The 235,731-nt window shown below is 39.5% G+C and overlaps 2 protein-coding genes and 6 pseudogenes across 53 annotated transcripts; 4 read left to right on the plus strand and 4 right to left on the minus strand.

Moving 5' to 3' along the window:
* Window positions 1–1,824: 1,824 nt before the first annotated feature.
* On the minus strand, window positions 1,825–166,601 carry PPHLN1 (periphilin 1). Of its 50 annotated transcripts, XM_078338882.1 has the most exons (14): window positions 134,694–134,757; window positions 127,970–128,012; window positions 124,973–125,064; window positions 110,881–111,045; window positions 107,747–107,808; window positions 76,448–76,659; window positions 66,477–66,533; window positions 63,932–64,011; window positions 59,388–59,507; window positions 51,971–52,111; window positions 10,477–10,591; window positions 8,336–8,436; window positions 4,910–5,182; window positions 1,825–2,991 (listed from the first exon to the last, which is right to left on the minus strand). In XM_078338882.1, coding segments are annotated over exons 2-14 (1,446 nt in total). In that variant the 5' UTR covers window positions 127,971–128,012; window positions 134,694–134,757; the 3' UTR covers window positions 1,825–2,964. The 50 variants fall into 50 exon arrangements, 47 of the variants coding, with proteins under 47 accessions (XP_078195008.1, XP_078195010.1, XP_078195013.1 ...); XM_078338884.1 differs by lacking the exon at window positions 127,970–128,012; XM_078338887.1 differs by lacking the exon at window positions 66,477–66,533 and having other exon boundaries at window positions 4,910–5,164.
* LOC144577727 (RNA-binding protein FXR1 pseudogene) lies at window positions 11,251–14,272 on the plus strand (annotated as a pseudogene).
* Window positions 52,310–52,410, minus strand: LOC118144635 (U6 spliceosomal RNA; annotated as a pseudogene).
* On the minus strand, window positions 53,584–55,319 carry LOC144577877 (periodic tryptophan protein 1 homolog pseudogene; annotated as a pseudogene).
* LOC128928540 (transcription factor BTF3-like) lies at window positions 88,563–90,206 on the plus strand (annotated as a pseudogene).
* On the plus strand, window positions 134,810–149,611 carry ZCRB1 (zinc finger CCHC-type and RNA binding motif containing 1). 3 transcript variants are annotated; one of them, XM_002752361.7, is made up of 8 exons: window positions 134,810–135,000; window positions 137,167–137,252; window positions 138,899–138,927; window positions 144,610–144,721; window positions 145,062–145,169; window positions 148,409–148,521; window positions 148,616–148,691; window positions 149,184–149,611. In XM_002752361.7, the coding sequence occupies exons 2-8, from the start codon at window positions 137,169–137,171 to the stop codon at window positions 149,313–149,315; spliced, it is 654 nt and encodes a 217-aa protein (XP_002752407.1). In that variant the 5' UTR covers window positions 134,810–135,000; window positions 137,167–137,168; the 3' UTR covers window positions 149,316–149,611. The 3 variants fall into 3 exon arrangements, with proteins under 3 accessions (XP_002752407.1, XP_009001862.1, XP_078195029.1); XM_009003614.5 differs by lacking the exon at window positions 138,899–138,927; XM_078338903.1 differs by lacking the exon at window positions 137,167–137,252.
* LOC100385122 (protein SET-like) lies at window positions 166,428–225,372 on the plus strand (annotated as a pseudogene).
* Window positions 225,373–226,909: 1,537 nt separating this feature from the next.
* LOC100385476 (adenosylhomocysteinase pseudogene) lies at window positions 226,910–229,012 on the minus strand (annotated as a pseudogene).
* Window positions 229,013–235,731: the final 6,719 nt, after the last annotated feature.

Genomic DNA, 235,731 nt, shown 5'->3' on the forward strand with positions numbered 1-235,731 from the left:
CCATGGAAAAAATGAGAGAATAGATTGTGGTAACTACCTCAGCTACTGGTCCACCCCTACCCCCACCCCCCCAGCTTTTTTCCACTGAATTGGGTAACATCAGTGCTCTCAAGAGAACTGGCAGGAAGGAGGTGACAAATGCACTATGCATAACCCACAAGCCTTGACCTGGTAAGCAGAGAGTGGCCATTACTCTCAGGAACTCTACAAGCCAGACTGAGCAGTGTTACAGCTATAAAGCCACCTGGGTGGTTGGCTGCCAGTAGCTCTGAACATTGTCTAGAATGAATACTTCAGAGATGATCAGATCACCATCTCCAAAACCGTTGCCAAAGAACTGTCAGAGACTTCCCTGGAGTTCAAGATTCATTACAGGAAACTCTGAAATGAAGCTGAAACCAGTGTATATTTTGGCAGTAGAGCAGAGTCCTTCCTTAAGGAGATCTGGCCTCCCCTTCAGGAGGTTCTAGATCTGTGAAGTTGCTAAGGGCTATGAGAAATCCACGTTTTTGGCAAGAATACTACATAGGTAATGTTTCCAAATTCCATTCTTAAGTAGGAGAGAGGGTAAAGATATAAGCATTCAATATCCTTCCCACTCAGCTCTCAACTTACCTTTTCCCACCTTCATCCCCTGTCATCTTCAGCACACAGCTTCAGGACACAGGACACATTTCCCTCCTCCTGGACCTCTAATAAATGATTCCCCTCTCTGCCTGAATAAGTCATATTCCTCAAAGACCCAGGGGTCAAATATAATTTCCTTTGTGAAGCCACCTTTAAGTTAACAAATATGAGTACCTACTATGTTCCAAACTATGTGAAGAACTGGGGTGCCTATATATACCAAGGTTTTCCTATGCATATACACCTATGGTAAAGATTAATTTATAAATTAGGCAAATTAAGAGATTAAGAATAAAATAGAACAATTATAAGAATATAATGTAATGAAAGTTACATGACTGTAGTCCATTTCTTATTGTACTGTACCCTTCCTCTGATGATGGGATGTGAGATGGTAAAATGCCTGCATGGTGAAATGAAGTGAGATAGGTGACGCAGGCATTGTGAGACACCATGAGGCTACTACTGACATTCCTTTTTTTAGATAGGGTCTGGCTCTATCACCCAAGCTGGAATGCAGTCTTGACTCACTGCCACCTCCACCTCCCAGCTTCAAGTGATTCTCATGCCTCAGCAGCCCGAGTAGCTGGGATTACAGGCGCCTGCCACCATGCCCGGCTAATTTTTGTATTTTTAGTAAAGACAGGGTTTCACCATGTTGGCCAGGCTGGTCTCAAACTCCTGACCTCAAGTGATCCACCCACATTGGCCTCCCAAAGTGCTGGGATAACAGGCATGAGCACCACTACTGACCTTCTGACGATACATCAGAAGGAGGGTCATCTGCTTTGGGTGATCCTGGATCATGGAGCCATGACATAGTCAATGGTTGGATGTTAAGAGTAGATGGTGTAGATGACTAACAGGCAGGTAGTGTGTACAGTGTGGATATATTAGAGAAAGGGATGACTGATGTGACCGGTGGGACAAAGCGTGGTACTGCAAGATTTCATTCAGAATGGCACACAATTGAAAACTTATGAGTTGTTTCTGAAATTTTCCATCTAATATTTTTGGACCATGGTAGCCATGGATTACTTATACCATGAAATGCAAAACCATAGATAATGGGGCACTACTGCAGTTTCTCAATTCTCAAACTTCCTCTATCCTGCTGCTAAGAAGTAATCTTGCAGTAGAGAGTAATAAAGCCCACATTTTAGCAAAATACTTTAAGCCTGTTAAAAGACAATCTAATTACTTAAATATGGTTGCTTTATTTTGCACTTTTAAAATTAATGAAAAGCTTTACAATAGCTGCATTCTACCTGCTGATCACCAAGGCTTTATGGTAAGGCAATGAAAATTTTATCACATCAACTGGGCATATGCAAAAACAACAGGTAATTTACAAACAAATCTTTTTAATCAAGAACATTATGTAAAATTCACATTCTGGTCAACATCTGAATTCATCTAGACTTTAAGAGTCTTAAAAAAAAAACAACAGATTTTAACACTAACAATCCTAACAGAATAATGCTGATGGCAAGCCATAAACAGCTTTAAATGCTGAATGTAATTTGGGGAAAGGGGAGAAAAAGAAATTATCCGTTGAACCTAAAAATACAACTGTTAGTAAGTCTTCTCTAATGAATTTCAACAAAGTGAACAACTCCTATACCTTTGGTAGTTCCTCAAGTTTTGTTTTTAAACTTGTGACATCTTGACTAAAGGATCTGAACCCTAGGCCTAGAATACTTAAGGAAAAACCCCAGGGAAGCGGGGAGAAGGAAAAACTAGAACTTTCTTAGTCTAGCTAAGGTGGGTAACTGCTGAGTCTGCCCTGCAGACTCTGGCCAAGTGATGAATGAAAGAAATACTCAGACACAGGCAGGCTGTGAAACAAAGCTAGGGGACCGCCAGCTTTGTGTTGCCAAAGAGAGACAGTCCTGATAAGCCAGAGCTGCTTGTATTTATGCAGTACGGATTTAATGACAAAGGCCTGGAGCAAACACAATTTGTGGGTAATTAACGTTGTTGTTCCCCACCTTTCAGGGAGCAGTCTTGCACAGGCACAGATTATCAAGTGTTGCGTTCTGGAGACAGAAACAAACTTATCTAGATAAATTCCTGTACACTCCCTTGTTACCTACCCCTTGCCCTTAGCCTCGGGGTAAGAGACTCAGCTGCCTTCAGCTTTTATTCTCTCCTGAAGCTTTTGCAAAACCTTCCAACCTTCCAGGGTTTGTGTTCTGTTCTGGTAATTTCTCCCACCACCCTGACCCCTCTCCTACATACATCTCCCCCTTTTCTGTTTTTTTTTTTTTTTTTCATTAGGCTTTGTTGATTGAAGAGTACAGATGTGTGCAGTAACAGGTTTGTCAGGCGAAGTAGTCATTGCTCATTTTTCGGCTTTGCATCCTAGAATTAGCAAATAACATGAGACAAATGTGAGTATAATCAGTAATATTTTTTCCTAATTAAGGAATGACCCCCCCAGGAGTGGGGGGCGTCTATCTAGGAGAGATGTTCTTCTGCATCCCTCCATATATGGCTGTATGTTGAGCATGTAGATTTATGGCATTTAGGGATTCTAGAATTTTAGTTTTAAGTTGCTTTACATCTGTGGTTAAATTATCATATAAGATTCCCCAGAGGTGGTGTTTCATCTCATCCTAACTATGTATTGATTGATTCCAGGGTAGAAAGGTGACATAGATATGCTTATGCTCCCAGTCACAGTTTAATTGCTGTTGGAGTGCCAGCGCATCGTGTCATTCCCCTACATATTCCAAGGCAGCATCAAGGGCTTGCAGATGTGCAATAATTTTTTGATCTATACCCTGCTGTAAGAGAAGTTCATTAGATACATTTCTGGCCAAGTTATCTACACCGGTAGCTGTTTGTACTGATTCAGTAATAAATCCAACAGTGACACTAGTAGTGGCTACGATGACTATGGCTGAGCCTATAAAGGCTAGTGTACCTATGAATCTTTGGTGTCTGACGTGGCATGACAAGGCATGTTCTAGGGAGGCAAGAGCAGAGAAACCTTGCCAATCTCACCTCAAACTGACTGGCAGAAATGTCTCAGACTGTCTCCATAATACCATGACACTAGTAACACTTAAAACTAGATATACGGTAATTAGTAATACATGGGGCGAACCAGGCTTGTCCCTGCACTTGGGTCACAAACATGGAGTTTTGAGGTGTAATGGAAATACTGGTTCCCATAAGGAAAACACATGGATGGGCAGTGCAAATCAGGCACTGATCTGAGTGATTATGAATAAAAGGCATAGTATAATTGTTACTGGAATTATGATATATCCCATGCCAGGTGATAAGAGTGGTGCTTAGATGTCCCAGGTGCCATGAAGTGTCTTGGGGTGGCATGGACTCTACTTGGGGTCTGGGATATCCCATCCCCTCATCCACCCATCATAGTGAAGCAGGACATGGCTATGAACCTGTAATTGGGGCTGGGCGCGGTGGCTCACGCCTGTAATCCCAGCACTTTGGGAGGCCAAGGCGGGTGGATCACAAGGTCAAGAGATCGAGACCATCTGGTCAACATGGTGAAACCCCGTCTCTACTAAAAATACAAAAAATTAGCTTGGCATGGTGGCGCATGCCTGTAATCCCAGCTACTCAGGAGGCTGAGGCAGGAGAATTGCCTGAACCCAGGAGACAGAGGTTGCGGTGAGCCAAGATCATGCCATTGCACTCCAGCCTGGGTAACAAGAGCGAAACTCCACCTCAAAAAAAAAAAAAGAAACTGTAATTGATGCCACAATGGACACAAACATCAGTATGGTTGCCCATACTGATGGCAACAGCCATGAGGGCTCCAGTCTATGATGTCATGATTGCCTAACTGGAGGCTACAGGCTTGTCCCCTATGACAGACCTCTCAGCCAAAGTGGAATCCACTTTGGGTTTGTTCTTTGGGGAAGGTGGCATTAGTTGCGTTGCCCAGTTTGAGGCTACCTACAACCAAGAACGTTAAGGCATTTCCTTTGCCATGATGTAGCAATAATTGTGTTTGGGCAGGTACACAGTCAGAGTTAGAACTTTTATAACTTACACACAATGGAAGGAGAGTGGAGTGATATATAGTGTTACCTGGCACCTTAGTCCAATGTGCGTCATTAATGAGGAACCCTACCCGGGGTAAGTCAATCCCTCCTAGCCAAGCAGTTACATTATTAGAGGCTGGGAAGGGAGTGTCTGCCCAGGTAACAGGGTGGAAGAAAGGCCGATCTAGGCGATGAGCCCAATAGAGTGTAGCAGGTACGGGTTGAAGGCAAAGTGAGAGAATAAGAAAGGTTAATACCTTACAGGAGTTGCAATGTATAACAGAAAGCATAGCAAGGAATAAATTATCTGGAGTGCATGGTGTCTGTGTCCGGAGCAGGATTTGTTCAGCCTCCTGAGTCGTCTTCTTCAGCACCCCCCAGGTGATAGATGGGGCTTGTGCCGTCCGGCGAAGCCGCAACCTCTGGGACTGTAGGTTCTTTGGGGTCACTTCCTTCACTTCTGGTACTGGGTTGGGTTCTGGCTGCACCGTGGTAATGTTTGATGCATTGTGCTGGAATCCAAAGAGGGCCTGAGGGGGTTTGAACACAGCATATCCTCTTCCACATGTTAGCAAATCATTTGGACCACACCATACATTACTATTTACATCTTTCCATAAAACCGTGGGTTTTATGTATTGAGAGGTTTTAGCAAAGTGCTTTTCTATGGGTGATAGAAACGCACACATATACATATTTTAGTTTTCCAAATTCAGAGACATGTGTAACATCAGTTTGCCACAACTGATTAGGTTCTAGTCCTCTAGGGTTAACACCTGTAGAGACAGGAACATGCCCGTGAGTTGGCAATCTGGGCACTGCAGGATAACTTGTTTAGCTAGTCTCTGGGTAGGCTGAAATTGTTCAGTTTCTCCAATACTGGTGGAAAAATTGATGTGATTGGGTGGTTTGTTTAAGCAAGGATGTTAAAATTTGCAGGTTTGCTTGATTATTGCTATAAGCCAGTGGGCCAGGCAGTGAGCTGTGGGCTCAAATATGTATGATAAAAATAGGATGTGTACGTTGATCCTGCAATTGCTGGAGTTGAAGAAAAAGTGCACACACGGTGAGCTCAAGAGCGGACTTAATGAGGGCTCTTTTAAGGTTCTGCAATAAATAAATAGAGTAAGCAGAGTAACTAACAATATTGATGGGCTGAGCTGAAAAGGTTTCCAGGGCAAATATTAGGGCTCCAACCTCAGCTCTCTAAGTGCTAGCAAATCCAGAATCAGTGAGAGAATAATGTGGTTCCCACCAAATAGCCCCTTTCCATTTTTACCAGAGCCTTCAGTAAAAAGTGTTATAGTATTAGGTATGGGGGAGTGAACTACCTTTGTGGGCACAACTACAGGAGTACAAGATAAGAACTGGAGTAGTATGTCAGCAGGAAAGGCATGTCCTATATGGCCTGCATAATCAGAGGTGCTATCTGAAAGTCTAGAGATAAGGACAGTACTGCTTCGAATTGTTTTTTACTCAAAAGAATTCTTATGACATCAGGGTCATTACCTAGCAACTAATTGCATTGTCTGCAGCCCATATAGATGACTTTACTCACTAGCTAGATATAGGGAGATAGTGTTTTAGTCCTGGTATGTGAGCAAAAAACCAATTCTAGGAAACGCAGCCCTGGGGTCATCTGTCCTATTAATCCTGTTGGGGAATGTTTAATATTGAGGGTCTATACATTCTAGTTGCCTCTGAGAAATAGCTTACTCTATTTCCTCAATTTCCCTCTTTGCTGTGGGAGTTAAATACCTTGGAGAGTCCAGAGCTGTACTGCCTTTAGGATCGAAAACAGGTTCTGTAATTTGTCAGTAGTCATGACCAAGGTGGGCAAAGCCAATTAATATTGCCCAGTAATTTTTGATAATCATTAAGGTGTGTAAGTTGCTAGTATTTAATTTAACCTTTGGCAGTCTTATTGACCAGGAGGTTAGTATGTAGCCAAGATATTTCCAAGGGGAAGACATCTGTATTTTTTCAGGTGCTATGATTAAACCTCTTAACCATGTATTTTTTATGACAGGCATATAAACTTAAATGCACTGGCTCTGTTGGGGCTGCTAGTAAAATATCATTCATAAAATGAATACTCTTGTAATTAGGAAATTCTTTTCTTCTGAGGAGCAAAGCCTGATTTACATGATAGTGACACATGGTAGGACTGTTTAGCATTCCTTGAGGAAGTACTTTCCAATGAAATTGGCAAGCTGGCCTTTCATTACTGATAGCTGGTATCATAAACACAAATTTTTCTCTGTCCTGTTCTGCAAGAGGAATAGTATAAAAGCACTCTTCAAAGTCAAAAACAACTATAGGCAAATCTCAAGGAATCACCGTGGGGGAAGGGAGCCCCTGTTGAAGGGGCCCCATAGGTTGCAAATTAGCACTGATAACCCGTAAGTCATGCAAAAGTCTCCATTTACCAGACCTTTTGGGAATGACGAAAATGGGAGAATTTCAAAGGCTGTCTGATGGTTCTATATGGCCAGCTTTTAATTGTTCCTACACTAATTCATGGGCTTGTCGTAATTTCTCTCCCTTTAAAGGCTGCTGTTTTACCTAAACTGAATTTTGAGAGAGCCATGTAGCAGAGGAATAGTAACAGTGGCTATTATTAGAAAGGGTTTTGCTGCTCGCATAATTTATTAAATTCTGCCTTCCAGAGGAGGTACTGACTGGCCTCTAAAGTTGTTTTAGCTAGCACTGACCATTCCTATGGTGCTATATGGAAACTGTTTGCTATGGCCTCAATTAATCCTCTTGTAAAGGGCTAAGCGGCTCCATTTTCTTTAATGCTTTTCCTTATCTCTTTTTTTTTTTTTTGAGATAGAGTTTCGCTGTAGTTACCCAGACTGGAGTGCAATGGCACGATCTCGGCTCACTGCAACCTCCGCCTTCTGGGTTCAAGCAATTCTCCTGCCTCAGCCTCCCGAGTAGCTGGGACTACAGACGTGCACCACCATGCCCAGCTAATTTTTGTATTTTTAGTAGAGACGGGGTTTCACCTTGTTGACCAGGATGGTCTCGATCCCTTGACCTCGCGATCCACCCACCTCGGCCTCCCAAAGTGCTGGGATTATACCTGTGAGCCACTGCGCCCAGCCCCCTTACCTCTTTTTAAGTGTTTAAAGAAATGGGTTTGTATACCTGACTGTCTTGTTGAACATGTATTACCAGGCAGGACAGGAATTCCCCTTCTAATGCCTCTTGCCTAAGACAGGGTCCCATAGCTATAGTGTACCCTTGCCTTTTCCCCAATTTATTGAGGGAGGGGGCTCAGGGAGGAGGAGGCCATAACATAGGTGATGATTCCTCCTCCTTTCCCTTTTAGGCTCTTCTGTGTACAGCAGGGCCAAAGCAGCCCTAACTAAGGCCCCTAACATTGAAGATATTACTGGGACCCACTGCCCTTTTACATGTTATCATTTAAGATTTCTCCCCACTTGTTCCCAGAGCTCTAGGTCCAGCATGCCTTTTTCTGGGAACTATGAGTTATAGGGAACAACAACAGTTTGCATTAGCTCCCTTAATTGAGCCTGTGAAACAGGCTCCACTAGCTTTAAGCAATTGTTTCAATACTTTCATATACTGTTGTGCGGATAACTCTTGTCTCATGATAAACCCTAGCTTGAAAATTCCCCCAAACTTGGAAATCCCGAGCAGGACCAATGACTTACTGACTGTGCAGTCTCTTCACCTTCATTTTTGAGGGTTCCGACATGATCCGTTGCAGCATTCATCACATGGGGCGCCAGCTGCTGAGTCTGTCCTGCAGACTCTGGCCGAGCGACGAATGAAAGAAATACTCAGACACAGGCAGGCTGTGAAAGAGCACTAGGGGACTGTCAGCTTAGAGTTGCCAAAGAGAGAGCAGTCCCATAAGCCAGAGCCGCTGGTATTTACTCAGTACAGATTTAATGACAAAGGCCTGGAGCCAACACAATTTTGGGGTAATTAACATTGTTGTCCCCTCCTTCCAGGGAGCAGTCTTGCACGTGGATGATCTAAGGGTGATTTTCGGAGACATAAGCAAACGAACTTACCTTTATACTCCCTTGTTACCTACCCCTTGCCCTTAGCCTCAGGGTAAGAGAATTAGCTGCCTTCAGCTTTTATTCTCTCCTAAAGCTTTTGCAAAACCTTCCAACCTTTCAAGAAGATTTGCATTCTCTCCCTATAATTTCTCCCACCTCCCTGACCAATCTCCTACAGGTAACAAAATCACTGCTCATATGAAGGAAGAATCCCAGAGTTATTACATGGGATTTAGCTTGGCTTACGTTTTATAAAAGTTAAATAAGTATAACATCTAAATGGCAAAAATAAAAATCCAAGGTGGTCTCATTTAGAAAATTAAAAAAATAATTATTGTCCTTAGTTTTTAAATTTGTGGAATGACACAATACGTATTTTGAGGCACCTGTTACAGGATTTGTTAAAATTATGCATACTGCTACTTCTACTTTAAATATAATTTTTATGTACTCTAGGGTAGGTATTATCAGTCAAGACCACTAAAAATAATGCCAGAATTCAAGTGAGAGAGAATAGAAATGGAAAGAGGATGGGAGGATATTGAAATTAGGTAGTAAGTAATAACAAACATGATTTTTAAAGTTTCCTCACTAATAACACAGAGTTGTATATTTTGGCTCAATGCCACGGGGCTGCTGAAGTGAGCAGGAAATGAGTGGAATATCCTAATTGTCCCAGTTTAACTAACCGGTGATTTGGATGGGGGTTGTTTCCATAGACTGCTTAGTAAGGGGTAGCTGTGCTATGCTAACTGCCCACTCGCTTTGTTTCTTTCAAGAACACTTTTGACAAAACAAGAACCTCTAAAAAGCAGCAGAATGGAACAAAGAACTCATTAGAATACAGAGATTAACACAGGAATAATCTGCTAATAGTTTAATCATGGACATGTTACAATCACCTTGTTTCCTGAAATGCAAAGTATGGGCCAATAACAAAATTTTTTTTTATAAATAAAATTCCACTATTCCAGGCATATTCCAAAATTTTCCTCTTTTGATCAAATTTTTTTTTTTTTTGGAGAAGTCCCAAACTTAAAATATCCCTCATCTTCCACCTCAAATTGCCTCTATTTATTAGTCTTGTATATGGTATTATTTAAAACATACATCAGTGAGAACACCAGGAGTTTCATGATTATTGTAATAAAAGACACTGAGTTCATTACTTGGAAAAATGGATTTTTTTCTGAGGTGTCTATTAGAGAATTAAGTGCTCTGTTTTATCATTGAATGAGAATTATTCTCAAAGCAAATATTCTCTAAGATACCAAAGTATTCAGTTTATTAGGATAGTACACTTTAACATATGACAAGTTACAAAGCCTAAGAAAAAGCAAGCAAGTAAATAAAATCACAACTCAGAATTCTAATATTTTCATGTGGTATCATGTGTTGGCAGGGCACAGTGGCTCATGCCTGTAATCTCAACACTTTGGGAGGCCAAGGCAGGCGGATCACTTGAGGCCAGGAATTAGAGACCACCAGCCTGACCAATATGGTGAAACCCTGTCTCTACAAAAAATACAAAAATTCTAATTAAAGATTTTAAGCAGAGTATTTTAGATTTTTACTTAATATTAAATTGTGGTCAACTATCATAATGTAATTCTCTGCATCACAAAAAATCCATGTATTAAGAATTTACACAATCCAGGAGAAAAAAATTTTAGAAACCTTTATTTTTTGCCTGAGCAAAAAAATCTAGAAAGGCTCTCCAAAATCTTGAGTGGAAGTATCATATTCTGCAATGAAATGCTTGAGTTCTTCAACACACCGCTCACCTATTTCATGTAAATTCTGCCTCAATGCAAACTGTATAGACTTTTCTAATGAAGGATCTTTTTCAATCAGCATTTTCACCACCATCCCGAAAGTTTCACAGTCTTGTCGGTAAACCTAAAAAGGTAAAGTACATTCTGGTTAGCTGAGAATGAAAATAATTAACCAAATACTTAGCTGACTGAGTTGGCAGAATTATGATGATGATGACATCTAAACCAGAGACACAGTATTACAGTCAAACCTCTCTCGCTCTTGCATTGTCACTATTGCCAGAGGCCATTTAAACCTCTATCTTTGAGATTTGCTGAAAAGTTGAATAGGAAGTGAAACACTAACATACCACATTACTGAATGTAGAAGTTTCGCATGGCATTTGTCTACTCAAAGGACATCAGACTAGAGATGAGAATAAGAACAAAGGCTGAAGAAGACATATCAATGACTGTTCATTGGAAGAAAAAAGTTTCTGAGCCCCTAACTTTAGATTTGTTTGTTTGAATCATGATCAGATAACAAATTCTGTTTAGTGGCTAGGTGCGGTGGTTCACACCTATAATATCAGCAATTTGGGACGTGGAGGTGGGTGGATCACCTGAGGTCAGGAGTTCAAGACCAGCCTGGCCAACATGGTGAAGCCTCGTCTCTGCTAAAAATACAAAAAATTGGCTGGGTGTGGTTGCACACATCTGTAATTCCAGCTCCTGGGGAAGTCGGTGACCTCTAGAAATTGGGAGAGGTAAGAGAACATATACTCCCCAGAGCCTCCAGAAGAAATGCAGTGCTGTAGACACCTTGATTTGGGTCCAGTAAGTCCTGTTTTCAACTCTTTATGTTATTCTAAGGTTCTCATTGGCTTATTAACCAAGTTAGACCACATTCTGGGCCATAAAACAAACCTTAAATTTGAAGTAATAGATATCGTAATAAAATCAACAACAGAAAGCTAGCTGAAAAATCTCAGAATATGTGGAGATTAAACAACACACTTCTAAATAACACAAAAAAACCACCGGAACAAATAAGTGATTATAGCAAGGTTACAGGATACAAGGATGCAGAATACAGGATTTTTTAATATACAAAAGTCAATTAATTCCTATGTACCAGTAATGAGCAAATGAAATTTGAAATTGAAATACAACAATATTTATATTAGCACTGAAAAGAAATCCTTAAGTATAAATCTAACAAAATAGCCGGGCGCGGTGGCTCAAGCCTGTAATCCCAGCACTTTGGGAGGCCGAGGCGAGTGGATCACAAGGTCAAGAGATCGAAACCAACCTGGTCAACATGGTGAAACCCCGTCTCTACTAAAAAATACAAAAAATTAGCTGGGCATGGTGGTGCGTGCCTATAATCCCAGCTACTCAGGAGGCTGAGGCAGGAGAATTGCCTGAACCCAGGAGGCGGAGGTTGCGGTGAGCCAAGATCGTGCCATTGCACTCCAGCCTGGGTAATAAGAGCGAAACTCTGTCTCAATTAAAAAATATATATATATAAATATGATTTATATAAGGAAAACTATAAAATACTAATGAAAGACAATGTAAATAAACAGAATGTAAATAAAATATAAACTACATAAATATATCAATATAAATCAATAAGTAACATATAAATAAGATTTAAATAGACAGATGCACCATATTGACAGGAAGAGTCAATACTGTTAAAATATACATGCTTCCTAACTTGACCTATAAAAATTTCAACAGTCTCAGTGAAAATCTCAGTAATTAATTTTGTGAATACTGACAAACTGATTTTAAAGTTCATATAAAAAAGTGGGAAACACATAATACTGAATATCATACGGAAGAAAAAAAGGAAAAAAATCAAAAGACTCACACTATCCAATTTCAAAACTTACTATAAAGGTGGCTCATGCCTGTAATCCCAGCACCTTGGGAGACTGAGGCAGGCAGATCACCTGAGGTCACGAGTTTGAGACCAGCCTGGCCAACACGGTGAAACCCTGTCTCCACTGAAAATGCAAAAATGACTAGGCATGGTGGCTCATGCCTGTAGTCCCAGATACTCCGGAGACTGAGGCAGAAGAATCACTTGAACATGGGAGGCGGGGGTTGCAGTGAGCCGAGATCATGCCACTGCACTCCAGTCTGGGCGTCAGAGTGAGACTTTGTCTCTAAACAAACAAAATGCCTTACTGGAAAGCTACAGTAATCAAGACTGTATGCCACTGGCAGAAGAACAGAAAGAAAGACCAAGGACCCGACAGTCCAGATACACACCCATACCAATAGAGTACACTGATCTTTAAAAACAGAGCAGAAGTAATTCAATGGAGAAAAGACAGTCTTCACCTTGACAGTTAAGTTCAAGACTTCACTGAACTTCAGCAAGATGAGCAGTGCTTGAACTGGATATCTGTACGCAAAATAAATAATCTAGACACAGATCTTATAACTTTCAAAAAGATGTTTAACTCAAAATGGATCCTAGGCCTAAATATAAATGCCAAGCTATAATATTTCTAGAAGACAGCAGAGGAAAAATCTAGATGATCCTGACTTTTAAATACAACATCAAAACAATCCGAGAAAAAATCTAATAAATTGGATTTCATTAAAATTTAAAAATTTGTGCTTTGTGAAAGACACTGGTAAGGGCATGAAAAAACAGGCTACAGACTGGGAGAAAATATTTGTAAAACACATATGGAATAAAAAACTGGTATCTAAAATATAGAAAGAACTTATAACACAAACTAAGAAACTAATCCAATTATAAAAAAGGCAAAAAATCTGAATGAGCACCTTGCCAAAGCAGACATTCAGGTGGCAAATGAACATAGGAAAAATATTCAACATCATTTATTATTAGGAAACTAAAAATTAAAACAATCATGAGTAGCGTGATACCACTATACACCTATTAGAATGCTTAAAATCCAAAACACTGACACCACCAATTTCTGTCAAAAAGGTAGAGCCCACAACTCTCCTTCGTTGTTGGTGGGAATGCAAAATGGTACAACCACTTTGGTAGACAGTCCAGCAATTTCTCACAAAGCAAAACATAGTCTTACCATACAATCCAGCAATCCCACTGCTAGGTATTTATCCAAATAAGTTGAAAACATGTCCACACAAAAACCTGCATACAAAGATTGGTTCTAAGTTTTACAGTGGAAGAGGCAGAGGTCATTGGGGCCATAATTATACTTCTCGTTATGGTACAAATTCTGAGCTAACCCCTCTGTAGCAGAATCTGAGTGTAAAGACAAGCTGGATGATTGGACATTGGCAGGAGAAGATGATCAAGACTGCCAACATCAGCATGACTGCAGGAGCCCTGGAGGAAGAGGCAGAAGTGTTTCAGGGGGTGTAGATCCTGGTGGCAAATCCCCCATCAGTTCTGTGCTCAAAGATCCAGACAGCAATCCATACTGCTTACTTGATAATACAGAATCAGATCAGATTGCAGACACTGATGCCAGCGAATCTCATCACAGTACTAACTGGTGAAGATGCTGTTCTGATGGATGGAATGACTGAATCTGATACAGCTTTAGTTAATGAAAATGGGCTAGGTAAAATAGGTGACTGAAGAGCATGATCCTTCAGAAAAGGCAATAAATGGCCCAACTAGTGCTTCTGGAGATGACATTTCTAAGCTATAGTGTACTCTAGGAGAAGATTAATACCTTAAAAGAAGAAAACACTGAAGAAGTAGCAGTCCTGAATGGTGTTTCATAAACTGAAGAAGCTCCTAGTTTACAGTTCCTTTACATTACATTTACAGTAGTGCTTGTACAAGCTTGCCAAAGATAGAATATGGATCGCCCATCTTTACATCCCACTTTCAGTTCCTCCATTTGGAATTCAAAAGGGGGAGGGATCCTGAAGAAATCATATCTTAAAGGTACTTTGACATCTACTATGTTATAAAATATATCATCAGATGTGTTTTGAGAATAGTATATGTACCATGAAAAAACAGTTGCTGGCTACAGGAAATGTTATTTTGTTTTCAAAGTATGGCGAGGTGGGGGATGGTGAGTGGGGTGGGATCCCTAAGGTAACATTCTTGATGAAAGCATTAGTTGCTTTTGTTACATTTTTAATATGCAACCACTTCTTCACCTGAGGAAAACCAAAATGAAATGCACTCTAAAATATTTTGCACTGAGTTGTAATTTCTTTATTAGTTTAGTCTGGAAATGGTCTGTTTCAATGTGTTTTTTAAATGCTGTATGTAGAGAAAATCTGCAGACCACTGGAATACATTTGTTAAACTTTTCTCTGCAGGAACACTGGGTGATGTTTGGCAGTGACTGTTCTGCCTTGAGGCTTTGTTTAGCTTATTTATTAAAGTGTACAGTATCTGAAAATCAAACGTAGCTTTTGTTAAAACACTAAGCTAAATTATTAGTCATGTCCATTCAGACATAACCTGAACTACTGAAAACATCAATTTCCAGGAATTTTATTCTGCATAAATTACATGTGAGTAGAGTATCTTTTTCTTCTTTTCATTTCGGTTGCTTGATGTGCAATATGTTTTTGTATGCAGGTAGCAAAAAAAATTTTTTGATCTTAAAAAAACAAAAAGAATATAGCATATGGGCCAGGCACAGTGGCTCATGCCCGTAATCCCAGCACTTTGTGAGGCCAAGTTAGGTGGATCATCTGAGGTCAGGAGTTTGAGACCAGCCTGGCCAACATGGTGAAACCCCATCTCTACTAAAAATATAAAAATTAGTTGGGCGTGGTGGTGGGCACTTGTAATCCCAGCCACTCAGGAGGCTGAGGCAGAAGAATTGGCTGAACCAGGCAGGCGGAGGTTGCAGTGAGCTGAGATCATACCACTGCACTCCAATCTGGGTACTCTGTCACAAAAACAAAAGAATACAGTATATGTAATATATATAACATACAAAATATGTGTTAATTGACTATTGGTAGGGCTTTCTTCAACAGCCGGTGATCCGTAGTTAAGTTCTGAGGCAGTCAAAAGTTATACTTAAATTTTCAACTGTTGGGAGCAAGGTGGGGACAGCATCACAAATCCCTAAGTTGTTCAAGTGTCAACTGTAGGGGTGGGGGCGGGGTGCAGCGGCGGGGAGAGCAGCTAAAATCGAAGACCTGTCACAAAAACACAATTGATTAGGTAATTGGCCTTTGGTGAACAGTTCAACCTTCAGTACTTCTCCACCCCTTCAAAGGTCAAGGGGGTAGACCGAAAAGTTCCAACTCTAAACACCTGGGCAACCAGCCCCTAAACAGAGCCTGTCCAGGAGCTCCCCCAGCTATGGGTTACCTCATTCACATACAGAAAGTCTCTTATCAGTTTAAGATTCCAACGTTTCTAGAAGCTGTGTGCCAAGAAATAGGGGCAGAGGCCAAATACATATTTCTTATTATATCCAGAAATGGAAAGATAAGTGAAAACAAATAGAATAAAAGCTTAATTTAGAATCTAGGTCACAGGTCTATATAGTGTGCACCAGACAATTCCTTCAGCTTTTCTTCATGTTTGAAAATTTTCAAAATAAAATGAAGATGGATCTGTTCTGCTTTGACCCTGGGGGATGAGCTTTGCATATTATCAATATGGGTTAGATATTAATCAATCTGCAAATGCTGACATGAATGTGAACGACAGATAAATGTGCCTGCCACACAACTAGAGCTCACGTTCTACATTAAGGCACTGGAATTCGTCAGAATACAACATGCTCTGTTCAAGGACTTTACATTCTAGTAAAAAGACCAACAGATTAAAAATAACCAAAAAACAAGGCAGAATACAGTAAATGTCATAAGATAAATACAAAGTGTTGTAATTTTTTCAAATTAAAGATCATGGGGTTGAGGAAAGTAGTGAAACAGCGTGAACTATTCTATGTACCTTAGAAAAAAAAGGCATGGTGTGTTTAAAGAGTAATAAATTTTTGGAATATAGGGGTTTTGGAAAAGATAATAGCCTGGAACCAAAATGGAACTAGACATGAGCAGTAAGGCAAAGACCAAATTCTTAGACTTAAAATAAGATAGAAACACTGTAGACAATTTTTCTCTCATTCAACAAGGAATAAACAAACAACTAAAGACTGTTGATTAGGTAAAAAAAAAAATCAATGTAGTCATTCTTCAATATCCCCTTCAAATCTAATTTAGTAAGCCAGGAAAAGTAATTTTGTGTTCAGTGTCAACTACTGGCTTGGGAAAAGAACTTCTAAGATGCAAAACATATAAAAAGGATAAATCTAAAGAAAAATATTCATAATGAACACAAGATGAAAGGCAATTAAATACATAATAAACCAGGCTTTAAAATTCTAACTGCTGAGAAAATAGGTACAAATATTTTGCAATATAAAACTTCATTTGGTTTTTTTATATTCTCGTGTCTAAGAATAAAAAAATATTCTTTAATAAAAGCAAGGAGGGATAGGCTTAATTGGACATTTCCCAAGTCACATCCAAAACATCCATCATAATGAAACAATCACAGTTTAAGATGGCAATTCAGCTCCCTAAAAGAAGTTATTTGTCACTTAGAAAGTTCCTTATTTAAAAAAAAAAAAAAGGTTAAAAGGCAAAATTTTTTATTTTTTTTAATTAAATTTTTAAAACTTCCATTGGTTATTGGGGAAAAGGTGATGTTTGATGTTTGGTTACCTGAGTAAATTCTATGGTGGTGATTTGTGAGATTTTGGTGTACCCACCACCTGAGCAGTATACACTGCACCAAGTTTGTGGTCTTTTATCCCTCACCCCCTTCCCACCTTTTCCCCGGAGTCCCCAAAGTCCACTGTGTCTTTCTTATGCCTTTGCATCCCCCATAGCTTGGCTCCTACATATTAGACATTTGGTTTTCCATTCCTGAGTTACTTCACTTAGAATAATAGTCTCCAATCTCATCCAGGTCGCTGTGAATGCCATTAATTCATTCTTTTTTTATGGCTGAGTAGTATTCTTTCACACACACACACACACACACACACACACACACAGGTTTCTTTATCCACTCATTGACTGATGGATATTTGGGTAGGTCCCACATTTTTGCAATTGCAAATTGTGCTTCTATAAACATATGTGTGCAAGTATCTTTTACATATGATTTCTTTTCATCTGGGTAGATATCGAGTAGTAGGATTGCTGGATCAAATGGTAGTTCCACTTTTCTTTCTTCAAGGAATCTCCACACTGTTTTCCATAGTGGTTATACTAGTCTGCATTCCCACCAGCCATGCAGAAGTGTTCCCTGTTCACCGCATCCCTGCCAACATCTACTATTTTCTGATTTTTTGATTAGGGCCATTCTTGCAGGAGTAAGGTGGTATTACACTGTAATTTTGATTTGCACTTGTCTGATTATTAGTGATGTCGAGCATTTTTTTTTTTTTTTTTTTGAGACAGAGTTACGCTCTTGTCCCCCAGGCCGGAGTGCAATGACACGATCTCAGCTTACTGTAACCTCCACCTCCCAGGTTCAAGCAATTCTCCTGCCTCAGCCTCCCAAATAGCTGGAGTTACAGACACTCATTACCATACCCAGCTAATTTTCTGTATCTTTGTAGAGATGGGGTTTCACCATGTTGACCAGGCTGGTCTCGACTTCCTGACCTCAGGTGATCCACCCACCTCGCTGTCCCAAAGTGCTGGGATTTCAGATGTGAGCCACGACACAGGGCCAATGTTGAACATTTTTTTCACATGTTTGTTGGCCATTTATACTTTTGAGAATTGTCTATTCACATCCCTAACCCACTTTTTGATGTGATTTTTTTTTCTTGATTTGTTTGAGTTTGTTGTAGATTCCAGATATTAGTCCTTTGTCAGATGTACAGACTGCGAAAATTTTTTCCCACTCTGTGTCAGTTTACTCTGCTGTTCTTTTGCCGTGCAAAAGCTCTGTAAGTGTCAGCTATGTATCTTTGTTTTTATTATGTTTGCTTTTCTTGGTCACATAATCCTTGCCTAAGCCAATGTCTAGAGGGTTTTTCCAAAGTTGTCTTCTAGAATCGTTATAGTTTCAGGTCTTAGATATAAGTCCTTAATCCATCTTGAGTTGCTATTTGTCTAAGGTGAGAAATGAGGACCCAGTTTCATTCTCCTACATGTGGCTTGCCAATTATCCCAGCACCATTTGTTGAACAGGGTTTCCTTTCCCCACTTCATATTTTTGCTTGCTTTGTCGAAAATCAGTTGGCTGTAAGTATTAAGGTTCATTTTTGGGTTCTCTATTCTGTTCCATTCATCTTTGTGCCTGTTTTTATGCCAGTACGATGATGGTTTTGGTGACTATGATCTTACAGTATAGTTTGAAATCAGATAATGTGATGCCTCCAGATTTGTTCTTTTTGTTTAAAAAGGCAAAATTCTAATGTAAACATCGAATTGATTTTTTATATACATCTATTTCTTACAAAATAAATATTTGAGAGCTATCCAACGAAAATTTATTTTAAACACAATAACTTCAAATAAATTTTTAGAATTTCACAGAAGGCCAGTCTTCATGAAATGATTTAACATTATCTGTCATAAAAGTGCAATGTCCTGACTGTACAAAAGGTCACATTTTAGATCTAAGGCTAAAAGAAAGTAATTAACTGGCAATAGCCTGTTGCTGAAGTGAAAAAAAGTCTTACCTTGGTTTGAGAAATCTGGAAGGCACAAGATCCACCCAGTTACTCTCCAACAGGAGAGAAATTTATCAGCAGGAGTGATTAAGCAGGAAGCAGCTTAGCTATTTCAAGACCCCCCCACCTTCATTTCCTTCCCAGTTCATCTACCACAAAAGAGGTTGGAGACAATTCAATATATAGGTCACCTTATCTTCTGAAGATATGGAAGTTATGTCTTCAGAAGTTTTAACCATTATTGGGCCCAGTAAGTTGAGTTCTCAACTCAGGGAAGCCCCACCACACAAGAAGAATTTTAGGAGAATGTGAAGGAATCCTAGCAAAGGTCTTCATGTCTAAGGATGGCTGTGTGTTACAATTCTTAACATTTTCATATAGATCTTCATATTATTTTATGTACCAGGAATCCTCAAAAGCACTCTGGAGTTACTGGCCTTATTTTATTAAAATTGTGAAGCAGAGATATTAAAGGAAGTAATTGTAATTAATACAATGAACATTCACAGCCTAGTTTTCAAATTTACTCCTTATGATACCGCTGTTACAACTCAAGATAATTATTTAAATCCAAAATAGAAATGAAGCCATGACTCAACTAAATCCTTAGCAAAGATAAATTAACCTGTTTGGTTTTGCAGACTGGTATAAAGAAACTGGCTTGGAGGGGCTGAAAGGGGCAGGTTGTCTGATTATGATTCCTAACTACCATGAGACAATACATGGTGTGTGGGTGTGTGGGTGTGTGTGTGTGTGTGTGTGTGTGTGTGTGTGTTTCATGTCTAATACTGTCAGTTACTAAAGTTACATGAGATGTGTGTGTGTGATTCATTTCTAATACAGTACTTTAAGTATTCAAGTTATTTCCCTAGTGAAATTTGATATTTGGATTATTTTTCCATATAGCTTCAGGAATGCCACTAAGATAAATAGAAATAAATAGGTCAGGTTAGCCATCTGCCCTATGCTGGGAAAAGCATTATTGTTCTGTAAGCTACTTATGCTGTAGTTGGTTAAAGAGCATTTTATAGCTGAAGTGGGACATTTTCAACGTATCCTGCAAGGGGAGGCAAGTTCTCCCTTAGTTTCTTTTGACAGATGATTCAGTAGAAACATTCCCTCTACTATCCCACCTCTTTCATTATTAAAATCCTGTATCACGTATACACACACAAGATCCAGAAGGACACATCAAACTGTAAACTGCTTATAATTATGGATGACTTTGTTCTTTGCTTCCTGTGTTTTTCAGTTACCTATAATGCACATATTAACTTTTAAAAAATAAAAGTCATTTTAAAAACCTGAGGAGGCTGGGTGCAGTGGCTCATCCCTGTAATCCCAGCACTTTGGGAGGCCGAGAAGGGTAAATCAGGAGTTCACGACCAGCCTGGTTAATATGATGAAACCCTGCCTCTACTAAAAAAAAAAAAAAAAAATACAAAAGTTACCCAGGCATGGTGGCATGCACCAGTAATCCCAGCTACTCGGGAAGCAGAGGCAGGAGAATTGCTTGAACCTGGGATGCAGTGAGTCAAGATTGTGTCACTGAACTCCTGCCTGGGCGACAGAGACTCCAACTCAAAAAAATAAAATAAAATAAAAAATAAAAACCTAAGGAAAAGATTCAGTATTAGAAAGCTGATTTTAGTAGAAGCTATTTTTCCTACTATAAAATTTCTCCATGTCTTACACTGAAAATTGTGTAGTATCAGTACACGTTATGTTTTGTTTTCTGTTTTCTGTGACATTAAACAGTTTAAATATTTTGTACATTTAGAAAAACTTTCATTTTTTCATAGTATCAAGATATTGTGACTTCTTAGCTCAAGAAAAATAAGTCTTTGCTCATGTAGCATTTCTGGGAGACTTTCAAAATGTACACTATAATCTCCCTTTTGTGGTTGAAGAGAGTGGGGGAAGCTAGGAGGTAACAGGATCAGAAAGTGCTAGTGCAGGGTGGTCAGGATTACCTACAGCTCCAGCGAATAAGTAGTTTCTGTTTAGCTGCTCCCTTCCTAACCTCCTAATATAGGCCCCTGAAGCTGTATTTACATTATAGGCCAACTGAAAAACACGTATTTACAGAAGACAGGATTTAAGAGTTTTGGTGATAAAGATGAATCCTAGGGTATACTAGTTTATAAAAAAATTGGGCTCATGATGTTGACATTACCAAGGAATATGTAGGAAACAGAGATAGTAGAAAGGTGGGGGAAGGAGGCAAGGGAAGAAAGAGGGAAATTAAGGAGGAAAATTAGTTGCCTCATGCTCTTCTAGTTCCAGGTTCTAAACATGCTTTCTGTACTGTTATATGAGAAACCCCTGCAAATCTTCGGTACTTTGCCTTTACTTGCTGAAGGTAGTTTAAGTGGGTTTTATAATGTTTTTAAACTTTCTCCAGATACCTAGCATAATAGCCTGCTAGGTATTCCTGGAATAGATGTTACCTGGCCTTCTGGGAGCAGTGCAGCCCTGTGCAATTATACTTGCACTGCAACCTATCTGCCTATCAGCACTGCTTTAACACTGGCAGAAGCGCCAACATAATGTTACAAATTTATTTTCTTTTCAATGTAATTGCAAAACCAAGTGCTTCACAAGCCTCTATTCAACATAGTTGAATATAAGCTATAATTTTCCAACACAGTTAAAGATAAGCTATAATTTCCCATGGTAGGCCAGGTACAGTGGCTTATGCCTGTAATCCCAGCATTTGGGAGACTGAGGTGAGCATATCACCTGAGGTCAGGAGTTTGAGACCAGCCTGGCCAATATTGTGAAACCCTATCTCTACTAAAAACACAAAAACTAGCTGGGCATGATGGCTCATGCCAGTAGTCCCAGCTACTCAGGAGGCTGAGGTATGAGAATTGCTTGAATCAGGAGGTGGAGTTTGCAGTGAGCTGAGATCACACCACTGCACTCCAGTCTGGGCAAGAGTGAGACTCGGTCTCAAAAAAAAAAATTTCCATGGTAAAAGCTAAATAATTACTAATCCTTAAAGTTTCTATTGAAATATAGCGATTGCTACTCCTACTGAAAAAAAACCTAATGTATCTGCTTTCAGCTCATCATATGCATATATAGGATAACAGAATATTATCAGTCTACTTAATCATACTCCTCCCAGAGAGGGACTTTTCAATTAGGTGATATACATTAACACTCTGAATACTTCCAAGATGTGTTTTTTCCAGAAAAAAGGAATTATTCATTATTAATATAAATAGCTTAATTTAAAATTAGAAACTTCTGTATTGGGTAGATTAAAAGTAGGTTAAAATTAATTAATATTTAAAATAATTTGGGGGAACGATCCAAGATGGCCGATCGCTAACATCTCAGGATTGCAGCTCCCAGTGAAACCTCAGAGAACAAGAAGACGCCACACTTTCAGACAAATTTTGATCGCTCACGGAGCAAAAGATTCCCAGTGGAGGAGCTCCACGGGTCGCCAGTGCGACTCTTGTGGCTGGCACAGCGGTTTCACCGGCACCTCGGTGCAGAGTAAACGGGACTGGTTCCCCTACTGACCAAGGTTTGGAGCTCCGGGAAGGCAGAGTCGCCTATTACAGATTCAAGAAGGAAGCCAGACTGGAGAGTCCCAGGCAGAAAAGCACCATCAGTCTTAACGCCGCTGTTTTGGCCAGTGCAGTGGGTTGCTCATATTTCAGCCCTGGGAATTAACAACTTGGACGTCCACTCAGAGACCTAATTTGAAAGTTGGTAATTACAAAGACGACAGGTGGATACATTTACAATGATGGGAAGAAACCAGCGTAAAATGGCTGAGAATACTCAAAATCAGAACGCCTCTCCCTCCAAAGAGGATCACAGTTCCTCATCAACAAGGGAACAAGACTTGATGGAGAACGAGCGCATCCCATTAACAGAATCAGGCTTCAGAAGATGGATAATAAGAAACTTCTGTGAGTTAAAAGAACATGTTGTAGCCCAATGTAAAGAAACTAAGAACTTTGAAAAAAGTTTGACGAAATCCTAATGAGAATAGACAACTTAGAGAGGAATATAAGTGAATTAATGGAACTGAAGAATACAATGCAGGAACTCCGAGAAGTATGCACAGGTTTAAACACTCGAATTGTTCAAGCAGAAGAAAGGATATCAGAGGTCGAAGTCCAACTTAATGAAATAAAACGAGAAGACAAGAATAGAGAAAAAAGGATAAAAAGGAATGAGCAAAGTCTCCAAGAAATGTGGGACTATGTGAAAAGAGCAAATTTATGTTTGATAGGTGTACCTGAATGCGACGGAGAGAATGAATCCAAGCTGGAAAATACCCTTCAGGATATTATTCAGGAAAATTTTCCTAAACTAGCAAAGCAGGACAATATTCAACCCCAGGAAATACAGAGAACACCACAAAGATATTCCTCAAGAAGAGCAACCCCAAGGCACATAATCGTTTAATTCACCGGGGTTGAAGCGAAGGAGAAAATACTAAGGGCAGCCAGAGAGAAAGGTCAGGTACCCACAAAGGGAAGCCTATCAGTCTTACAGCAGATCTCTCAGCAGAAACTCTACAAGCCAGAAGAGAGTGGGGGCCAATATTCAACATCCTTAAAGAACAGAACTTTCAGCCCAGAATTTCATAACCAGCCAAACTAAGCTTCACAACTGAAGGAAAAATAAAATCTTTTATGAACAAGCAAGAACTCAGAGATTTTATTACCACCAGGCCTGCTTTACAAGAGCTTCTGAAAGAAGCATTACACATAGAAAGAAACAACCAGTATTAGCCTTTCTAAAAATATACCAAAAAGTAAAGAGCATCAACATAAAGAAGAATTTATATCAACGAATGGCTAAAACAGCCAGTTAACATCAAATGGCAGTAATCCTAAATTTAAATTGACTAAATCCCCCAATCAAAAGATACAGCCAAAACCCAATGGCATGTTACATCCAGACCCATTTCACATGCAAGGATACACAAAGACTCAAAACAAAGGGATGGAGAAAGATTTACCAACCAAATGGAGAGCAAAAATAAATAAATAAAAAGCAGGAGTTGCAACTCTCGTATCTGATAAAATAGATTTTAAAGCAACAAAGACATAGTGGTAAAGGGATCAATGCAACAACAAGAGCTAACGATCCTAACACCCAGATACATAGAGACTCAGACTCAATGAGACAGAAAATTAATAAGGATATCCAGGACTCGAACTCAGATCCGGAACAAGTAAACTCAATAAATATTTATAGAGCTCTCCACTTTAAATACACAAAATATACATTCTTGTCAATACCACATCACACCTACTCATAGGTTTAAATGAAACATTGATTGGCCATTATTAATACCCATTACTTTTAGAATAAAGCAACATTTCTGTTCTGTCTCCCTCTTTTTCTTCCTCTTTCTTCCTCTCCTTCACTCCTTTTTTTTCCTTTCCTTCTCTCAAAAAAAGAAAAAAAAGAAATCAACTTGTAGACCTCTAGATCTAGTTCGGCAATGTCTCTCTCATTGCTTGATTTCCTTCCTTTCCTTCCCTTCTCTCCCTCCCTTCCTTCCTCCCTCCCTTCCTCCTTTCCTCCCTTCCAAAAAAAAAAAAATAATAATAATAATAATTCATTATTTTACTTCTATCTCTGAAGGCATTATGTATAGTGTGGAAAATCCATAAATACTATTATTTATAAATGGAAGTCCATATATTCAAAATCTGTGTAGATATTCTCTAGTCTATACTTTTATAGTAAAATTCATAGAGTAACGGTATATGAATTAAAATTAATCTTGACTTGTCCAGTTGGCAATACAAACTGCTACTGACTTCTCAAATGATATTAGAGTTCCTTCCAAGAATCAGAGAAATACTTAGAATAGTGTGCACAAAATATGAACAGACTAATGTTAGAATCATTCTATCATTATTATATCAACTAGTCATATTGCTACTTCCACTTTATGCTCAAGGTAAATACCAGGTGTTAGTCACTAAGCACAGTGCTATTAAATTTTAGTAAATGAAAATATCAATCTTGTGTTCGAGAAGTCTTTTTGAAAACAGAATTCACCTACAGCCAAGAATCTGAGGTAGGATTCTAGTCAAATTAAATTAGTCTATTGTTTGCAGATAATTTGGGTTAAGCCAGTACTAAGGTATACAAGTCAGTATTTCTATTTATTAGGAATTACAAGGGTAAAAATGGCAGTATTATAACTAAGAAATTCTAAATCCTTAAAAATCAAATGAACCTTACCATACATGTTTTCAGTGCATGTCATGTTTATTAAAATTGATTTTTTAAACTTGAACTATTAGTTTACAACATTGTTAACTTTTTTGGTTACTAATAATGACCAAAACTGGAATGACTAGTCAATTTTAGGAAAGAATAACAGGGAAAACCAGAAATAAAAATCTTTGTTTTAGCAGCACTGAACATTTGATTGGTTCAGATAAGAGTCAGAAGGCTGACCAACTTAGTACAAGAGCCAAAGGAAACAGCAGGCTGTCATTTCCCCTTTAACCTTACTTCGTGCAAGATTAACATGTGCTCATGTAGATACAACATAGACAGAAATTTTTAATATAAACACATCCTGGAAAAAGGCATTAAACCATTCTTCTCCTCATACATATTTTCAGTGTCCTATCACAATAAAAAGTATAAACATCAAAATGTGACTTTGCTTTCTCAGAGTTCAGTGTTATTTGTGTTGTAGTATTTAAAAGTCCAGAAATTATTTATGGTTTGACTTCTTTGCTGAAAAACACTAAATCATTTGTAAACATTAACTGCTAAATTATTGAAGTATTTTTAAAAGGACTGATTATATGCCTTTAGAGATATCATTAGAGACAAAATCTGTGTTGTGCAGCCTTATTTTCTGGTTTCACTATTTCTACACTTGTAACGTTAGCACGGACTTAGCCAATACAGCACTGTTACATCACAGCATAGTAGCTTTCCTTCTAGCTGTTTTGCCTCTAGCCTATTTTTATTCTAAACTTTTCTACTCACAGGTACCATCTTCCTTAAAAAAATAAAAAGAAAACAAAATAACAAAAGTCCCACACCAAAACTCCAACCTTCCCAGTATACTTCTCCTCTGATTTCCCAAGATCTGATCCACTTAAATTCAACAAAATCTTAGCTACTAAAATTTTCTCACCACCCATTAAAATATCATCTACCATACATTTTAAAGCATTTTACCTTCTCTCATATGCCATCTGCGTTTCCCTGTTTACTTCTCTATTTTCTTCAAAATTTTGTTTAAGATATTTTTCATGGCTCAGCACAATGGCTCATGCCTATAATCCCAGAACTTTGGAAGGCCGAGGCAAGTGGATCCCTTAAGGTCAGGAGTTCAAGAGCAGCCTGAACAACATTGTGAAACCCCACCTCTACTAAAAGAATAAAAATCAGCCAGGCATGGTGGTGCATGCCTGTAATCTAGCTACTTGGGAGGCTGAGACAGGAGAATTCGCTTGAACCTGGGAAGCAGGAGGCTGTAGTGAGCCGAGATTGGGACACTGCACTCCAGCCTGGGCGACAAAGCAAAACTCTGTCTCTAAATAAATACATAAATAAAAGACAGTTTTCGTAAAGTTTTTCTAAATCAATTTTTCTAGGTTGCTCTAAATATTTAAGAAATGTATGTATCTTTCTGTCCTGCCTACCTCCTCCATTATCTTGAAGACAGAACCACTTCTGCTTCCTTTGTAACTACTTCAGAGCCTCCCCATGTAAGGCTGAGAAAAAGCTGATCTTTAATTATCTCTGATTTATCTCAAACTCTAAAATCAGATATTACCGCCTTGGTTCAAATTTTAATTAAACATTTTGATCATCCTAACCAGCTGATCCATATGCAATGTAACTGATATTAGTGAATAAATCTGTTCAAAGGCGGGGGGGGGGGGGGGGGGGGTCAATAAATTATTCCTTTAAGATTATAATTAAAACCATAATAGATTTAGAATTACAAGAAAGGTGAATTATAACAAACAACTGCTGAAATCAACCAGGGAACAAAGTTTACATTACAAGGTCATTTCAAAATAGTAAAAAGACTAAAACACAGCATCCTGAAAGGCAATACAATATTATCACTTTTAAATGTAAATACTTTGTTGTAAATACTTGTTTTTGACAAATAAAACTTCTCAGTATTCAGTATCAATTATTCATATATAAAAATACACACAGAATCTTGCTGATAGTTGGCTTAGCAAATTTTTTAATGCAAATTGTGTAAGGTGATCATCAACCAAATGCACAAACCATGCACACTCTAGTTAAAATACCCAATTCCTCTATTAGATTTAATCTAAAATTGTTTTCCCTATGAGAGAATTTCCACACTGTGGGAAGAAAATAAAATTCAATTAGAGGCTGGGTGATTACAGGATCACACCTGTAATCCCACCACTTTGTAAGGCCAACATGGGAGGATCACTTGAGGTCAGGAGTTTGAAACCAGCGTGGCCAACATAGCAAACCCTGTTTCTACTAAAAAAAAAAAAAAGAACAGAAGAAAAAAAATTAGCTAGGTGTGGTGGCACATGCTTGTAATCTCAGCTACTCAGGAGTCTGAGGCAGGAGAATTGTTTGAACCTGGGAGGCTCAGGTTACAATGAGCTGAGATGGTACCACTGCACTCCCCAGCCTGGGCGACACAGCAAGACTCCATCTCAAAAAAATAAAATAAGATAAATCATTTAGAAATACCTTGCTTCACTGCACATTCATACAATTTTTGCCACAAAACAATAAACACCAACGGAGAAAACACACACACACACATTTTAAAATGTATAAAAACATATTTATATATATTTTTAAATAAAAAGGTATACACACACTGTCAAATAAAACTCGTCCAAGAGTGGTACCATTCAAGATTACACTATTTAAGAAGTGTATTACTGGCCGGGCATGGTGGCTCACGCCTGTAGTCCCAACACTTTGGGGGCCGAGGCAAGCAGATCACAAGGTCAAGAGATCGAGACTGGAGAGAGATCCAAGATGGCTAACTAGCAGCAGCTCAGGATTGTAGTGCCCAGTGAAAGCACAGAGTGAGTGGACGCCACACTTCCAGACGAATTTTTGTTGCCAAGGGACCAGGAGATTCCCAGCAGAGGAGCCCCACAGGTCGCCAGCGTGACTCTTTAGGCTGGCGCGGCAGTTCTCAGTGAGGAGTATATGGGACTGGAGGCCCTTTTGGTTGGCGTTTGGAGCTCCGGGAAGGCAGAGTCACCCATTCAGCTGATTGAAAAGGGAACTGAAATGGGGAGCCAGACTGAGAGATTCCCAGGCAGAAAAGTGCCATGAATCTCAACGCCGCTGTTTCAGCAGGTGCAGTGGGTTGCCACCGGGGAAATTCCCCCACAAAAAAAAACAGCAATTGGAAGTGCTAAGGATTGAGCGTTTTACAGCAAGCACAGCTGAACCCGGGAATGTCCAGCTCTGTGGGGGAGGGGCGTCTGTCGAAGGAAAACTAAGAAACAGAAAAAACGTCATCACCAACAAGCTGGACGTCCACTCAGATACCCAATTTGAAAGTCAGCAATTACAAAGACGACAGGTGGATAAATCCACAAAGATGGGAAGAAACCAGAGCAAAAAGGCTGAAAACACCCCAAATCAGAATGTCTCTCCTCCTACAGGGGATCACAGCTCCTCATCAGCAACGGAACAAGGCCTGATGGAGAATGAGTGTGATGAATTGACAGAATCAGGTTTCAGAAGGTGGATAATAAGAAACTTCTGTAAGCTAAAAGAACATGTTCTAACCCAATGCAAAGAAACCAAGAACCTTGAAAAAAGGTTTGACAAAATGTTAATGAGAATAGACAATTTAGAAAGGAATATAAGTGAATTAATGGAGCTGAAAAACACAATATGAGAACATCGCAAAGTATGCACATGTTTTAACAGTCAAATTGATCAAGCAGAAGAAAGGATATCAGAGGTCGAAGATCAACTTAATGAAATAAAATGAGAAGGCAAGGTTAGAGAAGGGTAAAAAGGAATGAGCAAAGTCTCCAAGAAATATGGGACTATGTGAAAAGACCTAATCTATGTTTGATAGGTGTACCTGAATGTGACGAAGAGAATGAATCCAAGCTGGAAAATATTCTTCAGAATATTATCCAGGAAAACTTTCTCAACCTAGCAAGGCAGGACAATACTCAACTCCAGGTAACACAGAGAATATCACAAAGATATTCCTCAAGAAGAGCAACCCCAAGGCACATAATTGTTAGATTCACCAGGGTTGAAACGAAGGAGAAAATACTAAGGGCAGCCAGAGAGAAAGGTCAGGTTACCACAAAGGGAAGCCTATCAGACTCACAGCAGATCTCTTGGCAGAAACCCTACAAGCCAGAGAGAGTGGAGGCCAATATTCAAACATCCTTAAGGAAAAGAACTTTCAACCCAGAATTTCATATCCAGCCAAACTAAGCTTCATAAGTGAAGGAAAAATAATTTTTTTTTCAAACAAGGAAGTACTCAGAGATTTCATCACCACCAGGCCTGCTTTACAAGAGCTTCTGAAAGACGCATTACATATAGAAAGGAACAACCGGTATCAGCCATTCCAAAAACTTACCAAAAGGTTAAGAGCATCACTACAATGAAGAATCTACATCAACTATGGGCAAAACAGCCAGCTAGCATTAAATGGCAGTATCGAACTCACATATATGAATACCAATCCTAAATTTAAATGGACTAAATGTCCCAATCGAAAGACACAGACAGGCAAAGGCAAATTGGATAAAAAGCCAAAACCCATCGGTATGTTGTATCCAGACTCATCTCACATGCAAGGATACACAAAGACTCAAAACAAAGGGATGGAGAAAGATTTACCAACCAAATGGAGAGGGGGAAAAAAAAAAAGAGTAGGTGTTACAGTTCTCGTCTCTGATAAAATAGACTTTAAAGCAACAAAGACCAAAAGAGACAAAGAAGGACATTACATAATGGTAAAAGGATCAATGCAACAAGAGCTAACGATCTTAAATATATACGTACCCAATACGGGAGCACCCAGATACATAAGGCAAGTTCTTAATGACTTACGAAGAGACTTAGACTCCCACATAATAATAATGGGAGACTTTAATATCACATTGTCAATATTAGACAGATCAATGAGACAGAAAATTAAAAAGGATATCCAGGACTTGAACACAGACCTGGAACAAGTAAACTTAATAAACATTTACAGAACTCTCCACCCCAAATCCACAAAACATACATTTTTCTCAGTATCACATCACACCCATTCTAAAAATGACCACAAAATTGGAAGTAAATCACTCTTCAGCAATTGCATAGCATTTCACAGGTTTAAATGAAATATTGGTTGGCTGCTTGTTTGTTATTTTCCTCCCTTATTCCTTCCTGTCTCCATTGTTAAGCACATTTATTGGCATAAAAGAGGTTTTTAATACCCATTTTTAGACTGCATTCTAGCCTGGGCAATAGAGCAAGATTTCTGTTCTCTCTTCCTCTTTCTTTCTCTCTTTCATTCTTTTTTTTCTTTCTCTTTCTTTCTTTAAAAAGAAAAAAGAGATTGAGGCCATCCTAGCAGTCGTGGTGAAACCCAGTCTCTACTAAAAACAAAATTAGCTGGGCATGGCATGGTGGTATTCGTCTGTAGTCCCAGCCACTTGGGAGGCTGAGGCAGAAGCATTGCTTGAACCCAGGAGGCGGAGGTTGCAGTGAGCCGAGCTAGCGCCACTGCACTCCAGCCTGGCACCTGGCAACAGAGCGAGACTCTGTCTCAAAAAAAAAAAAAGTTTATTATTAAGATGAAGCAATAATTTAAAGGTAAGCATAGCATATGTAAAAACAAAAGGAAAAACATTCAGTCCATTGTGTAGGTGTGACAAGAAATCTCTATAATTTTTTCTCAAACAGTGAATCCTCTCCAGCTATTCAAGCCAGTATTTATCCCATACAGCTCAATTATGTAGCAGCTGCATTCTGTACTCTATTTTTTGATGGCCAAGAAGTCATGTTAATTAAATTAGAACGACCTAAATATAACTTTAAGTCAAATTTTGACTATAATATCCTATATTTCTGTTAGAAGCAGCAGAAACAGCAACAATCATTCTCCTCACATACTGAACACACATTGAACTATCCATATAGAAATCAGGTTAAATGGCTTTCTTTGCCTTCAAGTCATCATGTACAAATATAATTACACAGTGAAGGTTTCAAATTCAAATACTTTGTACAGTAAGAATCAACTTGTTATAATCTTGGGAAATTAGGCACTCATATCCACAAATATGCCACATGGAAAGGAAAAAATGTAAAAAAATGACCACAGGTATAATTTATTTTCTTTCTACTTAGGCCAAAAATGACCAACACAGGTAACTTCTTATTCATACTAAACAACACAAATATAATTTAAATACAATTCAATCTTCAAAACTGAAACTAAAAACACCCTACTCTTCAATTTTCATGGATGCAACTGCTATATAGAAAAGTATATAAAATAAAAAAAAAATAAAAAAAGAGAAAAAGAAAAGTATGCTCACAAGCATTTACGTGGAGTGCACTGGCTCACACCTGTAATCCTAGTACGGGAGGTTGAGGCAGGTGAATCATCTGAGGTCAGGAATTCGAGAACTGCCTGGCAAACATGGTGAAATCCTGTCTCTACTAAAAATACAAAAAGTAGCCAGGTGTGGTGGTGGGCACCTGTAATCCCAGCTACTCAGGAGGCTGAGGCAGGAGAATCACTTGAACCCAGAAGGCGGAGGTTGTGATAAGCTGAGATTGTGCTACTTCACTTCAGCCTGGGCAACAGAATGAGACTCTGTCTCAAGAAAAAAAAAAGAAAGAAGAAAGAAGAAGAAGAAGAAAGAAGAAAGAAGAAAGAAGAAAGAAGAAAGAAGAAAGAAGAAGAAGAAGAAGAAGAAGAAGGAGGAAGAAGAAGAAGAAAGAAGAAGAAGAAGAAGAAGAAGAAGAAGAAGAAGAAGAAGAAGAAGAAGAAGAAGAAGAGGAAGGAGAAAGAAAGGAAGAAAAGAAAATATGCTCATAAGCATTTAAAATGTCATTCTCTCTTACTTTAAAACACACATATGAAAGAATTGAAACTATTAGGGAGTTGGCAGGGAATTGTGGCAGAGGGATGAAGATTTATGGTCATGGAGCCCGAAGTTTGAGGTGCCAGGGAACTCTAAGCCCCAATTTGTTTTTATTTTAAATTCTCTTTTTAATTGACAAATAATGATTGTATATGCTCATGGTGTACCGTTTCCTTATTTATAACATGGGGATTATAAAAATATCTTTCCTTTTGTGAGGATTAAATGAGAGTGTACATAAAGCACTTCATGCTTAGAACCCATTAATTCATTCAACAAACACTGGAGGAGTTACTAAGTGAAGGCTCAGTACAAGTGGTGAAAAAAAATGTAGTTCCTATACTCAGGAAACTGTTTTTAGCTGAAAAGATATTTTTAAAATGTAAAAAATAAAAAAAATGCATATCTATGGTAAGTTATTATAAAGGAAATAAAATAGGTTTATGATAAAGAACTACTTAGCTTGATCAGGGAGATAAAGAAAAATTTAGGAAAAGGGTGACATTTGGCAGAGGCCAGAAAGTGAATGCTTGGTAGAAATCAGAGTCAAGAAAGGCTCGCAAGAACGGGAAATGCAGGACCAGTAGAGAGGAGGCCAGTACAGCAGAACTGTGAGCCACGAGGGTAACATGAAAGTAATTTGGAGGGTGAGGTAGTATACAGAGCCAGCAGGTCTCTACAGCCATGGTGAAGACTTTGGATTTTTATTCTAAGTATAATGGAAACCACTGGAGGGTTTCAAATAGGGAAGCCACTACATTTAACACGTTTAGATGTCAGGAAAAAAAATTATTGCAATACTCCATTTGGCTGGGGAGATTGAGTTTCAAAATACTCTGTAGCATTCATCTTTGTTTTAAGTCAGTATTGTTCATTCCTTTTAGGTGGAAAATTTTAAATATGTTCACCATTTCCTGCCTTGAGGGAAAAAAAAAGCAAGCTAAAAAAACCCTAGGGCTTTTTTTCCCTTTTTTCCCTTTTGAAGCATTATGATCAACAGTTCAGACGAGTTGTGGTTATAAATTTAATTTTTATCACTTGTATTCTTAATTTTGAATTGTCCCAATAATCTAGTTGCTCACAGAACTGGTCAAACTTCTTGGCAAATAAACAACTGAGTTAAAAACTAAAAGAGCCTAAGTTTGTGTTGTTAATTTTTTTTCTATAAAATCAGCATCTTCACCACCTTATCAGGGGGCAATTTTTACTTAATAACATTTGAAGTGTTCTTACTTGGTCAATTATGAATAAACAATCTTGTTTGCCTTTCTACCGTTACTTAAAGGATGCTGTGAACTGTTGGAAAAAATCCGAAACTGCAATTATTTGATCCACCATGCAACTCCTTAATCTCTCTTGTTGATTCCATATCAACATGTAACATATGGGGTATTCTAAGCTCTTTGCACGCCCAATTCAGGAACTCCAACGGCTGATAGGGCTCCCCCTCCTCCCTATCCCATTTCCCCCTACTCTTAGCAAAATTGCCTCTTTCCCAAACTTATCTCCCCTCCACCTCAAAAATGCTGCCCTTTATTTTCCTTTTCTCCTATCTCAGAAAAGCATTTCTCTGAATTTTCAAGAGTAGTTCCTTTATCTGTGCTACTGACAGCCCCTCTTGCTTCATCAGTTATTCCATTTTTTTCTCTCAGTCTCTCATATTAACATACTTCTTTCACATGTGCTCAAAAGTAAACAGATGGACAGACAAATCAGTAGCTTTTACTTTGCCACACACTCTCATGCACTTATTCTTCGGCATTTCAGACTCTACCAGTTTAATTCAGGCTCTCATTATCCCTGACCGAAAAAGTAGCCAAACATTTCTGCATAGCCAAACGAATCTTCCAACAAACATCTTGATCATAATACTCATGTATTCAAAATTTATCCACAAGCCCATCAATAGAATTCAAACACTTTTTTGCTAGCTTTCAAATGTTTCAACAATCTGGCTCTGATCCACCAATCCTCATAAAATGATACTGGGTTGCTATCTATTATCTTTGTTCTACCAACAAACTTCAGTAAAATACAGTCTATACAGTCACATCCTTTCCACACTACCTTAATTTCTCAGTCATTATTTGAAGACAGTGCCTTTTAACTTGTAGGGTCTGTACTAACTCTGAGTGGTTAATGCCAGAATTGAGTTGCAGTAGCCTAGTTAAGGTTGAAACACAATACTTCCTTCCTGATTTGTACCCTGATAATAAAACTGCAATCATAAGTATAACACTGTCCTGAATTCTGTGAGTTGTTCTAGCATATTCTTGAACCTCATAAGGTCATGGAAAATCCTGGATTTGTAGCCAGTTGACAGAAGTGCAGGTGACCCGCGGATACTCAAAGTGAGGCTGAAGTCTCAGGTAAGGGCAGGACTGTTGAACACTGTGCCCTTTAATTGTGGGGTATGCACTGACTCCAGGTGGTTAGTGCCAGAATTGAATTGCACTACACCTGTTGGGGTTAAGTACTTCCTTCCAATTTCTACCAAGTCAAGACAAAGTTTCTGCAATCATTATTCAAGACTATTAAAGCTCCTTCTAATTTACCACAGTAAATACAATGTTGTACTCTGTGAAGTCAGTGCAATAAATGCTGTGACTGGGGAGTAGAATGAGAGAATGAAGGGTACAGGGAGTGAGATTTTAAAAATACACATGTAAGATGACTTTACCCACACTAAACTACTTACAATTGTTGATTATTCCCTACAGTTACCTATTTTGCTACTTATGTGCATGTCATTCACCCTTATGTAAAATATTTTACCTCCTATCTCTATCTATGAGAATCCTCCCTGAATTTTAAGAATGATTAAACGTCACTTCCACAGTGAAGCCTTCTTTGGTTCTAACCAAAACTTTTTAAAATCCAGTTTAAGGCCAATAAGCATATTAGAAAGCAATAAATAGAAAGCAGTCATGGTTCTACCACTGCTACCATAAACTTCAACAACTCACTGGAGCTTTTTAAACATGTAAAATGAAGATAGGGCCAAACACACCACATTTCTCAGAAAATTATTCTGCCACAAAAAATTTAGAAACACATTATTTTAAAAGCACAGCTAAACTCTAAAAGAAAAAACTATCAGGAGCTGTTGATGAAGAGAAAGCAAAAAATCAGAGTGACATGCTAATACAGTGGTGAAGCCAAGGCTGCCCCAAAGAGCCACGAATCAGAGCCTGACAGAAAGTGAATGCCAGACATGACCTTGAGCCCATGTAAGAATGAGCAAGATCTGAGGCATCTACATAAATCTAGGGTCTCTGTGAAAGAACGAATGAGAAAACAAAAACTGCCTGTTGGTCAAAGAAAATGACAGGTTTTGGCCTGTGCTCTTAAGTGAAGACATGCCCTTGAGTATTTCTAAGCACAAGTCTACCTACCTTCACATATACCTAAAATTCTAAATATAAGCTCACAACTCCAAAATATAATACACACAAGGAAACCTGGTACCACAAGTATGAACCAGCAGAAACAACAGCTGAATTAAAACTCTGAAATTTTAAGTTATACATCATAAAATGTTTAAAGACATAAGAGATAATAACACGAGCAATAAACAATCTAGGCAAATTTGCAATGAAAACCAAATTGAACATCTAGAAATGAAGAATATAACTAATGTCAAGAATTTAATGGAGCAGGACTAGGTGAGCAATCAGGCAAGAGAAAGAAATAAAGGGCATTCAAATTATAAAAGAGTAAGTCAAACTATTACTGTTTGTCAATGATGACTGTACACCTAGACAACATTAAAGACTCCCAGATTTGATAAACAAATTCAGTAAAGCCTCAGGTTACAAAATCAGTGTGCATGAATCAATAGCACTGCTGTATACCAACAACGACCAAGCTGAGAATCAACTCAAGAATTCAATCCCTTTTATAACAGCTGCAAAAAACAAAACAAAACAAAACAAAAAACAAAAATAAAATAAAATAAAATACCTAGGAATATTCTTAAACAGAATGATGAAAGCTCTCTACAAGGAGAATTACGAGAAGTTGCTGAAAAAGAAACACATTCCATGCTCATGGATTGGAAGAATCAGTATCATGAAATCTACAGAGTCAATGCAATTCCTATTAAAATATCAACATCACCAGGCATGGTGGCTCACGCCTGCAATCCCAGAGCTTTAGGAGGCCAAGGCGGGTGGATCACCTGAGGAAAGGAGTTCGAGACCAGCCTAGCCAACATGGTGAAACCCCATTATCTGCTAAAAATACAAAAATTAGCCAGGCATGGTGGCGTGTACCTGTAATCCCAGCTACTTGGGAGACTGAGGCAGGAGAATCACTTGAACCCAGAAGGCGGAGGTTGCAGTGAGCTGAGATTGCGCCACTGCACTCCAGCCTGGGTGACAAAAGCGAAACTCTGTCTCAAAAATAAAATAAAATACCAACATCATTTTTCACAGAATTAGAAAAAACAATCCTAAAATTCAGATGGAACCAAAAGAGGGTCCAAATAGTCAAAGCAATCCTAAGCAAAAAACAAATCTGTGAAGGCATCACATTACATGGCTTCAAATTATACTATAAAACTATATTTATCGACTGGACACAGTAGCTCACCCCTGCAATCCCAGCACTTTGGGAGGCCAAGGTGAGCAGATCACTTAATGTCGGGAGTTTGAGGCCAGCCTGGGCAACATGGCTAAAACCTCATCTCTACTAAAAATACAAAAATTTGCTGGGTGTGGTGGCAGGCAGCTGTAATCTCAGGTAATCAGGAGGCTGAGACAGGAGAATCACTTGAACCCAGGAGGTGGAGGTTGCAGTGAGCCAAGACGGCACCACTGCACTCCAGTCTGAGAGAGCAAGACTCCATCTAAAAAAAACACACACACACACACACACACACACACACACACACAGAGTTATCAATACAGTATAGTACTGGTATAAACTAAAGTACACAGACCAGTGGAACAGAATAGAGAACTCAGAAATAAAGCCAAATTAACTGATCTTCAACAAAGGAAACAAAAACATAAATCAAGGAAAGGATACCCTATTTAATAAATGGTGCTGGAAAAACTGGATAGCCACATGTAGAAGAATGAAACTGGATCTCTCTCTCTCAGCTTTATACAAAAATCAACAACTCAAGATGGAACAAAGACTTAAATCCAAGATTTGAAACCATAAATATTCTAGAAAATAACCTGGAAAAAACTCTTCTGGACATTGGCCTAGGCAAAGAATTTATAACTAAGACCCCAGAAGTAAATGCAACAGAAACAAAAATAAACAAACAGAACCCAATTAAATGAAAAAGCTTCTGTACAGCAAAATAAGAAATCAGCAGAGAAAACAACCCACAGAATAGGAGAAAATATTTGCAAACTATGCATCTGACAAGGACTCAGATCCGGAATCTAGAAGGAACTCAAATCAGCAAGAAAAAATAATAAATCTCATAAAAAATCAGGCAAATGCCATGAACAGACAATTCTCAAAAGAAGATACACCATGACCAACAAACATATGAAAAAATGTTCAACCTAATTAATCATCAGAGAAATGCAAATTAAAACAACAATGAGATCCCACATTACCCTAGCCAGAAGGGCCATTATTACAAAGTCAAAAAACAATAATGTTGGTGTGGATGCAGTAAAAAGGGAACAGTTTTACTCTGCTGGTGGGAATGTAAATTACTATAACCTCTATGGAAAACAGTATAGAGATTTAAAGAACTAAAAGTAGATTTGCCAACCAATCCAGCAATCCCGCTACTGGATGTCTACCCAAAGGAAAAGGTGTCTTTACATCAAAATGACATGTATTTACATAAAACAGAAGCATAAAAAAATTTAAAAGACACCTGCACATAAACGTTTATTGTAGCACAACTCACAATTGCAAATATATGGAACCAATCTAAGGGTCCATCAACCAATGAGTGGATAAAAAATGTGATATATATACACCATGGAATACTACTCAGCTGTAAAAACAATAAAATAATGTATTTTGGAGCAATTTTGATGAAGCTGGAAGCCATTATTCTAAGTGAAGTAACTCAGGAATGTGAAACCAAATACCATATGTTCTCACAAGTGAGAGCTAAGCTATCGAGTATACAAAGGCAGACGGAGTAGTATAATGAACTATGGAGACTCACAAGCGGAGGGTGGAGTGGGTGAGGGATAAAGAACTACTTTCTTTTTGAGACAGGGTCTCACTCTGTTGCCCAAGTTGGAGTGCAGTGGCGCAATCTTGGCTCACTGCAACCTCTGCCTCCCAGTTTCAAGCAATTCTTCTGCCTCAGGCTCCCAAGTAACTGGAACTATAGGCATGCGCCACCACGCCCAGTTAATTTTTCTATTTTTATTAGAGTTGGGGTTCCACCAAATTGGCCAGGCTGTTCTCAAACTCCTGACCTCATGATCTGCCCACCTCTGCCTTCCAAAGTGCTGGAATTACAGGCCTGAGCCACCGTGCCCATCCTGTTTTATTTGTTTATTTGTTTTTGAGACAGACTCACTCTATCCCCCAGGCTGGAGTGCAGCGGTGCAATCTCCGCTCACTGCAATGTTGGCCTCCCAGGTTCAAGTGATTCCCGTGCCTCAGCCTCCAGAGTAGCTAGGTTTACAGGCATGCACTACCATGCCTGGCTAATTTTTATATTTTTAGTAGAGACTGGGTTTCACCAGATTGGCCAGGCTGGTCTCGAATTCCTGACCTCAGGTGATCCAACTGCCTTGGCCTCCCAAAGGGCTGGGATTACAGGCATGAGTCACTGTGCCAGCCTGACAAAACTGCTTACTGAGTACAATATACACTACTTGGTGGTGGGTGCACTAAAAATCTCAGATTTCAACACTATACAATTCATCCAAATAACTAAAAGCCACTTGTACTCTAAAAGCTATTGAAATAATGAATATATATATACATATAATATATATACATTATATATATGTTATATAAATAACTCAATATATATATAATCTATATAAATAACTTGATGGATTACATGGCAAATTAAATACAATTAAAGACTTAGAGATAATCCTTAACAAGATATCCATAGTTTAAAGTTTTTTTAAAAGCAAAAATATTAAAGAAACAAAGTATAAGGAAAATGAATGGATGGAAAAAAAATTGACCGGTTTTCAACTGGAGGACATAAAAATAGAAGAAAAGAGAGAATATTAAATATTCAAAGAGATAACACTGTAATTTTCCAGCTCTAATGAAATATAGAAACTCTCAGATAGAGGAGGCATAACTTAACATAAATTACCTTAAACAGAATAAATTTCAAAAACAACCCATACCTAGATACATTATGATGAAGCTGCATATCAAAAGTCAATACATTTAAAAATAAAAATATTTCTTCCTTTCCTGATTCAGGTTGTTTGTAAAGATCTAATGAGAATAAATTAATTTACATAAATCTCAATATATATCTTAGTCATATGTACTAACTTTATGAGAAATCTTCTCAATCTTGTGTGCTTTGAAAACCATTACAGCCTGGCTGGCTGTGTTTTGCAACTAAATGAATGAAATGGTTTTGCTGTTTCTCTTGCTTCCTAACTGCTTAAAAGCAAAGTTTCTTGAAGACTTACTGTCATATCTATCTTCATTAGCTTGAATTAGCAAATGACAGAGGCAAACTACATAAGACTGAAGCACCCTTTCCAGTTTCATTCATAAGTGTAAAACAAACATTTACGGAAAGCCTATGATAGGCAAGGAATCCCAAATGATGCAAAGATGTTGATTAATTAGGTAATTTTCCTTTCGGCCTATTAATAAGGTATGCAGTATTATATTTGAACACATGCTAGCTCTTGGTAGGAAGAAAGATATTAAACTGGCTGTGCACAGTTGGCGATGCAACTGATGAATTCAGTGAATAAAAATGTATTTTTAGTATAAGTAAAGCAAAGTTTAAAAAATTAAACATGCTTTGAACTACCCTCCCTTAATGCCAGTTTCAAGTAAAATGTCAATTTAACATTATTTACTCTTTTGCTTTACATGGGGCCCTTATAATTTTAACAATCACAACTGAGAATGTACTGCAGGAAAAAAACATAGAATGAAAACATATCTTTATGTAAGAAAGCCTCTACTGAGAGAATCACACGTGTATCTTCAAGCTTTTCCAAAGCTACAAAGAATCACTAAAACAGATAAGAGATTTAAAATGAGTACTATTTAAACCCACTAGATTTTTTAAATGTTTATTATAATGACTTCATAGGATCTGTAACTTCTGAAGAACAATCATAAAGGAGAGAAAAACACACATAGTATAACAGTTGTTGAAATGAGGACAAGAGATTTTTCTTCTCCTCAAATTGTGTCAATGAAGGATGCTAATAATAGAATAAAATTTCAAAGAAGAACAATGCAAACCATAATTAGAAATCAATGCAGTATTAAACTGTCGGAACTCTGGGACAAGAATTATAATAGAGACTCCCAATAGAAGACAATTAAACTAATGAAAACAGACACATAATAGATAAATCATCTTCAATTATCTTAAAGATAGAAATGAGCACCACAATTCAATACAGTCTCTTTAACCACAAAAGACAATGGAGTGGATACATTCAGAGCAATGTTCAGAAAAAAATAATCTTACACAAAGCAGTTTTCAATGGGTGGAAAGTACACTATCCATATTTGCTGGCAAGGAATTTACATACCATAAATGATTATTTCAAAGGTATCATGAAAGAAAATATTCCTTACCAATATAACAAAGAGATTGTATGGTTAAAAAAAAAAAAAGACAAAAATCCCTATCCCTAAATAACATCGCTGTATATTTTAAAAGCTATTTCCCAAGCACATTAACCTTTAGAAGACATCTGTACAAAAATCAGGTCTCATTATTCTCAATACAATCACTACCATCACAGGTAAATTTTGGAGATGACAGTATAACCAACCTGCACATTTCAGTTCTCCAATATCTATACTGCCCTTTTCTTTGACTTCTAAGAAAGAATCACTGGATAAAAGTGACAGGAGTTGTCATGTTTTTCTTGGTTTTAATGAAGTTAATTCAATCCATTCACAAAGATTATATCGTTGTCCCCCCCACGCTCAATCAGCAGTTTTGTTTTCCATAGTTTCAGTAATCCAAGGTCAACTGTGTTCCAAAAATAGGTGAATATAGTACAGTAAGATATTTTTAAAGAAAGAGAAAGACACATTCACACAACTTTTACATCATTTTAATTCTATTTTACTTATTGTTAATCTCATACTGTGCATAATTTATAAATTAAACTTTATCTTCAATATGTATGCATAGGAAAAATACAGTTACCGATAGGGTTCAGTACTATCTGCGGTTTCAGGCAACCATTGGGTGTCTCAGAACCCAGTTAAGTGGGGGAACTATTGTAATTTACAATACAAAGAATTACCAAAGGAATAGTTTTTTCTCAGTGTGACTTACCAGTTACTTGATTGAAATTGGGGCCTTATTTCAAGATCCCAGGCTAATCCACAGTAACAGCAGATATTTTGATTCCTGACAATGTCATAAGCTACATAAATATACATACTCACTTCATTCTAACATTACTATGAAGTGGGTAATATCACCAATCCCATTGCAATAATGAGCAAAGCAAGACTCAGAAAAGTTAAGTGACTTTCCCAAAGACACATATTCAGCAGGTGAACACTACCATAACCACCTGTATGGTGATTTTCATACAGAAAATACTTTCACATATAATAGGCTGTCAATTCTGAGAGAACTTATAATTAATCCAATTTAACAAAGGAGGAGACTTGTGGTTTGTGCCTGTAATCCCAGCTAGTTGGAAAGCTGAGGCAGGAGGATCCCTTGAGTCCAGGAGTCGTGCACCAGCCTGGACAATGTAGCGAGACCTCACTCCCAAAACAGAGAAAACAACAAAAAAGAGGAAAAGGTCTGTAAGATGTAAAACACTAAGTGGAAGCATTCAGTGTTCATAACACCATGCCATTCACAAATGTCCTTACCATGAAATACTCAAGAGATTAAAAAAAATGTTGACTTACAAAAGCAAAATTGAGTAGCATGGGGCTGTAATTTGGAAACACTAGGTAAAATGCTTACCTAACACTGGTACACAGTGGATGAGAAGAAGTGGTGAGATAAACCCAACTTATACTTGGGTTTATGCTACGGGGAACAGCTTGACTGGACCTGCTTTATAACTGGGTATTTTTTGTTTCAGTGGTAACATCCCCAAGGGTAAGGTCCAAGATAGCGTCATCCCTTATAGGTACTCATAACTAAATATGGTTCCTATAAGATTTGGTATATGTACTATTTTATATTTGATGTAAATATAACATCTTAAGAGAGTCATCAAACTTCCTATTTAAAGATATATCAGGTACAAAATAACTAAATTACCTTTAAGAGATGCTTCCTTTCAAGTATGATACAAATTATCTTATAGAGATAGCTTTTAGATTCTCTTAAAATAAAAACTTTTTATTTGTACTTCAACAAGTTTCTGCAGTAACAGCATGACCAGAATCTGGTAAACTGTAACTTTTAAACACTTTGAAATTTGGCCAAAATAAATTACTTCAATTTGTTTTAGGAATACAGACTTTCAGAGGTAAATCTTATGTGAGTATATTTTACTAACTGTACATAGGTAAAATCTGAACAAGTGGTTGGTAACAATGATTGTTAAATACAGTAGGGTAGACTTGATGTCTAGACAAGATAGTGGTGAGAGCTGCATTTTTAAGAACATTCACTACTTGCTCTGATAAAAAGGAAAAACAAAGAATGTTTCTGTTATGTAAGGTTACTATGAAATGCTTAGAATTTGAACCTACAGCAATAGATACAGCTGCCACTATTTTGAAAACAATTTCATTTGAATCCAGCATATGCTAAAAGCATATGTCCACAAGTCTAGTTAACATTTTCAAGACTGTACAATTGACTAATCTTTACTTCTAGCCTCTTTAAACATAAAACAAAAACAGCTTACTATATATGAGAAAGAGCAAGAGCTAGCGAGAATCATTAGGCGATGGGTAGTAGCTGAAACAAGACACTGTAAGAAGAGAAAAGGGCCACAGCTACAACACTTACAATCAAATGTAACATCCTGCTTATGGAAGAAAACCTGCTCTGCACAATTCATTAACTCAACAAATACTAATTACTGATTGAAACATAACAGTGGTATAGTCTAAGGGTTTTAAAAAACTTATTTTAACATAAGAACTCTGTGTCCTTCGTAAAGATTTTTTTTAAAAAACCCTAACACCTTAAAATTCTATAGTTAAATCTGAAATTAACTACACATAATTGTGTACAGAAAAGTAATATTTAACTTAATTTTTAGTATGATTTAGATCAGGAAGAGATCTAAGACTATTCAGCCCAAGCTTTTTAATTGGAGGGAAAGCAAAGAAAAGCTAGTAAGTAGCCCATATATGGTCGCACAAACGGTTGTATTATGGAATTGAAAATAAAAAAATATAGTAAGCAGATTTAGATTTACAATAGACTCTTATCAAAGCTAATGACTAAACAATGAACAAAGTGAATTCTTAATTAACTCAATTTTTCTTAGCTAATTGTAATAAGCAAACAGGTTCCTAAATGGCTAAGAAATAAAATTTCTTTTACAAAACAAGGCTGGCATAGCTATGGCTGTAATAATACAAACGGCCTTTACAGAAACAAATACATATTCAGGATAAGTGTTTTAAAGTTAAAAGAAAGAAAAGAAAACCAAAATAATCAATTTCTTTCCCAAAGTGTCCCTGATTACTCTATTTCTGGGCACAGTAGCTTAGGCCTGTAATCCCAGCACTTTGGGAGGCAGGGGTTGGTAGATCTCTTGAGCCCAGGAGTTGGAGACCAGCATGGGTAACAAGGTAAAACCCCATCTCTACAAAACTTTCAAAAAACAATTAGCTGGGAGTGATGGTGCACACCTGTAGTCCCAGCTACTCGAGGGTATGAGGCGGGAGGATTGCTTGAGCCTGGGAGGTGGAGGCTGCAGTGAGCTGTGATGGTGCCAGCGCACTCCAGCCTGGGTGACAGAGTGAGACCCTGTCTCAAAACAACAAAAACAACAACAAAACCTCAAAGTGGTACCCTCCCTGTATCTAAAATGATTTTTACCTATATTTTACCTATAAATTACCTGATAAATATATAATCAGCCCTTCTTTCAATAGATAGCATACTTATAGGCAGCAGGCCCCAGCCTTTTTGGCAACAGGGACCAGTTTTGTGGAAGACAATTTTTCCATGGAAGGAGTGAGAGGGCATACAACCTAGATCCCTCGCGTGTGCAGTTCACAACAAGGTTTGCACTTCTATGAGAATCTAGCGCCCCAGCTGATCTGACAAGCAGTGGAGCTCAGGGGTAATTAGCTTACTTGCCCTCTACCACTCACCTCCTGCTGTGACGCCTGGTTCCTAACAGGCCACAGACTGGTAGCTGTCCGCAGGCCTACGGGTTGGGAACCCCTGCTTATAGGTAGAAATATAAACATTTTTAAAAAACAGCATTACATTAGGAAAGGGTTCTGAAAGAGCCAGAGAAGTTTAAAAATGAATTCATGGTACTTGTTGTTTTTTCAGTTATTATCCACCAAATAAAAATAGAAAGACTTACCCTTCTACAGATGGCAATTTTCTGTAACTTGAGGAGTACCATAAATAATGTATTTAAAAAATATTTTCAGGTACATCCCTGTAATTGTTTTGGTTTAGACTTTATTAATTATACTTACAGACATAACTTTTAAGAAAGAATGGCAGTGACTGGTACAAGCAAGAAATTAAGATTCTCTACAAACTCATAATCGGATTACTCTCAAACCTGGCATGTGACATCTACAGTATTAAACCAAAAACCCCCCAAAATTCTTCATTTTAAATGTAATCCTTTACTGATTAAAAATATACATGCATATCGTTTTTAAAATATGGAGAAATTGGCTAGGCATGGTTGCTCACACCTGTAATCCCAGCACTTTGGAAGGCCAAGACGGGCGGATCACAAGGTCAGGAGTTCGAAACCAGCCTGACCAACATGGTGAAACCCCGTCTCCACTAAAAATACAAAAATTAGCCAGGAATCGTGGCACCTGCCTGTATCCCCAACTACTCTGAAAGCTAAGGGCAGAAGAACTGCTTGAACCCAGGAGGTGGATGTTGCAGTAAGCCAAGATCACGCCACTGTACTCCAGGCTGAGGGACAGAGTGAAACTCTATCCCAAAAAATAAATAAACAAATAAATAATGGAGAAATCAGGAATTATACTTAAAAACATGGTTCACAACACATGTAAATATTAATAATGAACTAATATGGAATGATCTCTAAGAATATTGAACAGAATACAGAGTACAGCCACTTGAATGTGCGAGTGTGTGTGTGTCTGTGGGGGGGGGTATGTACACGGGGGAACAGGGTCTCTGTCACCCATACTGAAGTGCAGTGGCACAATTACAGCTCACTGCATCCTCTATGGTTCACAACAGATGTAAGTATCTATTAATAATGGGCTAATATGGAATGATCTCTAAGAATATTGAACAGAATACAGAGTACAGCCACTTGCGCATATGCATATGTGTGTGTATGTGTGTGTGTGGGGGGGTGCATGGGGAACAGGGTCTTACTCTGTTGCCCACACTGAAGTGCAGTGACACAATTACAACTCACTGCATCCTCTACCTCCCAGGCTCAAGTGATCCTCCCACCTTACTCTCCCTAGTAGCTGGGACTACAGGTGTGTGCCACTACTCCTGGCTAATATTTGTGCTTTCTATAGAGACCGCATTTCACCATATTGTCTAGACTGGTCTTAAACTTCTGAGCTCAAACAATGTCATCTCTCAAAGTGTTGGAATTGTAAGCATGAGCCACCATGCCCAGCACCATCTGTTTTTAGAAGAAAAAAAAAAAAAACCACATCAACTCTTATCTCTATTCATCAGGATCAACTATGATCCAGGTGTATGCACATGTATGTGTTTATACACATACACATACACATACTGTATATGAATTGTGTTCATACACATACATATTCGGGTCATATCAGTTTGTCTATTTGCTGGGGAAAGAAACTGGGCAGCTGAGAGTTATAGGTGAAAAGAAAACTCTTTACTGCAGAGTCTCCTGTGTTTTGAATTTTATGTTTTCGTATGTTATCACCTAAAATGTAGTCCTAACAGGAAGGGTTGGAGGATATTCAACAGCAAATCAGAACACAGGCTTTTGAGATATGAACACAACTTTAGTTCCTAACTGTGTCCTTATTGTAGTCAAGAAAAGCAACTGTTCATATCTGAAAAGACTTTCATACGTATTTGTTCTGGATGATGTTTACAGTGTGATAAATGTCCAAAACTCATCCAACTGACTGGGTGTGGTGGCTCCCACCTGTAATCCTAAAACTTTGGGAGGCCAAGGCAGGCATTCCTCTGAGGTCAGGAGTTCAAGATCAGCCTGGCCAACATGGTGAAATCCCATCTCTACTAAAAATACAAAAATTAGCCAGGTGTGGTGGCACATCACTATAAAATCCTAGCTACTGGGGAGGCTGAGGCAGGAGAATTGCTTGAACCTGGAAAGCAGAGGTTGCAGTAAGCCGAGACTGCACCACTGCACTTCAGCCTGGGTGACAGAGCAACACTCCTTCTCAAAACAACAACAACAAAAATAAAAACCTCATCCAACTGAATATTTAAGATTTATGCATTTTATTGTATATTAATTATACCTCGACTAAAAATATATAGAACTTCTCTAATCCTAATACTAAGGTGGTAATAGTTCTCAATCTTTTAGAACATTAAAAACAGTAGAATTAAAGAAAACAGGTATTTCCTTCTAATTCCTTGTAATTCCAAATATGGAACATAGACTAATAGAATCAACAATAACTAGGAGCATTTAAGAAGCTCAAAATCGAAACCTCCCATCCCATATCTACTGAGTCAGAAACTGTATTTTAACAAAATTCACAAGTCACTTACATCCACATTCAAGTTGAAAAGTTCTCATAACATTTTTACCAGAATTTTTTCTACGTTTTTTTTTTTTGTTTTCTTTGTATTTTTTCATTTTTAAATTTAACAGAATATTTCTGGTTGAAATCCAAGAAGCTCTACTTTTGAAAAGCTCCAAAGATGTACAATGAAGACACAGAATTGTAATATAAGCACTGTGGCTTGAGGGCAAAGAGAAGGTGCTCATTTTTGTAAGACTAGTTTGCATAGTAAAATATTCCAATAAACTGCAGCTACTTACTATTCTTAGTAGTTATTTCATTAAACAACTGTTTCTCTGCTACTTGTCAGGCCCTTAAAAGGATTAGCTACCCTAACACTCTTAGGTGATGTGCATGCATGCACATGTGGCGTGTACACACACATACACACAGAGATCTATTCAGATTATCTGATTCAATCTTAAGAAAAAAGAATTTATTTATTAATTTTTGAGACAGAGTCTCACTCTGTCACTCAGGCTGGAGTGCAGTGGCGCAATCTTGGCTCACTGCAACCTCTGCCTCCTGGGTTCAAGCAATTCTCCTGCTTCAGCCTTCCTAGTAGCTAAGATTACAGGCGCATGCCACCATGTCTGACTAATTTTTGTATTTTTAGTAGAGACAGGGTTTCACCATGTTGGCCAGGATGGTCACGAACTCCTGACCTCAAATGATCCGCCTGCCTCATCCTCCCAAAGTGCTGGAGTACCGGCGTGAGCCACCATGCCAGGCCAGAAACAAGAATTTAATCTAGATTTTGCAAGTAGGGAATTACAAAAAGACTTTTAAAAAATCCATTAGATGCCAGGAAAACAAAGGATCTCACTCACAGACTGTGTAAGCCTACTTTAATCAAATTATAAGGGATCTTGCAAATATTTTTAAGAGTTAAAGTAAACATTGTTTTATTCCTGGAGGTGCAATAGAGGGAAGTTGGGTATGCAATGACAAAAATATTTCAATCTGTGTGGTTCAATGTGACAATTTGGTTAAAAAAAGAAGAAGAAGAAGAATTCTCACTGGCAAGATAGCAAATAGTGGCATACACGTTCAAGTCAAATAGTAGGTATGAGAGGCCTTACAGGATTATCGCAGTCAAGAGATTAACACCACACACGTGAACAAGAGTACATATCACACAAAAATTTGTAGGTTGGGTCTCTCTAGGAATTAGTATACTAATAGGAAACATTTTGAAATTTGTTTAAGCTCAGAAACCAGAAAGCCTGTGAAAATAGCCAGTAAGCGAGTGTTAAAGACAGCCCAACTGAGGTAAGGGAAGATAATCTGGGAAAATGGAAAAAAGAGGCTAATTGTGTTGTGGTAACAGAGTAGATCATTTATAAAGGACATTCAAATAAAAGTGGAATGATTAAAAATGACTCATCGCTAGCAATACAATATTTCAGAGACACAACCTGATGTTTTCTGGATTAAGAATTTCAGACTAGTGGTTCTCAGTTATATTTGATTTTAATCTAGGTAGCTTTTTCAAAAGCAATCTGCACCCCTAACCCTAATACAATTCTTATATGCCCAGGTGTGAGACAGTGACAACATGGCAAAAGACATACAGTAGCCCCCTTCACTGAGGTGATTCTGATATAAACCAACTCCATAAACATGCCTTTGAACATCAAGAACTGAGGCATCTGTGGGCATTTTGGGTTAAAACAAATTTAGACCTGTAGACTTAGTTTATGTTACAGTATTTCCTCAAGTTAATGACTTTCTTGGGATTCGATAGACTGAGGGACCCAATTATAGAAATCCCCACAAAATTATATCTTGTAATTTATCTTTATAAAATACTGGAACATACTGCACTTGAAACAGGGAGAAAAGATAGCTTGAGTATTACAGTAACATTTACATTTCTATGTTATCCTAGTTTAATTTGCTAACCACATCCATGCTGGGTTTTTTTGTTAATTACTTTTTTAAAAAAGTATGGAAGATTTCAAGTATATTAAAAGAAGAAAAATTACTGGATATCTGGTTTTGTCAAATCTTTAAAGTTTCTTACCTAGTTGGTATTTCATCCAAAGTTCGAGTCAAAATTATAGACACACAAAAAAACTGTAAAACTTTTTCATTTTCAATAATTATCATAAGTTCTAGACACAAATTTATAAAATAAGTATCATTTACTAGCTTTCTAACATTTTACAGGGTTTTGTTTTGATTTCTTGTCAACATATGAAAAGCAAAGTACCCTAGCAAAAACAGAGTAGTTATACTCCAATGTTTAACATCAAGTCTTCTATTTTACGGCACTTCAACTAACTGTTTTACTTTCCTCATAAAATCTGAATATAATAATTTCCCTTTAGATTTATTTTTCTTTCTTTAGGTCATTTGTCTTTGCTATAATGACCTCAATATGTGCTAGTGTCAGATTTTTCACGTACTTGAATAATGGACAGATGAAAACAGAGTTAAAATCATACTTGTAGATGAAACAGATACAAGATTTCTATAAAGTACCATAAAAACTGACTACATGCTAAACAATTTTGTGCATAATGCTAAGGTAGGCTGCATTGTAGTGCATCTGACTAGTAACCCACTTTCTCAAGACTAAATAGATCATCTACGAATAACAATAGAAAATGGCAGAAATATTAATAAATGGGAACCCAGGCTGGGCGCCACAGCTCACACCTGTAATCCCAACACTTTGGGAGGCCGAGGCGGGTGGATCACTTGAGGTCAGGAGTTTGATACTAGCCTGGACAGCTTGGTGAAACCCTGTCTCTACTAAAAATACGAAAACTAGCTGGGTGTGGTGGTGTGTGCCTGAAATCCCAGCTATTCGGGAGGCTGCAATAGAATTGCTTGAACCCAGGAGGCAGGAGTTGCAGTCAGCTGAGATTGCACCACTGCACTCCAGCCTGGGCGACAGAGTAAGACTCCATCTCAAAAATAAACAACCAAACAGTAACCCCAAATAATCCCTCGCCCCTTTTATTTCAGTCAAGTTTATTTTCCCAGTTATATTGTTAAGAGAACCTCTGCTTTAAAGAACTGCAGCTTAGTACAGTGACTCACACCTATGATTCCAGCACTTTGGGAGGCTGACATAGGAGGATCACCTGATGCCAGGAGTTTGAGATCGGCCTGGGCAACAGGCTGTGAGATTCCTGTTTCTACCACAAAAAGTAAAAAAATTAGCCAGGCATTCTGGCATATGCCTGTAGTCCTAGTACTTGTGAGGCTGAGGTGGGAGGAATGCTTGAGCCCCGGAATTTGAGGCTACAATGAGCCACGATCTCACTACTGCACTCAGGCCTGGGTGACAGAGCAAGATCCTATCTCTTAAAAACACAAACAACTTGCAATTTAGGTGAAAAAGAGAAGTAATATTACATCATTTTTCATTAAACAAACACTTATAAAGTACTTACTGCTAAGTGTTGGACCTAGGCCCTACGTCAGGGGGTCAGGTAAAGATGCAGTCTGATTTCAAGTGACTTAGGGACTACTCAAAGGTCACTCGCAAGTGTATGACTCCACCTGCCATCCATCCAACAAGTATTTCTTGTAAGCCTACTACACATAGGTGATGTTCTAGGTGATGGCAGATGTAGCAGTAAGTAAAACAAGACAAAACAAAGTTCTCATTCTCACAGAGCATCCATTATGGTAAGGGGAGAAAAGGAAATAGAAACATATCAAGTGATTATAAAAAAGAATAAGGAAAAAAAGGACAGTAATTTTATATAAAATAATGACATTCATCTTCGTGTTGAAGATACATCTACTGAACAAACCTTTTATTTATGCTCTCATTTAACTGGTGTCTTGAAAGGTACCAATTGCCTCCCAATCACCAAATTTAATGGAATTTTCTCAGTCCCCATTTTCCTTGTATTCCTATAAGCAACTGATACTGCTGACCACCTTCATTTTGAAACTCCAGTGGTTTGCAATGACTAATTTCCTCTTCTGGTTCTTATTTCTTCACATTAATGTGACATTATAATGTAAGCTAAACAGTCACAACTAGGAGTTGAGACCATCCCCTATTCAACAAAAGGAAAGAGATTTAATTGAAGTGGAAACTGGTTAGCACCTAGAGAAAAGTTTTCACTTGTTTCTTAATTTCCAATCGTTTTTATATAGCAATGCAATGACATTTATTCAAATCACTAGAGAGTAACATAACAAGCACCTATACAAAATCTTACATTTTATGAAACCCTTTCACATTTACTTCTCATAAAATAACCCTATGCGGTAATAGTTGCATATTAAAAACAAAGTCCTGCTTTTCAGAATGACTTCACTAAAAAACTACACCTAAATACTATCCTTCACTTTTTCTTTAACATTTGGAAAATACTTTAAAGTGCAATGAAAAACTTAAGAAACATCTGTAATCCCAATATTCAAAAATAACATCTACTAACATTTGCCATTGAACATTTCTTCCATCCCATCCCTATTACATTTAATAATTTTTAATTGCTTCATACTATCTAGAATATTAATGTTCTATAAAAAAGAAGTTTGCTTTTTATTTAAAAATAAACAATCCAGGTGGGGAGGGGGCCATACTGATCAAACTGACTGTAATATCAACTCAAACAATTTTTATAAATTTTTAAGTTGTAGTTTTAGAGTTACAAGTGGAAAAAGAAATGAAGCATATTTATTCAATAAATGTTTACATGTGCAAAACAACACAAACAAAAATTATGTACATGAAGACAACAAGATTCTCACCTGTTCAATCTCTTTGGTTTTTGATGCTATTGCTTTAGAGCGACTGGTTAGCTGACTATCTTCAAATAATTCTATGGCATCTGCTGTGTTTGACTCAGGTTCCTCTGGCTGGTCAGTAAATAATGGTGCTGTGGATCCTGCCTTGAAAAGGAATTAGAAACCTTTAATTACTTTCTTAAAAAACATAGAACATTTCAGATGGTTGTGTATAGGCACTAACTGGCAAATTATATTAAGTGCTAGGTTTAACCTGTTCTAAGGAAAGAAAACTCTTTTGATTTCACTATGTATGATGAGCGTATGTCAAATAGATTAGAGGAAATGACTGCTACTTTTTTTTTCAATATGGAAAGTTCATGAATTTGCATGTCATCTTTCCGCAGGGGCCATGCTAATCTTCTGTTTAATTCCAATTTTTAGTGTATGTGCTGCCAAAGCAAGTGAGACTGGTACTTTTAAATTTTAGGTAAGACAAAGCCTCTAGGCTTATTCAATTCCAAAATATCATTTCAAACTATATTAAGATACAGATAAAAAAATTCTTGTCCCATGACTATTCCTTAAGCAATCAGTTTACAAAATACTGAGGAAAAAAGTCCAAATGGAAGTGAGAAGTGTTTTACACACATAAAGAAATATTTTTAAAGGGAAGATGAGAAAGGGTTCCACCTTTAAAAGTTAAATCACCTTGCTCCTGTAGCCTAAGAATTCATTGAAGTCATTAAAAATAAAATCCCACAAATAATAATGATCACTTCAGTTTTAGACCAATAATTGAATGAATAAACATACTGTCAATTACGTCTAAAACAGTCAGAAGGAGTCTATACACACACATAGACTATCTCTAGAACGATATTATCTACAGAAAAAAAATGATCAAAGGAATTGTCTCAATAGTAACAACTTGGAAGAAGTAGGATAGAGGAGCTACATTGTAAATACTTTGGTGCCATTTGAATTTCTGACACATGTATGATCTACAAAAAGAAAAAGAACTCTAGTTTTTTTTTTTTTTACAGGTTTGAGTTACATATTTTAATGGACTTATATCAACAGCATAAAAATCATTTAAAGAAAGAATTCCACTAGCAACATTATTTGTAAATTGCCCAGTCCCTGTGCCTGCTACTGCAACACAAAACTAAGACATAGGCCTACACAATATGTAAACTGGTGAGCAAAGAAAGCACATCAGAGCAGATAGGAGCTTTCAGAAACCAAGCATGTGAAAAAGAAAACAAAACTGACAGTTAAAAGAGCTCATTAGTAATTAAATTTAATTTAATTAGATATACATGTCCAAAGTACTGTAGGGAAAACAAGGCAAGCAGATTCAACATAAATTGCTAGAAAAAATTAATTAATTGAGGTCATCAAAGAAATATAAAGCAGCATAAAAGTTTACAGTAGGTAGAAAAGTAGAATCAAGAAGATCTTGAGTTGCATTATCTCCAACACTATTGATTCCACTGAATGAGTACAGATCTGAAAAAGCCATGGAAGATGGTCATTCCAGTCTAGGGACAGGATAAGCATAGACACTGAAGCCGAAAATAACACCCTATATGTGAAAACAACATAAGTCATTTTTTTTTTCTTTTTAAAAACGCTTTTTATTATTCTTTTTAAGAAATGCAACAAGAGCCTTACAAACCATCTGTCTGAAGAGTAAGCACAAAGACTGACTCTGTTTTGGTACCACCACAGTTGCAGAAAGGAATGTCAGGCAGTCAGAAAAGAATTGTGTTTCAGTCACCCTGCATGGTTGCTGCCACACATGGAACATTTTTAGGCCAACTTTTTAAAATTCCCAGTTAAGGTAAACAGGATATTAGATGATCTTCATTAAGACTCCATGGGTGTATCTGAGCTCCTGCTGCCAAAAGGGCCACTAACAGATTAATTTCTTGCACTACGGAGAACAAGCCTCTCTTGTCTTCCAAATCCTTCATTTACTGAAGAGACTGTGCTTACATCCCAGACCCGAAGCCCTTCTTTTTCACCTCCAAAGGCATAAATAAATGGCAAATCAGGGCAACATGAAGAACGGAAGAGAACTCCCATTTTCATGTCCCTAGAATGAACTAGATTTGGCTTATCTCCTTAATTTGTCCTAGATCGTCACATATTTGTCTGCTGAAGCAGTCACAAGACAGACACTTGATTTGACCAGAGATTTCATCATTGTGTGCATTAAGTATAAAAACTGGCTTATCTGAACGTGCATCCAAATTATATACAAAGCCATCATCTGTACTAGCCAAAAAATGAAAAGGTGAGAAGTGATTCCAAGTCACTCTCTCTATCTGCCCACTGAATCGCCAAATTCAGTGGCTTTCATCTGAACTTTGGCAGTCATACAAAGCCACTGACTTGTCATACAAGCCAGAAATCAGAGTCTGTGCTGCAAGTGGATGAAACTGCAGTATCTGGATCTTGTCTCTGTGTACAGTGAGGCTAGCTGCTGCTTTCCCCAACGACATATCCCACAGAATGACAGTGTTGTCAGCTGATGCACTTGCCAAAACATTTCTGCTTAACTTATTCCATGAAAGGTCAAGGACAGCATTGATATGCCTTTCTGCTAAGGAACTCTTCTTTCCTTTCTTTTTCTTTTTTGAAAGTTTACTTCTGAGTGTGAAGACTGGCTCTAAAGCGCCCTCTATATCAAGGTCCCACACTTCAATAACAGGGGTATTGTTTCCTACAGCAATATAACTTCCAGTAGAATCATCTAGGCTAGGATCAAAATTCAATCAGTCCACACTCAGAGGATATGCAGACAAGAGTTTATCATGGTTTACATAAAAAGTCTTCTTGATTATAAACATGCACCTCTAAATTGCACTGGTCCTGTTAGCTCAGCCACAAACTGTGAGATTATCACTGGGCTTAATCAAGAAATGTTCACTTTCATATTGTTCCGCATCTTTCAGAGTAACATAAGGATCCTCCTGATCATAACTCCCATAGACCATAAGAACCAAGAGAGATTAACCAAGAGTCTCAGCATCTGGGTCATCTTCCTCATCAATAGTATTTATCTAAGTCACATTCAGCCAGCTCATGATCATTGTGCATCCTATTGTCCTCCAGGTCACCATCCTCCAGGGACTCTCTTGGGCCTGCCTAGGTGCATGCACTCTGCATGTCACCTTCTGAAGGACTCCTCTTCATCACTGCCACCTTCTTCTTGGAGTTTCTCCTTTGCCTCAGAAATGAGATGTTTTACTTCTTCTTTACTCAGCTCTACCTTGTCTGCTGTCTCTTTGGCCACGCCGCAGTGGACCCAGGCCACACACGTAACCTGGCAGCTGTGGTTATTGATCCTCAGCTCAAGGGCGTGTCAGGCTAGAAACCCAGACACAGTGAGTGGGACCACCGCCGCATTGCAGCCGCACACCCAGGGCTTCTCATGGGGCCGCTCCTAAGTCATAAATTTCAATTTTTCTTCTACAGCAGGAAGTGACTGTTCTATTGTAAGTTTTTCTTTCTTTTTTTCTGAGAGAAGGTCTTGCTCTGCCACCCATGCTGGAGTGCAGTGAAGCAATCATTGCTCACTGCAGCCTCAATCATCTGGAAACAAAATCCTCTCACCTCAGCCTCCTGAATAGCTGGGATGACAAGCACATGCTACCATGCCCTGCTAATTCTTTGTGGGATTTTTTTTTTTTTGTACAAATGGGGACTCACTATTATGCCCAGGCTGGTCTCGAATTCCTAGGTCAAACAATCATCCTGCCTTGGCCTCCCAAAGTGCTGGAATTACAGGTGTGAGCCAGTGTATCCGCCCCTCACTCCCCCCCCCCCCACTTTTTTTTTTTGAGACAGGGTCTTGCTCTGTCACCCAGGCTGGAGGGCTGTGGTGTGATCACAAGTCACTGCAAACTTCAACTGCTGGGCTCAAGTGATCCTCTAACCTTAGCCTCCTGAGTAGCTGGAACTAAGGGGCCACCGCACCCAGTTTTTTTTTTTTTTTTTTTTTGGTAGTAACAAGACCTCACTACATTGCCCAGGCCAGTCTCGAATTCCTCCTGCCTCAGTCTCATCTACTGGGACATAATATTCTTCAAATGCCTGAATATTTAAGTATATTATTAGTATATTTTTTCTTCATTCCGACAACCAACAGAAAACTCTCACAGCTATTTGTTTAAGGACAGCAAGCAAATCATATCTCCATAAAACTTGACTGCAACCTCCTTGATGGCTAGGATGGTATCTCAAAAGCAATGTCTAACACAAGTAGATATATACTGCATACCTAGTACAGTATTTTTTAAAGTGTGCCTTAATACACTAATCTTGCAATATATGCTGTGAAAAAAATTACATAGTCAAAAGTTGGTAAATTATGCAAACTTTTATTCACCCTCTTACTGAACACTGATGAGCATATTAATAATACATTAAAATCTCTGAAGAGTGCTGAAATATCAAAACTAACCTAACCGTTTTAAACCTAGCAGTTCTCAAATACATTGGCTATTAGAATCTGTTTTTTTCCTTCCTTAGAGCACTAATATCCTTCAGACTAAACACAGTCTTACACTTTCAACTTTTGGGCTCTAATACAGCATTTCCCAAAGTATGAAATACAGTATCAAACACTTTGGGAAACGCTAGCATAACACTGAAAAGTATAAAACTGAAAAGAGGTAGGAACCACAACATGCCTGAATATTTAAGTATATTATTAAATTTACCTTCAATTTCACTGGACTTTCTATAAACTACAAGTTTTCCCAAATTGCTTACAACTATACTAATAGCAGCAAGTGAAAATAAGTTGGAAACTTAAGCATTCTCTCTCTCTAAGCTCATAATAATATAATTTACAAAATGTTTCTGAAGTATATGAACCATTACTTAAAAGGCTCATATAAACTAAAATATTGCCACAATTAGATTTAAACACAGATGCACATTCACACATACACAATATTTTGCCAAACTCTTTCTTGGCATCAAAGGCCTTTCTTCTTTCCAGGTTATTCTGTCAAGTTAGATATGAGTTTACGGGACCAAGGCCAAAATTTTATTTCTCAAAAAGCATGTACTACTGAAATGAGTAACTATTTAACAACAGCCTGAGAACTATTGTTAAATAGTTACTAAATTAGCAAAATATTAATAAGCAAAATTATAAATAAGAGAAAAATATTAAGATTATATGGGACTAAGTTTACAAAAATTATCACAAAAATTTCCCAAATGTTTTATTTCCAGTATGAAAAAGTATCAATCTGTGGGAAAACATTTTAGAGAAAGGGATAAAATTGATGCTGCTGTTCAACATTAATGATATACACAAATAAACATATTATGGTTATCAGTGCTACTCTCACGTATCTTGCCTTTGATCCAACAAAAGAACATGTCTGACCAATGACTCCATTTACAGATTTTTAGAGTTATTTAACTTTTCATTAATTCAAAATCTAGCAAATTCTGAGCAAACTTTAAAGGAAAAAAAAAGATGTTTAAAAAAACTCTTTCTAAATCCAGTGTCACTCACTGATTATTCAGTGTCAAGATGCAGTCAAGAAATGAGAGAACCCAAGTAGAATATTTAAAATTTGAGAAAAGTAGTGAGCTTTTATAAAATCCTGAGACAAAAAAATGGTAAGAGAAGGAAAGATAAAGCCTTGCTAATTGAAGATAAAGTATTTAGGAAATAAGAAATTATTCTTTTTGGAAGTTTTTGGTTCTACAAAACAAACTACCGATATTCCAAAGCAGCAGTTTTGAAGCATACCTATCAATTATTAACATAGAAACACTATTCTAAATTATTAGAGAAAATAACCAAACTAATCCAATTAAACGTATTACTGAAAAGTACTGTTCATGCTTTTAAATAGTGCTGAAAAAGTACCAAGGAGGAATAGCTTGGTGTTTCTGATCCATTTACTGAAGGATATGAATAAGTATCTATTATTATAGATACAATAAGGAGAAAACCTTGACCCACTTAAGAACAATTGATATCTAAAAGACAGATCAGCTTTTTTTTTTTTTTTTGGGAGGAAGGGAGGGAAGGAGGAAGGGAGGAAGGAGGGAAGGGATGAAGGAAGGAAGGAAGGGAGGAAGGGGGGAGGGAGGGAGGGAGAGAGGGAGGGACGGAGGGAAGGGAAGGAAGGAAATCAAGCAATGAGAGAGATATTGCCGACCTGGCAGATCAGCATTTTTAAAAAGAAAGGCTCTATTTGTATAAGTTCTGATAGGGTTTGTACTTTTTATGAGCAGTTCTCATTAGGTACTTTGGAAAGGATCTTTTCAGTGTATAAAGATGTAGTTAGGCACTATTTTTATATAGAATATCAATGCTTGTTCCCTTTTATCAAAGAACTATCTATAAAAGTCATTCCAAAAGTAAATTAAAAAGCTAGAATTCTCCTTTAAATATAATAATTTGTCAAGGGACAGATTTTTATATTGTCTACCCATCATGTCAAAGAACTCCTCTAGTATCAAATCCTGAATCTAAAAGCTTAATTTTGCCCATAAAATTTCTATATTTCCCTTTTAGAGATGTTACAGGTTATGGAGAAACTTTTCAGCTCATTTCAAAATATGTTACTAAAAACATGTCATAAACCTTTTTCTACGGTCCCAAAAATGTTCTCAACTTTTGGTACTCAAGACTCATCAAGGTCTCAGGTTACCCAATGAATAACTTCATTTCTTGAATTTTTTTTTTTTTTTTTGAGACGGAGTTTCGCTCTTGTTACCTAGGCTGGAGTGCAATGGCGGATCTCAGCTCACCGCAACCTCCTCCTCTTGGGTTCAAGCAATTCTCCCGTCTCAGCCTCCTGAGTAGCTGGGATTACAGGCACGCGCCACCATGCCCAGCTAATTTTTTGTATTTTTAGTAGAGACGGGGTTTCATCATGTTGACCAGGATGGTCTCGATCTCTTGACCTCGTGATCCACCCGACTCGGCCTCCCAAAGTGCTGGGATTACAGGCTTGAGCCACCGCGCCCGGCCTCTTGAAATATTTATGAGATAATCTGCATGAAGTATAACAAGCAATATAAATATGGTACAATCCAAGGTCCAATTAGATTTCTGTTCTGAATTCACTGGCTTATAACTAGTGGCTTAGCATGCTTTCCTGAGATACTTTTAACGGCAAAGCCCATTAAAATAAGTATATAAATAATGCATTTTTCTTATACTCCATATTTATACTATTCTAACACTCCAAAACTATAGAAAACGTTCAGACAAAGTGTGATTACTGAATTCAGCCATTCATATTCAGACTATCATTCTGTGTGGTAAATTTTAATACCTGTAATCCATGAGGCTATATTTGAGGTAGGGAATAAAACAAATATTCTCAACCCATAATTTAAAATCCAGACAAAACTTTCAGATGTGAAACATAAGAGAGAAATTATGCCTTACCTCATACTCAGAAATTTCAGGCAAGTTACTTTCATCTGCTTTCTCTAGCTTTTCAGCAGCCCACTTGCTTGCAGCCTCAGCAAGTTCCTTTTCAGTTAGCCTACTGGGTTTGTCTAACACCTAATAAAAATAGAAGAACATTTCTGTTACAATTCTCAAGGGCTTTTAAATTTCAAATATACCAAGAAGTACACTCCACTTACGTTTAAAATCATATAAGCCTTCAAATTTATATGAAGAACAGGTACATTCTTTATTTCCTCCTTCAAAAATATTCAACCTAGAATTACTTAAGGTAGCAATTCCTTCGGGACATACAGACCAGATCTAATTCTTAATTTCATTTACATAAGACTCTAGAAATTCATCTAAGTAAAAAAGCAAAAGACACTAACAATTAACTCATACACTCATCATATTTAGAATATAAAAGACATCATACTAATTTCAACTTTGTGTCTTTAAGTATATTTAATGAAATGTCTAAATTTCAGTAAGGCAAACTCCTAATTAATACAACAGACATGTACAAATAAGCTATTTTTACACTATATCATGAGTTATATAAATCCTATTCCTTACACAAAATTTTTAAACTTAAATTTCATTTTTTGATCCGACCACTAGCTCCTGTATCTAACTGCATACAATACTGAACAGGGTATGGGCTTTGCAGTTATACACAGACCTGGTTTTCAATCACAGTTTAATGACTTGCTAGGTGGATGACTTTATATGCATAACTTATGACCCTGTGAGCCTTTGTTTCTTCATTTACAAAATAAGGGTTAATAATACTCACTTTACAAAGCAGTTGTAAGAATTGAAGGAGGTAATAGATCTGAAAGTATCTAAAATAATGCTTGGTACTTTAGTGTCTCTTTTCCATATTCACTGATGTGAATCTATTATACTAAAACATACCTGAAAATCAATCAGCCCATGGGCTCAATATAAAAATAAAGGTAGTAAAATGTCTTTTCTGGATCAGATATAATTCCCCCAGTACTGTTTAAAGGCTTATTTTGTATAATAAGATATAAATGGTAAAGCACAAATTTAAAAATTATTTCCTTAGGACCATTATGATAACTCTCTAATTTCATCTGATTTCCTTGGCATACATTTTCACCAACTATGCCCTGCCATGCCTAGTTGCATAACCGTCTCTTACTTAAAAAATCTTTCTATTACTAAGGTTTACTTCTCTAAGGTCACATCAGTGATTCCAAATATCCCTCTTGTGAGTGACAGTGCTGGGCACTGAACTTATGGGGCATTACCATTTATAAAGTGCTTTTATTTATGAACCAATAGAAGTACTTTAATTAAAAAGAATTCCATTGGGCGATCAGAACTTTATTTTCCCAACTTATAAACTAAAAAACTGAATGACGGTAACTTGCCCAAAGTCACTAATAAATGCTGAGCTGGAATTTAAATCTAGGCTTTTTGGGGGGATGGAGGGGAAAGAGTACAGTGGCATGATCTCGACTCATTGCAACCTCTGCCTCCTGGGTTCAAGTGACTCTCCAGCTTGAGCCTTCCAAGTAGCTGGGATTACAAACATGCACCACCATATAGGAATAATTTTTGTATTTTTAGTGGAGACGGGGTTTCACTTCATTGGCCAGACTGGTCTTGAATTCCTGGGCTCAGGTGATCCACCCACCTCGTCCTCCCAAAGTGCTGAGATTGCAAGCGTAAGCCACCATACCTGGCCTAGACATTTCTTTTTAAACTAAAAAGGTCATTTGATGTCTTTCCACACATTAAATTCATCAAACTACTGGCTGGCCATTTACAATATTTACTGGAATATTATAGCAATATATCTATATGAAGTATATTCCACAAACATTGTGGAAGCCTAAACAGCTCATTCTAAAGTCCTTCCCATATATAAGTGTAAAAAGGTATTATAAGTAATACCTTTATTATAACTTAGTAATAGAAGGTTTTTTAAAAAGCTAGTTAGTAGACGAAAACACATACATACACACAAATATATCCAAGAAAGCTGGGGGTTTTTCGAAGGGGTGAGGGAGCCTATTTAAGAGAAAGATAAAGAGCAAAAACAAGTATTTATAAGACTTCTGTCTAGCAAAGAATGAAGGGGCTGGGCATGGTGGCTCACACCTGTAATCCCAGCACTTTGGGAGGCTGAGGAGGGTAGATCACCTGAGGTCAGGAATTCAAGACGAGACCAGCCTGCCAACACGGTGAAACCATCTCTACAAAAAATACAAAAATTAGCTGGGCATGGTGATGGGCACCTGTAATCCCAGCTACTTGGGAAGTTGAGGCAGGAGAATTCCTTGAACCTGGGAGGTGAAGGTTGCAGTGAGGCAAGATTACGCCACTGCACTCCAGCCTGGGCAACAGAGTGAAACTCCATTCCCCACCCCTACCTGTCCCACAAAAAAGAATGAAGCAAAAGCCTACTATAACTTATTGTCATTCTGTATGCACATTCGAAAACCTATCATTTGAAACTAACAAACGCTGAAAAAGTATCCCAACATGTGGGCAGCCATTACATGAAAGAGTTCACCAAAGTTCACCAAATCGGAAAATCTAAGTTCATAAAGCTCCCCACGGCTACCATGTGACCTTGGGCAAATGAAAGAAGGCGCTATCTTCTGAATACATAAAATAACTATGGATCTAAAATTGTGCTATTTTTATTCCATTTTAAAACTTTATGGTCTGGCTAGGCACAGTGGCTCATGCCTATAATCCCAGCACTTCGGGATGCCAAGGTGGGAGGATCATTGAGACCAAAAGTTTGAAACCAGGCTGGGCAACATAGCGAAATCTCATCTGTATTTTTATATACAGATATATTTTTATATACCCCCCCCCCAAAAAAAAGACTTTACAGTCTGTGTAACAAAAATGCAAACATATACATTGGGGTATCCAGTCTTTGGCTTCCCTGGGCGATGTGAGAAGCACTGTCTTGGGCCATCCATAAAATAAACTAACACTAAGCATAGCTGGTGAGCTTTAAAAAAACAAAAAGGAAAAAAAAATCGCATAATGTTTTTAAGAAAGTTTAGGAATTTGTGTTGGGCTAAATTCAAAGACATCCTGGGCCAAGGGTTGGACGAGTTTATATACGAGAAACTATCAGACAAAAATAGTTAAAAATCCAACATGGTTGTTCTCCACTAAACATTTTAACATGCAGCATAAAACTCTATGTTGTGACTTATATTCAGATAGCAGTATATCTCAGAGAAAATATTTCATATGTAATAATGTAAATTTTTGTAGTGACTTTAATAGGCAGGTACTATTCACTCTTCTTTCATCTATTACCTGACATGAAAAACAAGCAAGTCTTCCAGGTGGGTAAAGCATCCTTGGTATGATTAAGAGCAAACCATAATTCAATTGGTGTTTGTTATTCAAAGTCCAGCATCCCAGAACCCTCAGACTTCCAGGAAAGTTTCAAAGATACTAGTTATTACAAAGCAGACTTTTTTTTTCCTTCTGGGGCAGGGAAGCAGCTGCCCCCTGAACAACCAGTATAGACCGCTAGGTGGTATCTACTCTTTCTGAAATGCCAAAAAGTATAAAAAGCAGAACGAAAAGAAGTGAAGCAAATAACAAATGTAACAACCATTATGGCTAAGAGAAAGATTATGAGATCTGTGAAGATAACCTCTAACTGGAGAAAACAAATGGCAACAGCAAACTGTCAAATTTTTAATTTCTGAGGATTTATGTTTTAAGATGACATAGTGAGGGGTAGCTAAGTCCTTAAGAAATTAATTTAACTCCTGAGCCCTCACTCTAGTATACAATAGAAATATGAACCTACTAACGTAAAATTTCTATATGAATTAATAAGAGATAAAAATATACCATACATGTTACGTCTCTGCCTAAACACCCACCTCCCCCAAATAAAAGCAATATCAACCAGATATAACCCATGCAACCTGGTTATGGTCAAGATGAGAACACAGGTTGCAGCAATAAGTACTTTATTTAGTATAGACTGTGTTAAAAATTCAGTGAGAAAACTGCCCATTTTTCTCACAGAAAATAGCAAACTCGGGATGTTATTTTCAAGTTGTGGTTATTTAAAATTTAAGCTTTTTGTTTGTTTGTTTTTCTTAGAGAACAGCATCTTTCTCTGTTGCCCAGGCTAGACTGCAGGGGTGTAATCATAGCCCACTCCAGGCTCAACCTCCTAGACTCAAGCAATCCTCTCACCTCAAGCTTCTGAGTAGTTAGGACTATACAGATGCATGCCACCACATCTGGCTAATTTTTAATTTTTAAAATAAAGTCTTGCTGTGTTACCCAGGTTAGTTGTGAACTCCTGGCCTCAAGCAATTCTCTCATCTCAGTCTCTCAAATCACTGGGATTACAGGCATGAGCCACCACTCCTAGCCAAAAATTTAAGTTTTTAAATGCAGCAAATTAGCCCCCTTGGTGTAACAGTTAAAAAAAAAAAAAAGCATCAGTGCTAGTCAGTCCATCTCATTTTGTAATTCTTCTTTAAACTGATTTTAGAAATAAAACAAACCTTTGATGAAGAAGCCGCTGAAGCACTTGAGGGTGAAGTATCTCTTGATGTTTTCAAAGACTGGGCAGGCCTCTCTTTGTCTATATAAGAAAATATAAGATGTAATTTTTTTTCTAGCTAGTTTGTTTTCAATAAAGTAATTTCGTAACGAAATTAATGAGGAGGTCATACACTTATTTTAGTACTAAAACTTTTCATTACATTAATTAAATTAAATAGGTTCACATCTAAGACTACCTCTCAGAGGCTGAGCACCATCAATAATCTAAAATAACCTGGAATCAAAGGATATCACAGAAGCCAGTCTAGGCCACATCACTGCCAGTTAGCAAACATGGAGCCATAGAGACCTCAAGAAAGGCAAAACATATTTTAAAATCACGAATGGTACTTCCTTCATGCTCCTAAATGCTAATTTTTGATACATCACAATAAAAATACAAAGGTAGTTATTATATAGATACCAAGGAGAACTACTTAAGAGGTAGCTCAAGGAGTGATCTATATAGGAACTTTAGCAGATATTCCTGAAATGTTTAGACAGTTTTAAACATAAAATTAGAAAACTATAATTCAGAGCACTAATCCAGTGCCTGGCATTAATGAATGCCCAAATACTTATTAAATGGTTAAAAATAAACCAGTATGAGATAAAGTCACTAATTTTACCTTTTGTCATTTTACTCACATAGTGCTGTATGCGTATCATTTATTTAATAGAAACTTAAGCCAGAAAATACATTTAAACAATATTACTTTAATAGCTTCAACAACTCCCTAATGGGTTTAAATATAATCTTAAAAATCAGTAACAGTGAGATGTTACTTACAGAAAAACATCTCATCAAATTGTCTATATGTGTCAAATATATAATCCTCCACCCTTAGTTGCTAGAAAAACTAACAAAATTAATAACATGAGAAGAGAAAGTGGCACTGAGTTTGGAGTCACACAGAAGCTGATTGAGACTGGACAGTGGATTAACAGGAAAGCAGTCAAGAGCAAAAGCAGAGGTGAAATAACTTTGAAACCAAGGCAAAGCCAGCTTCAGTCGAAAAGCCTCTTAAGCTTTTCCTGCCACAGCCAAGATGGATAAATAAGGGCCTGGAGGTTAAAAGACTTCCAACCACCAAGGACAGTGGTGAGTAACACCTTTCTAAAGTCCTACAGACCCAAAACACTTTCTCTAGCCTGGTGGTTCTTAACTGAGGACAATTTTGCACCTCCCCTCTGCAGACATTTGGCAATATGTGCAAATATTTTTGACTGCCACAAGTGGGAGAGTGTCACCAGCATATATTTAGTAGAAACAGGGATGCTGGTAAATATCCCGCTGTGGGGGACACCCACAAACAATTAATTGGCCTTACATGTCAACTGTGCAGGGGTTGAGAACTCCTGCTCTAGGCTGAATATTTCAATTTTGAAGCTCCAACAGCTTTAGAAAGATACAGCCCTAGAATCTTTTAACTTGTGGTACCACAAGAGGCATTCACCCTAAGCAACTTTCAAAGTTCTTGTAGACCTTAAAACTCAAAAGAACCACCACTGTATCCCAAATGGCCAAGAACATGATTTATTTAGTCATTCCTTATTGTATTTCCATTGCATGTGGCAAATTCCGCATTGTAGTATGATAGTGTCGGTGTATCCCACTATGCCAAAAGCTCCCAGAGGAACAAGTGTCATTGCTTATTCATTTCCAAATATCCATGACCTAATTAGCTCAAGTCCTTCAAGAAAAGACTAAGCACTCGAAAATCAGATAAAAAGATGAACCTCACTTTTCTACCCCAAGGATGCAATGACCTCCCAATGCTATTCAGATAAGTAATCCCTTCAAAGAAGATGAGGCACTGGACCAATCAGCATAGCACGTTATGTTCAGTAAAGGCAATAATTACAGGCTCAATTTTTTAGCACATACCAGCTAGACACAGATGAAAAAAAAAAAAAAAGAAACCTGTCACAAGCAGCTGTTGATCTTTTGCTTGGTGTTTCCTTTACAAACATATGGTCCCCAAGCATAGTCTTAGACCTTTCCTATTTTAGCTGCCCAAAGGCTAATTTAAGTTGTTACCAACCAATTTCACATGCAGAAGTGAAGGAACACTGAAGGGTAGTACAGGAGGCTTATCATATACCTGCATATATTCATATATCCCTCTTGCATCAATGGAAGCTGAAAGCAAGCAGCAGAGCATAAAAAAAAAAACAATGATACAAACAGCAAAAGAAAGAACACAAAAAAAGTGAATAGAAATCATTTGATCCTATTGTTGTCAGGTCCTATCTTCCAATGGCCTGTCTATTCTACAGATCTCAGCCTCCTATGGAGTGGCTATTCCCAACCAGGAATGGCTAGCCCAGACACCAGCCCACAAATACCTCCCAAATCCTAGTACCTAGGTCTACTGTTGTTTAACTCTGGTTTCAACAACAGACTAACGGAGCAGTTACACACTTCCCCATTTCCATAACCTCTATCAATTCAAGTCTCCCACCCCTTCACAATCCCAAATCAGAATCTAGCTCAAAACTCACCTCTTTCAGAACTTCCTTCATTCTGTCGTTTGTAGGATGCACCAGGACGCACGGACTCTATGGAAAGGTGGGCAGGGAGGAATTAACACCAGCACCTCTGTGCCCAAGAGGAACAAGAGAAGAAGCCAGAAGTAGGAGTGATGAGAACAGGGACTTCTGAGCATTTTCTGGTGACCCTGAACTCTTTCCTACCCTACTTTCAAGTTGGGCTCCCTGAGCAATCACCACTGAAGGGGAATAAATAATGGGAGAAAAAAAATCTCCGTTTAAGGCCAGAAACCAATGGAAACTGTCAGGGTAAGGCCAGCCAAGGATAACAAGGGCAGAAAGGAATGAGAAAAGGTTCATGGAAGACAAAACACTGAAAGTTGAAGACAAAGATCAAATCCTATTCATCACTAGAAGTACCTAGTCGAATTCTCTCCATCAATAAAGCTGACACTAGAAGGCCTGGTAAAGGAGCACACCTGCATACATAGTCAAAAATGAAAGATGAATCACTTCTCCAAGTTAAAAAAGGACACTGGTTGAGTCCCTAATTATCCCACATTTAGAATCTTGAAATATTCTGTTAGCAAATATTGTCTGCAAACTCAATGATGTGGATGGAATCATCTTTCTAAATAACCTACATATACTAGTAGTCGGGGTCCCAGGTATTTTTCCAGTAAGATACAAATTCCATAAAAATGCCATCAAATCCTTCTACTACAGATCCCAAGTTGCCAGTTTTACATTTTTTTCTGAGAAAGTAACATTTTTCCTGAATTGTTTTGGCATTATCAACATCTTGCCCTGAAATGTTTCAAGAAACATACAAATATCGCCATTTTACTCTTGCAATAATGTTGAGGATGCAGTATCCTTTTCTCATTATTCATGGGTCTCTCTGGCAACTGGGAAGTTTTCTTTCTCCTGATAAGCTGATTTGTTTTTAATGTGAAGTACACTGTCAACCTCCTTCTTCTTTTTTTTTTTTTCTTTTGAGATGGAATCTCACTCTGTTGCCCAGGCTGGAGGGCAGTGGCGTTATCTTGGCTCACTGCAATCTCTGCCCCTAGGTTCAAGTGATTCTCCTACCTCAGCCTCCCGAGTAGCTGGGATTACAGGCGCCTGCCACAGTGCCTAGCTAATTTTTAAAAAATATTTTTAGTAGAGACGGAGTTTCACCATCTTGGCCAGGCTGGTCTTGAACTCCTGACCTCGTGATCCACCTACCTCGACCTCCCAAAGTGCTGGGTTTACAGGCGTGAGCCCCAGCATCCATCCAAACCCTTAGATCACCTACAGCAATTGCTCAGAGCCTCATGATGAACAATCATTTTATGCACTACTAACTTTATTATTGATTCTTTTAGGTTTGTTTTGTCCAAACCCTTAGTTCACCTATAGCAACGGTTCAGAGCCTTATGATGGGCATTTATTTCATGTATTACCAACTTTATTCTTACTTTTACATTCCTATCCTTATTTCCCCTTTATACAAAATTCCTCCTCCACTTATTTAATCCTATTTTATTAAGTGTTTATTTCATTAAGCTGCCTCAAATTCTTTCTCAAATCAAAATAATGGTGGTATTTCAGAGAAAGGTACTGGAGCCTTAGGCCAATTCATATTAGCTCCTGAGAGTGGATTGCATGCAACCCTTCGAAACTTTGTCTTCAGTTGCTCCATGTTGGTAGCTGAACTACGATGAGAGTATTCACTCCATAGCTATCAGCAAATGCTAAAAATCTTATCTTTTTAATCTTGGAGAGTCAGTTTACCAATACACCACTGTGGATGTTTTTGATTTTTATTCCAAACTTCAGAGATGCTGTAGGCATTACCACATGTAATTACAGATTCCCATTAGTCTTGTCTTAGGTAGGCTTGGACTATTTAACAATCTTCTAACAGACTAGTAAAATTACCCAGCTAAATTACAGTCATGAACATGTAAGTAGTTACTGTTTTAATTCTCTAAGTTTTGGGATTTTTTTTTTTTTGTAACATAATAAGAGATAATAGAAACAGCACCCACTGTATTTAAACCCTTCATACCAAAGTTTCCACTGATGTGCTCATATTAAAACTGAAAGGTCTCATTCTTCTTGTCCTCTTCTATAGCACTTTAAGGATTTATAAACAAGTTTTCCTTAATATTTTGCCATTTGTTTTTTGTATCTTTGTACTTGTTTCCTCCCACCTACATTTTCATAGCTATCCCTTCCTCTTTCATTTTTGTTGGTTATTGTTCCTTAAATGTGAGTGTTCCTCCTAACATTAATCTGTTTTGCTCTCTATTTTTATTTGTCTCCAATCAACATTATGAATATAAAAGTCTTTAAATTCTGCCTTTTTCACTCATTGTTCTACCTTCTAAACTAACAGGCTGCTACTAATTAGCTATTTAGCAATTACCTCAAATTCATCTCACACATGATCTTTGTAAGCTGACACTACCTCCCTGCTTGAGAGCAAGGTAAAAACGTTGAAAACATTCCTGCCTTGCTAAAGAAAGTGAGTTCCAAACTGGGACAAAGGAAAGAAACCAGAAAAACATTCTGAAAGTGGCAGTACAGAAATCAAATCCCTGTCTATACATTGATGAGTGAAAGAATAAATGGAAAAGAAGGAAATAAAAAGGAATTTCAAATACTGGTTCCATATAATGTTTTTCCCATTGAGGTGAAATCAAAAGCCGGAGAAACAGCTTAACATTCCAAAACACACTCAGGAAGTTCTGCAAGTTTCAGAGCATTTGGTGACTCCTAAAATGGAATAGAAGAATGCAAATCTAACAGGATCTTTCAGAAATACACTTTGTTGCTGCTGTGTTTTCCTGCTAAAAGAAACATTAAATCTAACCAGATTCATCCAATCCTACAAGTGCTATTCATTACTGACAACCCAGGTAGGAAAAAAAAGACACTGCAGGGGAAAAAAAAACTTGATCATTTAGAGATGATAAAGTTAGGGGCTATGCCTTGCAAACTATCAGATTCTCAGTGCAGTGCTTAGCAAACAGGGACAAACCAGGAATTTTTTAGTGCAACTTCCATCAAGAGACAACCTTCACCAGCACAGGCAGTATATCCATTTCTTCTTTAACAGCTGAAGATTTGAAGAGAAATTAAGATATAAATAAATGAAGATGTGGCTACACAGATGAGAATATTCTTTTACTAAATCATGGATGAAGATGTGGGAATTTGCGACTCTTGGTTAGGAAGAACATGGTTTCTTAGAGATCTATTGATTTATTCAATAACATATGAATTAGAAAATGGAGAGACGCAAGAAAAATGTTCTCGTGTTAAAGACATCAAAAATGACAGAGAAAATAAACAGGTAGAGGGTAAGAGAAAGCATTGCATCACCTCTGCTTCCCTCAAGATCCATTTTTTCCATGTAAGAGATGCAACAAGTTAAAGCAAAGGCCAAATGACTATGAAATACTTGGAAGTACACTTCTGAGTAGAGTTCTCCTTTAACACATCAGCTAAGATTACGTGGGCTCATTTTTAAATGTATAAGGAAAACATCATCTGCACACATTATCAACGTTTGCTACTGACAGGATATACTAAGTCCTAAAACAGGGATACAATAAAATGCCCACACACGGCATTAATTGATTTCTGTTTTAGAATCTTGATCATTAAGATGCCAGAAAAGCTATAGCTATAATCCTAAGATTTAGCTAGAAAACTCATAGCCAAAGCTCTCATGAATAAACAATGGATCCTCAAAGAAGAAGAAAATATTATAGAATCTAATTCAACAGTGCATTAATAGTCAAGATCAAGTGACAGCCTAAATTGTTTCAGAGAACTATTAAATTATACTTCAGGAACTCCACATGATATAACTCATCCCCATAAACCTTCTCAATTAGCATCCTTCACCTTCTACTCACCCTTCAGATAGCATCTAAAATGTTTATTCCTATTTAATTGTCTTCCTTACTAAATCATAAACTCAGAGGGCAGAGTCTGAATCTGTCATGCTTGGCAAACAATATATGTTCAATATATTTTTGTTGATTAAAAGATGTAAGTATTGAACACAATATAGTGGGCTTCGAACCAAGAAATGCTAGGACATTTTGCTGCTAGGAGAATGATTTTATCCTCTCTCCCTGTTAACCTAATATACATGATCTGATGATAAAGCTTTATTTCTATATTCCTATTACCTCTTCAAATCTGCACAGAAAAGCCTTCAGCTAAAAGCAGAATTAAATTTCAATATTGTATCAGCATGTCAGCTATATTACCAATAAGACTAGAATAGTTTAAAAAAATAAGAATGTCAGCTAAAATCAAAAATCATGGGGACTTCAAGGTTTATTCATAGCCAACAGGCCTTAAGACATATGTCTTTTTCTGTTAGATTGACATTCAAAAATGAACTCTATCTTCCAAATATAAAAGTCTGAAAACAGTACTTTTAATTATTATACTTTCAGTTGTCTTAGAAGTTTTTTAAAAAGAATTAAACACCAATGACTAATAACATTTTTAAAAAATACCTTCTATTCTCAAAAAAAAGAAAGCCATTATTCTTAATAATGGCTGTTGATATAAGGAAAATAAGGGAAGTTAGGCCCAAAGTTAGAGCTACAGAAAAACAGAAGCCAAGCAAAATAAACAACAAACTTACAAATCTTTCAAAGTAAAAGTATTTTTAAATTTCAAACAAAATGTCATAGAAACTAATTAATATGTGAGCATCACTGGTAAATGTGGGATTAAATCCTAGCAAACGTTTAGAATGAATTAACAGAGTGGTAGTTTCATCTCCAGGAGCCACAGTAGATTTACAACAACAAAGGAAGGTAATCTTCATATCACTGTTTTGATAAAAGAAATACTTTGTAACTTAAGAGTTTCAAGCAACACCCCAGGAGATACTCAAGTGGAAATGAAAACAAGATAATAGTAAAGACAAGGGATCACAATTGTCAAATAGCAACAAACAATGCCTATTCAAGGTTCAGGTTAACAGATCTCTAGAGGTTTCCACAGTTGGCCTTATGCTACTCAACATAAATTATTAACGATTAATACAAAACACATCAGTCATACTTAATTTGCAGATAATGCAAGCTGTTCTTATCAGGTGCTAATATACAGAATTGCTAAATGAGATTTTGAGAACTCTATAAAGTTAATTAGATAAAATGTAGCATTTCTAGTTCTGTTTTGTTTTTTTTAAATGTATTAACTACACACATACAATTGCACCTGAAAAAGTATAGCCTGAGAGGCATTTTGTTTAACCGAGTTATATGTGAAAATAGCTTTGGTTTCAGTTGCCTATAATCCAGTAATGAAATGTGGTTGCTAAAATAAAAATTCATTTCTGATGTTACAATTTAAAAGAAACAGAAAATAAGGAAAGCAAAAGGTCTGGAAACCATGGCAAATAAAAGTAATAGCAAAACAAACCAAATATATTTAAATCTGGAAAAAAAATCATGAAGAATATGATAGTACTCCTCCAATATATAACAGGTTAAAACATAAAAGAAATCTTTATATATGGCTCTAAGAAGAATAACTAGTATTAAGAAGATGAAGCTAAAAAAGATTTTAATTCTTTTATAAAGAATGAGCTACATAAACACGGAAGGACTAGACTGCAATTTAATAAATTTATCACAAGAAATATTAATACTTTAACAAAGAATGGATGTGGGAGACTGAACTTAGTGATTTTTTCATCACTTTTAATGCTATATAGCTTAAATAAAAGGTAAATGACAAAAGTGTAAGATAGGAAAACATGAGATCATTTCAAAGGGGAAAAAAGAAAAGTATTAGAGTTGACAAATGTGGAGATATTTACATTAATTATAATAAAAATAAACTTCAAGTGAAAAATATATGAGGTAAATTTAAAAAAACAATTTTACCTAAGAAAGTTTACGAGGAGAAAAAAAATGAGGTTAACTAGGACAATCTGCACTGCTAGCACGTGAACATGGATAACAAAAAAAAACTAAAAATCATATTGCATGACCAGGTCAGCCCAACTCACTCATAGTAAGAATATTCTTACAAGTGAAGTACAGAATGAAAACAAGTTTGATTTAGAAGCTAATTAGTCTGAAGTAGTATAAAGTTCCATAAGATTAATTCAAAAGGCTAAGTAGATTTCATTAAATGTGTGTATATATGTGTAAGCACAAAATGGGAAATTAGCAAATTTAAAAATGTAGTAAAATCACTATAGCCAAACCAATAGTGATCATTAAAATAGGAAAAATTACTCTAGAAGTATAAACAAAAGGCAAAAAATTGTTACTTATTTTTAAAATGAGGACATAATTACTTTAACCTGTTATTTATACTTATAATAATATTTAAAGTCTTTGTCAACATTTCAGTTTATACTAGAAAAACTTAATTTTAACACATGGCTCATTATCATAGCTTAACCGACTGGGAAGTGAAGAATCCTGCGTCTCAGTCCTTTTTTGAAGAAAAGCCAGGTGCTGCAGTATTTGTGACATTTAGATTTAAAACAAAAAGTGGTATCCGAAATAAGTTTAAAAAAAAAAGTTACTTTTCCCATGTATTGTTTAAAATAAGACCTCCATTAACTTTTTGAAGACTATCTTAGGTAACTATTCTGAAAACAAGAAAGGAAAATTGAAAAAATTTTCATAGCCCAGCCCAAGTAATTAAGGAATACTTGAAAAGAGAGTTTTCCCAGAGCAAACTTTTTCTTCATTAAAGAATTTTACTTTCAAAGCTAAATAACTTTAAAAAAAGAAAAAAGGAAACATGCAGGCATTAAAGTCATATGCCTTGTTTATTCTATTTACCCCATTTTAGTCTACCAACTTTAAATCACTCCAAATATTAAAGGTAGGAGCCCTCAAAGGATGAGTGAAGTATATTGGAGACCCTAGGACATTATGGCCCATCCACATTTCATCTCAAGATCTTAAGAGTTTTGGCCACAAGAGGCCCAAAGCAAGTCAACAGAAAGAAGATGCATTCCCCAAAAATTTCTGGTTGAGGATAAAAATAAGACTAATTCACCAATAACTATCTTTAATAACTTCATTATAAGCTGTCAAGTAAGAATCTCAAGATTCTTTACTCGTGTTTTGTTAAAAAGTTTTTATAATCAGTTTCCAAAGAGATTTTCTTCTTCTTTAATGAAAATCATTCTTGGATATGGATTTAAGTCATATACATCCAATAAAAGAAAAAAGGTCTTGAGGGCTGAGTACACTGGCTCATGCCTGTAATCCCAGCACTTTGGGAGGCCGAGGCAGGTGGATTACTTGAGGTCAGGAGTTCAAGACCAGCTTGGCCAACATGGTGAAACCTCGTCTCTACTAAAATACAAAATTAGCTGGGTGTTGTGGTATATGCCTGTAATCCCAGCTACTAGGGAGACTGAGGCAGGAAAATTGCTTGAACTGGGAGGCAGATGTTGCAGTAAGCTGAGATCACTCACCATAGCACTTCAGCCTGGGTGACAGAGCAGTGAGCTTTAAAAAGAAAAAAAAAATTGCAACAAAAACCCTCATGTTTTAAGAAAGTTTAAAAATTTGTTTTGGGTTGCATTCAAAGCCATCCTGGGCTGCATGTGGCCTGGAGGACGGGGGTCAAGCTTGGCTGAGAGATTGTTTATCTTCTTAAGGGTGTGTGTGCGTATGTGTGTGTGTGCACACGCACGCACATTTGAACAATCAGGCATATATTTATGTATTATAGAGACATAAAATATTTACTTTATTTATTTACTTATTTACGTATTTTTAAGACAGTCTCATTCTGCTGCCCAAGCTAGAATGCAGTGGTGTGATCACAGTTCACTGCAGCATCAAACTCCTGGGCTCAAGCAATCCTCCTACCCCAGACTTCCGAGTAGCTGGGATACAGGCATGCATCACCATGTCCAGCCAGTTTTTTTAATTGTTTTTTTTCTTTTTTTAAGAGATAAGGGGTCTTAACTATGTTTGCCTAGGCTGGTCTCAAATTCCTGGGCTCAAGTAATCCTTCCAGTTTGGCTTCTCAAAGTGCAAGGATTACAGGCATGAGCTGCTGTGCCCAGCCTATGTTTGTTTCAAATAACCTTCTTATCTTTTGCATGATCATTCATACACCTGTATCCAAAAGTATGTTTTTGGGAAGCCCTACTCTGTCTATCTCTGCAAAGAGTAGACAATTAATAAATGTTCGCCAAACTTAAGAATCTTGCCACAACTTCAAGGGAAGACAATCTGATGATTCCAAATGGTTTTCCATCACTTTCACCATGCAAGAGGCAAAGGCTGTTAAATTAAAACTCTTATTATCTGAAAAAAGACAGTTAATGAGAACGATGTTGAAAAGGAAATATCCTGAACTTTTCTGATTTCTGCACCTTGGCTCATAATTCCTTCTAACTAGAAGGCATGTCTTTACTAGTGGAAATCTGAAATAAGGATGAGCCCAATGTCATTCCTTTATAACATGTTCTTCAGTCCCCAGAGTGTGAATTAATTTTTCTCACCTTGATATGCTCATGTCAACTCATTTATGACATATCAATTATTGTATCAAAGTTATATTTTATATATTAACATATTATAAAGTTGGTGTTAGCTGGTGAGAAATATATACCTATTTTCTAGTTCCTCAGTGACAGAGACATCATTGTATAATATTAACACAGTGCTTACACATAGAAGGCACAAGGAAATGTTTTGTGAATGAGCTCCACTGCAGGCTGCAAAGTCTAGAAAATAAGAATGCTTTCTCTAGAAAAGTAGTTATGTCATTGATTTATTCTAACACATACTAAGCAACTCAACCAGGATGACATGCTAAGATTGTACAGAATGCCATTTAGGTTCAGGCATGCCAAATTAAAAATATATAAATTAATTTAATTGGAGGTTGGAAAAGAGTAAGAGAAGTTCTCACTCTAAACTTTATAAGGCTGGCCAGGCACAGTGGCTCAAGCCTGTAATCTCAACATTTTTGGAGGCTGAGAAGGGTGAATCACCTGAGGTCAGGAGTTCGAGACCAGCCTGGCCAACATGGTAAAACCCTGCCTCTATTAAAAATACAAAAATTTGCCAGGCATGATGGTGCATGCCTGTAGTCCTAACTATTTGAGAGGCTGAGGCAGGAGAATCACTTGAACCCAGGAGGTGAAGGTTGCAGTTAGCCAAGATTGCACCATTGCACTCCGACCTGGATGACAAGAGTGAAACTCCATCTCAAAAATAAAATAAAATAAAAATACATTTTACAAGGCTATACCATATATTTACGGAAGACCACTGTTACTTTTAATGGAAAACATATATGTCCAATATACATAGATATCACCCAATAGAAGAATAAAGAGGTTGGACTGGCACCGGAACTAACGGAAAACAGAAGAATGTATAACTTTCAGGGCAGGATTTATAAAGACCTCTTTTATGCTAGGGGCAGTGGCTCACGCCTGTGATCCCAGCACTTTAAGAGGCCAAGGCGGGCAGATCACTTGAGGTCTGGAGTTCGAGACCAGCCTGACCAACATGGTGAAACCCCATCTCTGTTAAAAATACAAAACTTAGCAAGGCATGGTGGTGTGCACCTGCAATCCCAGCTACTCAGGAGGCTGAGGCAGGAGAATCACTTGAACCTCGGAGGCAGAAGTTGCAGTGAGCTGAGATCATGCCACTGCACTCCAACCTAAGCAACAGAGCAAGATCCCGTCTCCCTGATCCCAAAAAAATGACCTCTTTTACATGCTGAAAAAATTAAAGGTGAAGTGTCATGCAGAATACCACTTCAAATACAGACGCACTGAAAAAAATGTGTCTGTATGGTGTTTGTTATACTATTCTAACATCTTTTCTCTAAGTTTGAAATTTTTCAAAAGAAAAAACTTTTTAAAAATCCCTTACATCTACAAGGAAAGCTGACTAAGTACATTCCCAACAGAGGAGGCTGAGAGAGAAAAAAGGAAGTCTTAAAATACATACTCCTATGTTGAGACTGATGGAAAGAGTATGATTTGCTCCTTTCTGGAGAGTAGCTTCTGCTACTGACACTGGAGCCAGATCTGCTGTGTGGAGAATCCTTTCGGCCACCAGGTGATTCTCTGAAAAAAGCATTGTCTCTTTTATGAGGAGACCGTTCTCTTGCATAATGGGAAGAGTAGAAACTTTTTCTTCTAAAGCCATCTCTCATGTCCCTTTGAAAAAAACAAAAAAAAAAAAAACATAAACTGAGTTAATTATACTCTATACCCTATATACACAAGCTCAATGGCAAAAGCTCTGATTCTAAGCAACTTTTAAATTGTACTCTTGGTTCTCTTTTCCTATCACTACCTAACTGTTGAAGTCAGTTAACAAAATAAAACAGTATCAGTGAAATATGATTTAGAATGCACCATTTTTCAATTTGGAACAGAACCAGGTGGGTAAGTGCAAAAGTTACTTTATTTCAGGCAAGCATAAATCCTAAAATGTAAAAAACATATGGTTATATAGTTTCTACTTCTCTTTGCCATTAATGATACACCACACAGCTGCTACATTCTCAAAAACACTTAGAAATGTCAAAGGTTTCCCAAGTAAGACACATCATGGCCAGTTATCCCCTTCTATGTACAGCAACTACTGGTTTTCAAGGGATATTCAAGGGGAGGAGAGTACCATTGATGGGTAAGGGCCAGAAATGCTGTTAATTTCCTACAGTGCCCAGGACATGCCCTCCGACACTACACACCAAAAAACCCTTCAGTCCAAAATGTGAATAATGCCAACACTGAGAAACCCTGCTACATGCCTATTAAATTCTTCCTCTCTGAGTTTGTATCCTCAGTACATAGATTGTTGCCCATCTCTAAATAACTACTTTTATAAATCATGTCTACTTTTATAAATTAAATTTCTTGAGAAATATCAACTAAAAGTACCAAGTAAGCCCTAGTAGTAAAACCTTATAAAGCAAAACCATTTTAAAATGTCAAAGCAAATCAAAATTACTAAATAAAATAGAGCCTCTATTAAAAGAACACTTAGGGGTCAGACAGGTTTTGGCAGGTGGATAATCTGTAATCCTAGCACTTTGGGAGGCCAACGCAGGTGGATCAACTGAGGTCAGGAGTTCGAGACCAGCCTGACCAACATAGAGAAACCCCATCTCTAGTAAAAATACAAAATCAGCTGGGTGTTGTGGCACATGCCTGTAATTCCAACTACTGGGGAGGCTGAGGCAGGAGAATCGCTTAAACCTGGGAGGCAGAGGTTGCAGTAAGCCGATATTACACCACTGCACTCCAGCCTGGGCAACAAGAGCAAAACTTCGTCAAAAAAAAAAAAAAAAAAAAAAAAAAGAGTGAAACAGGTTTTAATCCATGATTTAACAAATGTACTTCAACACTGAAGAATATTAAAATTTCAGACAGAAGAGTGCTACGTGACAAACCAATAGCATCGAATTTCAAATGCTTACAAAATTATTTCAGCATATTGATTGGCAGTCCATAGGATATAAGTAGGCTGTTGTCCTAAAGTTCATTTGAACACTAGCTGATGAACACCCCAAATATATTGTCCCTTCAGACACAAGTAAGTTTCCCTGGGAAAAAGCAGAAAACAGCTTAAATTAATTTATGGTAAATGACCTGGTATAGAACACTAATACTGAAATAGAGCATTAAGGAATTCCAGCCCTAGTTTAGTCACTAAAACTACAAGGGTCATACCAATAGCACTGGTTACCCAGAGTGGTAATATGGGTATTAAATAAACAGGTTTTAGAAACTGTGTGAGGTGCTGGGACCCAATGGTTTACCAAATGTACACAGTTCCTGCCATCACAGAACTCTCAAGATAATAGAGAAGCTGACGTTGGACAAATACACATAAAACACGTGAGTGCAGCCAAGAATGGATGTAGAGAGACTAACGAGTAACCTAGCTTAGTCCAGGCAAGAGACAGTGGTAGCTTAGATGAGACAGGAGCAGGTGAGGGGTCATCAATTATACATGTTCAAGAATATACCTTCTTGACTTAATGAGACATGATTAATGTTTTACTAATAAAGTGTGAAAGACAAGGATGCCAAGCTGATTACCATAATTTTGGCAAGAGAGATTAATGAAATGAGAAAAATAAATTTGAAAAATGAGGATAAAGGTGGGAGATCCACATGTTCATGGAAGCATGTTATATTTAAGATGTTTGTGTAATATCTAGGTAAGTAACTAAAGATACTAGTCTGAAACTCAGAGGAAATGTCTGGCTATCAATATAAATTTGTCTGTAAATAGGCAGTACTTAAAGCCATGGTATAGATGAAATCAAAGGAAAAAAAGAACAGCAGGCCTAGAAAGTGAGGCTAAAATAACTATACTATGAGGAGAGAAATGGGCTGTCACAGAATGAGAGAATAGCCAGAGAAACATTAGAAAGGAGAATGCATTTATCTCAGAAGCCAAGGAAAGAGTATCCTAAGAAGGAAAATAAAGGTTTCCTACATTGAAATTAAATGAACTCTTACTGATAACTTGCTTATGGGAAAGAGAAGAGTACGTCCATATTCAGAGGAAAGATTGTCTACTTTCCTCTATTGAAGGGACAAAATGCTGAACTACAGTTTCCTAATCCTGACACCAGATGGCAGTAAAATCATAACAGTTCAGAGCTATCAGTGGCCTGGGGTGGCTATACACACTTGGGGGATGTTAAATGCCAAATGTTAATAGCTCAGAGTAGAATAATGTCTCTTTTCCCCTTCACATCAATACCTCTCCTACTGACCACCAATTTAAGCACAAACATCACAACAGGCCTCAATTTTCATAAGTATCCTAAAGTGGTAACATTAGCCATTTTTTTCAGATATGTGTGGTGTGTGTGTGTGTGTGTGTGTATATATATATATAGTGTCCACTACATGAAGAGCACTATGGGAATTACTATTGTTTTGAAAAAGCTAAGTATATTGGGAAGGTGGGTAGGGTGAGGGGGGTGAGGACCAAATGTTTAAGAAGGCTGGTACTATAATTCAGAAGGTTACTTTATAAGTAGAGAGAAAACTGACCCAGGTCTAAGGAAAGATGAGATTTAGACCAACATTATCTAAAAAAAATACAGTCAAGCTACAGAAGTAGTAGTCATATCTAAAGTAAAGAGAAACAGGTCAAATTAATTTTACCATTTTACTTAACCCAACATATCTAAAGTATTACCAACATGTAACTGACATGAAAAAAAATTTAGTAAGCTATTTTACCTTCTTTTTTCAACCTAAATATTAAAAATCCAGTGTGTATTTTATGCTTACAGAATATTTCAGTTTGACCTGACCATATTTCAAGTGCTAAAGAGGTGCATGCAGTTAGTGGCTCCCATACTGGATAGCAGAGATTTAGATGGTGGGGAAAGCATCACAAACTTTAAGAAAAAGCTGTTAACAGATTAGAGTACTATATGAACAAGAACTGAAGTAGTTAGAACAGTGAGACCTTAAAAAAGCAGTCAGTGAAAAGCAAAGGTAGAAAACTTTTAAGAGAGAAAGGATAGTATCACATACTGCAAGTCTGGGGGGACTATATATTTAAGACCTAGGAGTTGGCTAGGTACAGTGGCTCATGCTTTCAATCCCAGAACTTTGGGAGTCAGAGGTGAGAGGACAGCTTGAGCCAAGGCGTGCAGGACCAGCATGGCCAACATAGAGAAGCCTGTCTTTACAAAAAATTTAAAGCTAGCTGAGAAAGGTGGGACCCACTGGTAGTCTCAGCTAAAATAGGGGGTTTAGGTGGGAGGATCACTTGAGCTCAGGAGAGGCTGCCATGAACCATGTTCGTGCCACTGCAATCCAGTGTGTGTGACAGAGCAAGACCCTGTCTCAAAAAAAAAAAATAACACCAGGCTGGGCACGGTGGCTCACACCTGTAATCCCAGCACTTTGAGAGGCCGAAGAGGGGCATTTCATTTGAGTGCAGGAATTTGAGACTAGCCTGGCCAACAAGGTGAAATCCCATCTCTACTAAAAATTAGCTGGGTGTGACGGTGCGTGCCTGTAGTCCCAGCTACTCGGGAGGCTGAGTCAGGAGAATCACTTGAATCCAGAAGGCAGAGACTGCACTCCAGCTTAGGCAACAGAGTGAGACCCTGGCTCAAAAAACAAAAAACAAACAAACAAAAACATAGGTGTCATTTGATCTGTCGGTCCAAGAATCTAGTAAAATTTTGGAAACCAAAGCAGACTGCAAAAAATTAAGATACAGCTAGTGAAGAAGTTAGGCCATTACTTTTCTTCCAAAACAGGTTGAAGGTGGGAATATGGGAGGGAACAGTATTTTGAGCAAAGGGGCTTATTTGACCATTGCTGAAGGTTGACAGAAAAAAGCCAATTCACTATAGAAGGGGAAACTGATAACCCAAGACACAAAAAGGTTAATAGTAGAGAAGGAGCCAAAAGTCAACAGGACAAAGTAAAACAAAGGGACTAAGTAGAAGAGAAGAATATGAAAAGGGTAAACGAAAAAACTCTCATTTCGAGAAAAGAAAATAGAACAGAGTTCTCATCAGAAGGCCTTTGTCTCAGTAATTACAGAAGTCATCAATAAAAAGTAAAAAAAGCAAAGAACGTGAATGGAGGCTTCAGGCCTCCATTATAAAGCCAGATTATAAAGTTTTACAGATCCTCTGGGGCAAAGTATTAGAGTAATGCTTCTCAAAATGTGAGTCCATAGACCGGTATACTTGCCTCAAAATTTGCAGGAAAGGTGATAGAAATGCAAATTCATGGGCATCGACCCTCAGCAGCTGAATTAGAATCTCTGAGGGTGTGACCCAGGCTTCTGGATAAGGCTTTCCAGGTGACTTCTATGCAAACAAAATGCTGAAAAGGACTGAATTAAAGAGCCTCACTAGCATGTAAGAGCTGTTTGTAAGTGAACTGTCCAGAAGTCAAAATGTAGAAATTCAGAGTTCATGATAAAGGCAAAACAATTCCCAGTGATGAAAGTAGGGTCTGACCATTCCTGTAGATATATAAAGTTGAAAAACACAAGAAAGAACTAGAGTTAATGGTGGCATTAAATCAGGATACAGAGGCAGACTGGATAGAGAAGATTGTGAGCTAGAAATTATGATCATCAAGGAAGAAAGAATGAACTCCTGGAAATTCATCAGAGAATACAGTTAGACTGGGTGGTGTAAAGGAGGAAGTTCAAAGATGATGTGGAAACAGAAGCTTGGAGAAAATAATAAGGAGGAAGAAATATGCCCAGAACTCATCTCAAGAATCAAAGAATTAGGAGGCAAGAAAATTGGAGGAAAAGTTTCAAATCTCATTCCATTCCTTAAGAACTAGATGACCTTGACCAAGTTATTTAATCTCCCTACACTTTCGTTTCCTCAACTATGAAGTGGAGATAATAGTAATAACACCTACTTCACAGAGGTGATGTGAGGAATAAACTAAATAATATACGAAAAATTTAGAACAGAGCCTGGCATATAGCACTCAAAAGATGTTAGCTATGTCTATTTACCCTATTATCCTAGGACAATTTTCATTAAACCAGTAAAAGGTTTACAGCAAGAAGTAGCCAGGCATGCCAATACAACTGCCTTATAGCTATATGTCATTCAGGAGAGCAAAACTATGGAATCTTGCATGTCTGCAAAAGTTTAAAACCAGGCCATAATATAACTTCTAGAAAAAGACTTCAGCTTGACTTCCAGGGGACTTACTTTACAGTGGATGAAATGCCAAGAACTTCAGTGAAAGAGTTCTTTATGCAGATAAAGCATATGAAGTAAAGTAGGCAGAAATGCAGCTCACTAAACTAGGGGTCAGAAAGAGTTTGCTCTTTCAAAAGCCAAATAAATATTTTAGGCACTGTGGCTATAATGTCTCTATCACATCTTCTCCATATTCCTCTGACACACAACAGCGGCCACCTGACAAGACATAAACAAATAAGCATAGCTGTGTTCCAATATAATTTTATTTACAAAAACAGACAGCTGACTAGATTTGGCATATGGGTTGTAATTTGTCAACCTCTAATATAAATAATTATGTACTTCCTGAAAGTTTTCAAGTACAATTTATTAAAGAAGAAAGAGGCTACCTACGTTTCATATTTCTCACAGAATATCAAGAAAAGTATGGAGTTTTTTTTTTCCACCCTATCTCTTACCAATATCTTAAAATTTTTGTGCTTTAAAAGCTTAATTTTATTTTGGAAAGCAAAATTAATTAAATAATGATAGACATGTTTTGGCTAGTTCATATTTTGTTGTCTACCAGAGATCTGACTTTATAATAAGAAAAGCCTTTCTTAAAATATGTTGCATAAAACACAAATCCACAAAATATTAGTATTTCCCATTCTACTACAAAACATAAAAGGGGGTCCTGTGAGTAAGTAACTTTGAGAAACACATATATTGAGAGTCCCATATGTCAGATTACTTCTTACGGGCAAATACGGATTCAACAATTATTTCAATCTACTTATATACAGCCTTTGGACCTTAACATAATTAACCTCTCTGAGCTTCATTTTCCTAACCTCTCTAGACACAGCAATTCTGACATGAAAGGTATCTATATTACAGTTTCAGGTTTTAGTCTTTTTACCAAGTTATCTCATTTTTAACCTTACACGAATACATGGACTCTCAAGCTTTAAAATACTTTATATAACTGAGACAATTTGGGGATGACAGCAATCAATTTTCTTATTATAACACATACCATGATAAGTTCAGGTGAATTAAAAGCTAAATGTGGCCGAGCACAGAGGTTCACACCTGTAATCCCAGCACTTTGGGAGGCCAAAGCAGGTAGATCACAAGGTCAGGAATTCAAGACCAGCCTGGCCAACATGGTGGAACCCCATGTCTACTAAAAATACAAAAATTAGCGAGGCTCGGTGGTGGGCACCTGTACTCCCAGCTACATGAGAGGCTGAGGGAAAGAATTACTTGAACCCAGGAGGCAAAGGTTGCAGTGAGCCGAGATTGTGCCACTGTACCCCAGCCTGGGCAACAGAGTGAGACTCCCTCTCAAAAAATAAATAAAAAGCTAAATGTTTGCACGGAAAGGATAGAAGAAAAAGACCAACCCACCACAAAAACTATAAGAAAAAAAAAAAAAACACTAAGGTCCCTGAAGATGGCTGAACAGGAGCAGCTCCTGTGCATAGCTGCCAGCAAGAGTGAGGCAGAAAGCAGGTGATTTCCACATTTCCAACTAGGTACCTGGTTCATCTCATTGGACTGGCTGGACAGTGGCTGCAGCCTAATGAGGGCGAGCCAAAGCAGGTGGGGCACTGCCTCACCCAGGAAGCACAAGGAGCCAGAGAACTCCCTCTCCTAACCAAGGGAAGTCATTTGGGACTGTCTCCTGTACTCTGGCCCAGATACTGCATTTCTCCCACAGTCTTCACAGCCCGCAGACCAGGAGATTCCCTCCAGTATCTATACAACCACCAGGGCTCTGGGTTTCTAGCACAAAACTGGGCAGCTGTTTGGGCAGAAAGTGAGCTAGTGGTAGCAGGTTTTTTTTCATACCCCAGTGACGCCTGGACTGCCAGCAAGACAGAACATTCACCCCACCTTTTTTTTTAATACCCCAGTGGCACCTGGAAAGCCGACAAGACAGGTTCACTCCCCTGGAACGGCAGCTGAAGCCAGGGAGCCAAGTGATCTGGCTCAGCGGGTCCCACCCCCACGAAGACCAACAAGCTAAGATCCCCTGGCTTGAAATTCTCACAGCCAGCACAGCAGTCTGAGCTTGACCTGGGAAGTTTGAGCTCGGTGTGGGGAGGGGCGTCCGCCATTGCTGAGGCTCCAGTAGGTGGTTTCAACCTGTAAGCAAAGCTGCTGGGAAGTTCAAACTGGGCAGACTCCCTCACTAGACGTCCTCACTAGGCAAGGCATCTCTGAAAAAAGGCAGCAGCCTGTCAGGGACTTACTAATAAAGCCCCCACCTTCCTGGGACAGAGCACCTGGGAAAAAGGATGGTAGTAGGTATAGCTTCAGAAGACCTAAACATCCCTGCCTGGCAGCTCTGAAGAGAGCAGTGAATTTCCCAATACAGTGTTTGAGCTCTGATAAGAGACAGATAGCCTCCTCAAGTGGACACCCTGACCCCCGTGTATCCTGACTAGGAGACACCTCCCAGTAGACGCCAACAGAAACCTCATATGCAAGCTATGGCTGGCATCTGGCAGGTACCCCTCTGGGACGAAGCTACCAGAGGAAGGAACAGGCAGCAATCTTTGCTGTTCTGTTACCTCCACTGGTGATTCCCAGGCAAGCAGGGTCTGGAGTGGATCTCCAGCAAACTCCAGCAGAGTTGCAACAGTGAGGCCTGACTGTAAGAAGGAAAATTAAAAAATACAAAGAAATAGTTTCAACATCAACAAAAGGATGTCCACTCAGAGACCCATTCCAAAGGTCACCAATCTCAAAGACCAAAGGAAGAGAAATTCACAAAGATGGAAAGAAACCAGTGTAAAAAGGCTGAAAACTCCAAAATGTCCAGAATCAGATGGTTTCACAGCCAAATTCTACCCAAGGTACAAAGAGGAGCTGGTACTATGACATCTGAAACTGTTCCAAACAACAGAAAAAGAGGTACTCCTCCCTAACTCATTTTATGAGACCAACATCATCCTGATACCAAAACCCGGCAGAGACACAACTAAAAAAGAAAATTTCAAGCCAATATCCATGATAAACACTGATGTAAAAATCCTCAATAAAATACTGGCAAACCAAATCAAACAGCACATCAAGAAGCTTATCCATCACAACCAAGTCAGCTTCATCCCTGGGATGTAAGGCTGGTTCAACATATGCAAATTAATAAACATAATCTATCACATAAACAGAACCGAAGACAAAAACACGATTTTCTCAATAGACGCAGAGAAGGGCTTCGACAAAATTCAACAGCCCTTCATTCTAAAAACTCTACATAAACTAGTTGATGGAACATATCTCAAAACAATAAAAGCTATTTATAACAAACCCATAGCTGGTATCAGACTGAACAGGCAAAAACTGAAAGCACTCCCTTTGAAAACCAGCATAAGTCAAGGATGCCCTCTCTCACCACTCCTATTCAACATAGTATTGGAAGTTCTGGCCAGTACAATCAGGCAAAAAAAAGAAAAAAAGGGCATTCCATTAGGAAACAAGGAAGTCAAACTGTCTCTATTTGTAGATGACATGATTGTATATTTAGAAGACCCCATCATCTCAGCCCAGAATCTCCTTAAACTGATAAGCAACTTCAGCAGTCTCAGGATACAAAACCAACGTGCAGAAATCACAAGCATTCCTATGTAACAGTAACAGACAAACAGCCAAATCATGAGTGAACTCTCCGATTCACAATTGCTACAAAGAGAATAAAATGCCTAGGAATACAACTTACAAAGAATGTGAAGTACCTCTTCAAAGAGAACTACAAACCTCTGCTCAAAGAAATAAGACAAGACACAAACAAATAGAAAAACATTCCATGCTCATGGTTAGGAAGAATTTATATCGTCAAAATGGCCACACTGCCCAAAGTGATCGATAGATTCAATACCAAAAAGGCTGAAAATTCCAAAAAGTCCAGAATCAGACATTTCACAGCTGAATTCTACCAGAGGTACAAAAAGGAGCTGGTACCACACCTTCTGAAACTATTAACTTTGAAGCTACCACTGACTTTCTTCACAGAACTGGAGAAAACCACCTTAAATTTCATATGAAACCAAAAGAGAGCCTGCATAGCCAAGACAATTCTAAGCAAAAAAAAAAAAGGCTGGAGGCATCACACTACCTGACTTCCTATACTACAAGGTTACAGTAATCAAAACAGCATGGTACTGGTACCAAAACAGATAGACAGACTAATGGAACAGAACAGAGGCCTCAGAAATATGCCACACACCTACAACCATCTGATCTTTGACAAACCTGACAAAAACAATCAATGGGGAAAGATTCCCTATTTAATAAATGGTGCTGGGAAACTGGCTAGCCACTTGTAGAAAGCTGAAACTGGATCCCTTCCTTACACCTTATTCAAAAAGTAACTTAAGATAGATTAAAGATTTAAACCTAAGATGTAAAATAAAAACCCTAGAAGAAAAACTAGGCAATACCTAGTGGTAATTCAGGACATAGGGATGGGCAAAGACTAAAACCCAAAACAAATGGCAACAAAAGCCAAAATTGACAAATGGGATCTAATTAAACCAAAGAGCTTCCACACAGCAAAAGAAACTATTGTCAGAGTGAACAGGCAACCTACAGAATGGGAGAACATTTCTGCAGTCTACCCATCTGAAAAAGGGCTAATATCCAGAATCTACAAAGAACTTCAACAAATACAAGAGAAAAACAAACAATCTCATCAACAAGTGGGCCAAGGATATGAACAGACACTGCTCAAAAGGAGACATTCATGTGGCCAACAAACATATGAAATAAAGCTCACCATCACTGGTCATTAGAGAAATGCAAATCAAAACCACACTGAGATACCATCTCACACCAGTTAGAATGACGATCATTAAAAAGTGAGGAAATAGACACTAGAGACAATGTGGAGAAACAGGAATGCCTTTACACTGTTGATGGGAGTGTAAAGTAGTTCAACCATTGTGGAAGACAGTGTGGCAATTTCTCAAAGATCTAGAACTAGAAATACCATTTGACCTAGCAGTCCCATTACTGGGTACATACCCAAAGAATTATAAATAATTCTATCATAAAGACACATGCACACATGTTTACTGTAGCACTGTTCACAATAGCAAAGACTTGAAATCAACCCAAATGCCCATTGATGATAGACTAAAGAAAAGGTGACACATATACACCATGGAACACTATGCATCCATAATAAAGGATGAATTCGTGTCCTGGAAATCATCAATCTCAGCAAACTAACATGAGAACACAAAACCAAACACCACATGTTCTCACTCATAAGTGGCAGTTGAACAATGAGAACACATGGACACAGAAGGGGAACATCACACAACGGGGCCTGACAGGGGTGGGGGTTTAGGGGAGGGATAGCATTAGGAGAAATACCTAACATCAATGACGGGGTGATGGATGCAGCAAACCACTATGGCCTGTGTATATCTATGTGGCAGACCTGCATGTTCTGCACATGTATACCAGAACTTGAAGTATAGTAATAAATAAATAAGAAAAAAAAAACTTCTAAGTATACAGGAAGAGTCATTTTATATCAAAATACCAAGTATAAACTATATACAAAAAAGGTCTCTAAGGTGAAAATCAGAATTAAATTTAATGCAAATTTCCAATTAAAAGAGAAAATTTGAACATCAATGGCAGTCTTAAATATTAATATTTAATAATTTATTTTTGGCTGGGCGTAGTGGCTCACGCCTATAATCTTAGCACTTTGAGAGACTGAGGTAGGGTGGATCACCTGAGGTCAGGAGTTTGAGACCTGTCTGGCCAACATGGTGAAACCCTGTCTCTACTAAAAATACAAAAAATAGCCAGACATGGTGGTGCATGCCTGTAATCCCAGCTAGCTACTCAGGAGGCTGAGACGGGAGAACTGCTTGAACCTGGGAGGCAGAGGTTGCAGTCAGCCAAGATTGCGCCACTGCACTCCAGCCTTGGAAACCTGTTTCAAAAAATAATAATAGTAATTTACTTTTAATCTTTTAATGAATGCTAGCAAAACTAAGAATAAGATGAACACACTAATAAAAAACAAAGGATATGAAGATAATTCAATGAAAGACAGACAAATCACCTCATAAATATTAATATTTAAAACAAGGTTAAAGTAAGTTTTCTCTATTAAATAGGCAAATGATCTCATCTAGCCGGTTACTGTTCCAAAGAATTAGATCTAAGAAAGGGTTTTGTTTAGATATAAAGTAAGATATAAGGTTGCTTAGTTTGCCCTTTCCATGGTATCTTAATTTAAAAAAAAAGAAACTGCCTTAGCTGCCATCTTGCATCTCCAGGTGTGTGTGCCTAATCTCAGCTGGTCCACCCAAGACCCCCCCTGAGCACCAATCCTAGTCCACCCCGTCCTGGCCTCTTATCCACTCCAACAAAATGAAAGAAACAATCACAAACCAGGAAAAACTCGCCAAACTGCAGGCACAAGTGCACAATGGTGGTAAAGGAACTACTTGCAGAGAGAAGAAAGGGGTTCATAGAACAGCCACAGCAGATGATAAAAAACTTCAGTTCTTCTTAAAGAAGGTAGGGGTAGCCAACACGGTTCCCATGCTTGCGTTGGTCCAGTGGACACACACTGTAACTTCTACTCTTGTGTCTATGTCTTTATTTCCTTTTCTTAATCCCTCGTCACCACCAGTACACTAAGGACACCCATGTATGGGGTTGCTGCTGGTACTCAACATACTTCATTATTGTATCATAAATTAAATATGAATTCTGCAGAAAGTGGAAATCGAAGCCAATGGTTATGAGGTAAACCAAAAAGATCCAGAAATTAAAAAAAAAAAAACCTGGGGAATAGTATTACATTTTGGATCAGTGGTAAGTACAATTTCACTAGAATTTCAAAGTCAGACTGGCCTTGTTTAGTTGAATGTTCTAAAGTCTTTTATCCGTAGTCAAGTATGATGGGCATGCGCCTATACCAGCTGCCTGGGAGACTGAGGTAGAAGGATCACTTGAGCCCAAGAGTTTGTTGATGAAAAGAGTCAAACTCTGTAAAATATTTGAAGAGATTTATTCAAAGCCAAATATGCATGAATATGGCCCATTGTAGAATCCAAGAGATCCTGAAAGCATGTGCTCAAGGTGGTTGGGCTACAGCTTGGTTTTGCACATGTTAGGGAGATATAAGACTTCAATGAATGCGGGTAAGATGTATATTGGTTCATTACAGAAAGGTGGGGCAACTCAAAGTGCTGGGGGTTTCTAGGTCATAGGCCAATTCAAAGATTTTCTGAATAGCAACTGGTTGAAAGTTTATCTAATTAATCGCAGGGATTGTCTGGGTTAAGATAAGAGGTTGTGGAGACCAAGGTTCTTATTATGCAGATGAAGCCTCCAGGTAGCTGGCTTCAGAGAGAATAGATTATAAATGCTTCTTACCAGACTGGGTACTAGACTCTTGGTTAATTCTCTCCTGGATCAAGAAAATTTCTTTCAGGGCCTGCTAGCTGTCACATTGATATTTTACTACTACAAAGAGTCTTTAGTCAGTCTTCATCTCTCTGTTTTAATGTTAATGCTGGTGAGCTGTGCCTGAATTCCAAAGGGAGGAGGGGGTAATGAGACCTGTCTTCTCACCCATTCCCATCAAGACTGAACTTGTGTTTCAGATTTACTTGAGAACACCCTTGGTCCCTCAAAAGAAAAATAAATAAAATAAAAAAGAAGCTAGGGGTAAACTATATTTCTGGTATTGAAGAGGTGAGTATGTTTACAAACCAAGAACAGTGATCCATTTTAACAACCCTAAAGTTCAGGCATCTCTGGCAGCAAACAAGTACTTTCACCGTCACAGGCCATGCTGAGACAAAGCAGCTGACAGAAATGCTGCCCAGCATCTTAAATCAGCTTGATGCAGAGAGTCTGACTAGTTTAAGGAGACTGGCTGAAGTTCTGCCCAAACAATCTGTGGATGCAAAAGCACCACTTGCTACTGGAGAGGATGATGATGATGAAGTTCCAGATCTTGTAGAGAATTTTGATGAGGCTTCCAAGAATGAGGCAAACTGAATACTGAATTGAGTCAACTTCTGAAGATAAAACTTGAAGAAATTACTGGAAGCTGCTATTTTATATTATGACTGCTTTTTAAAAAATTTTTGTTTAAGGATCTGATAAAATATAGATCTCTAATATTTTTAAGCCCACGCCCCTTGGACACTGCAGCTCTTTTCAGTTTTTGCTTATACACAATTCATTCTTTGCAGCTAATTAAGCCAAAGAAGCCTGGGAATCAAGTTTGAAACAAAAGTTAATAAAGTTCTTTGCCTAGTTAAAAACAAAACAAAACAAAAACCAAAAAACTAAGACTCTGATTTTTCATTTTTACCTCATTTATCATAAATTGTGTTTTTATAGTAGCAGATAAAAATTTAACAGAAATAATTTGTTTTGTAAAACTAACATCATTTGCATTATTCATAGCAGGTGTATGTGTACTAATGTTAGTGTCGGAAGGAAAACTAAACAGTAATAAACATCAAGATACCCTTCTCATTTATGGATTAGTAGGATTCTTTTATAATCTCTCTTATTTTACCCTCAGAGATAGAAACTCTCACGGTTGACATTTAAAACCTAGTGCAAACTATGTTCACCAATTAATTGTGATAATAAGAACGAGAAGGAATTAAAAGTATTCTGCAACATGTTGTTAAACTGAACCTAGAAAAGGCCAGATATTTACAGACATGAATGTACAGATGTATATAGACAGAGAAAAAAATGTGTCCATGAAGAAAGACATTCTGACAGTCAGAAAAGTATAATATTTGCAGACCTAATATTTTCTCCCTGTGTGGACTCTAGAAGTTTAACCTGGATTTATGGGCCAGAGTAGTATTTCCCTTTTTAGGATCATTAAATCCCTAGCGATTTCTAGCCAAACCCAAAGTGTTGCATATTATTCATGATAAAGTTTAAGTAGACACTTAATCTTTAAAAATATTCACTCAGCCTTCAGCTAAGTTCTAAAATCTGTGTTTAAAGTGACGACTCTCTGGGTGCAGTGGCTCAGGCCTGTGATTCCAGCACTTTAGGAGGCTGAGGCAGGGAAACTGCTTGAGCTTAAGGGTTAGAGACCAGCCTGGGCAACACAGAGAAACCCTGTCTCAAAAAAAAAAGTGTTCTGGTACTAGCGGTTAGCTGTAAAACCCATTCAGTATCAACTAGTATAATTTTCTTTTTTTTTGAGACGGAGTTTCGCTCTTGTTACCCAGGCTGGAGTGCAAAGGCACGATCTTGGCTCAGGGCAACCTCTGCCTCCTGGGTTCAGGCAATTCTCCTGCCTCAGCCTCCTGAGTAACTAGGATTACAGGCACACGCCACCAAGACCAGCTAATTTTTTGTATTTTTTTTTAGTAGAGACGGGGTCTCACCATGTTGACCTGGATGGTCTCAGTCTCTTGACCTCATGATCCACCCGCCTCGGCCTCCCAAAGTGCTGGGATTACAGGCTTAAGCCACCGCGCCCGGCCCAACTAGTATAATTTTCTTTGTGCAAGTATCATCTTGATTTTAAGAATTTTTTGTCTGTTTTAACCATGACCCTGAACCATGCATGCTAAAAAGAGAAAGAGTACATTAGAGTCTTGGACATATTTTTAATGCTGTTCCATTAATCACCAGGTAAAAACTGCAAGTAAGACAAAAGTCCATTTACCATGGAGAGAAATTACAACAAAAACCTTCAAACTTTAGGTTTCTAGCTATGTTGAAAATGAAGGTATCAACATATATGATACAATGTATTCAATACAATGAATTATATGGAATATCAAAAAGGGCCCTTGAAGAAATACAAATAACAATACAACCAGAAGGATTACTATGAGGCCTCCAAAAAACACACATTTGACAAACAACTGATGCTTTTTATTATCAGAAAGTACACAGCTTTGAGAATTAGGACAGTGTCTTTGGCTATATTGCAAACACTTCAGCTATACTGCCTGGCACATAAAAGACATAAAGTCATCAGGAGAATGGAGGAGGGAAAGAACTAACACCCCGTAAGGTACTGTTTCTCAAAATGTGGTCTTTTGGCAGGGCACAGTGGCTCACTCCTGTAATTCCAGCACTTTGGGATGCAGAGGCGGGTAGATCACAAGGTCAGGAATTTGAGACCAACCTAACCAACATGGTAAAACCCCATCTCTAGTAAAAATACAAAAATAAGCCAAGTGTGGTGGCATGGGCCTGTAAGCCCAGCTACTCGGGATGCTGTGGCAGGAGAATCACTTGAACCTGGGAGGTAAAGGCCGCACCACTGCACTCCAGCCTGGGTGACAGCCCAAGACTCCGTCTCAAAAAACAGTGGTCTTTGAACCATCTGTGATTTCAGATTACTTTAGATGCTTATTTGAAAAGCAGATTTTTGAAGTTCAAACTCTCCTGTTAATACGCATCCCCAAGGCTGTATTCCAACCCCTCATATCAGCCAAACCAGTAAGTTGTAATAGAACCCTCAGTGTCAGTGGATGTATGCTCACTGGTTATGAGTAAAATTCAACAAAGTGGAAGAAAAGGATGTAAGGGAAGGGAAGAATGGGGAGATAGAAAGCATTTACTTCTTATTCTGGACCTCATTTTTCACTCCTTTCCACATCTGAATATGCACAAATATTCACATAAAATATTGGTTACTTCCTTTCTAGTCAACAGGAACTTCCAAAAAGAATTAAGATTTCAAGAATTATTTTGAGAAAGCAGCCTGGTAATTAGCAAGGCAAGGTTAAGAATAAATGAAGCACAACCTTTTATTTTAAATGTAGAAATGGAAAGCCAAGGGAACTGTGACTTAAGCTGAGGAATTTTCCATATCATCTTTTTCTATCCTATCAAAAAAATCAAACACCTGTCTCTCTGCTTGAGTTCAGATTAAAGTTTAGTGATCAAGTTCAAAGCTCTTCCCACAAAATCATATCTTTTAAAGTTAAAAGTATTCTAGGAAAAGTAGAACAAACAAACAAAAAAAGTATTCTAGGCATAAGATATGGACTAAGATCTTTCAACTAGAACTTTTTTTTTCTTTTTTGAGGCAGAGTCTCCCTCTGTCACCCAGGCTGGGTGCAATGCCCTGATCTCAGCTCACTGCAACCTCTGCCTCCAGGTGAAAGTGATTCTCCCACCTCAGCTTCCTGAGTAGCTGGGACTACAGGCATATGCCACCATGCCCAGCTAATTTTTGTATTTTAGTAAAGATGGGGTTTCACCATGTGGGCCAGGCTGGTCTCAAACACCTAACCTCAAGTGATCCACCCGCCTCAGCCTCCCATAGTGCTCAGATTTAGGCATGAGCCACCATGCCCAGCCTAGAACATGTTCTATGAGAACAGAAATCTTATCTGTTATTCACAGTTTGATCTCTAATACCTAAAACAGTGCCTGCTCTTATAGAGGTAAGATATGCCTAGGAAGTGTGAAGGATAGGCAAGCAGTCACTGCAAGGATTTCAATGAAAAATGTGAGATTCCAGGTGAAGGTATCTAATATGCAGTTGAACATAGAGATCTAGAGTTCACAAGAAAAGCCAGAGCCAAAGACACACATTTGTCAGTCATAAGAAGACAAAATACAGGTCAGTGTTTCTCAAAATTCCAGCCTCCAGGGCTGGGCATGGTGGCTCACGCCTGTAATCCCAGCACTTTGGGAGGCCGAGGTGGGTGAATCACGAGCCAGCCTACTAAAAATACAAAAAAAAATTAGCTGGGCATAGTGGCGTGCGCCTGTAGTCCCAGCAATTCAGGAGGCTGAGACTGGAGAATTGCTTGAACTCAGGAGGCAGAGGTTGCAGTGAGCCAAGATGGCGCCACTGCACTCCAGCCTGGTGCCTAGCAACAGAGCGAGACTGTCTCAAAAAAAAAAAAAAAAATTCCAGCCTCCACACTATCTGCATCACAATCACCCTGTGGATTTGTTAAAAATACAGATTGCAAGACTCCATTCACTGAATCAGAATCTTGAGATAAAAAGCCTTAACCTCTTCATTCATAATGAACTTCTAAGTGATTTTTATAGACACAAGTTTTAGAAACATAAGCAAAGGGAATTGCTGCCATTGATATATATAGAGAAAGCTACCATAACTGAGAGAATGTGGCCAAGAAAGTAATTGTTAACATGATCCTGCAGTTTCTGGACGTTGTCGCTTTGTGCTGTTTCTTAGACCAGTCGTTCTCAAGTCTAGCTTTACATTACAATAACCTGATAAGCACCCCTCCTTTTTGTTGCCCAGGCTGGTCTCAAGCTCCTGGCCTCAGATAATCCTCCCTCCTCAGTCTTCTGAATAGCTGGGATTCCAGGCCTGATAAGCTTCTAAAGAATACCGATGCTGTGGGCTTATGCTGTAATGAGACATATCTCACAAGAAAAAAAAAAGAAAGAATACTGATGCCAGGCTTCACCCAAGACCAACTGAATGAGGTCTCCAAGTGTGAGACCCAGGCAGCAGCATTTAAAACAAAAAAATGGCCTTCCATATAATTCAGAGATTTAGAGTATAGCCAGGGTTGAGAACCTCTCTATTAGTCAAACTATCATGTTACAGGCTCTTCATTCCAGAGTCTCAGATTGTTATGCTACCCCAGAGATTGCAAACTCTGGGGTAGAAACTCTGCTTTTAATTAGCTGTGTAAAAAAAAAAACAAAAATCAAGAGATTTCACATTTTAAAAATCTGGATGTATGACTTCTTTTGAAGCAGGCCATACTGGGCTTACATACACAAATAGCAAAGATCAGCTGGCACCAAGAAGCAGCTGCTCCAATCTGGCATTCATTTCTGTTCCCTGCCTGACTATTCTAAGTCCACAAGTAATATAGGATAACAGGAGCATTATCACCACAGATAAATATGTTAACTGTTTACCTGTAACCATCATAAGTACTTTATATGTAGTGAACATATTTGTATATATACAGTAATTTAAGTCAGTCTTGTAAAAGCTTTCACGTCCTTGGCCTCTATGAATCAACTCCTCCAACTTCTTCCTTTGAGACCTGGCATTTGAACATAAATACTACCTTCCATCAAGCTCTTGAGTAGTAAATGCGCATTGAGAACCCTCTTCAAAGGCCTCGGCTATATGAAATTATAAATCCTGGTTTTATAAGGGGTTTCAGCTAATTAAAAAAATAAAAAAGAAACTGTAAATCCTCCATCCACTAAGAAAATGGAGGAAGTCCAAATATTCTTGATGTAAGTTCATGCCACCCTACTGTACGCTACATTATCAACCTCCTGGTGACTTCCTCAAATTCCCTAAAGAAGTTAACACAATGACACAATCCACATTGTTACCACACATCCTACCCACATCATGGATGACTTTCAAAATTCACACAGATAATCTGTGCAATAATGTAGGTTCATGTAGGCTGACCATCTCCTATCTCTTCACAGTACTTTAGCAAAAATGTAAATCCTAAACTCTGCCATTCACTATCCAGGTATTCTTCAGCTAGATTTTTACTGCATCATCACACTCTAATCACCATGTCTTATCCTTCAGGTTTTTTTCACTCCTACAATAACTCCATTTCCACCTTACCAATGCCCTTAGAATCCTATATTTTTAAGTAATAAACCCCATTCAACTCATTGCCCTTTCAGTCTAAACAGCAGTATTCGAATCGCTCTATAAACACCAACATATTTTTCTGCTCTTGCAATTTTGATATATCATCTTAGCCCATCCAAAGCCTGAATCAATTCCTGTTATTTCAAAATCTGTTATTTCCTCAGAGATATAGTTGGATTACCATAACTAGAGAAAAGTTAGACCAACAGATTAGTCCCACTATAGCTTCATGGTCTCTAATTTCTGCTGTGCTTTCAATTCCACTCAGTAATAACAGCATTTTATCCTTGATGAGGTCAATCTCCCAAAATATACTGTTTCAAAACTTTTATTTTCCACCACAAATCATAAAGATGTTGCCCAGGGTTCTGACTCTATAGTCCATCACTCTTGTCTAACTACATCTCCTTGGACAATCTCAATTTTGAATGTAGCCCTTCCCTTGAAACCATTCCTCCTATATTGCCTATCTCCAGATAATGGCATTATTGTACACAGTAAATAAAACAAAAAATACAGGTATTTCTCTCTGCCTTATATTTCCACATCCAACAAGCATGTCATGCTAATTTTTTACTTCCTATTTATCAAATTTAACCCTTTTTCTCCATCCCAACTCCCCTTCTCCAATTCAGATATTCATAATTTCTTGTTCAATCTCCAGTGCCATCTTTAAAAGTCATCCTCTACACTGAATACAAAATAAACTACAATCTCGTTAGTTTACCTTAGCTCTCCTCTCCTTACCTTGTTAACATTTCTCAGCAGTTAATATTTTCTTAATAGTAACTACTAACAGAATAAAGCTCCTACAGTGAAATTTTTCTAAAACTGTAGCACAGGATAAGGGTTGCTTTGTCTTCCTCTAGCACTTCACATAGCCTAACCATGTTTCACATTATATTATCTTCTCGTGCATTCATTTCACTCTTTAGATAGCAGCTAGTGATATAAGCATGGTCTACATATACTGAGCACGCCACTCAATAAATATTTGCACCACTGAATCAAACCAAAAAGATGTTCTATAGTATTATTCTCTGCTAAACAGTAAATTGCCTAAGATAAAACTTGCTATAGTGAAATTAAGCAGAAAATCTACTCTTTAAAAATCAGTAAATATAAAAATACTGAACTACTACATAATTAAAAATTTCTGTAAGTGAATATAGAAAAGTACCCCAGCGTTTTTTTAATTTTTTTACTTTTTGAGACAGAGTATCATTCTGTTGCCCAGGCTGGAGTGCAGTAGCATGATCTCGGCTCACTGCAACCTCCGCCTCCCAGGTTGAAGTGATTCTTGTGCCTCAGCCTTCCAAGCAGTTGGGATTACAGGAGCATGCCACCACACCCAGGTATTTTTGTACTTTTAGTAGAGATGGGGTTTCACCATGTTGGCCAGACTGGTCTCAAACTCTTGACCTCAGGTGATCCACCCTCCTCAGGCTACCAAAGTGCTGGGATTACAAGCATGAGCCACCATGCCTGGACTTTTTTTAATTTTTTGAGATAGGCAGGGTCTCACTTTGTCGCCCAGGTTGGAGTGTAGTGGTATGATCACAGCTCACAGCAACCTCAACCTCCCAGGCTCAAGCAGTTCTACCACATAAGCCTCCAAAGGTACCAGGTGTATGCCACCACACCCAACTAATTTTTTAATTTTTTTATAGAAATGGGGTCTCCTTATGTTGCCTAGACTGGTCTCGAACTCCTGGGTTCAAGCTATCTTCCCACCTTAGCCTCCCAAAATGCTGAGATTACAGGCATGAGCCACCACATCCAGCCCCCAGCATTTAAAAATAAAGTATATTGACCACTTGATGACACTCTTGTTCCATATTTTTAAACATTACATAATACTTTAAATCAGTTCCATCCTAAGGCTTATTACATTATTACTATTAGAGACAGAATCTTGCTCTGTCATCCAACCTAGAGTGCCGTGGTGTGATTTTGGCTCACTGCAACCTCCACCTTGTGGGTTCAAGCAATTCTCATGCCTCAGTTTCCTGAGTAGCTAGGACTACAGGCATGCGCCACCATGCCTGGCTAATATTTGTATTTTTAGTAGAGACAGGGTTTTGCCACGTTGGCCAGGCTGGTCTCAAACTCCTGATTCCAAGTGATCTGCCCACCTCAGCCTCCTGAAGTACTGGGATTACAAAGCGTGAGCCACTGCATCCGACCACTAAGGTTTATTATAAGATCTCATAACTACAGGGAAAAAAAATGACTTGAAAACAACCTCATTCTATCTAAGTCACTAACTCTTGGTAGAGTATGGCATGTTTCTTTGATATAAAACAAAATAAATCCTAATATATTCTGAATTTCATCTATAAGCATGTTTTGTAAAAATAGATAATATAATCATGTGTAAATACAGAAACAAGATGAAATTTAAATAACTTTACTAGGCATGCCTAAACATGAAAGTGATCACTTTTGGAGTGGGGCGGGAGGGGGAGGCAGCGGGGAAAATGACAGAAAACTTAACACATTCTCTTTTCTTCCCTTAGCTGTTATTTAGTCCAGTTGTTTCCAATGATTGCGCATTTCCATTGGTAAAACACATTTGAATATAAACCACTAATACATGTATACTAAAGTTATAAAGTATATAATGTTCTATAACATGAAACACATAACAAAGTGAAAAAAAATAGCAAGAGTATACAATTCCACTGCCAGTAACAGGGCTGTGGAAGACGGTGTATAAGCAAGGTGGCCCAGTTTCAACCAGTGGTATTAAGCTGCAAAAAAAAAAAAAGGAAAAGGGAAAAAAAGGTGCTGGTGAGAGCAAGAAGGAAGACTCACAGGTTCAGAATAGTAACTACATTCAGAGGCGTGAACAAACACAGTGATGATCCTGGTGTCAGGTTTGGGGTTTGATTTTACCTTACCTACAAGGTTATAAATTAGACTGTCACTGTTTCATGAATCCAGCAAAAGACACAGGGCTCCTGGGTCAGAGAAAAAACTTTGCCACTCATAGCACAGCAACGCAAGCATAGGCATGCTTGTGTCAGTTTGCTCTGGTACCAAGTCCAGGGGCAATGTGATATAACCATAGATAAATGTGGCACATGTAGAGGGCTTGGGTCACAACTAAGGAACACTGAACTTAAGGAACCCACCATTTTTACACCAAGCAATAAGCAAGTCTGCTGTTTCACAAAGAGGGAGACATTACTCTGTCATTCTTCAAGATTGCTCAGTACAAACACATATCTGAGAACTACCCTGAATAATGAGTGACCAGGGTCTTGCATATTTTGGCAAGATGTACAAGAGTGCAAGACATCCATGGAGGACTCTCTCTCCCAACAACTGGGAGCTAGATTTCCCACAGATGGAAAAAAGGAGATAAAAATATGAAATAAAGGAAAAGGTATTGCCATGATCTTAGTCATGAATATACATAAACACTGTATAAAAATAAATGCAGAAGTTAACATCTGTGTGTGTGTGTGTGTGTGTGTCCAGATTCTTGGCTTCAAAAATCACTTTCCACTATAGAAAGCCTGTGCTCTGGCCAGGCGTAGTGGCTCACACCTGTAATCCCAGCACTTTGGGAAGCTGAGGTGGGCGGATCACAAGGTCAGGAGTTTGAGGCCAGCCTGGCCAACATGGTGAAACCCCATCTTACTAAGGATACAGAAAATTAGCAAATTAGCCAGGCGTGGTGGCACGTGCCTGTAATCCCAGCTACCAGGGAGGCTGAGACAGGAGAATCCCTTGAACCTGGGAGGTGGGCATTGCAGTGAACCTAGATCAGGCCACTGTACTCCAGGCTGGCCAAGCCTGGTAAGACTCTGTCAAATAAAAAAAAAGAAAGAAGAATGGGGCTGGGGAAGGGAGAGGGGGAGAGAAAGAGAGAGAAGAGAGAGAGAAAGAGAGGGAGGTAGGGAAAGGAAGCCAGCCTGTGCTGCTGAATTTAGAGCGAGGCAGAGAAGCGTAAGAAGAGACTGAAACATCTTGTGTCAGAAAGAGGTGACCAAAGAATGATGTGGACACATCAAAACAACACAGATGACCTTGGTTTGGCAATAAATTCTTAGATATAACACCAAAAGTATGAGTAACAAAAGAAAAAATTAGATAAATTGGACTTCATAAAAATTTTAAATGTGCATCAAAGAACATTATCAATAAAGTAAAAAGACAAGCAACAGAATAGAAGAAAAAACTGCAAATCATGTATCAGGTACAGTTTAATATCATACTCCTAAAATCCAACAAAAAGACAAACAACCCAATTTAAGAAAAATCAAAAAACTCAAAACAGACATTACTCCAAAGATATACAAATGACCAATAAGCACAAGAAATGATGTTAACCATCACTAGTCATCATTGTGAAAAATGCAAATCAAAACCACAATGAGATATGACTTCACACTCAGGATGGCTACACAGACACACACACACACACACACACAAAACACACACACGGACTATAATAAGCATTGGCAAGAATGTGGAGCAACTGGGAACCTTATACATTGCTAACAGGAAGGTAAAATGGTGCTGCCACTATGGAAAATGGCTTGGTGTTTCCTCAAAAAGATAAGGATAGAATTACTATACGATCCAGTAAATCCATTCTTATGTATGTACTTGAACTGAAAACAGGGACTCAAAAGAGATATTTGCATGCCAATGCTCCCTGTAGCATTATTCACAAAGCCAAAATTTGGAAACAACTCAAATGTGGGTTTCTGTACCCACTAGAATTGCATTAATTATATTCAACACTGTCAACAGAATGCTCATGAATTGTGCACTTAAAAATGGTTTAAATGGCATACTTTTTTATACTATGTATGTCCTGTCAAAAGAAAATATTTGGAAAACAAAACCAACCAACCAACCAACCACAGAAACTGACTTGAAGGGACTCTCACTGTCCAAATCTAAGCGTCAAAATAGTGACAGCAATGAATTAAAGCCCACTGAATAAAAAAGGAATCTATGAGTCCATACTTACACAAACAAAGTTTGATCTGTTTTAAGGGGGAAAACAGGTAAAGAGAAGGTTCTTCCTTACAACAGAATGCCAGCATAATGAATATAGAAAGAATGGGCTAATTACAAAACCACCCATTAAAACCCATCATATTTGTCTTAGTAGGGTTGGACTGCTGTAACTAAGTATCATAGGCTTAAACAACAAACTAATATTTCTCTTAGTTCTGAAAGCTGGGAAATCCAAGATCAAGGTACAGATCTGGTGCCTGGTAAGGACTTTCTTCTTGGTTTGAAGATAGTTGTCTTTCCATTGTATCCTCACATGGTGGAGAGCAAGCCCTTGTGTCTCTTCTTAATAAGGCACCAATCCCATTCATGAGGGATCCACCTTTATAACCAACTCTCACCTCCCAAAACGCCTAACCTCCTAATACTATCACAGTGGGGGTTAAGGTTTCAACATGTGAATTTGGGGGGGGGACATAAATACTATGTTCATAATATTAATTAATTCAGGCAAAATCATCAGTGGATGCTGAAACTAGCAGCTAAAGTGAGATTAAAAAAAAAATAGTACAATCACATAGGTTCAAAGTATCTCCATACAAAGCAGTTTCAGGGGGAAGGACAACTTAATAGCAAACAAGTGATAAAAGTCAACAATACCAGTAAGGGAACAAACCAACAACATGTGCAGCCTATAGGAAAAATTCAGCATCACTTCGGGAACTGTCCTGGCAAAAATATATAAACTAGACCTAATCTCTAATTATGAAGAAGCACTGGACAAATCTAAACTAAGAAACAGTCTAATAAAGAAAAAAAAATCTGCTCTATATTCATCTTGCAAAAAAACACTAAACCATAAACATCAAGGGAAGACTAAGGAGCTGTTCCAGATTGAAGAAGCCTACAAAAATATGATATATGAGCCCATATTAAATTTTTTTACTATAAAGCACATTATTGGGGGCATTTCTAGAGACATTAATGAAATTTCTAGTGAAGGGTTACAGGAGTTCTTTCAATTATTCTTGCCATTTTTCTTTTTCCTTTTTTTTTTTGAGACAGAGTCTCACTCTGTCTCCCAGGATGGAGTGCAATGGCATGATCTCAGCTCACTGCAATCTCCATCACCCGAGTTCTGAGTAGCTGGGACTACAGGTGTGCACCACCACACCTGGCTAATTTTTCTATTTTTAGTAGAGATGGAGTTTCGTCATATGGCCAGGCTGGTCTCAAACTCCTGACCTCAAATGATCTGCCTGCCTCAGCCTCCCAAAGTGCTGGACTTAACAGGTGTGAGCCATCACACCTGGTCAATTTTTGAAATCTTTTAATATTTTCTTCCTACAGTATGAAGAATCCTTGTGTACATCCCACTGACAAAAACAAAACGACTGACATGGCTTTCCTAATTGCTCAGAACATTACCAATAGATTCAACTATTCTTTCTGGATGGTTTACGATACATTTAATGTTTTGCTAAAACAGCTGTTTTCTAATCACAAAGTCTTTCAGGTAGGAAATCTTCAATGAGCCCACCTAATACAGAGAACAGCTTACAGAAGCCAGATAGATGCCAGGCAGTAAAAGCTACCGCTATTGTGATAGCATAAAATCGGAGACATTATTGAGGATACTCAGACATCAAGTGAAGACAAAGACAAGTGTGGACAGCACAAATACTCTCTATTCCCTGCTTCTTCTTCATAAAAATTATCTGTTTTGTTATTTAACATGTATAATTCATATTAAAATGCAGGCTACATGAAAACAGAGGCTTTATATTCCCAGAGACTAGAAGAGCATCTGACCTACCAGACACACAAGAAATATTTAATAAATGAATAAATATATCATACAGAATAAACTCCATACCCTGAAAATATAACTTGTTTTATGCCCACGGTATAGTTACGGAAGCTGATCAACTAATTAACCATTAATAATCAATGGATTTTAAAAGTGGAATTACAGTACAGGCAATATTGTGATTATGGAATAATTAGAATACAGTATGTCAGAATCTGGGTAAATTACTATGTATCAGAATCATGGGATACAGTTATGGTACTATTTAAAGGAAATTTCAAACTACTTACATTAGTAAATAAGAAAGAAAAATAACTATCCAAATTAAAATGTTAAGATTTTTAATTTAAAAAAAATGTGTCAGCATTTTTAGCAGGCAGAAGTTAAAATACATCTATATTAAATTTAAAATATCTGTTAAAATTTAAAATACGTATATAAACCCACTGACCCAGAAATTCTGCTTCCAGCAACTCTTCCCATAAAAACTAATGTACTGTTTTATGAAAATATTATGTATTAGAATTTACTGCAGCACTGTTTTGTACTGTAAACAGTGATCAGCTAAATTATTTGACATATCCTTACCGTGGACTATACGTGACTGTTGAAAAGACTCAATTCAGCCAGGAACAATGACTCACTCCTATAATCCCAGCACTTTGGGAGACCAAGGTAGGAGGATTGCTTGAGCCCAGGAGTTCAAGACCATCCTGGGCAATAAAGTAAGACCTTGTCTCCACAAAATAGTTAAAAAAAAAAAAAATTAGATGGGTGTGGTGGCATACACCTGTGGTCCCAGCTACTTGAGAGGCTGAGGCAGGAGGAATGCTTACTTCCACCTGGCAAATCAAGGCTACAGTGAGCCGTGATCACACCAGTGCACTCAAGCCTGGGCAGACCTTTGTCTCAAAACAAACAAAAACACTCAAACAATCAAAAGCCCTAAATGTTTATAAATATAGAGAAAAATAGAGAACTTACACCAAGACGTTAACATGAACATGACTGTGGGAATGACAGATTCATATATGTTTTTATTTCATTTACATAAAATTTTACATACATACACAAAATGCTTAAAAAAAAAAAGACAGGAAGAGAGGCCAGACACGGTGGCTCACGCGTGTAATCCCAACACTTCAGGAGGCCAAGGCAGATAGATAATGACATCAAGAGATCAAGACCATCCTGGTCAACATGGTGAAACCCCATCTCTACTAAAAATACAAAAATTAGCTGGGTGTGGTGGCATGCGCCTGTAGTCCTAGATACTCAGGAGGCTGAGGCAGGAAAACTGAAACCAGGAAGCAGAGGCTGCAGTAAGCTGAGATCATGCCACTACACTCCAGCCTGGAGACAGAGCAAAACTTCGTCTCCCAAAAAAAACTAAAAAACAAAAAACAAGACAGGAAGAGTAAATTAAAATTAACATAAAAACTGTTATTTTACAAACTGAAACCCACAATAGCAAAGATACAATCAACCTAAATGTCCATCAGTGGATGACTGGATAAAGAAAATGTAGTACATACACAAAATGGCATACTACTCAGCCGTAAAAAAGAATGAAATCATGTCTTCTGCAGCAACATGGGAACTGTAGGCCATAATCTTAGGTAAAACAACTCAGAAACAGAAAGTCAAAGACTGAACGTTCTCAGTTCTGAGTATTAAGTGGGAGCTAAATAATGTGTACATATGGACATAGAGAGTGGAATGAGAAACAGTGGAGACCTGGAAGGGTAGGAGGCGAGTGAGGGATAAGAAATTACTTAATGGGTACGATATACATTATCCAAGTGGTGGATACACTAACAACTCTGACTTTACATAATACATCCATATAACAAAACTGTACTTGTATCCATTAAATTTATATTAATAAAAAATAATTTAAAAATTAAGCTAAAATAGGCCGGGCGCAGTGGCTCACGCCTATAAGTCCAGCACTTTGGGAGGCCGAGGCGGGTGGATCACTAGGTCAAGAGATCGAGAACTTCCTGGTCAACAAGGTGAAACCCCGTCTCTACTAAAAATACAAAAAAAAATTAGCTGGGCATGGTGGTGCCTGTAGTCCCAGCTACTTGGGAGGCTGAGGCAGGAGAATTGCTTGAACCCAGAAGGTGGAGGTTGCGGTAAGCCGAGATAGTGCCATTGTACTCCAGTCTGAATTATAACAACGAAAATCCATCAAAAAAAAAAAAAAAATTAAGCTAAAATAAATTTCTTTGGAGATATTTCTTTGGAGGAGAAAGATAAGCCACTAGCTGATCTAATTTTTAAAAGTGTTTTACAATTCTGTTTTTCACACAGGTCTTAATTACATCAGATACTATTTAAATATATTAGGCTCCAATGTCATGTTTTTGAAATGTTCGTCCCAGCACACTATTTATTGAAAAGTTCATTCTTTCTCCACTGGATCTGTAATACCACTGTTACTATACCCCAACTCCAGATATATCTAGGTTCATTTGAAGATTCTGTTTCAGTGGTCTATTTCATATCAACAGTACAACACTGTTTACATCACTACAGCTTTATAATTATGCATATACTATATCTTAAGTCTTCACATCTTTTTCAAGGCATTTTTACCATTTAGTCCATTACTCTTTCGTATTAGTTTTAAAATCAACTTGTCAACGTCCATGCAAAATAAAAAAATAAACATCTTGGCCAGGTGCAGTGGCTCACACCTATAATCCCAGCACTTTGGAAGGCTGAGGCAGGCAGATTAAAAGGTCAGGAGATTGAGACCCTCCTGGCCAACATGGTAAAACCCTGCCTCTAAAAAAATAAAAATAAAAATAAATAAAATAAACAACTTGAATTTTTGAATGGAACCATACTGAATTCTCACCTTAATTTGAGAACTAACATTTATATGATACTGAGTCTTCCTAGTTAAGGATGTAGTGTTTCTTCTTTTACTCTGATTTACTTTTATTTCCTTTAGAAATGACTTGTAATTTCCTTGTATAGGCCTCATACACTTTTGGTGGGTTTATTCCTATTACTCAGTACAGTTTTATACTATAGTATTTTAAAAACAAATTTTCTAATTTATGCTAATAGTTGATTTTATTACACTGAACCTTGCTAATTTCCTAATAGTTCTTACAGTCTATAGACTTTCCTAGATTTTCTGCATAATTACATCATCTTTAAATAGCTGTGTTTTTCATTCTAATTCTTACAACTTATTTATTCTTCACTTTACTGTAGAGCTGTTAACATGCTGAGTGGAAGCAGTGACTAAGTGTCATTGTTTTGTTCTGATTATAAAGCAAATGTTTCTAACTTCACCATTCAGTACAGCAAATGCCCAAATACCTGGGCAAGGAAATTTGTCTTTCCATTCCCCGCTATTTTAATAACTACTTAGTGATGAATTTTATCAAAGCATTTTTTCGGCATCTTTTCATTGCTTCTTTTGGGAGAAACAGTCTGCCATGGGTTCTGAATGTCCCTCGATATATATGCCAAATTCTATATAAACAGCTATATATGCCAAATTCTAAGACCTACCTATCCACTGAACTGAACAGTTTCTGTAACTGGTTACAGAGAAGATTAAACAGGTTAAGGCGACCACAACGTGACTACTACGGCAGGTCACTCCCAGGGAAAGGAGGATTAACTTGCATTCTGCTTTCTATAAAAGGTACCAAGCTCTTGACCCTGGCTTCCTCAGCCACAGGGCATCCCACTGTGTGCATAGCCTCCATCTCTGCCTATCACATGGCCCGGTGAGATTTGGGAACAGGGAACCTGCACTACAATGCTGATCCTCCTGCTGATTGCTGTTCCGTGAATAAAAATCTTGTCAGCCGGGTGCGGTGGCTCATGCCTGCAATCTCAGGGAGATTTGGGAGGCCAAGGCAGGTGGATCACCTGAGGTTACGAGTTCGAGACCAGCCTGATCAAAATGATGAAACCCCTGCCTCTATTAAAAAATACAAAAAAATTAGCCTGGCATGGTGGCAGGCGCCTGCAATCCCAGCTACTCAGAAGGCTGAGGAAGGAGAATCCCTTGAATCTGGGAGGCAGATGTTGCAGTGAGCCAAGGTCACACCATTGCACTCCAGCCTGGGCAATAAGAGCAAAACTCTGCCTCAAAAAAAAAAGAAAAAAATCGGTCCTGCTCTGATCCGCTGAATCTTGTCTACTTTTGCCATCTATGGAATTGTGACAGTTGATGCCTTGTCACTCTCCATGAGACTGGGGTTCTTTTCTCTGACAGTTCATAAGAAATCTTTACAAGGTTCCTTTTACAACTTCCAATACCACCACTGTGATGTCATTTAAAAAACGAACAAAAACTATCAATAGATTTAAATGTGTCGATCATTTCCCCTTCACAACTACTCAATTAGATGCCCTGTATAAGTAATCAAAGCCAACAATGATTGAGCCCCTTGCAAACTGTGTTTCCTAAAAGAACATTACTAAGGAAACTGAGAGAATGCCTTATAATAGCAGAATTTGTAAGAACCCAAATATTTCCAGAATACTTCTGAAATAATGCCTTACTTCTAATTAAGCAAACCTATCAAATGAAATTCTAATTAAGCAAATCTCAAAATCCATACCACACATTAATAATTTAATAATTAACTTGCAAGACTATATCAATAGGGTTTTTTTGTTGTTGTTTGGTTTGCTTTGATTTGAGACAGAGTCTCACTCTATTGCCCAGGCTGGAGTATACTGGTGCTATCTTGGCTCACTGCAACTTCAACTCCTGGGTTCAAGGAATTCTCTTGCCTCAGCCTCCTGAGTAGCTGGGATTACAGGTGCTCACCCAGCTAAGTTTTTGTATTTTTAGTAGAGGCATGGTTTCACAATGTTGACCGCGCTGGTCTCAAAACTCCTGACCTCAAGTGATTTGCCGACCTCAGCCTCCCAAAGTGAGGAGATTATAGGCGTGAGCCACCACACCCAGCCCAAATATTTTAAATATATATTTTATGAGTTACAAAATGCTAAGAGGTATAGAACACCAGTTACCAGTGCTATCATACTGCATAGTTACAAAAAGAATATAATGCTTGTTGCTTTCAAAATTTGAAATCCCAGTAAAATTTCATCTATGTTTGAGTCTAGATTTCAACGGCAGATATACTGGTGAGTCAGATATCAAAGTACTTATGTACTTTGATATTTTTATCCTTTTACCTGTATTCAGGTTGCCTGCTTGCAGAATGATCATCTCTTGTCCATCTATAACCAGATTCATCCTGAAACATAAAAAAGCTACTTAGCTATTTATTTACATTATTTTGGACAAGTGGGATATATCTTACAATACTACAAAAAACTACGCTAAGTTTCCCTAAACTCCAACGCCATAAAAAGAAAAAAGATTCAGCAAGTCATTTATTTCAACAACTAAAACAGTGGACTGACTGAGAACCTGTGATACCATCTATCTCTATTAAAAGGCTTAAATTATTTCTTTGGTACTCAAACAGCCTAATTGCCAAAAATACATATATCAATATCACAACAGCTAAGGGCTATTTGAGGACAAAGTCTAAAAATTTAATAAAGCACACGTTTCTCAACCTCATATTTTCCCTACTGTTTAGTTTCCTTACCAATTTTCAGATTCAATCCCAATGAAAAACTTGCTACTTTCCCACTTTTCCTGTTCAAGTTTTATATTCTCACCTTATCTCCAATTAAAAACCAAACTGGAAACAATACAAGAAACTGTCATGTACAGATAATCTATATTAGAATAAGATTTAAATTTATTTAAACTTAAATAAATTTAATATTAATCAAATAAAGCACATTTTGTTCTCTAAAACAGACATATTTACAAAGGTGCATAAGAAAGAACCATGTAGCAATCCACACCCAATTACTTAAAAATTATACATAGAATCGGCTGGGCGCAGTGCCACACACCTGTAACCCCAGTGCTTTGGGATGCTGAGGCAGGTTTATCACTTGTGGTCAGGAGTTCGAGACCAGCCTGGCCAACATGGTTAAACCCTCTTCTCTACAAAAATACAAAAATTAGCCGGGCACAGTGATGTGCACCTATAGTCCCAGCTACTCAGAGGCTTAGGCGGGAAAATTTCTTCAACCCAAGAGGCAGAGGTTGCCCAGCCAAGATCACGCCACTGCACTCCAGCCTGGGCAACAGAATGAGACTCTGTCTCAAAAAATGAGTAAGATTATATATAGAATAATACAATATGCAAATTATGTATCAGGAAAACTGATTAAAATCAGTATCCTCTTCCTCCTCTTTAGCATCACATATCCTATTCTTATATAAATAAAATATCATCATTTTCTGTCTTAACATTAAATGTAAACAAAATTTAAAAAAGCAATAATAAAATATTAAATCAAGTAATTTGTTTGCATTACATAAATGAACTCTACATAAGAATTAGTATCATAAGAGTCTTAAGGATCACAAGCATGTTTGTTGTTTAAAGGGAATTTAAAGAAAAAATGTTACATACACAAAAGTATAAAGACAAATAATTGGTAACAATATTATAAAAAAAACTATCACTGAAGTTCTACTATGCTACAAGATTTTAGGGAAAAAAATCATTTTCATGAGGTTTCAAACACAAACTAGGGTTTTCACAAAAATGGTAACAAATGAGAGGGTACACTAAAATCTCAAACTTCACTACTACATAACTCATCCATGTAACCAAAAGTTATTTGAACCCCAAAGCTACTGAAATAAACAAAAATTTTAATAATAAATATGAGGACAACAAAAAAGCAGCATGACATTTAAAAACTGAATAAAGTAAAAATAAATCCTGTGAAGAGTAAGAAAGCTATAAAACCCCAAACTTTAGAAACTAACACGAGAAAACATTAGTCTCATTACCACTTTGGAATTGTTAGGGGTCACTATGATGCAGCAGTAAAAGAAACCAAACTTCCATACATATCCATCCTGAATAAATCACCTTAACTCCCTTTCTTCAAGCGTAAAGTATGGAAACTAATTCCAATAGCCAATGTGAGGTCAAATTTTTTTATACACAGGGTTTGAATACGTACTGTTAATTGCCATGTTATACAGCAGAAAAGGGGGGGAAAAGAGAAAAGGTAGGAAAACAACCTATCTGAGGAAAGTTGAAAACATGCAAGGTAGGACAGAGGAATCTGTCAAAGAACAGTATTAACTTCAATTACAAATCATTGCAACATTAAATACATACTTCTAGACTATTAAGAATGCTGAAGAGAAACAAGTTGTAATAGTAATAATAGCAGCTAACTTTTTTTTTTTTTTGAGACGGAGTCTCGCTCTGTCACCCAGGCTGGAATGCAGTAGCGAGATCACAGCTCACTACAACCTCCATCTCCCAGGTTCAAGCAATTCTCCTGCCTCAGCCTCCCAAGTAGCTGGGATTACAGGTGCCCACCACTACACCCGGCTGATTTTTGTATTTTTAGTAGAGACAGGGTTTTACTATGTTGGCCAAGCTTGTTGGCCAGGCTGGTCTCGAACTCCTGACTTCAGGTGATCCATCTACCTCGGCCTCCCAAAGTGCTAGGATTACAGGCGTGAGCCACTGTGCCCAGCCAGCTAATATTTTTTAATTGCTTCCTATGGCACAGTTTTGAGTGTTTTCTAATCTTAGTTAATAAATAGACTTTAGGCTGGGAGTGGTGGCTCATGCCCGTATCCCAGCACTTTGGGAGACTGAGGCGGGCAGATCACTTGAGGTCAGGAGTTCAAGACCAGTCTGGTCAACATGGTGAAACCCTATCTCTACTGAAAATACAAAAATTAGCCAGGCATGGTGGCATGCACTTACAATCCCAGATACTTGGGAGGGTGAGGCAGGAGAATCGCTTGAACCCAAGAGGCGGAGTCTGCAGTAAGCTGAGATTGCACCACTGTACTCCAGCCTGGGTGACAGAGCAAGACTCCATCTCAAAAAAAAAAAAAAAAAAAGTAGGTCACCTAGTAAGAAATGGTAACCACCTGCTCATCACTTATTAAGTACCAAGACAACAGATTACCTTTACATGGTTCTACAAATCCCTGCCAATTTAGGGGATTAAAGAAAAGCAGGCTGGTTGGAATTAATTTCATTTAGATAGTGCTACCCAGAGTGCTTACCTACTTTGTCCAGCACCCCATGATTCTTGACTACTAGTTGCCATCTGACAGCTCCAGCTGGCAATTCACATGAGAGCATCAAGCAGAAAGTGTTTATTCAACTGCTTTCATGGCCGTCACATAAATTTTTTTAATTACATTAATTTTAAACTTATAAGAAATAACAATTAGTACACGGGGGAAATTTACATACTCCTCTGTGAGGTGGACCACTTCTTCGATCATGAGAAAAACTGCGGCCCTCGTCATAGTCTCGGTAATCAACATGACTGTAATATCTATTGTAGCTTCCTTCACCAGGTCTGTCTAGCAGTGGTGGTTTCTTTGGCCCAATATTAACTAGTCTATTGTAGCCATCCTAAAACAGACAAAAAGAAATATATAAAAATCACTAATTTCTCTATTTGGCTTTGGAAAGGTTATAAAAAAAGCACAGGAGTTCTTATCCTTAAATAAGCTAAATGTAGAAACAAAAGCATTAATGAAATAACATAAACATAACTAATACTAAGGTCTTCACATGGATTAAAGGAAATCAAGTTGTTCAATGGAGAAAGCCAGGTGTTCAAAATAACATGCAGCAATGCGAAAACCAATCATAAGTAAAAGAAAAAATACAGTATTATCATTTTAATAAAAAATAAACTTAAGACAGAATGTTACAGTAGCTCTATCCCTAACTGCCTAAGAATTTTAGAAATAAAATCATGTAGGACAGCATACATATTTGGTCTGTGTTTGAACTACACTATTTAGAAAAAATATAATTTTTTTTTGCTATTTACACATGAGCAACAGCTAACAGGGAGATGACAGTGAGGCAAAATGATCAAAAGGAAACATTTTGCTATTTTTCCAGCAGTAATGGAGAGAGGAGAGCCTTTGACTTTACAGATCTAGAGGCAAAATAAAAGCTGACATAAAATTTGAACTGATTTTCAAAGTACTGCAATACGTTGTTCATGTTTTAAGAAATGAGTAGGTTTTTTTGTGAGACTTGGGGAACTGGACACAGAGAACATGTCTTAGGTTAGTAACTGCTATGAAATAACAATAGAAAGGAGAAGACAGCTACAGACCATATATCTGTAAATCTGGTCTTGGGCATTCATGGTACATATCAAATGAGATACATGCTAAAAAAAAAAAAAAAAAAAAAACTGTAAAGCCTGATTTAACACAAGATCAGTATGAGTTAACTAATCTGGAAAAAAATAAAACTTACAAAATATAAAGTTCAACATTCAGAGCTGTTTATCTATCAACCCAAGCCTGTAAAATGAAATTAATTCTAACACCTACCTCATAGCATTTTGAGGACTAAATGAGAAATGGAATGCAAAGTGTTTAGTACCGTGTTCAGGCATACACTAAGTGTTCAAAAAATGTTTGCTATATCGATTACTACTGTGCAAGTCTATGAAAAAAATATACCTCAAACTGTTTCCTTAAATTACTTCTTAGCCCTAATGACTACAACTATTCAATTGTTATGAAATGACTATATACCCTTCAAATCTCTCAATAGGTAGGAAATTTGTCAGTGGGTCAGGAAAAAAGTAAAATCAGTGGTTTATATTTATTTGAGAGCTTAAAAGATGTAACTAATTCTTCCCATGGGGATCTAAGATGGTTTCCTGCTTTAGTATGTTAGGTATTAATTATAAGATATATTCTACCTTTATAGAAAATATAATACACAAGTGAATATACTGACTCATTCTTCTACACACTACCTTTCACAGAGATTTCAATTAAATACTAAGCTGCTAAAAAAAAAACTGGCATTAAACCAAAATTAGTAAAATTACAATTTACAGCATTTCTAATTCAAAATTTGTCACTCACAGAATCAGAATAACAGACTTCTCCAAATTCCAATAAACCATAAAAGTCCATTACACAGGCTGGGCTTGGTGGCTCACACCTGTAATCCCAGCACTTTGAGACCAGCCTGACCAACATGGAGAAACCCCATCTCTGCTAAAAATACAAAAGTAGTCGGGCATGGTGGTTGGTGCATGCCTGTAATCCCAGCTACACCAGAGTCTGAAGCAGGAGAATCACTTGAACCCGGGAGGCAGAGGTTTGGGTGAGCCAAGACTATGCCATTGTACTCCAGCCTGGGCAACAAGAGCGAAACTCCGTTTGAAAAAATTAAATAAAATCCATTACACAATATCCTTTTTGTTTCTATATGTTTATTTGGAGGGATGGTGGGGTAAGTATGCATGCCTAAACACTTCTATGAATAGAGAGTTTATTATTTATAAAACATTTTGTACCTTTGTTCAAATGCCCCAGTTATTAGAAAGTTATTTGGGGATTATAAAATATATTTGGTAAAACTTTGGGAGACGTAACATTCAAATCACATTTAGTTACTTATTTTAAAAATTGCTTTACCAACTTAAGTAAATGAAAACAATCATTCTATAAGTTGTTTAAGTTCAGGCCAGTAATCCTAACACTTTGGGAGGCCAAGGCGGATGGATTACTTGAGGTCAGGAGGCTGAGATCAGCCTTACCAACATGGTGAAACCCCATTTCTACTTAAAAAAAAAAAAAAATAGCTGAGTGTGGTGGCACATGCCTATAGCCTGTAGTCCCAGCTACTCAGGAGGCTGAGGCAGGAGAATTGCTTGAACCCGGAGGCAGAGGTTGCAGTGAGTTGAGACTGAGTCACTGCATTCCAGCTGCGGTGATAGAGTGAGACTCCATCTCAAAAAACTAAAAAAAATATATAGGCCGGGTGCAGTGGCTCAAACCTATAATCCCAGCACTTTGGGAGGCCGAGGCGGGTGGATCACGAGGTCAAGAGATGAAGACCATCCTGGTCAACGAGGTGAAACCCCATCTCTACTAAAAATACAAAAATTAGCTGGTCATGGTGGTGTGCACCTGTAGTCCCGGCTACTCGGGAGGCTGAGGCAGGAGAATTGCTTGAACCCAGAAGGCGGAGGTTGCGGTAAGCCGAGATCGTGCCATTGCACTCCAGCCTGGGTAACAAGAGTGAAACTCCGTCTCAAAATATATATATATAAAAGTTGTCTAATCAGCAAAAGAAAAAAATAATCCAATGACAGCTCTTACACCTGGCTATAAGGACCAAATTGGTATTTTAAAAAAGAGTTCAAATATATGTACATTATACTATCTCTGCTACGTAGATACCTAATCTTAAAGAAAACTCCCTAGCTGTATGAAAATATCTAAAGAAACAAAGATGACTGCCAGAGCCTGTAACAAAGAAGGGCTGTATTTTTAAAAAGTTCATGTCTTATCCAGGTCCATTCAAGGATTTTTGTTCCTAATAAAATCCATGATGAGTGGCAAAGAATTCGAAATTTTCCTTTCAAAAAGATTTTTTTTTTTTTTTTTTTTTGAGATAGAGTCTCACTCTGTAGCCCAGGCTGGAGTGCAGTGGTGCAATCTTGGCTCACTGCAACCTACAGCTCCTAGGTTCAAGTGATTCTCCTGCTTCAGCCTCCGGAGTAGCTGGAATTACAGGTGCATGCCACCACACATGGCTAATTTTTGTATTTTTAGTAGAGACAGCGTTTAACGATATTGGTCAGGCTCATCTCGAACTCCTGACCTCCCGAACTAGGCCTCCCGAAGTGCTGCGGTTACAGGCGTGAGCCACCACACCTAGCGCTTTCAGAAAGATTACATTGTTGAAGTTCAAACAGTATTTTTATTACCTGCATTGCCAAACATGAATAGATATAATAATACTGTCTGAAATTCTTATGCAAATCTTACGTTAAGCTGTAAACACAAAATTGTCCTTTTTATATGCTAACACGGTTACACAGGCTTAAAGTACTACCAATGTTTGGAACCTCCATTTTAGAAAGATATTGGCAAAAGCAATTTAAGAATGGACAAGCACCATGAACAGGCATTTCTCCCAAAGAAGACATAAAAACGGCCAGCTCCCCAGTTGTAGGCAGCTGCCTAGGTTGCCTTGTACCTAGGCAAGTATTACACTGGGAGAACAGTAGCCAACAGCTGATTGGCATTCTGGCCCTGGTTCATCCCAACTCTGTTGACTACACTAGGATGCTAGCATAGTTGAAAAAAAAAATGGCCAGGTGGGCACAGCTGCTCACACCTGTAGTTCCAGCTACTTGGGAGGCTAAGGTGGGAGGATCCCTTGAGCCTAAGAGTTCAAGGCTGCAGCGAGCTGTGACTGGCAACTGCACTCCAGCCTAGGAAAACAGAGTGAGACCCCCATCTCCAGGTAATAATAATTTTTTCAAAAAAAGGTCAACAGGTATATGAAAAGGTGCTTGAATCAGTAACCATAAGGAAAATGCAAATTAAAACCACTATGAGATACTCCCTCACACCCTTAAGGATGGCTACAGTCAGAAAGACAAGAGATAATAAATGTTGGCGAGAGTGTGAAGGAAAGAGAACCCTAGTATACTGTTGGTGGGAATACAGATTAGTATAGCCATTATAGAAAACGGTATGGAAATTCCTAGAGAAAGTAAAAACAGAACTACCACATGACCCAGTAATTCCTCTTCTGAGTACTGTATACCTAAAGGAGATGAAATCACCACATGTTCAAGATATTCACATTTCCATGTTCATTGCAGCATTATTCACAGTTGCCAACTTTAGAAACAACTTAAATGCCCATGGACAAACAAATGGACCAAGAAAATCTGGCATATAAATATATTAGTAGATTATTCATCCTTATAAAGAAAGGGAGATATTGCCATTTACGACACATGGATGTAACTGAAGGACATTATGTTAGGTGAAATAACTTAGATACACACACAAAAAAATTGCATGATCTCATTTATATGTGGAATTAAAAAAAAAGTTCAAATACACAGAGATAAAGGATGAAACTGGTTACCATGGGTAGGGGAAGAAATGGGGAGATGTAAGTCAAGGAATACAAAATAGTTAAGTAGGATGAACAAGTCTAGAGATCTAATGTACAATATGAGGACCAAAATTAGTAAAATTCTATTGCATTGGAAATTTTGGGGAAATATACAAATGTTAGGTGTTCTTATCACACAATAAGGTAACTATGTGGGATGATGAATATGTTTGTCTCCTTCACTACAGTAACCACCGTACTATGAATATGCATCCATGTGTATCTGCACTTATATGTATCCCATAACATCATACTGTAAATCTCAGATATACACAATAAAATTTATGTTAAAAACAAATAAATCAAAATAAAACATGGAAAGAAAAAAAGAGGAAAATACCTTGGAAAACAATAGCACCATAACAAACCAGAAATAAAAATTATGATTTATAAAGAATGCCTTAGAAGGTTAATAGGGTCATTTTCAATTAATCAAAAAATAAATTCAATGGAGTTGAAACATTTCTATTATTTCAAATGCAGATATTTCAAATCTTGAATTTGGATATAAAACCTCAATTTACCTAAATGAAAGTTACCAGGAGAAAGAAAATAAAATCGATTTAAAAAATAAAAATCTCAATTTACTCAATCAATATCAATTTTTACTTCTTCTGTTTATTACTTAAAATATCTACACACTCATGTAGATACTGACTTATGTATCTACATGTTAATGATTATCCTTATTAAAAAGATCAGAACTTTCTGTAGATGTTACTAGAATTTCCAAAAAAGATGCATAGAATTTATTGAATTTGCTACTCCAAAGTTAGTATTAATGGTATGATCAGTCAGACCAAAATTAAAAACTATATGTAGCTCATTTAACAGAAAAGGTCTGTCTACTAATAATTTAATCTGACAGGATATTTAAAAAAAATTCCACATAAATTTAAATACTTTTTTTGGAAAGTTATACTTCAGTGAAATCTAATCTTTCAAATCTGTCATTATCTTAGGGGTGACAACTCACTCCTAAGGTTACTACTGCAAGAGAATCTCTAAGTGTGTGTAATAAGAATTCTTCAGTTTGCATATGCAGATGAGAATCTGGTCAGAATAAAATATCTAGTTTTCCAATTTAAAAATCTGAAATAATTTTATTAAAAAAATAAGCAGCTTTTTTTTTTTTTTTTAAGACGAAGCCCAGGCTGGAGTGCAGGGGCACGATCTCGGCTCACTGCAACCTCTGCCTCCTGGGTTCAAACAATTCTCTGCCTCAGTCTCCCGAGTAGCTGGGCTTACAGGCACCGGCCATCACACCCAGCTAATTTTTGTATTTTTAGTAAAGACAGGGTTTCATCATGTTGGCCAGGCTGGTCTTGAACTCCTGACCTTGTTATCCACCTGCCTAGGCCTCCCAAAGTGCTGGGATTACAGGCATGAGCCACCACACCTGGCCTCAGCTATTTCTTCATTTGCTATACATTCCCATATAACTATCTGTTATGGGAAATGCTTTCATTTTAATAAGTAAAAGCACCAAGTTGATGGTTTTTATTTGATTTGATATGAAAATCTCTATCAAATTGTTCACACTGGTTGGACACAGTAGCTCACGCCTGTAATCGCAGCACTTTGCAGGGCTGAGGCATGCAGATCAGCTGGAGGCCAGGAATTTGAGACCAGCCTGGCTAACACAGTAAAACCCCGTCTCTACTAAAAATATACAAAATTAGACAATAGTGGTGAAACACAGCTGTAATCCCAGCTACTTGGGAGGCTGAGGTACAAGAACTGTCTGAACCTGGGAGGCAGAGGTTGCAGTGAGCTGAGACTTGTGCCACTGCACTCCAGCCTGGGCAACAGAGCAAGACTCTTTCTCAAAAAAATAAATATATAAATAAATTCCACACTGATATTAAATCTCATAATCAACTAGGTACAAATTATGTGGATTACCATCTTTCTTTAAAAATATTTCTTTTCCAATATATTATTAAAATGTACTGATTTTAACAGAAAATCATTTAATTTAAAATGAAAGTACTAATATAAATGTATTAAGCCCATCCCCGCCAAACATTTTTATCCTCTAGTGACACATACTGAAATACTTATTGACATTTGAAGTGTAGTATCACGATTTACTTCAAAATAATCTAGCTGATAATTGATTTCTCCTTTGGGAGTTTATTACATTAATGTCTATTACTGTGTGCTTGACGTTCCCCCTTATAAAATACCACCAACAACTAAAATACACTAATCTACCAAAGAAGTAAGTAAATACACTGGTATATGTAAATAATCAACGCCAATACATCACAATCAACTTACAATGCAAATGTAAGCCTACAGAAACCTTACTGGTCTTATTTACTGCTCTATTCCCAGCATCTGGAACACTATCAGGCACACAGTAAACATCATATCCATAATATATATTATAACCTGCTATCTCAAATTTATTGTACTTCTGGCATCACATTTTTATATACAGAAATGTACCATACAAACCATATCTAACTAAAATATTCTATTACATAGGCTGGTAGGCTTTTGCTTTCATAAGCTTGTGATTTCCTAACTCTGATCTCTATAGTCTATGACACGCATTTCCATTGTAGCACTTGTTGATTTATTTCATTCACTGATTCTTCAATGAAATATTGGTGCTTCTAAGTCTTTCCAATGCCTTTTGGTGACAATGGGTCAAAAAGATGAAAACTGATACTGACCCAAAGAGCTAAGACATGTTATTAGAGAATGTAGCCAAGAACTGATCACATTTCTTCCAAAAATGGTGACAAGAAGAAGAAAGTAAAACACCTCCTAGGGCAACTCTACACAAGAGAACCTTACTGAATCAAATTCATCAAACACTTTTTTTTACATTTCATGTAATTTTCCCATTTAAAAAAACTACTAAAAAATTACACATTAGCTAATAATAGGTATGCTTGAGTAGTTAATGGGAAGGATACTGATGTCCACAATTTACTTTAAAATGTATTGAAAAACTAAATGGATTAATAGGATATATAAATACATGATAAATCAAGGTTAGTAAAATGTTAATAGTTGAATCTAAATGGTAAATGTATATGAATGGTCACTAGCATATGAATGGTCATTATGAAATTCTTTGACTGCTGTATGTTTGAAAACTTTCATAATAAAATATTGGAAGTTGTACTTACATGGGAAAATTTACATGAACACTGATGACTGTATAAAACAATAATAAAATGTGGGCATAAAAGTTAATATTGCCCAGAATATAAACTGCTTGTATTCTGATCCTAATTTCCAAACTTTACAACTTTTAAAAATTCTGAAACTGGAACTTCTCTCCCATTTTCAAATGAGCCAATGGAAAAATCAACATTTGATATTGCATCTTCATATTACCTATCTGTTCCCCAACAGACTAAGAAGTTTGACCCCTGTAACTGGAAGTTTACATGTATTTAAAAGCCATTCTGGGCCAGCATGGTGCCTCATGCCTGTAATCCCAACAATTTGGGAGGCCAAGTTGAGAGGATCACTAAAGCTCAGGAGTCTGAGGCTGCAATGAGCTAGGAATGCTCCACTGCACTTCGGCTGGATGACAGAGCAAGACCCTGTGTGTATGAATGAATGAATGAATGAATGAATGAATGAATGCCATTTTGCCACAAAATTTGATAAAGATTAAGAAATCAGATAACTAAGCTCACAGAAATTATAGGTTTAAAGACAGAAAGCATGCTTTAAAAACAAGAGCTTTGGCCAGACATGGTGGCTCACGCCTGTAATCCTGGCACTTTGGGAGGCTGAGGTGGGTGGATCACCTGAGGTCAGGAGTTCAAAACCGGCCTGGCCATCATGGTGAAATCCCATCTTAATTTAAAAAAAAGAAAAAAAAAAGAGCTTTAGCTGGGCACGGTGGCTCATGCCTGTAATCCCAGCACTTTGGGAGGTCGAGGTGGGTGGACTGCAAGGTCAGGAGTTCGAGAACAGCCTGGCCAATATGGTGAAACCCCATCTCTATGAAAAATACAAAAATTAGCCAGGCATGGTGGCAAATGCCTGTAGTCCCAGCTACTCGGGAGGCTGAGGCAGGAGAATTGCCTGAACCTAGGAGACAGAGGTTGCAGTGAGCCAAGATCGCACCACTGCTCTCCAGCCTGGGTGACAGAGTAAGACTCCATCTCAAAAAAAACAAACAAGAGCTTTACAGGTATCTAGAAGTGTAGATATTCTGTGATGATTGATTTCCTTCCTACAGAAGAAGTATATATATTTATATAAAGAGTCTCTGTAGTGCACATCTGTGAACTTAAGTTCAATGCACCTATTCGAGTTTAAGGCCAAATAAAAATTTCTGTGAAAGCCCCTTATAAAAGTGACTTGCTATTTACACAAAGAATTTAAAAGAGTACCATAAAGTGCTAAAATAATGACTGTACATTTGTTAAGCTGTACACCGAGGTTATGATTGCCGAAAACTCAAATCAAGTACAATTTAACATTAAAACCAAAGTATATTAGTGTTCAATTGTCTTTTCAGGTTCATCAAGGCTAGACACTCAGAAAACAGCTGCTCTTATCAATGAGGTCATTCTACTACAGAAGGTACCTTCCCAACAGTCATCACTTCATATTACACTTTATATCACATCTAGTAGTTCTTCAAATACATTGCTTTTGTATCAGAATTGATCACAAATGGGGCAAAGGGTATAGTAAGAAAAAAAGGGAGAGGCTGGGCGCAGTGGCTCATGGCTATAATCCCAGCACTTTGGGAGGCTGAGGCAAGTGGATTACCTGAGTTTAGGAGTTCGAAACTAGCCTGGTCAACATGGTGAAACCCTGACTCTACTAAAAATACAAAAATTAGCTGGGCATGGTGGCAGGAACCTGTAATCCCAGCTACTCAGGGAGGCTGAGGTAGGAGAATCACTTGAACCTGGGAGGCAGAGGTTACAGTGAGCTGAGATTGCTCCACTGCACTTCAGCCTGGGCAAATAGAGACTCTTTCTTAAAAAAAAAAAAAAAAAAAAGAAGAAAACGGACAGAAATGCAGTAAAATTGTTTTTTGATACAGAACAGAACTCAAATATACAAAACAAAATAGAATGTTACCTTCCTCTATTCCAGCCACTAGCGACAGTAGGTTATCAACTTAACTGGTTTTATATTTTGGAAAAACAAATCTGTCTTTTCAAAACTTTTAAGGTATGACATACATACAAAAAAGTGTACAAATCACAAATGTATTGCTGGATAAATTTTCATAAGATGTAAGATAAATTTTCACCCAGATTAAGAAAGAGAATATTCCCAACACAGCAAAATCATTTATTATGTAGTCTCCCAGTCACTACTACAGAAACCACTTTCCAATCCAGTTTCTCCTGTTTTGGAATGTTACATAAAATAAAACATGCAGAATAAACTCTTATGACTGACTTATTTAATACTATGTTTGTTAAGTTTATCCACATTGTTACACCTGGCAGTAACCTATTTATTCTCATTGCTGTATTTTGTAAGCAATTAATTTATTAACTTTACTGTTGGACATCTGGTTTGTTGCCAGTTTGAAGCTCTTACAAATAATGCTGCTTATAAACTTTCTCATACACATCAATATGACATGCTAATATGGTTTTTTTAAATAACATTAGATTCTCTAACCAAATATTCTTAAACTTTTTTTTTTTTTTGAGACAGGATCTCCCTCTGTTGCCCAGGCTTGAGCACAGTGGCACAAAACACGGTTCACTGCAGCCTCAACTTCTTGGGCTCAAGCAATCCTCCTGCCTCAGCCTCCCAACTAAGTGGGACTACAGGCATGCACCATCATGTGTGACTAATTTTTAAATTTTTTTGTAGAGACAGGGTCTCCTTTGTTGCCCAGGCTGGTCTCAAACTCCTGGGCTCATGTGATCCTCCCACCTCAGACTCCCAAAGTGTGAGATTAGAGGCATAAGCCACTGTATTCAGCCTTAAACTTTTAATAAGTTATGTTTTTATTAGATTGAAAGTAAGCAAGTATAACTATTTACATTTCTAGTTCGATTACTTTAATCCAAAGACTCAGTGGGTCCACTAAATCAGATGTGAATATAAAATTGCTTTTTCAACTAACTTTAGATAACTACATAAGAACAACAGCTATATCTGTGACTTTGTTACCAACAAAAATCACAGATAATTTTATATAATATTACAGCTAGCTGTTACAGGTATTGCAAAATATCATTCATAACACTCATCGTTACTTTGAAATTATAGCAATGAAAGCCCCACCACTAGCTTTTGATATTTAATGACCTACTAAAAAAAGTCTCTATTACTGTATCACAAATTTGGTTTTTAATAATTTGATAATTATTATCAAATGTAAGTGTACTTAGTTCTGAGCATTTTATTTATAGGTTTAAAAATGTTATTCTGAGAGAGATCCATAAGCTTCACCAGACTGCTAAAGGGATCCACGGTACAAAAAAAAGGTTAAAAATCTATGATTTATTTAACTAAGATGTAGGTGTAACACAGAAGGCATAGGGGATAATTTTCAAGAGCCATGTAAGGGGTTTAACATATTGAGGAAAAGAAGAGGCTTTAAATTACTAATCAAAATAAGGCCAATCCTAACTTGGGAAAGTGGGATATGGAAATACAGAAAGAAGGATTTGTATAAACTAGGGGAGGCTGACTGAGGGAACAGAAAGATCAATCTAATGGAATTGAAGAAAAAGGAGAGGAATGAACCTGTACAAGGTCTACGCAGGTCCTGTGCTCTCAAAAAGAGAAAAACAATCTAAGCCCCCATGAGGAATCAAGCAGCCAGATAACTTAAGGAAGTAAGATTTACCGTTAGGCATTTAAGGGACATCTGAATACATCTAGTCTGATTTTAAGGACAATTGTGTTATAAAACATATCTCCCTACCTGCTTGCTATTGATAAAATTATTTTATGAGGGATAAGAAGCCTCTGTTTCATATTTACACAAACAGATAGTATTAAATGAAAATGTTTGGTTTTGTTTAGATTTTTCCACAGTGTACTGATTCATTGAAGACTTCCATCACCTGTCATGTTGACCTCAACTCTTGTCACTATCAATGACTTCAATCTTCATATACATCTGTATTTTTTAAATTCTGCATGTAAGAATCACTTGAACTTCTAAACAATATTGAGGTCCACATCACACCCACAAAGATAAGTTAATTATCTAAGATGGGGCCCATACAGTGGTACTGAAGAGCTCTCTAAGAAATTTTAATGTACAGCAAGGATTGAGAGCTTCTGATCTAAACCACAAATCCAAAGTCTATCCTAAAAGTTTCCTTGCTCTCAACTCCAATAACTTGCACTAGCTCTCTATTCTCACTGTTACACACTGAACTTCACTCAAAACCGTTGCATCTTGGAAATCCCACACTCTAAAATACCGATTGCCTATCGTTCTGCCACACTAAAGCTTTTCCCATACCATATGGTGTATTAATTTAGTAATTCTCTGGGTCAGCACTTAACAATATCCTCATCTCCCTGGGTCCACTACTCCTCTTAAAATCTAAAATCGATACAATAAACTGCTTTCCCAGGCCCCAAAGTAATAAAGCACACATTCCTACTGACTGGTGCCCAGCTGATGGCATAACCATACAGAAAATTCTTTTAAGTATTTTCAAAACACAGAATTTAAAATTCCTAACAGGGTTGAGCGTGGTGGCTGACACCTGTAATCCCAGCACTTTGGGAGGCCAAAGCGGATAGATCACTTCAGGCCAGGAGTTTGAGACCAGCCTGGCCAAACATGGAAAAACCCTGTCTTTACTAAAAATACAAAAATTGGTGGGGTGCAGTGGCAGTGTCTCATGCCTGTAATCCCAGCACTTTGGGAGGCCAGGTGGGCAGATTACTTGAGGTCAGGAGTTCGAGATCAGCCTGGCAAACATGTTGAAACTCTGTGTCTACTAAAAATACAAAAATATACTGGCGGGCACCTGTAATCCCAGTTACTTGGGAGGCTGAGGCAAGAGAATCATTTGAACCTGGGAGGTGGAGGTTGCAATGAGCCGAGATCATGCCACTGCATTTCAGACTGGGCAACAAAAGTGAAACTCCATGAAAAGAAAAGAAAAGAAAAAATTCCCAATGGGATAGATCCTTGGCAGAGTGGTGGAGGAGAGAGGGGAGATAAAGAAAAAAGTCATCCCTTTTCCTATCCCTGTATTTCTTTGTCAGATTTACCTACAGGTAAACTACAGAATAACCTTATCAAGTAAAAAATATAAATAAAAACATTGGATTTTGATTAAAAACATACAATCTACGACTTAACCTGGAAAGAAATCACATATAGTAATAATTAAGTCTGGCCATCCTAAAGTATAGTGGGCATCTTTATTTTTTCCACCTTAAATCATTTTAAATCAACGCCAACCTGGGCTGTAATCCAGGACAACAACAAACCTAAAGATGATACCACCCATCTGACTGGGCTATAGTCTTAAATGATATGTAAGTAAAAAATAACTAATGTAGAAATAAATATTTGTGGCTTTTGAAGGTACATAATGAATCTATATTTATATACCACCACCATAACCTCAGTCCCTTGGTGCTTAGAATGAGTCTGTGCAAAAGTTTAAGTTAGCTTCTTGATCTTCCCCAAACGTTCCTTTAGACCTCTATAGGGGATAATGGGGGGGTCAGTACACATATTCATTCAAATAAATATTAAGCTTCTATTACCTGACAAGTACTAGATGTAACACTGGAAATAGTAAACAAAACAGCAAGCTCTTTGGGCTTAGAAAACACTGGGCTCAAAATTCTGAATTCCCAGAGCAACAAAGAGACAAGAAGTAGGACAGCACACCAGAAGCTGCCTGCCTGTCTGCCCCAGAGCCTCCAGGCATTCTTACTCACCAGCCAAACTGCCTGATCACAGAACAGCACACCAGCAGGAATCCTAACTAGGGATATTAACAAGTTTCCACTATAGGAAGAGAGTTCTGCTCTCTTAAAATGAAAGCCTATTTTTAGAATTTCATATATTCAATTTGCAACATGTTAAGGAATATAGAAAAAAAACAGTTAACAGCCAATAGCAGGAACAAGTACTCAAATACTTCTTTATTAACTCATGGTATAATCTTTATAAAATCTGTAATTTTGTTCACAAATTAAATTCAATATAAATCCTTCAGTTTAGAAATTTAAACAAGAAATACAAATAATAAGTTTTCTCCTTAAATGTCTTTATTTTCGAACTTATAAAAGATAAGCTTGACCTCTTTTGCAATCTACACTGGTAAATTTCTGACAATGAAATTTTTGTTAACAGGCCTAGCATCAGTGTATCAAATGAACTTAGACACTAGGCTTTTGAATCGTTTAATATGTAGGAGTAACTTACACTGGGATGACTTCGAGGAGATGCTCGTTCTCTCGGAAGTCTTTCATATTCATATCGTCCCTCAGACCACATTTCATCTCTTCTGTAAGCCACTAAAGAAAAAAAGAAACCAAAGATTTATGGTTTTCATGCTACTAGAAAGTAATAGAAAAGGAAGGAATAAATGATTACTTTCCAACGCAAATATTTTCTAGAGATCTTAAGGGAAAAAAATGTGACTCAAAGAAAAAATGTTTCTTCCCAACAATTTTGAGATTTTCTTAAAAAAAAAAAAAAAATACAGAAAGCCCTATATTCCTTCTTAGGCAAGACTATTCAAAGCTTCAAATAGGGCTGGGCGCAGTGGCTCATGCCTGTAATCCCAGGGCTCTGGGAGGCCAAGGAGGGTGGATCACTTGAGTTCAGGAGTTCGAAATCAGCCTGTCCAACATGGCGAAACCCCGTCTTTAAAAAAAAAAAAAAATCTTCAAATAGATTGTTGCCACCAATTATGGGAGGAAAACCCTTAATACTCTGGACCACAAATACTTTTTTATTCTCCTATAGTAAAAAATAGAAACAACTCATTTTATATGAGTCGTTTAAATGGCTGATTAGCAAAGCTATTCCTATTTCCTGGTGAATAGTTTGTATAAATAACATTAGTTTTTTGCTTTTCTACAGTCTTCATATAATATATATGTTCTCTATGTTAAATAATGTGTTTTTAACTGAAAAAGTGTTAAATGAACAATCCTGCAAAAAAACACACAACTCCTGAAGGAAACCACTCCTGATTTTTTTAATCCTATGAATTAATTTCAATGCAAAGCCATCTTCACAAAATGTGAAACTAAAATAAAAGTTCTGTCACATTTTTCAGGTTTGGGATTCAGAGAAGGTAGGTGGAAGGGTGTATTCTTTTCATAAATGCTTCCTACTTTGAGAGCTGACACATTCTGCGTAGAGCATGAATAAAGTATTACAGAATCCAAGGGTATACAGCCACAAGAAGAGATGAAAATAGCGACTAAACAGACAAAAGACACGGCAAACAAGAAGATGAGAATAGGATACACAAGGAGACCATTTATATGAAATGGCAATACTATAGATCAGAAGTTGGCAAATTTTTCTGCAAAGGATTGGACAAATATTTTCAGCCTTGTAGGTCATAGATCTCTCTTACAACTACTCAAATCTCCAGCCATAGGCAATATACACAAATGTATGAGTGTGTAAATTGTATTTACAAAGACAGCTAGCTGTTTGCAGACAGTAGCCTGACAATTTCTGGAATGAATGACTAATGGTTAACAGGGAAGAACCAGGAAAAAGTGAAGTAATCGTGGAGCAGGTTCTAAGGCAATAACTGTGAACCATCCTTAGGTACACACAGAACCACCATGAGCAAGAAGTGAAAATGGTCCAGGTGGTAAGTTAGGGCCTTTCAGCACATAGAAAGTAGGCCACAGATATGTGAAGAAGGAACATATTTCAAAGAAGACTTAATGTCAAAAGATTTTTGATGGCTCCTTATAATGTAACACCAAGGGAAGGGGAAACAGATTGGTATTCCATTTTGGCAGTAAAGAACACCTACAGAATTCTAATGGTTCAGTTAGTTTAGGTTAAAGAAAAAAAAGGCTGGAAGAAGGGTACAATATTTTTTTGATGCTATTATAGCAAAGCAACCAATTTTCTCTGTAAAAACATATCTATAATATTTTCTAATACAAACAGACCCAATTAATGAATTAACTACCCAAAGATGCCTAGGAAATCTTACTTTAAATTAAAAATACACTTTTTCTCAAAACACACATTAAAGAGAAAAAAAATTAGCTCTTAACATTATGCATGAATAAAATTGAATTATCTGTCTCCAGTGAGACCTCATTTAATAATGTGTAATTCCAAGCAACCAGTCTTTTAGGTCCAAGAATTAATGGAAGCTTCAAAGGCAAGTAAATTGTCAACATTACTCCTCCTCCACCACCCTTATTGAATCCACTAAAGGTTTCAGTGTAAAGAATTTGATTTTATCCTTTTTAAGATACAGCACAGAGAAATAGTAACAGCAATGAATTAAAGTCCAATCAAAGGGGGGAAAACGTCAATAGCTATAACCAGAAGAAAAATGGACATATGAGCAAACAGCTCACAAAAAAATACAAATGGCTCTTCAAGTCTTTTCAAAATATGGTCAACCTCCTTCAAAATCAAGAAGATGAAAACTAAAACTATAATGGCATGCTAATTTTCATCCAAAAGCTCTGCAAACATCCAACTGCAGTGATGAAATTAAGGAAAGCAACATTTACATATGTTAATAAAGGAAGTATAATTGGTACAGATTGGGAAGAATTTGGCAACATTTAAAAAAATTTTTTAAATACACATATGCTTCGACCTGGTACTTCTACTTCTAGGTATACTTGTACACCTGCACAGCAAAGATTGAAAGGACCTTAAAATATCCATTAAGAGGGCACAAAGTAAATTGCTGAACATTCATACAAAGGAATATTTTGCAAACCATTTGAAAGAAAAGTAATCGCAGTAAAAATATGAAAAGACTGCCAAGATACACTGCTAAGCAAAGCACAGTAAAAAGGCCAGGTATGAATATATATGCTATGCCGACTACTCCTGGGGGTAACAAGAGAATTTAACAGCAATTGCCTCTGGGGAGAACCAGGTAGTTGGGCAGAGGATGAATATTTTACTACATAATGTATATATACTATTATGTATTACAAAAATGTGTAACTGTTTTTAAAGTTCCTGAAAAAAATCATTCAATAAGCATAACATGTCAAATGATGGTAAAAATGATGAATATAAATTAACATACTAAAGGAGAATGTAAATAAAAATAAGATTTTGTAATAAATGAGAAAAACAGTAAGAGTTCTAAAATACTATGTAGTTTAATACTGAAATACTGAAATTTACTGGTGTCTCACAAAAATGTAACAATAACTACTATACTAAATACTACTATACTATACTTACTTGAGTCCTTTTAGGAATCAAATTTAACGTTTTCAACAATTTCCTGTAAGGGGGGGAAATACAGAAATAAAGATTTGTGTCTGTATAAACCAACCAATATAGAAATAGTTAAACCTTCATTAACCATATAAATAGAACTGTCAAGCCAAAGGTCCCTTCAAACACACTCTCGAAAATAGAATTTTGGTTTTTGAGACAGTCTTGCTTTGTTGCCAGGCTGGAGTGCAGTGGCACAATCTCAACTCACTGCTACCTCTGACTCCCTGGTTCAAGCTATTCTCTTGCCTCAGCCTACTGAGTAGCTGGGATTACAGTCATGCGCCACCACGCTCAGCTAATTTTTTTATATTTAGTAGCGACAAGGTTTTACCCTGTTGGCCAGGATGGAAAAATAGAAGACATTATTTTAGCCACCAGAGGCCACCCAAGTTTCATAAGAACAAAATAATAAGAGACTTCTACTCCCAGAATTCTATTCTAGAATTTTGCCAGTTGAGAGGTAGGCAGATCATCTTATCTTTATCTCTGATAAGACTGTACTAGATATTTAAGGTTTGTAGTTGTTATTGTAATGTTTGTAGTTGTAAATGCTGGCTTTGAAATATCTCCGTAGTTTAATATAATGAAAATTACCATTTCCTACAGTAATTAGAAGACAGAATACATTAATATCACCTTAAATTCAAATGGCAACTTGTAGTTTTCTTTTTCTTTTCTTTTTTTTTCTTTAGACAGGGTCTCAGTCGCCCAGGCAGGAATGCAGTGGGTCAAACACACCTCACTGCAGCCTTGATCCCCTGGGCTCAAGCAATCCTCCCCACTCAGCCTCCTTAGTAGCTAGAACCACAGGCATACCACCACACCTGGCTAATTTTATTTTTTGCCAAGTTGTAGTCTTAGCATGTTGTCCCCAGGCTAGAACCTTGTAATTTTCAAAGGATTTAAAAATTGCTTATAAGTACAGCAAGCTTCCTGATTAGTGGCATATGTTGTTTATGACATTATCCAAGCTTAGGAAATTGACCAATCAGTTACATTTACACAAAGCTGTTCAGACTGCCAGTGAGTGATCATGCTACCTGCCACATCATCACTAAGTCTACTCACAGCCGTGGAGTCTCAGTGGTACTCCAGAAAAGTTATCTAAGCCAACAGGATATGCCAACTAAAGAATACAACAGAAAAAAACAGAAGGACCCTCTACAACACAATTAGGCAGAAAACAGAATTAAAACTCAGTTTGGAGAATACAAGCTTCATTTAGAAGTGTGCTAATAACGGGTACCTGATTATAAAAATCTCACTCTCTCATGCCATATTCAATGAAGACCGTATGTTTAATATACCAACATGGGATATCAAATTCCAGGAAGAAAATCAGCCTTTCTTAGAGCACTCCATTGGGCTGCCCAACCACTGTTACGTTAACTTCAACTAAGGGCTGAGAGGATATGGAGGACTTGCACTCTAAGCTAAAGTGTCATAGAAATTGAGAAAATAAAGTCAGAGGCAATATCCTTCTGTCAAACCATTAGCACTGTGAACCAAAGTCAAGGAAATGGATCTGTTTTTTCATTTTATCCAAACTGGTTATAGTAGCAACTTAGGCTACAGTAACTCTGCATTCCAATCTAGTCAGCTTCCATTATTAAATACATTCAGGATAGCTTCCTCCTCCCCAAACTCATTCCTTTACTTTTTATATTCATTCAACAACTGCTGAGAGCCAATTACGGTTACTGAAAAAGCCACATTTAATCTCAAACTTTAGATCAACATAGGTCTTTGCACTGGCAATTCCCTGTGCAAAATGTTCTCCAAATATCTGTGGAATTAACTTTCTCACCCTTCAATGTCACCTTCTTAATGTCACTCAACTACCAGATCCTGCAATCGTGCTATTTTTAATTAGCACTAATTAGTAATTAATTAGTAATTATGTACTAATTAGTAATTAATACTAATCTGTATTAAAGTACACTATATAGTATCTTAGATAATTAATGCTAATAATAAAAAGCAGGGATGTCTCTTTGCTCATTGATGAATATTAAGCTCCTATAACAATTTGCACCCTGTGCTCAGTATTCAGAGTGAATATTCTAATGTTTCTATTAGAAAATATTTGAAATTCCAGACAACTAAACACAAATTTTAGAAGATAGTTAAGGTCTTTGAAAAAAAATTAACTGATACCTACTAAAATGACCAAAACAGAGCAATGTATTTACTAAAATTCAGCATTGTTCAATGCTTAGGGAGAGATAAATGCAGGCAGTGGTAGTTAAGGAAGCCTTTTAAAAAGCTGGTCTTTTCCAGGTATCTGCAGGACTAACTTCCTTACCCCTTCAATGTCACTTTCTTAATGTCGAATTTATTTTATTTTTTTAACGCTTTTTTTTTTCTCTTTTTTTCTTTTTTTTTTTTTTTTTTAGAGACAGGGTTTCATCATCTTGGCCAGGCTGGTCTCAAACTCCTGACCTCGTGATCCACCCGCCTTGGCCTCTCAAAGTACTGGGATTACAGGCGTGACCCACCGCGCCTGGCCCTTAATGTCAAATTTAAATAGAATCTTCAAATAGATGGTTTAAATGTAGTTGAACCATAATGAATACCAGAATCCAAGAAAAGGCAAAGGTGTTAGGAAAGACAAAAAGTACCTGAGAAAGAAGATGGAACTGACCAGAGCAAAAGATTCACATTGCAAGAGTGAGAAATAAACCTACACAGGTGTTCTACAAGCATTCATTTCCTCCCTTAAGTGCAAGAATTTGTGCAATAAACTTTCAAAACATGTAAATCCCTTACTGACAAAATCCTAATGAAGGAGAAATTATCTCTCACATTCCAGATAAAAACATGCAAACTCTGAAAAGCTCAAATCCCAGAGCCAAATGGAGGCTGAAGTCAGACTCCGGCTTGCATGATTTAAAAGCCAAGCCCTTTCCACCATTATCATATAGCTTCGTAACAGACACATGCAAGGGTAGAAAGAACAGATTCAAGGGCAAGAAGTGATACAAAAGCAAATATCAGGCAAGCTGCTCACCAAAGGCTCTTGTCTGGAAATAAGGTGAGGGGCAAAAATGTCATTCCAAAGATTAATCTGGCAATATACAAGGTGGATTAGAGAAAGAGGCTGGAGGCAAGAAAACCATTGATTGCTTCCATGATGAACCATATAACTTAGCCCTTTTAAAGTACGGCATTCATGGCCGGGCACAGTGGCTCACTGTAATCCCAGCACTTTGAGAAGCAGGTGGATCATGTGAGGTCAGGAGTTCAAGACCAGCCTGGTCAACATGGTGAAACCCCATCTCTACTAAAAACACAAAAATTAGCTAGGCATGGTGGATGGTGCCTGCAATCCCAGCTACTCAGGGGGCTGAGGCAGGAGAACTGCTTGAACCCAGGAGGCAGAGGGTTAAAATCTTAACCAGTCAGCTTCCTTCCAGTGAGCCGAGATTGCACCACTGTACTCCAGCCTGGGCTACAGAGGAAAACACCATCTCAAAATAAAGTACTGCATTCTCAGTTGAGTGCAGTGGCTCGTGCCTGTAATCCCAGCTCTTTGGAAGGCTGAGCCAAGCAGATCATTTGAGGTCGAGAGTTCAAGAGCAGTCTGGCCAACACAGTGAAACCCCGTCTCCTCTAAAAAAATATATCAAAATTAACCAGGCATGGTGGCATATGCCTGTAATCCCAGCTATTCAGGAACCTGAGGCGAGATAATCCCTTGAACCTGGGAGATAGAGGTTGCAGTGAGCTATGGTTGTGCCACTGCACTCCAGCCTGGGTGAGAGCAAGACGTCTCAAAAAATAAAAATACAAATTTAGGCCAGGCGCAGGGGCTCATGCCTGTAATCCCAGCACTTTGGGAGGCCAAGGTGGGTGGATCACCTGAAGTCAGGAGTTCAAGACCAGCTTGGCCATGATGGTGAAACCCCATCTTAAATTAAAAAAAAAAAAATTTTTATATATTTATGTATATATAGCTGCATTCTCTACTAGTTTCACAAGTCACTTAACTTTCCAATGCTTTAAGGATACTTCTTTTACAAGCCCAACTGTACTGCACTAAACTTAGGAGATCCCTGATTGTCCATAATTGATCAATTAACTGAAATTACACAAGTAAACAAAAATGCCAGATGTCTGCCTACACACAATATTTATAAATCTGAATCTTATTTCACATATGGATGGAAGTTAAAGTCTTAACCGGTCAGCCTCCTTCCAGTGTTTTACCCTCCATTTTACCCTAAAAAAGGATACTCAATCAACTGTTAATGCATATTCATAATGTGAAGCTTCCAGTATCAAGAATCCAAATGGTTTTTATTAACCGTAATAAATCCAAGCTTCTGTCTTCCACATGCCTCCTTCTGTCATCTCATCTAACCTTCTATTGTCTCCAAAAGCATATAATTATGCCAGTCTCCTCATGGTAACCCAAACAGAGTAACATACACTACAGGGAAATGTTTGCTTTCCAAACTGATACTTTTTTCCATTCTCTCATTTAAATCCAACGCCCATCAAGGCCCAACTCAAAAGCTATTATTCTCCACAAAGTCCATTATATAAACCATACAAGACTTAAAACAGATTCCAAACTAGTGACTGATAAGCCACATGTGACTTGTGTTTGACCCTTTTTTTTTTTTCAGTAAAATTCCATTCCACTGACAATATTTATAAACTTGGAGATGATGCTTTTTTAAAAATGGTATTTCCAGCCGGGCGCGGTGGCTCATATCTATAATCCCAGCACTCTGGGAGGCCAAGGCGGGTGGATCACGAGGTCAAGAGATAGAGACCATCCTGGTCAACAAGGTGAAACCCCGTCTCTACTAAAAATACAAAAATTAGCTGGGCGTGGTAGCGCGCGCCTGTAGTCCCAGCTATTCGGGAGGCTGAGGCAGGAGAATTGCTTGAACCCAGGAGGCGGAGGTTGCGGTGAGCCGAGATCACGCCATTGCACTCCAGCCTGGGTAACAAGAGTGACACTCCATCTCAAAAAAAAAAAAAAAATGGTATTTCAAACTTTTCTTGAAAAAATTAGATGTTCTGGCAAAACTGGGATATTCTCACATAGCCACAATCACCTGTAGCTGAGTGGCAGGTGACCCCTTCTACGGGGTAATTACTCATTAACATTAACTGCCTGATCTGAAACCAAATCTTCAGCACCCGAAATCATTCAAGCAATACCTGTCTTAGGAGCCAAGCACTGTATTAGATACTGGAGTTACAAAGATAAACAAGACAAACAGTCCCTCACCCACAGTCTTGCTTAGGGATGGCAAAGAAACAAGCAATTAAGATACATGTGATAAACGCCGTGAGGGACGTGCAGGGCAGCTACGAGTATGTGGCAAGGATACCTAACTCTATGGAAGTTACGGAATACCCCTCAAGTAAAGTGACAGCTAAATTCGGATCTTTAGTAGAAGTTATCCAGAAAAAGGTAGGAGGGAACAGGGAGTTCAAATGTCCCAAAGAGAGAAAAGAGACTTTGTGAAGATACTGAGGGAAGAAAGTCCTCTGAGGAACTGAAATCAGTTCAACACCGCTAGAGCCATGCCCAACTTTAAATGCAGGGCCAGAGAAAGGGTACAACTGAAATGGCTGGCAGGAAAAGTACGTGTTATTAATAGTTAAGGTTAGGAGATGAAAAAGAATTTCACCAAAGAAGCTGAATATGTAAAATAGTTTAGGCAGGAAATAGAGGTTTCAGAAAGAACAGATGGCGTGTAGGTAGAGGCCTTAAACGGGTAAGAAACGAAAAAGCAGTGATGGCCTAAATCGAGAGGAAACACAAAGCAGATGGGAGGAGAAGACTGCACAGAAGACCAAAAGTGCTTACATCCTGGGCGGTAACCAAAGATAACGGGAATGTGAAGCATGGGAAGTCTGGCTGGCCACTAGTTTGCTGAGAAAATTCGTCCAGCGGTCCCCTATCGGCCACGGCGGCATTGAGGCCTCACAAAATTCAGCTGCGCCCTGGATAGATTGCGACTTCGCTATGGATTGACTGGAGGGCTCCAGGACAGGCTACTAGCACGCAGGCTCCCTGAGAGTGGTTAGAGGCCTGGTCTGTGTGTGCTGTTGGGTTAGAAGTATAAACTACCTTGCATTATGTTCTGATTTTTCTGTAGGAATGGTGGGCATGTTATGGCCTCTTAAAAAGCAGTGAGTGCCCATTATAGATTTACAGGAAGAAAAAAGGTGCCAAGAAGTTCCAACATTTGTCCATACCCATACAAAAGACGAGTCATTCTTTAAATCCAACTCTCCCCAAGTTGGCCTTGTCTCCCCAACTAGACTGAGAGCTCCACCAGAAAACAAAACAAAAGTCTGTTTTACGATTTATTTTGTAGTTCCCAAAGTGCCTAATAGCGAGCTGGGTACGGCGAACACCCTCAGTAAAATTACCGACTTCCTGAACGGTCTCAGGTCACTAATGTTACCTAGCTCAGTCTTCTTTTTGTATATTAAGGCGCTACAGAGAGGCGAACTTATACCTTAGACTCAACACTTTCCTTTATTTCAAACTCCACTGCGTCTCTCCACCCTCAACCGCATGGGCAGAATTGTTGCACAATTCAAACGCAGTAGGAGAATCCAGGACCCGACACAGAAAACGCCCGCCCGCTCCCCCCGCGAGTAGCCGCCCGCACGCGCTTCCCATCCATCGCTGGAAAAGGTAAAAGGCACTCACCGACTCGGGCCCTCCGGGAGACCCCGTAAACGTAGTCGCCCGCCAGCCGCCGCAATCCCTGGGTAGGCACTTCCGGCGCTCGCAATGACGTCACCGAAACGCTAGGCTCTTGGCCCGCCTTCGGGGCCGGAATTTCTAACAAGCGGGAAGAGGCCCAGCGGCTGCTACCGTTTCCTGTCCGCGCTTGACCCCTCCCAGGACTCGTGATGCCAAGGCCGCTGCGAGTGGCTACGAAGAGTCGGGGTTGAGCCCCAGCTGAGCCGAGGGCTCGCACTCTTCTGGTCTGCCAGGCCCGCCCCACCTAAAGGTAAACGCCTCCTCAGCTTCGGTTTTCTCCCCTGCGGGGCCCCTTACCCAGACTCGGCTACCAAAACGCTCTGCTCTCTCCCGCCACCCTTTTTATTTCCAGGACCTTAACTTCTGCCTCCCTTCGTAGCTCTCAGCAAAACGTCCAACGCGTAGTTTCAAATGAGAAACTTTTTAAAAGCGACCTATGTTGAGTTTTGAAGTTTTCTAAACAATTCCACTCAAAACACCAAACATCAAGCAGTTTTCTTATTCCATCGCGAATTGGCATGCCTGAGTCACTATTATTCCATTTGTGATGGTTCGTCTCCCCATCTCAAATACACACCACACGCTCTTTTTAAATCAGAAATTTGAATTTGATTGAGTCCGATATTTTCACGACAGTTTGCTGACCTTGTAAAATTAATTACTGATTGATTACATTTGTAAACTTTATATACATATACACATGTGTGTGTATATATACATAAACACATACATACAGGTCTGTTTCCTCCAGGCCCCAAACCTATTTATATAAATTAAATGTATAATTTCATAATTCGGCAATAATAAGCAAAATTAGTGTTTCGAAAGAAGTTTACATTGTCCATACGTAAAGCTTAAATTTCCTCCTTAACATCATACTAAATGGGGGAAAGAAAATTTTCCTGCTAACACCACTCCAGAGAAAAAATATTAAAACAAACAAAAAAGGTACCCAACCATAGTACAGGCATGCACAGCATAACTTTTTGGTTAACAACAAACCACATATACCACGGTGGTCTCCTAAGAGTATGACATACTATACCATATTTTTACCATACATTTTCTGTGTTTTTTAGCTACACAAATATTTACTATTGTGTTTCAATTGCCTACATTATTCAGTATATTAACATGCTATACAGGTTGTAGTAGCCTAGGAGCAATAGGCTAGACCATACAGGTTTGTCTAAGTACAATCTATGTTGCACGATTTCACTATGAAATCGTGCAACACACTCAGAACATACCTCCTTCGTTAAGTGCAGCATGACTGTTTTAGTAAAAATCTGTGGCTAAGGTTCTTTTGAGGCCCTAGGCTCCTTCTGACCTGGATGTGCAAAGTGAAGGTGTTGAACATATGCAATACATATTTGTTTAGCATTTTTCTCATAGCCTGAGGGGAGGTTAGGACTGGCTTCAGGGTTTTTCCATCATCTATTTAAAAACCCTCTCTAGTCCAGCACTGAAAGTGTTAGTGTAAAGAATACTTGAAAGAAGAAGAACCAAAAAAGATTTTTTTTTTAAGTGGTGACTGGGGAAAAGGAATTCCTTAATTCAGCCTGCTGGAGTTATTGTTCCTGACTTCCTAAAATGTAAGGAAGGTAGGCCGGGCGCAGTGGCTCAGCCCTACAATCCCAGCATCTTGGGAGGCTGAGGCGGGTGAATCACGAGGTCAAGAGATGGAGACCATCCTGGCCAACGTGGTGAAACCCCATCTCTACTAAAAATACAAGAAATTAGCCGGGCATGTTGGCGAATGCTTGTAATCCCAGCTGCTCAGGAGGCTGAGGCAGGAGAATCACTTGAACCCGGGGCGGGGGGGTGCGGTAGCTGCAGTGAGCCAAGAATGTGCCATTGCACTCCAGCCTGGGCAACAAGAGTAAAACTCCATCTCAGAAAAAAAAAAACAACTTAGCAATATCTTCAAGAACAAAGGCAAAAGAAAAAAAAAAGGGCATACAAATCTGGCATAATTAAATCAGTAATTATTAATACAGTATTGGGGATTTTTTGGTTTTTTTGCTTGTTTTTTCAAAATAATACCCAGACTGGTCTGATGTATTGGTTTTATTTGGAATTAAGAATACCTGGTTTAGGCCAGGTGTGGTGGCTTACACCTGTAATCCCAGCACTTTGGGAAGCTGAGGTGGGTGGATTACTTGAAGTCAGGAGTTCAAGACCAGCCTGACCAACATAATAAAACCCCATCTCTACTAAACATACAAAATTAGCTGGGCATGGTGGTGCATGCCTGTAATCCCAGCTACTTGGGAGGCTGAGGCAAGAGAATCGCTTGAACCCAGAAAGGAGAGGTTGCAGCCTGGGCAACAAGAGCAAAACTGTCTCAAAAAAAAAAAAAAAAAAAAAAGTCTTGGTTTAGCTTGATTGCTGATAGGTTTATTTTCACTTTTAGAAATGAGTGGTGGATTGGCTCCAAGTAAGAGCACAGTGTATGTATCCAACTTGCCTTTTTCCCTGACAAACAATGACTTGTACCGGGTAAGTAAATCTTTCTAGTGACTGCTATTTGAGATACAGATAACCTTAAGCTAATAGTTCTCCAAGGCCAAATTCTTTTTTTCTTTTCTTTTTTTTTTTTTTATTCTGTCACCCAGGCTGGGGCTCAGTGACACTATCAAGGCTCACTGCAGCCTCCCCACCCCTCAGGTGATCCTCCCACCTTAGCCCCCTGAGCAGTTGGGACTACAGGCATGTGCCACCATGTCTCTACAAACTACTTGGGGAAAGTGAGGTTGGAAGATTGCTTGAGCCTAGGAGGTCAAGGCTACAGTGAGCCAAGATCACACCACTACACTCCAGCCTCGGTGACAGAATGAGACCATGTCTCAAAGAAAAAAAAGAGGCTGGATTTATTGAACATTTATTATGTGCTGAGCGTTCTTTCAGGTAGTAGAGATATATCGGTGGACAAGAAGACAAAAAGCCCTCTTGGTACCCTTGGTATAGCATGAGAGAAACAATGCAAAATACTAAAAAGTCAAATTATGTGTTAAATACTAATGAGATGCTAAGATTTTAGGTGCTAAGGAGAAATAGCCAGAAAGGTGGGCTATTAAATGTTAAGTTGAGAATGGAGGTGAAATTTTACATAGGGTGGTGGGAAATGCCATTATTGAGAAGGCGACTTTTGAATAAAGACCTGAAACAAGTAAGAGGTAGCTGTGCAGATTCTAGAGGACAAGCATTTCAGAAGAGGGGTAATCGTAGGTAAGTCCACTCTGAGTGCCTTATAGGACCTATTTACATCATGGTAAGGACTCTGGCTTTCACTCTGAGTGAAATGAGAGGCGATTAGTATTATATAGAAAACTGTACTGGCCTTTAGAGCCCAGTGTTGCTAGCACTACAATCCAGTTATATGACATTCCAGCATTATACAGCTTAATCATAGAAAAAAAATTCATTATTATTGGTTGCATATACTAACACATTCTAAAAGATTTTTTCATATAATTGGAACGCTTAGTATATGGGTAATGAGCTGGAACTGTATAAATAACGAGATTGCATAGGATGAAGTAAAAGTAACAGGAGAGCCAACTATAAAGTTCTACTAACATATTAATGGTGGGCAGAGGAAGACTGATAGAAATGGATTTTTCATTGTAAAAGCTTTTTTATAAGGTTTGTTTTTTTGTTTTGTTTTCTTAAATAAAGCAGTCTAAGGATCTGTCTTCTCAAACAGGGATTGCTTCATAGGAAGAACAAAGTAGAGGTGAGGGTAGAACTGGAATAGTGCTACTCTGTAACATCGATATTTGAAGCACAGGTGTAGCTGGCACTATGGCGGAACTGACAGTTGCCATGGGCATACCTCAGGAACACAGCAGCTATCCAGTGTGTATGCCTTGGATTTACCATATGTGTAAAGTGGGTTTTTTTCTCTGTATTCACTCCATTGTCAAGTCTGGAAACTGAGGCAGATATATGTGACTCCAATAAAAATAAGAATATTATTCTAGTCACCAAAAAAATTTTTTTTCTAGGGCTTGCCTATTTATAAATACACTGAAGGCTGAAATTTTTCATAAACTGTAACAAAGAATTTGGTCAATGTCTACAACCTAAAAATTTGATGTTTTTATGATTTTAAATTAAATTGTAAATATGTGGTCTTGTTTCAGATATTTTCCAAGTATGGCAAAGTTGTAAAGTGAGTATTCACATTAAATTTTGTACCTTCATTTAAAACTTTATCTGAATTTGCTTTTCTATTATTTTTTTTTCTATTTTTTTAATGACAGTTGATTTTTAAAAATAAAACATACTTGATATAACAAAATAATACTATTAACCTTTTTGTGACAATTTTAGTTGGTTTTCCAACTATATAAACATGTAGATGGAAAATTTTTTTTAAAGACTGTATTCCATACATGCAATTTTATTTTCTTTTTTAAATTTGATATATCATAAATGTCTTTCCATGTACTGTAAAGATATATTCTCATATCTAACGGTAAATATTTTGATTACTGGGAAATGTGTAATTACGTATACTATAAGTAGATTAACATTTTTCAAATAAATAGTGTGAAAACAAATATTTCAGTGCATCTGACTTGCAGAATGCTATGAGACGGATAAATAGAAGACATATTATCTGCCTTCAGAGAAAGCTTAGAGATAATTGGAAAGACTAGAAACATACAAAAACGATAAGGGATGATAACAGTAATTGGAGCTGAGGGTTAAGGAAGGATAAAAAGAACTTGAGGGTCTCATATTTCACTGTTTTAAATCAAGCAACTATGTTATGGGGCAAAAAAGTAAAAGCAGGATACTGTCATCCTAACTATCTTTTAACCAATATACATTCTGAGATAAAATCCCAAGAATTTCGAGCATATTTATCTTGACTAGTTTCTTCTAGTATTCCATAAATGGATGTTAAACAGTTGAAGCTTATTTGCATCTTGAAATTATTAACTTCTTTTACAGTTACTTTGCTATTAAAAAATCATTATCAGCTGGGCACTGTGGCTCACACCTGTAATCCCAGCACTTTGGGAGGCTAAGGCAGGCAGATCACAAATGTCAGGAGTTTGAGACCAGCCCGACCAACATGGTGAAACCCCTCTCTACTAAAAATACAAAAATTAGCTGGGCGTGGTGGCATACACCTGTAATCCCATCTACTCAGGAAACTAAGGCAGGAGAATCACTTGAACCCGCGATGTGGAGATTGCAGTGAGCTGAGATCACACCACTGCACTCCAGCCTGGGTGACAGAGCAAGACTCTGTCTCAGAAAAAGAAAAAATCATTATCAGAATGCTTCTGGGTAAATTTTTGGATGTTCAGATTTTGAAAAGTCACCATCATCATCAGTCCAAACATTGGTAATGATGATGGTATGTGATACTTAAATAAGCACATATATGCTAGGCATTGTTCTAATCTCTATGTTTTTTATGTATATTATTTAATTCTCATAACTGCCTTTTAAGGTAGGTACTATTGGGCCGGGCGCGGTGGCTCATGCCTGTAATCCCAGCACTTTGGGAGGCCGAGGCGGGTGGATCACGAGGTCAAGAGATCAAGACCATCCTGGTCAACAAGGTGAAACCCCGTCTCTACTAAAAATACAAAAAATTAGCTGGGCATGGTGGCACGCACCTCTAGTCCCAGCTACTCGGGAGGCTGAGGCAGGAGAATTGCCTGAACCCAGGAGGCGGAGGTTGCGGTGAGCCGAGATCGAGCCATTGCACTCCAGCCTGGGTAACAAGAGCGAAACTCCGTCTCAAAAAAAAAAAAAAGGTAGGTACTATTATCATCTCAATGTTATAAATGATTAAACTGAAGCACACAATAACCTAAGGTCATATTGCTAGCTAGTGGTGAAGAAAATATTTGAACCAACAGTCAGATTTCAGAGCCCATTCCCTTTTCCCTTTTATCTTTTTTTTGTTTTTTGCCTCTTTGTCAGAATCTCTGAATGGATATCCATATAAATATATAGTCCTAAACCATGAAAGGGCTATGGAGTTAAAGATACAGAGTTACAAGCACCTAGAAACAGGGAAGACTTGATCTAGTCTGGGGAGGCAGAGAAGGAACTAGGTCAGTATCCTTTGAGTGGAAACCTAAAGATGAGTAAGAGTTAAGTAGGCAAAAATAAGGGAGGAATATTTCAGGTAGAGGGAATACCTTATGTAAAGGCCCTGTGGCAAGAGAAAATAAAGTGAGATCAAGAAATAGAAGGCCAATGTGACTGGAGATGAGTAAGGGGAGAAAGCACAAGATGGGTCCAGAGATGGGGAAGCAGGTTCCTCATCTTGCTTCTTGGCCAGGTTACAAAGGTTATTTGGTTTTCATTTTAAGAAATCAGGAATTATTTAAGAATTTTAAGTGAGGGGTGATATAATTTAAAATTTTTAAAGTTTATTCTGGCTTAATATAGAAATTCGATTGGAGGGGAACAAAAACAAATGCAGCTGGGCATGGTGGCTCACACCTGTAATCCCAGCACTTTGGGAGGCTGATACGGGAGGATCACTTGAAAGGTCAGGAGTTCAGGACCAGCCTGGTCAACATGGCAAAACTCCATCTCTACAAAAAAAAAAAAAAAAAAATTAGCCGGCCTTGGTGGCATACACCTGTAATCCCAGCTACTTGGGAAGCTAAGCACGAGAATCACCTAGCTTGAACCAGGGAGGCAGATGGAGGCAGAGGTTCCAATGAGCCAAGATCATGCCACTGCACCCCAGCCTGGGTGGCAGAACTTGCTGGAGGAAAAAAAAAAAGTAAATGCAGTGAGACCAGTTTGAAATCTAAAACCGTAGCCCAGGGGAGAAATCTGTACTAATATAGTACAGGTAGAGATACAGAGACTGTTCAGATTTGAGAAGTGGTCAGATTTCAGCCATCATTGAGGTAAAAGGGGTAATACTTAGTGATATGTATAGGAAGCAAAGTGGATAATATTTAGTGATATGCTTACTTTGTATATAAGGACTGTATGAGCAAGAAGGAGGTGTTATGGATTCTCAAAACAGGATATGCTTCATAGTATGTGCTTAAATAAGTACATCTTATACCTTGTATTAGGAAATGGTGCTACTGTCTACCTCTTTTCCCTTGCCAGAAAAATGAGAGTCACAGTAGATTTGTCCTTTTAAATAGCTGGTGTAAATTTTTTTTCTGTTACCACAGAAGGTATCTCTATCAAACTATTTATTATATGATACTGGTTTGTAGGTCTGTCTCCACCACTAAACTGTAAGCTCTTTCCTGAGGGTAAAAACAACTGTTAGTGCTTAGCACATGGGTTTGAGGCTAACAGAGTGACTGAATGACCAAATAAATGAACATAGACAGTGCATTCTTTAAGAAACTGCTTTTCCCATTTCTTTAAATCTGTCCCATTGAATATAAAGGTGTGTCTATCAATCAACATGTTAAGCTAAGCACATATGGGTTACAGAGACAGCCTTAAAGGAGTTTACATTAAAATAGATGAAATAAGGCATTGATTATGAATAAAACAATTCAGCAGAGACTAGCATAAAGGAGGAGAAATTATATCCAGTTGAAGCTATTAGGAACTGACATGTTGACCTGAACCCCTAAAGAATGAGGACAATAGGCCGGGCGCGGTGGCTCAAGCCTGTAATCCCAACACTTTGGGAGGCCGAGGCGGGTGGATCACGAGGTCAAGAGATCGAAACCATCCTGGTCAACATGGTAAAACCCCATCTCTACTAAAAATACAAAAAATTAGCTGGGCATGGTGGCACGTGCCTGTAATCCCAGCTACTCAGGAGGCTGAGGCAGGAGAATTGCCTGAACCCAGGAGGTGGAGGTTGCAGTGAGCCGAGGTCACGCCATTGCACTCCAGCCTGGGTAACAAGAGCGAAACTCCGTCTCAAAAAAAAAAAAAAAAAAAAAAAATGACAATTTTAATGAGCAATGATTCAGAAGTGAAAGAAGATAGACGCTGTGTGAACAAAGGTACAAATTTGGGGAAATACAGGCCATGCTACCGGAACATTGAGTGGTTTCTTTTGGGTAGACCTCGTAGTTTGTGTGGGAAGGAGCAGTGAAAGATGAAGGAGATGGGAGCCAAATCAAGGATGCTGACTGTGGGACAAAGAATAGGTAACTTACAAAACCAAAAATTTTTGAAGAAAGGAATCATGTGATTTTATTTATTCCTTAAGTAGAAGACTACATAAGGATGAGACAAAATTAAAAGAGAAAAAATTAGCATAAAGGAACCAATAAGAATAAGCTGTTGAAACAGTAATGCCCCGTGGACAAGAAAAAAGCAATGGAAATGGAAATGAGGCAACAGATGAGAGATCATTAATTGAGGATGATATAGAAAGCTAACACTTCTTTTGGAATAGTACTTTAAAAAAAGATGTATAACTTTCACAAACATTATGAAGAATTCCAAAATGTAAAGCAACTACCGTATTCAGTATTTCTATCAAAATTGGTTCAAACCTCTCCTGCATATTCTCATAACTGGTGCTTTGATGATAACCAGTCTAAATTTGAACCTTCTTTCCTTGGGTGCTTGCCTCTCCTTACCTTCTAAGCACATTGACTATACAGGTGTATTGTTTGAGAAACTAAACCATTTCAGTTGCCCTAAAGTATTTCAACTTGTTTCTTTTTTTAAATGACCTTAGACATCCCTTTTCTTAATACAGTGGCATCTTTATATCAGTTTCATTCCAAAGACTAATATGTACCTTAACCCAAACCCCAATAAAATAATTTTAATATGGGAAATGTTATGCTGAGTTAAATTTCTATTTATTTATTCACTTCTGTCCTATTATCTATTTTCCTGCAATTCAAACATTAGAAAATGTTAAATAAATGACCTAGGGTGTGCAAGGGCCTCCAGGACTAGGGATGTGTACGGGACAGGAGAAAGAGCAGGCTCTGTGCTCTCATAACTCTCCTTAATACTCAGGTACACCCTGGGGTGTGGTGTGACTAAAAACCACAGTACTGGAGATTCTTTTTTCCTAAAACTCTGGGTCTCATTATGTCACCTAGGCTGGTCTCATCTCCTGTGCTCAAGCATCCTCCTGCCTCTGTCTCCCAAGTAGCTGGAATTACAGGTGCTCACCACCACACTCAGCAGTGGAGATGTTTTTTCTTTTTTCCCAAAGATTCTTTAAAAGAATATTAATACACTTTTGAGACTGGGTGGCTCACAACTATAATCCCAGCACTTTGGAAGGCCAAGGCAAGCAGATCACCAGGTCAAGAGATCAAGACCATTCTGACCAACATGGTAAAACCCTGTCTCTAGTAAAAATACAAAAATTAGCTGTGCTTGGTGATGCACATCTGTAGTCCCAGCTACTCAGGAAGCTGAGGCAGGAGAATCACTTGAACCCAGGAGGTGGAGGTTGCAGTGAGATGAGATCACTCCACTGCACTCCACCTTGGTGACAGAGCAAGACCCCATCTCAAAAAAAAAAAAAAAAGATACAGTTTGATTCTAACTTAAAAAATTAGTAAATCATTTTGCTTTTTGTGAAAAAAGTATACCTTTATTTTGTTCTGTTTTGCAAGGTGAGGGAGTTAGTATGGAAGAGGGGTTATGGTTACTTTTCAAGATTCCATTGTCTCTATAATCTCTTCTCTGCTTAACTCCTAATCATAGCTGTGCTCACTTCTGTTAAATCAGTATCACCCTTTCTCATTTCCATTCTTAGTATCCCATGATTTTGAAGTGATAGCTGATTTTTCAAATGTTTGTATTAATTTTTCTTGTAAATTTTTAGCCCTTTTTTAAAATGATTTTTTCAAATATTCATATCTGTTTATTTATTGCTGCCTCATTTTTAACTCTTTGTTTATGCTTTAAGGGTTACCATAATGAAAGATAAAGATACCAGGAAGAGTAAAGGGGTTGCATTTATTTTATTTTTGGATAAAGACTCTGCACAAAACTGTACCAGGGCAATAAACAACAAACAGGTAAGCTGTTCATCAAAGTTTTCAGCCCCAAAGCCTTTATGCTCATCCAGACCAAAAATATGGGGATGTAATGGATCATTAGATTGGATCATAGGTATCAGTAGATTCTTAAGATATCTAACTAATGGAAAGAAAAGTGTTCAAAACTGTACTGGGCTCTCAAAACATTGGTGGAATCTGAGGAATAAGAACACTACAGAATAGAATTTATCACACCAAAGTGGCAATTGCTAAAATAATCCAAAATAAACTGGAATCGAAGATTTGAGAAAATTGGATTAAATAATTAATTTTAGGTTTCAGTGAATACATTCTGCATTTACATTTTTCTCTGGTTTAGTTATTTGGTAGAGTGATAAAAGCAAGCATTGCTATTGACAATGGAAGAGCAGCTGAGTTCATCCGAAGGCGAAACTACTTTGATAAATCTAAGTGTTATGAATGTGGGGTAAGTAAACCTAAAACTTAATGGAACTTTGCATAGTTTAAGATACTTTTCACATCAATCTTTTATTTTTGCTCACCAAAACTTCTTACTGGCTAAATCAGGTGATGAAAATTGCTTTATTTTTAGAGATTCATTTTTTTGAGACAGGGTCTTCCAGTGTCACCCAGGCTGGAGTGCAGTGGTGCAATCACAACTCACTGTAGGCTCCACCTCCCGAGCCCAAGTGATCCTCCTACCACATTGTCCAAGTAGCTGGGACGACAGGCATGCACCATCATGCCCTGCTAATTTTTAAAAATTTTTGTAGAGGCAGGTTCTTCCTGTGTTGCCCAGGCCAATCTCAAACTTCTGGGCTCAAGCAGTCCTCCCACCTCAGCATCCCAAAGTGCTAGGGTTACAGGTGTTAGCCACTGTGCCTGTAACCCTAGTTGGGCCTAGTTGTTATACTTAGGTACTCTAAACTCATCTAAGTGACTGCAGTTGAAATACAGTGTGTAAAGATAACCTGAGTTCGGTAGTACAAAGTGGTATTTCCTCTAGTTCTAAATCTTTGAAAATCACCAGTTTTAAAAGTGTTTGACTTTTTAACTTACTTTTTAAAATTTTATACTTAGGTATTGCCTTGAAAGATTTTAGTAACTCATAACTTCTTGTTAATAGGATATTGCCTGTTTCTGTAACAGGTTTTTTTTTGAGACGGAGTTTCGCTCGTTACCCAGGCTGGAGTGCAATGGCACGATCTCGGCTCACCGCAACCTCCGCCTCCTGGGTTCAGGCAATTCTCCTGCCTCAGCCTCCTGAGTAGCTGGGATTACAGGCACGAGCCACCATGCCCAGCTAATTTTTTTGTATTTTTAGTAGAGGCAGGGTTTCACCATATTGACCAGGATGGTCTCCATCTCTTGACCTCGTGATCCACCGGCCTCGGCCTCCCAAACAGTTTTTAAGTATCACAGTTCAGTACCAATATTATCATGTGGCCTTATCCTCTATGGAATAGTGTGTTTTGAAGTTTTTAATTTTTATTGCTAGTATTTTGTAACTGAACTATCCCCACATTTTCTTCTTTGGTTCTCTTCATGATCTGTCATTATCCATTTCAAGTTTTGGTGGTGAGGAGAGATAGCCATAAACAATTTTGTATAAGATCTGTATTGGTACCAAGAGAATTTTAATCTGGTTCTCACAGCTCTAAGTTTGTAAAATGACCATATAAAATACTTAAGAAATAAGCCAGGCACAGTGGCTCATGCCTCTAATCCTAGCACTTTGGGAAGCTGAGGTGGCGGATCACTTGAGGTCAGGAGTTTGAAACCAGACTGACCAGCATGTTTAAACCCCATCTCTACTAAAAATACAAAAAATTAGCCAGGTATGGTGGTGAGCACCTGTAAATCTAGCTCCTTGGGTGGCTGAGGCAGGAGAATCACTTGAACCTGGGAGGTGGAGGTTGCAGTGAACGGAGATGACTTCACTACCCTCCAGTCTGGGTGACAGAGCACGACTCTGTCTCAAAAATAAAATACTTAAAAAACAGAGTCCAGAGGTAGTTATGGGGAGCTGGGGAGAAAATCACTGAGATACCATCCTGGCTAGAAGATCATATGGAAGATTCAGGGAAATGCTTAAGGTCCTCTACCCCACTGTCACTCCCCATACCCTCCACCAAAAAAGATACCTAAATAAACAGACTCATGGATGAATAGAAAGAGTGAGCAAGCAGTTGCTTAGATACTGATTCTGTCAGTTCCTATGATCCTAAAACCTCTTAAGTAAACACTTTAGAAACTTTTCCAAAGTCCTGAGTTTTGTAACAGAAAGAAAGGGAGGGAGGGAACATAGTTATACTCAGATTAGTATATATCTTCATATTCACAGTAAATATTAAATTATCTGAGAAATATTAGATGAATCTGTTAATCAGTTACTTTTCATTTATGGATCCATAGAGTTGTTATATTTTTTACATTTTATATTTAATCTCTCTCCCTTCAAAAAAACCTATATATATACCTAGCCTGGTTTTGCTCAAAGTTACTTCATTAAATCCTTTTTAAGTATTTGACATGTTAATATTTTTTGCTATATTATTTCAAAACACAGCTTCAGATATGCTTCTCTAACTATATTTTCTCAGCAGCTTATTAACAGTAAGCAACCTTTCTTAGGTTGAGCCATGTCCTAGGTATACAAAGTACACAGTTTGTCTGCTCTGTCAAATACACTGGAAAGGTATGATTATTGTTCCTTTCTATCGTTCTAACTTTGGCTCAGTCTCCACACCCTACCCTGGCATAACATCTTAAATGTAATTGTAGTGAGCTGATGTACAGATTATAATTGAGCTTTTAAGTTTTACAACTCAATGTTCTAGCTAAGTAGGAATAATAGTCTACTCCAGCATTGTCAAATAAGAATATAATGCAAGCCACGTATGATACTAAGTCTTCAGAAATCCAATGTGTATTTTATCTTTACAGCGTATATCAATTCAGACAAGTTCTCAGTAGCCACATTGGCTGGCTAGTGGCTACTGTAATTGGATAGTACAAGTGTAGTCAGGATGTGAAAAGAAAAAAAATGAAAGTAATTAACAGGAAAAGTGACAAAGACATTTTCCATTTTTTTGTTTGTTTGTTTTTTGAAACAGAGCCTTGCTCTGTTGCCCAGGCTGGAGTGCAATGGCACCATCTCAGCTCACTGCAACCTCTGCCTCCTGGGTTCAATCAATTCTTGTGCCTCAGCTCCCTGAGTAGCTGGGACTCTAGGCATGTGCCGCTAAGCCCAGCTAATTGTTTTGTTTGTTTTTTGTTTTTGTATTTTTAGTAGAGATGGGGTTTTACCATTTTGGCCAGTCTGGTCTTGAACTCCTGACCTTAGGTGATCTGCCCACCTCAGCCTTACAAAGTGTGAGGATTACAGGTGTGAGCCACTACACCCAGCCAATTTGTTTTATATCTTGAATTTTTAGATTTAAAATGTTTGAGAGAAGCCTGCTACTTCTACTCGTAGTAAAACTACTAAATAGTCCTAAATGTTAAAATAACTGAGAGGTTTAATATCACCTTGTAAATATTTAAGTCCTGGGTTTTATCATTAATGTCTTCTGTATAGTCCCAGTATGGGAATATGCTTTTTTAAATTCAAAATCCTTTTAGTGTTAGGGTAGCAGGCAAATTTTTGTAAATAACAGCAACAAATACAGTGTTTGTCCTTTTCTTTTTTATGGAAAACAAAAGGAAAGTGGACACTTAAGTTATGCCTGTCCAAAAAATATGCTTGGAGAACGTGAGCCGCCAAAGAAGAAAGAAAAAAAGAAAAAAAAGAAAGCTCCTGAACCAGAAGAAGAAATGTATGTATATTACCTTTACTAAATACATTATCAAGTTGCTTTTGTCTTTTTACTATTGGTTGGTTACATTCCGATTTGTTTTTCTTCATTTAAGTGAGGAAGTAGAAGAAAGTGAAGATGAAGGGGAGGATCCTGCTCTTGACAGCCTCAGTCAGGCCATAGCATTCCAGGTATTAAATAGTTAAAAGGCATCATGCAATAGCTGACTTGGTTTATAGTCCTTGCTTGCTTCATTGATCACTTCACGGCAACCTCTGTTTCTCCTCTTAACCTTGTAAGCTTTGGGAGACAGGCTGTTTCTCTGAAGTACTTAGAGCAGTGTGAATGAAAAGTTCCCATTGGTTCTTCCTAGATTTTAAGGGCCCCACAACATTTAACTATCTTAATCTGTTTTGATTAAAGAAATGACCAGAACAGTTTGCTCAAAGTGAATGCAGCCCAACAGAAAAGATTTTTTTTAGAAACTGCCTAGGATAATTTTGAGTAAGATTGTGAGATGGGACAGAACTCTGGAGAAGGGAGCAGATCTTATTGTTTGCATGGACTAGGAGGGTGGGAAGTAATGGCATTTGTGGCATGTTTTTGCTATGCTTTGAATTAATTAACCATAAATAATATTAAACAGGCTATTGGTTTTTTTTTTTTTTTTAATCACATTATAGCAAGCCAAAATTGAAGAAGAACAAAAAAAATGGAAACCCAGTTCAGGAGGCCCCTCAACGTCAGATGATTCAAGACGCCCAAGGATAAAGAAAAGCACATATTTCAGTGATGAGGAAGAACTTAGTGATTAAAATCTTACCCTAGCACAGTAATAAAAATCAAGATTTGTTAATAACAATCTTGAAGAGCTAATTTTAATAAAAATAAGAAAAGTTAATACTATCATGTTAATCCTATTGTCATCTTAAGAAAAAAGATATTTTAAAAATTTATTTGAAAAGTTCATCATAAGGGCTTTATTCAAATCTGATTTGTTTACATGAGGACTTTTGAAATTTAATCCTTAAAAACTTCCTGAAGACCGAAAAGTTGAATGATTTATTGTTACTTATGTTAATAAACTTTTCAAGATAATTTTGTCTTTAAATATGGGTGTTTTGTCATCATATTTCTTGTAGCCTTAACCAATCTGGATAAATTGTAAATACCTATAAAATGCAAAGTAACATAGCTCTAAAAGGGTTAAAATCAAACACAGGTGTTATTTGTCTGCGCTACCCATAGCACCAAATTCCATTCCCTAGAATAAACTATTCATATGTGCACACGTTGCTAAATAAAATACATATATCTCTGTCACTTAATAAAAGGATAAAGGAGAATTATTCAATCTCATATACTTCTCCTACCTTCCTCAATCTTCCCAATGTGGCTGTGTTAAAAATTTTGGGGAAATTTGTATGTATTTTTTTTAATGACAATATAAATACTTTTCACTTCTGAACCAAGGAGTATGCTGTGATTGCATTTTTCCTAGAGTTAATAACTGTCTATTTTTTTCCATGTTATCTTTTTTGTATTTATGACTAAATCGTCCCATTCTGTCTACAGGTGGTTATATGGGAATGGGATTAGAGAGCCTTTAATTTTCTACTTTGTATATTTCTATATTGTTTAACTTTGTAAGAACACCCACTTTTTAACAGTAAAAGCAATAAAAGTTAATACTATCATAGTAATACTATTATTGTCATCCCAAGAAAAAATATATTAAAAAGATTTATTTAAAAAGTTCATTATAAAGGAATGAAATGTGAATCTATCGCCTTAAAAAAAAATGAAAAGCAGGACCGGGCGCAATGGCTCACGCCTGCAATCCCAGCACTTTGGGAGGCCGAGGCGAGTGGATTACGAGGTCAAAGAAATCGAGACCATCCTGGTCAACAAGGTGAAACCCCGTCTCTACTAAACATACAAAAAATTAACTGGGCATGGTGGCGCGTGCCTGTAATCCCAGCTACTTAGGAGGCTGAGGCAGGAGAATTGCCTGAACCCGGGAAGCGGAGGTTGTGGTGAGCCGAGATCGCTCCATTGCACTCCAGCCTGGGTAACAAGAGCAAAACTCCCTCTCAAAAAAAAAAAATGAAAAATTCATTATAAACCTTTATTCGTGTTTCCACTTTGAAAACCACAAACACAAAGTGTTAACTACGCACCAGCAAAGAATAGAATCTTCTAGATCTCAGCAAACCAGACAGAAGGATTGCATGCAGTACTCAGCTGCCTGTTTGGCCATTAATTAGTCAAATACCAGAACAGGTTTTTTTTTTTTAATTTTTTTAAATTTAATTTATTTACTATTTTTTGAGACAGAGAATCGCTCTGTCGCCCAGCCTGGAGTGCAGTGGCACGATCTCGGCTCACTGCAACCTCCGCCTTCCAGGTTCAAGCGATTCTCCTGCCTCAACCTTCTCTTCATATGGTGGCAGAGATGACCACCATTATCTCTAAACCTAGGAATCCCAACAAAGAAAACACCTTTCCAGTGGTCCCAGCAAAAGTTCCAAGAAAAGCCCTGATTGGCTAGGTCTCTGTCACAGTCCCCCATTCTTAGAAATAGGTAGTCAGTCCCACCCAAACTACATCAAGTGAAAGTGTTTCTCTGCAACACGCTATCTGTTGTCAATGTGGAAATTACCCTTCCAAAAGAATCCAAAGCTTGAAAACCACCTTTCAGTATTTCCAAGGGCAGAATACTGAGACAGCCGAGCAGGACCCACAAAGATTCAGGCCGGGCATAGTGGCTCACGCATGTAATCTCAACACTGGGAGGCTGAGGCAGGTGGATCACCAGAAGTTCAAGACCAGCCTGACAAACATAGTGAAACCCCGTCTCTACTAAAAATACAGAATTAGCCAGGCATGGTGGTACATGCCTGTAGTACCAACCACTCGGGAGGCTGAGGCAAGAGAATCACTTGAACCTGGGAGGCGGAGGTTGCAGTGAGCAGAGATTGTGCCACTGCACTCCAACCTGGGCGACATAGTGAGACTCTGTCTCAACAACAAAAAAAAGTATAATACTGCCTTATCAACTAAATGAAGGTGGCTTTTTTTTTTTTTTTTTGGAGACAGAGTCTCCCACTGTCACCTGGGCTGGAGTGCAATGGTGCAGTCTCGACTCACTGCAACCTCTGCCTCCCAGGTTCAATTGATTCTCCTGCCTCGGCTTCCTGAGTAGCTGAGATTACAGGCGCACACCAACACACCCAGCTATTTTTTGTAGAGACAGCGTTTCACTATGTTGGCCAGACTGGTCTCAAACCCCTGACCTCGTGATCCGCCCACCTCGGTCTCTCAAAGAGCTGGGATTACAGGTGTGAGCCACCACACCTGGCAGAGAAGGTGGTTTTAAATTTCATTTTACATACATAAGCATAACAATTTGTTTTATTCTATCTTAATGATTTTTCTGGAGGTGGAAATATTCCTGGAATAACCAACAAAGTTTAAAGTTAAAAGAGTAAATATATTATGCGCTAGTGCTTTCTTTAAAAAATTTAATAATAGGGATTTTCCCCCTCTGGGGTCCCCTTCCACCCTTGTGGAAGCTGCTTTTCCTCTCCCAAACTCCCATCTCTCTCTCTCTCAATTCCCTTCCACTCAGTGTGGAAGCTATCTTTCCTCTCCAGGATTCTATCTTTCTGGATTCTCTCACTCAATGTGAGAGTTAGCTATTTCTTTCTCTCCTCCTTTTTCTCTCTCTCTGTCTAAATAAATCACTTTCTGAAAAAAAAATTTAATAATAATTTCCACTTGGAAGTGTAATGGGATCTCAGACTTACCTGTCTAAAGCTGAACTCCTGGTGTTCCAAACCAGCTATACAACCCCACCTTTTTCCATTTCTATTTGTTTTGTTTTGAGACAGAGACTCACTCTGTTGCTCAGGCTGGAATGCAGTGACACCATCGTAGGTCACCGAAGTCTTGACCTCCCAGGTTCAAGTGATTCTCCCAACTGAGCCTCCCAAGAAGCCAAGACTACAGGTGTGTGCCACCACACCCAGCTAATTTTTTTTTTTTTTTGGTAGGGATAGGGTTTCCCTACATTGCCTAGACTGGTCTTGAAATCCTGGGCTCAAGCAATCCTCCCACCTCAGCCTCCCAAAGTGCTGGGATTACAAGTGTGAGCCACCATGCCCAGCCTACATTTCTGTTAATGTTAACTCTATTAGCTCAGGCCAAAGAATTTGGAGTTATCCTCGTTTCTTTCTTTTCCTTTTTTTTTTTTTTTTTTGAGACAGAGTCTTGCTGTGTTGTGGAGGCTGGAGTGTAATGGCTTAATCTCAGCTCATTGCAACCTCTACCTCCTTGGTTCAAGCGATTCTCCTGCCTCAGCCTTCCAAGTAGGTGAGACTACAGACACCCACCAATGTGGCTGGCTAATTTTTTTTTTTGTATTTTTTTTAGTAGAGACAGGGTTTCACTATGCTGGCCAGGTTGACCTTGAACTTTGAACTCGTGATCCACCCACCTAAGCCTCCCAAAATGCTGAGATTACAGGCATGAGCCACTGCACCAGGCTGTTTCCTCTCTTTTTCTTATACCCCCCACATCTAAGTCACAAGCTGTTGGCTCTGTCTTTAAAATATGCTCAGATATATGGAGTTAATCTACTGCAATTACCTTGGTGGAGGACACTATCTCACTAGAATTACTGCAATTCCTTTTTTTTTTTTTTTTAATATAAGACAGGGTGTTGCTTTGCCACCCAGGCTGGAATGCAGTGGTGCACTCATGGCTCACCACAGCCTCAACTTCCTGGGCTCAAGTGATTCTACCACCTCAGCCTCTCAAGTAGCTGGGACTACAGGTGTGCACCACCATACCTGGCTAATTCGTGTATTTTTAGTACAGATGGAGTTTTACTATGTTTCCCAGGCTGGTCTTGAACTCCTGAGCTCAAGTAATGTGCCTGTCTCAGCTTCCCAAAGTCCTGGGATTATAGGCATGAGCCACTGTGCCCTGCCTGCCATTGCCTCCTAATCCTTTTAAAAGTAAGACAGATATAACCCTCCACTCAAAAGTCTCCCCTGGATTTTCATCCTCCCCGGAGTTAAAACTAAAGTTTATCTGGGCATGGTAGCTCACGCCTGTAATCCCAGCACTTTGGGAGGCTGAGGCAGGTAGATCGCAGGGTCAGGAGATCGAGACCATCCTGGCTAACACTGTGAAACCCTGTCTTTATAAAAAAAATTTTTTTTTCAAAAAATAAAAAAAAAAAACAATTTTTAACAATGACCTAGACATAAGGTCACAAGAGAAGGGCTCTGTCTCTCTCATCCCATCACCTACAGTTCACCTCCTAGCCACTCTGGCCTCCTTACTGTCTCACACTCACCAGGCAGGCAGGCACCCACCTCAGAAATTTCCCAATAGCTGCTCTGTCACTTTGAACATTCTTCCTCCTGGTATCCCTCCCTCCCTCTCTTTCTTCCTTCCTTGCTTCCCCACAACTACCCCCATCCTGTCAGTGGGTCAAGATAGCCAGGGGGAGACCTACGTTAGTTCGATCTAAATAATTACAAGCTTGCTTGGCTCAGAGTACACTGAAGTTTATACACCAAACTCAACTATATTATTGGTGCAGTTAATTAGAAATCAAGCTGCAACAGGAGGCCTAAGGTAAAGACCCTCCGAGAGCACAGCAACACCAGGGAACACCTCGGGGTGGTCGCAGAGCAGGCAATACTGCTCTGGTCCCAAGAATGCCTTCTCAACATGGAGACCGCATGAGGGTCTCCTAAAGAGGGCTTGTGCAAAGATCTCTGAGAAGGGAGGCAACCTTTGCTCGCCTCCTTGCCAGCTCCCATCCGCAAGATCCGGGAGGGTCTTTGCAGATGGGAGCTGGCAAGGAGAAAAGCCTTGCAGGGCAGAGATCACGGAACGCCTCAGGCTCTGCCCAGGTTCTTGGAATATAGAGTAATTTTAATTGCTCTATGTCCTCGGTGCTCGGGAGATAAAAAGCCCCTTGATGCACTGGGTGTGGTCAGACCCCGTGGCTCCTCATCTGCTATACTTCTGATGCAGCTGCACCCTGATAACAATCAGTGATAAACTCAGAGCGCTAGTTTAGCATGTCTTAGAGGGATCTCAAGCGCTCTCCACCCAGCTATCTATCTTTCTACTCCTTTACCCTCCCCTCCAGGCCCATAATATCAATGAGATTATGCACATAATACAAGTGTTTGGAGCCCAGAGCTCTGGGCCATCGAGGTTCCCAGGCGTTGCTTCCCTGGACCCATGCTGTAACTTCTACTCTTGTGGCTGTCTTTATTTCCTTTTCTCAATCCCTCATCACCACCGGGACTAAGAGCACCCAGGTACAGGGTTGGGGCTGGTACCCAACACTGTACTCATATAAACCCAAACCCCAGAATCAAATGAGGAGACGATGAGACAAGCAGATGAACAGCAGAACATGGCAGAGAAAAAAGAGAAGGAACAGCTGAATGCCAAGAGGAGTTCTGCTAGGGCTGGTCGGAGAGGAGTTGAGTAGCTGGACAGCCACTCCAGGGAAGATCATCTTCCCACTCACCCCCACTTCTAGCTCCCCATCCATCCCACCAAGAACCACCTCCATCACTCAATAAAACCCCTGCATTCATCTTTCAAGTCGTGTGACCTGATTCTTCTGGGATCCTGGACGAGAGCTCAGGATATAGAAAGCTGTGACACTGGCCCTCTGCCCTTGCAGAAAGTCCACTGAGCTGGTTAACACTCAAGTAGTGTTACCTTGAGTGTTAACATGGATGGCAAGGTTAAAAGGACACACTGTAACACACACCCATGTGTGTTAGGGGCTCCTGTAAGGGGTTTGAGCTGTGGCAGTGACCAAACAGATGAGTCTCACCCCTGTCACATGTCCTGTGAGGGGGGGTTCTCCAGTTTCATCTGGGGGCTTGTCCAGGATACAATCTAAGAAGGGTGAGTTAAACTGTGAAACTGTCTTAGCTCCCATATAGAAGGGAGGAAAAAAAATGTGAAACTGTCAGATCTGCCTCTTTTCCAAGACCCTGCCACCTCTGTCTTTCCTGCTCGGTCCCTCCATGGAGGTCAAGTTGCCACAAGGGACTGGAGTAAAGCCTTGGGGCAACCAAAGGCATTTTTTGCTGGAAGGTCAAGACTGAACTCCTGCGGCCAAGACTCCCTAACTTCACTTGGTTTCTTTTCTTTTCTCAATTTGAAATGGCTTGTATCTCTTCCTTTATACTGTTAAGGGTTTTGCTACAGACTGCAGCAATATTAAATAGAATGAGTGTTTGGCTCAGCCATGAAAGGTGCAATTCAGAACAATGTGGTTTCCATTTATTTTTATTGTTGCCATCCTCACCCCTGCCCACAGGACACCTCCTCTCCTTACCCTGGCCCCCTCAGGCCTGTGGGCCTGTCCACAGCATGCAAAAGCCACACCCAACCGCCTCAAGGAGCAGGAGAAAACCACGGCTGCCACTGGAACCCTGCACCACCTGTGATATAGCTAGCCTAGAGTTGGAACCTGTACACTGCCATTTTATAAAGGACAAAACTGTTTCCATTCTCCTCACAATGACTGCTAGCCATGGCCTCTGTAAACTGCTAAGTTTACTTTGCAAAATGCAAAGACAAGTAAAGCTGCATACTTTCTCGTATCTGTAACTGCCAGAATTGCTGGCCTCTGTTTACCGGTAATGGCCAGAGTAAGCACCCCAGATAATTCCATCCTGGCGCCAAGTAACTGAAAAATCTGTGGACCCCACACCTGTCCAAATAATGTATAAACTAATGTTTATCTTGACTTCTGTAAACCACTTAAGTGGCAATCAGAATGACAAAAGTCCCCTGGCCCTTGGAATGTCCGGAGCCCCCTCACCCTAGGAGGCGATTGACAGCTTTCATTCCCATCTCCACTCTTCACCCCCACTCCCATGGCGGTTTTGTGGGTATAAAAAGGTCTTGTCACCCTTCTTTCTCTGCCATGGGTTGGAGAGACGTGAGTCCTCCGTGGTCGCCAGCAATAAACCCTGAAATTTGGCATACTTTTGTCCTGGTGTTGACTTTCTATGCTCGGTCTGATACAACACACCCACTGGATGTCACTTCCCACCCACAGCACCAACGGAACTTTTCCTCCCCTGGCCACGGAGTTCAGCCCTGTCGGAACCAGGGGAAGGATACGATGATTAAAGTAACCCATTTGCACTGAGCAAGGGGTTCTCACCCCAGGACCTCCCGCTTCAGTCCCTTAAGCTGTTTATTCTGTTTTTCCTTCTCTAAATGAGAGGATTCCTATGCCCAGCACAAATTCAGCAGGGCTCATTTGAGACCTAATCTAAACAGATACAGACAGCCCCTGGAATACTTTTTTGTCTGTTTGTTTTTTGGTCTCAAACTTGATTCCAAGCTTCAGGCTGAAGCCCTAGGAAGGAAAACCAGATCTGAGGGATCCAAAGCCAAGCAACAGGCACAATGTAAATGCGCAGGAGCAATTCCTGCTAACTAAACCCTCCACCTCATGGAAGGAGGCCATGGTCCATGGCATAAATGAGGCTCAGGGAACCCAAAGGTTGCCAGCATTAGGGAGGCAGGAGGCAGGACGCATAGGTGAGTGTGAATAAATCCTCTAGGCCTTCCCTGCATCATAGGTGCATGCCACACTAGCACCCATGGGTGGCACCTGTCAAGGTCACTGGGATTTCAGAATAAGACAGAAGAAAAAAGGGGCTAACTCATTTTCTCTCTCCCTCATGCCCCGAATTGTCACTGAAAGAAGGGAGGAAAATGAGGGACACCTCTATTCTCTGTCTTTCAGAATGGGCAATCAGCTCTCTTCACCACGCCCAATTTATACTCCTCAGGAGTGTATCCTGAACCACCAGAATTCAGGATTGCTTTGACACTCAGAATTCTGGAGGACAAATGCCTCATGGTCCTCTGCAAAAAGGTTTGGCCAAATTAGGAAGGACTGGGTTGGCCTCAGAAAGGAACCACTCATTTCATTACCATCCAGCAGTTGGACCTTTTCTGTAGATGTGAGAACAGATGGTCTGAGGCCCCATATAAGCAGGTTTTCTATACCTTGCAGGGCAATCCAGACCTTCGCTGACAGTGTGGGATTGATCCAGCCCTCCTGTTTGCCATCTCAGGAAAGGCTGCAAGGGGAAAGCCCAGGGAACTAAAGAATCCCAGAGGCATCCCAAGCAGAGAAGCCCACTCCCTCTGGCCCTGCTCCTCCAGGTCCATCCCAACCTCCCTATCCAGCTTCAGCCTCTCACTTGCCCCCTCCTAAGAATCCTCACCCAAGACAAGCTCTATTCTCACTCTTGCCCCTTCAACAAACGCCTGGCAAATTTGGTCCCAGTAAGATCCAGGTCCCCTTCTCTCTACAAGACTAAGAACAAGTTAACGGGTATCTTGGTAAGTTTTCAGATGACCCTGACAGATATATAGAGGCTTTCCAGAATTTCACCCAAGTATTTGAACTCTCCTGGAGAAACATTATGTTACTTTTGAACCAGACCCTGACAGACACTGAGAAGCAAGCCACTCTGTAAATGGCAGAGAGATTTGAGGATGAGCTTTGTATCACATATAGTGTCAGGGAAGGGGAGAACTTTATCCAACTGGAAGAGAAGCAGTACCAATGGATGGTCCTAACTGGGACCCCAATGACAAGATGGGAGACTGGAAGAGGAGACACTTTCAGGTGTGCATAATAGAGGGCTTACAGATTAGGGCTAAGCCTCTCAAATATACCAAGTTATCCATGATAGAACAGGGATTTGATGAAAGTCCCATAGCCTTCTTGGAAAGGCTAAGAGGCCTTTGTAAAGCACACCTGTCTATCTCCTGATTCAGTCAAGGGACAACTTATCTTAAAGGATAAATTTATTACTCAGGCAGCCCCTGAGACCAGGAGGAAGTTGCAGAAACAGGCCCTGGGACCAGACAGTACTTTAGAGAACCTCCTGAAAGTAGCCACCTTGGTCTTTTACAATAGAGATAGGCAGGCCCAGGAGAGAGAGAGAGAGAGAAAAAAAAAAATACAAGAAAGAGACAGAGGCGCTAATCAGGAAGGCCACAGACACCAGAATTCCCAGTGTACACTTGTTAACTGCTACAGGTGTGGCAGGCCACAGCACTTCAAGAAGGATTGCCCAGGCAGCATGAGGAAGCCACCTCAGCCCTGACAGTATTTTCAAGAACCTATCAGAAGCATAGCTGTTTCCTACTAATACCGCCTAAAACAAAAAAGTTCCAAATTAACATTAGACATTAAGAAAGACCAGAGAATGGTTGCATGGGTGCTCGAGGTATAGTTTCTACTGAATAAGTAGCACTTTTCCAACATCAAAAAGTCACAAAATTGTTAAGTTGAACCATAGTAAATTAGGGACCATCCGTAGTTAAATAAGCTAGAGCAGCCTTACGAGCTTGGTTTACAACCCAATCTTTGTCTCATTCCCCAAGGAGGAAATGGAAAAATACTATGCTAAATGCTGTTCATAATGCCAAATAATTCAAATTACAAAGGCAGAAGTGAGGTCAGGATATACTGGAGTAGCATGATCATAGTTCTGTATTCAGATCATAGTTAGGGGGGAAAGTCTTTATACTAAGTTCCCACATGGAGAAAACATACAATTATAGCAGAGTATTATTAATAACTTTATAGGCAGAATCTGGGGGTTGAGATTCAAGCCAACTGCAAGGAAACTGATCATATCCAGAGAGGAAACTCATCTGGATCCAAAATAGAGGGATGAGGTCACACAGTAATATAACCCTGGACTAACACACCTGCCCACCGCTCTCTTAGTAGCTTAATAGATTGAACAGATAATCCCAGTGGGTGTATATTACTCCTTAGAACAAAACATGTTTCAGGAGATTTCATCTGATATATTTGTCTGTTTGTTTGAGACAGGGTCTGTCTCTGTCACCCTGGCTGAAGTGCAGTGGCATGATCACGACCCACTGCAGCCTTGAACACCTGGGCTCAGGTGATCCTCCCACCTCAGTCTCCTGAGTAGCTGAGATTATAGATGCATGCTGCTGTGCCCAGCTTCTTTTTGAATTTTTTATAAAGACAGGGTCTCACTTTGTTGCCCAGGCTGGTCTCGAACTCCTGGCCTCAAGCAATGCTCCTGTTTTCGTTTCCCAAAGTGTCGGGTTTACAAGCGTGAGCCACTGCACCCACCTTTATATGTATACTTTATTTTATTTTAATTTATTTATGTATTTAGTATTATTATTTTGATACAGAGTCTCACTCTGTTGCCCAGGCTGGAGTGCAGTAGCATGACCTTGGCTCACTGCAGTCTCTGCCTCCCAGGATCAAGCGATTCTTGTGCCTCAGCCTCCCGAGTGCCTCAGCTAGGAGAACAGGCATGATCCACCACACCTGGATAATTTTTGTATTTTTAGTAGAGATGGGATCTCGCTATGTTGGCCAAATTGGTCTTAAACTCTTGACCTCAGGTGATCCACCCGCCTTGGCCTCCCAAAGTGCCAGGATTACAGGTGTTAGCCACCGTACCCAGCCTATTTACTTTTTGAGACGGAGTTTCACTCTTGTTGCCCAGGATGGAGTGCAATGGTGCAATCTCAGCTCACTGCAACCTCTGCCTCCCAGGTTCAAGCGATTCTCATGCCTCACCTCCAGAGTAGCTGGGATTACAGGCACCTGCCACCACGCCTGGCTAACTTTTTGTATTTTTAATTTTACCATGTCGGCCAGGCTGGTCTTGAACTCCTGACCTCAGGTGATCTGCCCACATTTGCCTCCCAATGTGTTGGGATTACAGGCATGAGCCACTGTGTCTGGCCATATATTTTAAAAAGAAGTAACAAGGATCTTTTAAAAATGTTTTTTATTTCTTATTCTCTTCTCTAATAAAACCGAAAATAAACATTACTTCTAAATTAGGGCTTTCTATGTGTGAAAACTACTTACCAGATGACTGTAAGATGACTCAGAAATACACATACACACACACACACAAAGAGAGAGACAGACAGACAGAGAGAGAGAGACATATACACAGAATGTCCATATGACTCAAGGCCTCTTGCAGACAGACCCTCACAGAAATGTAACTGACAAAGAAATGTGGTTTGCAGAGTCCCAGAACCAACATCCCAAAACAGGTCTCAAGGTAAAAGACAATAGCTTAATGACTAGCACACTTTAACTTTTCCTTATAGTTTTTGCTATGCACTGAATATTTGTGTTCCCCACCCCAAAATTCATTTGTTGAAGCCCCAATCCCCAACTCGATGGTATTTGAAGGTGCTTAGGTTTAGATGAGGTTATGAGGATGAAGCCCCCATGACGACATTTGTACCCTTAAAAGATGAAGGACAGTGGCTCACGCCTGAAATCCCAGCACTTTGGGAGGTCAAGGCGGGCAGATCCTGAGGTCAAGAGATCAAGACCATCCTGGCCAACAGGGTGAAACCCCATCTCTACTAAAAAAATACAAAAATTAGCTGGGCATGGTGGCACGCACCTGTAATCCCAGCTACATGGGAGGCTGAGGCAGGAGAATTGCTTGAACCCAGGAGGCGGAGGTTGCGGTGAGCCGAGATCCCGCCACTGAACTCCAGCTTGGTGCCTGGTGACAGAGTGAGACACAGTCTCAAAAAAAAAAAAAAAGATGAAGGAACCTGCGCTTGCTCTATCTCTCCACCATGTAAGGATATAGCAAGAGGGCCGCTGTCTGTGAACCAGGAGGAGGGCCCTGACCACGCTGGCACCCTCATCTCACACTTCCAGCCCCCAAAACTGTGAGAAGTAAATGTTTGTTGCCTAAGCCACCCAGTCTATGGTATTTTGTTATAGAATTCTGTCTGGAACCATGACAGCTTTCGTGTGTGTGTCTCTTGTTTCACTCCTCTTACTAGAGCCACCACAATACTAAACAGAAGTAGCAATAGGTAACTTTGTCTTATTCCTGAGAGCAAAAGGAAAGCTTTCACCATTTCACCATTAAGTATGATGCTTACTGTCCATTTTTGGTAGATTAAAAAGGTTCCTGGGCTGGACATGGTGGCTCACACCTTTAATCTCCTTTAGGAAGCCGAGGCAGGGTGATAGCTTGAACCCAGAAGTTCGATAGAGGTCAGCCTGGGGAGCATACCAAGACCCTGTCTCTACTGAAAAATAATAAAGTAATCAGGCATGGTGACACATGCCTGTAGTTCCAGCTACTCAGGAGGCTGAGGCAGGAGGATCCCTTGAGCCCAGAAGTTCAAGGCTGTAGTGAGCTATGATCGCACCACTGCACTCCAGCCTGGTGACAGACCCTATCTCCAAAAAAACAGAAAAGAAAAGAAAAGCCATTTCCCTTCTATTCCTAGTTTTCTAAGAAATGTTTTTTATCAACTAACCGACATTGAATAGCATCATATGCTATTTTTGTGCATTTATTGAAAGGATCCTATAGTTTTTCTTTTATTCTGATAATGTGTTAATTACACTGCATTCCTTGAATAAATCCCACTTGGTTATGATGTAATGTTATGGACTGAATGTTTATGTACCTGCAAAATTTATTATTAGGTTCAAAGTCAGCCTGGGGAACAGACCGTCTCTACTAAAAAATAAAAATAAAAATTAGGCATGGTGGCACACACCTGTAGTTTGTTAATATTAGCATTATTAATATATGTAGAAACTCTAATCTTCAAGGCAGTTATATCTGGAAATGGGGCCTCTCAGGAAGTAGTTAAGGTTCAGTGAGGTTCTAAAGATGGATGGGGATAATCCCATAATATTAGAGTCCTTATAGGAAGAGACACCACAGAGCTCTCTCTTGTACTCTCTCTTCCCGCATGCTTGCTCTCAGAGAAAAGGCCATGTGAGGATAAAGCCTCCATCTGCAAACCAGGAAGAAGGCTCTTACAAAAGCCAAACCCTGCTGGGACCGTTCTCGTGAACTCTGCAGTCTATAGAACTGTGAGAAATAAATTTCTGTTTTTTAAGCCACAGAGTCTCTCTGGTATTTTCCTATGGCAGTCAGAGCAGACTAATATAATGTATTACCTTATTTCTATCTTGCTGTGTTTGGTTTGTGAATATTTTGTTTAGGCAGGTGGATCACCTGAGGTCAGGAGTTGGAGACCAGCCTGGCCAACATGGCAAAACCCCATCTCTACTGAAAATAACAAAAATTAGCTGGGTGTGGTGGCAGGCCACTGTAGTCCTAGTGACTCAGGACGCTGAGGCAGGAGAATCACTTGAATCCAGGAGGCGGAGGTTGCAGTGAGCCGAGATTGCACCACTGCACTCCAGCCTGGGCAACAAGAGGGAAACTCCAACTCAAAAACAAAAAATTTTTATTCACTTACTTTTTGAAAGGCTTTTAGTTTCATAATAGTCTTGTCCTTTTCATTTCTTATTATATTCTTACTGAGTTTTGGCGTCAAGTTCATTATATTGGTCTTATATCCTCTGACAGAGATTTTTTTAATTGGCATTATTTTTCTTAAATGTTTCAGGAAAGTATACAGTAAAGCTATCTTGACTTCAAGCTTTTTGTGGCAATTAATTACAGGCTCAATTTGTTTAATGGCTATAAGATTATTTTGATTATCTAGTTTCCTTTTCTCTCTCTCTCTCTCGTTTTTTTTTTGAGACAGAGTCTTGCTACAGTGCAGGGGCACGAACATGGCTCATGGCAGCCTTGACCTCCCAAATTCAAGTGATCCTCCTGCCTCAGCCATCCTAATGGCTAGGACTACAGGCACATGCCACTATACCCAGCTAATTTTTGTCTCTTTTGTAGAGATGGGATCTCATCATATTGCCCAATCTAGCCTTAAACTACAAGATTGTTAGTATAAAATTGTTCATAATTGCCTCTTAGTAACTTTTTTAATAGCTTAGAACAAATGGTTATTTGTGTCTTCTCTTCATTTTTATTTATCTGTTTCACCAGAGGTTTATCAATTTAATTTTAGCTGTGTTGATCTTCTCAACTCTATGAGTTTTTTTATTTTGTTAATTTCTACTCTTATCTTCATTTTTTCCTACTCTGACATTTTGAGGTTTATTTTGTCGTATTTTTCCTTAACCTCCTGAAATGAATGAGTAGATCCATTTCCTGTTTCCTAATACACACGTTAAGCTTATAAATTAGCTTTTAACTACTCTTTAGCTGCATCACACAACCTTTTAATAGGCTGTATTTTTATTATCATTCAGTTCAAAATGTTATCTAATTTCCACTGTGATTTCTTCTTTGATCTATGAGTTACTTGGTAATGTATTTCAAATTTCCAAACATATGAATATTTTCTATTCTCTTGTATAAAAAATATATTGCTATATTAGGTTAACTTTGGTCAGAAATGTACTATATATCATTTCAATCCTTTGAAATGTGTTTAGGCTCTACTGCACAACAAATAGTCAACTTCTATAAATGATCTTTTTATCTTTTTTTAAAAATCACTTGAAGCAAATTGAGATCTTTTTATCTTTGAAAAAAATGTCACCATGGTGGCTCATGCCTTTAATCCCAGCACTTTGGAAGGTGGAGGCGGGAAGATCACCTGGGGATCAGGAGTTCAAGACCAGTCTGACCAACATGGAGAAACCTCGTCTCTACTAAAATTATAAAATTAGCCAGCTGTGGTGGCACATGCCTGTAATCCCAGCTATTTGGGAGGCTGAGGAGGGTCGATCATTTGAGGTCAGAAGTTCAAGACCAGCCTGGCCAACATGGTGAAACCTCATCTCTACGAAAAATACAAAAATTAGCCGGTGGCTTGCACCTGTAATCATAGCTACTTGGGAGGCTGAGGCAGGAGAATCGCTTGAACCTGGGAGACACAGACTGCAGTGAGCCCACATCATGCCACTGCCCTCCAGCCTGCATGACAGAGTGAGACTTCATATCAAAAAAAAAAAAAAGAAGAAAGAAAAAGAAAAAAATGTGAATTCTGAAAGCAATTAAAGCAAGTAATAAAAGCAAGTTTTTAAATTATATTTTTTGAATCTAGGAACTGATTTTCTTTTCTTTTTTTAAATCAATTAATGAGAAGAGTATTAAGATCTTCCATTAGGATTAAGGATTTTATTTATTCATTTATTTGATACGGAGTTTTGCTCTTGTTGCCCAGGCTGAAGGGCAGTGGTGCGACCTTGGCTCACTGCAACCTCCACCTACCAAGTTGAAGCAATTCTCCTGCCTCAGCCTCCCAAGTAGCTGCGATTACAGGCACCTGCCACCACACCTGGCTAATGTTTGTATTTTTAGTAGAGATGGGGTTTCACCATGTTGGCCAGGCTGGTCTCAAACTCCTGAACTCAGGTAGTCCACCTGAATGTACCTCTAAAAGTGATGGGATTACAGGCATGAGCCACCATGCCCGACCAGGATTAAGAATTTATCTATTTATTCTTATGGTTCTGTCTATATTTGCTTTATATTTTGTTTGTTAAGGCCATGTTACTAGTAGAAATTCAGAATTTTTTTATACCTTCCTGTAAATTGAACTTTTTTTTTCTTTTGTTTTGAGACGGAGTCTCTCTCTGTCGCCCAGGCTGGAGTGCAGTGGCGCGATCTCATCTCACTGCAACCTCCACCCCCTGGGTTCAAGCAGTTCTCTGCCTCAGTCTTCCTGTAGCTGGGATTACAGGTGCCCACCACAATGCCAGGCTGACTTTTGTATTTTTTTAGTAGATGTGGGGTTTCACCATGTTGGCCAGGCTAGTCTTGAACTCCAGGTGGATCTTGTGATCCACCCGCCTTGGCCTCCCAAAGTGCTGGGATTACAAGTGCGAGCCACCGCGCCTGGCCGATCCTTTTTTTTTTTTTTGAGACGGAGGAGTTTCGATGTTGTTACCCAGGCTAAAGTGCACGATCTCGGCTCACTGCAACCTCCGCCTCCTGGGTTCAGCCTCCCGAGCAGCTGAAACTACAAGCGTGCATCACCATGCTCAGCTAATTTTTTTGTATTTTTAGTGGAGACGGGGTTTCACCTTGCTGACCAGGATGGTCTCGATCTCTTGACCTCGTGATCCACCCGCCTTGGCCTCCCAAAAGTGCTGGGATTATAGGCGTGAAAGACTGCACCGGGCCAATCGAACCTTTTTATCATTATAAAGTGCTCCTCTTTATAATGGTAATTACTTGTGCTTAACAGCTAGAACAGCTTCTTTTGGTCAGCCATTTTGTAATACATATTTTTCCATATTTTTACTTTCAATCCTTCTGTATTATTATGTTTCAGTTATGCCTTTTGAACGCAAAATATATTTGGGTATTTTTTTTTAATTGGGTCTGAAATTTTCTGTCTTTAAATAGAACATTTTAGTGCATGTATCAGTCTAGGTCCAATCAAAAGCCAGAGACCACAATGGTAATTTGAAGAGGAAATATAATATAAAGTATTAAATAAAATGGGTGACATAACTGACCCTGTCTGAAAATAATAATATTAAATATTATTTAATGATACTAAATGAAATTAGGGTAACAGTGATTGATTAGTAAGAAGCAGAGAGAATTTTAATAAATATAGTGGTTAAAAGAACAGCCACGGCACCCTGCTGTAATCCCAGCACTTTGGAAGGCCGAGGCGGGCAGATCACTTGAGATCAGGAGTTTAAGACCAGACAGGCCAACACAGGCCACTGCACTCCGGCCTGGGCAACAAAACGAGAATCTGTCAAAAAAAAAAAAGGGAACAGCTACTACCTCAGACTCCGAAGTAGAACGTCCAAGAAAAAGTATAGCTCACACCCCTGCCACCCTAGGGCAAGCAGATCATGGCCATGGGTCACCAGACGGCAAAGAAGTCTCTCTGATGCCAGGTAACTGAAACTTTCTAGAAATCTACCCTCTGGAACTTACCGGAATTCCTCACGCCAGGGTGCCCAGGAAAGGGAAAGCTGTTCACCAGAGGTATCTGACATGAGGCATTCTGCATCAAAGGCACAGGAGGAAGAGGAAGCAGCCCGCCACGGTGCACCGCAGGAACCTGGTGCCGGAGAAGGGGCAAGTACTTGACTCTGGAGTGGTCATGTGTGCAGGAGAAGCTGGATGCTAGGAAGGAGTACATGCTGCAAGAGCCTCAGGATGTAGTGCAGGGATAACAGGAAGTAAAGCTCTTTTCTTTTTGCAAGGTCTCTCGAGCGCCCTCTATTGATAGTTTGTGTGCCATCTGGCAAGAGAAAACAAAAGGCCCAGAACCATTTGCACAGAGCAGAAAACAGGGTGAATTTGAACCTGAGAGGCCATAGATAAATGACACACAGTCCACTTACACTTTAACATTATTACTAACATATTTGATCTTAAATCTATGTGCTTTCTATTTGTCCTACTTGTTTTATGTTCCTTTTTGTCCCCTTTCTTGCCTTTTTTTTCCGGAGACCAAGCGTCGCTCTGTCGCCCAGGTTGGACTGCAATGGTGCCATCTTGACTCACTGCAACCTCCGCCTCTCAGGTTCAAGCGACTCTCCTGCCTCATCCTCCCAAGTAGCTGGGATTACAGGCATGTGCCACAACGCCTGGATAATTTTTTTGTTTTTAGTAGAGACGAGGTTTCACCGTGTTCGCCAGGATGGCCTCTAACTTCTGACCTCGTGATCTGCCCACCTCGGCCTCCCAAAGTGTTGGGATTACAGGCATGAGCCACTGTGCCCAGATGCGTTTTTTAAAAACATTTTTTTTTTTGAGATGGAGTTTCGCTGTTACCCAGGCTGGAGTGTAATGGCATGATCTCGGCTCATCGCAACCTCCGCCTCCTGGGTTCAAGCAATTCTCCTGCCTCAGCCTCCAGAGTAGCTGGGACTACAGGCGTGCACCACCATGCCCAGCTAATTTTTGTATTTTTAGAGACGGGGTTTCACCTTGTTGACCAGGATGGTCTCAATCTCTTGACCTCGTGATCCACCCGCCTTGGCGTCCCAAAGTGCTGGGATTATAGGCGTGAGCCACCGCGCCCGGCCTTAAAAAAAACTTATTTTTTTAGGCTAGACTTCGTGGCTCACGCCTGTAATTCCAGCACTTTGAGAGGTGGAGGCAGGCAGATTGCCTGAGCTCACGAATTCAGGACCAGCCTGGGGAACGTGATGAAACCTCATCTCTACAAAAAATACAAAAATTAGCAGGTTGTGGTGGTGCATAACTGCAGTTAACAGCAACTCGGGAAGCTGAGGTGGGAAGATCGCTTAAACCTGGGAGGTGGTGGTTGCAGTGAGCAGAGGTCAGCCACAGCACTCCAGCCTGGGTGACAGAGCCAGACCCTGTCTCAAAATAGTAATAATAAATAAATATAAAATAAAAACTATTTTTGTAATTTTATTTCCTTTCCTCTTTAGTCTGGAAAATATGCATTACTTTGCTTCTGTTTTAGATGTTATCCTCTAGATTACAGAATATATTATTTTACTTAAAAAATTTCAACAGCCTCATTGATTTTGTTTGTTTTGAGACAGGGTCTTGCTCTGTTGCCCAGGTTGGAGTGCACTGGTACAATCTTGGTTCACTGTAGCTGGGAACTCCCAGGCTCAAGCTGTCCTCCCAAGTGGCTGGGACTACAGGCCTGTGCCAGCAAACCTGGCTAATTATTTAAAATCTTTTGCAGAGTGGAGGTCTCCCTGTGTTGCCCAGGCTTCTGTCGAACTCCTGGAGTCAAGGGATCCTTCTACCTCAGACTCCCAAAGTGCTGGGATTATGGGCATGAGCCACCATGCCAGATATTAACAGCTTTATTGAGGTAAAATATACATATCATAAAATACACTAATTTTAACTATACAATTGAACAATTTCTTAGTGATTTTACAGAGTTGTGAAAACATCATATTTGGATAGCTTCCACTTTTTCAGCCACTATGAATAATGTTTTTATGATCATTTATGTACAAGACTGTGGGTGGACATACATTTTTATTTTTGGAGTAAATATGTAGAAGTAAGTCTGCTGGGTCAAAGATAAATCTATGTTTGATATCAAAACATAGATAAAATAGATAAATCTATCTATGCTTGATATTTTAAGAAACTGCCAAACTTTTTCTAAAGTGGCCACACCAATTTACACTCCTAGCAATGTATAAGGATTTCAGTTTCTCCACTTCATCAATAATTGTTATTGTCTGTTTTTTTAATTATACTGATTTTTGTGGGTATGAAGTATTACTTCATTGTGGTTTTAATTTGCACTTAACTAAATATATTGAACATCTTTTTATGTGTGTCTTGACCGCTCAACTAAATTCAGATCTTTTGCCCATTACTTGTCTTCTTATCACTGAGGTGTAAGAGTTCTTTATATATTCTGGTCATGAATCCCTTCTTAGGTATACGATTTGCAAATATTTCTCCAGATTTATGGCTTGTTTTTTCACTTCCTTTACTGTGTTTTTTTTTTTTTTAATTTATATATATTTTTTAAAAACCTAAGATGGCTGGGCACAGTGGCTCAAGCCTGTAATTCCAGCACTTTGGGAGGCCGAGGCGGGAGGATCACGAGGTCAAGAGATCAAGACCATCCTGGTCAACATGGTGAAACCCCGTCTCTACTAAAAAAAAAATACAAAAAATTAGCTGGGCCTAGTGGTGCATGCCTGTAATCCCAGCTACTCGGGAGGCTGAGGCAGGAGAATTGCCTGAACCCAGGAGGCGGAGGTTGCGGTGAACCGAGATCGCGCCTTTGCACTCCAGCCTGGGTAACAAGAGCGAAACTCCGACTCAAAAAAAAAAAAAAAAACCAAAGATGAGGTTTCACCATGATGGCCAGGCTGGTCTTGAACTCCTGACCTCAGGTGATCCACCCACCTCGGCCTCCCAAAGTGCTAGGATTACAGGCATGAGCCACCGCGCCTGGCCTACTGTGTTTTTTGAAGGACAAAAGTTTTTTATTTTGAAGTTCAGTTTATTAATATTTTTCTCTTATTGTGCTTTTGATGTTTTGCCTTAACCCAAGACCATAAAATTTTTCTTCTATGTTTTCTTGCAGAATTTTCATAGTTCTAGCTCTTACGTTTATGTTTATGATCCATTTTGAGTTTGTTTATTTATTTTGAGGCAGAATCTCACTCTGTTACCTAAGCTGGAGTGCAGTGGCACAATCTCGGCTCACTGTAATCTCTGCCTCCCAGGCTCAAGTCGTTCTCCCACCTCAGTTGTGACTGCAGGTGGGCGCCACCAGGCTCAGCTAATTTTTTTGTGTTTTTAGTTGCCACGTTTCACCTTGTTGACCAGGCTGGTCATGAACTCCTGACCTCAGGCGATCTTCCCACCTTGGCCTCAAAGTGCTGCAATTACAGGCTTAAGTCACTGTGCCTGGCCATTCTGAGTTTATTTTTTGTATATAGTATGAGGCAAGGATCTAAATTCATTGTCTTGCATGTGGGTATCCAATTGTTTCAGCATCATTTCCTGATTAAAAACTATCCTATTCTGCCAGGCATGGTGACTCACTCCTGTAATCCTAGCACTTTGGGAGGCAGAGGCAGGAGGATTACCTGAGGCCAGGAGTTCAAGACCAGCTCGGCCAAAATGGTGAAACCCCTGACTCTACTAAAAATACAAAACTTAGCTGGGTGTGGTGGCAGGTGCCTGTAGTCCCAGCTACTTGAGAGTCTGAAGCAGAAGCATCTCTTGAACCCGGGAGGCAGAGGTTGCAGTAAACCAAGATGGTGCCAATGCACTCCAGCCTGGGCTATAGAGTGAGACTCTGTCTCAGACAAACAAACAGAAAAACAACCATCCTTTCTCTTATTGAATCATGTTAGCACCTTTGTTGAAAATCAATTTACAGTAAGTATAAGGGCTTATATCTGAACTTGAAAATACATTCATGACATCCCAAATTCTAATGGTTATTAGTACTTTATTTACCCCCTCCCTTTTTTTTTTTTTTAATGAAACAGAGTCTTTCTCTGTCGCCTAGGCTGGAGTGCAGTGGTGCAATCTTGGCTCACTACGACCTCCACCTCCCAGGTTCAAGCAATTCTCCTGCCTCAGCCTCCCAAGTAGCTGGGATTACAGGCTCCTGCCACCATGCCCAGCCAATTTTTATATTTTTGGTAGAGATAGGGTTTTGCCATGTTGGCCAGGCTTGTCTCCCAACTCCTGACCTCAGGTGATCCACCCGTCTCAGCCTCCCAAAGATCCCTTGTTTACATGCTAATGTTATCATGGATTTCCATTTCTGCATATTGTTTTTTGTAAGATCAATAAAGGAGAAAAGAAATTGTTATGATTGTTTTATATAGCCCATGTTTATTTAGATCTACTCATACATTTACCACTTTTGTGCTCTTCATTCCCTCTTGCGCCTGGGAACTTCTTTCTAGGATCATTTTCCTTTTTGCCTACAGAATACCATTTAGCTTTTTCTTTAATTTGGGGCTGCTGGTTATAGACTATGTTAATTTTGGTTTGTGTAAAATATTCCTGAAGAATATTTTCTCTGGTCATAAAAATTATCATTATTATTTAGCTCCTTGAAAAAAACTTACTGCATTCTTTTCTGGTTTTCATTGCCTTTTTAATTTTTTTTTTTTTTTTGAGACAGAGTCTGACTCTGTTGCCCAGGTGGAATGCAATGGCATGATCTCTGCTCACTGCAACCTTTGCCTTCCTGGTTCAAGCAATTCTCCTGCCTCAGCCTCCCTAGTAGCTGAGACTACAGGCACCCGCCACCATGCCTGGTTTATTGTTTGTATTTTTTGGTAGAGACCGGAATGTCACCAGGTTGGCCAGGCTGGTCTCAAATTCCTGACCTCAAGTGATCTGCTTGCCAGTGTGCTGAGATTACAGGTGTGAGCTACTGCACCCAGCCAAAATTTTTTTCTTTTTAAATCTTTGGGAAGTTATATTCTGGGAGCTCAGCTGAAAGATATTCTCTTTCAGTTCTGTATCTCAGATCACTAATAATTCCTTAACTTTGTCAAAAATTCTGTGAAACTCATGCACTGAGTACCTAATTTCAATTATAATGATTTTCATTTCTAGAGGGTGTTTTTTTCATATTCGCAGTTGATTAAGGATAGCTGCAAACTCTTTGTCACTCTTCCAGTTGAGAGATGGAGTCCAACTGCTCATTGAATATGGGCTGACTTTGGTGATTTGCTTGACCAATAGAATGCATTAGAAATGATATTCTGTGATTTCCAAGACAACATCATAAAAAGTTTTATGACTTTTACCTGAGCTTTTTGAAATGCTTGTTCTGGTAATTCCAGCACGCAAGATGCTCCCTTTGGGAACCAAGCCATCTTGCTATAAAAGGCAAGAAACATGTGTGGAAAGTTCTAGCTGAGCTCCCAGCAGACAGCCAACACTATTACATGAAGCCATGCAAATGAATAATTTTTTGTATCTAATCCATTTCATCTTCAGATAACTGTTGCCCCAGCAGACAATTCCAAGGTTTGTAGTCAGACATGAGAGCAGATAGGATCAGTACTGGGTTGTACTCAGTGCTTTTCTTTCTACTCTGTTTATGTCATCATTTTCCCACCTTGTTTTTTTTTTTTCTTGTTAATCCCGAGAAGTTTTGGAAACTCCATTTTTCTATCCCTTTTGTGCCCCCCACTCCCCGCCTTTTTTTTGGAGACAGGGTTTTGCTTTGTCACCCAGGCTGCACATTCATAGCTCACTGCAGCCTCAACCTCCCAGGCTCAAGTGATCCTCCCACCGCAGCCTCCCAGGTAGCTGGGATAACGTGCATGCCACCACATCCAGCTAATGTTTTCATTTTTTCTAGACATGGGGCCTTGCTATGTTGCTCAGGCTAGTCTCAGTCTCCTGGGCTAAAGCAATCCTCCTGCCTTGGTCCCTCAAAGTGCTGGGATTACAGGCATAAACCACTGCACCCAGCAAGCTACCAATCTTTTATTCTTCTCTCTCTGGACATGAAAAAAATTCATTTTAGACTCTAAAGAGAGAGTAAGAAATGCAGCTGAATACATATTATTACAGTTGAAATTAATGAGATAAAACAATGTATGTAGCATGGACAAAAGCCCATGTTTTAAGACCAAAATTTATGAAGTTATCCTGCAGAGTAAATAATGAGTCACTGAGAACTGTGACTCATGCCCAAAATTCCAGCACTTTGGGAGGCCAAGGCAGGAGGATTACTTGAGGACAAGTGTTCAAGACCAGCCTGGGCAATACAGTGAGACCCCATCTCTACAAAAAATAAAAACATTAGCCAGATGTGGTGGTGAGTGCTTGTAGTTCCAGCTACTCTGGAGGCTGAGGCAGGAGGATCTTTTGAGCATAGGAGTTTGAGATTACAATGAGCTATGATCACACCACTGCACTCTAGCTCAAACCAAAGAATGAGACTATGTCTCTTAAAATTTTTTTAAAAAGGATTAATAACTTATGCAAATCTGGAAAAATAATTATGTCTACTATACTGCTATAGTTTTATTGAAATTATTTGCCTTATCAAATATAAAAGTAAATGGAAATCCTGGTGTTGGGGAAGAAGATTAATGCCTCTTTTAGCCTAACATTGTAATATTTTAATATTTGTTTTTCAGAAAAACATTGACTTATTGTTTAAATAAAGTAATAAATCATTGAGATAAAATGATAAGCAGTACTTATAATGTATAAAATCTTAAGTTTATTATTTTTTGTTTTCTATGCTTAATGAGCATTAATTTTATATTACTTAGTATTCACTAAATATTAATGATGCATTGGGTATTTTTCAGAAATTTTGTTTTGTTGATTAGGAAATATAACACAGTTTCTTCAAATTTTAGGTGGACAAATTATAAAAACAATATGACCTTTGTTTACTTTCATATAACTATATATTAAGCCATTATTTCTCATATACTATTATTGCTACTTACAACATATATCTTACATCGAATACTTATAATCTGCCAAGAATTAGTCTAAGCACTTTAAATGTGTTTTCTACTTTAATCTTTGCTATAATTGAATGACGCATGTCCATTTTACAAATGAGGAAACAAAATCACAGAGAATAAGTCACCTACACGTTTTATGGCTGCAGTACTAGATGTTGCTTAAGTTTATGTAGAATAAGTCTAAGTATCTCATCATATTTAAACTATACGAGTTAGATTGGGCTTTATCGTACTAGTCTCTTTTTCTAATACTTTTCTTTTTTTTTTGAGACGGAGTTTCACTGTTGTTACCCAAACTGGAATGCAATGGCGCGATCTCGGCTCACCGCAACCTCCGCCTCCTGGGTTCAAGCAATTCTCCTGCCTCAGCCTCCCGAGTAGCTGGGACTACAGGCGAGCACCACCATGCCCAGCTAATTTTTGTATTTTTAGGAGAGAGACGGGGTTTCACCTTGTTGACCAGGATGGTCTCGATCTCTTGACCTCGTGATCCACCTGCCTGGGCCTCCCAAAGTGCTGGGATTATAGGCGTGAGCCACCGCACCCGGCCAGTAATTTTCTTTAGAAAACAACTGTTAAGGGAACTACAATTAACTTTGGTACAATGCCAGATGCTATTACTCAGAGGTTATGATAACATTAAAGATTAAAGTTTAAATTGACTTATTGTGAAAGTGTAGCCAGCCAAAAATTCCAGTATAAATGAAAAAATACCTAGTAACCCTAATACAATCTTACTGCACTAATCTTTTAAAACCTGTATTATCATCTTCAACACAAGCATCAGGAATTCTGAAGTTGGACTTAGATGTCTTATGCCTGCAGTATTAGATGATGATCTCAGTATAAGTTTTCCCAATAGTCTATACCTGTCTTATACAGTCAAAAATATAATAATTCATTTTAAAAATCTTTACTCATAATCTGTCTGTGTTTTCTTTCATAACCACATTTATATAGAACATAAAAATACAGGCAGTTTGGCCAAGTTACCTGTATTTGAATTTTCATCAAACTACCTGTATTTTTATGTTCTATATTGTCTAGATGATAACCTAGCCTGGCAAATGTCAAGCCATTACCTCTGCCTCCTTATATTTCATTTAATTAATTTATTTATTTATTTTGAGTCAGAATCTTGCTTTGTTACCCATGCTGGAGTGCAGTCCTAGCTCACTACAGCCTGAAACTCCTGGGCTCAAGCAATCCTTTTGCCTCAGCCTCTCAAATAGCTGGGACTACAGTCATGTGTCACCATGTCCTGTTGATTTTGTATTTTTATTTTTGTAGAGAACAAAAGGAGGTATTGCTATGTTGTCAGAGCTGGTCTTGAACTCTTGGCTTCGAGCAATCCTCCAGCCTCGGCCTCCTAAAGTGCTGCAATTACAGGCATGAGCCACCATGCCTGGCCTGTCTCATTTTAAATAGAAAAAAATATATATAATTTTGCATGCCTTCACTTAATTTCATCTAACAAACTAAAAAATGTGCTTTCGATGAGGTTTGCTGTCGCCAACATACTGCTTAAAATTAAAGACTCAAATTGCAGAAACACATATACATCAAATTATGAACTATGTTGGTCTTTAAAATATCCTTTGAAAAAAAATCTTTACTTGAACAGGCTGGAGAGATGATGATTCATGCTATAATTTTATCTCATAAAACTTTAGCAAATTTCTTTGGCTAACATCCCAGTCAAATTCTAAATATGACTTAATTCTACATGGAACATAACTGTCAAACTCTGTATTCATTTTAAGTTTCTTAAATCTATACCCAAGTACTGTATTTGACCACCTGTAGCCGCCAATTTCAGAGAAAACAGTTTAAAATCACTTTAAAAATTTTAAGTTCTAGCCGGGCGCAGTGGCTCATGCCTGTAATCCTAGCACTTTGGGAGGCCGAGGTGGGTGGATCACCTGAGGTTAGGAGTTCAAGACCAGCCTGGCCATCATGGTGAAACCCCATCTTTATAAAAAAAGAAAAAAATTTGAGGACTCAAGATGGCGCTGTGAGAACAACCCAGGATTGGAGCTCTTCTCTTTGAATCCGCAAACGGTGAGTCAGAGCGGCATTTCCAGACTGATCTTTGTTGCCCACAGAACGGGGAAACTCCCAAGTATAAAAAAGACACGGGACGCCAGGCAGTAGGTCTGCCTGGCGAAGCCGGCAGCCGGGGCGGCGGCGGCTGGCCCTACCCAGCAATCCCCACAGGGCGCGCTTGTCCGGGTGCCCTGTTGAACCGGCAACCTGAGACTTGAGAGGGCTGGACTTGAGACTGAACGAAACTTGGACAATAGGCCAGCCCAGGGGATTGCAGGGATAGGGATACCCAGTGGGACGAACAAAACCGCGATTTCAAACTATCCCGAGCAGACGGTCCGAGAGGCTCTGAGGGGAGGGGCGTCCACCACTACCGAGGCAACCCGCCCCAACTGAGATACACGCCCACTGCTGACGCAGCCAGCTGTTGCCGAGGCAACCCGCCCCAACTGAGATACACGCCCACTGCTGACGCAGCCAGCCGTTGCCAAGGCAACCCGCCCCAACTGAGATACACGCCCATTGCTGACGCAGCCAGCCGTTGCCGAGGCAACCCGTCCCTACTGAGATACACGCCCACTGCTGACGCAGCCTGCCGTTGCTGAGGCAACACGCTACAACGAAGAGACTCCGCCGCAGGGCGTGGCGGAGACCACAGCAGAGCCTGCAGGAACAGCGCGAATCACACAACAGCAGGGCGGAGCCTCGGCAGCCAAACAGTGGCTAGTCTGCCTTCTAGCTGGGCAGGACACCTGATCGGACATCCAAAAATAAAGCCCAAACCCCTCAACACAGAGCATTTGAGAAAAAAAAAAGGGGGGTTTTTAATGAGCTCTGTTGCAGCAGAATCAAACATAGCAGCCTAACAGCCCAGAATGAACAACAGAGTGCACAGCTCAGCAATTAAACCCCTATAAAGTACAAACTGTCTCCTCAAGCAGCTCCCTGACCCCTCTATATCCAAAAGACTGACATTAGGCAGGCAACATCCTGGGACAAAGAGAGCAGAAAAAGAAACTGGTAGCATCCCTCGCTGTGCCACAGCTGCTAGAGGTGCACCCCAGACAAGCAGGGTCTGGAGCGGACCTCAGCAGTCGTACAGCGAAGGGGCTAGACTGGTAGAAGGAAAACCAAGCAACAGAAATACTTCATCATCAACATTCTGGGTGTCCACTCAGAGACCCAAACGAAAAGTCAGCAACTACGCAGACGACCAGCGGACAAATCCACAAAGATGGGAAGAAACCAGTGCAAAAAGGAGGAAAACACCCAAAACCAGAACACCTCGCCTCCTAGAAAGGACCAAAACTCCTCACCAGCAAGGGAGCAAAGCTGGACGGAGAATGACTGTGACGAAATGACGGAATTAGACTTCAGAAGATGGATAATGAGAAACTTCTGTGAGCTAAAAGATCATGTATTAAATCAATGCAAAGAAACTAAGAACCTTGAAAAAAGATTTGAAAAAAGATTCGAGGAAATGATAACAAGAATGGATACCTTAGAGAGGAATATGAATGAATTAAAGGAGCTGAAAAACACAATACGAGAACTTCGCAAAGCAAACACAAGTTTCAATAGCCGAATTGACCAAGCAGAAGAAAGAATATCTGAAGTCGAAGACCAACTCAATGAAATAAAACGAGAAACCAAGATCAGAGAAAAAAGTGCAAAAAGGAATGAACAAAGTCTCCAAGAAATGTGGGACTATGTGAAAAGACCTAACCTACGTTTGATAGGTGTACCAGAAGGGGACGAAGAGAATGAATCCAAGCTGGAAAATACTCTTCAGGACATCATGCAGGAAAATTTCCCCCACCTAGCAAGACAAGCCAACACTCAATTGCAGGAAATACAGAGAACACCACAAAGATATTCCGCAAGAAGAGCAACCCCAAGGCACATAATCGTCAGATTCAACAGGGTTGAAATAAAGGAGAGAATACTAAGGGCAGCCAGAGAGAAAGGTCGGGTCACCCACAAAGGGAAGCCCATCAGACTCACAGCAGATCTCTCGGCAGAAACACTACAAGCCAGAAGAGAGTGGGGGCCAATATTCAACATTCTTAAAGAAAAGAACTTTCAACCCAGAATTTCATATCCAGCCAAACTGAGCTTCAGAAGTGAAGGAAGAATAAAATCCTTTGTGAACAAGCAAGTACTCAGAGATTTTGTCACCACCAGGCCTGCTTTACAAGAGCTCCTAAAAGAGGCACTACACATAGAAAGGATCAATCAGTACCAGCCATTCCAAAATCACACTGAATGCTAAAGAGCTTCAACACAATGAAGAATCTACAACAACTAACAGGCAAAACAGCCACTTAGCATCAAAATGGCAGTATCAAATTCACACATAACAATATTAACCCTAAATGTAAATGGACTAAATGCACCAATCAAAAGACACAGACTGGCAAATTGGATAAAAATCCAAAACCCATCAGTGTGCTGTATCCAGGAAACCCATCTCACATGCAAGGATACACAAAGGCTCAAAATAAAGGGATGGAGGAAGATTTACCAAGCTAATGGAAAGCAAAAAAAAGCAGGAGTTGCAATTCTCATCTCTGATAAAATAGACTTTAAAGCAACAAAGATCAAAAGAGACAAAGAAGGCCATTACATAATGGTAAAAGGATCGATACAACAAGAAGAGCTAACGATCCTAAACATATATGGACCCAACACAGGAGCACCCAGATACATAAGGCAAGTTCTTAATGACTTACAAAAGGACTTAGACTCCCACACAATAATAGTGGGAGACTTTAACACGCCACTGTCAATACTAGACAGATCAACCAGACAGAAAATCAACAAGGATATCCAGGGCTTGAACTCAGACCTGGAGCAAGCAAACCTGGTGGACATTTACAGAACTCTCCACCCCAAATCCACAGAATACACATTCTTCTCAGCACCACATCACACCTACTCTAAAATTGACCACATAATTGGAAGTAAAGCACTGCTCAACAAATGCAAAACAACTGAAATCATAACAAACAGCCTCTCAGACCATAGTGCAATCAAGTTAGAACTCAGAATTCAGAAACCGACCCAGAACCGCACAGCTTCATGGAAACTGAACAACTGGCTCTTGAATGTTGACTGGGTAAACAACGAAATGAAGGCAGAAATAAAGAAGTTCTTCGAAACCAATGAGAACGAAGACACAACGTGCCAGAACCTCTGGGACACATTTAAAGCAGTCTCTAGAGGAAAGTATATAGCAATAAGTGCCCATATAAGGAGAATGGAGAGATCCAAAATTGACACTCTATCGTCAAAATTGAAAGAGCTAGAGGAGCAAGATCAAAAAAACTCAAAACCCAGCAGAAGACAAGAAATTACTAAGATCAGAGCTGAGCTGAAGGAGATTGAGACACGAAAAACCCTTCAAAAAATCAATAAATCCAAGAGCTGGTTTTTTGAAAAGATCAACAAAATAGACAGACCACTAGCCAGATTGATTAAAAAAAAGAGAGAGAACAACCAAATAGATGCAATAAAAAATGATAAAGGGGAAATCACCACAGATTCCACAGAAATTCAAACCATCATCAGAGAATATTACAAACAACTATATGCGCGTAAACTAGTAAACCTGGAAGAAATGGATAAATTCCTGGACTCCTGTGTCCTCCCAAGCCTAAACCAGAAGGAAGCTGAAACTATGAATAGACCAATAACAAGGTCTGAAGTCGAGGCAGCAATTAAGAGCCTACCACACAAAAAAAGCCCAGGTCCAGACGGGTTCACAGCCGAATTCTACCAGACACACAAGGAGGAGCTGGTACCATTCCTTCTAAAACTATTTCAAACAATCCAAAAAGAGGGAATCCTTCCCAAATCATTTTATGAGACCAACATCATCCTGATACCAAAACCCAGCAGAGACCCAACGAGAAAAGAAAACTTCAGGCCAATATCCATGATGAACATAGATGCAAAAATCTTCAATAAAATATTGGCAAGCCGATTGCAACAGCAAATCAAAAAACTTATTCATCATGATCAAGTAGGATTCATCCCGGGGATGCAAGGCTGGTTCAACATACACAAGTCTATCAACGTAATTCACCACATAAACAGAACCAAAAACAAAAACCACATGATTATCTCAATTGACGCAGAGAAGGCATTTGACAAAATTCAACAGCCCTTTATGCTAAAAACCCTCAATAAACTCGGTATCGATGGAACGTATCTCAAAGTAATAAAAGCTATTTATGACAAACCAACAGCCAATATCATACTGAATGGGCAAAAACTGGAAGCATTCCCTTTGAAATCTGGTACTAGACAAGGATGCCCTCTCTCACCACTCCTATTCAATATAGTATTGGAAGTTCTAGCCAGAGCAATCAGGCAAGAAAAAGAAATAAAGGGTATTCAAATAGGAAAGGTGGAAGCCAAATTGTCTCTATTTGCAGACGACATGATAGTATACCTAGAAGACCCCATTGCCTCAGCCCAAAAACTCCTGAAACTGATAAACAACTTCAGCAAAGTCTCAGGATATAAAATCAATGTGCAAAAATCACAAGCATTCGTCTACACCAATAACAGACTTAAAGAAAGCCAAATCAAGAGCGAACTGCCATTCGCAATTGCTACAAAAAGAATAAAATACCTTGGAATACAACTCACAAGGAACGTAAGGGACCTCTTCAAGGAGAACTACAAACCACTGCTCAACGAAATCAGAGAGGACACAAACAGATGGAGAAACATTCCATGTTCATTGTTAGGAAGAATTAATATCGTGAAAATGGCTATACTGCCCAAAGTAATTTACAGAATCAACGCTATCCCCATCAAGCTACCATTGACTTTCTTCACAGAACTGGAAAAAACCACCATGAACTTCATATGGAACCAAAAGAGAGCCCGCATAGCCAAGTCAATTCTAAGCAAAAAGAACACAGCGGGGGGCATCACACTACCGGATTTCAAACTATACTACAAGGCTACAGTAATCAAAACAGCATGGTACTGGTACCAAAACAGAGATATAGACCAATGGAACAAAACAGAGGCACCGGAGGCAACACAACATACATACAACTATACAATCTTTGATAAACCTGACAAAAACAAGCAATGGGGCAAGGATTCCATGTTTAACAAATGGTGTTGGGAAAACTGGCTAGCCATGTGCAGAAAGCAGAAACTGGACCCCTTCCTGACACCTTACACTAAAATTAACTCCAGATGGATTAAAGACTTAAACATAAGACCTGGCACCATAAAAACCCTAGAAGAAAATCTAGGCAAAACTATCCAGGACATAGGAGTAGGCAAGGACTTCATGAACAAAACACCAAAAGCATTGGCAACAAAAGCTAAAATAGACAAATGGGACCTAATGAAACTCCACAGCTTCTGCACGGCAAAAGAAACAGTCACTAGAGTGGATCGGCAACCAACAGAATGGGAAAAAATTTTCGCAGTCTACCCATCTGACAAAGGGCTGATATCCAGAATTTACAAACAACTCAAGCAGATTTACAGGAAAAAAACAAACAAGCCCATTCAAAAGTGGGCAAAGGATATGAACAGATACTTTACGAAAGAAGACATATATGAGGCCAACAATCATATGAAAAAATGCTCATCGTCACTGGTCATCAGAGAGATGCAAATCAAAACCACATTGAGATACCATCTCACGCCAGTTAGAATGGCGATCATTAAAAAATCTGGAGACAACAGATGCTGGAGAGGATGTGGAGAAAAAGGAACACTTTTACACTGTTGGTGGGAGTGTAAATTAGTTCAACCATTGTGGAAGACAGTGTGGCGATTCCTCAAGGCCTTAGAAATAGAAATTCCATTTGACCCAGCAATCCCATTACTGGGTATATATCCAAAAGACTATAAATCGTTCTACTATAAGGACACATGTACACGAATGTTCATTGCAGCACTGTTTACAATAGCAAAGACCTGGAATCAACCCAAATGCCCATTCATAATAGACTGGATTGGAAAAATGTGGCACATATACACCATGGAATATTATGCAGCAATCAGAAATGATGAGTTCGTGTCATTTGTAGGGACATGGATGAATCTGGAGAACATCATCCTCAGCAAACTGACACAAGAACAGAAAATGAAACACCGCATATTCTCACTCATAGGTGGGTGATGAAAAATGAGAACACATGGACACAGAAAGGGGAGTACTAAACACTGGGGTCTATTGGGGGGAAAAGGGGAGGGCCAGTGGGAGGGGGAGGTAGGGAGGGATAGCCTGGGGAGAAATGCCAAATGTGGGTGAAGGGGAGAAGAAAAGCAAAGCATGTGTGTACCTACGCAACTGTCTCGCATGCTCTGCTCATGTACCCCAAAACCTATAATCAAATAAAAAATTTAAAAAAAAATATTTTTTAAGTTCTGGCCAGGCTCATTGGCTCACACCTGTAATCCCAGCACTTTGGGAGGCCGAGGCAGGTGGATCACGAGGTCAACAGATCGAGACCATCCTGGTCAACATGGTGAAACCCCATCTCTACTAAAAATACAAAAAAATTATCTGGGCATGGTGGCGCGTGCCTGTAATCCCAGCTACTCAGGAGGCTGAGGCAGGAGAATTGCCTGAACCCAGGGGGCAGAGGTTGCGGTGAGCCGAGATCGTGCCATTGCACTCCAGCCTGGGTAACAAGAGCAAAACTCCGTCTCAAAAAATAAAAATAAAAATAAAAATATGAAAAATTAGCTGGACATAGTGGCTAGTACATATAACCTCAGCTACTTGGGAGGCTGAGGCAGAGAATTGCTTGAACCCAGAAGGCAGAGGTTGCAGTGAGATGAGATCGCACCACTGCACTCCAGCCCTAGTGACAGTGCAAGACTCCATCTAAAAGAAAAATAATAAGTTTTAAGTAGTCAATCACTTTTTGCTACAGTTCTGGGAGTTAGAGTTATTTATATCAAGCACTACATAAATTTCACTTTTCACTTAATTTTCTACATTTCTGTATCTAGCATGTAGAACTTTCTTTCTTAATGATAGCAAAACAAAGAAAAATAACTACAACTTGAGAGCCTACTATGTGCCACATACATTACATACATTATTGCCAATCAGCTTCACAATCCTGGAAAATAGGTGTTGCCCATGGGCAAAGGTAGTACTCTTTGTTCTGCTCCTTTGTCCTTTGACTCAGTCTGCAAGGAGCAGTTTTCTGGTTTCATTTGATTTGGCTAATGAACATTGTGTGATCTGCAGCTAGCAGCTTGGTGTGTGGCCATTTATCAAATGCCCTAAGAAGACTGGAGTGGCAATAAGAGCTAGTGCTGTATTTTCAAAACCGAATTTGAAACTCTCTCCCTTCTTTTAATTCTGCACCCATGTGGATATGGAAGGAACACTTAGGACTTGGTAGAAACCTAAACCACCTTCTCTTTCTCTGTTTTCTTTTTTTTTTTTTTTTTGAGGCGGAGTTTCGCTCTTGTTACCCAGGCTGGAGTGCAATGGCGCGATCTCGGCTCACTGCAACCTCCGCCCCCTGGGTTCAGGCAATTCTCCTGCCTCAGCCTCCTGAGTAGCTAGGATTACAGGCACGCGCCGCTGTGCCCAGCTAATTTTTTTGTAATTTTTAGTAGAGACGGGGTTTCACCATGTTGACCAGGATGGTCTTGATCTGTTGACCTCGTGATCCACCTGCCTCGGCCTCCCAAAGTGCTGGTATTACAGGCTTGAGCCACCGCGCCCGGCCTCTCTGTTCTCTTTTTGTTTGTTCGTTTGTTTTCACACAAACTCAGTGTCTTGCCCTGACACAGGAAGGTCTGGAATAGATAACTACAAGCTCAGTGAACAACTTTTTGCTCGTATTTGTCCCTTGTCCTCTAGATCTGGCAGGTGTCCTTTTCCTACCACTGGAATGACAAATTTCAAAACTTGAGGGTGAATGAGGTGACAAGGCAGGAAGGAGAGACTACATGTGCCATTTGACTTGCTTTGGGTATTGGTGTTTGTAGCCTCCAGCCTAAGGAAGTAGAATTCTACACTTCTTCTGGTTCCGCTCTCTGGAGTTTTGCATTAGGATTTGGAGTCCAAGATACAGCTAACAATAAAATATGACTTTGTCTTGATTTGCCCCCATCGTGCATATAGCTCCCTCAACACTGTCACAGAGAGGAGTGACAGGCTCAAGACCAAATTCAGACATTCCTAGGCAAATATCATTTTTATAATTTTAACATAATAGCAAAGGTCAGCCAGGTGCAGTGGTTCATGTCTGCAATCCTAGTACTGAGGGAGGCCAAGGTAGGATGATCACTTGAGCCCAAGAGTTCAAGACCAGCCTGGGAAACATAGTGAGACCCTATCTCTACAAAAAATTTTAAAAATTAGCCAGATGTGGTGGTGTGCAGCTGTAGTCCCAGCTACTTTGAGACTGAGGTAGGTGGATCATTTGAGCCTAGGAACTTCACGATGCAGTCAGTCATTAAGTGCCATTGCACTCCAGCCTGGGCAACAGAGCAAGACCCAGTCTCAAAAAAAAAATTGCAGGCTGGGTGCAGTGGCTCACACTTATAATCCCAGCTCTTTGGGAAGCTGAGACAGGTGGATCCCTTGAGATCTGGAGTTCAAGATTAGTCTGCTCAAAATGGTGAAACCTCATCTCTACTAAACATACAAAAATTAGCCAGGCATGGTGGCAGGTGCCTGTAACCCTAGCTACTACTCAGGAGGCTGAGGCACAAGAATCACTTGAATCTGGGAGGTGGAGTTCGCAGTGAGCTGAGATTGCCCCATTGCACTCCAGCTTGGTGATAGAGCAAGACTCCACCTCAAAAAAAAATTACAAAATTATATTCAATATGCTAGGCTCTGATGTGACTGATTTAATAACCCCCACAACAAACACACCGAAATGAGAGAAACCATTAAGATTGAAAAAACTCTATGTGCTGAATGTTGGCAGTAATGAAAGAGTTAAAATATATGAAATTTCATAATTTCCCTGTAGGGGTGTAGTCCTACTTAGTGTTGGTATGAACAGTGTTAGCTCTTAGCTGAGACCAAATCTGCAAATTATAGAAATCACTTAGCTTCACATATGGTGTCATTAATTGAAGGAAAAATATTGAGACTTTTCTCTCATGAATTTCCTTTTTTTTTTAAAGATGGGGTTTCACCATGAAGGCTAGGCTGGTCTTGAACTCCTGACCTCAGGTGATCCACCCACCTCGGCCTCCCAAAGTGCTAGGATTGCAGGCATGAGCCACCGCGCCCAGCCTCTCTCTTGAACTTCTATCTTTTAATTTATGGGTCTATCATTCCACATTTCTTTTTGTGAAATAACACCTCCAAATTATTTCAAGAAGACTGCTTCTGCTTGCATTCGTTTAGTAAATTAAGCACTTTCTTCCATAGATATTCAGCATTCATGGTAAATAATATGAAGGATGGGAACTGAGGGAAGAAACATTACTTTATATCCAATACCATAGCAAGATTCTTTTTTTTTTTTTTTTTTTGAGACGGAGTTTCGCTGTTGTTACCCACTCTGGAGCGCAATGGCACTATCTCGGCTCACCGTAACCTCCGCCTCCTGGGTTCAAGCAATTCTCCTGCCTCAGCCTCCCGAGTAGCTGGGACTACAGCTACACCACCATGCCCAGCTAATTTTTTTGTATTTTTATTAGAGACGGGATTTCACCTTGTTGACCATGAGGGTCTCCATCTCTTGACCTCGTGATCCGCCTGGCTTGGCCTCCCAAAGTGCTGGGATTATAGCACCCACCGCGCCCGGCGTTGCTGGCCTCCCACCGCACCCGGCCAGCAAGATTGTTACTTAAGGTCATAATACAAGATTGTCAGCCAGCTTCAACTAACAAACCTACAAATAAAATCAGTTTTTAAAGGGAATGCTTCTAGCTTTTGCCCATTCAGTATGACGTTAGCTGCCGATTTGTAAAAAATAGCTGTTATTATTTTGAGATACATTCCATCCATATCTAGTTTATTGAGAGTTTTCAGCATGAAGGATTGTTGAATTTTATCGAAGCCCCTTTTTTCTCCCACTTTTTTTCTTTCTTTTGAGGCAGAGTCTCGCACTGTCGCCCAGGTTGTAATGTAGTGGCTTGATCTCGGCTCACTGCAATCTCCTCCTCCTGGATTCAAGCAATTCTCTTGCCTCAGCCTCCCAAGGAGCTGGGACTATAAGCATGTGCCACCATGCCCTGCTATTTTTTTTTTTTTTTTTTTTTTTTTTTAGTAGGGACAGTGTATCACCATGTTGGACAGGATGGTCTCCATCTCTTGACCTCATGATCTGCCCACCTCGGCCTCCCGTAGTGCTGGGATTACAGGTGTGAGCCACTGGGCCCGGCCATTGAAGGCCTTTTCTCCATCTATTGAGATAATCATGTGGTTTTTGTCATTGGTTCTGTTTATGTGATGGATTACGTTTATAGATTTGCGTATGTTGAACCAGCCTTGCATCCCAGGGATGAAGGCTACTTGATTGTGATGGATAAACTTTTTGATATGCTGCCAGATTCGATCTGCCAGTATTTTATTGAGGATTTTTCCATCCATATTCATAATGGATATTGGCCTGAAATTTTCTTTTTTTGTTGTGTCTCTGCCAGGTTTTGGTATCAGGATGATGTTGGCCTCATAAAATGAGTCGAGGAGGAGTCCTTCTTTTTCTGTTGTTTGGAATAGTTTCAGAAGGAATGGTACCATCTCCTCTTTGTACCTCTAGTAGAATTCAGTTGTGAACCTGTCTGGTCCTGGGTTTTTTTTTTTTGGTTGGTAAGCTATTAATTACAACCTCAGTTTCAGAACTTGTTATTTGTCTATTCAGGGATTTGACTTCTTCCTGGTTTAGTCTTGGGAGGGTGAACGTGTCCAGGAATTTATCCATTTCTTCTAGATTTTCTAGTTTCTTTGCATAGAGGTGTTTATAGTATTCTCTGATGGTAGTTTAGATTTCTGTGGGATCAGTGCTGATCTTACCTTAATCATTTTTTGTTGTGTCTATTTGATTCTTCTCTTTTTCTCTTCTGTATTAGTCTGGCTCTAGTCTATTTATTTTGTTAAGCTTATCAAAGAACCAGCTCCTGGATTCATTGTTTTTTTTTTTTTAAAGGGTTTGTCGTGCCTCTGTCTCCTTTAGTTCTGCTCTGATCTTAATTTCTTGTTTTCTCCTAGCCTTTAAATTTGTTTGCTCTTGCTTCTCTAGTTCTTTTAATTGTGATATTAGGGTGTTGATTTTAGTTCTTTCCTGCTTTCTCCTATGGGCATTTAGTGCTATAAATTTCCTCTAAACACTGCTTTAGTTGTGTCCCAGAGATTCTGGGACGTTGTGTCTTTGTTCTCGTTGGTTTCAAAGAACTTATTTATTTCTGCCTTAATTTCGTTATTTATCTAGTAGTCATTCCCTTGTGGAAATTTAAGCTGAGAAAAACAGAGAGACCAAAAGATACAAGAAAATCTCTTTATTGGAGGTCCCGCTGATGGTGGCCTTACTGCCCATAGTGGTTGCCAAGTCCCACACAAAGGCAATTCCTTGCTTATATAAATTTTGTAGGTGGAAGATAAGGCAAGAGAATAGAACCAGTTTAAACAAAGACAGTTATTGACTTGTGGCAAGTTTGCAACCTTGAGAATACATACACTTTCTACGTGGTATTCTGCTCCCATGATTGGCAGCTGGGGAAGAGAACAGGTTTTTACAGAAATTTGCTTGTGAGCTTGTGGGTGCAAACATATGCTTGGGTGCCTTATCTTGGAAACAGGAGGCTATGCTGGGTCTGCTTTAGCTAGCTCCAGGCAGTTTAGGCTGGGATGTGTGGTTTACTTGCTCCTCTGCTCTTTATAATTTTTTTGTGTGGCCTAGTCTTAAGCTTATTATTTATTTTAAATTGATGTTTATTCTAAATTTTATTTTTCTTCCTCAATTCAGGAGCAGGTTGTTCAGTTTCCATGTAGTTGTGCAGTTTTGAGTGAGTTTCTTAATCCTGAGTTCTAATTTGATTGCACTGTGGTCTGAGAGACTGTTGTGATTTCCATTTTTTTGGTGCCATTTGCTGAGGAGTGCTTTACTTCCAGTTATGTGGCCAATTTTAGAATAAGTGTGATGTGGTGCTGAGAAGAATGTATATTCTGTTGATTTGGGGTGGAGAGTTCTGTAGACGTCTGTTAGGTTCACTTGGTCCAGAGCTGAGTTCAAGTCCTGAATATCTGTGTTAATTTTCAGTCTCATTGATCTGTCTAATATTGACAGTGGGGTGTTAAAGTCTCCCACTATTATTGTTTGGGAGTCTAAGTCCCTTTATAGGTCTCTGAGGACTTGCTTTATGAATCTGGGTGCTCCTATATTTAGGATAGTTAGCTTTATATATACTTAGGATAGTTAGCTCTATATACATTTAGGATAGATAGCTTTTTTTGTTGCATTGATCCATTTAACATGATGTAATGGCCTCCTTTTTCTTTTTAAATCTTTGTTGGTTTAAAATCTGTTTTATCAGAGACTAGGATTGCAACGCCTTCTTTTTTATTTTTCTTTCCATTTGCTTGGTAAATATTCCTCCATCCCTTTACTTTGGGCCTATGTGAGTCTTTGCATGTGAGATGGGTCTCCTGAATTCCACACACTGATGGGTCTTGACTCTTCATCCAATTTGCCAGTCTGAGTCTTTTAATTGGGGCATTTAGCCCATTTACATTTAAGGTTAATATTGTTATATGCGAATTTAATCCTGTCATTATGATGCTAGCTGGTTATTTTTCCCATTAGTTGATGCAGTTTCTTCATAGTGTTGATGGTCTTTACAATTCAGTATGTTTTTGCAGTGGCTAGTACTGGGTTTTTCTTTCCATATTTACTGCTTCATTCAGGACCTCTTCTCAGGCAGGCCGGCCTGGGGGTGACAATGTTTTAGCATCTGCTCGTCTGTAAAGAATTTTATTTCTCTTTCGCTTATGAAGCTTAGTTTGGCTGGATATGTAATTCTGGGTTGAAAACTCTTTTCTTTAAGAATGTTTACCTTCAGCACTTCTTGGGGTAAAAAAAAAAAAAAAAAGGAAAAAAGAAAAAAAAAAGAATGTTAAATATTGGCCCCCACTCTCTTCTGGCCTGTAGGATTTCTGCAAAGAGATCCACTGTTAGGCTGATTGGCTTCCCTTTGTGAGTAACCTAACCTTTGTCTCTGGCTTCCCTTAACATTTTTAACTTAAACTGAACCCCTTCTTTATACCTTATACAAAAATTAACTCAAGATGGATTAAAGATTTAAATGTAAGACATAAAACTATATGCATTGACACCACTGAGTCTTCCCAAAAAACTTAAAAAAAAAAAAAAGGACATAAAACCATAAAAATTCTGGATGAAAACCTAGCCAATAACATTCAGGACATAGGCATAGGCAAAGACTTCATGACTAAAACTCCAAAAGCAATGGCAACAAAAGCCAAAATTGACAAATGGGATCTAATTAAACTTAAGAGCTTCCGCACAGCAAAAGAAACTATCATCAGAATGAACAGGCTACCTACAGAATGGGAGAAAATTTTTGCAATCTATTCATCTGACAAAGGGCTAATATCCAGAAACTATGAGGAAATTACACAAATTAACAAGAAAAAAAAACCCCATCAAAAAGTGAGTGAAGGATATGAACAGACACTTCTCAAAAGAAGACATTTATGTGGCTAACAAACATGAAAAAATGAAAAAAATTACTGGTCATTAGAGACATGCAAATCAAAACCACAATGAGATGCCATCTCACACCATTTAGAATGGTGATCATTAAAAAGCCCAGAAATGGCCGGGCGTAGTGGCTCATGCCTGTAATTCAAGCACTTTGGAGGCCAAGGCGGGCGGATAACCTGAGGGTGGGAGTTCAAGACCTGCCTGACCAACATGGTGAAACCCCGTCTTAAAAAAAAAAAAAAGTCCAGAAACAACAGATGCTGGAGAGGATGTGGAGAAATAGGAACATTTTTACACTGTTGGTGGGAGTGTAAATTAATTCAACCATTGTGTAAGACAGTGTGGCCATTCCCCAAGAATCTAGAATCAGAAATACCATTTGACCCAGAAATCCTATTACTGGATATATACCCAAAGGATTATAAATCATTCTACTATAAAGGCACATGCACATGCCTTGGAACCAACCCAAATGCCCATCAATGATAAACTAGATCAAGAAAATGTGGCAATATACACCATAGAATACTATGCAGCCATAATAAAGGATGAGTTCATGTCCTTTGCAGGGACATGGATGAAGCTGGAAACCATCATTCTCAGCAAACCACCACAGGAACAGGAAACCAAACACTGCATGTTCTCACTCATAAGTGGGAGTTGAACAATGAGAGCACATGGACATAGGGAGGGGAACATCACATACTGGGGCCTGTCAGTGGGTGGAGGGCCAGGGGAGGGATAGCATTAGGAGAAATACCTAATGTAGATGACGGGGTGATGGGTGCAGCAAACCACCATGGCACGTGTATGTTTATGTAACAAACATGCACATTCTGCACATATATCCCAGAACTTCAAGTATATATATAAAACTAGTGGAGATAAATAGAAAAGGCAGAGTTCTTAAAGATAATGAAGTTTTGGATCAGCTTGAGCTAAAAGAAGTAAATTAAGAGAGAGCCAAATAGAGGTCTCTGTGGAATCCAACAAAGATGTGCTATGTAGTAGCCCCAATTTGGGCACATAAAGCCCTATAGATGTTCCTTCACTAGTTTTAAAGGTTTCAAAAGTGGCATTTGACAGAGGCATTTGACTAAGGTCAGGTCACTTGGTTTTGTTCCTGAAATATGAACATCACCCTTCTGTCTCTTAAGTGCATTCAGGTGGTTGCAAAAGGCACTGAGCCAGAAAGCATTAAGTATGGATGTCAATCTGTCTCTGCTAATATGAAACAATTCAACACACATGACAAGCCACCATTAAATCAGCAAAGTTCTATTTCTACCCTGTTACTAAGTGCAGAAATTGGCTCATTTGCAAAGGTTCTGCTAATTGGCTCTTTTTAAATGTAGAACAGTTATCCTCATTCTGGGATCATTGGGATTATAGGTTCTGCCTCCGGATAAGCAGAATAAACAAACCTCAGTTCCAACGAAAACTACTTCTGTTGCATTCTTCCATGCCAGACTCTCACAGCCAATTCTAATTGGTTGCTTGCTTTTCTCCTGTGTCTGTATCTTCGTATATACCTAGACAAATGGACAGCTCCTGAGAGTGTTGTTGCTTAAAATGTTTCCAAATACTATTTGCCCTCCGTTGGCAGAGCTAATCAGCTCACTTGCAGATAGGGTTGTCCATTGGATTTAGTTTTTGCTTTCATTTCAGGAAGGGGTAAAGTAGCTTGTAATAGACCTTTTAAAAAGTACAAGTGAGGCTGGGTGCAGTGGCTGAGGTGGGCGGATGGTCTGAGGTCAGGAGTTCACGACCAGCCTGGCAAACATGGTGAGACCCCATCTTTACTAAAAATACAAAAATCAGCCAGGCGTGGTAGCATGCATCTGTAATCCCAGCTACTTGGGAGGCTGAGGCAGGAAAATCACTTGAACCTGGGAGGTGGAGGTTGCAGTTAGCAGATCACGCCATTGCACTCCAGCCTGGGAGACAAGAGTGAGACTCCAACTAAAAAAAAAAAAAAAAGTATAAGTGATATATCTACTTAAATATATTCCCACTTCAGTAAACTTATATCAGGGGCAGGAGGGACAAGTACACACCTAGCCAGCTGATTTTACATGATCTTGCCACTAAATATTATGAGATAGAAAATGAAAGGCATTACACATTTTTTTTTAAGACAGTGTTTCACTTTGTCTCCTAGGCTGGTTGGAGCTCAGTAGCACAATCACAGCCTCAACTTCCCAGGCTCAAGTGATCCTCACACTTCAGCCTCCCTGGTAGCTGGGACTACAGGCGTACACCACCACACACAGCTGCATTACACTTTTTCAGTCTTCTCTTTTATGGTTATATACATTGGCCTGCACCTACCATTTTATTTTCTTTGTTTTAATTTGTTTTATTGACCAGGCGCAGTTGCTCATGCCTGTAATCCCAGCACTTTGGGAGGCCAAGGTGGGTGGATCACGAGGTCAAGAGGTTGAGACCATCCTGGCCAACATGGTGAAACCCCGTCTCTACTAAAAATACAAAAAAATTAGCTGGGCATGGTGGCGTGTGCCTGTAATCCCAGCTACTTGGGGGGCTGAGGCAGGAGAATTGCTTGAACCCAGGAGGTGGAGGTTACAGTGAGCCAAGGTCGCATCATTGCACTCCAGCCTGGTGCCTGGTGATGGAGTGAGACTTTGTCTCAAAAAAAAAAAAGAATCTGTTTTATTATACTTTAAGTTCTAGGGTACATGTGCAGATTATGCAGGATTGTTACATAGGTATACACATGCCATGGTGGTTTGCTGCCTCTATCCCCCCATCACCTACATTAGGTATTTCTCCTAATGTTATCCCTCCCCAACCTCCCCATCACCTGCTTTCACTCCCCTAGCCTCCCATCCCCAAAAAGACTCCAGTGTGTAATGTTTCTCTCCTTGTTTCCATGTGTTCTCATTGTTCAACACCCACTTATGAGTGAGAACAGGCAGTGTTTGGTTTTCTGTTCTTGTGTCAGTTTGCTGAGAATGATGGTTTCCAGCTTCATCCATGTCCCTGAACTCATCCTTTATCATGGCTGCATAGTATCCCATGGTGTATATGTGACACCTTTTCTTTATCCAGTCTATCCTTTTTGGGCATTTGGGTTGGTTCCAAGTCTTCCCTATTGTAAACAGTGCTGCAATGAACACATGTATGCATATGTCTTTATAACAGAATGATTTATAATCCTTAGGGTATATACCCAGTAATGGGATTGCTGGGTCAAATGGTATTTCTATTTCTAGATCTTTGAAGAATCTCCACACTGTCTTCCACAATGATTGCACTAATTTACACTCCCACCAACAGTGTAAAAGCTATTTCTCCACATCCTCTCCAGCATCTATTGTCTCCAGATTTTTTTTTTTTAAACAGGTTTCACAATGTTGGTCAGGATGGTATCAATTTCTTGACGTCATGAATGGCCCACGTTGGCCTTCTAAAGTGCTGGGATTACAGACGTGAGCCACCACACCTGGCCTCTGTCTCCAGATTTTTTAATGATCACCATTCTAACTGGCATGAGATGGTATCTCAATGTGGTTTTGATTTGCATTTCTCTAATGACCAGTGATGATGAGCATTTTTTCATGTTTGTTGGCTGCATAAATGTCTTCTTTTGAAAAGTACCTGTTCGTATCCTTTGCCCACTTTTTTATGGAGTTGTTTGTTTTTTGCTTGTAAGTTTGTTTCAGTTCTTTGTAGATTCTGGATATCAGCCCTTTGTCAGATGGGTAGCTTGCAAAAATTTTTTCCCATTCTGTTGGTTGCTGGTTTACTCTGATTATTGTTTCTTTTGCTGTGCAGAAGCTCTGGAGTTTAATTAGATCCCATTTGTCTACTTTGACTTTTGTTGCCATTACTTTTGGTGTTCTAGTCATGAAGTCCTTGCCTATGCCTATCCTGAATTGTATTGCCTATGTTTTCTTCTAGGGTTTTTATGGTGTTAGGTCTTATGTTTAAATCTTTAATCCATCTGTAGCTAATTTTTATATAAGGTGTAAGTAATGGGTCCAGTTTCTGCTTTCTGCACATAGCCAGTATTCTCAACACCATTTATTAAACAGGGAATCTATTCCCTATTGCTTGTTTTTGTCAGGTTTTCAAAGATCAGATGGTTACAGGTGTGTGGCATTACTTCCAAGGCCTCTATTCTGTTCCATTGGTCTATGTCTCTGTTTTGGTACCAGTACCATGCTGTTTTGATTACTGTAGCCTTGTAGTATAGTTTCGAGTCAGGTAGCATGATGCCTCCAGCTTTGTTCTTTTTACTTAGAATTGTCTTGGCTATGTGGGCTCTTTTTTGGTTCCATATGAAGTTTAAGGTGGTTTTATTCCAGTTCTGCACCCATCATTTTATTCTTGAGATTGCAATGATGGAAAAGTAGGACAAGAAAGGGCTGGGAGTAAAGTGGAAAATGGGATGAATTGAGAGAGTCATTCATAATTTATTCTGATTTAAGTATTGGATAATTGATTTATATGTTCTCCCACATAGAAACTATATCCAGAGTAGAAGTAAATTATTTTTTTAATTGCTGTATGCAATTATACCTCACTTGTCTAAAAGACACTGGTTCAACAACTTCTCTTCTCTATAATATACCCAAGAAGTAGAAAATAAGGGGAATCACTGTGATAAATGAGAAGTTGTAATATTTGTGCACTAATGCTCATGAAATTGACTGAAAAGGCAGCTCTTTCAGTTTTCAGTAAGTCTCTTTTCCCTCCCTGCAGAAGTAATGTGTAAGTAACAGATTTGAGAGGAGGACAAAGCAGGTGGCAACAGGCATGATGGTAGTGTAAGAAGTGGCAGTGGATGGCTGGGTGTGGCAGTTCACGCTTGTAATCCCAGCACTTTGCGAGGCCGAGGTGGGTGGATCAGTTGATTTCAGAAATTCAAGACCATCCTGGCCAACATGGTGAAGCTCCATCTCTACTAAACATACAAAAATTAGCCTGGTGTGGTGGTGCACATCTGTAATTCCAGCTACTCAGGTGTCTGAGGCAGGAGAATCACTTGAACCTGGAAGGTGGAGGTTGCAGTGAGCTGACCATCTTGCCACTGCACTCCAGCTTGGGTGACAGACCAGAACTCCATCGGGTGGGGGGAGAAGAAGAAGAAGTGGCAGTGGACAACTGGACAATGAGGGAAGTAACAGAGAAAATGTCCAAGCAGACTGAAGACTTCACAAAATTTAGGCCTCTAGGTCTATCTGTTATATGGACAAGCACAGCTACACATTCAAAAAACAGACTATCTTTCACATGCTACCAAGGAGTTTGGATAAATAATTAGAAATTATTAAGGACCGGGCAGCCCCCTGGCACCAAGCAGCCTGAAAGTGCCCCAGCCCAGAAGCTAAGAAATCATTAAGGACCTCTAAGCACTAGAATAGCATTAAATTTTAGTTTTGATAAACCAGACAAGAAATATTTTGCACCACCTGAGCCAGTGCTAGGACTAGGGAAGTTCACAAGGTACATTTCCCATCCTAATGGGATTTGTAATGTGAAGGAGACATTATAGAGGGAGTAAAAAAATGATAGAACAGGCAGAAGAATGACTGGAATACAAAATGAATGAAAGTGACAAGACTTAGGGTCTCACTGGATGTGGATGGTGACAAAAAGTCGAGATTCTGAGATGAATCTTGATTTCCCACATGGGCAGTTGGGTAGTGATGTCAACCAGGAAACAAAAAGCAAGAAGACAAATATATTAGAGAGAAAGGATGAGTTCACTTCTGAGATGTTTGTGGGACAGCCAGAAGTCAGAAATATACTTCTAACTTTTGGCTGTCCCACAAACATCTCAAAAGTGAAAATTATTTGGCATTATGATGTATTCGTGATAATGGAAGCTGTAGGTGAAGATGAGAGAATGCTATATAAAGATCAAGAAGAAGAAGAAGTACAGGAACTTAAAAACCATCTACTTTTACAATACGGGTAGATTAAGAGGAGCTAGGAAAGGGTATGGAAAAGGATTTGGTCCAAGGAACAGGAATAAAATTAGAAGAGAGTGGTGCATGAAAACTAAGAAAAAGTTCAAATAAGGTGAATACTGACAAGTGATTTTTGGATTTGACAGTAAGAGCATATTCAGTAAGCGGTCTAAGGGGAAAACCAAATCTAAAGATTTGAAAAGTGAGGAGTGTGTATTTACGGAAAGTTGAATCTCTGGCTTAAAAAAAAAGGAAAAGTGAAGAAAGTGAGAGAATGGAGAGAGCAAGCATAGATTTTTTTTTTTCGAGAAGCTTGGCCTTGAAGGCATGGTAGATAGCCTCTAGATGGCTCCCAGTGATCCCTGCCACCTGGTTTTCTTTTCTTTCTCTTTTTTTTTTTTTTGAGACAGTCTTGCTCTGTTACCAGGCACCAGGCTGGAGTGCAGTGGCACAATCTCGGCTCACTGCAACCTCCACCTTCCAGGTTCAAGCAATTCTCCTGCCTCAGCCTCCCGAGTAGCTGGGACTACATTAGCCACCATGCCCAGCTAATTTTTGTATCTTTTTTAGTAGAGATGGGGTTTCACTATGTGGGCCAGGATGGTCTCGATCTCTTGGCCTCGTGATCCACCTGGCTCGGCCTCCCAAAGTGCTGGGATTATAGGCGTGAGCCTCCGTGCCCGGCCTGCCACCTGGTTTTCATGCCTTTGTGCAGTATCCTCCCTTCTAGTGTGGGCTGGACTTAGTAACTTGCTCCCAAGGAATAGACTACAGCAAAAGTGATAGAACGTCACTTCAAAGGGTTGCAGAAGACTAGATCCCATCTTGCTTGCCCTTCTGTACACTCTCTGCTCATTCGGAGGGCAGCCACCTGCTGCATTGTGAGCTGCCCTAGAGAGACCCCTATGGCAAAGAAATGATGGAAAATTTCTGTTAATAGCCAATAAGGAACTAAGGCCTTCAGTCCAACAGCCTGCAAGGAATTGACTCCTGCCAACAACCAGATGAACGAGTTCAGAAATGGTTCCTCTCTTAGACAAATTTGAAATGACAATAGCCCCAGCTGACATCCTGATTGCAGTCTTGTAAGACACTCCAAGGTGGAGTACCTAGCTAAGGCGCACCCAGATTCTTTTTTTTTTTTTTTCTTTGAGACAAGAGTCTTACTCTGTCAATCAGACTGGAGTACAGTGACGTGATCTCGGCTCACTGCAACCTCCTCTGCCTTCTAGGTTCAAACACTTTTAATGCCTCCACCTCCATAGCAACTGGGATTATAGGCATGCACCACCACTCCCAGCTAGTTTTTGAACTTTTGGTAGAAACATGATTTTGCTATATTGGCCACAATAGTCTTGAACTCCTGGCCTCAAGTGATCCACTTGTCTCAGCCTCCCAAATTGCTGGGATTACAGGTGTGAGCCATTGTGCCCAGCCGACACCCAGATTCTTGATCTACAAAAACTCTTATTTTCAGCTAAGCTTTAGGGTAATTTGTAATGCAGCAATGGATAACTAATCCAGATGGTAAGGTGTGAGACTGGGTGATCACTTTAGAAAATGTTTTGGAGAAATACGTCTTTTTTTAAGATTATACTTTACGTTCTGGGATATATGTGCAGAACATGCAGGTTTGTTACATAAGAATACAAATGCCATGGTGGTTTGCTGCATCCATCAACCTGTCATTTATGTTTTAAGTTCCACATGCATTAGGTATTTGTCCTAATGCTCTCCCTCCCCTTGCTGTCTGCCCCAGTATATGATGTTCCTCTCCCTGTGTCCATGTGTTCTCATTGTTCAACACCCACTTATGAGTGAGAACATGCAGTGTTTGGTTTTCTGTTCCTGTGGTAGTTTGCTGTGAATGATGGTTTCCAGCTTCATCCATGTTCCTCAAAGGACATTAACTCGTTCATTTTGATGACCGCATAGTATTCCATGGTGTACACGTGCCAGTCTATCATTGATGGGCATTTGGGTTGGTTCCAAGTCTTTGCTATTGTAGATAGTGCTGCAATAAATATTTGCTATTGTAGATAGTGCTGCAATAAATATACGTGTGCATGTGTCTTTTCAGTAGAATGATTTATAATCCTTTGGGTATGTACCCAGTAATGGGATTGCTGGGTCAAATGTTATTTCTGGTTCTAGATCCTTGAGGAATGGCCACACTGTCTTCCACAATGGCTGAATTAATTTATACTCCTATCAACAATGTAAAAGAGTTTCTATTTTGGAGAAAGACTTTTTAAGATCAGACAAATTCAAACATTTTATATCCTGAAGAGCCATTAGAGAATTTGAAAATAAAGGAAGGAGAAAGGATAATTGGTAGAGCAAAAGGAGATAAGGGAATATCAAATAACAGCCTTTCAACTCTAAATGTGATCTGTGGACCAGTAGCATCACCATCATGTGTTAGAAATGTACAATCTCAGGCCCTGCCCCAGATCTACTGAATCAAAATCTGCATTTTAATAAGAACCCCTAGAATGCCTGCAGACTGACTCAGAACACAAGTGAACAGAATAGTTTAATCCAGGAGGAAATAATCTCCACCTGAGGCTACAGGAATAGGGAAGGATATGGAGATATTAATACATTTGTAGACAGAACTGAGAAGGAAAGAACTTGGTCTTGGTCACAAAAATTGCTTCTGTATTTTATTTTCTTTTTTTCATTTTTTTGAGACAGGGTCTTGCTTTGTTGCCCAGGTGGGAGTTCAGTGGAGTAATCATGAATCACTGTAGCTTCAGCCTCCTGGGCTCAAGATCCTCCAACCTCAGCCTCCTGAATAGCTCCGCCCAAATAGCTTGGACTACAGGTACACACCACCAAGCCTGGCTAGTTTTTTTGTGTGTGTTTTTTGTTTTTGTTTTTTGTAGAGACAAGGTTTTGCCAGGTTGCCCAGGTTGGTATCGAACTTCTGGTCTCGAGCAATCTACCTGCCTCAGACTCCCAAAGTGCTGGGATTATAGGTGTGACCTACCGTGCTCAGCCACTTTAGTGTTTTCTATGAAATACAAATTCATTCTGGGTACAGAGCTTAAAATGAGTGGCAAAAAATTACAATAGCTGTGAAAGTGGGTGGAGGAGGGAACAGATCCAAGAAGATATATAAATGTCTGCAAATAATTACTAGGAGTCCAGCTGAGTTTGGAGACTAGGAATTTGCTAGGTGTGGGATTAAATAATTTTTTTTTATTTTAGTGTTGTTCAGCAGCTTGCATATTAGAATAGAAAAGGCTGATTGAAGAATTAATGCAAGGATGAGATGAAACAGCTGGTTGAATTCTGGAAACCAGATAGTAGTTGAAATAATGCACTAGAGTATCTTGGATGGAAAAGAAAGAACTTGAGGCCGGGTCAGGTGGCTCATACCTGTAATCCTAGCACTTTGGGAGGCAGAGGTGGGTGGATCACGAGGTCAGGAGTTCAAGACCAGCCTGGCCAACATGAGGAACCCTGTCTTTACTAATAATGCAAAATTAGGTGGGCGTGGTGGCAGCTACTCAGGAGGCTTAGGCAGGAGAATCGATTGAACCCAGGAGGTGGAGGTTGTGGTGAGCCAAGATTGCACGTCTGCACTCCAGGCTGGGCAACAAGAGTGAAACTCCATCTCAGAAAGAAAAAAGAAATAGAAAGAAAAGAAAATCAGTGTGTGCTTAAGGCTGAGCAGAGGGAAGATTGAAAACAGACACAAAGAGACTTTAGAGGACAATGGAAGAGTTCTAAAAGTGAGATGTAGTGATGGTGGTGCAATGGTATAAATGTAGTAAAAGTTATTGAAGAATATTCCGCTTTCAGTGAGTACATTGTGCAACATACACTGCAACAAAACTGTGAAGCAAAACAGAATCTATAACCCCCAAACAGTTAGAATAAAAATCAGATTAATAGACTCCGACTACTCTAACAAAAAGCAAAATAAACAATGAAAGAAAATAAACAATGGGAGAAAAATAAACAACGAAAGAAAAACACACAGAGTAAATACAAAATAAAGTGGTAAGGCTGGGCGCAGTGGCTCACACCTGTAACCCCAGCACATCTGGAGGCTGAGGCAGGCAGTTCACTTGAGGCCAGGAGTTTGCGACCAGCGTGTCCAACATGGTAAAACCCCATCTCTACTAATAATACAAAAATTAACGGGCATGGTGGCATATGCCTGTAATCCAAGCTACTTGGGAGGCTGAGGCAGGAGAATCACTTGAACCCAGGAAGCAGAGGTTGCAGTGAGCCACGATAGAGCCATTGCATTCCAGCCTGAGTGACAGAGCAAAATTCTGTCTCAAAATAAGTAAATAAATAAAGTGGTAACATTTGTCCACACTTACCACAACTACAAACATTGTAAATAAATATTTGCTGATTTAAAAAACAATTTTTAAAAAGTTAACTTTATACTGAATTTCTAAGGTATTATTTTATTAAAAAACAACACAGATTGGAGCTCAAAAACATGGCACAGTCCAGAATGTGGCTTTGAGAATGGGCTGCTGGAATAATTAAAGGAAGTCAAGAAACTTCAAGATCAAGATTGACTATCAGGCCGGGTGTGAAGGCTCAGGCCTGTAATCCCAACACTTTGGGAGGCCTGGGTGGGAGGACAGCTTGAGTCCAGAGTTCAAGACCAGCATGGGCAACCTGGAAAAACCCTGTCTCTACAATAAATTTAAAAATTAGCTGGGTGTGGTGGCATGTGCCTATAGTTCCAGCTATTCAGGGGGCTGACGCGGGAAGACTGATTGAGCCTAGTGGGGACCAAGGTTGTCGTAAGCCAGATCACACCACTGCACTCCAGCCTGGGTGACACAGCCAGACCTTGTCTGGAAGGAAGGGAGGAAGGGAGGGAGGGAGGGAGGGCCAGGAGTGGTGGCTCACGCCTGTAATCCTACAGGAGGCTGAGGCGGGTGGATCAACTGAGGTCAAGAGTTTGAGACCAGCCTAGCCAACATGGTGAAACTCCATCTCTACTAAAAATACAAAAAATTAGCCAGGTGTGGTGGCAGGCACCTGTAGTCCCAGCAACTTGGGAGGCTGAGACAGCAGAATCAGTTGAAAGCAGGAGGTGGCCGGGCGCAGTGACTCAAGACTGTAATCCCAGCACTTTGGGAGGCCGAGGCAGGTGGATCACAAGGTCAAGAGATGGAGACCATCCTGGCCAACATGGTGAAACCCCGTCTCTACTAAAAATACAAAAAAATTAGCTGGACGTGGTGGCATTCACCTGTAGTCCCAGCTATCCGGGAGGCTGAGGCAGGAGAGTTGCTTGAACCCGGGAGGCGGAGGTTGCAGTGAGCCGAGATTGGGCCACTGCACTCCAGCCTGGCGCCTGGTGACAGAGTGAGACTCTGTCTCAAAAAAAAAAAAAGAAAGCAGGAGGCAAAGGTTGCAGTGAGCCAAGATCATGCTGCTGCATTCCAGCCTGGGTAACAGAGCAAAAAACTCTGTCTCAAAAAAATATAAATAAAATAAACAAATACAAAATAAAAAACCCACACACAAGGAAGGAAGGAAGAAAGGAAGGAAGGAGGGAAGGAGGGAAGTGGGAGATTGAATATCATTGCTGAAACTGTCTAGAGTGATTATGAAATTCTGGATAGACAGTAAGACTGAGGGGCATTTCCTGAGAGGTCGGGTAATGACAGTGCTGCTGAGTGTAGGAGAATGAAAACAATGGTGAGAATCTCAAAGAAGAAAGTGATTTTACATAGGAGAGAAAGAATAAAAGTCTAAAACTGACAAAAAGAAAGGAGACTGATGACACCTCCTCCATGGCCTTTGTTTCCTGAGGTGTGAGAGGATGAACAAGCTCTTCTCAATGGGTTGTATACGAAGTGTGGTAAGAGAGCAGCCAGTGAAGACAAGAGCAGGGGGAGGCACATTCAGGGGAAAACTGAGATAGAGAATATGTAAGAGTTAGGTTTGTATCTGATTGTATATAATAGAGTCATGACCTGGAGCAAATTAATCAAATTGGGAGTTTACTGACCTTGTGAAAGAAAAAGTCTAAGAATAAGCATTTCAGGGTTGGCACTGAAGTTTCCTGCAATCATCAGGGAAGCATCCTGCTTGCTTCCTGTGATACCATTCTCAGATGTGGCTTTCAACTTTATGGTACCAAGATGGTTTCTGTAAAGCCAAGCATCATGTTCTAGTTATGGACAGGAAGAAGAGATGGAGAAAAGGTCAAAGTGTGTGTGGTGGCAGGCACATGTAGTCCCAGCTTCTCAGGAGGCTGAAGCCAGAGAATCACTGGAACTCAGGAACAGAGGTTGCAGTGAGCCAAGTTTGAGCCACTGCACTCCAGCCTGGAGACTCTGTCAAAGAAAAAAAAAAAGGAAGGAAGGAAGGGAAGCAAAAATATATATGTATATATATGCGCAACAGAAATTGATTTGTCACATCTGGAGGCTGAAAGTCCAAGATCAAGGAACCAACAAACTCAGTGTCTGGTGGGGACTTGCTTTCTGGTTTGCAGATGGCATCTTTTCACGTGTTCTCACATAGTGGAGATGGCTAGCTATCTAGCTCTTCTGGGGTCTATTTTATTTATTTACTTATTTATATTTTAGATTCAGGGTTTATATGTGCTGGTTTGTTACACAGGTATATTGCATGATGCTGAGATTTGGGCTTCTACTGATCTTGTCACTCAAGTAGTGAACATAGTACCTGATAGTTAGCTTTTTTTTTTTTTGAAAGAGTTTCACCGTTGTTACCCAGGCTGGAGTGCAATGGCACGATCTCGGTTCACCGCAACCTCCGCCTCCTGGGTTCAAGCAATTCTCCTTCCTCAGCCTCCCGAGTAGCTGGGACTACAGGCGTGCACCACCATGCCCAGCTAATTTTTGTATTTTTAGTAAGATGGGGTTTCACCTTGTTGACCAGGATGGTCTTGATCTCTTAACCTCGTGATCCACCCGCCTCGGCCTCCCAAAGTGCTGGGATTATAGGCGTGAGCCACCGCACCCAGTGATAGTTCGCTTTTTAACCCTTGCACCCCTCTATCCCTACTCTTTTTTGGAGTCCCTAGCATCTATTGTTTTCGTCTTTGTGTCTGTGTGTACCACCTAATGTTTCTCTCTCATTTATAAGTGAGAACATGTGATATTTGGTTTTCTGTTTCTGCATTAATTTCCTTAGGATAGTGGACTCTAGGTGAGTCCATGTTGCTGCAAAGAACATGATTCCATTTTTTTCTTATAGCTGCAAGATTCTGGATAGACAATTAACAGCCAGTGCCAGAGTATTCATTACACTCTTGTGTTGTTCTAAAAAGTACTAAGGAGGCTTTACAAAGATGTTAACAGCACAGTAAAGTTTTTTTTTTAAGTATTAGAGATAAAGCAAAGAAGAAGGAAGAAGAAGGTTATAAAACAAAGAAGAAAGTGAAATTTATTCACAAAATTAGCCCTTAGCTAACAGGCAATTCAAAGAGTAAAACACTCTAAAGGAAATACAATGTTCTTGAGAAAAGGGTTTGTTTTTTTGTGTAGAATGCTCCAAAACACATAGCTAAAAGGCATGAGGTGGGTAGGCAACCCCTATTGGGAGAGGGAGTTATTGAGGAGAAAGTACAAAGAAGCACTTTAAAAGGTAGGGGCCTTTTAAAGTGCCACATGGTGGTTCAGCCCTGTAATCCCAGTACTTTGGGAGGCCAGGGCAGGTGGATCACCTGAGGTCAGGAGTTCAACACCAGCCTGACCAACATGGAGATACCCAGTCTCTACTAAAAATATAAAATTAGCTGAATGTGATGGTGCATGCCTGTAATCCCAGCTACTTGGGGGGCTGAGGCAGGAGAATCACTTGAACCAAGGAGGCGGAGTTTGAAGTGAGCCGAGATAGTGCCAGCTTGGACAAGAGCGAAACTCTGTCTGAAAAAACAGATAGGATAGGCTGGATGCAGTGGTTCACAACTGTAATCCCAGCACATTGGGAGGCCAAGGCAGATGAATGTCTTGAGTGCAGGAGTTTGAGGCCAGCCTGGGCAAGATGAAACCCCATCTTACAGAAAAATTAGCTGGGCATGATGGCAAAGTGATGGCAAAGAGTATCTCCTTTATATTTTTCTTGACTCCCCAGTGTCTACAATATCATTCACTAATGTCTAAAATTCATTTCCTTTTCTATATACTGTTAAAACATGTGTGCCGAATGAAGAGATCCCCCCAAACAGGCTTTCTGGGAGCAACATGGCTGCATATTCATCCGGGTGTGGGTGGGCTGAGGCAGAAAAGGGCATTAGTGGAGGGCAGAGGGATAGGAGTTGGTTTTATAGGTTTGCGGTAAACAGTAGAAAGCTACAGAAGCAACTTTAGGGTGGATTTTTGCAAGCTGGATTTTTCATAGGGTGTGGAGTAACCAGGTTGGCCAAGCTGGGAGGGGGTTGTAGGGTGTGGAGTCAGGAGGTTGGCCACATCGGTTACAAAGTCCACTGGCCTTGTCACTTGAGGCTGCAATAAGAAACATTTCTTCCTCATTTCATGGTCTTCCAGTTACTTTAGATTTTCTAGGAACACATCTGGAGTGTCACTGCAGGTCACAGAGGTTAACATGGCGTCCATAGGGCTGTCAGTCAGCCTAAAATACCTTACATATACTGCTCATAAATCTGACAATAACATAAAAAGCAATGTTAAATAAGTAGATCAAATAAGACTTAAGCTCATTAGTATGGCAGTTCCTCAAATGATGAAACATAGGGCCAGACGTGGTGGCTCAGGCCTGTAATGCCAGTACTTTGGAAGGCTTAGGTGGGTAGATCACTTGAAACCAGGAGTTTGAGACCAGCCTGGGCAACATGGTGAAATCCCATCTCTACTAAATATACAAAAATTAGCCAGGTGTGGTGGTATCCATCTGCAGTCCCAGATACTTAGGAGGCTAAAGCAGGAGAATCACTTGAACTGGGGAGGCAAAGTTGCAGTGTGCCACGATCACACCACTGCACTCCAGCCTTGGTGACAGAGCAAGACTCTGTCTCTGATTCAAATTTAAAAATGTTAAACATAGAATTATGATATGATCTAGCAATTTCACTTTGTGGAATGCAAAGAATTGAAAACAGAAACTGAAAAGCTATGTATACACTAGTGTTCATAGCAGTATTGATCACAATAGCCAAAAGTTGAAAGTAACCCAAGTGTCCATGGATTCATGGACAGATCAATGGCTAAACAAAATGTGCTGTGTACATATAATGCAATGTTATTTAGCCTTAAAAAGGAAGGAGGTGCCAGGCATGGTGGCTCATGCCTGTAATCCCAGCACTTTGGGAGGCCAGGTCAGGTGGATCATGAGGTCAAGAGATCAAGACTATCCTGGCCAACATGGTGAAACCCTGTCTCTACTAAAAATACAAAAATTAGCTGGGTGTCATGGCATGCACCTGTAGTTCCAGCTACTCAGGAGGCTGAGGTGGAAGAATTGCTTGAACCCAGGAGGCGGAGGTTGCATTGAGCCGAGATCATGCCACCAGCCTGGTTATAGAGCAAGACTCTGTCTCAAAAGGAAGGACATTCTGACACATGCTACAATATGTATGAATCTTGAAGACATTATGCTGAGTGAAATAAGCTGGTCACAGAAGGACAAATACTGTAGGACTCCACTGATATGAGGTACTTGGAATAGTCTAATTTATAGAGATAGGAAGTGGAATGGTGGTTACCAGGGACTGAGGGAAATTGAGAGTTATTGTGTTTTTTGTGTTTTTTTTTGAGACAGAGTTTTGCTGTTGTTACCCAGCCTGGAGTGCAATGGCACAATCTCGGCTCACTGCAACCTCCGCCTCCTGGGTTCAAGCAATTCTCCTTCCTCAGCCTCCCGAGTAGCTGGGACTACAGGTGTGCACCACCATGCCCAGCTAATTTTTGTATTTTTAGTAGAGACAGGGTTTCACCATGTTGACAAGGATGGTCTTGATCTCTTGACCTTGTGATCCACCCGCCTCGGCCTCCCAAAGTAATGGGATTATAGGTGTGAGGGGAGTTATTGTTTAATTGGTTCAGAGTTTCAGTCTGGGAAGATGAAAAGAGTTCTGGTGATAGATGGTGGTGATGGTTGCACAACAATGTGAAGATAATTAATACTACTGAATTTTACACTTCATAGTCAAAACGGTAAATTGTAATGTGTATTTTACCACAACAAATAAATAACAACTTAAGCTCATGTAAAGATCTAAATATTTCCAAAAGAAAAAGAGCATCACTTTCATAATAATAACAAAACTAAATCAATAAAAACGGCTATAGCTTTGTATCATGAAAACCTAGTAGCTAATAATAATTTATTACAACATAAATCACCTTCAAACAACTCAACTGATACAGAAAGAAACCAATTTCAAATACCTGTATTAGGTTCATAAGATAAAACAACATCATGTTTAATTTAGTAGAAGTGAAGGATTTTTTGCAGAAATTTTGAATCAGATAGTTGCAACCAAAAATAATCACAAATGCTAAATAAAATGTCAATTCTCACAAAATTGATCTATGGATTCACCCTGATCTCAATCCCAGTCTCAGCAGAATTTCCTGTAGATATCAACAAGGTAATTCTAGAATTTATTTGTAAAGGCAAAGGAACTAGAATAGTCAAATTTTAAGAAGAAGGAAGTTAAAGAACTCACACTATCTGATGTCAAGATTTACTATAAATCTACAGTAATCAAGACTGTGTCGTTTTGGCAAAAGAATAGACACAGATCAATAGAATATAATAAGAGATTCTTGCAATAAACCCTCAAAAATATAGTCAAATGATTTTTTACAAGGAAATTCCATGGAGAAAAGTTAATGTTTTCAACAAATTGTTCTGAAACAATTTGATCCACGTGCAAAACATAAGCCCAATCCATACCTTAAACTTTATATAAAAATTTGCTCTAAATGAATCATAGACCTAAATGTAGGACTTTAAAACTTTAAAGGAAAACATAGAAAATCTTTTTGATACTGGATTAGGCAAGTAGTTCTTTTTTTTTTTTTTTTTTTTAATTTTATTTTATTTTTTATTTTTTGGGGGGCAGGAGGAAGGAAGGAAGGGATGAAGGAAGGAAGGAAGGGAGGAAGGAAGGAAGGGAGGAAGCGGCGAGGGAGGGAGGGAGGGAGGGAGGGAAGGGAAGGAAGGAAATCAAGCAATGAGAGAGACATTGCCGACCTGGATCTAGAGGTTTACAAGTTGATTTCTTTTTTTTTGAGAGAAGGAAAGAAAAAAAAAATAAGCAAAGGAGAGGAAGAAAGAGGAAGAGAAAGAGGGAGAGTAAATGGAAACATTGCTTTATTTTGAAAAAAATTGGGTATTAATGATGGCCAATCAATGTTTCATTTAAGCTTATGGGTAGGTGTGATGTGGTATTGACAAGAATGTATATTTTGTGTATTTGAAGTGGAGAGCTCTATAAATATTTATTAAGTTTACTTGTTTCGGATCTGAGTTCGAGTCCTTGATATTCTTATTAATTTTCTGTCTCATTGTGTCTAAGTCTCTATGTATCTGGGTGTTAGGATCGTTAGCTCTTGTTGTTGCATTGATCCTTTTACCACTATATCTTTGTTGCTTTAAAATCTATTTTATCTGATACCAGAATTGCAACTCCTGCTTTTTATTTATTTATTATTTATTTTTGCTCTCCATTTGGTTGGTAAATCTTTCTCCATCCCTTTGTTTTGAGCCTTTGTGTATCCTTGCATGTGAAACAGGTCTGGATGTAACATGCCATTGGGTTTTGGCTGTGTCTTTTGATTGGGGGATTTAGTCAATTTAAATTTAGGGTTACTGCCATTTGATGTTGACTGGCTGTTTTATCCATTCGTTGGTGTAAATTCTTCTTTATGTTGGTGCTCTTTACTTTTTGGTGTATTTTTAGAAAGGCTAATACTGGTTGTTTCTTTCTGTGTGTAATGCTTCTTTCAGAAGCTCCTGTAAAGCAGGCCTGGTGGTAATAAAATCTCTGAGTTCTTGCTTGTTCATAAAAGGTTTTATTTTTCCTTCAGTTGTGAAGCTTAGTTTGGCTGGATATGAAATTCTGGGCTGAAGGTTCTGTTCTTTGAGGATGTTGAATGTTGGCCCCCACTCTCCTCTGGCTTGTAGAGTTTCTGCTGAGAGATCTGCTGTAAGTCTGATAGGCTTCCCTTTGTGGGTAACCTGACCTTTCTCTCTGGCTGCCCTCAGTATTTTCTCCTTCGTTTCAACCCTGGTGAATCTAACGATTATGTGCCTTGGGGTTGCTCTTCTTGAGGAATATCTTTGTGGTGTTCTCTGTATTACCTGGGGTTGAATGTTGACCTGCTTTGCTAGTTTAGGAAAATTTTCCTGAATAATATCCTGAAGGGTATTTTCCAGCTTGGATTCATTCTCTCCGTTGCATTCAGGTATACCTATCAAATGTAAATTTGGTCTTTTCACATAGTCCCACATTTCTTGGAGACTTTGCTCATTCCTTTTTATCCTTTTTTCTCTAATCTTTTCTTCACGTTTAATTTCATTAAGTTGGACTTTGACCTCTGATATCCTTTCTTCTGCTTGAACAATTCGAGTGTTTAAACCTGTGCATACTTCTCGGAGTTCCTGTATTGTATTCTTCAGTTCCATTAATTCACTCATACTCCTCTCTAAGTTGTCTATTCTCAATAGGATTTCATCAAACCTTTTTTCAAAGTTCCTAGTTTCTTTACGTTGGGCTACAACATGGTATTTTAACTCACCGAAGTTTGTTATTATCCATTCCTTGAAGAGTGATTCTGTCATCAGGATGCGCTCGTTCTCCATCAAGCCTTGTTCCATTGTTGATGTGGAACTGTGATCATCTTTAGAGGGAGAGGCGTTCTGACTTTGAGTATTCTCAGCTTTTTTACGCTGGTTTCTTCCCGTCGTTGTAAATTTATCCTCCTGTCGTCTTTGAAATTACCAACTTTCAGATTAGGTCTCTTGAGTGGACGTCCAGGTTGTTAGTTCCCAGGGCCAGAGCAGCAGCGTTAAAACTGATGGTGCTTTTCTGCCCAGGATTCTCCTGTCTGGCTTCCTTCTTGTGTCCCTAGTAGGTGACTCTGCCTTCCCAGGGCTCCAAACCTCGGTCAGAAGGGGAACCGGTCCCGTTTACTCTGCGCCGAGTGCTGCCGCACCGAGGTGCTGTCGCAGCCACTGCGCCGGGCTCTGGTGTCGTGCTGGGGGCCGGTGCCGGTCCTCCGAACCTGTTTACTCTGCTCCGAGAGCTGCTGCGCAGAGGTTCCGTCGGAACTGCTGCGCCGGCCACAAGAGTCGTGCTGGCCACGCTGGCCACCCGTGTGTGTCCTGCACTGGGGGTTCTTCTGCTCCATGAGCGACCAGAATTTGTCTGAAAGTGTGGCGTCCTCTAGTTCTCCGCGCCTTCCCTGAGAGCTGCAATCCCGGGATGTTAGCGATCGGCCATCTTGGATCGTTCTTCTGGCAAGTAGTTCTTAAATATGACATTAAAGTCATAGTCCTTAAAAGGAAAAAATTGGTACATTAGACTTTATAAAAATTGAAATTTTTTCCTCTTTGAAAAACTCCAAAGAGAATAATAAGACAAGCAACAGTTTGGGGGAAAATATTTACAAGTTGAATATCTGACTGGTCCGAAGGTAATGAGTTATCTCAATTGAGTGTTCACAGTCAGTTACAGGTTGAGCTCCTTGTTCTACTCTTTCGCGCCTGCTCACTACTGCACTTGACTAGTCTTAAAAAAATGTTTTCTTTTTTTAAATTAAATAACTGGGTCAGGCATGGTAGCTCATGCCCGTAATCCCAGCAGTTTGGGAGGCTGAGTTGGGAAGACGGTTTGAGGACAGGAGTTCAAGATCAGCCTGCGCCACAAAGTGAGACCCTATCTTTACAATAAATCAAAATTGGCTAGGTGTGGTGGGTAGCTCACGCGTGTAATCCCAGCAATTTGGGAGGCTGGGGTAGGCAGATCACTGGAGGTAAGGAGTTTAAGACCAACCTGGCCAACATGGTGAAACCCTGTCTCTACAAAAATACCAACATTAGCCAGGTGTAGTGGTGGGTGCCTGTAATCCCAGTTACTTGGGAGGCTGAGGCAGGAGAATCACTTTAACCCAGAAGGTGGAGGTTGCAGTGAGCTGAGATCCCATCATTGCACTCCAGCCTGGGCAACAAGAGCCAGAATCCATCTCAAAAAAAAAAAAAAAAATCAAGATTTAGTCAGGCATGGTGGTGCACATCTATAGTACTAGCTACTTGGGAGGCTATGGTGGGAGAATCACTTGAGCCCAGGAGGTCAAGACTGTAGTGAGCTGTTATGGCACCATGGTGCTCCGACCTGGGTCACAGAATGAGACCCTGTCTCCAAAAATATATAAATATATGAAAAAGGATTTGTAAATAGAGCATAATAGAGCACTTAAAACTCATAATTAGATTTAGTGAAATGTTAATAAGCCATAAAATGGAATGCAATTTTGATATATGCCACAACATGGGTGGACTTTGAAAACATGCTTAGTGAAATAAGCCAGACACAGAAGGACAAATATTGTATGATTCCACTTACATGAGGTACTTAGAATTGGTAAATTAATAGACACAGAAAGTAAAATAGAGGTTACCAAGGACTAGGAGGTGGGGTTGGGGGACCTCAGACGGAAAGGGGAGGTCATTATTTAATAAGTACAGGTTTTTGTTGGGGATGATTGAGTATAGATATTGATGATGGTTATACAACATTGTGAGTATATTTAATGCCACTGACTTGTATGCTTATGAATGGTTAAAAAGTTAAATATTATGTTATCTATTACCTCAATTTTAAAAACCCTAAATAGTAAGAAAACAAGCAACCTGATTTTTTGAGATGGAGTCTTGCTCCATTGCCCAGGCTGCAGTGCAGTGGCATGATCTTGGCTTACTGCAACCTCCACCTCCCAGGTTCAAGACATTCACCTGCCTCAGCCTCCCGAGTGGCTGAGATTACAGGCATGCACCGCCACACTAGGCTAATTTTTGTATTAGTAGAGACGGGGTTTCCCCGTGTTAGCCAGGATGGTCTCGATTTCCTGTCCTCTTTTTTTTTTTTTGAGACGGAGTTTCGCTCTTGTTACCCAGGCTGGAGTGCAATGGTGCGATCTCGGCTCACCGCAACCTCTGCCTCCTGGGTTCAGGCAATTCTCCTGCCTCAGCCTCCTGAGTAGCTGGGATTACAGGCACACGCCACGATGCCCAGCTAATTTTTTGTATTTTTAGTAGAGACGGGGTTTCACCAGGTTGACCAAGATGGTCTCGATCTTTTGACCTCGTGATCCACCCACCTCGGCCTCCCAAAGTGCTGGGATTACAGGCTTGAGCCACTGTACTCAGCTGGAACCTGCTTTTTGAAAATGAGCAAAAGTTTTGAATAGATGCAACACTAAAGGAGATATATGAATGATTAATAAGCCAATGAAAAAATGTTAAACATTATTTGTCATAAAGGAAATACAAACTGAAATCACAACGAGATGCTAGTACATACTAGAACGGCTATAGGAAAATAAAGATTGACAGAATCAAAAGTTGATGAGTATTTGGGACCACTGGAACTCTCATACATAGCTAGGGTGAGTGAAAAATTGTACAGCCAGCTTGAGAAAAAGTTTGGAAGTTTCTTATAAATGTAAATATAAAATACCATGTGACCCAGCAATCCCACTACAAAATATTTACCCAAGAGAAATGAAAACTTATGTTCACACAGAATACTGCATGCAAATTCTTATTGCAGCTTTATTTGTAATCACCAAAACCTGGAAACAAGCCAGATGTCTTTATACTGGGAAATGAGTCAATAAATGGGGGCACATACATGTAGAAGAATACTACTCTGCAATAAAAAGGAATAAGCGCCTTTCCTGCAGAAATGCACTGGGAGGCAGACACCACCAGGCTGCATCTTCTGGCAGCTGCAGGTGGAGGCAGGAGACATGGTCTTTCTCTGTTACTCAGGCTGGAGTACAGTGGTGCAATCATAGCTCACTGCAGCTGTGAACTCCTGGGCTCACCGGATCCTCCCATTTCGGTCTCCCAAGTGGCTGGGGCTACAGGCCTCTGCCACCATGTCTTGCTGGTTTTGCCATCAAGAGAGGCATGGAGTTAAAAATGAGACTCAGGCGGGGCGCGGTGGCTCACGCCTGTAATGCCAGCACTCTGGGAGGCCGAGGGGGGCGGATCACGAGGTCAAGAGATCGAGACCATCCTGGTCAACACGGTGAAATCCCGTCTCTATTAAAAAAAATAAAAAATAAAAAAGTTTAAAAAAATAAAAAATAAAAATAGACTCTCCTGGCCGGGCACAGTGGCTCATGCCTGTAACCCTAGCACTTTGGGAGGCCAAGAAATGGAAGATTCAGTGCTCCCCCAGCAGGTGAGTTTCAGGATCTGAAGAAGTGCCTTTCGGTGCACACTGCTTGGCCTCCAGCACCTGCTTCATCCTGGGCGCTCTCTCGTGCGGCCTCTCTGAGCAGCAGCCGCCACGACCGCCGCCACCCGGAAAGAAGTCAGAGATGCCGCAAGGTCGCTGCCACCGCCATGCCCAAGAATAAAGTATTCTACTCACTCACTCATTCAACAAATATTGAGCATCTACTATGTGTTCTTACTGGGCGTGGAGAACCAAATAAAACTAAAAGCTCCGAATTCAACAAGCTCATCTTTCTAGAGAGGCAAACAGGAGAAAAAACAAGTAACAGATGATATGGAAGACGGTATCTTTTTATACAGAAACAACAGCTATGCCTTGGGATCAAAATCCTGAACAATCAAATGGAAATTACAGTGAAGATGAACAAAAGGGAAGGCAGAAATGGAGAGGAGGAGGAGGAGGAGAAGCTGTTGGAAAGAGAGAGACAGAAAAAGAAGAGGAAATTGAAAAGGAGCTGGACAATGAACTGGAAAAAAAAAGGAAAATGGAAAATGAGAAACAGAAACAGTATCCCAAGACAAGATTAGTCAGCAAATCCCTCATGGACACTGGGCAAAGTTTAAGTTAAACAGGTGCCCCACAATGCAAGAGAGTCTATCACTCTCATTTGATTTTGGCATGACACATAAGCAGATAAGTCAATGGTTCTATAAAAAGAGGAAGAAATATAATAAAGAACTGTCCAAGAGAAAGCATAAGAAAAAAACATATGCGATGGGGCCTCTGTGTTGCCAAGGCTGGTCTTGAACTCCTCCCTTCAAGCAATCTTCCCACCTTGGCCTCCAGAAATGCTGTGATTACAAGCAAGAGCCATTGCACCTGGCTAACGCCTTTTATGTGACACCATTCTTACCAATAAATGGAATTCTGTAAGGATAAACCAGAAAATATCAACAATTGTTAATTCTGTGGAGTAGAACTAAATGAGGGGAGTGCAAAGGAGTTTTTATACATTTTATTTTTACCCTACTGTAGGTTTAAAGTTTTATAATGGATGTTCATTGATTTTATTTAAGAAAAAAAAATCAATAAAGAAATTACCAACCTCAAAAAAAAAAAAAAAAAAGGAATAAGCTATTGATACAAACAATAGCATTAAGAAATCTCAAATGCATTATTTTAGGTGAAAGAAGCCAGGCAGGAAAGGCTACATTTGGTATGATTTCATTTGTATGGCATTCTGGAAAAGGCAACTGTAAGGATGAAGACCAGATCAGTAGTTAGCGCTGGTTAGGCCTTGGGAAAAGGGTTGACTGCAAAGGAGAAGCATGAGGAATTTTTTTGGATGATGGAATCATTTTATATCTTGACAGTGCTAGTGCTTACATGACTGTATGCATTAGTCAAAATTCATAGATGAGTTTTACTGTATGAATTGAAAAATAAATTTTTTAAAATGATCACCTATTTGTGATAATGAAAACCTTGGTTAAATAATAATCTGGAGACCCCTTGTAATGATTACTGAAAGAGTGAATATATCATCAAAAAACACAGCAAAACAGATTCTCCAGGATATGTGAAGAGACATGCTAATATAAATATGGTTTCAGGCATGATAATATGGTTTTGTACAAAAAAAAGTCTTCCAAACAAATATATATTGGTAAATAGATCACTGTATTACTACAAAGATAAGCTCAAGCCATATTTCAAAGAATACTATAGAATTAACCATTACATGATAAACTAGGAGCCATAATAATAGATCAACAAATTTTGCCAACCAATTAATTATTCTGCAATCTGCTAAAAGTAAAAAGGCAGTGGAAAAAATACCTTGCTATTAAAAACATCATAGAAATTTGTTGGGGTAGAGGGGAAGTATGTGCCTCTGGCAAAGAAGCTAAAAGCAAATGTGGAAACTCAAAACCATCAAAGTAAAGCTGCTTCTCTTCCTGGCAGCTGGCATGACTTCATATACATGAAATCTTATTTGGACATCTTATCAACTAGAAATGCTTTGATGTCAGTTTAGAAGCAAGAATTTCTCAATACTTCTTAAATAACTAGAGATTTCCATCTCCAAAAATTATTATTAAAAAGCTTTTCTATTCAAGATCAGGCTGATTTTATACATGATCACATCTTACATTTGTAAAATGGATCAACTCTGCAAAGCACACACACACACACACACACACACATGCACACACAATACATATATGTAATATATGCCTCATTTAAACTTAAAATTTATGGTTGGATTTGAAAATATTTTAGAAATGTTCAGACCTGTAACATTCTGTTATTTCTAAGTAATCCAGAAGTTTCATAGTAATTTAGCCATAGAAATACATATCACTATAAAGGTTACAATTAATTTGGACTCTTTTGCTTCATAATAACAAGAGAGTATAAGGTTTGTTGAGATCTACAGTTTAGGCTTCTGTCACCAACATTGGCATTTGAGTTTTGGCCTTGATTCAAATAGAAACTAAGATTTCATCTCTCCTAGGCCACACCACAACCAGACACTATGTATCATGTGAACAGAATGCTAGAATGTTACAATTTTATACGAAGAACAATCATGAGAGATTTTTGAATACAATCCTTTCATTTTGCAAATAAGAAAATTGAGGCCCAGAGGACCTAAGTGATAAATACTTTGAGAGATATTTAGACACACAAAAAATACTTAAAGACATTTCCAGAGTAGGAGAACTGGAGCCAACTCAAACATGTTACAGCCTTCAGCTGATTTTATACCTCTCTACTTGTTGCTTTAATTTACATAAATAGGCACATTTATTTATGTAAATATAGCCTATTTATGTAAATTAAAATGTAACCCCAGCATTTCGGGAGGTCAAGGCAGGTGGATTGCTTGAGCACCAGAGTTCAAGACCAGCCTGGGCAACATGGTAAAACCCTATCTTTACAAAAAATACAAAAAGTAGCCGAATGTGGTGGCAGGAACCTGTAGTCCCAGCTACTCAGGAGGCTGAGGCAGGAGGATTGCCTAATCCTGGAGGTCAGCACACAGTGAGCCATGTACCTAAAATAAAATGTAAGTAAGCATAATTGTTCCTTTGCCTGAATTTTTTTTTTCTTTTTTGAAATAGAGTCTCACTCTGTTGCCCAGGCTCGAGTACAGTGGCATGATCTCAGTTCACTGCAACTTCCACCTTCCAGGTTCAAGTGATTCTTGTGCCTTAGCTTCTCAAGTAGCTGGGTGCCCACTACCACGCCTAGCTAATTTTTATACTTTTAGCAGAAACGGGGTTTTGCCATGTTGGCCAGGCTGGTTTCAAACTCCTGACCTCAGGTGATCCACCTGCCTCGGCCTCGCAAAGTGTTGGAATTATAGGTATGAGCTACTGTACCTGGCCTGAATTGCTCTTTTGCCTAGGGACAGGACACCCCAAACAGAACAAATTCTGGCAGTTGGCCTGGCTGTGCCATGAGTATTCAGTGAGTCCAGGGAGAATAGACTACCACCAAGCTGTTTGGGCTTTCATGACTCAGAGGAAAGAAAAAGAACAATTCTTTTCAAGCCCCAGTGGCACTCAGGTAAGCCAAGTAAAAGCAATCATCTGCATGATTTGCATGGAACTTACTGGACCAGCCACAGTACTTGTGTTATCACCCACAATAATTCAATAATTCCTTTTTTTTTTTTTTTTTTGAGATGGAGTCTCACTCTGTCGCCCAGGCTGGAATGCAGTGGTGTGACCTTGGCTCACTGCAAGCTCCATCTCCCGGCAAGTACTATTATTACTCCCATTTGATAGATGAAGAAACTGAGAGACAGGAGAGTTAAGTAACTTGTCCAATATTCAGGTAGAAAGTGGTAGCATCGGAATTAGAAGCTGTCAGTTTGGGCCAGGCATGGTGCCTCACACCCATAATCCCAACAGTTTGGGAGGCCAAGGTGGGCTGATCACAAGGTCAGGAGATCGAGACCATCCTGGCTAACATTGTGAAACCCCATCTCTACTAAAAATACAAAAAATTAAAAAATTAGCTGGGCATGGTGGCACACACCTGTAGTCCCTGCTACGCAGGAGGCTGAGGCAGGAGAATCGCTTGAACTCAGGAGGCAGAGGTTGCAGTGAGCCAAGACTGTGCCATTGCACTCCAGCCTGGACAACAAGTGAGACTCCATCTCAAGAAAGGAAACTGTCAGTTTGGCTCTAGAGTCTAGCCATTGTGTTGAGATGCCTCAGAAAAACAGCTGGCACTTAGATATTACGTATTAGTGCTAGGGGCTTATTATTTTTTATTTTTTTGAGACAAAGTCTCACTCTGTCACCCAGGCTGAGTGCAGCGATGTGATCTCAGCTCACTGCAACCTCCACCTTCCAGGTCAAGAGATTTTTCCTGCCTCAGTCTCCCAAGTAGCTACTACTACAGGTGCAGGTCCCCATGCCCAGCTAATAAAGCACTTTTTCTAAAGGCTGTACATATATTAAGTGGTTTAACCCTCATAATAATTCTGTAAGTATATATTATTATTAGCCCCATTTTATAGATATGAAAGCTGAGGCATGCGTTAAGTAATTTGCCCAAAGTTACACAGCTAATAAGTTTCAGAGCCAGAATTTGAATAATTCTGGCAATCTGGTGAGAAAGATCCCTGGCTTGGCCAAACTTTAATCAGGCTTCTTAACCTTCTGCTAGGCCCATTTGTCCACTTTTTTTTCTTTTTTAGACGGAGTCTTGCTCTGTCACCCAGGCTGGAGTGCAGGGGCTCGATCTTATCTCACTGCAACCTTCGCCTCATGGGTTCAAGTGATTCTCCTGCCTCAGCCTCCCCAGTAGCTGGGACTACAGGTGCACGCCACCACACCAGGCTAATTTTTGTATTTTTAGTAGAGACGGGGTTTCACCATGTTGGCCAGGCTGGTCTTGAACTCCAGACCTCGTGATCCGCCTGCCTCAGCCTCCCAAAGTGCTGGGATTACAGGCATGAGCCACCGTGCCCAGCCCCATTTGTCCACTTTATAGTAAAATCCAGTTTTAGCAAAGAACCCTACTGAGTGAATTTAGCAAGAACCACGCTCATCCATGATATCTGATCATCTTTAGTATCTGATTAGGTTCCTCATCCTCCCCATTTCCTAAGTGATATCTGGCCACCCTGGACTGTCTTTGGCAAAAATACCATTAGTTTGGTTTAGCCTGAATCCTCCTTACTCCTGACGTTTCCTCTTTGCAATTTTCTTTCTTTCTTTTTTTTTGAGATGAAGTCTTGCTCTGTCACCAGGCTGGAGTGCAGTGGCACAATCTTGGCTCACTGCAACCTCCACCTCCTGGGTTCAAGCAATTCTTCCACCTCAGCCTCCTGAGTAGCTAGGACCACAGGCGCATGCCACCACACTCGGCTAATTTTTTTTGTATTTTTAGTAGAGATGGCGTTTCACTGTGTTGGCCAGGATGGTCTCGATCTCTCAACCTCATGATCCACCCACCTCGGCCTCCCAAAATGCTGGGATTACAGGCGTGAGCCGCCTCGACCGGCCCCTCTTTGCAATTTTCTATCCACTGACCCCTACCCTGCATGTTGGCTATAAATTCCCACTGGTCCATGCTGCCCTGATGTTTTCTCTTTGCAATTTTCTATCCACTGACCCCCGAGCCTGCTTCTTGGCTATAAATTCCCACTGGCCCATGCTGTTATTGGAGTTGAGCCCAATCTCTCTTTTCCACTGCAAGACCTTGTGGTGGTGGTTCCTCTGCCTACCACAGTGATCCTGAATAAAATCTTCCTTACTGTGCTTTAACAGGTTTCATTGAGTAATTTTTTCTTTCATTTCATTTTTTTAGAGACGGGGTCTCATATGTTGCCCAGGCTGGAGTGTCCTGGCTATTCACAGGTGCAATCCCACTACTGATCAGCACGGGAGTTTTGACCTGCTCCGTTTCCAACCTGGGCCGGTTCACCCCTCCTTAGGCAACCTGGTGGTCCCCTGATCCCAGGAGGTCACCATATTGATGCTGAACTTAGTGCAGACACCCAATCAACAGAGCACACTACAGCCCAGAACTCCTGGGCTCAAGCGATCCTCCCACCTCAGCCTCCCGAGTAGCTGGGACTACAGGCATACACCACGCCCAGCTAATTTTTTCTTTTCACACTGGCTATAGATAATATCCCAACCACTTCCTTTTGCTTAACAAATTTATTCATATTAAAAATTTTAAATATATTTAATCCTGGCCAGGCACAGTGGCTCACACCTGTAATCCCAGCACTCTGGGAGGCTGAGGCCGATGGATCATTTCGGGTCAGGAGTTCAAGGCCAGCCTGACCAACATGATGAAATCCCATCTCTATTAAACATAAATTAGACAGGCGTGGTGGTACATGCCTGTAATCTTGGCTACTCAGAAAGGCTGAGGCAGGAGAATTGCTTGAACCCTGAATACAGCAGGCAGAGGTTGCAGTGAACCAAAATCACGCCACTGCACTCCAGCCTGGGTGACAGAGAGAGACTCCATCTCAATATATATATATATATATATATAAAATATATAAATATATATAAAATATATAACTATATTTAATCTGATTAATATTAAGACCAGGTGTGGTGGCTTATACCTGTAATCTCAACCATCTGGGAAGCTGAAGCAGGAGGATCGCTTGAGCCCAGGAATTTAAGGCTCCATCTCTACAAAAAATAAAAAACCCAAATTTTTAAAAGAAATGCTAAGTAACATATAACATGTAAAATATCTTAATTATATTACCTATGGGATAAGATGTATTTGCTTCTAGAATACAATGTACTAATGAAATGGATTATCTGAATGGCAACGTGTTTATTACAAGAAATCTTTCAGGAATCACTGAAGTTTTATTTACATTACTGCAAAAACCAATGTTAGTTCGATCACTTTCTTTTGAAAATGTGTATGACAACAGATTGAACTTTCTCCTTAAATATCACTCTCCAAGATTATGTCTCAAGAAAATATTATTTTCACAATCGAGAAATTTGATATTGCAGCTGTGTTGGTGCTATTGGTAGAGAAATTTTAGGTGCTTAAAAAATTTTCAGACATGTTACAGTAGACTTTTCTGGGTCAAACATATTTATATAAGAATGTTTAGGCCAAGCGCAGTGGCTCACGCCTGTAATCCCAGCACTCTGGGAGGCCGAGGTGGGTGGATCACGAGGTCAAGGGATCGAGACCATCCTGGTCAACATGGTGAAACCCCGTCTCTACTAAAAATACAAAAAATTAGCTGGGCATCATGGAGCATGCCTGTAATCCCAGCTACTCAGGAGGCCAAGGTAGGAGAATTGCCTGAACCCAGGAGACGGAGGTTGCGGTGAGCCGAGATGGCGCCATTGCACTCCAGCCTGGGTAACAAGAGCGAAACTCCGTCTCAAAAAAAAGAAAATAATAATAATAATAATGTTTAAAATATATTTGACTTTATTAGAGGTTATTCTAAGTGTAGCTACAATATTTATATTTTGAACTGGAAGCTTATAAAACCGCTTAATACATGATCAGAGATGAAATCTTTACCACTGTAGAGTTTATTAAAAAGCTGTTTTTTATAATAAACACAACGCCATTAACTTACTTGGCTATGGGATATGCACATAGAGTTGCCTTCCCTTTTTCATATCTAAAGATGCAGATTTGCAAGGGCACTCAGAGTTAGTGATGCAGTATGACTTTAGATAAATAAGAATTTTGCTTTGGGGACCCTCTCTGGTATTTAGAAATATCAAACTCTGACCTCAACAACTAATTCAACCACACTATATTAAATGTTTGCATGTACTGAATAAGTTTTTCCATTGACATCTTTTCCATTGGAATCCTATAAGCTCTGGCTGGGTAGTTGGCTCACATCTGTAATTCCAGCACTTTGGGAGACTGAGGCGGGTGAATCACGAGGTCAAGAGATTGAGACCATCTTGGCCAACATGGTGAAACCCTGTCTCTACTAAAAATACAAAAATTGGCCGGGTGTGGTGGCGCGTGCACCTGTGGTCCCAGCTACTCCGCAGACTGAGGCAAGAGAATTGCTTGAACCTCGGAGACAGATGTTGCAGTGAGCTGAGATCACACCACTGCATTCCAGCCTGGCAACAGATGGAGACTCCATCTAAAACAAAAATAAAACAAAATTTACAAAGTATGATTTTATCTATATCAAATATCCAGTATCCACTACAAGTCCAGCTCCTCCCTAAGTTAAAAAGAAACAAAACAAAACAAAATACAAAAAAGGAATCCTATAAGCTCTACAAGGATAAATAATCTTGGCTGGGCATGGTGGCTCAAGCCTGTAATCCCAGCACTTTGGGAGGCCTAGCTGGGTGGATCACGAGGTCAAGATATTGAGACCATCCCGGTCAGCATGGTGAAACCCCGTCTCTACTAAAAATACAAAAATTAGCTGGGCACAGTGGTGCGTGCCTGTAATCCCACCTACTCAGGAGGCTGAGGCAGGAGAATTGCTTAAACCCAGGAGACGGCGGTTGCAGTGAGCCGAGATCGTGCCATTGCACTCCAGCCTGGGTAACAAGAGCGAAACTCCGTCTGAAAACAACAACAACAACAAAAGAAGGATAAATAATCTTATCTCAAGGGCACGTGTTAGACTTTTTAAGCGGTACTAATAAAAACTAATAGAAATAAAATGTAATTGATTAAAAAATTGCAGACAGACAAAAGCGGAGGCAAGAAAGAATAGAAAGACTAAGGAGAAGAAATCAAGTGTATTAAATAGAAAATTAGCAGAAATGAGGAAAACTTGGAAAAAGTCGATGGAAAAGGCAATATCCATAGAAAATAAAAAGAGTAAAATATAAGAGAAAACACAATAGGAGAAGGAAAGTGAAGGAAAACTTGACATAAAACAACGGGGTCAATAGAAACCTGAGTAGAATTTTGAGGAAGATCAGAAGATAAAAATAACATGTTTTATTTTGTTATGCCAGTAAAAACAAAAGCTAAACATACAAACAAAAAATTTTATTTGTATTTTATTTTATTTTTTTGAGATGGCGTCTCACTCTGTTGCCCAGGCCGGAGTGCAGTTGTGCAATCTCAGCTTACTGCAACCTCTGCCTCCTGGCTTCAAGAGATGCTCCTGCCTCAGCCTCCCAAATAGCTGGGACTTACGGCACACCACCACGTCCAGCTAATTTTTGCATTTTTTTAGTAGAGATGGGGTTGGCCAGGTTGGTCTTTTTTTTTTTTTTACCTTCTTCCACTCCACCCTCACCAGGTTGGTCTTGAACTCCTGAACACAGGTGATCCACCTGCTTCGGCCTCTCAAAGTGCTGGGATTACAGGCGTGTGCCACTGTCCAACCAAAACAACATATTTTAAACAAAAGCTTTCCAACAAGAAAAAAATTACCCCCCGAGAATGGCAATATTGAATACTGAAATAGTTCTACATATAAAATACTTACTCTATTATGTAGTAAGCAGATACCCTTTGCACCAAAGGAAAACCATCATATAGACCTCTAGGATTTTGGAGAAAATTCGTGCCCTTTACTGCAAATAATTATTTGAGTTTTTCACAAACAGCTACCATCTGGCTATTTAGCCCTATGTTGGGGTCCGGCACATCTGCCGGGGGGCTACCGACCTGCGGGAGTCCCCGAGACCGCCGACGTAGATGTCTCGTTCAACCTGAGGGAGAGAGTGCGCGGAAGTGAAAGAAAAGAGAAAAGCGGAGTCTGGAGGGCTGGCTTAGGCTATGTCCAAGCAGCAATTTTATTTTTGCAATATGTTCCATTATATACTTTGCTGAAGTTAATGTTGTTTACAACAGATCAACATACTTAAGTTACAGTAAGCAAGTTACGCCCACTAAGTAATGCCCAGTAAGTAAGTTGAGCCCAGTAAGTCAGTTACGCCCAGTAAGTTATGGTAAGTAAGTTACGGTTACACCCAGTAAGTTACAGTAAGTAAGTTACAGTTACACCCAGTAAGTTACAGTAAGTAACTTACCAAGTGTAAATACTTAATATTTTACAATGAAGGTAACAAGGGTCCAAAATGAACACAATCAAGCAAGAAACCATAAGGAGCCGAAAGTGGACACAATGCCTCCCAAGTCCTCATATCCATAAAGTAATGTCTGTTAATTATTTTGAATAGCATAGTCCCTCTCTCAGTTCCTGCTTTCCCTCAGCTCGACTCCCCCAACTGGGGATCTGTGTCTGGGCTCAAGCTCACTGTATGGCAAGGCCCATTTCCTAGGGGCCTCACAGGGGAGCGATCCCCACAGATCCCTCAGCCCTAGAGACTGAATGCCTGACTATGGGACATCAAGTGGCAATGTTAACTGAGCTTTCCTTTATGAAATGGGTGCTTGGATACACATGGCAGCAATCTGTCATCAAGTGGGAATGGCATATATCAGACTTATGCAGAAATGGAAAATAGGTAATTCCATGAAGAGTCCTTCAGCAGCGACTCTTCCGCTCTCAACTCACATATATTACTTTATAAGGAGTTTTCTACAATGATAGATTGAGGAGGAAAAATTCCAGACCTGGTGTACAAGTGGTTCTACATGATATGCTGTTATCAACCAAAGGTGTATGGTTACATCATTACAGTCCCAGTGAGAGGTGGCCTTGATGGACAGTAGTAAAGGGAAATTATCCTAATAAGCATAATTTAGAGCAACATGCTTGGTTGTCTACCTTGGCTGGACTGAAACATGGTCAGAAGTATGGATCAACACTGATTCATGGGCAGTTGCTAACATTTGGGCTGGATGATCAAGGACTCAGAGAGGACAAGATTACAAGATTGATACAAGAAGATCTAAGGAAGAGGTATGTGGATGGACCTTACAGGATGGTTGAAACACTCCATGTGACTATATTTGTGTCCCACATAGATACTCACCAAAGGGAACCATCTGATAAGGAAACTTTTAATGATCAGATGAACAAAGTGACTCATTCTCTTGACATCAGTCAGCCACTTTCCCTAGCCACCCTAGTGATTTTTCTTTCTTTCTTTCTTTTTTTTTTTTTTTGAGATGGAGTTTCGCTCTTGTTACCCAGGCTGGAGTGCAATGGTGCAATCTCAGCTCACTGCAACCTCCGCCTCCTGGGTTCAGGCAATTCTCCTGCCTCAGCCTCCCAAGTAGCTGGGACTACAGGCACACGCCACCATGCCCAGCTAATTTTTTGCATTTTTAGTGGAGACGGGGTTTCACCATGTTGACCAGGATGGTCTTGATCTCTTGACCTCATGATCCACCCGCCTTGGCCTCCCAAAGTGCTGGGATTATAGGCGTGAGCCACCATGCCTGGCCCCACCCTAGTGATTTTTCAATGGACCCATGTGCGAACTGGTCATATTGTCCAGAATAGGGGCTCTGTATGGATTCAGCAATATGATCTTCTCACAAAGGCTGACCTTTAGCCCAGCTACATTGCTACTGCTAACAATAATAACTAGCCAACAGCACAAACCAACACTTGTCTCTTATTTGGCACCCTTCCTTGAAGAGACAAGTCAGCCAGCCACCTGTTAGTCAGTTGATTATATTGGATTGTTTCCCTCATCAAGAGAACAGGGATCTTTTCACTGGAATAGACACATATTCTGGATATGGACTTGCCTTCTCTGTCTATAATGCTGGCACCACTATTCATGGACTCATAAAATACCTTATTGATTTTCATTATATTCTGCAGAACTGTGCTTGTGATTATTTCACAGCAAAAGAAACGCAACAATGGGATTATGCCCCCAAAATTCACTGGTCACACCATGTATTCCTTCACCCAGAAATATCTGGCCTAGTAGAAGAGTATAATGGCCTAATGAAAACTCAGTTGGTTTAAAGACAATGTCCTCCTGAAAGAATGCAATGCTATCTTCCAAGATGCAGTGTATGTTTTGAATCAGAGACCAACATGTGGTGCTGTCTTTCCCACAGCCAGAATAATCAAGAGATGGAAATGGGGCCAGGCACTATGGTGCATGCCTGCAATCCCAACACTTTGGGAGGCCAAGGTAGGAGGATCACTTGAGGTCAGGAGTTTGAGAACAGGCTGGCCAATAGGGAGAAACCCCGTCTCTACTAAAAATACAAAAACTAGCCAGGCGTGGTAGTGTATGCTTGTAATCGCAGCTACTCGGGAGGCTGAGGCAGGAGAACGGCTTGAACCGGGGAGGTGGAAGTTGCAGTGACCCGTGATCATGCCAGTGCACTCCAGTCTGGGCGACGGAGAAAGACTCCAAAAAACAAAACAAAAAAGATGGAAATGGGAGTGGTTCTTCTCACTATTATGGCTACTTGCAGAAATTTTGCTTTCCATCCCCATAGCATTGCACTCTCCTAATCTGAAGGTCTTGATTCCCAGAATAGAAATACTTTCATGAAAGGCCACAACAATGGTTCTATTGAACTGGAAGATGGAACTGCCATTTGGATATTTAGTACTCTTCATGCCACCAAACTAAAGATAAATAAGGATGAAAACGACTATGAAATGCAAATCAAGCCTCATCAGGAAAGAACTAAGCCTTACTAAGGGCTTGACTGAAGTAAGGGAAAACAAGGAATGATTAGTGGGACACTGTTAAAGCTAACAACTGTGGTCCCATGACTAGTTAAAGAAAGGAGGACGTTGCAGCTAAATACATTTTCTTCATTGCTTGTGTGTGCATGTATGTGTGTGTATTTTTAAGTATGTCCTATTATATTCTTCCTATTTTTCCTTTTATTACTTAATACAAGTTTTGTTGGAGGTTAAAATACAACATTTAGTCTTTGGGTAACAGAAAATCAGCTAAACTGTGACTGAATTTTTTTCACCTGTGGTCCCAATTAATTGGGAGGCTGAGGTGAGAGGATTGGTAGAGTCTGGGAAGTTAAGGCTGCAGTGAGTCATAATTGTACCACTTCACTCCAGCCTGGGCTACAGAACGAGACTCCATCTCAAAAAAAAAAAAAAAAAAAAGAGGGTTCTGCTTGCTTCCAGATGAGTGAGAAGACTTGTGCTCTGGTTCTCGGACTTCCCCGGCAGCAGGGTCCCCAAATGCCAGTCTCCCCTCCTGCCTTAAAAGAAGAAACCAAGACCACCTCCTGGTCTGGGACTGGAGGAGACATGGGCCTCTGCAGGTTTGTCGAAGAAGGGAGAAAAAGAACAGCAAAAAGCAATTGAACATATTGATGTAGTACAAAATGAAATACAGACTTAATGAACAAGCCAGTGAGGAGATTTTGAAAGTATAACAGAAACATAACAAACTCTGCCAACCATTTTTTCAGAAGAGGTCAGAATTGATTGCCAAAATCCCAAATTTTTGGGTAACAACATTTGTCAACCATCCACAAGTGTCTGCACTGCTTGGGGAGGAGGATGAAGAGGCATTGCATTATTTGACCAGAGTTGAAGTGACAGAATTTGAAGATATTAAATCAGGTTACAGAATAGATTTTTATTTTTGATGAAAATCCTTACTTTGAAAATAAAGTTTTCTCCAAAGAACTTCATCTGAATGAGAGTGGTGATCCATCTTCAAAGTCCACTGAAATCAAATGGAAATCTGGAAAGGATTTGACGATATGTTCAAGTCAAATGCAGAATAAAGCCAACAGGAAGAGGCAGCATGAGGAACCAGACAGCTTCTTTACCTGGTTTACTGACCATTCTGATGCAGGTGCTGATGAGTTAGGAGAGGTCATCAAAGATGATATTTGGCCAAACCCACTACAATACTACTTGGTTCCCAATATGGATGATGAAGAAGGAGAAGGAGAAGAAGATGATGATGATGAAAAGGAGGAAGGATTAGAAGATATTGATGAAGGAGGGGATGAGGATGAAGGTGAAGAAGATGAAGATGATGATGAAGGGGAGGAAGGAGAAGAGGATGAAGGAGAAGATGACTAACAGAACACTGATGGATTCCAACCTTCCTTTTTTAAAATTTTTTCTGATCCCTGGAGCAAGTTGCAGTCTTTTTTTTCCCCCTCTTGTGCTCAGTCACCCTGTTTTTGAGGTCTCTTTTCTCTACACCATGGTTCTCAACTTATTTTGAGGAAAATATCTTGAGCAGAATACAATGGAAAAAAGAGTTCTACCCCTTTCTATTCGAAATTAATTTTTATCCCTTCCTGTCTGAACAAAAACTCTGTGGAATCAACACCACCAAGCTCTGTGGAAAGAAAGAAAAACCAGCTCCCTTCGCTCTGCCGGAAGCTGGAGGATGCTAGGCCCCCATGTAGTAGTGTATAGAATTCTAGCTTTTTTCCTCCTTTCTCTGGATATTAGGCTCAGAGAGTATACTGTGTCTCTATGTGAATATGGACAGTTAGCATTCACCAACATGTTTCTGTCTTGTTTAAAAAAAGAAAAAAAGGCTTAGAGAAATGGGATTATAGAAGATCAGCAAAGGGTGGGTTTGAGATGCTTGGGTGGGTTAAGCGGGCATTTTGACAACATGGCTTCTCCTTTGGCATGTTTAATTGTGACATTTGACAGATATCCTTGCAGTTTAAGATGACACTTTTAAAATAAATTCTCTCCTAATGACGACTTGAGCCCTGCCACTCAATGGGAGAATCAGCAGAACCTGTAGGATCTTACTTGGAATTGACATCCTCTATTGCAATTTTGTTCCTGTTTATTTTTAAGTTGTCTTATTGTTTTACTGGACAGGAAAGATTATGCTCAGTTTTAAACGTTAAAATGTACAAGTTGCTTTGTTACAATAAAACTAAATGTATATACACACATACACAAAAGCGGGCATGGTGCCTCACTCCTGTAATCCTGGCACTTTGGGATGCCAAGGCGGGTGGATCACCTGAAGTCAGGAATTCAAGTCCAGCTTGATTAACCTGGTGAAACCCTGTCTCTACTAAAAATACAAAAAATTAGCTGGGCATGGTGGCAGGCTCCTGTAATCCCAGCTACTTGGGAGATTGAGGCAGGAGAATCACTTGAACTCACAAGGCAGAGGTTGTTGTGAGCCAAGATCGTGCCATTGCACTCCAGCCTAGGTGACACAAGCAAGACTCCATTTCAAAAAAAAAAAAAAAAAAAAAAGAAAGAAAGAAAAAAAAGAAAAGAGAAATTGAGAGACTGACAAGTCACCATTAATATTTAGGTCTCCTTATAATCTGTTTTCTATGCTTTTTATATATTTATCCATTTTAGATTCTGCATTTTTCACTTAACATTACAACATAAAGATTGCCTCTTGTTACAAATTATTCATCAACATTGTTTTTAATGACTTCTTAAAATCCAGTTCTTTCTTTCTCTTCTGATGACCATGCAGGTTGTTTTCAATGTTTATCAAAATAACTTCATGGCTATTTCTGAGAAAACATTTTTTATGCATTTTAGATTGTATACCTTGGGATATATTCCCCAAAGTAGAATTTCTGGGTCTAAGAACATGGATATTTTAAATCTTAATCTTTGTAATCTTAATTCTTTCTCAAATTCTTACAAATCCATAATTCTTTGTCCATAATCCAAAAAGCACTGAAAATTGGAAGCTTTTTTTTTTTTTAGGCACCAAGATTTTTATTTACCTACATTCCAGCTTTCTTTTAACATTATAAACATTATAGGCCAAGTTATTCTCTTTTTGACCCAGAGTTGTGATAGGAAACATCTGGTTACAAAGCAGTGGCAGATCTACATCTGCCTTTATGTTTTCTGGCCCCTCTCAACCTCTGGCTGTCACTTCTCTGTTCTTTCTCACTTTCCCCTTAGCAGTCTATTCTAACTCCTATAAAATAGGGACTAAAAGTACTAACCTCATTGTTATGAGGTGTAAGAGAAGGCCCAGCACTAAGCCAGGCTCTCAGGAAAATTCAAACAAGAGTTCCTCTTTGCCCTTCGGTATAGCTCCTTCTCATCTGTCATGAGCTGAGGAGCCACTGGACCTGTAAAGCAACCACACAGGTCTAAGTCCACAGACCAGGTGAAGGCCTGGATGGCAAAATACATGGGCTCTGTGATTCCACTACTGACTTTGATGCTAAGGAAGGACTGATTTAGCAGTTCCAAGACCACTGAGCTCATGGTTCCCTGTGGCTGGTACCTCCATCATGCCCAGGGCCTGAGGAGGAGCCTCTCAGTTCCCGCTGCCACACTTGGAACTGTATGAGGGCTGCTCAGAGGCCAAAAAACTGAGTGACCGGCCCCAGAGAGTTGATGAGGGATACTGACAAACCATTCGCAAAGTTAATGCCCTTTGCTCTTAGGGACAGCCTAGGCAAGGATAGCAGCTGGAAGGCGAAGTGCATACCTGACTCTCAGTAGCAGTAGTGATCTGGCTTGAAGGGGCCATCACGGGACATGCCCAGGTAGTGGGCTTGCTTCTCAGCTTGGTCAACTTAACATTCAGCTTGCCCAGGTGGGCTTCCGCCACTGCCTCATCCAGCTTCTTGGGCGGGAAGTGAACCCCAGCGGGGTATTTGTCTGGGTGGGTCCACAGCTCTGTCTGTGCCATCACCTGGTTGGTGAAGGAGCATCTCATCATGAAGCTGAAGAGGCCCATGGCACAACCCAGACTGACCAGCCGAAGCAAGATGATATGGCACCCATTCTTTAGCTGGTACTGGCCCACCTGCGGCTTGATGTTCACCTTCTCCACAGCGCTCTCGTTGAGCCACTTGATATCGATCTCCACGTCAGTGTCCAGTGTTACATGCGATCGCATCATCCTTCATTTGCTCAAAGAGCTGGCCACGGATGATGTCAACACAGCCTGCGGTGGTGACAAAGATGCTGCCCTCCTGGCAGGCCTAATCCATGGCGGTCACTTCATAGCCCTCCATGGCGGCCTGCAGTGCATTGATGGGGTCAATGTCGGTGATGATGACGAACTCTGAAGCCCGCAGGGCCTGGGCACAGCCCTTGCCCATATCACCATAACCTGCTACCACCACTACCTTGCTGGCAATCATCACGTCTGTGGCCCGCTTAATGCCACCATGTATGAGGGACTCCTGGCAGCCACAGAGGTTGTCAAGCTTGCTCTTGGTGACGGAGTCATTGACGTTGATGGCAAGCACTTTCAGGATCCCATTAGCCATCATCTTGTAGAGGCTGTGGACCGCGGTTGTGGTCTCCTCCAAGATGCCTCAGATGCCTGGCAGGATCTGCGGGTACTTGGTGTGGATGAGGCTGGTGAGGTCGATCCCGTCATCCAGAATCATGTTGAGGGGCCCGTCTTTGAAGTACAGCGTCTGCTCAAGGCACCACAGGTACTCCTGGTCCGTTTCGCCCTTCCAGGCATACACTGGAATGCCAGCCGTGGCAATGGCAGTCGCGGCCTGGTTCTGGGTGGAGATGTTGCAGCTGGACCACTGCACCTCAGCACCCAGGGCGACGAGGGTCTGAATGAGGACGGCCGTCTCCAAGTTCTAGTGCAGGCAGCCAGAGAAGCGGGCGCCCTCCAGTGGCTCAGAGGCCGAGTACCGCTCACGCATGCGCATTAGGCCTGGCATCTAGGTCTCCTTAAAGTTCAGGGCCCTGGGTCCCCAGGTGTACGTCAGTGACTTTGTAGGGCAGTTTGTCAGACATGCTGGCGGCGCGCTGGTGATGGGCACGGGCGAATAGGGCTGGGTCTCAGTCTAGGGACAGGCACTGGGCAGGTGGCATCGGACAGGAGAAAGCTTTTTTAATATTTTACTTGCCCTTTTATAATTTAGCAGCAAAACCTGAGTGGAAGTGATGTGAGATGATTTATAGACATTAATTTTCCCACTTAGTATGAATATTTATGTTTTTCAGAAATATTAGTGTGTTTGATTAAGAGGCACTACCTCAGAACCCACTCGGAATATTAGGCAATTATGTAGTATTTGTGTCAACTGCCTTTTGAAAATTCCCAAATGCCTTACTTACAACACATATCCAGCTTTAAGGGTTCCAGATAAGGATTGTGAACCAGGAGTGTTATAACAAGGCACTGGATATGTTAATTTACATACATATATATTTGCTGAACTTGACACTAATATTATGGGCTGAACTGTGTCTTTCTCTCCCTTCAAATTCATATGTTAAAGTCCTACCTCCCCAGTATCGTTTTAATTTTATTTTTTAAATTTTACCTGTCTCATTCTAGGAACTCCCCAGTATCTTAGAATGTGACTGTATTTGGAGTCTTTAAAGAGTCTTTAAAGATGTGATGAAATTGAAATGTGGTCATTAGGATAACCCTAATCCAATAACTAGTATCCTCATAAGAAGGAGAGGTTAGGACACAGACACACACAGAGAGACGACCACACGAGACAGAGGGCAAGACAGAGCAGGTCATCTATAAGCCAAGGAGTGAAATCACCCCGCTGACATCTTGACCTCAGACTTTTAGACTTCAGAACTGCGAGCAAATAAAATTTTGTTCCTTCTACCACCTAGTCTGCAGTACTTTGTTATGGCACCCTAGAAAACAAATACTGTACAACTGGCGATATATAACTTTTATAACTAACAAAATTAGATACCAGCTATCCAAACAAAAACCACACAAATCCATCTTTCAAAATGTGATTGGTTTTACCATTGTAGCTTATTATTATACTTTGAGTTCCTGCTCTCAGGGAAGGTTTGTGGCTTATTTCTCCCATAAGTACCCCATTTTCTTTCAAATTCCAGTTAATAAACAAGATGATACTTCTCATTTCAGGTATTAGCTCCTGTTGCCTAATAACTATATACAATATTAATACATAGTTTTTATTATTATTATGTTGGCTAATAGACTCAAAACTAACCAGAAGATCCAGGGTCTCTGAGATCCTGCTGTCAGTTTCCTTTTTTTATTTTTATTTTTTTGAGACAAGGTCTCACTCTGTTGCCCAGGCTGCAGTGCAGTGGGACTATCATAGCTCACTGCAGCCTTGACCTTCCAGGCTCAAGTGATTCTCCCACCTTAGCCTCCCAAGTAGCTGGGACTACAGATGTGCACCACCACACCAGGCTAACATTTTTGTTTATTTGTTTCTTTTTGGCGGAGGGCGGGGAGGATGGAGTCTTGCTCTGTGGCCCAGGCTGGAGTGCAGGGGCGCGATCTCAGCTCACTGCAACCTCCACCTCCTGGGTTCAAGCAATTCTCCTGCCTCAGCCTCCTGAGTAGCTAGGACTACAGGCGTGTGCCATTAGGCACGCTAGGACTGGCTAATTTTTTTGTATTTTTAGTAGAGACGGGGTTTCTCTGTGTTAGCCAGGATGATCTTGATCTCCTGACCTCATGATCCACCCGCCTTGGTCTCCCAAAACGCTGGGATTACAGGCATGAGCCACCACGTCTCTCTAGCCTGTTTTTTTTTTTTTTTTTTTTTAGTAGAAATGAAGTTTCACTATGTTGCCCAGGCTGGTCTTGAACTCCTAAGCTCCAGAGATCCTCCTGCCTTGGCCTCTGAAACTGCTGGGATTATATGTATGAACCACTGCACCTGGCCCACACGGTCTGGTTCTAAAAGAGGCTCTCAATTTTTAAATTCATCTCCAGAGAGAACAGATTACTGTTCATCTCTGCACAGGATCACATGCACAATTTCAGTACCTACTCCAGTCTCTCCTAGGAAGCATACTGGAATGGAAATGGATATTATTATATCAGTGGCCTAGGTCTTACTTTGATTTTAATTTATTTATTTTACAGAGACATAGTCCCACCATGTTGCCTAGGCTAGAGTGCAGTGGCTATTCACAGGCATGATCCCACAGTTGATCAGCATGAGGTTTTTTTTTTTTTTTTTTTTTTTTTTGCAGTCAGGGGGGAGTCTCGCTCTGTTGTCCAGGCTAGAGAGCAGTGGGGCCGTCTTGGCTTACTGCAACCTCCACCTCCCAGGTTCAAGCAAGTCTTCCTGCCTCAGCCTCCCGAGTAGCTGGGATTACAGGTGCCCGCCACCACGCCCAGCTAATTTTTGTATTTTTTAGTAGAGACAGGGTTTCACCATGTTGGCCAGTCTGGTCTTGAACTCGTGACTTCAGGTGATCGGCCCACCTCGGCCTCCCAAAGTGCTATGATTATAGGTGTGCGCCACTGAGGCCCTGCACAGGAGTTTTGACCTGCTTAGTTTCTGACTTGGACTAGTTCACCTCTCCTTAGGCAACCTGGCGGCCCCTCACTCTTGGGGAGTCACCATATTGATGGAGAACTTAGTGTGGATACCTGAGTAGCATAGCACACCACAGCCCACAGCTCCTCGGTTCAAGCGATCCTCCCTGCCTCAGCTCTCAGCTTCCTTGGTAACTGGGAAAAGTAAAGATTAATCTACATTTTTTTTTTTTTTTTTTGAGACAGAGCCTCATTCTGCTGCCCAGGCTGGAGTGCAGTGGTGTGATCCTGGCTCACTGCAACCTCTGCTTCCTAGATTCAAGTGATTCTCTCACCTCAGCCTCCCAAGTAGTTGGGGCTACAGGTGCACGGCACCATGCCAGGCTAATTTTTGTATTTTTTGTAGAGACAGGGTTTCCTCATAAGGCCCAGGCTGGTTTTTTTTTTTTTTTTAATTTTTTATTGGATTATAGGTTTTGGGGTACATGAGCAGAGCATGCAAGACAGTTGCGTAGGTACACACATGGCAGTGTGCTTTCTTTTCTTCTCCCCTTCACCCACATTTGGCTTTTCTCCCCAGGCTATCCCTCCCCACCTCCCCCTCCCACTGGCCCTCCCCTTTTCCCCCCAATAGACCCCAGTGTTTAGTACTCCCCTTTCTGTGTCCATGTGTTCTCATTTTTCATCACCCACCTATGAGTGAGAATATGCGGTGTTTCATTTTCTGTTCTTGTGTCAGTTTGCTGAGGATGACGTTCTCCAGATTCATCCATGTCCCTACAAACAACACAAACTCATCATTTCTGATTGCTGCATAATATTCCATGGTGTATATGTGCCACATTTTTCCAATCCAGTCTATTATCAATGAGGCCCAGGCTGGTTTTAAACTCCTGAGCTCAAGATATCTGCCCACCTCAGCCTTCCAAAGTATTGAGATTATAGGCATGAACCACTGCGCTCGCCCTCATTTACCTTTTAAAAATTAAAGTAAAGCCAGACACAGTGACTTACGCCTGGAATCCCAGCACGTTGGGAGGCTGAGGCAGGAGAATCGCTGGAGCCCAAGAGTTCAAAGCTGTAGTGACTTATGATCGCACCACTGTACTCCAGCCGGGCAAGAGAGTAAGTCTGTCTCAAAAAAAAAAAAAAAAAAAAAAAAAAGTAAATTATCAGAAAACTTCAACTATTTATTGTTAAATTGTTAAAACAATGGTTAGTGTTTGAGTCACTTTACAAGTGACCCTAATGAATTACATTTCTAAAGTACTGACCTCTGTTAACGCATTGAAAAGACACCTGATTGGGTAAGAACCTGGGCCACTCTGGTAATAAAACGATCTTTATTCTCTACATCAGCCACTCTTACAGCTAGTAGAGAAACACTTTAGGAAAGATGTGACTTTTTGTGGAGAAATGGGAGGAGTAGCTCCTGTACTACTGTCTCCACAAGTACAGGAAAAAACAAATAAGCCTAGTAGAGGCAGAGATTTTTTTTTTTTTTTTTTTTAAAGAGAAACACCAATAAGTGGGAGGCAGTTAGTATTGTGCAAGGGCATGTGACTTTGTGCTCCACAAAAAGTAAGTTCCTGGTTCATCGACAAGGATGTGCACAGTTGTAAAGTTCATTTTGAAGGATAAATGTTAATTCCAGCATTTACTGACCATCCACTTTATGCAATATGCTTAACAGTTTGTAAATTCCAATAGGAAAGAAAAAAATCTTATTCAAGAATTGTAACACAAGTGAATGGGTGCGGTGGCGCGTGCCTGTAGTCCCAGCTATTCAGGAGGCTGAGGCTGGAGGATCTCTTGAGTCCAGGAGTTCTGGGCTGTATTGCGCTATGTTGATCAGGTGTCTGCACTAAGTTCGGCATCAATATGGTGACCTCCCGGGAGCGGGGGACCACCAGGTTGCCTAAAGAGGGGTGAACCGGCCCAGGTCAGAAATGGAGCAGGTCAAAACTCCCATGCTGATCAGTAGTGGGATCGCGCCTGTGAATAGCCATTGCACTCCAACCTGGGCAACATAGGGAGACCCCGTCTCTTTTTTTTTTTTTAAAACAACAACAACAACAAAAACCACAAGTGAACTTATTATTTATTTTAGATACGGTCTTGCTATGTTGCTTAGGCTGGTATCCAACTCCTGGGCTCAAATTATCTTCCTGCCTCAACATCCCAAGTGGCTGGGAATACAGGTGCATGCTAACCTGGCTATAAGTAGATATATTTATTCTCAGAATATTTACTGAGTACCCACTGTATCACACTGTTCTTGGGGACTGGAGACGCAGCAATAAAGACAACAAAACTTCAGGCCGGACATGGTGGCTCACGTTGGTAATCCCAGCACTTTGGGAGGCGGAGTAGCTAAAAAAAAAAGAGAAGAAAGAAAGAAAGAAACAAAAGTTCTTGTCCTTTTTGTTCATGATTCAGAGGTGCTGCTCACTTTCCAGTGATGGAGGTTTTAATCTAGTGAAATGGTGACTTGCAGCATGGGGGATTTTTTTTTAAGAGAGCTTGATTTAGCTTTCTTTTTAAAAAATACATTGTTGCCATCACTTTTGCAAGTAGAGCAGTTCTTGTCAGTCTCGTCTCCTTGAAGATCCATCCAGTTGAGGAATTTATTTATTTATTTATTCAGTTGAGGAATTTAAAAACATCACAATGCCTTACGCCTGTAAAGGACCTTAGTTGTAGTAATAGTTTTAACTTCTTTATTTTACATATGAAAAAAGACACTTAACTGAGTTTACCCACCGCAATACTGAGAGGTTAAAGACCAGGCCTTAAATCTCGTTCTCTTGTATAGGTTCCTCAACCATACTCCTCATGGTTTCTGAATTCGGGTATGAATCATCAGAAGCTACATATGCAAAAACTTCAGAGAGTACAATGAGTTTAGAGACTGCTGTAAATACGGTGATTTGGTTAATCAGAAAGAAGCCGTGGTGAAAGACGAATAGGATACCTGAGCTCTAACCCTGGTCTACTCATTAAAGGAAAACCATTTAACCTGGGCCCTAACTTCCTTGTCTTTAAAATGAAGGCCTAGACCATGGATTTACAATGGCTCGACTTCACGATTTTTCCACTTTACGATGGGGTTAACCTCTGTATTAAATGCATTCTCGATTTACGATTTTTTTTTTTTTTTTTTGAGACGGAGTCTCGCTCCGTCGCCAGGCGCGATCTCGACTCACTGCAACCTCCGCCTCCCGGTTTTAAAACATTCTCCTGACTCAGTCTCCTGAGGACTACAGGCGCGCGCCACCACACCCAAGCTGATTTTTGTATTTTTACTAGAGACGGGGTTTCACCATGTTGGCCAGGATGGTCTCGATCTCTCCTCGTGATTCGCCGGCTTCGGCCTCCCAAGTGCTGGGATTACAGGCGTGAGCCACCACGCCCGGCGATTTTTCAATATTTTTTATTTAAGATGGATTTATCGGGAAGTACCCCCATTATAATCAAAGAGCATCTGCAGTTGATGAGACCATGTGCATAGTACTTTGAGTACGCATAGTACTTTGAGTATGCACTTTGTAAATCCCTGCACTTTGTAAATGGATATTACGTACGAGGATTTACAAAGTGCCTGGCACATAGTGCTTAAAAAAAGGTTATTTATTTAGAGACGGAGTCTCCTGTAGCCCAGACTGGAGTGCAGTGGCGTGATCTAGGCTCACTGTAACCTCCACCTCCCCGGTTCAAGCAATTCTCCTGCCTCAACCTCCCGAGTAGCTGGGATTACAGGTGCCCGCCACCATGCCAGGCTACTTTTTTTTTTTTTTTTTTTTTTAGTAGAGACGGTGGTTTCACCGTGTTGGCTGGAACTCCTGACCTCAGGTGATCTACTCACCTCAGCCTCCCAAAGTGCTGGAATTATTCGCGTGAGCCACCTTACCCGGCCAAAAAAAGTTACTTAATTATTAATCGCACAACAACTTCATATATATGCCATTCAGCATATGAAAGAGTTGAGAATTACATAAATTAAACAATACTTGCAAGATATATAAGCTAAGAAACAGGGGAAGCAGGCTGAGGACCCTGGACTTCTGACTGCACTATTTCCTTTGCAGTCTAGCTATAAAATTATCATTTTACATGAATTCGGACTTGATATAAACCTAGAAATATGGAAACAGAATAGTTACTTCATGCAGAAGTAACCCATGTGCATAAAGGAAGAGTTCTGGTAAGAGAAAGAATGAGTTTCATCTGC

This window comes from Callithrix jacchus, chromosome 9 (assembly GCF_049354715.1).
Source record: "Callithrix jacchus isolate 240 chromosome 9, calJac240_pri, whole genome shotgun sequence".
Classification (NCBI taxonomy): Eukaryota; Metazoa; Chordata; class Mammalia; order Primates; family Cebidae; genus Callithrix; species Callithrix jacchus.

Coding starts and splice junctions, on each gene's coding strand:
- PPHLN1 (XM_009003615.5), bottom strand. Junction 76,660..107,746: donor AGCAGGCAACCTGAATACAG/GTAAAAGGATAA, acceptor TTTTTTTCAAAG/GGACATGAGAGATGGCTTTA. Junction 52,112..59,387: donor CTGAAATTTCTGAGTATGAG/GTAAGGCATAAT, acceptor TTCCTTTTCAAG/GCAGGATCCACAGCACCATT.
- ZCRB1 (XM_002752361.7), top strand. CDS start 137,169: ATGAGTGGTGGATTGGCTCCAAGTAAGAGCACAGTGTATGTATCCAAC. Junction 138,928..144,609: donor AAGTATGGCAAAGTTGTAAA/GTGAGTATTCAC, acceptor TTATGCTTTAAG/GGTTACCATAATGAAAGATA. Junction 145,170..148,408: donor CTAAGTGTTATGAATGTGGG/GTAAGTAAACCT, acceptor GGAAAACAAAAG/GAAAGTGGACACTTAAGTTA.